This window comes from Brachycentrus maculatus, unplaced genomic scaffold, assembly GCF_059751285.1.
Source record: "Brachycentrus maculatus isolate JH-2025_06_01 unplaced genomic scaffold, ASM5975128v1 h1tg000092l, whole genome shotgun sequence".
NCBI classification, from domain to species: domain Eukaryota; kingdom Metazoa; phylum Arthropoda; class Insecta; order Trichoptera; family Brachycentridae; genus Brachycentrus; species Brachycentrus maculatus.
This window is the reverse complement of record NW_028280846.1, coordinates 1,062,894-1,351,251: the sequence shown is the minus strand read 5'-3', so window position 1 is coordinate 1,351,251 and position 288,358 is coordinate 1,062,894. Positions and strand designations below refer to the sequence as shown.

Below are 288,358 nucleotides of genomic sequence, written 5' to 3'. Positions count from 1 at the left end.
ATAAAAAAAATATGACGCAAGCATTTCATTTGTTAAAAGTATAACCCACTTTTATACATATTTTTAAAAGGATTTCTAGTTCGAAACTTAAATCTAAATTTAATATCTAACCTGACCACTATAACGCATGTAAATACAATATTTGCATTTAATAAAACCTTCAACCCTTGAATCTCTCACCAGAGCGAAAAAAATCTAAACCATCCATGTGAATATGCATATTTGTGTGTACACTCATACTACAGAAAAACGTAATACATAATTTCCATCAGAATAATAATCAAAAGAAACCTAGGGGAATATTTGTTCTGCAGATTTATTTATTTATGAAAATTTCATATCCGTAAATTTTGAATTAAAAACGAAGAGATATTTCACAAAGAAATCATTATCTATGGCGAAAAACTCATTTTAAACACGAATTTCTTTATCAAAAAACCCCACGATCAAAGCAATAAAATATTCCCAATAAAAGGCTTTTTCGTTTGAATTTTAATTCGAATATTTGGTAAAGCGGTGATATAATACCTACACGTTCCACCCCCTGTATTTTACAGGATCAAGGGGATGGTTCAGCCCCGAGAATTTTTATTCCGGATATAAAATAAACCAATCGGTAATACCAAATATCCGTCGGCGTAGTACGTGATGCCAGAAAAGCTTCACCAGGGAGATTGTTTACATTTTAAATCGGATTCGAAATCCTGAAAACCAACCTTAAAGAACAATCAATATTTATAACATTCAGTAAATATAGAAACCATTCAAATAAGATAAGATATTTTCTCTTTCTTTGAACTATACAATTAAATTTTAAACAAAGCTTCGTCTTTATTGTGAATCGGAATAAAAGGTCGTAAAATCATAATTTCTCTGCCCCACAGGTTGGTCCATTGTTCGTGATATCAGATCTATTTGAATTTTATAAAAAATTTAATAAATTTTTTTTTTATTTAAATTACAAATCAAATATACATCAACATATAAATCATCTGTATTTTGGCATAAGCTCTCCTTAAGCATAGCCGTGTTGTATACTTACTCGTGAAAGTTTAATACAATCATATTTTTTGTTGTTGCAAGAGAAGTTTTCTTTAAATTTATATATATATATATATATATATATATATATATATATATATATATATATATATATATATATATATATATATATATATATATATATATATATATATATATATATATATATATATATATATATATATATATATATATATATATATATATATATATATATATATATATATATATATAAATTGGACATGACATATTACAAACAATATATTTATTTGATTAGATTCCAGGTCCAATAGCCAAAAATACAAAGTGGAAATGGTCCACTAAGCATAAAAGGCACATAAACTATTGACAGAAAAGAAAAGTTGAAATAATGGAAAAGAGAGCTCACGCATTGATGACTCCGCAAATGGGGAGAATAGAACTGTCACTAGTACCTACTTCCTCCCTTGTTCGGGAGTCACCTCGGAAGATAAGCTAGAACTGAAGCAGATCCGGAAAGGGACAGAGATATAGGTCGAGGTGGTCCATCCTCTCTGTCTAAAGCGGAGTAGGTACGGTTTGCTTTTCCAACGCCGAAAACTGGTGTGATTATAGCCGAAGGGATTTGCATATATCGGAAGAGCGAAGCTTTTACGAGCTATTTATAAACGGATTTGGTTAATTTATAAATTGAAGTGTCGTAAATTGGAAGCAGAAATCCTTGTATGGGCATATCGAAACTGCGAAGCAAAAACGTTCGTTGAAGTATTATGTTATATGGAGAGATAATATTGGCTAAAATTAGATTCGTTTAAGGGTCATTTTATTCAATGATATTAATTTTCACTTTTTTCTTTTATATTTTGTGCGGACGGCTGAATTTTTTTTGCTATCATAGTCCAAAAATATAGTTTCAAGACTGCGTCCACATTCCGGTTATAAATATTTAAATATTTATATCCAGAATAAATATGTATTATTTAATAAGCACTCAGTGCACATTACAAATAAAACTGTATAATATAAACATTTTTATGCCTGGAATTCACCTTTTTTCGTTTTTGTTAATCTTAATCATATTTTATTTGAATAAAATATATGTAAACTTGATAACTTTTTTTCACAACCGTGGTAAATGTTCTATTTTTCTTATATATGGTATTAGACAATTACCTCTTAAAAATTTCTGCGATTAGCGAAGACCTAAATTTGCAACAAAAAACATCTCGTTACATAAATAATGTTTAATACTGTATTTATTGAATGACAATAGTTACTTCGTTACTTGAACGTCACGTTATTCTTAAAATACTGGCTTTATTTTTACCTACATACATTTTTCAACGTAATACCATATGCAATTTATATCGAAATCATTTTGGAAGGTGTAAATATATTTTTTTTAAACATGTGTCATTGCATCAACGTCATGTTATGTTTGAGCTTTAATTTCTATTTTTGAATTTAACACCTTATATTTTAGTTTAGATAAAAGGCTTCAAAAATTCGTTTTCAGATGTTCGGAGAGGAGCTTTAACTTTTAAGCTACGCAGGCACTTGTAGGTACTGGAGGAATAAGTGATATTTTACATAAATGATTTGACACCCCTGATGTGATGATTTTTTTGTAATTGTGATATTTTTTCTTTGTTTGTTAGATGTGTGGAACATTATAAACATATTTTTTTGTAATTAATGTCCTTTTTTTGTAAAATATATACTAAATATTTAAAAAATATATAAAAAACCTACTCCAAGATTTGATGAGCCTTTTTTATTCCAACCTTGGTATAGTATTCACTAAGCTCACATTCTAGTACTATACCTTTGAACAATTTTATCAACAACTATTTAAAAATAATATAATTAAACCTTCGTTACAGATTACTGGGTATATAAGTGGAATTAGCTTAGTGAGATCCAGTGACGTGAAGAACATTTATATGGAAAATAAATCAAGTAGATTATTAAGTAGAAATAAGATCAATTGTTATGTTATTCAAAATTCTATAACCAGTGAATGTAAGTGTGATAAATATGCATAAGGTGATGACCGAAAATTCTTTGTTCCTATTTGCTTTTTTTTGTATCAACCTCTCAACATTTTTCGATAAAGGCATTTGTAGGAAGGAAACTATTCGGCTATTTTTTCTACTTATTTGTTTACCTTTTATTACAATAAATATGGTAGACAAGGTAAGGATATTTTTAATGATTTACGTAATTAATTTTTACTTAACGGTTATTGTTAAAACAGTTCAGACACAATTTTTTTCTTTTGCTTGGCGGTTAGTTAAATTAAAAAATTAAGATACAATTCTTGCTTAACATGATAAAAAATAAGATTTGTGTTTTCATATATTCAAGTCATATGTATTTTATTATATGTGTTTTCATATATTACAAAAGGTTTATTTATTACAAAATATTTAAACGAACACTTACCTTATGTTATATATGGTTCATCCCCTCGTAAACAAACTCGAGCACTTCTCTTATAAGAGTGTGTTATGCCCTTGAACAAAATGTACCATAAACAAACACTTACTGCACTACCCTACCCCATAAAACTAAGCCTTAGCCATACGTTATCAATAAAAATTTATATATTTATAAATTAAACGTAATTTAATATCACTTTATTGATTTTTCTCTCATATTAATAAATATGGTTCCTAGTTAAATTACTTTATACTTTATACTTTTATTTTTAGCAATCAGAACTCTCTTCTCTATATTAAGAGGGTTTATTTAATTTAAATTATTTATTTATGTAATAATAATGATTTAATGTTTACCTATTTTAAATTATTTTTTTCTTATTTTTTTCAAACATAATATTAAACCTTTACTGTCACTTCACAACGCATATTATGTTGTGTTTTATTATATTTTTATGATCCACATCCAAAACATAAATACACTTTTTACTAAGATTTATTTCATATGTCAAATTGCGTTATTTTTATCACTTTCACAAATATAATAAAATACGCAAACGGCACGTATTAAAACGTATAAGTCGTCACTTATTGAATGTACTGTTTGGATTTAGAATTGATATTGTTGATTTTTCTTATCGTTCCTGAAATTCAGGCTTTCAGGGAGGTTTGTTTTCGCGGCGTGGTTTTGACGTATAGGGGGAGGAAAGGACGCGCCGCGACGCTCACCACGGCTCAATACCGACTGACTGCCCGTTCGGGCGCACCCCAGCCCCCGACCATCTAGCCCATCTAACCCCCTCGCCCTACTACCCCAGGTTGTATAGTCGGTTGTGCGCAAGTGGCGAAATTGCGACATCAAAGCCTGAATATGCCACATCTGTTTCTTCGTTTATTCCTTAAACGAAAAAAAACATTGCATTGAAATTATGAACGTGCGAAGAAAATATTCAACTACTTTATTTGTTTACTTTTGTTTAAGTTAGTTAAAATAACACACAATTTTCTTTTAATAGCACTTAATATTTAAATTTGAAACTAGCTGTACTCAGCTACGCATTGCTGTGGCTCAGCTTGATTAAATGAAAAAAAAATGAAAATGGAAACTACACATTTTTAATGTTTAATTTAATAATGCTTGTTAATGCAATGTTGAAAATTCGTAAACAAACAATGAAATCGATGGAATTAAAATGCTTCAATGGAGTGTCAGCAGCTGTCAAAAAGTACGATATCCGCCATTAGCAATGTTTTGTGTGGTGTTGCTGTTACGTGTAACAGATGGCGTTGCCATTGAGATAAATTTTAAAAAATATGTTTTTACCTGTCACCGATGCAAATATCTATGATGTGTAGTTATAAAAACGTCCAAACGCAATATCATATAAAAATCGAGTAAATCACTTAAGCAGATTTGACATTTGGAACAAATGAACATTAACATTTTTATCGGTATATATTTTAAAGGCAATCTTTTTTAAATACATCCGGTTTCTAAGATCTTTGATATACTGTAAGCTGTTAAGATTAAAATAAATTTTTCAATTCTGAATGAAAGGTTTAAATATTAAAATCATTTTGTAAATTTAAACTCGTATTTATATTTAAATTACATTGTTCAAAAACGTTCATATTTAAACGGACTATAATACGTGATTTCCTCTCCGTTGCAACTTCCACGTAAGAATGGATCCTTAATTTTCAATAGATTGACTTAGTAAATGGTAACTGCGGTAAGGGCATAATGCACGATACAAGGAGCTTTTTGCACGCCAGATAAAGTTCTTACCCTTTCTGCATATCTCCCAAAACTTGACCGTTCGTCTCTTGATCTTCCTTTCTTTGAATTTGGGTAAATGTAACACTAGGTGGAGCTACCTCTAGTCTGATTTTCAGTAGACTATATACAATAATGCATAAATCTTCTATTGAAGGTGAATTTTATTTTATGTTTGTTTCTTACAAGATCATTTTTTAAAAATATCTAACTTTTTTTTACTTCATTAAAGTTTATTTTTTAACGTGAATTTTATTTTATGTTTGTTTCTAATAAGATCTTTTTTAACAAATATCTGAATTTTTTTACTTCATTGAAGTTTATTTTTTACTTCGTTTTGGTTGTGAAAAAATCATTTAAATTTTCGCTCATACAAGTATGTGTACCTAAGCTTATCATTTAATTATTATTTGATTAGGCGTCGATGCGTTGTTGGTTAGACGCTCGACTGTGAAACTGGCGTTGCGGGTTCGATTCCCGCCAACTGCAAAATGAATTAAAGAAAGATTCATTTTCAATTGGTCTGGGTGTTTGTGATGTATTTTGTACATTTACCTTCCCTATCCTTATTGTCTTACCTGCAGACAAGCATCTAAAATAGGAGCTTTGCGGGTTATTTCTTTTTTTTTAATGTTGGGGTTATAAGGTAAATGTGTCAATTACTAGCTGTGCCACAAGCCAGCTGGCTACGGATTGCTATGGCTAAGTCCAGTTAAATGGAAAGAAAAATGAAATGTGCATATTTCTGATCTACATAATAGAAATTGATTTTTCAACTTAATCAAATGAATGTTAAAAATGTTATCTTTTATTTAATCAATTTTGATTGAAATAAAAACTGATGCTTACGATTGTCAATAATAAATCTGAATTAAAAATTCCTTAACAATTCTTATGAAGAAATGAAAATATTAATTCTACCAAACTTAGAAACAACAGTCGTCAAGAAGTTTGTTGCTTCCATAAGGAATGTATATTATTACGTGTGGTGTTGTTGAGTTAAACTGATGGCACTGCCATTCATTGCTTTTTTATTTATGTACATAGATAAAAATATGCTTGTATTTAAATTCAACGTTATATAAAAAAAATCACTGTAATCAGTGAATGACTTTATGAGATCTAAGATTTTGAATATTTAAAAAAATGTTAACATGGTTTATTTGAATGTTAGGCCGTGTGAAATATTCAAATCAATCTTTGAGTAACTTTAGGAAAATTACTGTTCAAAAAACTTAGATTTTATATTGACTTTCGACTATGTTTGATTATCATTTAATGGGATACTTGACACTGATAAACAGGCGAAAAATGTTTGATTTTTGGCAGAAGTTCTCAGTAAGGATAAATTACATCCTCTCGCATTTATTTCCTAAGTGCCACTTTCCTCTTAGCCTCTGGCTACAACAATCTCGCTTATTTTTTCTCTTTTCTTCCGATAAATTTATTTCACTCATTATTCTTACTGTCCAAAATCTTCCTTACCTGAAAAAACACTCTATTATGCTACCCAAAATAATGGAATGGGAAATATATTCATACGACATAAAATCCACCACTAATAGTTATAACAATATCGGTTAATGATTCAATTTATCTTTCATGTGGTGTAATTAATTACTCACAAGACTTGATAAATAAAACGTAAGATACTATTCAATATAAGAAAAAAAGATTTTTAACAACTTAATGCTTGGTTCAATAAATTATTTACAGAGTTCACGTAATTTAAAAGTATTCAGTTCAAAGGACAGATGAAATAAAAAATAAGTAAAAAAAAAATTGAGTTTTTTTGTGAGAAATCACTTCAAGAACGCTTTGAAATACATCAACTTTAACATTAAAAACGATTTAACCGACAAAATTATTCAACACATAAAAAGTAATAGCATATACACATGCGTATCGTGTAATATAGCATATATATATATATACTGGATGACCTGGGTTTGATTCCCAAGGGGGGGGGGTCGAATAAATATTAGTGATTTTTATATTAATAATAATATTATGATATTCATTCAATATTACCTTGGACTGGTAGCTGCTGGAGTGGAGGGCTTTTCCTTCATGTGTTTATTATCAAAATAATACTGCGTTTATATTATGCAGTGCTATATACACCATCGGGTACGGAAAAGATAGAAGACTTATAAATATATATATATATATATATATATATATATATATAAGTATATATATATATATATATATATATATATATATATATATATATATATATATATATATATATATATATATATATATATATATAAATATGTTCATTTGGTATTGTATATATTTATTATATAAATATAAATATATGTATATATATATATATATATATATATATATATATATATATATATATATATATATATATATATATATATATATATATATATATATATATATATATATATATATATATTATATATATATATATATATATATATATATGTATATATATATATATATATATATATATATATATATATATATATATATATATATATATATATATATATATATATATATATAAATATATATATATATTTATATATTTATATATATATATATATATATATATATATATATATATATATATATATATATATATATATATATATATATATATATATACGGAAAAATCCGCTGTCGACTGCCATGCGACCCCTAACCGAAAGACTTACGAATATAAACACATTTTAGCATATATTAATTCTGGTTTTACTTAAGCATGTTAAATAGCTTAAAATATTCATCAAAACAACGAAATCGTTTGATTATTTAAATGAAGAGATAAGACTCCGCCCTAGAAATCCCTCATTAAAGCATTTTTCGTAATTCCTTAAACAAAACTTAAAACGTAACTCATAATTTTTCATTTTGTTTCTCTTCCGCCGCGAGGGCGACTGACTGCCTTCAAAGTGCTTTTTTTTAGCCCTCTGAATTTTTTCATTCACGATAACATCTAGTGAAGGTATTTAATGTTAAAAAAAAAGACACTCTGTCCCTTTTTTTAGAGATTTTTTTTAACGTAATTTACTTTTTGTAAAGTTTTATTAAATTATTAAATTATGTCATTTAATTAATTACGCTACTTGTAAAAGTTTTCTGAAGGGAAAGATACGTACTTCATTCTGCTACTACTGCCATGAATGCTGAGTTTTAATTTTTGATCCTGTTGAAACTTTGGCTTTTATAGTATTTATATTGTTTTTGCAATAATTAATTTAATCAGTCTGGCTAAAACAATGTCTTCAGAAAAAAATTCAAATGTTATTTTAAATAATAATAATGGAAGACAATTTATGAACTTTTTTGAAAAATATATTTAAAATAAAATTAGTGTGGGCACATGGAAAGCATGTTTTTATTCACTTATTTTGATTTATTTATCACATCCTAATTAATTACGATAAACGTACAATGATATTTTAACATGAAAAAGATATCGGTTATTTGGCAACCTCGCATGGGAATAATGTATAATTTCTGTTGATAAAACTTGAAAAAATGCATCCATTTCACATCTATCAGAATATTATAATTTTTGTAACACTCTCCTTATCATTCATCGTTCATATTATGGAATACAACTTAAAAACAATACTTCAAAAGAACACAACTTATTTAAAATATCCGTACAGTATGTTTTTGTGTGTGTTCTCCACTTTACGTATGCGTGCGCGGCTTCATACTGTTTTTGGGTGATTCCATTAGTTGTTATTTGGGGTTGCTATGCAATGAATGATAAAAATAATGAATTAGTGTGTGAAAGTTTTCGGTGAGAGTATTTTAATGTTTTAGAATTAAATTAACCCTGATGATGACAAGGTTCTTATCGAAACCGGTAGGTTAAATTGTATTAATAAAAAGTGGTTAAAACAAAGTTAATTAAAAAGATTATAAAATGTGCCACAAAGTATCTGCGGAAAACATTCAAGAAACATTACTTATGTTTGTAAAAAATCCAATATATATTCTGTTCTATAAAAAAAACGGATGTGAAATGACGTGCGGCTCTCAGTGTTGAATGAATTCTATGTTTGCGAGTATGGCCTTAATATGTCGGTTTTCAAATTGAGTTTTTTCATGATTTTCATGGTTAAATGTGTGCCAAGTATCTGGTTCCCTAATAGAATGCAAATGGAGAAATATTGCAATGTACCATTAGTCAACTAGCATTTAGTTTATGACTTGAAACGATTCCAAACGCTAACCGAATTTTATTGTCCGACATAATAAAGCCGTATGATTCTACCGCAATACATATTCCACACTACTTAGGGCTGAAAATGAAAAACTAATAAGGAAATTTTAAATGAATAAATTTTAATGTTTTTAAAATAAAGCAACCAAGGATTTGTCGTAGGTAAGTAAACGGGAGTGGATTTTTAATCATTGTTTTTATTATTATTGATTTTTCATAAATATCACGAAACGAGATAAATTATATTTAAATGGACAAGAAGTAAAGCGGGTACGAAGCTTCAAGTATTTAGGACATATCCTACAGGAGAACTCTGCGGATGATGAGGATATCAGGCGCCAGAATCATGCTCATTGCGTGCGGTCCAATATGCTGACACGCCGCTTTGCCCACTGCTCCGCGCAGGTAAAATACAGTCTATATCAAGTTTTGTGTATGCACCAGTACTGCAGCGAGCTATGGTGTAAGGTTACACAACGAAGCTTAAAGGTTACAGAGCTTTAATGAAGTTACCCCGACACTGCAGCGCGAGTGGTATATTTGTCACAGCACGCCTACCACATTGGGATGGGATATTAAGGCACCGAGTGGCAGGCTTCCGGGAGAGGCTGATGAAGAGCTCCAACCTCATCATAAAGCGGCTTGTGGAGCACAGATGGGGGCTGGACATGTGGCGGCACTGGAGCACAATGCTGCGTTTACCAGCGAGCTGATCTTCATCCACTACATTTCTCCAAAAAAAAAATTCTTTCGCCGTTTCCCCTCTTTATTTTTTTGTTTGTTTATTATTGTAATTTTTATTTTATTTAAAAAAAAATGTTGTAAAACATATATGGCTGACTAAGTATTACACCCACCACTTAGTCAAGCTGGAATGAAAAATTATTTCTAGTATTATTATTATATTTTCTAACCATTATCCGCACCTGATTGAAAAACTGTTTTATTTTAAATAATAAAAATAGCAGTTTTTAGATAGTTTCCATAAAATGTTGATACTGTTTTTATGCTTTTAAACTTATGTTTATAGTAATTTGTTGTTTATTTCTTATTTCATAAATACAGTTTACTATGTTTTTATTTGACCTGATGATCGAATGATTATTCCGAAACCGGTAGTCATGAAGAATCGTTTTTAAATTGGTATTACATACATTGAACAGTGAATGATAAGGAATGTGCTATATAACTATACCACAAAGTTAATCATGCTTTTAATATACAAAATATATTTAAGCCTAATAACGTCAAGTATTTTTTAAATCATGTCCTTTGAATAATTTTTTTTACATTTTAAAATACAACATTATATTTATTCATCATAAATTTTCCTTTTTTATCCAACAATACAACAACTCGTAATTTCAACCCTCATCTACCCCAAATGGTGCATAGGGCACTGCATCAGATATAAACAATGTTATATTGATTTTTAAGTACTAAATGTATGTCGTATATGAATGACAGACTAGGCACTTTAGGTACCAGTCCAGGGTAATAATACATTTGGTATTTGTAAAAAAAAGACAGTGAAAATCATAAGAGTATCATCCCTGATACTACTATCATGTAAAGTATTATGCAGCCTACTAAACAATATTAAGCTCTCGACTCTCTGAGCCAAGAGCTTTTAAAATGCCGACAGATTTATATGGTAACTAAATATTTATTTTATGCTCCTACAGAGCATGCCCGGGGCGGTTATCTGAATATTTTGTATGCGTAATCTTTTTTCTTTGGAGGTAACCAGGGTAACTTGATGTTTCATTTGCAGGGTAAAATTTCGTTCCTGTAACTTTTTATTTAACGAAAAACCAAGCCATTTTTTACCTATTTTTTATGGAGGTTCTGATTTGCACACTATTTAATAAGTTCGACTGAAATAACAAATATGTTGACGTAATCTTTTGATAAAGCATCAAATATCCTATTAAATTAATTCAATAAAATTTTAATAAATAAAGTAATATCGGTTTAAGCTATTTTTTTACTTTAAAATAAGACTCATTTTAAAATGATAAGTTAAGTACATTTAATAATGTTTCAGTGAAATTATTAATATAATAATTATAACGCAAAAAACGTTTTAGTGTTATTTGGTTTTGATTACCATATGAATTTTGAAAAAAAATTGTACTTTTGTTTAATTTTATCCAATGTTGATCGAATTGAATTGTGTGAAATAAAAGCTTTTTATTACAGATAAAAAAGTTTTTTTTCATAAATTTCTCCATTCCCTTTCTTATTATCATCCAACAGGTTTTATATATAATTTTAACATTCTAATACAGGAAAAGATTTCAATTATTGTTTTTTTTTACTTAAGCCGGCTTAAGCTAAGGAGAAAGTTTTGAAAAAGAATTTGTATTTTATTTTTGATCTTTTTTTGCTATTAATTATTTGATTGTGTTACGGTTTTATTTTCTTTTTAGTTTTCCATGTATATCTTGTATTCAAATATAACATACAATTTGTTTTATACAAAATATATTAATTTTACGTTGATATGGTAATCTATGATTTCGTTAGTCTGACCTATTAATAACAATTCCATATCAAAAAGAGATTAAACGGATCCCCTATCTCTTGTATTCTACCTTTATTAATATAAAATCATTTCCACTATTAAATTACCTTACCATAGGAATAAGAATAAAAAAATAAGCGATCGCAGCTTTTCCTAATGGCTTTTTGAATTAGCTTAAATTGTTATTATTGAACTTACCCGCGATAATTGTTTATTGAACATTATTTGAAAACGATTATCATTTCTTAAAACAAAAGTTTTACTCTATTTCAATATTAATCAAACAGTATAATAATTCACAAATTTTTTAAAATGTGTTTTTTTCTGACTAGTGTACGAAGACGAAAAATGGCACAATAAAAAAATTGGCATATGATTGGATTTATGAGTAATTTTTTATGACTTTATATAAACTTTGTCTAATAACATGATGAATTTAATGTGAAAATAAAACACTTGTATAAGACGAATTTTTCAATTCATTAATGTGAACATTGAAGTCTTGTATTGACATTTTTTGGTGGAACTATATTTATATATATGTGCATATATATATATATATATATATATATATATATATATATATATATATATATATATATATATATATATATATATATATATATATATATATATATATATATATATATATATATATATATATATATATATATATATATATATATATATATATATATATATATGTATATATGTATACATATATATATATATATATATTTATATTTATATATATATATATATATATATATATATATATATATATAATATATATATATATATATATATATATATATATATATATATATATATATATATATATATATATATATATATATATATATATATATATATATAAATATATAATTTTTTTTTTTTCAACAGATTCAATAGTTTAAGAAGTGGTACTATATACGCGTTTTATTTTTACATTTAATTAAATAAGTCTTATTTTTCATGATACTTAAATTAATCTATTATTCTGTTGATATTTTTATAAATTTAATTTGAATCAAGCAATCAACACGTCAAACGTATAAGATGGAATGAAATAAGGGGCAATTTTCTCTTCCTCACCTTTTCGTCGCTCGTAATTTGATGCCACTTTGACATTTCCCTCCTCGTGTCTCTACGTAATACAGTTTGTTCAACTCATTTTTATATTATTGACCTATTGCCAGTGGCGTACCATTTTCTTCCATCTCTGCCAACAAACACCATTGTTCCATTGAATGGAGAAACGGCACAGAATTAAATTTCCGCGTAGAAATTGCGGCCATTTTTCCTCAGGGAATGTGGCTTCTTCCCACTTCTTGGCCGTCTTTTATTCCCCATCTGTTCGCTTAGAAATACTTGGCATAATTTAACGCAAGCTCGATTTGTGAAGGTCCTCCTTAATAATTGGTCGTGGTGATGGCCGCATTTCCCTTTATTAAGGGCATCTCGAAGATTGAACATGGTATGAAATCACCCCCTAGTTCCATATAAGGGCCGAAAGTAGTTCTTAATATCTAAGGATAACCGAAAACATAAATAGAGAAAGGTTGGACATTATCCACGTCCTTATTTCCATTATATTTTTTCAAACGATGGTAACATTTTCCTTTTTCAAAGTCATCCCTCCTTTCTTTGAAATATCGTTTATTGCATGTAAGATAAAATGGATTATTTCTATTTCATATAATTTTTTCATATCTCCTTATTGAAATAGTACCTATAGAGATATTTATATATTGTAGATACTCAAAAATGCAATTATTTCTCAAAGACTGTTGAGTGAATATTATTATTGAATTGCTGTATTTGAAATGAAAAAATAACAATAAAAATTAATACTTTATACTTATAGCAACATTTGTCGAGAAAATATATTTTTACATTTATTATTTTTTTTACTTTTTATTATTTTTTTTCTTTCTTGGATTAAAAAAAGTACGTTTATTTTTATTTCTTTGTTTTAAAACAGCCAATTATTATTTATTTTGTTATCATTTATAAAAAAATAGTATTAAGCTCCATCGATACTAATAACATCACATCTAAATGACGACATACTTAAATTTCCTAATAATTAAAACCCAAATTAGGTAAATCAGATCAAAACGAATATTTGTACTTCTAATCCGTGGTCAGTCCCGATATGAGTATTTTGTCATACTGAAAAAATAAATTAATGTCTTAATGATACATTTAAAGGATCAGTCAAGTTTATTTTATCAAATCTACTCCAAGTGTCGGGTAGGGAGTTAATTGCGTAAGAAAAGAATTTGATCGAAAAAAATAATAATTTGGCAAAGCAACGAAAATGTTTTGTCTGTTTGTTTATTTTAATATCAATAGAAATAAAATATTTCCTACGAGTAAAAAGTTTATTTTCTAAGTTTTTTTAATAAAAAGTATTTATCTCTCATGTTTTAAAGTGCTGTTAATTTTGTAATATTTTTGACACATTATCAGATTATATTAGAAAAATGTAGGCAATTTTTGTTGTGTATGATTACTGAAACATTTATTTCTAATTTCCTGATGTGTTTTTTTTTAATCTAACCATTAACAATAAAAATGACTAGATGAGTGTGTACTTTGAGTTCAATATTACTAATACAATAAAACCCTAAGAAATATTTTTTTAACACATTGAATATATTATATTTTTAATGAACTAAAATGTTTAATTAAGAATATTTACTATTTTACTTAAATATAAAATGTTATTTCTGTAAATACATTTTTCAAAATTTTAATTATTATTTGCCATGATAATTATGTAGGGAAGAGCAAGTTCGGATCGAGTGGTGAGGATAGCAGCGGACAGCAGCGTGAGAGGTAGCAGACCCCCAGGAAGACCACCTAAAAGATGGTGAGATAGCTGGTCTTCTACCTCCCAGGAGCGGACTGGAGAATGACATGACAAAGTCCTTTATAAAGAGGAAGAAGAAGAAGATAATTATGTTTATTAGATAAAATATATTTGATTTATCATACGAAAAATATATTCAAAGTTTACGTTCAATCTATTAAAACTTAAGAGAATATAATAAATATATCATAATCATAGCATATCATAAACCGATTTTTTTATACAAAATAGATACTGACTTACCGTAACCTTACCTTAATTCAATGAATGATAGTCCTTTTTCTATTTCAGTCGAACTGAAATAATTGTTCTTTAAAAGGGTTCTTAAAAATTTGGTAAATCTACCGTTCTACCTTAAGCTAATTATACGACTTCCTCATAAATCTCGATAGATATCTTTTCGCACTAACTCTCTGATACAATCTTCAGCAACGAACATTCTTCTTATACTGAAACTTATCTTAATGTCAAATCTTCTGCCATTTTATGAAGAAAATCCTTACCCTTTTGAACACGGGGAAACATAAATTCGTCAAACTTTGCATAAGAAATGAATTTCACCCTATAAAGCAACCTTTTTCATTTATGTAACATTGAGTTATTCTAGATATTTTGTGTTATATGGAGTTATTCAATTCCTTTTGTAACCCTTTTCCGCACCCAATGGTGCATAGAGCACTGCATCATACATAAACAGTGTTATCATGATCGTTTCATATGTATTTATAATTTTTTTTAAGTAAAGATTATCAGCCCTACGCTTCAGAATATAGTCCAGGGTAACATTAATTTAAGATAATATTTCTCAAATAAAATATATTTTAAAAACCTGTTTTTTTTTCTATTCGATTTTTTATCATTCTTTATTGATCGCACCTAAATTTACCAAACGGATACTACCGTTGTAAAAACTAACATGGAAACAGTATTAGTTACAAATTCTCTTAGTAAACCACATGTCCAGAAATTTTCACACGTTTATATCGAAGTTTTACTTTAATTCTCAAGTTAAAAATAAAAATAAAAGGTATTACAATGTTAACAACATTTTGAGTATGTCCAAATACTTGTTCACAAAATCTGGATTATATCCAATTACAGTAGTTATTTTCATATTATTTTTTGACATCTCATCAAAGATGAAGAAGAATATTCAAGTCTGGGCATTTACGGGGCTGACGACTGTAATAGGCTGGTTTAAGTTTTTTTTTTACAGTGTTAGACTCAAAATACGCATGTTGCTTTGTAAAACAAACAAACGACACTGAAGTCATGTCGCCATCTCTGTCGCATACTATTTTATCTGTATTCTTTTATTATTATAAAAAATGAAATGAAAATATTTAAAAATTAAAAAATGGAAAATATTTCATGGCATTATTACATAAATGCATTTTTGATTGGTTATAATTTTGGTAAAAATTACTTTAAATCTGGTTGACATCATATTTCATTTCATATTAATGTCCTTTTCCCGGCTATCAAATTATATTTTGGGCATATTAAACCTTTTTTCCATATGTCTACCGATATACCGATCTTTTTCAAAAATAATTCGTCATTATCAACAATTTCATGGTATTTTCAAAAACTGAATGTTTTAAAATACTAACTGTCTTCTTAAACGTTATAAGAAATGTTACGGGTTTTTTAAGGTATGAAAACCGGCTATAATAAGGGTGTTTTTTGGTAAAACGAAGACCAGGATTTAAGGCATGAGAAGGTTATGGCTACCTGGATATCAAATCTACCCATTAAATCTTGTCAAATGGCTTTTCGATGCTGAATACTGCTATAATAGAAGGGAATGGGGAAGCATTTATTCTTCTTTACCGATAATGGCTTTGATCTCCTTCACAAACTCAACCGAGGATGTAATATAAGGACATCGGGAAATTATTTTTTGGGATAATGGTCTATTTTCTTTGCCCAGATGGGAATTATTATAACATTTAATACATTGTAAATAATAATATGGATAAAAAAGAAGTAAAGACCTCTGGATCATCCATGTATTTAACGAAGTACCTACCGAGGTTATCAGAGATTATCTATTTTTTATATTCATTTTTAAAAAAATATATATTTCATCTTCAAACCTTTATCCGCTCCCAATGGTGCATTGGGCACTACATCATATAAAAGCAGTGTTATCTTGATCGTTAACATACGAAGGAAATGTGATCAGCCCTGCGCTTCGGGTAACTGTCCGGGGTAATATTGAATAAATATTGAAGTTTAAAAAAACTTAAATTTATTTTACCCTCTCCCTGGGAATCTAACCCGTGACTTCAAGTATGGTAGCCGAGCGTACTAACCATTACACTACGGAGGTGGATAAAAAAATAACATAAAAATATAAGTAACTACCTATAATTGCTTTTCTGGTGCGAAAACATGCGATATATGGGCGAAAATGTACAGTTTCGTAACGTCACAAAATCTGCTTTGCACAAAAATAACATTAGTAATGTTTTGTGTAATCAGGGGTAGGCAGAAAGGATGGAACGCCATACTCTTCTGTCTTGACATATACTCCTTGCCTCCTTCACTTCCATACATCTAGTCATAGTCACACAAGTATATAATTACAGTAATAATTAATTTTAATTACCATACATGTATCAAAAAAAATGTGCTGCCATAGTGCGGTGAAATACAAAAGATAGAGAAAGAACAGCTTTTAAATAAACACTTTTTTTAACTTTCATCCATTGCATTTTTATTTATACATCAATATGAAGTTATTTTTAAAAAAGCGATTAGCGTAATAGTTGCCGTTCATCTTCGAGAATGTTACACAAATTATTTTTCCGTTATTAGAAAAACAATGTGAGTCAATATCGTTTATTATTCTATGAAATATCATAAATTATTAATATTTAATTATGTTGGAGTGTCTAACATAAACAAAATGTAACAAATTGCCTCGGTATTGTGCTTTTTTTACTTGTTATCAATTACCACTCTACGCCCTTGAAGTCTATCATACTACAATCGAATCCAGTTCACTTCGGCGTCTGCAACATAATCCAGTGACTAAAAATATATTTATTTGAGTATTCAATTTGCTAACATGCTTTCGATAAATTATATAATGTTATGAAGGCGCTGACTTCTCAACCATTTTTCATTACTATATCATAAATCGTATAATAATTTAACAAAACTTAGTATACTTATCATAAATTACTATGAACATTACACATTTTACTTGTTTTCATAACCGTCATTTTATTTTCATTTTTTATTTATTTCTGGTATTTCTTGTAAAAAAATACGTTAAACGTACATAGAACAACAATATCCAGAAAAAAACAGAAACTAATAAAAAAAAATAATGTGGTGTAAACAAATATCTTTTTTGCCAAAAGAACTTTAAATGTTACACAATAAAGTTGTACAGCCTGCTTCTATTTTCCATAAAGTCATAAAAAAAATAAACTAACTGTTAATAAAATATTCATAAATACATTATGGAGATAGGCGGATATGAAATAAATCATTCGGCCATACAGTATTTGATTGCATGTCATAAAGTATTGTTAAAAGTGCCCTCGGCACGGGAAAACTCAGTGAGGGTGCAATTCGCAATTTGTAAATACAAGGACCAATTTTTTTTATGAAGGATTTTTTTAATCCCCTTACATACGACCCGCCTTTGCAGATCTCTGGGCGCGGTTAGCAAACTGGTATCGGAATACTGGAGTATGATCACAGACAGTACGTAACTACACATTTATAAACATAATACTCTATTTTGTACGGGGATAAAAATACTACCTGAAAACTGGTTTGACGACAAGTACAACGAAAGCGAAACTGCGGATATCCTTGTTTGAAAAAATCCACGACTGCTTATGGAATTGCAGTTCGTGAGGTAGACAACCATTTTTTTTAAAATTAATGTTTTACTTAGTAAATACCACTATTTCTTAAAATCATTTTCAAACACCGCACCGTTTGAAAATGATGCGGAATGCATCGAAACACGTGTCACAGTAGATTTTAAGAAATAGTGGTATTTACTAAGTAAAATATTAATTAAAAATGGATAGATTTTACCACAAAGTGAATGCCGAATCAATTTATGACATTTTTTTTAAATTTAGTTTTTCTGAAGCCATGTGAGAAAAAAAATTCTTCGAGTGTGATATATCGCTCACTTCTTTCAACAACATCATATATCAAAAATCGTCAATTTTCAGTTGTGCATGTTTTCGGAATGCCCAGAAAATGTACTATATCCCAGCAAAAGCGGCATATTTTTAACTTAATATTTACCCGCTACAACAGGGCAGAAAGTGTGGTTTTTGCATTTTGAAGAAAAGGTATTGTTTAATTGTTTTTTTTATATTCCAAATAATTTTCAAATGGAGAAAAAACATTCAGGTTTTACCTTAAAAGATCTGTTGCATAGTAAAAAGTTCAATAAGTGGCTTGATATTTATTTTTAATACATTTTATTATATTCTTAAACTTAAAAAACAATCTCCTGATAAATCAAGTTATTTGATGTATGACGTTGTTGAAAGCAGTGAGCTATATGTATAAATGAATATATAGATTGAATCCTAAATGAGAGAAATATGTTGTAAGGTAGAGAAGGAAACATGAGAATGGAACCATCCAGACTCCTCCACGTTGCATTGCACCGCTAACCCCATGGTAGGCGACTCCCGGGCAGACCACTAAAGAGATGGATTGACAGCTGGAAATCTATTTGCCTACTCCTACAAAAAAGCAGCTTGGTGGTTGGAAAATTAATATCTCCATATCGTGGGTATACTGGCAAAAAAATTAACTCTAAAATCCCTGTTTTAATAATCCCTCTTATTTAAAAACTATTAGCCTGAAGAAAATACCCGCTTGATCTTAAAGTTGAATTAACTTTTAAAACCACATAATTTGACATTTCTATCAAGTGTATTTTGTCAGTTTATAGAACGTTGAAAACTTTTAAATGCTGCATTATTAGTCGAAATGACACATAATCGAGTTAACATTTTTTGCCAGTACACCCAAGATATATTCTCATGCATCCAAAATCCATTGACATTCATTTGGAATTGCCATTACTAGGCGAAACAATTATCACAAAATCGATTTTTATGTATTTTTTTAACAAAAAATATAACTCAGTAGACTGAAGAAATCCGTGTTTGATTTAACATTAAATATATATTAATCAAAATGGATTTCTACAAATTAAACGCCAAATCTATAAATGACTTAATAATAATAAGTAATAAAACCCTTATCCGCACCCCAATGGTGCATAGGGCACTGCGTCATATAAACGCAGTGTTATCTTGATCGTTAAATCGCATAAATGACATACTTAGTTTTTATTTTTAATCTTTTTTTCTCAAATCGCTGATTGTCGACCCCTGAAGTGCACTCACGCCTCGAGGGTTTAGATTTGTAATCCAATATAATACCCGTGGACGCAACAACTACTGAAATCTCAGCCTACTAGACTTCTTCTCACTATTAACTAACCTGAACACGTTGTACCAACGTAAGAGCATTATGTAACATGAATCAGTAACCCACTTATGCAGGTATTAATAAGGTAGAAAGTGCCACTTTTAATAAATAACAGATCGTTATGTAAGTTGCAATATTGTCGTAAATGCTAAATTCTGAATGGTAGGTTGTATGCAAAACTATGTTTTTGCATATACTGAGATATTAGTTTCCCAGACTTGAATGAAAAATTCACTTTTTTATTTAACCTATAAACATTATTATAAATAATCAACTGTTTATTGCTATTTGCTGTCAAGAAACACACTGTCCGCCATGAAGAATGTTAAGTATAGATTAAGATTGAAAGATTTATTCCACCTTTTCTATCGTAATAATTTATCCAGTGTGAAAACATTCATTCTTTTAGATTGACCTTGAAGTCTGCAGCCCTAGCCTATACAATATTCCATATTAATATATATTTTTTTGGATTCTATTCGATGTGATAAAATTTTAGTCAGTAAATCAAAGTGTTTTTTTCAGAATATTCTCCGAATCGGAGACATTTCAGATGTGAGAACAAGTATTTGGACACACTCAAAATGTTGTTAATAAATTAACTGCTCAAATTATAAGGTAAAATAGATTGAAAATCATATTTTTAAGCGTTTCTCATGTATGTGAACCCAGGATTCGGACCTATCATACAAATGGAAAGAGTCTCTGCTTAATAAAAACTTTCTTCATCCCACCATAGATGGCAACACAGTATGTGAACTCGCGCATAATGTGTTTTGAGTTTGAACTAGAAGTTTCAAAAATTTTAATGGTGTGGTTGTCAATCATGTGTAGAATTGGTGAATCGTACACGTGTAACATGATCTCACTTTACTAAACCTATGACTATCGTAAGCCCTGTAATAGACTTCTTCATCGTTATGAGATGTCAAAAAAAGGATGATAAATATTGTATTTCTTAATTGAAATAAGTGTACCGAATAATTATTATGAATAAACTATGAATGTACGTAATCGATTAATTTGGATATGATTACTCAAATTGAGCTCAAGTGTATCGAGTTTTTACAAGAATTAAGTGGTAATTATTCGGAGCAAGTATTTCTTTGTTTTATTGAATAATTTGTTTCCGATAAGTTTATATATTCACTTTCCCTCCCAATTAGAGAACGCAGCAAGAGGCGGAGTCGTTCGGCGTTCCGCGAGGAAAAAAGCAAGGTGCAGCAAAAGTGTGACGTTAGGCAAGGACCTTGGTTACTCTACATGCCATTTATTAACCAGCTCTTAAAACTGGTTGATCCAATAAAGAACTGTGGAATGCTACCGAGAGGGCGGTTCAAGTTTTTTTTATAAAACAATTGAATACAGTAATATTTGTGTTTTTTGTTATTATTTACAAAAATACTTCAATTTCATACTATTTCTGTGAGCGGCTCATTATTAGAAATATCAATTGTGGTAGAGTGGATTTGAACCGAGAAACTCTGACTCAAGAGTCTGCGACACTTATTACGGGACCAGAATCAGACATAAGTTAAATGGATAGCTTTCAAACATTAAAAAATAAAACTAGAAAATTGTTTTAACCACTTTTTACTCTTGTTTTTTATTCAATCGGTTTCGATAAGAGCCTAATCATCAGTACATGTTTATCCCTGATGATGACAAGGTTATTGTATAAAATCGGTTGAAAAAAAGTACCACTAAATAAGTGGGTAAAAAAAGATCTAGTTTTTTTTTATATAAAATGTGTCACAAAATATCTGTGAAAAACATTAAAAGATAGTTTACATTTTTTTTATAAATGTGATTAATTAATCAAACTAAACATAGTTTACAGTAGACAGCGTGCTTCTTGACAATGCTGTTAATAAGCGTTTTCAATGTTTTCGATTGCATTGTAGGTAATATCATAGATTTCAAATATTTTCATTGCTTCACAACCATTATGAAATTAAACATATTAGAAATGTGTTCTATTTTCTTTCTTTTCCATTTAATCAGACTAAGCCACATTAACGTCTGGTCGGGCACAGCTAAATATTTGGTACAGTGTCATAATTTAAACCTTTCGCTATTGTAATAATATCGCAATTTATTAACCAACATTTTGATTAATAAATACATCGTTTATTGAAATTGTTACAAAATTAAATACACCTTCGCAATGTTCGAAAGCATCCGAGTGTGTTCAGACAACGAAAATTCTACAATACAATATAATATATCGTACAGGTAACACTTGAATCACTTTCGAAACACATGGGCGTTGTTCAATATCTTGTCCGCATATGTTACAAACCAGGAAATGTTTGGCGGCTCCAAACGGCGACGGCATATGAGAACTTGAATCCGTAGTATGACATTGAACACTCTCAGTGGTCAATCACTCGGACAAGCAATCGTAATGAGACATATTCTATGGCATTCCGACTCAAATTGAAATCGTGACAAAATGTCTCACTTTGTTTAAATGGCTCACTTAAAAAAATAATTGTATCCCTGGATATATTTTAAATGAATTTATTCATAAATGAGTATATGTTTTTCAAGATAATTTCACTATTTTGCATATTTAAAAGAAAAATGTCTGAATTTGAGTTCTTTTTTATTCTTTAGCATTCTGACTCAAAGTTTCTTAACAAAAAAAATGTATTCCTCGATAAAAACTATATTTTTCAAATATATTTCGAAATAATGTCAATAACTTGCATATTTTAATCTTTAACTTGCATTTATAAGTAAAATATTTCAAATTCCTTTTTTTATTGTTTTGAAATTCATACATTGGCTCATAATTCTTTCCAATATCCGTTGTTAAAAAATCAGACAATCATTGCGTTTACACACCTTGATCGAATTTTTATATAATTTGGTACATTCTTTGAAAAAATATAGTATCGTAATAATTTAGACGTAAATCCACGCAAATAAAATAATGCACTCAAATTATTAATCTCTTATAATCACAATTTCAAGATGAATTACCTTTTTTGTTCTTAATTTTATTACTCCATATTAATGAAGCCTTTGACTTAACTTGTAATAAATAATTGTGAAAATGCATTTTTTTCTTTATTTGTATAAATCTGGTGATGAATATCACATTTCGTTTATTTGTTCTCTGATAATTTGATATATACAATTTTGACTGTTATTTATTGATTTGAATTAAAATTGACAAATAAAAAAGTTTTACGATAGCTAATTGGAGTTAATTTTTGATTATATCGCTGTTTGTATAAATAAATATTTTTACTCTCGTCGTAAAAATATTCGAGTTTAAAATGTTGTATTTTACATGGAATGCATGCATTAATTTTAAAAAAATGATAAATTAATTTTTAATGAAATGATTGATTTGATTTCACAAAAAATGAATTTTTAAGAAGAACTGTAAAATTGTGATTGCAATTTATAAGGATCGTAGTGTATTAATTCCAAATTCAGTTGTGAAATATATATCGGCGAACGAAATTAAAAATGTTCGCTCTGTCGCATGGAACGATTTGGGAAATAAATGTTTTTACGGTATATCATTCGATCAATAATGAAAACGCCCAGTTTTGGTATTGTTTTTTTAATTAATATTTATGTTAATGGTTAATTGACTATTCACGCATATTACAATTATGCGTCAGTCATATCACGCATAAATATAATATAAAATATCACACCGTGAATCATACGTAGTAGATACATATTAATAATTTAAATACAGTCACTTTTGGCTAACAATATTAAAAATTAATTAGAATTTGCTGCTGAAGGAGTAGCTGTAGCCGTCGGGGGACCTGTTGAGGTCCAGTTTGCCGGGGGGGAAGAAGCGGGCGGGGGCCTGGGTCCTGTCCTCGGGGGTGAACAGCTGCTGGCGGGCGGGCGCGGGGGCAGCCTGGGCGCCGCTGAACTGCTGGGGCGCTCCGCTGTACAAGCTCTGGACCTTGGGAGCTACGTAGGCGGGCTGTTGGACTCCGCTGTATTGGGGCTGGGGAGCGGGGTTGTACTGGGGCTGAGGAGCGGCGCTGTACTGCTGCTGGGGAGCGGGGTTATATCTGGGCTGGGGAGCGGAGTACTGCTGACGAGCGGGAGCGCTGTTCTCGTACAGCTCTGGGTAGTACTGGCCGTCGTCCTCGTTAGGGACTCCCCTAGAGGAAGCCTGCTGCTGTTGGGGAGCGGAGCTATACTGGGGCTGAGGAGCGGGGTTGTACTGAGGAAGAGGAGTGTACTGGGGCTGAGGGGCGGCACCGGCCGGGGCTTGGGGAAGATGGTCTCCCGTAGCGACGAATCCATTCTTTCCGGCGGTGTAAGAGATGGTTCTTCTCTGTCCAGACGGGTCCACGTACGAGTAGCTTCCCTTCCTGTTGCCGGCGGCGTCGCTCTCCTCCTTGAAGTCGACTCCGTCCTCCTGCGTGTAGGCGGCCCCGAAGGTGCCGTCGCCGCTGAGGTACCTCTCCTCGCTGAGGATGGCCGCGACCCTGGGGTCGTCGGTGTAGCGGGCCGCCTTGGCGGCGCGCTGGCCTTGCGCCAGCACCAGCAGGGCACACAGACACACGATCCTGAACATGACTGACTGGGGGCTGCTTGCGTTGGTCGGACGAGAGACGCGGAGTGAGTGACTGGCGATGCGGCGCGCCCGAGCCTTATATACCGGGAAAGCAGCCTTGAATGAGCCGCACACGGGGTATGTGAAATGACCGCGAAAATCTTAATTTTAACCTGCGACGGGCGACAGAGAACAACGCACTGGAATCTTTCCGGTATCCTGTATGTTATGTCTATAATAACATGGTACAAACACTCTCAAGCCACTCCATAGACTAGTGATCAAGAGGGATACGAAAGCACTACTTTCATGCATTTGTATTTTTCATAATATTTTTCGACATCTCAACATGGATGTTTGAACATTTACGGGGCTTACGACCGCCATACGCCATAAACTCATAAGTGATCACAAGTGAACAAGCGTAACATTCACCAATTCTACCCTTGATTGACAACCACACTACTAAAATTTTTGGAACTTCTAAATATATGGTTCAATTTCGATACATAGAGCTTGAATCACTAGAGTTAAAAATTGTAGTGATTCATTCAATTTTAAATTACTGTTTTTTATTATACAAAAAACATTTATTTATAAACGCGTTTTTACTATCGCATCGTGATCAAAAACTTTTCATTTTTCTATTCTAAAATACTAATGTTTTAATATTATTAAATAAATAAGTGTTTTTAGTAGTACTCCGTTAAAGAAATTGGATTCCATGTAAAATACATTTTTGTACATATTTTGGAAATAATTTATTAAAGGAAAAGAAATTATCTGAAAATTTACCTTGAGATGCCTGAGAATACAATAATTAAAATCTTATGGACTGATCAGAGGGCGTATAGCAATAAATCATTAATAGTGCATCATACTCATGTGATAATAAATTTACAAATACGAATATACTTCATCCGTTGTTCTTTATTCTACCTTGACATCCTTATGTTTTATTTTTACAAATAAAATATCCAGAATTTAAGAAAAATTGTTTATATTTAATTGCATGTGTTGTATTTATTAATTTTAAGTTGGTAATTTAACTAACAATTCCAAACAACGAAAAAATAGGACTTAACGGAACCTCACTCTATGTGTGCACCATTCTCTCAAAATCATAAATGTATCTTGAAAATTACCTGTTATCAGGATATATCCAAAAAAAACAACACAAACGCTTGCAATTTTAGTTGCATGTACTAACGAAATGAAAAGTTGAAATTAGGACCAATTTTTAATTTATATAAATAAATCAAACACTGGAGGCCCTAAAGGCGATATATAGAGAGATATTACGCATCACGATAAAGACATTTTTATACATGGGAAATATGGAACCCTAAGAGAAAGAGTTCCATATTCCCTTGATTTGAATAATGATCCTTTGTAAATTATTAAGACCTAATACATCTTAAAAAAAATCTAAAAACAATTAGTTGTCTCTTACTCTAAAATCTCTACTGTATATTTTTATTTATTGATTTTAATTTATATATTAATTTTAAATAAAACACAGATTTTTTGGGTCTACTAAGTTGAATTTAAAAAAAAATACATAAAAATTAGTATTTTTACAATTGTTTCGCCTAGTTATGGCATTATCAAACGTGCTATATCTAGGCGAAACAATTGTCAATATATTAATTTTTATGTGTTTTTGTTAATAAAATACAACTTAGTAGACTCAAAAAATCTTTGTTGAATTTAAAATTAATACATAAATCTCTACTGTAATTGGTTCAAGAAATATCAGTTTAACATCAGTTTTGTTAAAAAGTCTACCAAAAAAACCTAGTTTTTTTTCAATTTTTTTAAATTTCTTTTGTATTTTTTTTTGCAAAAAATAACCTTCAAGAGTGAGATTAAGATTTTTTTAAATATGGTACCATAACAAAATCAGTTTGTACGAAGCACCACTGTATATAAAAATAGAGTACCTATATAGTAAAACGTCCAAAAATGACCACTGCTGATAATTCTTCGGCAGTTCTCGTCTGAACTTCGGGACACGGACCTGACTTGGAATAAAGCAAGGGATCTAGCAGCCAACAGAACAGTCTGGAGAGAGTTTGTAGACCATATACTACGCACTAAGAACGGATATGGATAAAAAAATGATAAACTCAAATTTTCCAGACTTAATAGCTTTATATTGGCTCCATAAAAAAATGTAAATATCACAATTTATCAATAAACATTTACTTCTTTTATTTTACTCATTACATGGGATTAATCCGGAGAGTAATTGATTACATAATATACTTGCATATGTAATATTTTAATGTATCACACACTCAATAGGCGATTTCAATAAAAATTTAGAAAATTCATATATTATACTCTTAAATGTATGTTTATTATTTTAAAATGGTAATTTAACAATAAAAAATAATATTTCATGCGTAATAGGTAATTTTATTTTATGTGCAATTTGAACCCCATGTTCTTAAATAAGTGTGTGTTTTATATCAAAATAACATGTTATATAAATAACAAATGTTCAATTAACAACGAATTTTCTTTGTTTTATATTTAGAACTGAACAAAACAAAGGAGCGCAAGTGAGAGATATATAACAGGCTTTGATATATTTTACTCAATATTTCTATTACGGTAATAATGTAATATTAAGTATTGATCGTAAGTTCTGTTATTTCATATACCTATATTTATCCGTTGCGCCAAGAGAACGTTATTATTGTGACGTAATCAATCTTATGACAATTAGTTTCGATTGTTTGGTACAATTATCGGTCACACTCAAAACTAAACAAAATATGAACTCAAATTTCGTTTTTACATACTTGATATGAAAAAAGAACTCAGATGAAATAGGGGAATGGAATAAAATATTCTTATTATTTTTTGACATCACATCAAAGATGAAGAAGAATATGGAAGTCTGGGCATTTACGGGGCTGACGACTGTCATAGGCTGGTTTAAGTGATCACTTTACACACGTGTTACGTTCACCAATTCTACCCATTATTGACAACCACACTATTCAAATTCTTGGAAGACATATATATATATATATATATATATATATATATATATATATATATATATATATATATATATATATATATATATATATATATATATATATATATATATATATATATACATATATATATATATATATATATATATATATATATATATATATATATATATATATATATATATATATATATATAAAGACATATATATATATATATATATATATATATATATATATATATATATATATATGAAACAGTTTTATTCATGAATCATTAGAACTTCGTTAGAGACATCTATTGGTGAGATGAAAAAAGGTTTTTACTAAGCAGAAACCCTTTTTATTAATATTTGGACACACTCAAGACGTTGTAAAAAAATCTTAGTTTGTAATTCTCATTTTTCTTGTCTGTTTTGTACTCATATTATTTTATGTCTGCCTTCGTAGTGTAATGGTTAGCTCATTTAGATATAGTACTGGAAATCCCAAGTTCGATACCCAAGGGATTTTTTTTTAGTTTATTTAATTATTCACTACAATGTTTATTCAATATCAACTCGGAGTAGTACCAGAAGCACAAGAGTTATCACCTTGCGTTTATTCAATTAACGTTCTAGATAACACTGTGTGGACGCGATAGAGTGCCTTATGCATTCTTTTTTTGTGGATAAGGTAAAAGGAAAAGAAAAATGTACCATTTAATTTTTTTGGATTATAAATATTGTACAACATGCAACAAGGTCTACAGCTTACACAAACTAGTACGAGTACGGGTACAACTCCTAACGATACAACCCCTAACGCCCTAGATATAACTGCCTTCATTTTTAATGCTGGTGTTGTGGTTGTCCTGACGAAGAGACGAGCAAACGAAACCAGCAGACAAAAGTCTCGATGAGTGGTTATATCTTTATACAAATACAACTTACATTTTTGTAAAAAAGGTATAAACGTTTTGACATTGCATTTTGTACATTAAAAGCATTGTAAACATCGTGGTATGGTAATTAATATAACACTCTCCTTATCATTAATCGTCCACATTGTGTAATACCAGTCTTCATTTGACCTGATGATGGAATTATTATTCCGAAACCGGTAGTCGCGAAGTAGTGTGTTTTTAATGTGGTATTACACGAAGTGAACGATGAATGATAAGGAGAGTGTTTTAAACAACGATACGATACCAAATACGAACCACTTAATGCTCTATAGATAATAATAAGATAAAAACCCTTATCTGCGCCCCAATGGTGCATAGGGCACTGCATCATATAAACGCAGTGTTTTCTTGATCGTTAACACACGAAGGAAAGGTGATCAGCCCTCCGCTTCAGGTTACCAGTCCGGGGTAATATTGAATAAATATGACAGTGATAAAATCACTTACATTTATTTTACCTCCTTTGGGAATCGAACCCGGGACCTCCAGAACGGTAGCCGAGCGTGCTGTCCATTACACTACGGAGGCGGACAATGCTCTATAAAAAAAGTTTTACATATGTTTAATTGTGTTGTAAAATATTAATGGGTACTAATTCAGTTTAGGTAATTTTAATATATTACTCAACGACGCACTTTTTTAGAGTTTATTATGCCAAACAATAGCAATGTATGTAATCCTCCCATGCATTACAAAAATTCTCAGGAATTCTCATAATCAAGTGAATGATAACGTAATAATTTGTCGTTTTAAAATCATTATGCTTAAACGATATGATATTTTTACTATTTTTAGTTAGGCGGAGGTAAGAGGGCAAACAAAAATATGGACCAAAGGCGAAATAAAGGAATGGGTAATCTCTTGAGTTAATATTGCAAAAATATATTATATTAATAAGTTATAATATATATTTATACATAATTTATTATAATAATTTATTATATATATATATATATATATATATATATATATATATATATATATATATATATATATATATATATATATATATATATATATATATATATATATATATATATATATATATATATATATATATATATATATATATATATATATATATATATTAATTAGTTTTTATTTTTCTTTTCTTCTATGTTTATTATGGTTGTGTGTATGTTTTATTTGCCTCCGTAGTGTAATGGTCAGCAAGCTAGGCTACCGTTCTAGAATTCCCGGGTTCGATTCCCAGGGGTGGTCAAATAAATATAACTGATTTTTTAACACTTGTATTTATTCAATATTACCCTGGACTGGTACCTGAAGCGGAAGGCTGATCACCTTTCCTTCGTGTGTTAACTATCAAGATAAACACTACGTTTATATGATGCAGATGCGTTTATATGATTAGTTTATGTGATGCCATAAATTGGAAAATTACAATGTTTGTACTTACTGGGAGTTCATGTGTTGTGAAATATGGTTAGTATTCTATTTATTGTTTCGGCATTAACTTTGTGGTAAGACATGTTACAATAATTAAAGAAAACACTTCGTTTTTTACCACTTGAGTTTAATTATAGACTACATGTTTCAGAAGCTAAACTTCCATCATTCAGGTCTGTATAATAACTAAAATATAAAATATAAAATTGTTCTATAAATAAGGATAGGGGGAAAGTAAGGGGAAGGGGTTAGTCAAGGAACGGAGTTTGAAAACAAAGGAAAAATTGAAAGCAATGGCGAAGAATTTTGAAACAATATATTATTTAATAAATTATTATTAGAAAATTTTGAAAATTTAGAAATACAAAAAAACCTGAATTCTAATAATAATTAATTAAATAATATTGTTTCAAAATTCTTCGCCATTGCTTTCAATTTTTCCTTTGTTTTCAAACTCCGTTCCTTGACTAACCCCTTCCCCTTACTTTCCCCCTATCCTTATTTATAGAACAATTTTATATTTTATATTTTAGTTATTATACAGACCTGAATGATGGAAGTTTAGCTTCTGAAACATGTAGTCTATAATTAAACTCAAGTGGTAAAAAACGAAGTGTTTTCTTTAATTATTGGTTAGTATTCGTTTCTTTAAACACATTTTTACAAATGAACATAAATTATATTTCTTTGTAAAAAATATAACAAAGAACGAAGAACAATAATACATATTTATTTTTTATCCATTAAATTTATATCATTGCAACATAAAAACACCGACAAAAGCTGCGTGTTCTCTATTTTAAGAAAATGCATCCTCCCAAAGAAGACTACAATACAAAATACATCAATTCGTATGTTTCCGTTCCTTTAAAATAAAATATAGCCTTCCTTGACGCTAGCTTTGATAAATGATAAAGTTAATAGCTGTTTGTCTGAATATCAATTTGTAATAATATTAGATCAAATTATTATAAACTTCAGACACGAATGTAGCCATATTTTATTACAACAATGTATTATTTATAATATTTAATGTACAATGCGGTAGGAGACAATTAATTTAAATTATTTAACTAACAAACAACTCGCTTTACATATTTTTAAACTGATAAGATTTGGTAAGTAACAAAACACTGTAAGTCTTTAAATTGATTTCTTTTATAAAATTACAAGCAAAATTCTCTGTTAAGTAATTAATTAATATTAGTATTTTTCCGAACGACACAAGCAAGTATATAACTCCGAGTATCCTAGATAATTATTTGGTTAAGTTTTACTGTTCTTTCTTAACTTATTCATTCCACATGTCGCCTACTCCTTTCAAGAACGTCATAAATCAAAAATCGTCAATTTTCAGGTGAGCATGTTTTGGGAATGCCCAGAAAATGTACTATATCCCAGCAAAAGAGGCATATTTTTAACTTAATGTTTACCCGCTACAGGGCAGAAAGTGTTGTTTTTGCATTTTGAAGAAAAGGTACTGTTTAATTATTTTTTTAAATATACTAAATATTTTTTAAATGAAGAAAAAACCTTCAGGTTTTACCTTAAAAGATCTGTTGCACAGTAAAAAGTTCAATAAGTGGCTTGATATTTATTTTTAAAACATTGTATTATATTTTTAAACTTTAAAAACGTTATCCTGAAAAATCAAGTTTTTTTATTTATGACGTTCTTGAAAGGAGTGAGCGATGTCAAAACCATCTTAACAAACCTTTTTCTGTATTCATCGATAATGCTTATTTCAACCTTGCATTTTTTCCTCACATCACCATACGAACATCTAACGTACATCGTTTTGGCGCATATTCGTCTGAGAGATTGCATTTCAAACGCATTCAGTCTACTTTCATCCTTTTTATGCCAACTCCATGCTTAACTTCCGTACATAAGTGATGGTAAAAGGACCACACTGTGCACTCCCAGTTTAGCTTTCGCTGTTAGGCTTTTGTTTGTTATAACAGATTTTAGTGCGCCATTCACTCTTTTCCCAGAATTTACTGTCTTTTCTTTAACTTTATCCATCTTTCCACCCCTAGAAAACATACTTACGAAATCATCGACCTGTTCCATAATTTCCCTATTTACCAATTCTTCACAGCCCAATTTTTTTCCGCTTCCATAGTGAGCATTATCGGCTATCGTACTGGAGGTCCGAGATTCGATTCACAGGGAGGAAATTAAACAAATATAAGATTTTTCACTCTAATATTCATTCAATATTACCCTGGACTGGTACCTCAAGCGGACGATTGATCAAATTTTCTTCAATTGTCAACAATCAAGATAACACTGCGTTTATATCACGCAGTGCCCTATGCACCATTGGGTGGGTATAAGAGTCGTTTGTATGTATGTATTTTTGTAGCCATCAGCTGTATATATTTTTTTTCCGACATTTTACATATTTGATTTCTTTTACACACTTATCTTTCACGTCGTTACGAGGTTCAGTTTAATCACCCACTATCTGACTGGCGACAACGACCAGTTCTGTCGGTACAAATATCATAATTACTTGCAATAAGTGAAGAAAAAAAAATACTGCAAAAAATACACTATACTCAGATATGGAATAAAGCAGTTAGTAGATATGTCTACATGCGTTGAAAGTATCCAAACAAAATATGGCCTTGATATTCACAATGATCTTCACCTTTATTCAGAGCGAATATATTAAAAAACTAGATCTGTTCAGGCTTTGAAAAATTGTACCACAATAACTCGTAAAAATTAAAATTAAGTAAAAATTATGAAATATTTAATTATTTTAAAAATTATTTATTAGCTGTATCAAACCGTGCGTTGCTGTGGCTAAGACTGTTTAAATGGAAATGGAAAAGATATACACCATATATGTTTAGTTAAAATGATTAAAGAAACACTTATTTTTATACCGCTTGAGTTTAAAGTCAAGTAAAAAAACAAGTAAGTCGAAATAATATATCAATATGATCCACAAAGTTAACGTTTTCAATATTCAGAACATAAAAACAAGTGTCCTTAATCATTTTAACATGTCTTACCACAAAGTAAACGCCGAAACAATTAATAAAATATTTTTAATTTAGTTTTTAGTTTTAATATACATATTTCACAATGCTTGTAAAAAAAAGAGAAAATTCAAAAGAAATTAATCGTTTTTTACCACATTAGTTATATTTTAACGACTATGTTCCATCTTCAGATTAAAATTAAATATTATTTTTTGACATCTCATCAAAGATGAAGAAGAATTTGGAAGTCTGGGCATTTACGGGGCTGATGACCGTCATAGGCTGGTTTAAGTGATCAATTTACACACGTGTAACATTCACCAATTCTACCCATTATTGACAACCACAGTACTCAAATTCTCGGAAGTTCTATATATATGAACCAATTTAGAAACCTTGTTCTTGAATCACTAGAACTTCACTAGAGACATCTATTGGTGAGATGTAAAGAAGCTTTTTACTAAGCAGAAACTCTTATATTAGTATGTTGTAAATAAAATTAAATAAAATTAACTGAAGTGGTGAAAAAAAAATTGATATTTATTTATTTTATCATATCGTACCACAAAGTGATTACCGAAACAATAAAAAAAAGAAATAAGAAGGTGTATTCAAAACATATGAAACAACAATGCAGTAACTGATATTCAGTGGTAGCAGTTATCAAGAAGCGAGCTGTCCGCCATGAGCAATATTTAGCATTCCTTCTGTAGATTTTACGATCAATAAATGGCGCTGTCTAAGCAGTCTTTTAACGAAATGTTAGAATGTATATTAACTAACTAACTAACTAACCATCACGCCGCTTCTCCGCAGGGGTAGGCAGAGAGAACCACTCTGTCCTTGCAAACATTCTTCGCCTCTTCCACGTTCATGCATCTCCTCATACATACCCGCCAATTGTTACGACTCCTAACCTGACCACTTTCAAGTATTTGGCATACCTGATCGTGCCATGTTTTTCTCGGTCTTCCTCTGCTTCTTTTCCCACTTTCATTCGCCTCATAAATTTGTTTTAGAATGTGTATTCGTTTGTGTATATGTATTTACATATTTGTAGACAGATATTTCAAACATCTCTAAATCATGTTTTTATTTTATTTTTGCATTTATTTTTAATCGTCTAACAACGAGTACAAGCCAAAATATTTCATTGAGAGCGTTCTTGAACGTAGATGACTATGATTTACAACAATTTCTTATTGATTTCTTCTTCCGCGGCTAACTTGTTTGGCAGAAAGTGGGAGGCAGGGTATTGAACCAGTGACCTTAACTTAAATACGCTTGCATCGAACGGACGTAAGTTTGGCCCACCTGTAATTTTAATCCGATTCAAAGTACATTTTTATGCGGCTACAAGTACGTTTAAACTTTAAAAGTCAATTACAGTAATGGTTATTGAACTAAATGGTGTTTTATATGGTTGTTTTACAGACAAGCTGATGTTTATTCAATATTTCGGTAATGCACAATCATCTATTTTATAATAATCAAGATTTATATTTTTGTAAATAAATTACTTGAAAGGAGGCTCATCTGCAGGTGGGGTAGTCAGGATAGAGAAGGTTAATGTGAAAAATACGTCACAAACATCCAGATAATAAAATAAAATTAAAGTAAATCTTTCTTGAGTTTGTTTTGCTCTTGGCAAGGAAAAAACAGTTTTTACCAGCCAGAGGTGTTATAATAATAAAAATAAATAATAAACCCCTTATCCGCACCCCAATAGTGCATAGGGCACTGCTTCATATAAATGCAGTGTTATCTTGATCGTTTTACACATGAAGGAAAGGTGATCAGCCCTCCGCTTCAGGTACCAGTCCAGGGTAATATTGAATAAATATTACAGTGAACAAATCACTTATATTTATTTGCCCCCCCTTGGGAATCGAACCCGGGACCTCCAGAACGGTAGCCGAGCGTGCTGACCATTACACTACGGAGGCGGACAGAGGTGTTATAAACATGCGCGAATTCAAATGCAACGTTGTGTCAAAATTTCAAAGCAATCAGTGAATTATTTTAGGAAGCAGATGAATATTTGCTATTTTATTCAAGAAGATATGAACAAGTTTTTATTAAGAAAAGAATATGGAATTCAGAGAATTTTCAGGGCTTTCGACATGTCTTTGGCTGGCTTAAGTGATCACTCTATATACCATGTACCATTATTTATTCTACCTATTAATGACAACCAAATTATTAAAATAGATGCTTTAGTACAACGTTGTTTTGGCTGAATGCAGTTGAATTACAATATCTTGGACAAATATAACCATTAACGATGTATGTCAGATGGCGTAAAAGAAAAAAAATGCATTAGAAATATGTGTTAAGGTGATAGTAGGTTTGGGGACGTGGAACGAATGAGTGAGGAGAAAACTGTAAAATAAACTTACGAGGCTATTGTATTAAAAGTACCAGAAGAAAGAGAAGACTTGGTACTATCAAAAACATCAATGTAAGCAGTCGGAATATTTAAAGGATATGTTTAAAAAGGAATTAAGGATGTGTGAAGGAGAAACCAGTGTGACGTCTCCTCTGTCTGCCCTCGGATCTCTGGAATTGTTTTTTTTTAATGAAAAAGTTTTTTTTTATAATATGCATATTTAAATAATACAAAATAGTCGTATAAATACAATACATTTCAAATATAACGTTTCTACCTCTCTAATAAAGTAGATACTTGTGTTTAGAGAGGGAGTTCGTTTTACAATTTTGTTTTTATAAACAAAGTAAATTAAACAAAGGTTTTTAAAATTAAAATTTAAAACAAAAAAAGTAAATTAAAAATAAAAAAAAATATTCATTAGTTTGGAGTGTAGGTAGGGGTGAGTCTTGTTTTTTATTTTAGTTTTAAAGGTTTGATAATTTTTTATAGATTTTAAGTTTTCCGGAAGTTTATTTAAAAAATACCTACGTACGTATAATGGTTTAACGCTGCTGTTGTTTTATATCTGTGCAATATTAAATTATTAGAAAATCTAGGGTTACGTAAAATTTGCACATCAGTTGTTTTTTCTTTAAGGGTTTGTAAGATAGAGGCTTTATCAAAAATTTATTCAGTTATTGGTATATTTGAATGCTTGTTTTGAAGGGTAAGTTCTGGGCTTTTTAAAAAATTTTTTTGCAATTTTTTTTTTGAATAATTGAGAGTGATTTTAAATTTGTTCTATAAGCTCCTCCCCAGCCTATAACTCCATACTGCAGAATCGATTGTATTGTTATTGAATTGTATTGTTATTTATTAAGTAAGATTTAATATCTGAAAACCTATTACCAAATTATAATGATAACTCAATTCAATCTACTCAATGGGTAGGTACTTCATATCTATCTTTTGTTAGACAAGTACTTAATAAAACGTTACTAGTATTGCGTAACAAGACCATAATACTATTATTAAATATCCGGTTCAGTACGAAAAGTTCAACAAGTCTCAACCTTACTGTAATTATTCATTGACAATGGATAACATTTTATTCAAACGTAATTATAATTTGGCATCAACTTTGATAACATGATAATTTTAATATTAAAATAAAACACTTGTACAAGACCACTTCATTAATGTAAACACGACTAGTTTAGAGAATTACAGAAAACAGTTTTTGAAACTAATCATTTTCGGAATAACTCATTCAACTCTCATAAACTAAAATCGTTACACCCAGTACCACACAAAGGACAAATAATGAATAGTTTTGTATAATTAATATTGAAAGCTAAAAAAAAACTAAAATTTTAATACTAATCTAATAAATAATATGTTATTTATAATTTCTCACCTTTGCTTTTCATACTCCCGCGTTTCTTAAACTCCACCATATAACACACCCCTCTCCCTAACTAACCTACCTTCACTTGCAGTACAACTCATTATTTATCCTTTTTAATGCTTTCGTTTATTTTCAAACCTGTAGATGGAAGCATATGTAATAATATTTTTTTAAATTACGGAGTGTGTGGAAGTTTTTGGTAAGGGAATGAAATTGAGTAATTTAATATATTTTATGTTTTGGAATTTAATAAATCCTGATGATGACAAGGTTCTTGTCGAAACCGGTAGGTTAAAAAGTGTACTTATAATAAAAAAGTGGTTAAATTTTATAAAGTTTAATAAATAAAGCATTTAAATATCCATGAAACAAACCAAAACATTAAAAAATGGTTAAGAAATATACCAGTTTACAAAAACGTTTTTTATTTCATACTATTTTCGTGAGCCTAAACAAAAAAGGCATCAAATTGAAGTAGAGTACATTCGAACCCAAAGATACTATCTCAGAGTCTACGACATTAACCACGAGACCACAACCCATTTTAGATGCACTAATGCAATATATTATGTTTAAATGCAGTTAATAAATAAAAGTAATAACTACAGCTTTAAAAACATTGTGTAAGGAATACTATTTTGGAGTAAAAGTCTTGTACTACCAAAGTTAACGCTACCTCTAATAAATTACAGTTCATTAACGTTAAGAAACTCACTAAAGTGAAGTCATTAAACTTTTTAGATTTTCATGGCCGTTAAAATACTAGTGATATTTCAACACCATTATAATAGATGCTTAAGTGCGATTTGAAACGTAGATAATAAATAATATTTATCATCGATATTATTGCTAGCACCAAATAAACATCTCGAAATACTGAAACCGATTTTCACAAATCGCTCACTCCTTTCATACAAAATTCTTAAACTTAAATGTTTACTAAAATCCATTTGTCCGCCTCCGTAGTGTAATGGTCAGCACGCTCGGCTACCGTTCTGGAGGTCCCGGGTTCGATTCCCAAGGGGGGTAAAATAAATATTAGTGATTTTTTCACTGTAATATTAATTCAATATTGCCATGGACTGGTACCTGAAGCGGAGGGCTGATCACCTTTCCTTCATATGTAAACGATTAAGATAACACTGCGTTTATATGACACAGTGCCCTATGCACCATTGGGGTGCGGATAAGGGTTTTTATTATTAAAATCCATTTGAAATCATAGAGAAAAATCTTCATTTCGCAAAAGTCGGCAAAGAGTTTCTGTATTTGGTAGAAACGACTTAAACTCAAATCCTTTTCAGCGCGAGCGTTTTGTCCGAACGGTGCTCGTGACACCTCCGGCCGTATTCCCACACCGTTCGCAACAGCCCCGTCAAAGGATTCCTCGCGCCCGATGGAGCGGACTGGCTGCTCGGACAAGTCGCTCTGCCGGGAGATGCGTCGGTTGATGAAAGTTGGACTGGCTCATTAACAATTCAAGTTTTAATTTTCCCGCCCAGCTGTCAGGGATGAGGTTCCCTGGCCGCCTTGCGCTGGAACTAGTTCCAACCGTCCTTGGAGCAGTGGTAAACGGCTCACATTTTGGCATCTAACATAGATGAAGAAGAATACTTCTTTCTTCCTTCTCCTTCCCTGCTAAATCTATTATTTTAAATCGTACCTTTTTTTTAAATATCTGAATGTTTTTTAATAGTTTTATAACATAAATGTGGAATTGTTTAATTGTTTTTTTTTTCAACGTAATTATTTTTGTTAATGTAATGTAATGTTTATTATTGTTAATGCAACTATTGTTAACCATATCATGTTTTGTTTACAATTCCCGAATAAATAAAATAAAATAATATAAAATAAAAGAATATGGGAGTCAGGATATTTACAGAGACTTTTCACACATGCAATAACCAATTGACCCATGATACAACCATGCTACTCAAAAATGTAAAAATTACTCGTACTTAGAGAGAACCCAGATTTGTGAACAAGTATTTGGACAGACTCACAATATATATTTATATATATATATATATATATATATATATATATATATATATATATATATATATATATATATATATATATATATATATATATATATATATATATATATATATATATATATATATATATATATATATATATATATATATATATATATATATATATATATATATTTTTTTATATATATATATATATATATATATATATATATATATATATATATATATATATATATATATATATAAATATATATATATATATATATATATATATATAAATATATATATATATATATATATATATATATATATATATATATATATATATATATATATATATATATATATATATATATATATATATATATATATATATATATATATATATATATATATATATATATATATATATATATATATATATATATATATATATATATTTATACATATTTAAATATATAAATTTAATTCAAATAGCCATTGGAAAAAGCTGCGATCGCTTAATTTTTAAGTACAGTAATCCTAGGGGATATATAATTTGATTCGATCGATATAATTGAATAAATAAAAATTTTATTAAAATAGTCAAAAGAAGGATGGAGGTCTGAATTCAATCCCACAGACAAATGTGTGAATGTATAAGGAAAGGAGGGTGCCATAAGGGAATAATGCAAGGCTGAGATAAGCATTATCGATAAAACTAAGAAAGGTAGGTTGAGACGGTTTCAACATGTGGAACGAATAAGTGAAAAAAGAACAGTCTAAAAAATTTATGACGCAAATGTACTTGAAAATAAGAACTGAGGAAAATTCGGCATGTCGGATACTTTAAAGTAGTCGGTCAGGAGTTGGAATAATGTACATTGGGAATACAGTGGGAATGTATGAGGAGATCCATAAATGAAGAATATGCCAAGGTTGTTCTGCAAATACAGAGTGGTGTGGCGTTCGATTCACGCCGTGATGGTTAATTGATTACAACATTTTGAGGGTGTCCAAATACTCGTTCAAAAAATCTGGATTATGTCCAATCACAGGAGCTATTTTGATATTATTTTTTGACATCTCATCAAAGATGAAGAAGAATATGGAAGTCTGGGCATTTACGGGGCTGAACCGTCATAGACTAGTTTAAGTGATCACTTTACACACGAGGAACATTCATCAATTCTACCTATTATTGACAACGACACTACTCAAATTCTTGGAAGTTCGATATTGTTCTTGAATTATTAGAACTTAACAGTAAAGGCATATATTGGTGAGATGAAAAGAAGCTTTTTATTGAGCAGAAACTCTGTTATTAGTATATGAGGTCCGAATCCTGAATTAAAATCACACACTAGAGAAACGCCAGAAAATATCATTTTCATTTTTATTATTTAGGCTTATAATTTGAGGTGTCAAAAAATAATATGAAAATAACTCCTGTAATTGGAGATAATCCAGATTTTTTAACAAGTATTTGGACACACTCAAAATATTGTAAATAAATTATGTGGTGAAATTATAAGCTTAAATAATAAAAAAAGTTAATTTATTAGTTAGTTTTGTAATATTTCATGACCAATAAGTTACAGAGGCGTGAAGATACATGAACGCTTTCGGTGCTTTTCTGGGACACCGTCACTTAAGGCGGGATTACCCATTTTCGCGCCCCAACTTGCCCCAGAAAGGGAAATAGCCGTAATAAGGTGCACACCAAATGGGAACAACGTAATCAAGTGTTGTTCGCGTACACTTTTACCTCCCGTAATGGGTTATTTGCATCAATTTTCTGCACGGGAATTTGAGCAGTGTGTGCCTTTGTTTCCTTCAATTATCCGCGCCAGAATCGCGTGAAAATCAAATTAGTTCCTACATTTTCATAACGATATTACTTCGGCATTATGTGTGTATATTTTTATTATTTCTTAAGTTAGCTCAGTGATTCCCAAAGTGTGAGCCGCGGAAGGGCGCCGCGTACATTTTGCCGAATTTCTTGAAATTTCAATTTTCGAAATTTTTTCGCCAACAGTCGTGTATGCTGATAAAATTCGAATTATTTTCTCCATAATCAATTGATGTATTTAGGGAGCCACATACTGAAAAAGACAGGGAACCTCTTAGTAAGTTTATATTCATTTAGAATACAAACTTATATTTACACTTAATTTAACATCATATCGCTCACTCCTTTCAAGAACGTCAAATATAAAAAATCGTAAATTTTCAGTTGTGCATGTTTTCGGACTGCTTAGAAAATGTACTATATCCTAGGAAAAGCGGCATATTTTAAACTCAATATTTACCCGCTACAGGGCAGAAAGTGTTGTTTTTGCATTTTGAAGAAAATGTATTGTTTAATCATTTTTTTAAATTTACTTGATATTTTTCAAATGGAGAAAAAACCTTCAGGTTTTACCTAAAAAGATCTGTTGCACTGTAAAAAGTTCAGTAAGTGGCTTGATATTAATTTTTAAAACATTGTATTATATATTTAAACTTTAAAAACGTTCCCCTGAAAAGTTAAGTTTTTTGATTAATGACGTTCTTGAAAGGAGTGAACGATATGTATTTACATCTTTTTACAAAAAAACATAATACTTCTTTTTCAATTTATTCAAACTCTTTTCATATTTCATATACATTCAGGCATCCCATCATACATTTTTTAACTCTTATACATACATAACGGAATTTTGGGATTCTGTTTTTTTTTACTGTCTTTTTTAACGTTCTTCCTATTTGTATTCTTATATTTTTTTTATTTAAAATTGCTTGTGTCATAAAATACTTGGGAATCGGGGTAAAAATTATCAAAATGTAAAAGCAACCTATGTTCAGGTAGTGTAAAGTTTAAGTAGAGAAACCCAGATATGTGAAACCCAGATATTTTAGAAGGGTTCCTTCATTCAAAAAGTTTAAGAACCGCACTCCTATTATATTAAATAGCCTTTGCGAACCTCAAACATTCTCAAACTAGTGCTATTTAAAAGCCTAGATGTTTCACGATCAATATCTGGTAATATTAATTAGTTGCTCTTTCTGCGACGACCCTAAAGTTTGCTAATCGAATACATGATACCAAACTATTACATGTTACTAAGTATATACTTATGTGTACCCAATCCGGAAATTTTGAGTGACCCTTTATTAAAATACTTGTACGAGTATGTACCACCGCATTGGATCGCCGGAGAAGCGTTGTTAATTTCATCTTTTTTTCACAGATTTCTTTGAAATGTCGACACAATAATGCATTCAAATAAGCCTATGTTTTTATTTATCTACTTATTTTTAAATGTTAGTTTGTTAAAAATTAAATCTCCTCAAGTTATTCACGAATTGCTTATAATTTTTTGTTGGGTAATATATCCAAATAAAACAAGGTTTATTTGGTTGAATTCTACACTAATTTATGTATGTATATGTTAATACGTGACGCGTTTCGTCTTCTTAGGACATTATCAAACTTAGATGTTTGATAATGTCTTAAGAAGACGAAACGCGTTACGTATTAACATATACATAAATAAATGTAGAATTCAACCAAATTAACCAAGAAACAAGGTTAATTTGGTTGAATTCTACATTTATTTATGTATATGTTAATACGTGACGCGTTTCGTCTTCTTAGGACATTATCAAACACTTAGATGTTTGATAATGTCCTAAGAAGACGAAACGCGTCACGTATTAACATATACATAAATAAATGTAGAATTTAACCAAATAAACCTTGTTCAATTTGGATATATTACCCAACAATTCAATATGGAATTCTACCAACTACCAAAATGAAACTAAAATGCAAGAATATCTGTGATAGGTAAACATATGTTTTATTCAATCAACTTACATATACATATAACGCAATGGTAGCGCTATTTGTAAATTACATCAACAGTAAATTGAATATGTTACAAACTATTTTTGACATGTCATCAAAGATGAAGAAGAATATGGAAGTCTGGGCATTTACGGGGCTGACGGTCGTCAGCCCCGTAAATGCCCAGACTTCCATATTCTTCTTCATCTTTGATGAGATGTCAAAAATAATATGAAAATAACTTCTGTAATTGGGGAGATAATCCAGATTTTGTGAACAAGTATTTGGACACACTCAAAATGTTATGAATATGTTACAATATCAATGGTGAACTGCGTGTTTCTTGACAGCTGTAAAGATATTATTTATCCACAAACATTATGTAACTAAACATTGAACCTGAACATAATGTAAACCAGGTGATTGCCATAAATCTTTCAAAAATTACAAAAATTCATTAATTTTTTATTACTTTTTTATTATTATTTCTTAAGTAAGCTTGTATTACAACTAAGATAAACTATTATATAAACTTCATTTACTACATCTACATATATATATATATTTACATTTTCTTACAGTAAACAAAACATTTATATTTAAATTCCCTTAGACTCTTTTCATTCTTCATACATTCATTAATGGTGCAGAAAGATAACATGATTCGAAAACATATCTATGTGACGTTGTTTACGAGTATGATTTATGGAAGTCTATGTATTTACGGTATTTGGAAGTCAGGTTTTATAGAAGTTTAACTTCCATATACCCAGATTTCCATATTCTTCTTTATCTGTGATAACACACTCAAAATGTTGTAAATAAATTATCTGGTCAAATTATAAGCTTAAAAAAACAATAAAAATGAAAATGGTATTTTCTGGCGTTTCTCATGTGTGTGATTATAATCCAGGATGCGGACCTCACATACTAATATAAGAGTTTCTGCTTAATAAAAAAGCTTCTTTACATCTCACCAATAGATGTCTCTAGTGAAGTTCTAGTGATTCAAGAACAAGGTTTCTAAATTGGTTCATATAAATAGAACTTCCAAGAATTTGAGTAGTGTGGTTGTCAATAATGGGTAGAATTGGTGAATGTTACACGTGTGTAAAGTGGCCACTTAAACCAGCCGATGACGGTCGTCAGCCCCGTAAATGCCCAGACTTCCATATTCTTCTTCATCTTTGATGAGATTTCCAAAAATAATTTGACATAAAAATATGCTTAATACAAAAAATTCAAAATTAGCATAATACTTCAACGCGCGTTCTCAAACCCGGCATAATTCACTTGCCTCCGGCGAGCGGTGCGGGGAGGGGCCCGGAGGGACGAGCGAGTTTCCGGTTGTGACGGCCAACCGGAAGCGGGCGCAGGACCGGAAGTGGCGGAGCAAATAAAGCCTCAGCGGAGGCTGTGACGGTGGCGGGAGGAGCCGAAAAAGGCGGAAATGGGCTGATGTGGACGTGTGCAACGCGTCGGTGGCGATTGCTCCCAACCGGAACCTTTGCGCCATACAACCTTTCATGTACCCTAACATGCACTGAATACAACAAAAATCCTGGCATTTAAGTTTCAATTCAATTCAATTCAATTCAATTTATTCAATAATTAATATATACATTACAAACAAACATTTAAGGCGTATACATTAAAAAAAAAAAACAAATTAAAAATTACACAAGAAGACTCTTGTTAAATGTGTAGAAGAATCTCGCTTCGGAAAACTCCTTCGGACACATGAAACAGATCAATATCCAATGTGATATTGTTCAACATAGCGGTAGCTCTTCCTACAGGCATAACCATCGGCAGGTTGGTCCTGTGTATAGGAATCTGAAACAATCTATGCCGACGCTGTCTTAGGTAACTATCGGGAACATACAGACCAATGCTCTGGATAATTTCAGGATTATCGATCATACCGCGCAACAATCGATAAAAATGCGTAATCAAATACGCATTCCTTCTAGTCTCTAAACTATTGTAGCCAAGCATACCCTGGAGAAACTGGGTCGGGTAGAGCCAAGGATAATGCATTGTTAATATAACGATTTGTAATGAAGTAATATTTATTTGACCCCCCCTGGGAATCGAACCCGGAACCTCCAGTACGGTAGCCGAGCGTGCTGGCCATTACACTACGGAGGCGGACAAGACTCACGTTTTTCACTCTTATATTTATTAAATATTTATTACCTTGGACTGGCACCGGAAGCGGAGGGCTGATCACCTTTCCTTCATGTGTTAACGATCAAGATAACACTGCGTTTATATGATGCAGTGCCCTAAGTGCCATTGAGGTGCAAATAAGGGTTCGAATAAATGAATGAACGAAATAAAGTGATTTTTTCACTCTAATATTTATTCAATACTACCCTGGACTGGTACCCAAAGCGGTGGGCTGATCACCTTTCCATCACGTGTTAATGATCAAGATAACATTGCTTCTATATAATGTAGTGCCCTATGCACCGTTGTGTGTGGATAGGATTTGGAGAAGAAAAAGAAATAAATATAATAATGCTGTTGAGATTTAAACATCAGTTCCTGAGTGTCCCACACTTAATTATCCCTCCTGTCCTCAACAAAAATTAAAATAAAACATCTTTTTTATATTAAAAACAAAAATTCACTTTATGATCTATAAACCTTGAACATAATTATCAAAGTAAATAACAAATGCAACTCCCATTTAAAAGAAAAACATCAGTTCGCGCATTAGAATTGTACTATGCTACTGCATATACTTCGAACCGAGGACCTCCAGAATTGTAGTCATACCCAAACTATGACGCTATGGAGGCGGACTCGATTCTCAAGGTAGATAAATTTAATTTTAATATATTTTCACTCTAATATAAATGTAACGTTATTATATAATATTTTTTCACTCTTATATAAATAAAGTATTATTAAATATAAAAACTTTCATTAATTGATCCAGCAGTCACTATGCATTTTTAATTTAAGCTTTACTTGGTGAAAACCACTATTTTTTAAAATTTATTATGACACGTGTTTTGGTGCATTCCCCACGGTGCGGGGTTTGAGAATTATGCGGAACGCATCGAAACACGTGCCATAATATGTTTCAAGAAAAAGTGGTATTTATCAAGTTAAACGTAAATTAAAATACTGTAATATTTTTCCGTGGAGTGATATCTGAAGCGTAAGACTGGTGACTTGCCTTCATATAATAAACTATCAACATAAAATCACATTAATTTAAATTTGTGCCCCTTGCACCATTGGGTAAGGATGAGTTTTTCAATTTTTTCTATAGCGTCAAAACATGCATTCTTATCATTCAAAATGTGGTATTATAAAATAATTTTCACAACATCGATGCTTAAAAAAAATTGTAACCCATGGAAAAGGAGAAAGAAGCTACAGACATCATAAAACAGAAGTTTGAGTAATTTTGGACATGTTATGCATGGCAATGAGGATAGCCTGTTGTTCCAACAACTGGTTGTGATTGGTAGCCTGGAGGGGAAGTGAGGCACCGAGGTACCGATCAAGATATGTAAGTCAGCAGCAGGCACCTCGGTGGTTGGAGCGCTACGTGCACCACAGTCAAGGGATAACTAGAGAAGAGATGACTCTTCGACACCAATGATGATTCGACCAATGATGGTTCGACAAGGATCACAACCCTCAGCAATGAGGAATAAGACGAACAAGGAAAAAATTAAATACTTTACAGACATCAAAAAAATCATAAAAAAAGAAAGTTAAGTTAAGGAATACGAAACAATACGAGATATTAGATCATTTGAAAGTCATGTGATATTGGACTACGATTTTTTTTAAATTTCATTAATATGTCAGTGTTACTTTATGTTTCAGTAAAAAGGAGAAGAGAGTAAGATCTACTCAGTATTCAGAATATCGGTATTTTTCACATTTTCATGAGATGCCTTGGACCATCTAGCTTGTTGTCTTCGTTCAGTAAACGACATCGATTCCACAAAGGTTGCTACAGTCCATTCCAAAAGACAAATAAAAAACCAACATTTTTTGTTTTACGCTGTATATGCCCATTTATATGTTAAACCGTTAAACCCGGAGAATCTCCACATTCTTAAAACCTAATTCATTCAAACTTTATGCTTTGGTAAGATTAACTTCTGTTTTTATAACCGCGAGGATTCTTTTATTTTGATAATTAAATATACCCACTATAATATCAAAGGTCTGTAGAACTTAACTAATAAATCACCACGCTGCTTTCCCGAGAGTTGCGCAAAAAAAATAGAACGCCACACCAAACTGTCTTTGCAATATGTATAAGCAATCTTCGCCTCTTCCACGTGCATGCATCTTTGGTATTTTTCTGATTCTATTACCAATCACATTCACCTTTACAACTTTACAGAATCTTAAACATGATAAAACCATTTGATGTATATATGTATATATATATATATATATATATATATATATATATATATATATATATATATATATATATATATATATATATATATATATATATTTAAATATATATGTATAAATATTTATATATATATATATATATATATATATATATATATATATATATATATATATATATATATATATATATATATATATATATATATATATATATTTATATATATGGTTGAACAAGACATATTATCTACAATGGTGTTTGTATTTAAAAAAAACTTTTAACCGTTAAAAAACTAGTTTATATAAAAAGTATGTGGCTGACCTTAAAATATGAAAATATTAAAATTCATATCGTTATTATGTCATACCATAAGTTAAACATAGAAAGTAAGCAAAAAGAAAAAAATATGACATTGATTTTGACAGTTAGGATATAAATATAATAACGTGATTAGATACAACATATGCATATATTTGAAAGGTTGCTATTGTATATTCTAATTTCTAGGTTCCGACTGCACAACATTATTTGTTCAGTATAAAATGGCTCAATATTATCTTACATGACCATTCTTTCGTACGCAGAGTTATCATACGTTTAAAAAAAATGTTTTTTTTATCCTCTTTTTCCTCGTCAATATGCAAATATGGATCAGATAATTACTACAGACTTATTTCATTTTATTTTGTACAACCAATAGTGCATAAGGCGCTGCAGTAAACTCATTTGATGTTATCACAATTATTGCGATCACGATATGTACATTTATATATGTGTATGTGTGTGTGTGTTTATTGTATAAATATACCTTTGTTGGTTTCAACAACAGTATATTTTAAGTTTTCTACCTGTAAACAAAAGTGAGATTCGTTCAAATTTAATTCACATATCACTCACTGACTCACTCTTTTCAACAACGTCATACATAAAAAAACTTGATTTTTTAGGAGATCGTTTTTAAAGTTTAAGAATATAATAAAATGTATTAAAAATAAATATCAAACCACTTATTGAACTTTTTACTGTGCAACAGATCTTTTTGGCGAAACCTGAAGGTTTTTTCTCCATTTATTTTTTTTTCTTTTATTTTAAAAAAATATTAAACAATAGCTTTTCTTCAAAATGCAAAAACAACACTTTCTGCCATGTAGCGGGTAAATATTAAGTTAAAAATATGCCGCTTTTTCTGGGATATTGTACATTTTTTGGGCATTCCGAAAACATGCACAGCTGGAAATTGACGATTTTTGATATCTGACGTTGTTGAAAGGAGTGAGTGATACATCAACCGTTGTGACAAATCCAATGTCTGATGTAATTTCCACAAAACTTTGAGTGCGTCAATAATTCCGATCACAGATTCTGGATTTTGCTCCTCTTGGGAGTTATTTATATCAAGATTTTTTATTGATATCTCATCATAAATGAAGAAGAATATGTTAATCTGAGTATTTACAATGCTTTCGGACTATCATAAGCTGGCTCAAGTGATCAATACATACATGTGTAACATTAATTTATTGAAATGTTTCAAATTTATAAAGTGATCACTTAAACCAGCCCATAAGGTCGTTAGCCCTATTATTACATGACTCCCATATAGTTATTCATCGTTGTTAAGACATCAAAAAATAAATGATTTATTGTTATCTATTGTAATAAATAATAAAAAAATATTGTAGAACTGATATTTAGTAATTTTTTTTACAGAAAAATAGATATGAAAAATTAGTAAAAATAAAACTTTTAGATAAGTGTAGAATCAACTAGTATATAATATGAGAAGAATAAAAATATATTTATATACGTATAACGTACTTGCAATAAAAAATGCATTTTATGTGAAATTGCTCACAATTAATTTTGTACAAAGGTTCTCGGCGTCTGAGAGCCATCATGACTTTTATAACTGCATTTTTATTACTGTTGAGATGCAGTTTCTAAGAATTGGAGTGCCCAAAGTTTCCAACTATCCTTATAGATTTACTGTACGAACGTGAATCCTTGTGCCTCCCATATCCTTTTGCATGGAATAAAAAGGTCCTCGAGCGTAATCAAATTTATGGCATAATTCCTGAATATTAATGGCTAACACCATCGAATTTATGGGAATGACAGGGCAGAATATGCACTTGAAATACATTTGTGAATAGTGAATTATGAAATATATGGTACATGCTCGTACTAGACATTATTTTCTTTCCTTTATTTTTCAATGCACTTGCTATACACTGTAAACTCCCCTACAACGTTGATATAGGTACCTACCCCTTTATCTTAGGGTATTTTATCAGGAGTTAATGTTTTAAACTATATTTTTATATCAAAGTAAGCGAAAATGACTGTGAAGATTCATTTAAATTGAAATACAATTTTAAAATATAAACGTCCCTTCTGATAACGCGGTAACCACATCAGCGTTATAGGGAAGTTTACTGTATTGATTAACGCTTTTAATATCAATCTAAATATCACATGGAAAATTTTCAACATTATTTTTCAAATCCAAGTTGAAAAATAACGATCAAAAAAATTATGAGAACAAAAATCGGATTACGAATATTGTTTAGATGAACAAATAGACAAATATTTTTATTATTTTAGGTACATTTTAAAATTAAGGTTAAATAGTAATTAAAAATTTTAGAATACTTGTACCAACGAGTATTCCTCGTGCTATTATATTCCATATAAAATATGGCTATGCATTTTGACATCTCAACATAGATGACGAAGAATATTGAAGTCAGGGTAATTACAGTGCTTATAACCTGTTACAGGCTGGTTAAGTGATCACATCACACACGTGCAAAATTCACCATTCTACTCATGATCGACAGCTACATTTTTTTTTAACTCTTAGATATTTATTTCAATCTCATGACACAGTACATTTGAATTCTTAACAGCCATATATGATGGCTTGAGAAAGCCTATGGCAGGTCATAAGTCCTATAAAAACCCCGACTTTCATATGTTTCATCATCTATGTTGAGTTGTCAAAATGTAAAAATAACTTCTAAGTGATGAAAATCCCGATTTGTAATAAAGTATTTGGACAAAATGTTGTAAAATAAAGCTTTAATTAAAATATTAAAATAGTCATAACAAAGCGAGTCCCTATTTCTTAAGTCAATGCTGACGCTAAGATAGTCGTGCGCTGTTAAATTGGTTGAGAAAACGCATTGTTCCTAGAATAAGTATATTACATTTCCTCTACTTTTCATGCCAGATATAATTTTAAAAACCCATAACGACCACTTGTACGCTTCGTATACCATAAGAACACATTGCAGCTGCATTTTCCTAGCAGCGTACGTTCTGAAATATTACTATTATCATTCGTATAAAAAATACTTAGTAAAATTTTACGGATATATGTTTTCTTCAACGATAAATGAATTACAGCAATTTACTTCCATCTTCATTGACACTTGAGTACAGTAATACAGATAATGGTTTTATGGTGCAAATAAGATTCATTGCGAATAATCTCAACTTCTATGACATGCTTTGTATTTTTTTTTTTTTTTTTTATATTTACTTATGTTATTATTAATTTTCAAGTACAATCTACCCTGTGATTGCAAACAGCTATATATGGTATCAAACGTTTTGACCAATATCACTAGTCTGTTTTTGAATGGTTGGAAGATATTGCTTTTTAGCAATAAGCCCTGATAATGTACTTATTTCTGTTCTGTACATGAAGTTTAAATAAACAAATAAATATTAAAAAGAACGATTTTCAAACATTTATAAATCTAACGTGAAAATATTCTAACCCCATCCGTATTTCGATCTTTATTTGGTAACATTTGCTTAAAGTAATATAGTTTATAGGTTTCATTGATAAAAAAAAACTTGTTTTATACCACTTGAGTTTTATTAAAGACTTCATGTTTCAAAAGTTAAACATCCATCATTCAGGTCTGTATAATAACTAAGTTTAACTTCTAAAACATGTAGTCTTTAATAAAACTCAAGTGGTATAAAACAAGTGTTTTCTTTAATCATTGTAACATGTCTTACCACAAAATTAATGCCGAAACAATAAATAAAATAGTTTGTAGGTTTCATGGTAAATAAGATTCATTCCGAGATTTCAAACCTACTTGAATATTTGTCGTATTTTATTTGTATTTTTTTTAAATAATGATATGTTTTTCTTGTGTTTTTTGATTTTGATGAAATTCATTATCTCACCTGCTTTATATTCTTATTTTTTATACGATTTAACCAATATTTGAATAATAAAAAAAAATGTTTCAAGAATGGTGAAAGTTACACGTGAGTAAAGCTCAGTACACACTTAGACTTCCATATTATAACTAATTTGAATTATTGTTAACTTACGATTTCTTTATCTAGTTCTGCAATTTTCGTGTTCATTTTTTTCAATTTTATGTGCTACGTTTAAATAAGCACTTTACTGATTACTTCAAGTAAGCTACTTTACCATAATAATATAATCGCGATTAACGTTACCAAGTTAATTTTCCCTTCGAGTGGTTAAATTGTCGTTGAGATTGTGAGATGTCAAAAACGTAAAGTTATTTTCCTGTTTATTTTTAACTTTCAAGTGCAACGATTACATTAGCAGTTTACTGATTACTTCAAGTAAGCTCTTTTAGCATAATATTATAATCTTCACTTACGTTAGTAAGTTAGTTTTCCCCTCGAGTGGTTAAATTATCGTTGAGATTGTGAGATGTCATAAATGGAACGTAATTTTCACGTTTATTTTTTTAACTTTCAAGTGCAACTGTTAAATTAGCAGTGTACTGATTACTTCAAGTAAGCTACTTTTGCATAATATTATTATTTTGACTTACGTTAGCAAGTTAATTTTCCCTTCGACTGGTCAAATTATCGTTGGGATTGTGAGAAGTCAAAAACGTAAAGTAATTTTCCTGTTTATTTTTTAGCTTTCAAGTGCAACTGTTAAATTAGCAGTTTACTGATTACTTCAAGTGAGCTACTTTAGTATAATATTATTATCTTGACTTACGTTAGCAAGTTAATTTTCTCTCCGAGTGGTCAAACTTATCGTTGGCACTCCTGACGTATTGTTAATTCGGAGAATCCAAACTTGGACCAGAATTAACTCTCATAACTTCCGGTTCCGGCTCCGTGGTTAACTGGCAAAACAACTAACTTACCGATGGACTACTACTCCTTGCACTTTGTTGTTTCAGAGAACACTTAAGCCATCGAAAATTATTATTCAACACGGGCATTCGAGAATACCTTGCATATGTATCAAAGGTTAATTAAATTATTTAATTTTCATTCTTTGTTTTACTTGGTAAATACCATCATTTTTTTAAGTCTATTGTGACACGTGTTTCGAAGCATTCCGCATCATTTTCGAACACCGTAAAACGATGTTTAAAAATTATGCGAATGTGAATGAAAGTGGAATGAATATGGTCGAAATGCGATCTCTCAGGCAAATGTGCGTTAAAAGAATAATGATAGATGTTAGAATGATGATATGAAAGATGATGATATTTTTTTCTTTAAATTGAATAAGACTAAGCCTCAACTATGCGTTGCTAGGCACAGCTAGTTATAATTAATTAATTACAAACATACAATATTTTTCCTTGCCTCCTTGAGATATGGCACTCTATAACATTTTTTTTAATTAATTTGTTTCGAGTTATGGTCCCGTGTTTAGTGTTACGGACTCTTGAGCCAGAATTTCTCGGTTCGAACCCACTCTACCACAATTTGATACCTATTTCTAATAATGAGCCGCTTAGGCTCACAGAAATAGTATGAAATTGAATTATTTTTGCGAATAATAAAAATACAAATATTCCCCTATTTTTAAGAAAAAAAAATATTATCATGGTTTTTTTTGTCAGTACATGAAAAAAATTATTTGTTTTGCTAAAATAAATTTTTGATTCAATATTTTAGATTTTCCAACAAACTTTTATATGTCTATCAAACTTTATAGATTTTCACAGCTGCTCTGATACTTTTAACGTTTTTCTGTGTTATTTAATATTTTCATAGACACATCAATCACCTGAATTGATGCGAATCTGAGCAATCAGAAACATAAACGACATGTTAGAAGAATACACATTGAAAACATGAAAAATGCTTTATAAATATACACAATAAAGCACTTGTATTTTACCATTTTTTTAATATATAAATGTAAATATAACATTTAAAGTTTTTTACTGACATTTCTTGACATTTTCCTTTACACTTCATCAACATTGAAGTTTTCTTAGACTTTTATTTTATTTGAGCAATGACTGAGTTTTATTGTTACCGACATCACTAAACCTCAATCTGATGATGTAATGAAGAAATCCTGTCACTGCTCAAATAAATAAAAGTGGAAAACATTGAATAGTTATTACTTTATTATAACCGACGTTATATAATAACACAACAACATAATTTTGAGAACTACATTTAAACAGGTAAAAACTATTTGTACTTTCATCTGTTGTTTGTATGAACATCTATAGTTCTTAAAACTAGTCATATTTACATAGATTAACTTAAGAGTGATATTATATCTACTAATGTTTTGTTTTATATTTAAATCGTCATATTTTTGTAAAAAAATAATCCTAAACCAATAAATATTAAAAAAATGCTGTTGATAATATCACATTCAAAAATTGTCACCTCGTCAGCGTATAAAATTCATTCCCTGCACTTATTTAAAAAAAATCTGTATTCTATCTACTTTATTGTGAATTTCGTACAAGCAAATGAAAATGAAAATATGTCAGCTTAAAGCTTAAAACCTCTCATTACAATTAGAATTTTACTCGCTTTCGCTTGCAACTCACATAGGTGACTTTACAATTTGTGTGATCCTCAAAGCTCTATGCATTCACGCCTAGCCTTTTGGAAATCAGCAGGTGTAAAGCTCTGCACAAAACGTCGTTCTCGTTCTGTGTGTGTTTTTGAATAGAGAAAACCTTCTCACATTAATGCTTTCTCCACTTCCGGAAAGTTATTTTTGTGAGACTCTAAAAAAGTAGGAAATAATTCGTACGGTGAGGATGTGACATTCTGAATGCATAATACAAAGACAAAGGGATTATTTCAATTGAATTTCGTTCAAAATTTAATGAGCTCTTTGAATTCTGTTAAAGGTTTTTTTTATCATAATCTTAGTTAAATATATGTTTAAATGTAAATTTGTAAAACAAAACACCTTATTCAAATTACATAATCCCTTTGATTGACTCGACAGTCAAACTGTGGTTTATATAATAATAACTTTCCATTTTTAATTTGAATTTAATTTGGTTAATATCACTTTTTACCAACCATCAAAACACGTGTCACAATGGATTTTAATAAATAGTTGTATTTACCAAGTCCGCCTCCGTAGTGTAATGGTCAGCACGCTCGGCTACCGTTCAGGAGGTCCGGAGTTCGACTCCCAAGGGGGGTAAAATAAATATAAGTGATTTTTTCACTGTAATATTTATTAAATATTAACATGGACTGGTACCTGAAACGGAGGGCTGATCACCTTTCCTTCATGTGTAAACGATCAAGATAACACTGCATTTATATGACACAGTGCCCTATGCACCATTGGGGTGCGGATAAGGGTTTTATTATTTTATTATTATTTACCAAGTAAAATGTAAATTAACATTGGATAGGTGACATAAGAGACCGGAGAATAAATTAATGAAATCAACTTGAATAATTTATTGTCCGAAATATACATTAAATACAAACAAAATAAATATAGGCCCAAGATGAAAGTTCTTCTGAATTATTGTAATGAGGGTTGGCACGTAATTCACAAAATTTGCGATAAAATTATACAAAAGTTCTACTTTTCTACAACAAGGGAATGTTTTAAAAGAATTACCGAGTTTGAACGGGGTTTTGTTATTTTATGTAGATACATTTTTTCATCCATTGTGGGGTGTGCAAACCATTCGGGAAAAAATCATTTTTTCCTCGAATAAATCCATCGACATAGTCAGATAATGGGAGACCAAATCGGTTTATGGTAATAAACTTAAAAAAATGTTTCACCAGGATTATTAAAATCGGAGCTAGGGAATTGAATTTTGGAGTCTTTACCGCGTAATAAATTTGTTCTCTTACGGTGGAATTTGTTTTTGTTCTCTGCTAATACAAAAACTAATTTCCATTTTTGAGAACTTTCGGCTTAATCTGTCTCTCGCATATTTTATCGCGAAATGATCAAAAATTTCCCGACGATCGGAGGAAAATTTCGAAGCGCTGTTAATTCATTCCAATCAAAAATTTATGGTAGAATTTCATACTGTTCTCTTATATTATGATAAAACAATTTTTCGTCCAATGAACTGAAAAATTTCGTTCATTTTAAATCATTAAAAAAAATCACAGCTTTTTAAATAATGTTTACAAATTTGAAAATCATTTTAAGGTATTTGCAAAAAGGTAATAAACGTGTTTGATAAAAACAATATTTGATATTTCACACTTACGGTCATATTTCATTTTCCATAAGATTTTTCGATTACCATAGAGTTTTTAAATAGAAGTTAGTATTAGTTTTCAATTTTAAATTACAAATAAACAGCACATATGTAACGAAGGGGAAAATATTTTTCCTCACATTTGTATGGGATTTTAATTACAAAGTACAGTAATATTTTTCAAATGTGAATTTTGTCAGATTTAAGTCGAGGAATGCTGTGAAGTATTCCTATAAAAGTCTGGACTAGAATCATGATATCATTAATAAAAAATATAAATACTGGATAAACATAAATTGTTGAAATGATAATCCATTTTTTTAAGCCTCCACTCTATTTTGTATTTTGGCTCTTACAAAATAAATTTTAATAACAAAAAATAAATGATAAAAAAGGAGATAAAGATAGGAGAAATAAAAACAATTACAATAATTAACGAACATACAGGAAAATATAAAATAAGCTATTCGATCTACATTAATTAAATTATATTAGAATGTGGACTGTAAAATGAATCCTATACTCGATAAAAAAGTACTGTTTTCAAATATCTATGTATTGTATATGGTAGATACCAGCCCAGGGTAATATTGATGATATATTAGGGTGAAAAAATCACATATATTTATTAGACCCTCCCTGGAAATCGAACCCGGGACCTCCAGTACAGTAGCCGAGCGTGTTGACCATTACACTACGGAGGCGGACGTATATGTGTATATGTATATATATATATATATATATATATATATATATATATATATATATATATATATATATATATATATATATATATATATATATATATATATTATATATATAGACATATATTTTTATTATAATGTAAAACTTGTGTGGAACAAATAAAAACAAAAAAGCCTTTGATATTTGATCTTACATGGCCATAGTGAGAAATTTTATCGTGAAATCACTTTGAAACTGTGGAGAAGAGCGTGTTTTGTGTTTTCATTAAACGTAGTTGCGACGCCGGGAGCACAAAACATCCCTCGCCCAGGTAGTCGGGTAGTCCCTTTGGAAGGCTTTGGAGGAAATTAGTTTCATTAGTTTGGGATTTCGATGTCATGTCTTTGTGGGTCAATTTACCTCTGGAACGGGCTCATAGGGGTGGAAATCAATTTTAAGAGGGTGTAGGTAAATACAATTTTATTTGGCGAACGTACACCAGCAACACATTTGAAAAAATTTTACTAATAAAGATATTACATACGTACACTATAAGGGGATTTCCTTGCGTAGAAAATATATTTTTCAAATACATTCTCTCCAACATATCTGCAAAATGTAAAAAAACAGAAAGGTAGGTACACTATCAGTGTCTTTTATTTTGATATTATGTTTTGTGTAACATATTACATTTGTCTGTAAAACTCTTCGTTTTATAACCTCTATCTGCATCCGTTGGTACATAGGGCACTACATCTTATCTGAAAAGTGGTATCTTAATCGCTTCTTACGTGAAGGCATGGTGATCAGACCTGCGCTTCAGATACACAGGATAATATTAGTATTACAGGGAAAAACCACTGAATTTTTTTGGCCCCTCTGTAAATCGAACCCGGGCCCTAGAGGCGCAAGTTTTCTCAAATTAGCGATAGATGGCTCCAGTGGCTTCACACGTAAAGCGTCATGAGGTTTATGATAAACATATAAAAGAGTTCCAAAAATTTGAGTAGTGTAGTTTTCATGGGTAGAATGGTGAATATTACACATGTGTAAAGTGATAACTTAACCAGCCTATAACAGGCCATAACCACTGTAAATACCCAGAATACCATATTCTTTTTCACATATGTTGAGAGGTTACAATGTAAATAAGGCACCTAAGTGGAGAAACACAGGTTTGTGAACAAGTATTTTTCCAATATAATATTTTTCATTATTACCCTGGACTGGTACCTGAAGCGGAAGGCTAATTACCCTTCCTTCAATCAAGATAACACTGCGTTTATATGATGCAGTGACCTATGCACCATTGGGCGCAGATGTAAGGGCAAGGGCTAAAAGAAGAAGAAGTTGTTTTTTTAATGATAAAATTAATTCAATAACTGTTCTTGTGAAAATAGATATTTAGGAACCTGGGACATTTAGTTTTGTACGTAAATCATTTATTTTTAAAGTAATATTATAAAATATGAGATGACAAATCCTCCGACTAGATAAATTTATTCAAGACAGTATTAAATTCTGTTGAGTCCTAAAGTTATGTAGTTCTCAAGTTCCTGTTCCCAACTTGTTCTTGAGATTTGTAACGCTGCCAAATAAATTGCATTCGAATCACAATAAGAACCAAGAACAAACGGGACAAACAACCATGAAAATCATTTCTGATTTTGTACTTTATTCCAAAACTTTCAAAAAGGAAACTTGTTCCAAAACTCACTGCAAGACCTGTGCACTCACAACTTAATTGACATAAAAGGTAACACCATTTTTTTAAATACATTTTATTAGATTTATGTTTTGTACTGACATTTCTTGGTGGAGCTGCATTTTATACAATAAAATAACAACTTAATAGTTTTTTTCTAAATAAATTTATTTGAAAAAAAGGAAAAAAAAGCATTTTTTTATAATATATACATTTTACTTGTTATAACTATCTCTTGAAATCTCTTTTTCATCTTACGATGCATTTAGCATCGTTAGCAAACACTAGTGTGTGATAATAATACTGAATGCAATGAAACACGTGTCTCAATAGATTTTTAAATAATGGTGAAGAAAATTAAGTAAAATTTACATTCGAAATCGATAGATTTTACCACAAAATGACAACGGAATGAATTCATGAACAAATGCTTTTGTGTCCAAATCATTGTTCACAAATCTGGGTCTTTTCACTAAGGACCTATTTTTCATTTTTACATCTCAACAAAGAAAAATATGGAATTCTGAGTATCTACATACATATAGTGGTCAATCATAGGTAGAATGGTAAATAGATACTTGGGTATAAAGTGATCACATAACCGGCCTATGAGAGGTCACAAGCCCTGTAAATACTTACACTTCCATATTCTTCTTTATCTTTGTTGAGATATTTAAATTTTTCCTATTTATTTATTATTTTTTTATTGGGTAATTTTTAAAGCGGCGTTTTCGTAAGAAATGCTTTAAGGCGACTTACGATTTACAGTGATTTTAACATTCAAAAGGACATAAATAAATAATTGTTTTTCACCATTATATACAAAAAGATACAGATTTCTATGTTGTTTTTTATTCCTCTTCATTGGAGATAATCCAGATTTGTGAACAAGTAGTTGGACACACTCAAAATGTTGTGGATTCAGATTATTTTAAACTAAAAACATGGATACGTAATTTGCAGTCGATTTATTAAAAACGTAATTTTCTCACTTTATCCCATTTTGAGAAACGCAGAATCCTATGTTTGGGTTTCACGTGACCCAGTTGCGAGTAATGAAGACAAAAGATGGATGCAGAGGTCGTTTTGTTCTCACCCTCAATTTTCTACTCTGCCACCCTGAGCCCTGAGCCGAGAGTTCAAATTTGGTAAAATGCCAATCGCACAAGTTGACAAGCCGTACAGTACTCGAAGCCTGCAGTTCAAGGTGAAATTGGAAAATTATGGAATGAATTATGCCTTCTCGAGCCCGCGGAAAACTTTAAAATTGCGAATTTAGGGTAGAATTGAAAATATGATTTATTAATGCCATTTCTTCATGCTAACTGACGTGGCTTTGGTAAATGCACATAAAAAGGTAATTCCTTAAAATTAAAAACTGTTAAAAATTAACTTTTTATTTTAATCATTGAATATTATAAAACGACAACTAAATAGCTTTTTATATTTTTTTTTTGACATGTGATCGAATTTTATCGTTACCGAGTTCATCAGAAGGATGAAACTTGGTTACTGGTCACATAAAATCAAATTAGAAAACGCTATTTGGTTGTTGTTTTATAATATTTTGTGCAGTTCCATCGAAGAAATGTCTGTGAAAAACGTAAATCTAAATATAATGAAATAAAAACTTTATATAATAGTTTATTTATGAGGCGAATGTAATTGGAAAATGGAGCAGAGGAAGACCGAGAAAAACTTGACACGACCAAGTATGCCAAATACTTGAAAGGTTAGGAGTCGAAACAATCGGCAGGTATGTATTAGGAGATGCATGAACGAGAATGAGGCAAAGAATGTTTGCAAGGACAGAGTGGTGTGGCGTTTTATTCTCTATGCCTGGTTTGTTAGTTTTTTTTATATAAAAGTTTTTATCACATATATAGGAAATGTTTATATTATATTTTATATCTTAAAACAAACTATGTGCTTGTTATTTCATTATATTAAATGGACTGCTTCCAAGTAATTTTAGTTCAAAACTTAAATTTAGAAAATCCAAGTAATTATTTAAATTCGAAAAGTGGTTTTTAGTTCATTCTTCATTCAATCTAAAACGCATTTTACAAGTTTTACAAAGATTTTAAAATAAAAATATAAATTGTCAATGTAATATAGTATTATAGATATAAATTCTTTGTCGAATTTACACAAAAATATTACATAATTTATTATAAACTCTCTCTCTCTAAATTTTACTTTATTTTCCTTTAATTTTATTCAAAAATAAATCTCATACAATACAACTCGTATATTCGAATTAGTTTGTATTATTGTTATGTGTTCAATATTACAGTTTTGAATTAATTAATCGTAAGTATTGTTATTTATTAAATACATAAACATTACTTCTGTTTTTCTACTTATCGTAATAAGTTACACTAGAATATAATCCGAATATCTTCATACTTAGTTTATGTCTGAACTATGTATAATAGAAACGATATTATGGAATAAATTTCTTCTAATACTATGTTTTAGAGCAATGAATGACTATGGCAATTATTGTACCTCGCATAACGTTGGAGGTATGTTTATTATATTCCTACTTTAATAAACAATGACATTGTTTTTAGTTACTGAGATTTTATGATAACGTTTCGTTCTGAATCGCCAACTTAGTATAATGGTTTGTACATGTATGTTGGCATTCATTAGTTCCTGGTTTGATTCCTGAAATCGTTTTTGATATTGTATTTTAATCATATATTTTTTAGAACAAAGCTGATCCTTCGTCTTAATGTATTTTATGAAACATCACAAAAACACCTTATATGGTACATACATTACTCAAACAACGAATTTTTATTTTTCTTCATTATTATCTCGCTTAGTTGTGATAATAACAATTATTTTCATGTTATTCACAAAGCAGTAGACGAAATACTTTCTTCTTTAGACTCCTGTCTTCTACTGCTGCATCTTCCTCTTCTTCTGGAAGGCCTCTTCCTTATCCTTCTATTTTTTTCGGGCTGTTGGTGCTTGCAGCGCATTTTTACCCGAGGTATTAAATAATATATTGTTTCAAAATTCTTCACCTTTGCTTTCCATTTTCCCTTTATTTTTAAACTCCACCCCTTGACTAAACCCCTTTCCCCCTAAATTATCCCCCTCCTTATTTGTGGAACGGATAATAATTGTTTATGTGTAAATTTATATTTAGATCTAAAGATGGAAACATAGCTTCCGAAACTAGTCGTTATAATAAAATAAACTCATGTGGAAAAAACAAGTGTTTTTCTTTTACAATCTTTTATGAGCACTTTAGTTCCATCTCATAAATTTAAGTGGTTTTATCAATTGATTTGGTAGTCACATTGTGGTAATATATACATTTTTAATTTAAGATTTACTTGGTAAATTCCACTATTTCGTTCATATTACATGAAAAAATGGTTTAACCATCTAAAACTTAAATTAAAAATAAATTTAATAAAAATAAAACTTTGTTTTAAAATCACCATAAATCAATCATTTTTAAAACAAATTTACATTTTAATTATAAAATGAAAAATCACAAAGTTTTTGCTTCTAATATAAATTATAAAAATAAATAAATATGGTTGATTTACGGCACATAACAATAACATTTAATTTTGATAAATTGTTATCCTGAACTTGTAGCCTAGGACTGATCACCTTACTTTCGTATAATTAAAGATCAAAATAATCCCCAAGGATCACATTCAATGGGTGCAGGTAAAGTTGGGAATAAGAAATTCACATATTCCGTGTTTCTGCTTAAATGCCGAATTCATTAGTAGAATTAAATAAGCAGTTGCTATGTAATTACGGGAAAATTACCAATGATAAGGAGAAAATGCTCCTTAATTATTTATATTGTCTTGTATACAAAAACCTTCCCATTTTATTTCATTCCACGTTCGTTAGCGGCTCCTATTACTTTGCGTTCAATATACCTATACTCTACACTACACAGAGACATAACAAGGAGGTTATTTTCACTGATCAACTCAATTATTCCGGGCGCGTAGTTTTCCCCGGGCTACGCTGGAGTACACGAGAGACAAGGAAATCCTCAACCCTGCAACCTACGGCCGTGTGAAGATAAGGACGCTGCCATTATTATGCGATTGTAAGAGGGGGAGAGGGAATAGGGACCGTGTCGCGGAGAGACCAACCCTCCGACGCCTTCCAAATCGCTTAGTGGTGTTCGTCAAAAAATATATCTCCTCTTCTAATATGTGCCTCTGGTAAACGGAATATCGTGCGTGGAGTAAAATTAGTTACAGGATGGTGCAATCGAAGATTTGTTTATTTTCTTACACATATACCTTTTTTCTCCTGAAACTCAATATAAGCGCTTTTCGATAAAAATGCGAACATGAAAGAAATGTGCTCAAATTGGATAAATTCTGCTTTCGCTTAAATGTCTTATATTGTGTGATGCTTTAAAAACACTTAACAAATCCGTGATTCTTCATGTATTGTTAATTAAAGTTCTTTTTCATGGAATAAATTTGTTTATATGCCACATATAAAATAATTTACTAAAATTAAACAGATCAGATTCGAGATTTTTAACCTACAGACGATATGTCATAATCATGGGTATCTTAACTTGAGATGAATTTACTGTTTTCATACGTGACGTAAGATGGGTCTGAGAATCCCAGGGCTTGCGATTTAGCATTTGGCGTCTATTATATTCATATAAAAGTGCTACATTGTAAGACACGTGTTATGACAAATCCCTCAATATAAATACATATACCTACACAATGCGTTAATGTGCTGTCTGACGTCACTGAATGTTAAATTAACTGTTCATTATGACCAAGCATTAAATAACCAAACACCGTAGGACAATTTTGACAGTTAATCTAGCTTTGAGACTGCAATTAAGATTTTATATCTCCAATGAACGTGTGCTTTTTAAAAGCTTTGTTAACTCTCTCAGGAAATGCAATTTCCGTCATTTTAAGCTTTCACGACAACTCAAAAGCTTCCAATTAAGGTCTGGCCAATACGGTAAGAAACCACCCTGCATTTTAAAAAAATCGTGAGGCTGTCACCTCGAAATCCAGAGGGTGGCTATAAGTGTCGACCTTTCTAAACTTACTTAGTCGGAAAATTTAAGGGTAGGGCTATTAAGTTTAATGTTCATTTATGAAAACTCTGGAAGTTTGAACAACCCTTCTAATTTATTATCTTAAATTCTCAATATGTATTCAAATATGCCATCATTAAAGAATTTTTCTTCAAACGATCTTTATACTCGAATTTCATTTCCATATCCATATTTAATATTCCCACAGAAAAATATGATGAGATTTTTATTTAAATATCGTTAATGAATCCCAACATTGTCAATAGTTTCAAAATGTATAATTTTCAAACCCTTATCCACACCGATGATGCATAGGGCACTTCTTATATAAACGCAGCGTTATCTTGATCATTAATACACGAAGGAAAGGTGATCAGCCCTCCGCTTCAGGTACCAGTCCAGGATACTATTTAATAAATAGTAAAGTGAAAAAATCACTTAATGTTTATTTCACCCCCTCCTGGGAATTGAGCCCGAGACCTCCAGAGCGGTAGCCGAGCGTGCTGACCATTGCACTACGGAGGCGGACAATTGTACCTAACTTTTAATAAATTCGCTTAATGTCTCGTAAGATTAGAAAATAAATATTTAATGAAAAAGAATTGTGATACCAAGTTTATTATTATTAAGAAATACTTTTTTCGTAAACATTAAAGTAATTTTATACTTTTAACGAATAAACTTTTAAAAATTACATTATTTGATGACAAACTTCAATATCAGAATATTTAAGAAAACGTTTTAAAATGAGAATTACTATTTTAATGTTACTTAATTTATGCGCTGAAGTTTTTAATCATTTAAGTATTGATTTGGTAGTGTAGAAGTTATTATTATATTTATTTCAATAAGAAGTATATATTTTACAATCTATCAAGAAAAAATGTTAATTTAAAGTTTAAATTTTCAAAAAATTAAACTCATTTAGAGATTGCTTTTGATTTTAAAAAAATCTAGATTTGAATCAAGTAATTACTCCAGAGTTATGAAACAACTTCACCCAGTCCCAGTCTAATTTCTGGTATCTGTTTGAATTTTGAATAAAACGTGCGGGTAAAATATTTTCTTCGTTATAAAAAGTATTTTGAGTCATGATTTGAAATTTATTTACTTTAAAAAACAAACATTTAATATCTGAATAAATTATTTATATGTTTAATATGTTCTATATTGGATATATCGCTCACTCCTTTCAACAACGTCATATATAAAAAAAAGATTTTTCAGGAGATCGTTTTTAAAATTTAAGAATATAATAAAATGTATTAAAAATAAATATCAAGCCACTTATTCAACTTTTTACTGTGCAACAGATCATTTTAAGTAAAACCTGATGATTTTTTCTCCATTTGAAAAATATTTAGTAAATTTATAAATAATAATTAAACAATATCCTTTCTTTAAAATGGAAAAACAACAATTTCTACCCTGTAGCGGGTAAATATAAAGTTAAAAATATGACGCTTTTGCTGGGATGTAGTACATTTTCTGGGCATTCCGAAAACATGCACTGCTGAAAATTGACGATTTTTGAAATATGGCGTTGTTGAAAGGAATGAGCGATATAAATATAAATAAAATAGTAAGTAGCTATTTACATCTTTTATTTATTTTTTGGGGAAGTCGTATAAAGCAGTCGATATTGGTCCGCAATGATGTGAACTGATCAAATAAAAAAAAGTCGAGGACATTATCCTGACAACGACACCTTTTTTCTGACACCGACACTAAAAGGCTATATGAGAAAAAATCCAAGGTGATATGGTAAATAGTTTATTTGCAAAATTCACATCGTATTTTTTAATTATTCACGTGCTTTCAATATTCGATAATGAAAAAGAAAACCAATTGTATTGGTAATATCACAATAATTAAACTCTAATACAGCGACCTCTATATTGTCTTTTACTCATTAACTAAGTACCTACATGAAAGTTAATGATATTTGTTAAAACCAACATTTCAGTTTCTAGACGCTAGATGGCGCGCGTCAAAATTTCGTTACAAATATACTACCTTGTAACTAACTTCATAGTTAAAGTTGCACTGGCTTATTTTCTTTTCTTTATTAAAATTTCCACTTTTTTCACACAGCAGTAAGAAATATATTGGTATTATTTTGAGAAACATTTTTTTATATATATTTTTATTTTTTACATATTTTAACTTTATTTATATCTGAATTGTAAATATAATTTATTACGTAGAGTAATCAGTAGACATTAACTTTATCCTTTGGTATATTAAAGTAATAAAAAAAGAGAGTGTAAAAGAAAAAAAAAATATTGTTTGACATCTCATCAAAGATGAAGAAGAATATGGAAGTCTGGGCCTCGTTAATGCCCAGACTTCCATATTCTTCTTCATCTTTGATGAGATGTCAAAAAATAATATGAAAATAACTCCTGTAATTCGAGATAATCCAGATTTTGTGAACAAGTAATTTATTAAAAAATATCAAATCAATTAACAGTTATTTTGTTTTAATTTCTTTTTTGAATTTATCATCATCTTTCCTCAACCTCATTTCTTCTAGTAAGGAATTAAAATTGTTATTTCGACAAACTAGTGCTGTATATTTATGTAACATACAATTGAGATGTTCAATGCCCTCCCTACTTTTTGAGGTAAAAAAATCGTATAACAATGAATATAGAAAATGGTACACCAATGACAGGCGCCGTGGCGTAGTTGGGTAGACGCTCTACTTCGGAACTGGGGTCTCGGGTTCAATTACCGCCAAGTACAAAATAAATTCAAGAAAGATTCATTTTAAATATATCTGGTTATTTGTGATGTAGTTTTCGCATTTACCTTACTTATTTTTACTATCGTACCTGCAGACAAGTCTCTAAAAGTAGTGGCTTTGAGGGTTATTCCTTTTTTTAAATGTAACACATCAGAATTATGGTGAAATTTGTAAGATAGATCTACAGTTAAGAATTGTTTTTTAATTAGAGAAATATCGATATTTCAATAATTCTAAATAATATGTGTTTGATTTTTCAATGTTGTAAACATATTGTAACGCATATTTTTCCATTAAATCTAGCTTCCAGGGGTGGCATGTCTCAATTACATGCTCCAAAAGACCGACGCCTTTATTTCCTCCCACTTCCTCCTGACAATGGGGGCTGGTTCCAGGTTTTCAGTACTTGAAGGGGAGGACCGTCGACTCCTTTAAAAAAACCTTTTGTCAACGATGTCACAAATGAGCTGTGAAAATCTGACGAACGCTTTAAATCTGCGGGGGCAATTTGTTTGGGGTTATTTATGGCCGTTATATTTAACAGGTAACAGTAATTTAACGTAATATTTATAAAAGTAACTCGCTAACCTCTTGTTTTTAAACCTCTCTCTAAAAGATATGAAAAGGAGGATTTCTTTTTTATTCATAAGGTATTATTTTCATATCAAAAATAAAATTATCAATAATAATCAAATAAAGAGAAAAAGATTTTAATTTTGAGGATTGGAAGGACGGGGAAGGTGAATTTGATAAATATTTCTTGAGTTTACTTAATGATTTGCAAAGAGTCAAACCAGCATATTGACATGTATATAATGATAAAATATCCCTACTTTATAACTTATCAGAACTAATTAAATGCAAAATCAACAATTTATATTTATTTTGATAACAAACTATTTACAAGGCATAGTTTTTGAACTTATATAAAAATTTATGAAAAGCAATATTGTACATAAGTATTAAGGTATTTATTGATTTGAATTACCTTATTTCATATTTTACCTATCGAAACTAGAACCATGGAATATGAAAAATGAAACTATTATAGAATAGTTGAAAAATGTCGCAAATAAAAGAAGCAGAGGTATTTTCCAGTTTTCTTTTCGGACAATATTTTATTGAGCAGGAAAACATAATGTTCATAAAAGTCAGACAGCTAATTTTACACTATTTCTGCGACTAGTATGCAGGTACTGTCGAAATCTATGATTCCCTGATACGCAACGAAGAAAAACATTAGGAAAACGACGTAACAATCCGACAAAACTCTCTTATATATTTCTGTTCTCCTGGTAATTTGCACTATATGATGCTCTTTTCATCAATCACAGAGACATTATTTTTTCTAGGGATTTTTTTTTAATCCGACAGCATAGCTGATTTATGGTATATTTAAATTAAAAAAATAGTCATCGGAAATTATTGCTTCGTTTTTTTTGTTTGCCTTTGAGAATAGTTTTTGAAACTTGCATTTAACCCGAGAATTTTCCATAAAAATGTTAATTTTTATTCCTTCAAAGCTATGAATTTAAAAAAACTCAATTTAGATTTTCCATTTCTCATACATTCATTTTTTTTTAATCAATACTTTTAAATAACATATTTGCAGAGAGCAAGCAAGTATTTAATTTTTATGAATTATTTTAAAAATTCATAGGTAGGTAACAAATATTTTATTGTCCCGTAATATTAAATATTTTGTTACATTTTTGTGCGACTCCGTATACCAGGAGCGCATAACACCGAGGAGGTAAAGCGTTTGTGACCGAGTGACGTTCCGTAGACTCAAAATAAAAAACGATAAACGTCTCTCAACTTGATGTCCGAAGAACTGATCCTCATACAAATACACGTAAAACATAATAAGAGTTTGGTTTTGTACATTTACATTGGAGGTTTAAGAGGAGGGGAGAAGGGGGCGGAGTTTGTGCCTATATCCAGTAGCAAAATGTGTACGCAGGAACGAGCCATGATATCCAAGCGTTTCATGTTCCCCTAATACTTTACGGTCTGCTAGTTTGTAGGTCTGCCTCAGACACCCTAAAATAAAATATAAAAATATTAATTGCATATAAAAAAATGAGCCTTTTTATCATTTTTATCGCGGTTTTGACAAACATAGGTATATATTATGCAATCTACTAACTAAATATAAAAATTATATGAATTTTTTTTATTTCTATTTAAAATCTTAATGAAACATAAACCTCATTGCTTATGTAATATTTCCCTTAAATTTTGTTGTAAGTATTTAAAACGAATCCATTTTTTTTACATTAAGAAAATGCGAATATCCCATGAGCTGAAATTTCTAAAGCATTTTAATAAGAATAAAAATCAAATTTAATTATATTTTTTCCTCTTGAATTTTTTTCATGAATATTTTTGCTATCTATTTACTCACTTGTCAATAAAATCAGTAAGATTATGTGTGACTTTCATACATCATCCGAAAAAAATATTATTTTGTTGATAATATATAGTACCTACGTTCACTCATTTATTAGATTATATTTCTTTCTATTTTTGATCAATATGATCGAAAAAAATATACTTTAAGACTTAAAAGTCGTTTGCGTTTGCAAGGAATCACTAGTTTTTCCTTACTTTAAAATTAATCAGTTGATAATGAAAGAAATTCACCTATATATTTGTAAATAATATTGACTTCGTTTTATAATTTCTCGATTTCATCTGATATACATAGTAAAAGTCTTTGAACGACAAATATCAAAAACTGTAATCGAAAGAGTTTAAAAGTAATCATTCAATATTCTTACGTTGTATATTAAAATGCATTAAACACTTAAGAATTTTGTTTAAACTTATTTTGCTAAATTGTCCATTCCATCTAGTAATCAACGTTTAATATGATTGAACGTAATGAACGTGATAGGTCGCCGGATTCAGTCAATGCCACTGAAGTTATTAGATGAAAATATTTTTTTCCGGTCTATTCAACATCAGTTTCTACCGTATGACAAAAGAGTTATTACAATATAACTAATCGTTAAAAATAACCATAGAACGAAATGTGAATTGTATCTCGCAATCATACTCCAACCTTGATAATTCTTTATCTCTTAAATGCCGGTATTCTTAGTCCATTATTTTTGCTTATATCGCGATTGTGTTGCATTTTTGCAATCTTGGAAAATTAATATAAATACAAAAAATGTTTAATGTTCAAAAGAGTAATAAAGGCTATCTTTTTATCATAATAATTTTTATCCATTTGGAAACCGTGTGAAAAAAGCGTATTCTTTAAAATGTTTAGAATAAAAACATTAAAGCTATGATTTCATCATTAAAGTAGACTTGAATTCACTAACTTATAATAACTTATATAAAATACAAATATATGATGACTTTAATGTACATACAATTTGACAATTCACGATCAGGAATATAAAAGTGGGAATGAAATATTGTGCATATTTTTTTATTATTTCGTAGGTACCAAGCCTTTTGTACCAATAAACATATATTAATATATATTTAGGATCATTATTAGCGATATTCCATAAGTCGTAGCTAGATCACAGAGTCACTTGAACATTTGGTAATTAATAAAAATATATTGAATTTACTTAACATATTTTCGTTTCTTAAACTCATTGACCTAATGTTGGCCACCTCCGAAGAGCTATTGCCCTTGTGAAGTGAAAATAGCATTTGGTTTCTGTGCTAGAGGTCCCGGATTCAATACAAAATAAAAATCATAAATTCTTTGCTGTAATAATTATTTGATATCACTCTGGCACCAAAAAATTTACCATAATAAAAATACAGCGTCGATACGATGCAGTGCTCTATGCCCTTTTAAGTACGGAAAAGGGTCGTTACAGTTAGTCGTTCAAATAAAGTATTACAATAAATATCGCTGAATAAATAAATAAATACAAGCTTATATATATATATATATATATATATATATATATATATATATATATATATATATATATATATATATATATATATATATATATATATATATATATATATATATATATATGTATATATATATATATATATATATATATATATATATAAATATATATATATATATATATATATATATATATATATATATATATATATATATATATATATATATATATATATATATATATATATATATATATATATATATATATATATATATATATATATATATATATATATATATATATATATATATATATATATATATATATATTTATTAATATATATATATATATATATATATATATATATATATATATATATATATATATATATATATATATATTATATATTATTTTAATATAAACATATCTATATTGAAATTAATACTTGCATTGCTGTATTCATTCACCGTTTCACAAGAACCTAAGGGTACCAGTTAATCTAGACTACGAGTAATTTGATGCAGTTAAAGAAATTCGATATATTTGAGGTCTAACTTCCAATCCGCAATTGCCAATCCTCTCATTTATAGTTTCCACTTAGTTTTATTCCGTCTCTAGTCGCTTTGTGCAACTCCAAAGTAATTACAGAAATTACGTTTGTAACCTTCAATATAATTTGTTCTCTTTTCTATACCAGTTTTTTTTTGCAGTTTTAATATCAGTGATGTTACTTACAATCATTTTCCTGGTTATCTGTTCCCCCCCGGCACGTTCACATGACATTCTCGGAGTTTTTCAATTTCCTTATAGAAGTCATTTTGAAGCGTTTGAGCCTTTACTGAGGAGATTGGCAGAAAGGGGGCATAATGTCACTGTTATCAGCAACTTCCAGATGGAAGATCCCCCTAAAAACTATCAAGAAATAAACATCGAAGGGTTTATAAAAATAAACCAAAACTGTGAAAGTCGTCTACATTTAAACAACATTGAATTAATTAACAATTTTGGAATTTTAGATATTGTGCGGCAGTTTACAACGAGTGTACGAATTTGCGAACATTTTTTAAAAGACCCTGCGATTCAGAGCATTTTAAAATCTGGTGAAACATTCGATATAATTCTCGCTGAACAATATTTCGGGGACTGCAATCTTGGCTTTGTCCATAGATTCAACAGCAAATTAATCGGTTTAACTTTTCAAAGCATGTTACCCTGGCAGTTCGACAGAATGGGCGCACCTAATAATCCTTCATACACCCCAATATCTTTTTTCCATTTCTCTGCCGAGATGCATTTTCTTAATCGCATAGGAAACACCATAACGGGGATAGTTTTAAACGTTTTGCATAATGTTGTATCTCAGATGGGTGAACAGCGAATTTCGATGAAGTATCTTGATCCCAAAATTCCGCCAATTAAAGATTTGGCAAGTAAAACAAGCCTTATGTTGGTGAATTCATATTTTCCGCTTAATGGCATCATACCCAGAAGTCCGAACGTTATTGAAGTTGGTGGAATGCATATTAAGGAATCCCACGGCATACCCACGGTAAGTTTATTTATTTTTTTCATGTACGAAACTGCTGGTCATCATCATCAAGAAACTCAGGGATAACCTATTACTACAACAGGATAATTGTATCCAAATTATTTAACCTAGTTTTGCTATTATCCTCTTTATCTTACATATTTCATACACATTTTTATTCCTCCTCCATTTCTCCCAAATACCATTTTTTTTTACTATCTCACATTCTATAACTTAAATTATAGCGATGTAATCCTTGTTGATGAAATCGTTTAAAAAATATGTTCATAAAACCATTTTTATCTGCTGCGATCAGATACAGAAATTACCCAACTTATTGATTAGTCCGACGGGGTGTCCTATAGAAATCAAAATTTTCTAACCTTATGAAATAAACTTTGGATCAAAAACATTTGACATGTCAGAAAAAAACGTAAAGCATATTTTGCTTAGACAATGTGGCTTGGTAATGCTGAAGTCATAAAAGAATCAATAAAAAATTACCATATCCCAATTGAACTTTTAAACAAAAAGTATGTATCTGCCATTCACGAAGAGGCAAAACCAAATAATTGAATCATTATCTTTATTATAATAAACTTACAAGTTTTTTTTTCAACGTACCTACTGTATTATTTTCGTGGCCTTGTCTATTCTGAAAGAAATCTACGACAAAAAGTTTTTGATTTTTCACGGGTTTTATCAATGCTGATTAGTTTGCGCATCCAGGGGAACTCAACCATTGACATCATCTCATTAAATAGTTTTATTTGATATATAAGTTAATGTTTGTTTGTTTGGGTGAAAATAAATATTAGTTGTTTTACACTCTCATATTTTTCAATATAACCCTGGACTGGTCCCTGAAGCGCAGGAGTGATCACCTTCCCTTCTTGTAAGTTATGATCAAGATAACACTACATCGATACGATGCTGTGCCATATACACCATGGGGTGCGGATAAGGGTAAGAAGAAGGGTGTTGGGTTGTGGTCCTGTGGTAAGTGTCGCGGACTCTTAAGTCAGAGTTTCTCGGTTCGAATCCACTCTACCACAATTTGATACCTATTTCTAATAATGAGCCGATTAGGCTCACAGAAATAGTATGAAATTGAAATATTTGAGTAAATAATAGAAACACAAATATTTATCTTTTTTAATAAAAAATAAATAAATAAATAATATATAAAAATGAAATGCAAAAAAATACTAACATTTTCATTTTTACCCTTCCGCGTGTCTCTAATGTTGTATATGATATTAAAAACTTTTTTATAATATTTTTTATCAAATAAAAACATATGATTTTTCATTTTATAAATATATTATCAACTACGCACGATATTTTGCATTTTAAATGGACTATTTACATTGTGGTATGATAATATAACACTCTCCTTATCATTCATCGTTCACTTTGTTTACACAAATTTGAACGATGAATAATAAGAAGATAAAAACATTGTTAACAGTGTACGATGTTAACAACATTTTAATAATTAATTTTTATATCTTGATTTTTTTTATTATTAAGTGAATAATTCATTTTTGAATCGTGATATCGGTTTTATATTTTTACTTAAAATTTTTATTTTTAAATATATTTTATAAATGTCTTCTACCGTTTGTATCAAAGTAACTCATCAGTGAGTGAAAAAAAATACTTTTCATTCAAACCCTTTTCCGCAATCCAATGGTGCATAGGGCACTGCATCAAACAAACGCAGTGTTATCTTAATCGTTTATACATGAAGGAAAGGTGATCAGCCCTCCGCTTAAGGTACCAGTCCAGGGTAATATGGAATAAATATTAGAGTGAAAAAATCACTTTTATTTATTTTACCCCCCTTGGGAATCGAACCTGGGACCTCCAGAACGGTAGCCGAGCGTGCTGACCATTACACTATAGAGGCGGACAAAAGTTGTAAGTAACTCATTAGTGAGTGAAAAAATATTTACTTTAATTGAATGCAAACTTTTATAAGATTAAATTGAAATTTAAATTTAAAAAAACAATGTAGATCCTAAAAAGTATGTAACGTATATTGCATAAATATAAAATATGTAGAAAATAAAAAGTATGTTTTGTTTTATAAACATTACACCATTAGAATAAAGAAAAATAAAAAATAATATTATTAAATGGTCGAGTAATACAAGAAAAAATGATAAGTTCATAAAAATGAAAATTCTATAAAAGTTTACTCTTCTTCATTCACTATGTCTTTGTTATGAAGTTAAATTAGATATCAGAATAGTCTGCGTTACTTGTTAATGACCGATTTGTGAAGGAATCCCGAAATAGTTGATGCCCCCTGCCAGCCTGTACGCTGTGTAACGTAACGAGAAATTGCTCGCCGCCCGCAACAATAAAATGAATTTATTATTTTTAGTTACGTAACAGCTGAACACCGGCCTCCAAACTCAAAACACTCAGTCTACGGTTGATATTGAAACGGTTCGCGTCTCCGATAAATGTTGTGATATATAAAACAAACAAACATAACGCATTCCGATTGATAAAGCATACAAACAGTTCTGTTTATTCGGGCTTTAAAATGATAACTAGAGCGGTGATTACTTTACTGCTCTCGTTTTGTGTTTGTGCAAACTCTCTGAAAATTCTCGCCTTGTTTCCATACACGGGGAAGAGTCACCACTATGTTATCGATCCGCTGATAAACGCCTTGGCCGACAAAGGTCACGATATCACGGTAGTGAGCCATTTCCCTCCTAAAACCCAGCGGAGGACACGCAACGACATTATACTCACATCGGAAGCCGGACATTCGGAAGATGTCATAGATTTGGGGGACTTTGAAGAGATACCCAAGTTTCTTAGCATGATCCAAGTGGCGGTGGAGAGCGAGTACCTCTACCAATTTGGGCAAGACATCTGCGAAGTTCTTTTGAGTAATAAAGATGTGATGAATCTGATCCGATCTGGTCAAAAATTCGATGTTGCTCTTATAGAGCAGTTTAATTCTGATTGCTTGTTGGGGATAGTTCACAAGATTGGAGCACCGTCAATAGGTATCACGTCGGATACTTTGATGCCATGGCACTACGAAAGATTCGGGGCTTTGACGAATCCTTCCTATGTCCCTTGTCACAACCTAGGCTATGGAACCAAACCTAATTTTTTCGAAGTGTTGACATCCTGGACAGTTTGCACTTGCATGAGGTTAGGCTACCACTTCAGATCTACTCTTCCTACCCAGAAGATTATCGCCAAGCACTTGGGAGAGGATGTACCACCATTGGATGCCCTTTCTAAACAAATTAGTATGGTCATGACGAATGCATATTTCCCTCTTCACGGATCGTTCCCACAGTCGCCAAATATCAAGGAAGTTGGTGGACTCTATTTGCCGAACAATAATACACTTCCTGATGTGAGTCGAAATCAATATTGATAAAATTAACGTTGAAACCATTAATTTTTGAAAAAACAGTACAACTAAGGAATATCGTTGTTATGCACCATTTAGGTCAACGGATATTTCTCAATTCAATTGATACACTTTCACTTTTATCACTAAAGACTGCCAAGTTTATTATCCTACATACTTTAGCCAGTCCATTAGGAATGTACCCATGCACATATCGCTCACTCCTTTCAAGAACGTCATAAATAATAAAAACTTGATTTTTCAGGAGAACGTTTTGAATGTTTAAAAATATAATAGAATGTATTAAAAATAAATATCAAGCCACTAATTGAACTTTTTACTAAGTATGGATAACTTTAAATTTCCTCAAAATCGTTTGCAAATTAATTGATTATTAAATTCAACTTGCTTTTGCTTCCGAGAATCACAAGTCAGATCAATTATTCTTAATTGGTTGCCCTTTATTCATTTTTTTTATAATTTGCTTTCCTGTAAGGATGCATGTTAAAAAGTTTTTTGTAGTTTATTTATTAATTCTAAAGAATTTTTGAACTGCTCTAGGAATACCGCGAAAAATATTCCAATGCAGTTAAATAGCAAAAAAACATTTTTGTGACACTATTGGTAGAACTCATAAATTTTGACGATTAATTTTAAAAAAACAATAAACTAGTGACTCTAGCAAACGTCGTACATTTGTTTACGAGTAGTATTATTAAAGAATCTTGGATGAATGGATGTTTATACTATTATTTAACAAAAATGAGTGTTCAATATCTATATTTATATACATATATATATATATATATATATATATATATATATATATATATATATATATATATATATATATATATATATATATATATATATATATATATATGTATATATATATATATATATATATATACATATATATATATATATATATATATATATATATATATATATATATATATATATATATATATATATATATAAATATATATATAATTTTTAATGCATCATGCGCACAATGATACATCTTTTTAAAGATTCCTTTGAAGTTAGAACTATTTTAAAGACCTACCCTACCTAATTGTTGCACATAAGTATGAAGAAGTCACATAAACTAACCAATTATACGTGAAAACCAAAAAAGTCATGTAAATATCTAGACTTTTAGTTGACAATAATAATGCTAATGTTACACTCAGTATAGAGTTGTTAGCCAATTACATATTGTACGCCCTATGAATGATAAGACTTGCATATATAAATTTCATTAACCTTTTTCATTTATGTTGACATACCAATAAAATGTTGTTAATCAACCTTTTCTAAGATATAATTCCGCTTTGAATACACTTATAATAATAACTTCAATAACTTCATAACTTCAGCACATTTTTCTTTAAGGCGTAGTTTTGCAGATAAGATTTATTTACTAGGCGTATTATACGTTTACATTAAACGGTTTATTTTTATCTTCAAGCTGATTTCATGGGAATAAAAAATGGTCCAGGTAGGTGGAGATCGATGCATCGAATTTGACTCAGCTATTTCTATTTTAGGCTAGTCGAATATTTTTAACTTTGTTTTTCACTTATTTGCGACACATTTTATTTGCCGTTGGTAAAACGTATGATATCATCTGGTTAATAAAATTATGTATGTAAATAACTTACAGCATCTAACCTTATGTCAATAAGAGAACGCAATAAAGGTGCTGTAGTTGAATTGATAAGTATGTACAATTATTATGACTACGACTTATGTACAGAAAGAAACATACACCAATGATTTTTATTTGCACAGTCTAAAAATAATCTTAGATATCGCTTACTCCTTTCAAGAACGTCATAAATCAAAAATCGTCAATTTTCAGTTGTGCACGTTTTCGGAATGCCCAGAAAATGTACTATATCCCAGCAAAAAAAGCATATTTTTAACCTAATATTTACCCGCTACAGGGCAGAAAATGTTGTTTTTCCATTTTGAAGAAAAGGTATCGTTTAATTATTTTTTTTAAATAAACTAAATATTTTTCAAATGGAGAAAAAACCTTCAGGTTTTACCTAAAAAGATCTGTTGCACAGTAAAAAGTTCAATAAGTGGCTTGATACTTATTTTTAATACATTGTGTTATATTTTTAAACATTAAAAACGTTCTCCTGAACAATCAAGTTTTTTGATTTATGACGTTCTTGAAAGGAGTGAGCGATATGTAAAAATAAATTGAAGAAAATAGTTTTAAGGACACTGAAATAATTGGAAATTTTGTCGGTTTGACTGTTAAACTAAATGCGTGTTTTTTTTTAGTGAAGTTAAAAAGTGATGAATCGCATGTATCACATTAAAAGCTACGAAAACCGTTTGAATTATCACTATAATTAGGCATATAATCAAGTACACACCTTCTTATTTACAGTTTGGGGTACGTTATCACTAACGTGAATTATCGACCAACGTATAACAAAGCAAAAATAAACATTCCATTTTACAGGAGTATTATTATTTGTAACGAATTTATTTATAACAAATAAGTGAGGAAAAAACGGTAAATCAAATTTATGAGGTGAATGAAATTGGAAAAAAGGAGCAGAGGAAGACCGAGAAAAACTTGGCACGATCAGGTATGCTAAATACTTGAAAGTGGTCAGGTTAGGAGTCGTAATAATCGTCGGGTATGTATGAGGAAATGCATGAACGTGGAAGAGGCGAATAATGTTTGCAAAGTGGTGTGGCGTTCTATTCTCTCTGCCTACCCCTGCGAGTAAGCGGCGTGATGGTTAGTTAGTTAGTTATTATCATTTGTAGAGAAAGAAGACAGGTATACAAGAATCAAAATAATAACAATAATAATATTACTTTTAAATAAAATTGAATAGTACCATAATGATTCGAGCTCGAAATAAAAAATTATATTTTGGAGTGACGAAAGTTTAGGTACAGGAAAGTCTAATTAATAATAAGCCGAAGTCATTATAAGCATGAAATAAATTAATTTAAAACATATTCCTTATGTAACTTTTTTTTAATTGAGGTATGTTTGGTTAGATAATATAATGATCTTCCAACAATTTGACAGTTCAATGTCAATCATCTCACTAATAAGTACTTGGAGAAGATCGTCTTCACCTATTTGGTGATGTTTATAATATTCGAAGATGTTTTGATTTGGTGATGTTTATAATTTTCTTTTAAATATTTAAAAAATATTTATAGATAATAATCATAATGTCGAATGTTTTACAGGTTTTTTTTTCATTGAAAGGACAAAGTATCTTGTATCTAAAATATTCTTATCTGCCTTATACCTCTTTTCAAATGGAAGCCTTAGTTTATAATGGTAGCTATGTAGTCATAAATACAAAATATAATTTAAACTTTACTTGGTAAATACCACATTCCCTCAAAATATTTTGTGACGCATCAACATTAACGTGAATTTGGTATCATAGAACACAGAATAATACGGTATTTAATAATGATGCTGAAAATACATCGAAACACGTGTCACAATAGATTTTAAGAAAAGTGGTATTTACCAAGCGAATGATTGATTTTAGATGGATACATACAAAGTAACAGCCGAAAACATTATGAAAATGTAATGTCTTAATTCATAATAACAGAATATAGACTAAATTGGTTATTCCTTCTTTTATTCTCAGCTAATTAAGCATTATGTATGTTTATATTTAGATTACAATATACCTAAGACGGTAATCACGTTATCGGTAATTACTCTTGCAAATCCAGGATCTTACCTGATTATATTATAATTGCATATTTATCCACCTGAATATCGAACCGACATCTGCCACATGCTCTTCAACGTGTTATTAACTATATACATAGGTACTCCACGATACATACCCTGTATGCTGAATATCGCGTTTATGTATACATACAAGTATGTTAATAAAGTAATTTTAAAACCGGTTATCGATCCATTTTGACCCTAAATGGAAATTCTTTTTTTCCTGCATGTAAGTTATGTAACCCACACTTGACATATTAACATATATAAAACCTCACAATTCCAGATCCCATTGCGCGCTCTTTAATGCTTTCAATTCGAAAACCATCGATATGATATTAACAATGAATATTAAATCGATAAACACTATTTTTTTAATTGGCATTAACTTTGTGGAATAAAATAGTGTTTATAATATAAAAACAAAACTTGTAAAATATCACTTTTCGAGTTTATTTATATAAACATGACTTGTTTTAACAACAGATGTTCTCGTCAACATTTAATATACATTACAAAGTAACATTTAAGGCGTATAAAAACTTAAAATAAAAAGTAAGCAAGAAGATTCTTGTTAAAGATATAGAAGAATCCCGCTTTGGAATACCCCCTAGTTTACACAAACTAGTTCTAGTAGAGGTGAGTGAAGTTATGACAGCTTGATGAAAACATCTGTAGTTCTCAAAACTAATCTTGTTTACATATAAACTCAAAAGGTCGTCATATACAAGTGTTTTTTTTTTATTCAAATTCATTTATATTTCTTAATGTGGACGTGGCGAACATGTTTACAAAGACAGATTGGGGTGGCATTCCAATCTCTCTGCTAACCCTCTGGGGAAACGGCGTATTGGTTAGTCAATTAATTTATGATTTCGGAATGGCATCATGGGTTCGATTCCCGACAGTTGCAAATTGAATTCAAGGTTTATTTGTTTTCAATTGGTCTAAGTGTCTATCATGTATTTTTCACATTTACCTTCCATTTCCTAACTATCCTATCTGCAGCTAAGCCTCTAAAATAGAGACTTCGTGGGTAAGTCCTTTAAAAATATATATACACACGTATATATTTGTATGAAAAAATTACACGTAGTCAACTACCTTGTCCGGGTTCTAAAATTGAAAAAATATATAAAAAGTAAGAATCTAAATAATCCGTAAATCCCGTAACATTGTTTACAGATGATTACAATTTACTTAAGCAATTACCGAATAATATACGTGATTCATTCCTCCAAGTGTATTTCCGTAGTTATTTATAATGTAATATTTATTAGTTTTGAATGAAAACACAATGCAGTTGTTGGCCTTGGAAGATTTGCAATGTACCTACGAGAAAATATCTACTCTTGTGCCCGTATTCACAACACTTGGTATAATTTGACCTTGTAACAATAATTCCATACAAAATAGTTTAGTAATAATTTTGTTCGTTGAAATACCTTTTATTTAAATCAGTTGTTTTATTTAGTTTATCGATTAAGCTCGTGACGTTACGATAGAAATAAGATTTTAGTTTCAGAATATCCTTTGTCCTATGATGACTATAAAAAATACCATATTTTTTACCTCTTAGATCTAAATCTGAAAAAGGTTATTTTTAACTCATGCTTCAACTTCATACCTCTTCTGAGAAAACCCATCCGAAGTAACCGCACCAAATCCGTTATTGTTGGATACCTATGCATTATGTTGAGACGATAAACATTCCCATTCATTTATGACCTTGTAGTGAAAATGAAATAATTGGCTTTGACCTCTACTATTATGTTTGACCTGCGCTGTTGGAAGGTCCAATTACAATCAAACGTGTAAAGGATGTTGCAAAAAATATATTACTATCTGAAAAAATAATTATTGATTCAGCAGTCACTTAGTGCTGAAATCTATCCATTTTTATTTTAAGCTTTACTTGGTAAATACCATAGTTTCTTAAAATCGATCGTGACACGTGATTTTTATACGGTCTTTGAAAATTATGTGGAATGCATCGAAAACGTGTCATAATAGATTTGTAAAAATAGTGATATTTACCAAGTAAAACTTATGTTAAAAATGAAAAGATAAGATTATAGTCTCAACTTGAAATTAAGGTCTATCGTTTGTACGAAAGAAGATGGAAAACTGAGCATCTCAGGGTTTACGATCTGGTATTTGACTGGCTTACATGATCACAATATACACTTGTGTAATATTCACCACTCTGCCCATTATTGAATATCCATATTGCATTATTTTTTAGAGATGTAAATGTGCAATGATTTTGGATTCCTTTCATGAGCTAGTTCTTATTTGAAACATTGAAAGTATTTGGAAATGACGGGAACGACTTAAGTTGAGAAATTTGTGAAATATTTTTCTTAAAATAAGTGATATTCACTTATGATTATTAATATGAGAATTCGCATGAGATTAATATTCATATATCACCCGTAAGGTGAATATCTCCGAAAAATCTTAATAATCAAAAAAATATTTACTTTTTTTCATTTCTTCCATAGAAATTTCATTGTTAAAAAATGTAATTTTCAAAACTCTCCAAGGTTCGCTCCAAAATGTTTTTTTTTCCAGATCATGCCTTTATTTACTTTTTTTCTTTATTTTCTAAAACAAAGCGACCACCACCTAACTGTCATTTTTGATGTTTTCTTAAAACTCAGAAAAAAATTCAGTGAACTATGTTTTTCGCTCCACCCAGTAAATTTTAAGAGATTATATAATGTATGGTCATTAAATTTTGAAGTAGCATCACTTTACATGATTATGTTGATCTGCGCGTATGTACGCTATATTTATAGCATTTTGTCCACGTGTATATCTTTTCTTTTTTCTTTTTTTATTTTAAACACCTACTGCATGATCGTTGAGCACTGCATCGGATTTATTTAATGTTATCTTGATTAAGAAATAATCTTTTGAGGAGATGAATGAATGTAGAAGAGGCGAAGAATGTTTGCAAAGACAGAGTGGTGTGGCGTTCGATTCCCTCTGCCACCCCAAGGCTGATCACCTTGCCTTCATGTAATTAACGATCAAAGTAACACTGCGTCACTACGATGCAGTACCCTATCCACCATTGGGTGCGGATAAGGGTTAAAAAAAGTTAAATTTAGTTACCGTCCGAAATTTAAATGTGTTTTTTTCTCTAATAAACGTGTTTTTTATTTTAATTCCAGGATTTACAGGAATATATTGACGAATCACCTCACGGAGTTATCTACTTCAGTTTTGGGTCCATGATCAAGGCCTCATCGATTCCTCCGCTGAAGCTCAAGGCCTTCCAGGACGCCTTCGCCGAACTCCCTCAGAGAGTTCTGTGGAAGTGGGAGAATGATACAATGGCGGGAAAACCAGATAATGTCGTGGTCCGAAAATGGCTACCACAATTCGATATTCTAAGTATATATTTAATATGTCTATTTTATTTTTACTACCCATATTAATTTATTGAACATTTTTATAAACACATATTGCTCACTCCTTTCAAGAACGTCATAAATAAATTAAAAAACTTGATTTTTCAGGAGATAGTTTTTAAAGTTTGAAAATATAATACAATGTATTAAAAATAAATATCAAGCCACTTATTGAACTTTTTACTGTGCAACAGATTTTTTCAGGTAAAACCTGAATGATTTTTCTCCACTTGAAAAATATTAAGTTCGTTTAAAAAAATAATTAAACAATACCTTTTCTTCAAAATGCAAAAACAATACTTTCTGCCCTGTAGCGGGTAAAATTAAGTTAAAAATATGCCGCTTTTGCTGGGATATAACATAGTACATTTTTTGAGCATTCCGAAAACATGCACAACTGAAAATTGTCGATTTTTTATATATAACGTTCTTGAGCGGAGTGAGTGATATTTACTCTTCAAAATTTGTAATTTACTTTGACACTTGATTTTACTTGTCCACAAAATAAATAATCAGACTTCTACATTCTCATTAATTAGTTATTAAACGTCTTCATCTTTAATGTGATTTATTTTTAAATACTTTTGTAAAACATGTTTTCGTAGCGGTTTTTCATTCTATAATTCTGACTATGTAGCTATTTTTTTAAAAATAGGGTACAATATTAAAACAGCATACATAAAAAGGCACACACATTTTGACGTATTCGCCAACCTTCACTACGTGTATTTTAAATAGAACCGGTTCTGTTAATTAGGCCACCTGACCGGTCAATTGGGGCAGCTGCTTATTTGGGCCGAATCTCAAGGAACGGAAATCATACCAACGAACTAATGGTATTTTTCATCGCTTAGCTGTGACAATGTTCCTCTAATTGAAAGAATACATTTATACGCCATTTCGTGTGATACACATACGAGTAATTTCAATGTCTACCGTTGCGTCAGTGTGGCGGCAATACACTTCGTTAGTTTTGTCGTCACTTTTCACCTGTAGATGAAAACATCTGTAGTTTTGTTAAAACTAGTCGTGTGAAATGAAATCAAACTCATTTAGTGGTAAAATACCACTAAATAAGTAAATAAAGAAATTAATAAAAGGAGGATAACGATGAAAAACATCTGTATTTGTATCTGTAAATTAACGCAAAACAATTTTTAGACGAGCTTTAACCCCTTACCAATAACATCAGACTAGTCTAATGATGTTGGTAACGATGAAACTAGGTCACAGGTTAAATAAAATATATGTGGAATCGGTAATATATGTAGAGTTGTGATTTTTAATCAAAATTTAGTTTATCCTAGAAATGTTAGTACAAAACGTAAATTTATATTCTTATTAAAATATAAATACATTTAAAATTTATGTTTTTATAGCAGATATTAATTATTCGATTTAACCCGTGCTTTGGTTTATTGGGAATGCGTATTAATTGAACCAAATCCCAAACCCGATTTGTCCCAATTAAGCAGAATCGACTGTATATATAAATGATGGAGTTTTATATAATATTATTTTTTGACATCTCATCAAAGATGAAGAAGAATATAAAAGTCTAAGCATTTTCGGGGCTGACGACCGTCATAGGCTGGTTTAAGTGATCATTTTACACACGTGTAACATTCACCAATTCTACCCATTATTGACAACCACACTACTCAAATTCTTGGAAGTTCTATATGTATGAACCAATTTAGAAAACTTGTGAAAAATTAAAATAAATAAAAATAATAATAATATGAAAATGACTGCTGTAATTGGAGATAATCCAGATTTTGTGGACAAGTATTTGGACACACTCAAAATGTTGAGTAATATATTCATCACGTTCTCAATTCTCGAAGCATAAGAAGAATAAATCAATAGGATGAACAGTTTCATCAACATTTTTTAATGATTTTCTATGATAACATCCATTTGCCTTTGATCCCATGATATTTGGTGTTCAATGTTTGAACTAAATTTTATTCAAATTACTTGTCCCATTTTTTTTCAGACCACCATAACGTAAAAGTGTTCATTTCACACGCTGGTATGCTAAGCACTACTGAAGCCGCTCATTGCGGGGTGGCTATGCTCAATATTCCAATGTATGGAGACCAGTTCGCCAATGCTGCAGCAGCTCACGAAAGTGGACTTGGAACTACTCTTTTGTTTAGAGACATTACGAAAGAAAGTTTAGTAAACGCTCTCAAGAAGATTCTAGAGCCCAAGTAAGTATATGGAACCATTCCATAACAACTCCATCAATATTTATTGCCATATCGCTCACTCCTTTCAAGAACGTCATAAATCAAAAATCGCCAATTTTGAGTTGTGCATGTTTTCGGAATGCCCAGAAAATGTACTATATCACAGCAAAAGCGGCATATTTTCAACTTGATATTTACCCGCTACAGGGCAGAAAGTGTCATTTTTGTATTTTGAAGAGAAGGTATTGTTTAATTATTTTTTAAAATATACTAAATATTTTTCAAATGCAGAAAAAACCTTCAGGTTTTACATAAAAAGATCTGTTGCACAGTAAAAAGTTCAATAAGTGGCTTGATATTTATTTTTTATACATTGTATTATATTTTTGAACTTTAAAAACGTTCTCCTGAAAAATCAAGTTTTTTGATTTATGACGTTCTTGAAAGGAGTGAGCGATATACCAACAAACTACAAATGTTATTAAGCACTCTCAAGAAGATTCTGGAACCCAGTAAGTAAATGGAGCCATTTCCTAACAACTCCATTAATAATTATTGACTTATACTAAAAAACTATTAAGTTTAATAAGTACTCTCAAGAACATTTTGGAACCCAGTAAGTATTATACTTGTAAATGGAGCTATTCCCTAACAACTCCATTAATTTACAACATTTTGAGTGTGTCCAAATACTTGTTCACAAAATCTGGATTATCTCCAATTACAGGAGTTATTTTCATATTATTTTTTGAACCAATAGATCTCACCAATAGATGTCTCTAGTGAAGTTCTAGTGATTCATGAACAAGGTTTCTAAATTGGTTCATATATATAAAAAAAAAATATATATATATATATATATATATATATATATATATATATATATATATATATATATATATATATATATAGAACTTCCAAGAATTTGAGTAGTGTGGTTGTCAATAATGGGTGGAATTGGTGAATGTTACACGTGTGTAAAGTGATCACTTAAACCAGCCTATGACGGTCGTCAGCCCCGTAAATGCCCGGACTTCCACATTCTTCTTCATCTTTGATGAGATGTCAAAAAATAATATGAAAATAATTCCTGTAATTGGAGATAATCCAGATTTTTTGAACAAGTACTTGGACACACTTAAAATGTTGTAAATAAAATATTTACATTGATTTTAAAACAAAGTTATATTTTAATTATAAAATGAAAAATTACAAAGTTATTGCTTCACATTTGAATTAAATTAAATTTGTATTTTAGATTCCAAGCATCGGCCATGAAGCTTTCAGAGGTATGGAGAGACAGGCCTCTCTCTGCACTGGACACAGCCATTTACTGGGTGGAACATGTGGCTAAACATGGAGGCGACCATCTCAGGCCCGCATCAGCCGACCTACCCTTATATCGATACCTTCTCCTGGACGTCCTGGCATTCATATCTGTTTCCCTTTTCATCCTGGCTTTCATCTACTACAAGATACTAGTCTGCGTCCTTAGCTATCTATTTGGGTCTAAGAAAAAAACAAAGAAAGACTAGACACGTTTCGGTGACTCAAATATTCCGATGTGGGGACCTTCGTGGGTGACGTCATCCCTTGTGACGAGCACGTGTTCCATATGTTCGATGAATGATGAACAAAACTCAAACAACAAACATTTATAAAAAAAAGACATGTTAATGGGTTTATAAAATAAACGACATGTATACAAAACTCTTAGTTATGATGTTTGTGTATGCATATGTATATATATATATATATATATATATATATATATATATATATATATATATATATATATATATATATATATATTAAAACTCACGTTGTGATAATGTCAAAATAAATCATTCTTATTTCCAGAAAAAATATGTACATACTTATATGTAATTATTTTATGTATTAATTTGGCATTTACTTTAAGACATGATTTAATTAAAAATGAGAACACTTGTTTTTTACCAGTTAAGTTATATTTCTGTATTATTTCGAGAAATAAAAAATACTTTGTGTTCTGATCCACTCACATTTTAATTGACCAACCAGTTTCGGCAACAACCTGTTGCCCTCTTCAGGGTTTATTTATTACTAAACACATATATATATATATATATATATATATATATATATATATATATATATATATATATATATATATATATATATATATATATATATATATATATATATATATATATATATATATATATATATATATATATATATATATATATATATATATATATATATATTTATTTCGCTTTATTTTGGCTTAGTCTGGTTTAATAAAAAATAACGAAAATACGAAGCACACATTCCTTATGTATATTTCACAATGCTTGTGAAGCAATAAAAATATTAAAAATCTATAAAACAAAAATTCAATAAAAAAATATTGAAAATGTGACAAAAGTTGTCAAAATGCATGCAGTCAGTACCATGAGTAATATTTAGTATTACGTGTTTTGCTATTACGTTCAACATATGGTACTGCCATTGAGGTCATTTTTTTTATTATATGTGTGTCTTGATAAACTTAAAAGGTAGGTGATTTCAAACCCACGAGAACCTGCATGTTTTCTCATTAAAATTTTAGGACAGCGATATGTAGATATATTACATTTGATTGACATCTTACCTGGACTTACAGTATTACCTTCATGTATATATATGATCAAGGCCCTTTGAGCTTGTCAATATTTTCACATATTATATATGATATAGCAAATGGTACCGAATTAAAAACAGAAACCTGCATTTCAAAGTCATCAAAAAATTTCTAAAATATATTAAAGTTATGACTTTTTAAACGATTTTCCTGAATTGGCATCAAGATTTAATTTTCTGCCAAAAAAATATTGAAGCAAACTAGTTTGTGTGATAAATATGTTTAACATTCAACCAACTGATATTTTCTGATAAAAAAACGAAGCGTTATACCTACTTATTACGAATTCTTATCACATCACAATATAACGTTGATAAAACATTATTACTATCAGCTTTTATAAATTGAATCACTTAATAACGTTGACAGCTAAGAACTAGTTGTAAGTTTTTTCGGCAAAAATTATGTTTTAACAATTTTCTCAGTGATCATTCGCCGTGTTTGTAAACAGTGCGTTTTCAAAATATTGTGAAACTTGACATTTCTTTTTTTTTTTTTTGAAAATTTGTTTTAAAAAATACAAAACGAAATATTTGTGTTTAGATGAAACTATAACACCTTCTTATCGTCAAGGAGCAGCGAGTTAAGTCGCAAAATGAATAAGTTATTTCAGTATTACATTTTAAGTATGGTGTTTTTACATGATTCTAATATAAGTCTGCCAAATTTTCATTCTCTAAGAGAGATGATTGTTAGGATTTATGAAGACAAATACGCAAAAGAAGAAAGAAATACAAGTCACAGACCTCTAGATGTATTTCCTCATACTGCCAATCTCAAAATGAATGAGTTATTTCAGTACTACTTTTTAGGCATGGTGTTTATGGATACTTTTAATATAAATCGGCCAATATTGCATTCACCAGGACAGACGGTTGTTACGACCCTCACCAATGAGAACAATGGCACAGAAGAAAAAAGACATATAAGTTACAGAATTCTAGGTATATTTCCTCATACGGCCAAAAGCCACGATTATGTGTTCAGCCCTCTAATGAAAGGATTAGCAGAAAAAGGGCACAATGTTACAGTTATCTCACACTTCCCTATCAAGGATCAACCTATAACATACAGGCATATTAATCTGCGTGGGTCGTCACCCATTTTAGAAAACGCTCTTACCTTTGATAAAATAAAAAGGCCTCCATTATCTCTCGGAGCTGAGCATATTCTAAAGCATTTTGATGTTCTCTGGATGCTGTCTGACATTTCCCTCGCAACCTGTCTTCCGATGCTTCAAAATGAAGAAGTTCAAGATTTGAAAGCTGGAGATTTTGATTTGGCTATTTACGAAACATTCAACAGTGATTGTAGCTTGGGACTCATCGATCACTTGAATGTACCTTACATAGGATTTTCATCACACGCACTCATGCCTTGGACTGCCAGAAGACTAAGAATATCTGAAAATCCATCATTCAAACCTACGCACTTCTTAGGCTATGGCAGATACCCTAATTTCTTCCAGAGAATAATATCATTTATCGCGAATGAAATATACATAGCTTCTTACTATGTATTGATGCAGAAAAATGATATTAAGACGTTATCCAGTCACTACAAAAGAGATTTTAATCATTTAGATGATTTGGCAGAAAACACTGGGCTTGTCCTTTTAAGTACTTATTTCCCATTGCATGGAACTTTTGAATATCCGCCAAGTGTAATCGAAATTGGTGGAATACATATAGGAAAAAATAAAACGTTGCCACAGGTATTAATCGAGCATTTTTAAATGTAATAATACAAAGCATTTCAGTTCAAATGCAATTTTTAAAAATGTCATTCAAGGATCTGCAAGAATACATGGACGAAGCTAAAAATGGAGTGATAGTCTTTAGCATGGGATCAATAATCAAGGCAACTTCTTGGCCAACGGAGAAGCTGAACTCATTCAAAGATGCATTCTCGTCAATGCCACAAAATATATTGTGGAAATGGGAAAATGACACGATGGATGGAGTTTCTTCAAACGTGAAGCTGGTGAAATGGCTACCACAATTTGATGTCATAAGTAAGATTCACTTTCAATATAAACATAATTTTAAATAATATATATATATATATATTTTTTTTAATTACCTTCCGTGTAATTTCAGATCTTGCGGATGTTTCTTTCTCCGTATTTATTTACCTTCACCTTTTTTAATTTATGACTTTTTACCCTCCATAAGAAACATGTTTCACTTTTTTAAATAAACTTGTATTTATAAAATTTAAGCTCGCAGTGTTATTTTATATAAAACAACACTGCGAGGTCGGAATTTTTTTTTCTAATTTACAGCTAATTTCTTTAACAATATTAATAAAAATATGTACAATAACAATTAAGAATACACTAATACAAATCATCACTTACAATAATGATCACTATCATACAATAGATTTAATATAAAGCATTAGATTTTCAAAACAATTCGTCACATAAACGACAGTTACATATTATGAGTCAGAAAGAAATCTGGAAATTCTCGATTGGGAATTCTCTCTTAGTTAAACAGACAAAACCGCATGTTCTGAACAACACGGATTTACCAATGGAAGGTCAACACTATCCAATAATTATATCAATCAGAAATACATAACAGATTCACTAGAAAAATTAAAGCTCACCATAACTTGTTTAGAACTCTTCCCATTCGATAATTTAAAAATATGTATTTATTTTTCATCTTCTTTTCTTCTTCTTCTTATTATAGGCCTTGCGGCCTGTTTTTAAGATGGGATTAGCCTCCTGCGATGTCGATTCCCAGCTATCGACCCACCTCTTTTGTGGTCTGCCCGTAAGTCTTCTACCATGGGGTTGGCCGTACAGTGCCGATGTGGGGGAGTCTGAATGGTTCCATTCTCCTCACATGCGCATACCATTGTCTCCTTCGTCGCCTTCCCCACCTAACGACATCTTTGATCTCGCATATTTCCCTGATCCTGGCATTTCTGATTCTATCTCGAAGACTCTTGCCTGTTATGCTTCTTAGAGTCTTCATTTCTGACACTCTCAGCGCGTTTTTTGTGGCAGCAGTATCTGCTCTACTTACGATTTTTTTAATCTTATTACATAATCAATCAAAAATGCAAAGTTTTTCGTAGTTAAAGATAGAACAAAACTATTTTCCCTTTCACTATCAGCGGGACATGTAAGTTAATACTTACAAGTGTGTACAATCTGGTGACAACGGCAGAAAATTTAGTAACCCTACTAGGGGACCCAAACTTCATTAGAAAACCACCCGCACTGACAGGCCAATCCAAAGTCCTAAGGAGGAATACAAAGCAACCTGAGCTACGATTTTGACCCTATCATGCATTTCCTAAACCTACAACAAACTTTTTCATGTTAAATACATAAATCAAATCGTACTATAATATAACTAACTAACTAACTAACCATCACGCCGCTTCCCCGCAGGGGTAGGCAGAGAGAAACCACTCTGTCCTTGCAAACATTCTTCGCCTCTTCCACGTTCATGCATCTCCTCATACATACCCGCCGATTGTTTCAACTCCTAACCTGACCACAAAGTATTTGGCATACTTGATCGTGCCAAGTTTTTCTCGGTCTTCCTCTGCTCCTTTTTCCAATAAAATTTGCCTCATAAATTTGTTTTACCGTTCTTTACTCACTCATTCGTTCTACATGTCCAAACCATCTCAACACACCTTTCTTAATTACTATAATATCCTAATGAATAATCGCGTTGTCTATTTGCAGATCATCCGAATGTGAAGGCTTTCATAACCCACGCTGGAGGACTTGGTCTCACGGAAGCGGTCCACTGTGGAGTACCTGTTCTGACCATACCTATGTTTGGCGATCAGCCATTCAATGCAGCAGCAGCAAAAGATAGCAAAATCGGAGAAGTCCTGAACTATGAAGACATCACAACCGAAAATGTATTGCGATCGCTCAAAACAGTCCTTGAACCGGAGTAAGATAAATTTCAGTTTAATTCAGATATATTTTATTTATATTTTTCTCAGTAATATTAATATTTAAATCATTTACTTTGTGGTTACTCATTTTTACTTATTATTCTAATCACCGAGATTTTTTATGTCTACCGGTTTCGAGACGTACCCGTATCTTCATCAGGACAATCACTACCACAGCATGCAAACAATACCACCCTTTGCCACCATAGCACCATTCACACACTTAAAACTACACAAAAATTTTAACACATGTGATTTTTGGTCGACCCAAAGGCCAACATGCACTGAAGGTGCGTTACATGCACAAACATGCGTTACGAGCCGAGGTTAAACGTGCACTTTTATTCATATTTCATTTAACTTTAATCGAAATTGTTCGATGTTTCTGTTTTTTATTTCATGAATTATCGATATTCGCAAACTATTTGAGATAATTTACAACATTTTGAGTGTGTCCAAATACTTGTTCACAAAATCTGGATTATCTCCAATTACAGGAGTTATTTTCATAATATTTTTGACATCTCATCAAAGATGAAGAAAAATATGGAAGTCTGGGCATTTACGGGGCTGACGACCGTCATAGGCTGGTTTAAGTGATCACTTTACACACGTGTAACATTTACCAATTCTACCCATTATTGACAACCACATCACTCATATTCTTGGAAGTTCTATATATATGAACCAATTTGGAAACCTTGTTCTTGAATCACTAGAACTTAGTAAAAAAGCTTCTTTACATCTCACCAATAGATGTCTCTAGTGAAGTTCTAGTGATTCAAGAACAAGGTTTCCAAATTGGTTCATATATATAGAACTTCCAAGAATATGAGTGATGTGGTTGTCAGTACTGGGTAGAATTGGTGAATGTTACACGTGTGTAAAGTGATCACTTAAACCAGCCTATGACGGTCGTCAGCCCCGTAAATGCCCAGACTTCCATATTTTTCTTCATCTTTGATGAGATGTCAAAAATATTATTTGAGATAACACTATAGTATAAGTTTGTATGATATTGACTTCATATTTTTACCGTACCACTATTGCCAAATACATATTTAATCACTATCAATATAGAATAAAGGTCATCTGATCTGATTGGGAATATAACTGTACTCATAATATATACTCAAAATATTTAAAAAATCTGTATTTTTGAACAGTAAGTGAAAACTTAAAAATGTATTAGTTTTTGTTGTTGTTTAGAAAAAGATAGCATGACATGCATTTGTTCTAAATAATTTTATATTTGCACAAAATGATATCATGAATCAGATAAGGTACGTTAGGTAAGGTAAGGTAATTTGTATAATTTCAGCGTCTCTATTGAGACATTAAAATAATAAAATGGTCCCTTGGTTAGTGATGCGGACTCTTAAGTCAGAGTTTCTCGGTTCGAACCCATTCCACCACAATTTGATACCTATTTCTAATAATGAGCTGCTTAAGCTCACAGAAATAGTATCAAATTGAAATATTTGTGTAAATAATAAAAACACAAATATTTCTCTTGTTATTTTAAAAAATAATATCTTATATCTCTTAAGAGGAAAAAATAAATTACCGCTTTCAGTTAGAAGGGGAAAACTATGTACTTCAAAAGTTTCCAACAGATGGCAGTTGTATCTGAGATATGAAAGCGATGGTTGGGACCCTCTATACCAGTATATGTATACATTGACGTGAATGATTAATCTTACATTTTTAAATAGGAGAAAGCTTTAAATTTCACATATTTTCAACGGTGGGCTCCACCGTCAGCCGACATTCCACATCTATCTTAATTACAATAATAACATACTAAAGGAATCTAACAATAGTTCATATTTACATCTCTCAAAACTTTAAGCAATATTCAATAATGGGCAGAATGATGAACGTTACACACTATATACAATGATCACTTAAGCTAGGTTGTACCAGGTCGCATAAAGTTATACTACATCTTGATATATTACCCTACTACTGCTACCATCAAGGCTACTTAGCTCTTCTGCAAGGTTAGGTAGAGAGGATGGAACGCCACTCTTCTGTTCTGACTATCACTCCTAGCTTCCTTCACGTCCATGCATGTCATACATGCCCTCTGATTACGTAGACTTTTGACCACCGCATTTTGGGCTCTGATTGAACTGGTCTTGCCTAGTATTTTTTGGCCTTCCTCGTTCTGGTCTCACATTCACATGTGCTAAATAAATTTTTTTGGTCATTCTCTCGTTATCCATTCGCTCCAATTTTCACATATTACCCTCGGTAATTAAATCCAATATGTGACTATACTTCTGCTTCTTTAACTCATTAACCGCATTTGTGCAAAGGGCACTGCATCATATAAAATCACAATGATTAAAGAAAACACTTCGTTTTTTACCATTTGAGTTTTATTATAGACTACATGTTTCAGAAGTTAAACTTCCATAATTCAGGTCTGTATAGTTATTATACAGACCTGAACGATGGAAGTTTAACTTCTGAAACATGTAGTCTATAATAAAACTCAAGTGGTAAAAACGAAGTGTTTTCTTTAATCATTGTAACATGTCTTACCACAAAGTTAATGCAGAAACAAAAAATAATATATAAAATCACTGTTATCTTGATGATTTAACTACTTAAATAAAAATAAATAAAATGTGCAAACCATAAATCTTAAAATATAAAAAGATCATTTTAAGATTAAAGAACTGCTTTTCTGTTTAATTCGTACACCTAAGTCACTTTTCTTATTATTTTTGTTTAGGCTTTGATTTTCGAAACAAGAAAATTATTGACCTTCTCAAATATCATAATTTTTATCTTGGATTTTTTTTTCAGGATGAAGGAAAACGCAATGAAACTATCAGCTGTTTTTAGAGACAGGCAGAGTTCTCCACTGGAGACAGGAATCTACTGGGTAGAACATTTCATAAGACATGGAGGAAAGCATCTTAGACCCGTTTCTGCCGACATACCTTTATATCGATTCCTGAATTTAGACATTCTGATAATGGCAGCAGTTCTGTTATACATTTCCATAAAGATTTTGATAATCATGCTAAATTGTCGATCATATGAACCAAAAAGTTATGAGTGTGAAGAGACAAATTTTAAAAATTAAAAATCGATATTCCTACTTTTCAAATGGTTTTATTAGATTTAAGTTTTGTACAGATATTTCTTGGTGGAACTGCATTTTGTAGAATAAAATAACGACTTTGTAGTTTTTTCCACATAAATTTTATTTGACCTAATCTTCTTAACCTTCGTTTAGTCACTGTATGTAGAAAGAGCAGTATTTTGGAAAAGCTTTATTCCGCCCTCGGTTGACCTTCAACCATAACATATGTTAGATGCCCATAATGAACGTTAAATGATACATAATGAACGATATACTATCGGATTTGGCCTTATTTGGGATATTAATATTATTAGTTTAACGCGACTAACTAAACGAAAATATATGCAAAATATTTTGGGTGCATCAAAGGCGTATATAGTGTGACAATCAGACCCGCACTCCTCTATGGCTCCAAATACTGGACAATGTACCTATAACACTTACTCTAGGCAACTAGAAACTGCTGAAAAGCGAATGCTTGAATTGTTAGCTCGAGTGTCCCTTAGAGACAAAATAAAGAGCTCACACCTTCGTAGAAGCCTGAGTATAACAGACATCAATAATAGGGTAAAAAATGCAATCGAGATGGTATGGGCACATAAGATGTATAGAACCTGATCGTATTGTGAACCAGGCAGTCGCCATGGATCTTTTTCGGAAGACATCTAGAGGAAGACTAAAAATTTATGGATGGTACAGAAAATAACATGATTCTAAGGCATAGCCTTGGTGTCTCTGTCAATGATAGAAGGACCTACAACCTGAGAACGGTGAGAGCTGACTCCAACAGTGTACAAAGACGATAAGTTGGGATGGAGCCAGAAACAAGATTTGAGTGCATTAAGATTTTTGTTCACAGGCAACATTTAGTGGTTAAAGTAATTTTCAGGAAAAATCGTACACATATTTCATGACGGTTCCTGCTAATAAAAAAAAACTTATTCTAACCATTGATTGCCGACAGAGTAATATGCAGTAAATCTATTCAACCTAAACATAAATACAACTTCGAAAATTTGAGTAATGTACAATAGTATTAATAATAGGTCGAATTGTGAATGTTATACAGTGTATGAAATGATCACCAAAATTAGCCAACGAAAGCTCTGTAAATGCCCAGAATTCCATATTCTTCAACGTCGTTACTGAGATATTAATAAGAAATCTTTATTAAATACATTTATCAACAAAAAAATACTGGTAAATATATCAATTATTCAATATCTTATCAGTAGAATGGTGAATATTACACAGAGTATGAAGTAATCACTAGAACTAGCCAATTACGGGTCGTTAACTCTGTAAATGCCCAGAATTGAATATTCTTCAATATCTTTCTTAATATATCAATAAGCAATCTTGATAAAATGCGTTTATCATTTTTTACTGGTATTTCAATTATTTGGTATCTTATCAGTCAAAGCAAATAACTAACTATCAAGCGTTATGTAACCTTATATTGACGAGCAATATTTTTAATGTGTGGAAATATCTGAACATACATCCATATTGATATCTGAAAAACTAGAGGTATCAATTAAAATGTTGTACCATATATTGACTTATTTTTTTACTGTATTTTAGTGCCTTATTAGTATTTTAATCTTATGTGTATCAAAATTGTTAGCGAATCACTTAACGATCGCGAACACGGAGCTAAACTAAACATATTAGGATTGCATAGTTATGTTTTTCTGTTAGCAATTGTTGATCGACGATCTAACTCACTAAATAACTTACCATCACGCCGCTTCTCCAAAGGGGTAGGCAGAGAGAATAGAATACTGCAACACTCTGCCTTTCCAAACATTCTTCGCTTCTTCCGTATATGTACATGTATCTCCTGATATATATCCGCTGATTAATTTGACTCCCAAGCCGACCGCTTTCAAGTATTCAACATACCTGACCATGCTAAGTTTCCTCGGTCTTCCTCTGCTCCTTTTTCCAACCACATTCGCCTCATAAATCTGTTTTACCGTTATTTCCTCACTCATTTGTTCCACATGTGCAAATCATCTCAATACACCTTTTTTTAAATTTTATCGATAATGCTTTTCACAGCTATACATTATTTTCTTATTTCACCGTTCGAACATCTAGTGTACATCGTTTTGCCGCTCATTCGTCTGAGGGATCGCATTTTGACTGCATTCAGTCTAAATTCACCCTTCTTTTGCCAACTCAATGCTTCACTTCCATACATTAGGGTTGCAACCAAGACTCCGTTGTGTACTGTGATCGACGATCTCGACGCTGAATACGATTAACCTCACAATACAATGAGTTTTGTTCTTGAAGAATTTTAAGTGAAAATTTCTCAAGGTATCATTGTAACGAGTATTTAGTTTAAAAAAAACAGCACATTTTAAAATACTTTTTATCTTAAAAAGGTAGTTGTCATACAAGAGAAAGTGGCCAAGTGCATTTTTTTTACAAAAACTTGATCATTGACTATTTGATATCTTACTAGCTTAATATTGCTCTGAAAAAAATCCAAACGATTTTAAACTTGTAAGTATAATTGACTTGTAAAAAATGACTAACTGCATTGATGTTTATTTTCTTGCCATGCAAAAGTGACTTAAATGGCCCTACTTAACATTTTACGTTTTGTTAATTGGTCACTTTCTCCTGTACGACTACGATATGTCTCAATCATTTTTCAACTTGGATCTCATCATTGACCAAAGCTTTCCTAGAGCTTTGTATAATTTCCAGTTGATGTAAACTATGACGGATGCCAGGAGAAGAAGGAACGCTATCACGTCTATTAGAAAATATCTGTAGAGTGGAAGGTCTGCTGAGGACGATCTGAGATGACTCCCACCGTGCCTGGCCACGTGTTCTACCCAATATATGGCAGTGTCGAGCGGACCCAATGGTCTATCCTTCCATATAGCTGACAGCTTTCTTGCCTTGTCTTGAACACTGAAAACCAAATAAAAACAAAAATCAAACCCAAAAAATCATATTACTTTTTGACATCACATCAAAGATGAAGAAGAATATGGAATTCTGGGCATTTACGGGGCTGACGACCGTCATAGGCTGGTTTATGTGATCACTTTACACACGTGTAACATTCACCAATTCTACCCATTATTGACAACCACGCTACTCAAATTCTTGGAAGTTCTATGTATGTGATAAAATTTTGAACGATTATTCTTGAATCACTAGAACGTCACTAGAGACATCTATTGGTAAGATGAAAAGACGCTTTTTATTGAGCAGAAACTCTTATATTAGTATGTGAGGTCCGAATACTGTAATTGGAGATAATCCAGATTTTGTGAACAAGTATTTGGATACACTCAGAATGTAGTGTCCACAAAAAACAAACCAAATTGAATTCGTAATGAATAGTTATAAAAAAATACACAAGGAAAAAAACAATCCATGTAGGTTAAAAGATTCAATGTTATTCTTGATTTTGGCAAAAAATTATTATTTTAATTTGCCATTATTTTGCTTAATACAGCATTCAGATTTTATTATAAATATAAATCTTCTTCTATCTCAACCTTACCTACACCCAATGGTGCATAGAGCAATACATCGCATAGTTGCATTGTTATCTTGATCGTTACTTACATTTATATAAGGTGATCAGCCCTCCGCTTCAGGTTCCGACCAGGGTAATATTGTATCAATATTAGTGTGAAATAATCACTTATATTTATCTGTTACCCCCCCTGAGTATCGAAACCGGGACCTTCAGTACGGTAAATGACCGTGTAAACCATAACACTACGGAGGCCGACATTAAATATAAATTATATAACATATTAAGTAGATTGTACCTCGGTTCTAATACTGTCATCAATGCCTTAAGAATTGACTCCTTGCTTAAGTATCTGTATTCTAAATAGGCTCCAACACCACTGTCTCGAGCTGCTGCAGCATTCCCAAACTGATCCCCGTACATCGGAATGGACACAACTGGGACTCCACAGTGGATGGCTTCCGACAAGCTTAGCATGCCAGCGTGTGTAATGAAAGCTTTTACATTCTTATGACCTTAAAAATAAATAAATCATGTGATATCATAATAATGTGACCTTTATCTTTGCTTTTTATTTTTTTATTTCTTTAGTTAGTTTATATCCCAACTAATTTGAACTTATATCATTTATTATATATCATATATTTATATATTTATATATATATATATATATATATATATATATATATATATATATATATATATATATATATATATATATATATATATATTTATATATATATACACACATATATATATATATATATATATATATATATATATATATTCTAAAAAACTGTGTCTTCTTCTTCTGGTTTCTATCCACATGCAATTGTATCCAATGCTGATCAATTGATCTCCTTTCACGTTGTTAAATTGTGTTTATGCTCTCGTAATTAAATGCTGTAATCAGAAGTCACTTATCGCAGGAAAAGATCTACATTACATTTTTTAATATCATACTTATCACTAGAAAAATAAATGCAAAACCTATCCATTGGAATGTGAATCAAATTCGTATAATTTTTGGATAACGAGTTCTTTACGGTGGTATGGATAGCGAGAGAATAAATAAGAAAATATATGTGGCGAATGTGAGCGGGAAAACAGAACGAGGACGACCGAAAAAGACTTGGCACAATCAGATCAATCAGAACCTAAAATCTGGTGGTGTCAAAAGTCTGTGTAATCGGAGGGTATGTATGACTAGATGTATGGATGTGAAGGAAGCGAGGAGTGTATGCCAGGACAGAAGAGTGTGGCGTTCCATCCTTTCTGCCTACCCCTGTGGGGAAACGTCGTGTTGGTAGTAGTAGTAGATAGGTTTTATTATCAAGTAGGGTCCCCAGAGGTATTTCGAAAAAATACCTTGAGGTATTTCGAAAAAATGGATTAAGCATTCAAAAATCTACTCACCCAAAACTTCTATTTGTAGCATCCACTTCTCCAAACGAACATTTGACGGTACTCCGTCCATCGTATCGTTTTCCCATTTCCACAGAATGTCCCATTTAAGCTCACTAAACGCTTCTTGAAAGGCTTTTAGTTTTTCTTTTGGCCAAGAAGTTGCCCTTAGCATAGATCCCATGCTAAAAACGATTACTCCATTTTTCGACTCATTTAGATACTTTTCTAATTCCTAAAAGAAAGAAAACAAATAAATTGTTGAATTAGTTTTTTAAATCACGGCTCTAGGGTCATCAATGTTCATTTAGTAAAACGATATAACGGTTACTATTTTATTAATATTTCTCTGCGGTTAAAGCTGTGTTCATAAATATTTCATATTTTCATATTTTTATTAATGAAATTATTCAATGATGAACTTATTATTGATGTTAGTTCAATTTAAAACTTACATTCATGTAATTTATAAAATAAAACAACTTTGTTTTAACCACTTTTTTTATAGGTACACTTTAAGGGTAATTAACTGTGAGTATTTCAATGTTTTAGAATTTAGTACATAAACCCTGATGATGACAAGGTTCTTGTCGAAATCGGTTGGATAAAGTGTACCAATAAAAAAGTGGTTAAAATACAGTTGTTTTATTTTATAAAGTTTATAAAATGTACCACAAAGTATTTGCAAAAAACATTCAAGAAATTATATTCATGTATTTACCGGGCTTAATTTATTCTTCTTCTGTATGTGAATTCCTCCAATTTCAACTACATTTGGAGCTAAATGAACAGCTCCCATCAATGGGAAATATGTATTTACTAAAATAAGACTCATATTTCTAGCAATTTCTTCTAAAGCTGGTAATTCTTCCCCATAATACTTAGTCAACATTTTTCTTTCGGGTATCTGTGAGAAGATATAGTACATTGCCTTATACCACGTTCCCAAAAGAAGGGATTCCGCTGCCTGAAACACATTTGGATTTCTCCCATATTCCAAATAGTGACTCGGTACGTAGGAAGGATTTTCGATCACTCCTACTCTTTCATTTGTAAAACTCATCATGACATGAGATGTGACCCCAATAAATGGAACTTTAAGCTTGTTGACTATACCTAATCCGCAATCGCTGTTAAACTGTTCGATGATCACGACATCATAGTCACCCTCTTTGATTGCTTGGACCTCCTTGTTTTCCATCATAGCCTCGCATGTAATGCTTCCTATTAAGAATAGGTTTTTTGTCGAGTAAACGTGCTTCATAAATCTCTCTGTTCCATAAGGATACGCAAAATATTCCATATCAAATGCTGAGATCCATATTTTAAGAGAGCCTTTAAGACTCATGTCTTTGTATGTTTTCGGGGCATTTTCTAATGGGAAGTGACTGATAACTGTCACCTCGTGTCCTTTCTCAGCTAGACCCTTCATCAGAGGTTCAAATGCATAACTGTGACTCTTACCAACATGTGGGAATATTCCAAGTATCCGATATCCACAAACTTGTTGATAAGATAATAGGGACAGCACTAATAACACAAACGTCTTTAACGCCATCATAGTCGTAATTTTTCGAGTCCAAACTTCACACACGATTGACTCTTTTCATTCTGAAAAGATCTGGAATTTAATTAAAAACCAAATTATTAAAATCATTTGTTTAAAAATCTTATATTATTCTTCTTCTTCTCTTTGCAGAAGCAATGACTCTTCTCCAGTTATCCCTTGACTGCGCTGCACGTAGCGCTCCAACCTCTCTTATATAATCTTATATTATTAATATGAACATAATCCAAATTTAAAAAAAATATCCATTAATTTTAATCTAAAATTATTAAGTATTATATTTTTACAAATTCATCTACGGTGATAAAATCTTTAAGTCACGTATTTAACAAACTGAGATAATAAATCTTTACGGTTAATCAATTACGTTATTATTTTACTCGCACAATACTCATAGTTAAATTTGAATTAAATGTAAAATATATTTATTAAGTAAGTATAAAGTTTGTGGAATTATTGAAAATTTAAGTTCATCCTGAATAATTGTAGAGTTTCATTTCAAACCAATCTATCGTCTTAGAGGGAAAAATTATAATTTTTATTAGTGTCACATATATTTTAAAGTATTTAATAAGTATGAAATTATATTATTATATACATTTAAGTATGAAAGCATATTTAAGTATAAAAGCATTTTTACTAAGCCTTTAAAAATGCTTTCATTAAATATGTTAATTTTAAATAAAAATGAAAATTACGAAAAACTTAGTTACATGGAAAAAACAAAAAAAAGGGTTCTAAAATAGTAGAACGTCTTAATTGCTTATCTTTTTCTCTTCTAAACCACATCCGCACCGAGCGGTGCATAGGGCACTACATCAAATTGGTGCGATTTTAAGATGATCGTTAATTATACGAAGCCAAGGTGATCAGCTGCACGCTTTAGGTACAGGTCCAGAGTAGTTTTTTAAAAAGATTTTCAGAAAAAACACTTAATTTTTTTTATCAATATTTATTAGACCCGAACGGGTATTGAACCCGGAACTTTCAGCATGGTGGCCGTAACCACTACACTATGGAGGCTTCATTCTTTGAATAACACAAAAATAACGTAAAAAGCAGACTTTCCACAACATCAATAAAATAAAACAAAAAAATCATTGACCATCTATAAAATAACTTGACTCAATAAAATATTTTAATTTTTCGTCAAATTAAAACATTTAAGCTTTTTTTTCCATTTTCTGATCCATTGAAGTAAACACTTACTTTGTTTAAAAAAACATAAATATAGCTTGGTTTAAAATCAATCCCACGTATTTATTACCATAATTATAGCCATATACGACCATTTTTTACAATTCTGCAAAGCGAAGCTAAATTTGGTGTCATTCACATAAACTCAATGTTTATTTTAATTCATTTGTATTTAAGACAATTCGACTATAAACTTATCACATAAAAATATGTCAAATAACTTTACTCACATAATATCGGGAAATAAAGCACTTATCTCTTAATAATCTATTGTTCTGAACTCTTGGGTCACTGTAAATTAATAAAATACAATTTTATTTTGCAATATCGCCAGTGCCATATTAATCACAAACGAAGACTACACTTTCTGTTCATTTTTACAATATTCATATTAATATTAACTTATGAATACAATAACTTGTAAATGGACCAGAGTTTAATTCCGAGGCGTTGAAGAGAGAGTCGAAACGAAACTGAATATCATGTGTATATTGAAGGCCGGTGTCCGCAGTATAGGCACATGTGCGTGAACGGTGTTTTCACAACACTGAATACCGAGCAAGTCCAGATAACAGCTTTACCAAAATATGGTATGTTAAATTATATAATGACGGTAAATGTACTCCGATATTTCCTGTTTCATCCCAAGTATCTTTGCAAACACAAGGTAAAGTCAACTTTCATTAAAAAAAAATCATAAAGTAATCAATTTCATTCATTTTACGTTTAGTTTACTGTTTCTTTTAATCGTGCTATGTTGCCAAATCCTTTTTGTCCGCCTGCGTAGTGTAATGGTCAGCACGCTCGGCTACCGTTCTGAAGGTCCCGGGTTCGATTCCCAGGGGGGTCAAATAAATATTAGTGATTTTTTCATTGTAATATTTATTCAATATTACCCTGGACTGGTACCTGAAGCGGAGGGCTGATCACCTTTCCTTCATGTGTAAACGATCAAGATAACACTGCGTTTATATGACGCAGTGCCCTGTGCACCATTGGGGTGCGGATAAGGGTTAAAAAAAAATGTTGCCAAATCAACTAATATTGAATTACTTGATTAACAACTAGTATTGACGCAGTGTTATTGTGATCGTTAATTATATGAAGGCAAGGTGATCATTCCTTCGATTCAGGGACCAGCCCAGGGTAATATTTAATAAATATTATAGTATAAAATCACTAATATTAATTTTCACCCCCTCTGAGAATCAAACCCGGGACCTCTATCACGGTAGCTAAACACGTTAACCATTACACCGAGGAGGCGGACAAAGGGAAATCAATAGGGTTTAACATTTGGGGGCAGGTATTTCAAATGATATCAAAACGCAATATAAAAGTGTTTATGTGAAAAATCTAACCAAACACACTCTACATCTTGTATCCGATATGTTTTCTTTTTAAACAACTTGAAGGAATAAAAAAAAACGTTAAAAATATTTTTTATTTATTATTTAGTAACTTTTAAATGGCATCATGATTGTAGTGTGATTTGTAAATTATACGTTTTGATGACTATACTATTGCTTGTGTCAATTCAGTATTAAGGCTGAGATTTCAAACATTCAAATTCAGAACACAAACGGTCACGCTAGGGGTCAGATGTGTTTTCTCGTCCAATTTTTTTTAGAATATATATTGACATTAATTTTTTTTAAATTATATATTGAAAAAAAAAATACTCATTATCTTTCAATAACTCTTTTCTTTTCAAAACCAAAACTTTGTTAAAAGAAAACTTTTTTTTTCAATACAAAAACGGTATTTTAATCAAATAGTTTAATTACGTCAAATTCAATCTGGGTTTGAAGAAAATCAAATTGCAATTTAAAGTACCTATATTGGACCTTAAGACTGACGTATGAAACGAAGAGAACTTCACAAACTTTTGATAATGTCAAAACCAGAGGCAAATAGTACAATTTCAGTTAAACACTAGGCAAATGTCAAAATATAAAAATAAAACATTTCGTTGGACCGTTTTCTGACAACACTCTCCACATTTGACTGTTCTAATTCATTAATCTATTTTGGACATGACATTGGTTTTGCTGGACCACGCGCCACGAGCAACTGTTCAATTGTATTTGACAATGTTACGTAACGTACAAACAGTTTAACGTTTTCATTAAGTGCCTATTATCGTTTAAAACAGATCAACAACACACCGCCACATTCCTCAAGAGTAAACGTAAGAGTTGGACCAAATAAATTATATAATACGAAATATAAGAGGTATACCTAGGCTTGTAATTTTTAAATCAAGATAATGCTGCATTAATATATAACATTAACATGTTGGAAGTCTATATGTATTTAATATATAGAATGTATATCTATATATTAAATATAATATAGTCATCTATAATAACGCATTTTACGTATTTAACAAACACTGTCAAAGGCTATATAATTCCAAAATAAACTCATATACATATTCACACGTAATCAAAACATAATATATTTTTCGAATTTCTTTTTTCATAAACTCATCACATCATAATAAAATATTTAGAAAATTATACTTTATCTAAAATATTGTTTTAAAAAATACATTTATGTAAACCAAAAGGTTCTACATATGAAACATGAATTTCGTTTTCAACGTTAATACAGGTAAAACTACCAAAAATTTATTTTATTTTATTATATGCTCCCACAAGAAATATTATGTTCAGTTGGAAATAAATTCAAAATGCACACAAAAGAATGGCTCCTAAAAATTGGAAGATCCCAGCTGGAGCAGCAAATAAAAGTTTGTGTGTGATTAATCTATGTGTCAGTGTTTTATAATTATATAATCCAATTTTCTAATTTTATAATATTACTCCTTTAGATTTTACTTTTCTTTTAGTTAAACTCTCTATTTGCTTTCATTTTATAATTATTATTTCATATTATTTCAGTCTTACCACTTTTATATTATCATTAAAAATATATAAAGCTGTATTATAAAAAGAATAAGCATACCCTGCCTACCTCAGAACAGGTATCTCCAAATACTTAGTGAGGATAGACAGTTTCCAATAAAATAAAATAAAATAAAAATAATATAAATATATATATATATATATATATATATATATATATATATATATATATATATATATATATATATATATATATATATATATATATATATATATATATATATATATATATATATATATATATATATATATATATATATATATATATATATATATATATATATATATATATATATATATATATATATATATATATATATATATATATATATATATATATATATATATATATATATATATATATATATATATATATATTTATATATATATATATATATATAAATATATATATATATATATATATATATTTATATATATATATATATATATATATATATATATATATATATATATATATATATATATATATATATATATATATATATATATATATATATATATATATATATATATATATATATATATATATATTATATATATTTATATATATATATATATATATATATATATATATATATATATATTTATACATATAAATATATATATATATATATATATATATATATATATATATATATATATATATATATATATATATATATATATATATATATATAAATATGTATAACTTAAGTACAAAATTATATTAAATAATAAACGCTGTTCTGCAGCACTGAACCTGAACCTGAACCTGATATCTTGAATATTTTTTTTGGATAAGAAAACCTATCCATCTTATTTAAAGTTTTTTTAAACTGTATCTCGCGAAACATATCTACCGTCTAAGTAGAGAGTTTAATGTATTCAGCATTTTTTATCATCACATTATTTGATGTTTGAATTGCAAAATAAAATAATGATTCCAATAATTTCGCATCGGTTACCGTTTGCCTTACATTGTCTATAGTTGAAAATGTTGTTTGATACTCCTTCGATATTACAAGCTCTTCCTTCAGAAACCCTCTACTAGCTTTAAACATTGCTGATCTTAAGCGACCCCAAACAATTTCCTGAAGTAAGTATTCAAGACCCGAGTGAACCCCCCATTGTCGGTTCTCGCAAACAATTCACAGTACGTACATAATTGTTTAGCGAAAATCGAATGAAAATTGATATTTATTGGTAAAGTTAAACCCGAACCCGTAATTATAATTATTGACCTTTAAGATTCAGTTTCACATTGTATTGCGTAATTGTATATGGGCTTAACTCAATTCCGATGAAACCATAAAATTTGACGATTGGAGTTGGTAGAACTTGGAATTCCTATAAACTTTCCACAATCGAACCATCGCACAGTGAATCCTCGCCTCGAGCGTAATTGAGTAGGTAAAGTATCTCTGGTGGAATTTCGGTTTCGACATACTTTACATACAAGTATAAAGGGTTTTATTTAAATTTTCATTATCAAAACTCAAAAGATATCGTTCATTGACTCATTGTTTTCATAAATATCGGGTTGTGGTCCCGTTAGTGTCGCGGACTCTTAAGTCAGAGTTTCTCGGTTCGAACCCACTCTACCACTATTTGATACCCTTTTCTAATAATGAGCTGCTTAGGCCCACAGAAATAGTATGAAATTGAAATATTTGTGTAAATAATAAAAACACAATATTTTTCTTTCTTTTTTTTTTAAAAATATATATATTTCTATTTATAAGACTACCCTCTGTGATGTTTTAACGAAAAACTCCAGTATTAAATCTATGTAATTTTAGATAATTATTTGTTTCCTGCCTTGTGTCATGCTAAATTATTTTGGATAAACATGTGTGTCATTATTTACATATTTTCACTAACTATTCTATAATCTCTTTTGTATAATTTGACATTCAGAGATAGAATCACCATAATTGAACTGTTTGGTTATTTCATTGTCGAAATAAGATACAATGAATACTCTCATTCTCTTCCTGTATTTTAATTGTCTTATTTCTAATGCTTTCATGTAATTATTAGCCGTTAATTTCAACAAAACATTATTAATGTTGTGGAAGTTTGTATTGACGGCAATGTAAGAATAAAAATTTTGATCTGTATTTTGTAAGGCTTATTGTAAAAACGATAACAAAAGTAATCTCCGCAGTGGAGGTATGTATGCAAATTTAAAAAAAAACCTAATTTCCTTTCACTCCTACGAGCGTGACGTAGAGCAAAAAACAGTGGCGTTCAATGATTTTCTTTAAAACAAAAACAACTTAATTGAAATTAATATTTTTCTTCACCTTTAAATATTTTTCCCCGTATAAAATATATACCTTATTTAAGATTGTATAGTGTGTGCGTTGTATGAAGATTTTTTTTTGCATTCAATGGTACCTATTTTAAGTCCAAAAACACGTTTAGACTTTGATATCCGACCAAACCTGATGTGTTAGTAATTGCACTGAGTACTACTTACCGATTTATTAAAAACATGACATATCGCTCACTCCTTTCAACAACTTCACATATAAAAAAAACATGATTTTTCAGGAGATCGTTTTTAAAGTTTAAAAACACAATATATTGAAAATAAATATCAAGCCACTTACTGAACTTTTTACTGTGCAACAGATCTTTTTAGGTAAAAAATGATTTTTCTCCATTTGAAAAATATTCAGTAGTTTAAAAAATATATATTGAACAATACCTTTTCTTCAAAATGCAAAAACAACACTTTTTACCCTGTAGCGGGTAAATATTAAGTTAAAAATATCCCGCTTTTGCTGGGATATAGCTCATTTTCTGGGCATTCCAAAAATATGCACAACTGAAAATTGACGTTTTGTTGATATAGCGAGCAATGGCAAAAGGAGTGAGCAATATTAGCATTTTGGTTTTATATTTTTAGACCTGACCTGATGCACACTGTTTTACTCTACATTTCAGGAAATGGTACTACATTCATGTAGATTGCTAGAGACTATTCGATATTTCTTCAATATACAATCAGTAGACATTTTGGTATGTACTTGCGGAAAGCCTTTCTGCAGAAAATTTTAACATCCTGTCGATATACATACTTTTGCCAAAGGATTCTAGTCATATCCAATTGAATATGGTGCATTGCATTTAACACGTATATGTTGATTATCATTCGTTCCCGGGGGGGGGGAGTTAAAATAAATATAAATGTTTTTTTTCACTCTAATATTTATTCAGTATTACCCTGGACTGGTACCTGAAGTTAAGGGCTGATCACCGTTCCTACATGTGTTAACGATCAAGAAAGCACTGCGTTTATATGATGCAGTGCCCTATGCACCATTGGGTGCAGGTGAGAAGTTCGAAGAAAAAAATTATGAAGGTATATAAAGATAAATATTTAAAATGGTATTGTTTTAAATTATACTTTTTCAAAAGTAATCAATCTGAATAATTATTTGTTGGTTTGGCTTTAGCATTGTGAAATAACATGATGTTTTAAATATAAAAATAAAACACTTGCATTAAACAATTTATTTGAGTTTATTAATTGTAAACACGACTAGTTTTGAGAACTACAAATGTTCTCATCAACATTAACAAATATATTGTGAAGTTTGTAAAATGCATTTTATTCCAAATACGTGATAACTAATGAGTAACTTTTACAGTCTTTGTATAGATTTATTAAATTACTATATGTACTCAAGATACAATAAAAATATTTAAAAGTATTCTAGATTATAGACAGTTCAACTTTGTTTTGACTACCACTATTACCAAATACGTACATAATCACAATCAACATAGTACAAAGGTCATCTGATCGGATTGGGAATATTATACGAGTATGTACCTACTCAAGATACAATTAAAATATTCTATACTTTTAAACGGTTTTCAAACCAGAAAAATGTATAGTTTTTCGTTTAGAAACAGACAGTCTAACACGTTTATTCAAAATAAACAAAAAAAAATACAAAATTATATTACGTAATAGTCGAGCTGGGTTAGTTAAGGTTAGTTTGTATCACTGTCAGATATATTAGCTAGTAAAATACTCTCAACACACACATATATATATATATATATATATATATATATATATATATATATATATATATATATATATATATATATATATATATATATATATATATATATATATATATATATATATATATATATATATATGTATATGTATATATATATATATATATATATATATATATATATATATATATATATATATATATATATATATATATATATAATAATAATAAAACCCTTATCCGCACCCCAATGGTGCATAGGGCACTGTGTCATATAAACGCAGTGTTATCTTGATCGTTTACACATGAAGGAAAGGTGATCGGCCCTCCGCTTCAGGTACCAGTCCATGGTAATATTGAAAAAATATTACAGTGAAAAAATCACTTATATTTATTTTACCCCCCTTGGGAATCGAACCCGGGACCTCCAGAACGGTAGCCGAGCGTGCTGACCATTACACTACGGAGGCGGACAAACACACACATATATATATATATATATATATATATATATATATATATATATATATATATATATATATATATATATATATATATATATATATATATATATATATATATATATATATATATATATATATATATATATATGTACATACATATGAACTATTCTATTTTAGAACTTCAACCTTGAAATTATATTTGGCTACCATGCTGGAGGCCCTGGGTTCAATTCCCGGGTTCAATAAATATTAAATAAATATTCTCACTAATATTTATTTTGTATCACTTTGGAATGGTACCTGAAGCGTAAGACCGACACCCTTGCCTTCTATAGTAAATAATTAACTGAACATCAATTTGATGCAGTGCCCTCTGGATCATTAAATTCGATAATGGTAACAAAAAATTCTAGATTCATTCGCTTAATTTTGTACACGGATAATTTCCTTAATCCATCTTCTTCTTTCCTTTCCCTTTCCAGCAAAACCTTCTACAAATAGCTGTGAGTAAATAAACAGTGACAACCGTCACTAGTGTTATAAAGCCTATGACATCTAGGAGCAGGTATCTGTAGAGTAGAGCGGGAGGTGTGTGGAACTGGGCCGGAGGTGGTCGCCCCCGTGACGCGCCAAATGTTCGACCCAATAGATGGCGGTGTCCAGAGGAGACGATGGACGATCTCGCCAGATCGAAGATATTCTCTTTGCGCTTTCCTGCATTCTGTAAATACATACAAATGAAGCAATAACTTCAGATTTATAACATATCGTAGTCGTACAGGAGAAAGTGAACAACTAACAAAACGAAAAATGTTCAGGATGGCCATTTAAGTCACTTTTGCTTGGCAAGAAAATAAACATCAACAGTAAGTCATTTTTAACAAGTCAATATATTATACTTCAAATCCATTGGGATTTTTTTCAGGGCAATAATAGGCTAGTAGGATATAAAATAGTCAATGATCACGTTTTTGTAAAAAAAAATGCACTTGATCACTTTCTCCTGTATGACTACAATATCATAAAGAAATTTAAAAAAAAAAAAAATTCTTTAAAGCATAATTAATTTTGTGGTGTGGTAATAAATTTAACACCCTCCTTATAATTCATCGTTCACTTTGTGTTATACCGCTTAAAAACTGTAAATACACTTAATTACATACTTCGTTAATTTATCCTAAGGAAGAGCAGTCTTCAGTTATTTAATGTTTTAATTTTTCTCATAATTCTATATATTTGGTCTTGTAACTTCAGACCTGCACACTTAAGGCCCAGCCTTCGTCAATTCATTCGTTAAAAAAGTCATTCTACTCGAGACTACCGGAGAGGTCACTTGTGTGCACACGCCCAATTTTTTTTAAGGAATGTGTATTGGATATTTTTTTTGTATTTTTTTTAAGAATATATATAGAAAAAATATTTCTATATTTTTTTTAATTCCTTACCTTTCAATAACTATTTTGTATTCAAAACCAAGTAATTATTTCGAAGAAAAAATTATTTTCTCAATGCAAAAACGATGGTTTAAGAAAAAAACAATTACGTATGCGACTTGACGAATGCTTGGCCTTAACACAATAGTTTGTAAAAGATGACACGTCGATAAAACCAATTTCTATGATATTTTCCATAATAAAAAATGTTTTTTCCTTAGCTTAATCATATTATTTGTATGATGTATGCACAGCGTCCATTAAATTAAATATTACACTATTTTTATTATTGTTTTGATCACATACTTTGGATCCAAGAGATCCTTCAGTGCAGTCAGGACGGTTTCCTTGGTGATGTCTTCGTATGGGAGAACTCTTCCCAAGCCGCTCTCTTCGGCTGCTGCTCCATTGACGAATTGGTCTCCAAAGAAAGGGATGACCAGCACCGGAACACCTCGATGGACCGCTTCTGTCAGACCCAGAAGTCCACCGTGACCGATGAACGCTTTTACTTTACTATGACCTTAAAAGGAACAAATAAAATAATGAAAAATATTACCCATACATGGTAAATATATAATTCATTTCAAACCCTTATCCGCACTCAATGATGCATAGGGCACCGCATCATATAAATGCAGTGCTATCTTAATCGTTAACACATGAAAGAAATGTTCAGATCTGCCCTCCGCTTTAAGTTACAGTCCAGGGTAAAATTTAATAAATATTACAATGAAAAATCCCTTATATTTATTTGACCCCACCCTGGGAATTGATCCCGGGACCACGCCAGCACGGTAGCCAAGCGTACTGACCATGAACTGCGTAGGTGGACGAATAATAATATAATACTATGAATTTTATTCCCGGTTTGATACTTAAACGGGATAAAAATATCAATAAATATAGGATGCAGAATACTCAAAATACAACACAATGACGACATTGTTGAGTTGAGATGTAAGTATGCTTAAGCATATGCTTCTCATGAGATATCAGTGGTTTTATTATTTCAAAGATAAACGTGGAGAAGTTGTCATGACAAGACCACAGCTAACCATTTTAGCCAATCCGCACAAAAAAAATAGCAAAACTCGATAAAAATACAAATTCTGAATATGAGTATGTAATAAAATGTTCTTAGGTGAGGAACGTAATGATGAAGAAGACAATGGTATGCGCATGTGAGGATATCGGAACCATCCAGACTCCCCCACATTGCATTGCAATGTCAACCCCAAGGATGACAACCTCCGGGCAGAACACTAAAGAGATAGATTAAAAACAGACCTTAAGGTCTTAAATGAATTCAAACCAACTGTTAAAATAAATCACTCATATAAACTCACACTAATTCCGATAACCACAACCGTTTTCATCAACAGGTGAAAATACAAACTACAAATTTGTATCTTTACAAATATTTTGACAAAAACTTTTGTCAAAATATTTGTAAAGATACAAATTTGTTTACATTAATAACCTCAAAAACAGTCTTATTTTTGTATTTAAATTATTTTATTTTTCACACAAAGTTAACACCAAATCAATAAATAATAAGTATATTTAAATCAAACACTTGTTTAGATGTCTCTCAAAGTGGCTTATATCAAAGATTACATTTTTTTAAACGTCATACTGAGCGATTTATCTATTTGTAAATAATATTACATATTGTTGATACTTTTAAACTCCTATTTTTCAATCTTGTGTTTTCCTAATTAAAACGAAACTAATTCCTATTAAAACGTTTTCCTTGAAAACGCCGAAAAAATATTTCTGTAAAAATCCTAAGATAAACGAACTTTATCAATTGAGGTCAAGTAAATACTAACGTCACAACTCTTTATTCATTAAAGTCGGGTTTATTATAGTTATTTAATATAAAGTGAAGCCAATAAGACACAATGATCTAAAAAGGAATATGTTAGAAAAAATTTCCACGCAAATTCATTTTTTCGTCATAATCTTTATATTTACATATTTAATGATTTTTCTTGGTTCATTTAAGAGGAAAAAACTTTTCGATTCGTTTTTTATTTATTATTTTCCTTAAAAACATAAATGCGATTGCTCGCGAATAGAATTCTTTGATGGTACTATCGGTTTTATCGGTTTATGTATTTCTTCTTCTTCTTGTAACCCTTATCCGCACCCAATGGTGCATAGGGCACTGCATCGTATTGATGCGGTGTTATCTTGATCGTTACTTACATAAAGGCAAGGTGATCACTCCTGAGCTTCAGAGACCAGTCCAGGGTAATATGAAATAAATATTATAGTTTAAAAGCACTAATATTTATTTCAATCCCCCCCCCCTGGGAATCGAACCCGGGACCTCCAGCACGGTAGCTAAACACGCTTACCATTACACCATGGAGGCAGACATATATTTACTTTGCATAAATTTTGATACCAAGTTAATCAAATATATTAGGAGCTGTATATACGTAATACAGTACCAATTTTGTGCTTTCATTGGCGTGATAAGTTCTAAATGATCGTATCCAAACGCCGAGTAACGATATCTTTTAAAAAGTTATGTACAACTCAATGACTTACTGATGATTTCATACTGCGGCATCCAAGGACTAATCATGATATCCTCCGACTTTCCAGGCATAGTTTCGTTCTCCCATTTCCACAAGACTCTATATGGAAGCTCCTTGAAGGCCTCCTGGAAAGCCTTCAACTTGAGAGGAGGCAGCGACTTCCCTCTGATCATTGAACCCATGCTGAAGTAAATCACTCCATTTTCGGATTCATTTATGAATTTTTCAATGCCCTTCGAAAAAGACGAAATGATATTTATAATATATATGAGTTCCAATTTTTTTATCAGATGAATATCTAGGAGTTTCAAAATGTTGAGTAGTGTGGTTGTCAATCATGGGTAAAATGGTGAATGTTACCCGTATGTAAATTGATCACATTACCAGCCTATGATAGGTCAAAAACCCTGTATATATCCAGACTTCCATATTCTTCTTCATCACTGTTGAGATGTGAAAAATGTAAAAACGTAGGTACTAATTACAATATTTCTAGAAAAAAAAAATCATAATTTTCTCTAAAAAAGTTCAAAAAAGGTGAGATGTCTGAAAATAATATAAAATGGAGATAATCCAGATTTGTGATTAAGTATTTGGACACACTCAAAATGTTATTATTAAAATTTAATTGATTAAATTTTAATTCATGTTTAAATTATATTTTAAGCAAAGAATATAATTAAATGAAACGTTTCAAGGAATCAACTTACATGATCCAATTTATTGAGATGTTTTGGTAAATGAACCCCTCCTATATCCACCACATTAGGACCTTGGGGCAAAGCTCCATGTAATGGAAAATACGTCGTCACAAAAAGCATACTCATATTCCTGGCGATCTCATCCAATTCCTGTCTGGATTCTAGAAAACCATGCTTAAGAAACCTGTACTCAAAAATATGAGTATTGATGTAATAAACAAATTTATAGTAATAGTTAACAAGGAATGATTCGACTGTGTCAAAGAACGTCGGAGATCTGAGGTGTTTCAAAAAGTGACTAGGAACGTATGAAGGATTCTCTGGAATACCAAATCTGTCTCTTGTCCAAGGCATCGGTACATGGGTCGCTATGCCTACAACAGGAGCCTTGAATTTCTTTATCAAACCAAAGGAACAATCGCTGTTGAACTGTTCAGTTATGATCACATCAAACGTATCATTAGAAGACATGAGATTCTTGACGTTTTCGTGGCTTGTCATCGCGTTACAATTCAAATTCCCCAAATCGAACAGTTCATAAGTGGCCATGATGTGTCGCAGGATACTTCCGACTCCACTAAGGAACAAGAAGTCGTCAAAGTCACAAATGTGAACATTTAAATGCATCGATCCCGCTAGACTGACGTCCTTATAGCTTGGAGGAGGATTCTTCAAGGGATAATGGCTTACAACTGTTAATTCGTGTCCCTTTTCAGCTAACGATCTCAATAAAGGTTCAAACATTATGTGGTGGCTTTTGCCCGTGTGTGGGAATATTGCCAATATTTTGTAACAATCAACGTTTATAAATACACAACACACCAACAGACACACAAAACTCCACTTTGAAATCATGATTCTCGTTTTTTGACAACCGCTTGTCTTTTAACCATTAAGTTGCGTGTAAAACACGCGATTTGTATCACAATGATTTAATTTATTACTCAAGACATAAGTTTAAAATAATATCCATAATATTTTTGAACGCATCACTTTAGCATGGCGTATATTCACAGACATAGGTCAAAACAAACAAAAAATAAATGCTGTATTGTTACTAGTTATAATCATTAGACATTAAACATGATAACTACACAAATGCATGGTTTAAATACAAAGTTTTACATGCATATATATGTAAATACTTGACTCATTTATTCACATAACCGTACATTCCAACGATATTCTCACTTATAATCGCTTCACTGAGTTATGTATGTATCTCATATCATTATTATGGATCACCTAAGTAAACAATGTAATGCTTCCATCACACGACTCACTACGATGGTGTTAATGTCTTGTTATCGACATAGTTTCAGCAAATGAAGAGTGATGAACTTTCTGAATACAAGTATATGCTTCAATCTTAAAAAATAACATTTAAATTCTTTATTCAGAATAAAACGCTCGTAGATAAAGTTATTTTCTATATGTATATGACATGTGATACCAATCAGGGATATTGAATTCATATGACATGGAGAGTCAGGATATATGATAATTTTAAAAGTATGTTATCATTAGACTGTATAATATATAATTGTAAATTCACTGACCTTCTTCGTAAAGCAATATTCCTTTCTTTTATTTCTTCTGTAGGGTGTAATTTATTAATATCCATTTAATATCATACATTATAATAAAGTTTGTGTACCGCAATATACTCCTAGTACATTTTTTTGTAACCCTTATCCGCACCCAATTGTGCATAGAGCACAGCATCTTATTAATGTAGTGTTATCTCAATCGTTACTTACGTGAAGGCAAGGTGATCACTCCTGCGCTTCAGGGATAAGCCCAGGGTAGTATTAAATAAGTATTAGAGTGTTACATCACGATTATTTATTTTTACCCTCTCCCTGGGAATCGAACCTGGGACCTCCAGTACGGTAGCTAAACGCGCTAACCATTACACAACGGAGGTGGACATACCTCCTAGTATAGAGTCGGCGAACCTTTTTGAGCTGGAATGGTAATAACGTAAATTAAAGTAAATTATAATGATATACTGAGTCTTACAGGCGATATTTTATGAAAATGGTGCAATGAAAATAACTGGCGCTATGAAAAAACTGATCATAGATTTGGGATTCGGTATTCATTTTTTTTCAAATGTATTTACGGAGTTTATATTATTCTGAACTATACAACAATTTATGTAAGCCTTCTTAATTTAGAGGTCAACGCCCTTGGCTACCATTCTAAAGGGCCTGGGTTTGATTCCGGGGTTGAATGCGGTACCCGCAAGCCCTTAACGCACTCCCAGTTCTTTATAAAGGCTTTGTAATATACTTGAAAAAAAATACCAATTCAATCCAGAACGCCTTTAAATGATATATGCATGCAAACAAGTATTATACCACAAATAAAAATGATACAATTTTGTTTTACAACCACTGGAAATTCAATAAATAAATCTACTAAGTCTATCTACTATATCATCCATATTATCTCTCCAGTTTTTACGAAATTCAAGATAACTTATACAAATTAGTTTTTCTTTCACTCACACTCATAGAAACAATTATTGTATAAATGAAAAAGATACAAAAAGGCAAAAAATACCAATTCAATCCAGAACGCCTTTAAATGATATATGCATGCAAACAAGTATTATACCACAAATAAAATGATACAATTTTGTTTTACAACCACTGGAAATTCAATAAATAAATCTACGTAGTCTATCTACTATATCATACATATTATCTCTCCAGTTTTTACGAAATTCAAGATAACTTATACAAATTAGTTTTTCTTTCACTCACACTCATAGAAACAATTATTGTATAAATGAAAAAGATACAAAAAGGCAAAAAATACCAATTCAATCCAGAACGCCTTTAAATGATATATGCATACAAACAAGTATTATACCACAAATAAAAATGATACAATTTTGTTTTACAACCACTGGAAATTCAATAAATAAATCTACTAAGTCTATCTACTATATCATACATATTATCTCTCCAGTTTGTACGAAATTCAAGATAACTTATACAAATTAGTTCCTCTTTCACTCACACTCATAGAAACAATTATTGTAGAAATGAAAAAGAAATATGTAGATATTTTGTCAGTCATACGTTAAGATCATCGAGAAAACCGGGCAAATAAAAAATAACAAATACATTGATTAGTATATTTATAAATAAAAATGTTAAGATTCGCTTGACAATTTTTTAAAGTTGTTCACCGAGTGCTTCGAATTTTCACACAAATTCGCATTCGGATACTTGCGTTTTTTTAAATAAATATATACTTGCTTAAAACATTTTTATCTATAACAGGTAAAAAATGTGTTTTTCAATCAATTTTTTTACCGCAATGGCAACGCTATTGACTGTAACAGCAACACACTCAACATTGTTTTTTTGTATGTTTTTAAAATAGATGCTGTTACTAAGCATTTTAAATAATTTCGTTTTGTAATAGATCTTTAATATTTTCGTTGCTTCACGCACAAGCATTGTGAAATTTCACACACTAAAAATATGTGCTCCGTATTTTATTTATTTATTTTTTATTTAAAGACACTGAGCCGCAGCTACGCGTAGCCGGGTACAGCTGGTATAAAATAAATAAAATATTACTAGTCACTCACAAACATTAACCTAAATTAATAATAAAAATTTGTTACTGTATCAAATAAACTTGATACTTCTTATGCAGACAAGAAGTTATTTCAAAATTATGCTGTTAAAGACAAGACCATAATTCCATCCAGAAATCGTTTTGATGTACTGTTCGAATTTACGGCCAATTTATCCCTGACAAAGGATGCAATATATTACACAAGATCCTCTAATTGAGGCAAATTAATCATTGGATCCGTCAATCCTAAGCTTCCCAGCCATCAACACGAGACACTTAATCTGTTAGCAAAGGGGCAGCATCCTTTTTACTTTCTGAAGCCCTGTTCCTATAAAGAAACAAGGAGGTAAACATAAAATAAAAGACAAAAAAAGAAAAATAAACGTTATAGGTGTCATAACTTGAGACGAAACATCTATCGTTTTTATACGAAAGATGATAGAAGTCTGAGCATTCCAAGGCTTGCGACCTGGCATTTGTTGAATACATCTCACCGTTTAAGAGAAATTCGTATACTTCGCAAAATTATTAACTGAGGGCGCCACCATCAAACCAAATTCTGAATTTATCAAATAACAACTAACTTACGAAAGGATTCCTACAACAGAGTATATACACATCTTTAAAAAAATGCGATTTAAGTAGATAAGGGTTTTGCCTATAATTATTGACTGAAGATTAAAATGCATTTATTTCCTTATATTGAACGTCCCAAATTCAAACAGAATTTGATTTAAGTCAGTAATATTTTTTGAGATAATGCGATCAATATATAACAAACACCCGTGAATATCAAAGGACATAACTAAAAAAAAGCATCTTAACTATGAACTATGTATTAACAGCATTTTGAGTGTGTCCAAATACTTGTTCAAAAATCTGGATTGTGTCCAATTACAGGAGTTATTTTTCATATTATTTTTTGACATCTCATCAAAGATGAAGAAGAATATGGAACCAGCGTATGACGGTCGTCAGCCCCGTATATGCCCAGACTTCCATATTCTTCTTCATCTTTGATGAGATGTCAAAAAATAACTATGTTTTTAATCATTTCAGTACAGATGTTCAGTGCTCATCCAAGAACTTGTAGAAATATCGCATTTTGTTCTGTACTCCTTAGATTTTCTACATCCATTCAACTTTTTCCCTGTCTTGAATTCTTATTACTCTCCGACACAATGAAATGAATAACATCTTCGAGAAAAGTAAAAAGGTCGCGGTTGATACTGAACTTGCCCGGCATTCTGCAGTTTAATCTTCAATTATAGTAAGAGCAGGGGATAGCGATACCTATCCTGCCATCCGCCATGCGATCCATACAAAGTTACTCAACATTCTTTCGGATGGCCATACAACTTTTGTGGGGAAATGTAATAGCAAGTTTATTCAATGGCAGGGTTCTCGAGAAAAATCTTACGACTACTTTCAAAAGTGATTGCGGGACTTGAACTTTGCTAATAGTTTTCCGCTCAAGTTCCTGCGGATAAAATATTTTGAAAAGATTTTACAGTGATACAGTAAAACGAGTTCTGATATCCCGATACCTCATTCAACGATAATTTTACTCGGTATTTTTTCACGCAATAAAAGTGAACAACATTCGTAGAAAATCTTTTGAGACCCATTTTATAAATAAATTTACTAACAGCTTTGCCTACTAAAGGCATCAAATGGTAAGTAGAATACAGATAAGCCATCGGTATTTAGATTCTTGATTACATATTTAAGTCATGTATACGTTTAAATATTTAAATTAAACACTAATTTAAAAATTCTATGACAATTGCATTGCTTTAAGTATTCTTAAACTAACTAAAAAAAATTACAGGTATACGCTTTAGGTGCCTATGTAGGATTACATTTATTCACTATTATCTACAATTCAAAAACGTTTTATCGTAGATTAATTTTTGCAGATTAAATTTAAAAATGTGGAGATTTATATATTATTATTTAAATTTAGTGTTGGCTGACACAAATAAGTATCATCATCATCTTCTAAAGGCAGCGCCTTGTAGTGTCAGCCACTTGTCTCTGTCAGTCGCCATCCTCTTGAGCTGCGAATAGGAGGAGACGTCCATGAGCCGCTTCAAATCCTGGAAGTATGAAGTTCTTGGGCGGCCTCTTGTTCGTTTTAACAAATAAGTATATTATTCAGTTATATGTAAGATGTTTTATATGTTAGAGGCAATTTAATCAAATTTTAAAGCAAAATCGAAAGAAATAAGTAGTAATAAATAATTTGCATCTAATATTCGAGAACAAACAGCATCTGAAAAATAGATATTATTCAGTTTCCTACAAAATTTTAAATAAATAAGAATATTTCATACAGAAAATCAGTTGAATTCAAGGTACATTTTATAATTTTTTGACATAATTTCACAATTTAAAATACTGATTATCAACTTTTTGGAAAAACGATATTTCACAACTTTTTAGGGGATTAATTATTGAGGAGAACGTCTATGTGTTTTCCATGTTTTTATGTTTTCTTTCTTGCGGTTCATTAATGCGGCAAAATGTTGACAGAATTTTATTTTGTTGACATGTGGACTAAGAACGCGCCAGTAAACATGTATAGTATGGAAACATCAAAGGCTTTTTGTTGTGGATTTCGTAAAATTCTTTGATGTTAAAGGTTAGGTTTAAGACTTTGTTAAAAGATGTCACTGAAATGAATGTCAAGTAAAAATATCTTTCAAATATTACATTTTTTAAAAAAAAAACAGACATTATCTGTTGCTCTTATTAAGGTTCGAGTAAATATGAAGGGATTTTACATGTCGTATGTGTAAATACCATTATTCTTATTTAATAGAAAGCATGTTTAGATGAAGAAAAAAAATCGACAAAAATAAATACCGTGGCGCAGTTCAGTGAACTTTCAACTTCGAAACATGCGTCAAGGATCGATTTCCATGAATTGAATATGAATTCACGACATAGTTATTTTCAATTTTCGGTTTTTGTGATAAAATTGTTCATATTTACTTCCCTATCCTTACTATTCTACCAATATACTAGAATAATAAAAAGCGTATTAATAATAAGAAAAATAACCCGCAATGGCTCTAAAATAGAAAATAATTAAAAATAAAAATAATTATATTTCAACAATTTCTGAAGGTCGAGTTTGTCAGAAAACTGTTCACTGCTTAATAAAATCCAGCCAAAAAAACTGGAACATTTTTCTCTTATAAAGAGGTCTCTCGCATACACATGTTTTTTTTAAAGGTAGGTAAAGGAACCATAAGCCATCTCTCTTATAAAGATGTTTCTCTTATGTCCAAGTCTATATTATCTAGGTTTGACTGTAATCAATAAATTTATCAAAATTTGAGTTAACGCGGTTCAATTCGGAATCCACATCAATTTGATACAAAGCAATTTCTCTGGATGATGACATACTCAAATAGAATTCTGTGCAATCTCCACTACCGATTATTATTTAAACTAATATTTATTTTGATATATGTAGATTACCCGTGAATATTCGACTCCAAATCATATCGAATCAAACACAATTTCGTATTTCCCATATTATTTGGTAATCTTGTTTTAACACAGAGTCCAAATTATCAAATTTGATAAATGTTTATAGTATTTTAAGACTGACAATAAAACCACAAAAAAACTAAAAAATGCGACACTCAACAATTTCAACAGAATATCAAATATTTGTGAACCAAATATTTCAATAACCTTCCTTCAGATATAAAAGAAGATATTAAAATTTGTAAAATTGAAATAAATGCCATTTATACATTTTGATTGAAGAAAATAATACAAAAAAATATTATTTCATTCATTTTTATAAATTATAAAAATGAGTGTTAATCCCTCTCCAAGCACAACAGCTAAGACTCTTTTTTGGAGAGGCACAGCGTTACTAGTATAAGATATGTCGAAAGTAGAAACATCTAGCAAATTAATGAAATCTAAATCATATTTTTAACATTGTATATTAAATACATAAATAAATATATATATATATAAATATATATATATATATATATATATATATATATATATATATATATATATATATATATATATATATATATATATATATATATATATATATATATATATATATATATATATATATATATATATATATATATATATATATATATATATATATATATATATATATATATATGTATATATATATATGCGTGTGTGTGTGTATTTAAAGCATTAGTAACAAATTGTGAAATGTTTTCTGATTGAATTCTCATAGTTATCACTCTTTTATTTATTTACTTTTATTATGCATACAAAATATGAAGTTGTTTCTCTGTAAGTAGCTATTTTGCAGATCTCACTTTAATATCGTTCGATGTGTAGTCTACAGAGGGTAATCCGTAGCCTAAGTCCCCTGAGGCTGTTATTCTTGATGTTCGTTGATCTAGCATCTAATTGAGTTAGCAATCAAACTCCCACATTAACATGGCATACTGCATACATTACGCCCATCCAGTATGGTACTGCAGTGGGCAAACCACATGCAATAAGGGATGAGTGCTTCCAGTCTGCGAACGGGTAAACTCATTTCCATAAAAGTTGGCGCAGACGCGAAACTTGTCATTAATTGCTTTTCATTCGCGAATTGTTTCTATTTTTGATTTTCACTCAGCTGATTAATGTGTTTAGAAGACAATTTGATAGTATAAATTACGAAGCTGACTCGGCTAGTTAGACATATCTATAAGACGACGTGAAAAACAGGAAAAGAAGCAGTTCACACGAATTCATAGTACTATAACATATGTACATATCATAAAATGTAGTGAATAAATATAACTGGTCAAATTATAAGCTTTATAAAAAAAAATTAGGCGTTTCCCAGTTATAGTCAGATAAAAATATGCCAAAAAATTTCTTACATATGCATTCAAATGAAGATGTAGCGGCCAATAAACCGCTAAACATTAGTAAATTCTCAGAATGCAATCGCTGCAACTATGCAGAACAAAAGAAGCAGTGACCGTGGCACACTCCTCAAAAAGATAAGAATAACCGGGCAAATTAAAAGCTGCTTCAAAAAAAAAAATATTTTCAGGCGTTTTTCAGCATGTAAAAATAATCATGAGTTCGGATGAAGAATACGTCCAACTAAAAGAGTCTCTATTAAATAAAAGCTTTCTCAAATCTAACGTGAAGGCAGTTGTAAACTCATACAAACTGTGTCATAAGATTGCTAGTTCCAAAAAATTTTGTACTGTGGTTGTCAATCATAGGTAGAATGGTGAATGTTGCACGTGTGTAAAGTGATCACTTAACTTTAACAGCGTATGACTGGTCATAAGACCTATAAATACCCCGACTTCCATCTTCTACTTCATTTATGTGTGTTGCGATGTCAGAAAAATGTAAAAATAACTCCCAAGCAAGAAAACCCAGATTTGTGTTTTTGAGTATTTGTACACACTCAAAATGTTGTGAGTGTTCTAAATTTCTACTTTTTGTCTTTGAAAATTGTTAATCACAATGAATTAGGTTGTGGTTGATCATAATTCTTGCATATTTGTCCCGAGGAAAATTAAGATGAGAAATGCTGGATACAGGGAGATAGGATCGACCTTGCCTCATGAATGCCAATAGAAATGAAAAATTTTATCGCTACGTATTCCAAAACTAATAAACATTAAAAATATGTAGCTGTTAAATAAACTTTCCCTAAAAATGGGAGCTTTATTATTTTATACCCCGTAAAATAACCGGCTATAACTTTTTATGTGAGGGCTTTTAATACGCGCGGGAAAATTGAACGATATTATGAATTACGACAGTGTTACTAAAAATCCCACATACTCCCAGTACAAAGTTATAGGGGTTTAATCAAGGGTAAGGAATAAATGAGCTGAAAATAATCGCCATTGTGATTTTCAGGCCTGAAACCCATACTGTATCAAATCGAACAAAACAAACCTTTACAGTATATATTTTTTATCTGCGCTTGCATTTCTTCGCGAAGATATTTTTTGACAAAAAATCAATAAAGGTGGATGCTGGAGAATATATTAAAATTTCGTTTACATTCAAATAATAAATAATATTCAACCCTCGCTTTTACTCAATAACGGGCACCTTCAAATCGGTATTGGTATAAATTTTAGCTTAAAATGAATGCTCCTCTTATTCTTCAACCATGCGTAGGACATTGGATCGGAATGATGCATAGTTATTTTGACTATAAATTCTCTCTCTCTTACCCTTATCCGCATCCGATGTTTCATAAGGCACTGCATCACATAAACGCAGTGTTGTCTTGATCGTTAACACATGAAGGTAAGGTGATCAACCCTCCACTTCAGGTACCAGTCCAGGGTAGTATTCGATAAATATTACAGTATTTATTTTAACACCCCCATCCTGGAAATCGAACCCGAGACATCCAACACGGTAACTAAACATGCTAACTATTACACCACGCAGGCGTACAGATAAATTACATAAGGCGTAAAAACTGCAAGTGCATAGTTTTGTTTTATATATACACGCCTTTTTGTATTATAAATTTGATATAATACATAAACATTTTAAAACAGTGTAAAAGTTTACTTACATATTGATTTGGAACATTATTTCTCCTTCATGATGTAGTGGTTTGTGCGTCTGACTCCGGTATGCTGCGTGTCTTGTGTACCATCTGGTGCGGAAAAAATCTAAAAGAAGAATTAGTACCCAAGTTTGATATGTAGCGACATGGTGACCTTACCGTGGGTGAAAGAATTACTTCAAATAACTACTTCAAATGGAAGACAAAATAATACTTGATCAACTCTATCAAATAACTGCTGTTCAAAAATTGTAATAACCAAAATACAATAGTAATGGTCTGCTGGTAGTTGACCACTCCCCAAGGAAGTCTTCTTTTATTCCTCCCCAAACTACTTCAAACTACTTCAAAGAACTACTTCAAATGGAAGACAAAATAATACTTGATCAACTCTATCAAATAACTGCTGTTCAAAAATTGTAATAACCAAAATACAATAGTAATGGTCTGCTGGTAGTTGACCACTCCCCAAGGAAGTCTTCTTTTATTCCTCCCCATCCCCATCCGTCCATTTTCATTTCCCTTACACGTCCGTTTGGCCGCTTTCCGAGACATTAACTTAATCAATTCTCAAGTTTTCTTGCAGGTTTTGCTACAAAAGGAAGGTTCTGTTTCCCCGGGAGACTTGGGCAGAATCCCGAAGAAAAGCACAACAAACTTTGGATTTATGTTTTATCATTCTGTGCATACGTGTAAAATATTTTTATTCTAAAATACAATGGAAACATTACGACTTAAAAGTTGTTTGGTTTTAAAAATATATTGAGCATTAAGTGTGAGCAATAACGTTTTGATTTAAATATAAAAATAAGTCCACTTTTGAGTTTATTAATGTAAGCACAACTAGTTTTACGAGCTATGGAAGTTCTCGTCAACATATGAAAATACAAACTAGTTTTTTTTTTACTTTTGTACGATACAAATTATCAGTTTGTATTTTTACCTGTTGTTGAAAATATCACCGGTTTATTAATTGTGGAAAAAAACGACGTTACCTTCTTGTTTCTGTTTATTTTGACTTTGTCATAATTTTCTGATTGATTACCTAAATTTATTGTACATACGTTTAAATAATTCAGGTATTATGTTTATCTTAATGGCAACTCGCTAGTCTATCTTTCAAAATGAGATAGGAATAATCTCTCAAACAGAAATGTTTTGTCTTACACTTGCAGAGTATACATACATTTTCCAGTAACATTTTGGGGTGCATTTTTATACATATGCATAAAAAACTTAATCTTAGAAAAAATAATATGATTTAGAAAACATTTATATCAAAATGACATGTTTTAATAAATGGGCTTTAAATTTAAAAAAAGTAAAAGTATACGAAAATTAAATTTCATTAATTGATTCGGCAGTCACTTTGTGGTAAAATCTATCCATTTGTAATTAATGTTTAACTCAGTAAATACTACTATTTCTTAAAATCAACTCTATTCAAAAATGATGCGGAATGTATCACAACACGTGTCACAGTAGATTTCAAGAAATAGTGGTATTTACTAAGTAAAACTTTAATTACAAATACGAAAATTTAATTTCCACGCAAAAGAAATAAATACTTATTCTTTTTTTTAATAACAACCTGGCAACACAGAACAATAACCGGTTTCAATTTCCAAAACCGTTTGAAATAAAAATCCAGACGTTAAGGTGAGATTATCTACACCACATCTTAAAACGTTCACTTTTACATGGAATCTTTTCCAGGGCGAATATTGGTGAAAAATTATTCAATGTATACTAATATACTTAACTTTTAAACACGAAATAATACATACACACCCTTTTAACACACAAAAATATTCACACCTTTTTAACACTCAATAATACTTTATCAACTTTTTAGCACACAATAATATATACACACCTTTTAAACACACAATAATACGTACACACCTTTTGAACACACAATAATACACACTCGCCTTTTTTACGCACAAGTTTTCTTACATAATGAAATGCAATTTTTATATTAGACTAAGGGTAATACTTTAAAACCCTTTCCTAGTAATTACAACCTAATTCCTAATTAACAAATTGTGAAGTGCCTCTTCCGCTGTCGTGACAAATCATTTATTTTCCAGAATTTTCCATTCTGAAAGCTACACATTTGCAAGTAGCGAGTTGCAGAAGGGTGCCATGTCCCACCCCAACCTGTCTGTTACGTTGACTTTATTAGTTGCGAGCGAGCAGACTGCTTCAACTGCGAGATTCACACTTACCTTCGACACCCAAGGGGTGAATTTTTAACCGTTCTCATTGGAGGTTATTAGTAGCCAGTGGCCCCTTCGCGTGTTGTGATTTCATTATCATAGTCAATTTATGGAAGGAAAATTTTGTCCATTTTTCAGCCCTCGATTTTTTACCGAAAAGTAAATTTAAAGGTAAAACTGGAAACGTTAATTAAAGTTCTTTGACTGGTCGGCACAGATAACAAAAATAAAACAGGAAAAACTTTAAATCTATCGCTTCGTCTCCCAGTTATTGTTTTTTTACCAAGGGTAGATAAGCTTGTGTTTAAAAAATATCGCTTTACGTTTTATTGGAATTATTATTTTTTGCAATTTTTTTCCGCTGTTTATAATATTCCTATTATTTTCTGTTCTGTGTATTATACTCCTTCTTACACTATATTCTAATCTTGTTTATTTTCTTTATTTTTTTATAACTGATAATTATTTTTATTTTAGTTTGTGCATACATTTCCCATTTTCTCATACTCTGGGAGACGTAAAATATATAAGATACGAGATTCCAGTTCCAATCCTTATAAGGTCACCATAAAATCGTATATTATATTTAATGAACGACAAAACATATGAATTCTCACCTTATCATCATATTATTGATTGATTTGGCATTTACTTTGTGGAATAACATGCTGATTTAAATTTAAAAATATATTTTAAAAAATTAAACATCTGTAGTTCTCAAAAACGGTCGTGTTAACACTATCAAGTAAAAAGTGGTTTTGAAATGTGTTTTATTTTTATATTAAAATCATCATGTTATTCTACAACGTTGATTTCAAATCAATGAATAATACTTATTTTAAAAAGGAGTATTAAAAATTTTATTTTAGATTGATTGATAATTCAATTATGAAAAAAAATATGACGATCGAATAAAGGTAAATTGTTTGTCATCAAAATGAGAGAATTACAGGAAACCTTATTTTCCACGATAACCACGATTACAATGTTTTTTGATGTAAATACTTAATTCTGTCATGTTTTTCTTTTGATATAATATGGTTGTCATTAAAACAGCTTTTTTCACTTCCCAAAAAGTAATTAGATTTCTCTTGGCAATAAGCTGAAAGCAAATGAACTTTTTTCAGTTTTTCAGAGTTTTTCACGTTTTACTCCAGTTAAACAATTTCAGTTATAATGATGTTAATCTAACCTCAGTTAAATATGAAAATGACGACCACAGTTCCATATAATTGTATTTTATCATCACGTTATTTTCATCCAGAAATAGATATTTCTGGAAAAACTGAGTTATTTTATATATTCTGGAATATTCATGTCCGGGTTCCAGTCTGTCGAATAATAATTTCTTTCCAACTCCATGACGGGAGACTGGCGAGGAGGAGATGCAGCAAAATGTTTATGCATAAAATTATGATACCGTGACTTCCGCTGAAACTCGATATCTGCAGCTGACAGCCGTGACACAAGACAGACGCAGTGTGACCATACACAAGTCTACTAAAAATATCATATATACAAGTGAAGCATGGAGTTGGCGAAAGATGGATGAAAGTGGACCGATTGCAGTCGAATATGCGGCAAAACAATGTATGATAAATGTTCAAAATTGAATTTGAACATCTGTCATGCATTGTTTTGATGCATACATTGTTCACGATCGCCTGTACCAGCTGTAAATTACGATTCAATGTACGAATGTTGTATGGGTCTCTTGATACACATAATAGAAAAGTGTGATTAATGGTTCTTAAGTTTTATTCTCAATATTATTAATATTTAAAGCATTTACTTTGTATCGTTATAAAAATAATGAACTTTTTTTTCACCACTTTTTTATTAATACAATTCAACCTACCGGTTTCAACAATATATTGTACATTTAAGATTTTTATGGAGTGTGTTTAAGTTTTTGGTGAGAGTATTTAAATGTTTTTGATTTAAAATAAACCCTGATGATGACAATATATTGTTGAAACCGATAGGTTGAATTGTAATAATAAAAAAGTGGTGAAAACAAAGTTAATTAATTTTATAAAGATATTATAAAATGTGCCACAAAGTATCTGCGGAAAACATTCAAAAAAACATTTACTTTGTGATCAGTCATGTTTACTTCAGTATTTTATTCACAAAAATGTTAGAAATATTAGTATATAACCTATTGCATGTCAAACCTCGACCCTTAATGCATGTTTGTTCTGCAATCCTTGGTGCATGTTGGTCCTCAGGTCGACCATAATTGCATGTGATCAAGATTTTATGTAGTTACAAGTGACGTTTAGTATTGTTTGCATGCTATTGTAGTAATTGTCCCAACAAAAAGACGAGTTTCAAAACCAGTAGTCAAAAAATCTCGGTGAATGGTTATACTCTATTATTCCTTTTTTTTACAAAAATATAAAGTTATTTACATATTTAAGAATTTCGACATTATTTATATCTTATTTTGTTTCCGGAAATTCAATTATGGTCACTCTATTTTTGAGAGGTATTCGTCATGCTCTCTCAGTTCTAGAATCACGGCATGATCCTTATTAGCATCACAATGAATATTAGATATTCAATAATGGCTGGTGCGGATAGGAAAACCATAGCCTCTGGGGATATCACCAGGATTAACATGCCTTCACTAACGCGAGTTTAACGTCGCACAGATGTATCAAAATTTGTAGGTGCTTTGTACCAATAACTAATACAAGTACGTCTCAGAACTAATACGCATATTTAAGACCTTCTTTAAAAAATGTGATGAAAAAATTCAAATTTGATTTTTTTCTTTGCATTTAATCAAACTGAATCACAGCAACGCGTTTAACTTGTAGTTTATAATTATCACAAAATACAAACAATATTTTAAATATGTATTGGCAACCATGATACCCGCTTTACCTACATCGAAAGGTTGATGGTCCCAAGAGTTAAATAAAGGAATGGGTAAATGATCAAGAGTCAATACTATGAAAATTATTTTTTAACATCTCATCAAAGATGAAGAAGAATATGGAAGTCTGGGCATTTACGGGGCTGACGACCGTCATAGGCTGGTTTAAGTGATCACTTTACACACATGTAACATTTACCAATTCTACCAATTATTGACAACCACATTACTCAATTTCTTGGAAGTTCTATATATATGATCCAATTTCGAAACATTTTTCTTGAATTACTAGCACTTCGCTAGAGAGATATATTGGTGAGATAAAAAGAAGCTTTTTAATAAGCAGAAGCTCTTTTATTAGTATGTGAGGTCCAAATCCTGGATTATAATCACATACATGAGAATAGCCAGTAAATATAATTTTCATTTTTATTATTTAAGCTTATAAATTGACCAGTTAACTTATTTGCAACATTATGAGTGAATCCAAAAACCTGCTCACAAATCTGGATTATCTCCAATCATAGGTTTTATTTTTTGTATTATTTTTTGACATCCCATCAAAGATGAAGAAGAATGTGGAAGTCTGGGCATTACGGCGCCCCGTAAAGCCCAGATTTCCATCTTCTCCTTCATCTTTGATGAGATGTCCAAAAATAATATGAAAAATAACTCCTATAATTGGAGATAATTTAGATTTGTGAACAAGTATTTGGATACACACAAAATGTTGTACGAAATAAATTATCTTGAATATGCGAGCAGGAATGTTAAATACTAGCCATGTACGAGTATGTGTGTACATATACTATGCAATTTTACATGCATACTATGCACATATATGCAGATTGGATAGGATTACTTGATATGCAGATGCTATTCACGTGAAATGCAAACTGTATGCTGAAATCATGATTGCTTTGTAAAGTGATTAACGTGAATCTGTTGGATTAAGAGATATTATCATAAATATTAAAGCACATACAATATGAAACCTTTCTATGAAGTGATCATCCATTTGCAATCATTATTAATATATTTTTTCTACTAACATTTATTTTTAACATTTATGTTAAATTATATCCAACCATAACATTTTTTTAAAAATAATAATCGTAAAAATGACTAAACACAAAGCATATTATTTTTTGATTCTGCATTTACTTTATGGAATGACATGTTGATTTTTTTATTTAACAATTGTATAATACCACTTAATGAGTTTTGTTTCATTACACACAACTGGTTTCGAAAACTACAGATGTTTTCATCTACAAGTAAGATGTAAAAGTTTAACTTTTTATCTCTAAATGAAAACATCTGTAGTTTTCAAAATATTTGTAGTAATGAAATAAAATTCATTAAGAGGTTTAAGTGTTAATAAAAAATAACCACAAAGGTAATGCTTTAAATATTAATTTATAATATTAATATTGAGAATATTATATATTGTACTTAAAAACACAAATCTTTACTGGGTCTTAAACATTTTTTAAATACATTTTGCCTTTTGAAAGTATTGGCTTTAATAATTTCATTAATTGATTCAGCAGTCATTTAGTGGTAATATCATTCCATTTTTAAGTTAACTTTGACTTGATAAATATCACTAGTCTTGAAAATCTTAAAACAAGTGTCCCAATGGATTTTTAAAAATAATTGTATTTACAAAATAAAAATAAAAAATTCAAGATGGATAAATGTTACCATAAAGTAACAACCGAATCATTTAATGAAAATATCATAAAATTGTTGTGAAAATACATCGAGAGTTGTCGTCTTTTGTAAGTTTTAGTTTTTTGTTGATAATTTAATCTTAAAGTAAGCCGGCTATTGAACTTTTTTAAAAATGTAACTCAAAGACCTCCAGTAACTCTTTTTTATCTACTTTAAAACTTTATGGACTCATATATAAATATTATTCGAATATATCTCCCTTTGAACAGACTCATTCGTTTATGAGCAAAGTGCCAAAATGGAAATTTTATGTTAATATTATCACGAAAGTTTTTTCGAACCTATTTTTTGCATAATCTTCGACATTTTTTCTGAAATATCAATTTGCTTGAAAAGTTTTTTCAAGTAAGAATTTATTGATCATGAAATGTAAAAGTTTACACTTAAGTGATATGAAAAGTTATTAATGAACTTGAGGCGAGTCAAATTCTTAGAATATTCTTTTTAAATACTTTTAGTTATAATAAATCTTATCTTTGTAAACTAGTCTGTACCAGAGTATGAGAATTAACAAATATTTAGTTACATGAAAGTTCATTAGGGTGGTATGGACATGTGGAGCAAAATGGTAAAGAGAGAAAGACTTAAAAAATATATTAAAAAAATTTCAACGGGAAAACAGAACGAGGACAGACAAAAAAGACTTGGTGCGACCAGATCAATCAGAACCTAAAATATGGACGTATCAAAATGTATGGCGAAATGTATGGACGAGAAGGAAGCTAGGAGTGTATGTCAGGATAAACGAATGAGGCGTTTCATCCTCTCTGCCAAGCCCTGGAGAGAAACGGCGTGTTGGTGGTAGTATCTAGTAGTACATAGAAGTAATGACATGAAAACTTTGAGTATCTTATTCTTATTATTTTGGGATAAACTCTCATATATTAATTTAATAATAAAAAATAAAAAAATTAAATCAAGACAGTAGGTACTCGTATTTATGATTCTACCTGTGTTTGAGTTTTTGTGACAGTTCTTTCGCATTAAAAAATACGGTTATATACATTTATTTACTATTTATATTTTATAACGTATTCAGATTATTGAAGATGTAACTTATAAGTAGGTACTAGTACCTACTTATTTATTTATATTTAACACAATTCATTACATTAAAACAAACTTATCTGAAAAATTACTAGAAGGTGCCACTATCGCCTGTTTTTTACACAATACTCGTTTCGACCATTCAATGTTACATAACTGTATGATATTCTTACAGTTATAGTTCCACGGATAAGTTTGTGAAAAGGTTGTGTTGTTACATGTTAGAAATATGTAAAAATATGTATGATGTATCTTGTTCAGACGTTTTATAATATCATCGAGGTGATTTTGGCAAAACTTCAACGGAATTCAGTTTATTGAAAGCGCAACTACTTCACACTCTGGCTCAGTGATTCTCAACATGACCGATTAAAGCCGCTCATGAGTTAAAGTGCTTTGGAAAGCAATTCAAGTAGATGCGATTTTATTAATTAAGAAATTTTGGAAGATACAATACAACATCTCCTAGGGCAGGGATGGCGAAGTTCTTAAGCCTGAATCCAAAAAAGAATTATTTTAATGTAATATGTCGCGTGCCACATGCCATGGAAATAAAAATGCATCAAATGTTTATGGAACTTCAGATTTTCGATATAAATAAAGCATTTATACATCGAAAAAATAATAAAAGTACTTATTAATGGTAAAATAAATATATATACTTAATCAAAAAACTGTAGAACCCTTAAAACTTCATTATCAGTGAAATTTTCGTTATTGGATGCTAGATGCAATTTTTTTATATCATGTTCATAGCTGGTAGCTCTTAATAAAATACAACTAGTAGTACTTTCGTCTGTAAGTCTAAACATTTTTTTTTTGGTATAATCACTTTTTTCTCTTCATTTCGCCTGCCATGTAAAATAGGTTCGTCATCCTTGTCCTAGGGGGTGGTGGACCCCAAAAGGTTGGGAGCCTCTGCCGTAATGTATGCCCGAACCCCACCCTAAATAACACTTATTAGCATTCTAGAGAAGGGTAGGCCGGTGGGGAGTTCGTCTCGTGTTCTTCACATAGGATAACTTTTTAATTATCCTAAAATGCAAATTTAAAGCTTTCCTTTAGCCAGGAACTGTTAATGTAAGCCGAGCTTTTAGGCTAGTCATCTAATTGAAATTTTTAAGAGTACTAAGTGAAACTACGAGCGAACTTTGATTAATGCTTTGTAAACAACACGTCCATTAATAATATGATGTAAAAAAGTATTGAACCCGGGTCTCGATTACTTTCATTTCCTTTAATATCTATTTTATTTTATTCAGTTTACAAATAAGTGAATGAATTTTCTAGTATGAGATTTTACAGGTGATGTATTTATAGTTTAGGGTGCATTAAATTAATTTTTAAATAGAGCCTGCGAAATGTAGGTTCAATGTAATGCTTAATTAGATAGGCATCAATAATGTTTCTTTTAAATCGTTTAAGAGAAATATTTTTGATGTCTATTTGACTATTTGATTATTTGATAATGAAATGTAAGTTATAATATGTCATGCACATAAGTTATACTTTTGTACATGACAGTTTATTTTTATTTTTAGATTACTTTTAAGTGAAACCTGTAATTGGAATTTTATTTTGTTGTGGTTTTCCAACAAATAAATTAATTAATTAATTTAACCTACATACTTTTGAAAAACGTTGTTATTTTTATCATAGCGAGTCCATTCGCGAATCAAAGGGATATATTAATACAAAGTTTTGTAGTATTAAACGGTAATCCATAGGATTCGATTTAAAATTGTGGATTAAATTGACATGAATATTGTCAAATATCGTCAATTATGAATATCGTTAAATATTGTTATTAGAGAGTACCTAAGATAACGAAGAATGTTATCGGCTGGGAAGGGGATGATATTTTCTTACGATTTCCAAGGACTCCTTCTAGTCGACTATCTAAAAAAAGTAAGAAATCCTAACAAGGCGTCGACGCTCTAAAAGGTTAAATTTTATGGCCAGAGCTTTAAATTAATTCGTCGTTCACTCCATTCTTAAGACTTACGCAATGTAACTCCTTTCTGGCTCCTTCCTTTTTAAATATATCTGTTATTTAGCCGTCAATGCATACAATACAAAAAATAGGAAATGCTAAGAAATTTTATCAGGTAAAAAAAACCTGGATATAAGTAAGTGAAACCTCTTTAAAGAGAACTGGCTTGAGGTCAAGTTGTTTAATGTCATTGTGGGATATATATATATATATATATATATATATATATATATATATATATATATATATATATATATATATATATATATATATATATATATATATATATATATATATATATATATATATATATATATATATATATATATATATATATATATATATACATATTTATATATATATGTGTGTATACATAGTTTTCAACTTCAACTCTTATTTTTTTCATTCATTCTGAACCCTCTGACTCTCTTATATCCAGGTTTGAATGTACTTAACACATTATATTACCTAAATATTTAGGGAAACGACGATAATAAAATCAACAATAAGTGAGGTGACTCATAAGATTTGCAAAAATATCACGAAATAATTGTTTTATCTTCTCTGTTGCTTGGAACACATTTGTAACATTCCTACTAAAAATGCGGCAAACAAGAGCCTTCGTATTTTGTTCCGAAAAAGGGTAAAAAAATAACGCAGACAGTCAAGAGATGTATACCTTACCTCACCACAGAACGAGGGTAAACAAAGAAGTAAGAATTGCACATGTTGTGTACGTGTATGCACACATAAGCGTATGTTCATAATACCGAAAGTACTTTTTTTGGCAGTCATTAGACATGTGGATTTTTCAAGTCTACTGTGCGCTAATTGACGTATTGTCTAAGCTTCCTTTCCCTGCACGTACGTACTTTTCCAGACTCAGGAGAATTCCTATTTCCAGAAAGCAACTATGAAAAGGACTTTTCATTTATATTGTAAACTAAAAAAAATAACAGTTTTTCACTACAAATCAAATTGTACGTTATATTGTATTTTATAAAGCCAGATTTTTTTTAAATACATTCACATTAGTACTGCATATTCCATCAGTGGGAATATCTGCTCACATCTTTTATTCGACTAGCAAGTGGGTTAGTCGTCAAGTTGCCAGCATGCGCGGCGCGCTGTCATAGTTTGTGCGCGCGATATGTACTCCAGTTTTCAGACAGCAGTTCTTCAAAGCCTTATCGTTAACACATGAAGGAAATGCAATCAGCCCCCTGCTTCAGGTACCAGTCCAGGGTAATATTAAATAAATATTAAAGAAAAGAAAAAAACACTTGTATTCACTAGACCCCCGCCCCCTGGGAATCGAACCTGGGACCTCCAGAACGGTAGCCGAGCGTGCTGATTATTACACTACGGCGGCGGACATCATGAGTACTACTTTGAACATATTTTTTTAATATTCCAACGTTTTTTTTTATAAAATACAACAAAAACTTCCAATTAGTTTTGAAAAACTTCAATTTTATATGTTCAACGTCCAATTTGATTCGTAAAACGTACAATTTGAAGAAAAAAACCCAGTATCAAACAATTTTGTTGAACTATTTAATGTGCAGCAGTTCAATTAACAATGTGTAAATGATACCGTCGACAGGGAACAGCGCTGTCGATGCCTAAATTGAATCAATATTGTGTACCAACCAATGAAATTATAATATAGGTATGTACTCGATGTAGCACTTAGGATTCGTGGGATTGTACCAGATGGCTCCAATGTACTCTTAATAAGAAGCTTCGAAACAAACAGATTAAAATTTACTGAATTCGGAAACTCCCGCCCGAATAATGCATTAATGTGAGTATATACTTTAGAAAGTGTCGAAAAGCCAGGCGAATGGTCAACATGTTTCGGCTATTGAACTTGAGTTTAAAACAAAAAATAATTCGTATAAATAGTAGAAATCGTTTTTAAAAAGGAGCAATTCACCAACTATTTAAGAGTGAAAAATACTTAAATCTAAAGAAAAGTTCATCTTCGAGATACCAACATGATTTTACAATACCTACCAAACAATTTCATCAGAAATGTGGCACTCGATTTTGGGTGCTTTGCCAAAATAAAAGGAATGAATATACCAACAGAATTTTAAATATTTGGGAACCAAGTACTTCAATAGCCTTCCAACAGATATAAAAAAAAATGAAGATTAAAATGACAAAAATAAATTTAACTAATTATATACATGTTTTTGCAAGATAATTTAAAATTAAAAAAAAACAAAAAAATTCTTTTAATAAAAATAAATTATATCACCAAAAAACATAAACAATAAATAATAAGTGTAAGTCCCTCTCCAAGCACAAAAGTACCCTCTTTTTATTGGAGAGGACTGCGTTATTAATTTTAAGAATGTAAAAGTAGAAAATGTCTATAAAATTAATTAAATTATAAAAAAAACTTTTGTTACCATATTAAATAAATAAAAATAAGTAAATAAAAAAAAACTTAACAAAAAAAGCCAACGAAAGAAAACCTGCAAGAAATAAGAAATAAAAACTTTATTAAAAACAAAACAGTTTATTAAAATCCAACAAGAAATATATTTCTAAAACTCACAGTGACACTTCAAATATTTAAACGATGCAACATAACTGTGATATACAATGCAATATTTTCAAATTATACACAAGGTAATTTCTAGTTTTGATGACTTTCTTACAAAAAAAAGAAGCAAGAAAAAGTAAAAAAAAAATATGAAAACATTATTTTCTCATTACCATGTTAACATTTTTAATAAAGCGCAGTTACACTGGAAAAATATTTCATTAGATTTTTTTTTTAAATATCAGCAATATCGATTTTTACGGTAGTCATAATAACAAGGCTCATAATCAGTGGGACATGAACTACAGCATGGATCAACGGGACAACACGGATCGACAGGACAACATGGATCAACAGGACAACACACATTTTCATCACCTTCGACTCGATCTTTCTTAGAAATGAAATTCCCAGCGCCACCACCTCCAGATTTATTACTTCCCTTCCCATTTTTGTCGAGCTTCTTGTTCTTTGAATCTCCGTTTTTCTGCCCACCACCTTTATCGCCACCTTTACCGCCATATTTATCACCATATTTATCACCATCTCTATCACCACCTCTATCACTACCTCTACCACCACCCTTATTGTTTTTGAGATTATCTTTCCCATTGTTTTTATTTTTGCCATTTTTGTTTTTATTTTTATCACTATCATTATCTTTGTCATTGGCATTGCCATTATTATTTCCATTTTCATTATCTTTACCCTGGCCAGTACCAGAATCACCCATGCTACTGTTGCCCTTTTTTATGAGGTCTTCTGAAAAACTAGCAGTAGTTTTCTTCCTCTTAGATTCTTCATCATCATCTAATGAACCCTTCATTTCAAATTGTGTGGCTTTATTGTATCTATTCCCTCTTATTTTTCTATTAGGATCGTACTTGGCAATAGGAGGAGTGAATTCGATACACCAACTTTCATCACCTAGGCATTCTGACGACTTTTCTGCCAAAGAACAAATCCCTTCTGGAATTTCTGCGAGATGCTCTGCGAAGTTTTGCAGAATCTCAGACTCCAGTGCTTGACAAGGACACATCTCCTTTTGCTCTGCCAGTTTGCATAAAAGGTCTTTGTCTATACTGTGGTATATATCTTTACAGATTTTGTCAAACGCCTCTTGGAATAGAATACCTTCTGTGTACTGTCTGATTTTTTCTCGTTTGCTTTCAAATCGCTTGATTTCTTCCGGTGTCCTATTGAGAACTTTAAAACTATATGGAGGATCATCCGTATATGGGAAATCTATAACTTTTCTAGTTTTTGGATCCTTCAACTGTTGTAATGTAACAATGTAATCTCCGTCAACTTTCCTGATCACAAAAGTGGGTTTAACCTTATCATCTTCATCGTCATGTTCTAGGTCAGATACGTTTTTGAGGTTTGATTTGGAGGCGAGTTTTTTTTTCACTTTGGATACATCCGGTCCGCTATCATAATTGCGTTTAGAATAACGTTTTATGAGTTTAACCACACTTCGCCTCACTGCACCAGGTCGCCAATCAGGACGAAACTATAAAAATAATATTTTGATTGAAACCTACGGGACATACTTATCTATAATTTGATCAATTTTACAGCATTGAAGAACATAAAATTTATCGTCTCTCATCCAGTTCAAATAAAGGCGTATTCTGCTGCTGGATGTTTAATACCATTTCCCGTAGCTTTTGGCTTAAAACTGAATAAAGCATGGTATTTCGAAAAATATTTAGATGAAAAGTAGACTGAGAGTTATTCGAGTACTTCCTTTTAGTAAAGAAAATATGTTGTCATCTAGTAGTAGATAAATTGTTTACTTTTTTGTCATATAAAAGAAGCCGTTTTAATTACTTGTCATCTTTTACTTGAAGTTTTTTATGTAAAGCGATATATGTATGTTTTTATTATTTACAAAAATATTTCAATTTTATACTATTTCTGTGAGCCTGAGCGGCTCATTTTTAAAATAGGTATCAAATTGTGATAGAGTGGGTTCGAATCCAGAAATTCTAACTCAAGAGTCCGCGGGACACTACCCACGGGACCAAAACCCGACACTAAAAATATATATATATATATTTACTTGTAAACCTAGCACATCTCTAGACGACCAGAGCCATCCCATTTCACGGGGAACATAAGGAAATCTACCTTTTGGCGTACAATTTTGATGGCCAAGTACAACATCTGAAATTCGAATAAATATATTATTTCTTTACTATAAATGAGAACAAATAACAAAACAAGTTATGTTTTATTGCAAATAAAGTTAAATTAAAAAAAAACATGTATTAAAAGTTTTAATTAAACTAAAATAAAGGATTTCATTCCTTACCTACTCCTTTTGACCCGTAAGTCAAAGGTCTTTTTTTTGGTCTATCTTTTTTAGACTTTGTTTCTACCATTTTTGATGCATGCGATACATTTTACAGGAAGTTTAAAAAAGCATTTGGTGTAGATCACTGTTCACATTTATTCAAATAACGTTATGATACAAAGTGGACATTACAAATTCGTAAATTTAACGTAAGTTTTCAAACATTAATATTTTTTCGTAATCTGACGGTTTAATTATGAAGAAAACAAGAAAACGCCAAATTATTTTGAATATAGAGATTTTATTTAAAAATCCATAGATTGAAAAAATCATGTTCATCGATATTTATTATTATTATTTGTTGCCTAACGTCCCAATGATTCTACACTGTTTATTCTAATTACGATTATCCATTCTTTTGTGATAGTAGATTCACATACTTTGTTCAAATTTTTATTTTCATGTATTTAAATATATATCAAATTCAGATTTAATAAGTAACTACTTACTTTCAGCATTTAATGTCTATGGTGCGTTAATTTGTCTATACATTGACTTTATTGTCTATGGATTAGCTTATTGTTTACGGGCGTCGCTGCGGTTTTTCGGCGGTGCTGTTGAAATATATTTTTAATAAAATGCTTGAAAATGAAGACGATGCAACCGCAATTTGTGATTCAGCGGTACTAGATCTATTTTAACGTGTCTTTGAAATGTTTTGGTTTCATCATAAACACTGTGTCAACCTAACCTATACCTTGTTTTCGTTGTTCCAGTCATCTCTTGTAGAAGGCTGCCGTTTGCCGGTGCGCATGCAAGGTGGAAATGATTGGCCGTTAGCTGAAATAATAAGCATTAAAGACATTAGAGGACAAAGGGTTTATTATGTCCACTATGTTGACTGTAAGTCTACCTTACTTTAGTGCTTAATTCTACTATGTATAAATAATATTGAATTGGCGCCAAGAACCAAAATGTTTTATTTTAGGGATATTACGAATACAAATTAAGATAAATTGTTATTATCTTGGTGAAATAAGCATGATATCTTATCTTTAAAGGCTACTTCTAACCTTTTTTATTTGAAAACATTTATTTGACATTTAGAAAACAAAAATATTTACATTCGGTTTCAACATATGACAATAATTCAAACGAATGTTTATGTCATCGTACAACGACTTGTATGATACATCGTCTTTATAATGATTGCATGTTTATTTTTTAGTATCCATTTTATTACCGAGCTGTTTAAAATTCAATATTATATATAATTTAGAAAATAAGTACCAGGAAATATTTTTGTGTCAGGTTCAAACAGACAGTCAGATCTGCTTATTTTTTCATTCAAAACCAACTTCTATCCCTGTATGAACCATAATTCTATGCAAACATGTAACATGCTGTTAGATTTAAATAGATTTTTCTTCTACCGATTTGCATTTGTTCAAAGTAATAATTATTAATTTAACTTTAAAGATTTCATTTCATTGGTTAACAGTTATCTCCGCACTGACATTTTGAGGAACGTAGTACATCCATGTATTTCTGTACATGTTTTTCCAAATAACATATTTGAAGCATTCTTGTACAAAGTTTATTCACAGATTACTCTGTTGTATCTTTTAGGTATACCGTCAACCTTCGTGTGTGGTTTATAATTTATAGTTTTTATAAATATTCACGTGATCATGGTCAAATACACGCAATCGATATGTGGTCCAATGTTCTATGTCGCCGTGCGTTATTTATGTTCACCCGGGACATTTTATTCATTTCACTTCAACTACTGTGTGCCACAACTGTGTGGAAGCGAGACAGCAATTATGAACTCCGTTCTTCCTATTTTTAACCCTCAGTTGTTCTCTGAACTTCTAACATCACTGTCGCAAGCTCTGTATTATTATTACACACAATATTTCTATGAATATGACTGCAGTCTTTTAAATACCCCACCTTTTGGAGCATGCGGAATTTGATACTTCGTGTAAAGAGGGTTAAATCGAAGTTCAACTATTTAAGACTGGATTAGATTGCTTAAAAGTCTGTAATATGTATCAAAAAAAATTACGGTGTATGATAGTTGTTCGAATGCTGAAAATAAGGAAAGAATGCAAAGCTGAGGTAAGCATTATCGATAAAATTGAGAAAGGCGTATTGAAAGAAAGATAAAACAAATTTATGAGGTGAATGAAGTTGGAAAAAAAGGAGAAGACCGAGAAAAACTTGACATGTCATGATCATGATCAGGTATGTCAAATACTTGAAAGCAGTCAGGTCAAAAAAATCGGTGGGTATGTATGAGGAGATGCACTAATGTGGAAGAGGCAAAGAAGACAGATTAGTGAGGCGTTCTACTCTCTCTGTTTACCCCTGCGTTGAAGCAGTGTGATGGTTTGTTAGTTAGTTTATTAAAAACTTTCATTATGTCTCCAAGCTTTGTCAAAAAAAATTGTCTAAATCAATTTACAAACATAGATTATCGGAAAGCATTAAAAGTGTTTAAAAATGGACAAGTTTAAAAATATATGTAACCTACAGATTGAAAGGTAGAGTTTACTTCAAAAAGTTTAAAATAGATTGTACAGATTGGAATTCGGTTTACGGTTACTTGTGATTACATAGTATACTGAGAGTTAGGCGGCAGACTGTCTCAGTATAATTAGAGCATGGAGTGATGAAAATTCTGCCCGAAAACAATGTTTTAAGATGTGTTCAAAACACAGATTGAAAGGTAGATTTTTGCTTCGAACATTTTAAAAAGTTTTTTTTTAACTGTTGATCCTAAACAATCAGTTATTATAAAGGACCCTATAATTGGGGCAAGATCCAACAAATACTGAACAATAGTATTGATTTTCTTTCCGACGTTTTCAGTCAACAAACGGTTGGACGAATGGGTGGTGGAGTCCTGGCTGGACACCCGCAAGGTCCAGTTCCCGCGTCCGCCGGGGGCCGGGGGCGGAGCTGTCACAGGGGGGGCCGCCACCGGGACGTGCACTCCCAAGAAGGCACTCATCGGCACGGGGGCGGTGGCCGCAGCCCTGGCACCCATCTCCAGTGTACCCGTTATAGGTAAGCACTGGATGGAAAAGTTTGAAATTTCTGCTAGAAGTGATGCATTGTTTACATTCTAGAGACATTTGGTGTGATTAGCCCTTTGACTCTTGATTTTCAATGAAGATTTTATTTGGAAAGAGGTTTTTTATTTCAAATATATAATATGTTTGAAATAATACTCACATCGGATGACAAGAGTCCACTACAGTTCATATACATAGAGACACCTTGCGAGAATATATTGAACTACCTCATAAATAATATAAGAGAATCGGTTTGAGCTATCTCTTCGCCGGGGTGCCTATACCATATACGGGCAAATCCGCAAAGGTCCATTTTTTGCCCATATGTTATATGGACAAAGGGTTAAAGTCATACCACTACTGTATCTGACAAGTGTTTAACCGTAATCCAAAGGACTTCTTTTAAATTCTCTCAACATAAGATGTCACCGGATAATTTTTTGTAATAATATTCTATTTAATATTTTTACAAATATATTTTGTGTTGAATGTAATATATCAATCAACACAATCTTCACATATTCTGCAATTGAGGTAGCCAGCAATATTGACCTCGAAATACTTAATGCGCTGTTTGACATATTCGTATGCATAGAGCAAGTAGGAACCATTTGACGTATCACAAACGTTTCTGTGGTTGCGGGTATGCTTTTTTGTACCTGAATTTACGGGATACGGCTTGTTACGTTCAGGCGATAATATAGCGGACATATCACGTATGTTCATATGGGCAAGGCGGTCAATCCACTTGGGTAGAGAGTTTCCGGGATGAGAGATCTCATGTTAATCAATCAATCAACCAACGGATTATGCTACTTAAGATTTTTCCAACAGTATTATTTTAGTGACTCATATTGATAATTCACTTTGAGATAGATGTTTAATACCTCTTGATAAGGTATAGAAATAATATTTTTACATTAGCTTTATTAAAAGTGATTGAGACAAATAACTAATGAAATGATCATCTGCTCACCCTATTCACACTTTATTTGCCAGCAAATTTTTGAAAGACTACCTTAAAAACCATGAAAATTTGTATTAATAGCAAAAAATACAAGCGATTATATATATATCACTGTATCAATTTCAAATTTTCACTATCAATTTAAAAATGATATTTATTTACTAGGAATAAAAATTTCAAAAAAAAACAAAAATGCTCTATTATTTGTCAAAATTTTACATGTTGAAGACAATATTTTTATAAAAACAAAATGTATCTGGAATGAATCACAATATGACATTTTTTGCTTATAATTTCAAGTGCAAAAATATTGTCTTCATTCTGTAAATTTATGACAAATAATAATGCATATTTAGTTTTTAAATTATTAGTTCCTAGATAATATCATTTTTATACGAATAGTTCAAATTTGAAATCGAAATAATAATGTACATAATTGTGAGAGTTATTTTCAGTCCGTAGGGTAGAAAAACCGACTAATCGGTGTTTGGTCGTTTACGGTTGGCAGCAAAAAGCCGACTAGTCGGCTTTTGGTAGTTAATGTGTTAAGAGTGATTGAGACAAATAACTAATAGAAATGAGTGTCTGCTCGCTCTAATGAAACCCTATGAAGCTGTAAATTAATAAATATTTATAATGAATATTTTTTGTGTACAAAAAATTCACTCAATCTAAAATAATAATTTTATAGGAAACGTCCCGTTGGGTACACCAGCGGAGTCGGAGAAGACAGCGGAACCCTCACGGCCGGCGAGTCCACTAGCAGCTGCAGAGCTGGTAAATGGAGGAGCCGTCTTAGCTGCTGCGCTGCATAAAAAGATGAACCGGAAAAGAAAAGCAACCGTTCTGGAGAGTGAGGTAACTAATCTTTTGACTCAATTTTACCCATAATTTTTGACCAATAATTTCTCACCGACCCATTTATACCCTTACCATTAGTATATGACAGTAGTGAATGATTCTTTGAATAGATCTGTTATTTTCAAATGATATATGTATAGATTTATATTATCCACTGACACTTCGTGATGGAATTGCATTTTTAATTTATTATTAGATTAAAACCAATATTTTTAGCTTTTCCACTTTTTTATTTGACCAGCGACCGGGTTTCGTCGTTACCGACATCATCAGACTGATGATGTCGGTAACGACGAAACCCGGTCGCTGGTCAAATAAAAAAGTGGAAAAGCTAAAAATATTGGTTTTAATCTAATAATAAATTGATATATGTATGTATTACCATTCTGAATTTGAGATTTTAAATAAAGCTTTCTCATACTGACTTAAATCATTCTGTCATAACTCTTCATAATAACATGTGGTATTACTATTACACAATATTACTGACTACAAATATCCACCTGTGTAGTGGTAAGCGCGTTTGCTAACCGTGCTGGAGGTCGCGGGTTTGACTCCCAGTGGGGTCAAAAAATATATGTGATTTTCACTCTCATATTTATTTAATATCACCCTTGACTGGTACAAGCAGCGCAGAATCGATCACCTTGCCTTCATGGAATTAATGATCAAGATAACACTCTGTCAATATAATGCATTGCGTATGCATCGTTGGGTGTGGATGAGGGTTAGAAAAAACAGATAACCTCAGCTACAGCTGTTTGCAATACATTGCAAACCATTTCCCCGAATCTTACATGGATTTTTTTTAACCTATAATCGCAAGCAGCTTTGGCCAGATTCCCCTCAATTCTTTTTAACCCTTAGGGTGCCCGGCACTCTCCTAGACCACTCCAGTACCGGAAAGGCAATATCACCCCAACTCGGGAATCACAAAATTAATAATAATTAACCATTAGTCCATTGCAATTTAAATGAAACATCTAACAATGTTACTAATATTTGTATATGCGTGGTCTCAAAACTTTTGCTGTGTTAAATTTAGGATTCAATGGATGGCGGGGAGACTCCTGTACGACCGAGACAATCCGGAAGTATGACGGCTCACGGGCATGACGATGTCGTCACCCGCATGAAGAATGTTGAAATGATTGAATTAGGAAAACACAAAATCAAACCATGGTATTTCGCTCCATACCCTCAGGTAATATGTTTTAAAATACCTAACCTCCTTTCTCTGAATCTCCTTGACAATCTCCTTTAATTTCTCAACGATGTTATTACTTTATCTGTATTTTGTTTATGTGAAAAACAAGATTTTTTCCAATTAACTTCAGTTTGAGATTGCTAATAAATCTATTGATATTTGACACATTGATTTTAAACTCAAAACATTTTTAATTCACAAAAAAGCGATGCTTATAAAAGTTTATTAACACATTGTTATTGGTGGTTTTTCATCAACGTCAACCCTAATTATACTAAGACAGTCTGTTGCCCGACTCTCAGTCACACAATCACAAGTAACCGCAAACCCAATTTCCAACTCTGTACAGTGTTTTTTGGCGTTTCTCGTGCTCTACCAAAAGTAAGCAAATAGCTTATAAGTGTCTCCCACTCTCTACTAACAGTATGTAAAAGACGCTTTTAAGCATTTCCCGCAACAACGTGTTAATGTTGAGTTCATAATGAGATGATATCTTATAAATTCTTGTTTTCTTTTCTTTTAGGAAATGGTTCACTTACAATGCATTTATATATGTGAATTTTGTCTGAAGTATCGAAAGAGTAAAAAGTGCTTAGAAAGACATTTGGTAAGTTATTAATTTGTCACCATTTTATACTTGTGTATAGTAAAACGCTACTCTATGTTATTCTCATAGATAACTGATTTGTCATATTATTTCAGGTAAAATGCAATCTCAGACACCCGCCTGGAAACGAAATATACCGCAAGGGCAGTATATCATTCTTTGAAATTGACGGGAGGAAGAATAAAAGTTACGCCCAAAACTTATGTTTATTAGCCAAATTATTCCTAGACCACAAAACGCTTTACTACGACACAGATCCGTTCCTCTTCTACGTCATGACTGAATTCGACCCGAGGGGATTCCATATTGTGGGATACTTCTCCAAGGAGAAAGAGAGTACTGAAGACTATAACGTAGCTTGTATATTAACCTTACCTCCGTATCAACGCAAGGGATATGGAAAACTATTAATTGAATTTAGTGAGTATTGTTTCTTTTCATCCTCACTCCATGTAAATCTCCAGGGTAACTAGCCACTGCTAATAAGTACCTTTTCACATTCTTTAAAAGGTTTTTCTCTCGTGGGTATGCTTTTATATATTTTGCATCGTAACTATTTTTTCAAATTGGTAGTTTTATTCAAACACCTAATGAAGATTCAATGCAAATCAGCCTTTTGCCAAAACTGAATGGTAAATGGTACTCGTGTAAATAGCAAAGGTTGACACATTGGGTTTATTTCCAATTTGGTTGAAGATGATGTTTACACTTTTTCTCCCCCAAGCATGACAAGAAATTAAACATAGCAGCTTAATTTTTTTTTCAAATTCTATATTTTATATTTGCATCAATCCTACTTTAATCTTTGCTTTTTTATAAGTTTTAAATTCGCATAGGCAATGTAATAAATCAAACCATAAACAGGAAAATAAACCATTCATGAATTTTTTTAAATGATGTAAATTCGGGGTAAATTTTGTTCAAATGTATCAGGTTGAACTGTAATAATTTTTCTTTTTAAAAAGTGGATTAGTGTAAAATTAAATTAATCGTAATAATTAAATAAGTTACTCGTTTTATAAAAGTACTTCATTTTAATGTTTTGCAGACTAGTATTTTAATAATTTGTAGTACTTTTTTAGCCATAGTACTTTCTATTGAAATGTTTCTAAGGTTCATGTAGTCTTTTTTGCTTTTACCGGTTTATTTAAATTGTCTCGATATTTGCATTTTCACGACATCTTTTCTAGGAATATAACTCTTAAGAATACTGAGGGACTGCTGTGTATTTTTTAAATTATCCTTTTTACCACAGCCAATGATTTTTAATCTTGTGATTTGTGATTTGATTGCAAATTTCAAAATGACTGACAGGAGATGGATACTGATTTTTAATTTAATTATCTTTTTGCAGGTTATGAATTATCAAAGTTCGAAGGTAAAACAGGTTCTCCTGAAAAACCCCTGTCTGATCTCGGCCTTTTATCTTACCGAAGTTATTGGGCTCAAACTATCTTAGACATATTGACAACGATCAAACCAGTCGGGGAAAACGAAAAACCCCTCATTACTATAAAGTGAGTCTTATGCGTTACAATATGAATTACCAGTGTCCATTACCGCTTCCGACAAATATATAATAGTGTCACCAAAAATGGCGCCATGGCGTAGTTGGGTAGACGCTTGACTGCGAAGCTGGCGTCGCGGGTTCGATTCCCGCCGACAAATATATACATTCCGACAAATATATAATAGTGTCACCAAAAATGGCTCCATGGCGTAGTTGGGTAGACACACGATTACGAAGCTGGCGTCGCGGGTTCGATTTCCACCAATTGTAAAATAAATTCAAGAAACATTTATTTTCAATTGATCTGGGTATTTGTGATGTGTTTTTCACATAACCTTCCCTATCCTTACTATCCTACCTGCGGACAAGCTTCTTTAAAAATTAAAAATAAATTCAATAAACCTATGGACATTCATAAACAACAGTTCTATGTCTCTAGTCATGTTATGCCATTAATTACCACTTTTTCCTTTCGCTATCATAATTGTTCTAGCGATACACTTTTTTTGAAGTTTACTTGTTTTTTATTTGCTGCACTGAATAAAAACAGGTTTAGTTCATAAAGACCCAAATTATGAATCATATTCATTATTTTAACCACTCTCCTGAGAATCAAGTTCATACAATATAGCCTGAAGAAGACATTATACCACAGAATAGACTTTCAAATACATTTAGGCCCACAGAGTATGCATTTTTTGATGACAAGTTGTTTTTCCGAGCGTTTCAAAATCATATGTCGATTTACTATTTTGTTTTTGTTTTCAGTGAAATTTGTGAAATGACTAGTATTAAAAAGGAAGACGTTATATCCACTTTACAAAACCTCAACTTAATAAATTATTACAAAGGACAATACATTATATCAGTAAATAAAGTAAGTATGCTTCGTAAATATATATAAAGGGCGTTTGAGCACTACACAGAATTTTACCGTCCGGCACTTCAGTTAGCGTGATCAAACTATGATTGGCTTGTGCTTTTGTCCATCTTTCTTCGGATCGGTGTTCTTGATCAGTGTGTGAACACGTTGCGCGTAAATTCAATCACGCTAAACTGTCGTAGTTGCTTTTATTTTTCAAAACCGGACTGCCGGACGGTGAAATTCTGAGCAGTACACAAGTACACAGTGTACTTTTTTTATTTGACATTTTTTTATGAAACTGAAAGAATAAATAAATTAAATAGAAGTAAAAGAAAAACCTATTATATATACAAATAAAAATTATGCTTAAATAGTTTTGCAAACGTCTAATGGTGTAAAGTTTTGTGGGATTAACAATCCCATAAAAAAAATATTGTCTTCTGTCAAATGGATTCGATATTTGAGTGAACCTTTTTTTCTTTGTTCAGGAAACAGTAGATGCCCACGAAAAGGCAATGGAAAAAAGGGTGGTTAGAATTGATTCCAAATGCCTTCATTGGACTCCCAAAGACTGGTCCAAACGAGCAAAGTGGTAAGAATTCAAGTACATACAAATGTAGCATCTTAGGGTGGTGACTGAATGGAGCATTCCGTCGTAGCATCACTTGCGACTGTGGATGGAGCGCTCGGCTCGCTGTACTGACTACACGAATGCTCGCATCGTAACGTGTTACGTTACGACGAAATGTCTCCAGTCAGTCACCACCCTTATGTTTATTGTATTTATGTAGTACATAGGTAATAACACTAAATAATAATGCTTTACTAGATTTTACCTTAAACATGTATCTCATTGGCATTTTGTATCTAATTCAGAGGTGATACACACACATGTAATGAAATAAGTTCAGTAAAAGCTCGTTTATTCTAAATTAAAGAAACTGAAATTTTAAAAATATTTTAAAATTCTGTTCAGAAATTTGAGGACAACATTCCATTTCTGTAAAAAAATCATGTTATACAAGCAATGTTTTGAAAGTAATTTTAATTTTTTGTTATCAGCGTAACATGAGCTGTGAATGAAATCGGAAACTTGTTAATTTTTCCATAATTGAATGTTTTTGAATTATCAAAAGTATTTTATGAAAAATCATTGAACTCACAATTTTTTTTACACTCTTAAATTTGTGTTAAAATTTTAATAACCATTATATGAATGAAAGAATTTTTACTGTTTATAGTAAATTAAAGAGAAAAAAATGACAATATGCTGTAATCCTCCAATTATGTTTTGACGGAGGTTTTTTTTCTTCACTCGTTTATTACAGTAAACGTAAAATATAATTACAACCAACCTTTGCTTATAATTTATAAAATGAAATGTAATTAAATGTTTAATTTTAGTTTCCTATTCATATGGAATAGAGCATCGAAATATGTTAACGTTTTTCTGGTTTCAAATAACCTTTTTTGGAGGGTGAAAAATCATCTTTCATTTGGAATTTTATGAAATGTTTGTCATTATTACCTCAACATTTTTACGATATCATAGTTCTCTAAAACTTTACAACTAGGAAACCCTAATAATAAATTCTTATGACTTCTAAGCAAACTATCTTGATTTAACTCAAAAATTTGAGTTGCTTTTTATAGTCTTTTCAGAAACAAGTAGTTCTATTCTAAAATTATAAATTCACTACGGTTTTTTTACATTCAAAATCTTTTTTATTTTTATTTTAAAATGTGTTGTTCCTTCTGCAGTATAAATTAATTTGAATATTTTTGCTTATTTTAAATTTTCTTATTATTCTAACCTCACTAGAAATTAAATGGCTGTCTTATTTGACTTGTATATGTAGAAAAAAATCAAAGCAATTTTTAAAAGTACTTATAGCTTTAGAAATATCTGTTGTGCGATTTCCATGACAAATTGTTTTGCAAAATAAAATAGCCAATTTATTCTTCATTATATTTTTTTATATAAATTTCAATTGAGTATAATTTTGAGAATGGCTCCTAACAACCCTGTTACGGAATTGCTTTAAAAGAAATCTTGATAATCTCATAAATTTATCCACAACTAAATTCAACCTTGTTTTATAGATTGAACTTTCAGAAAAGAAGTGGAGATGGTTTTTTTTAACAATTTACTAATTGACTATTTTCACTAGTTTCAAAGCATGCTAACTTTCATACTATATTTAATGAATATTAATAATGTTGTCTACAAGCAAATATTGAAAAAGGATATTTAGGCTTATAAAAATTGTTTTATAAGCACTTAAAACTTGTGTGACATAATGTTTAAAATGTTTTATATATTATTTCATTATGCGTTATTTTTATATTCATATTTGACCTCTAACAGTATATTCTGAATTTACTAATTGGGGAAGGTAGAGTAATGTACTAATAAGGATGAAGGATAATCAATTGAAGGCATTCCTCGCTAAATTACCGACTTCCATTCCATTAATGTAGCTAAATCAACTCCTAATTTATGCCATTTCTCTAATGTCGCCAACTTTATTTTAGTGTAACTCATATGGCTGTCAGAGATAGATAATGTGACATCTTATACATATTTTAAATGTCTGTTCTCTTATACAGAGATTTGATGAATCAATTTACTTGACATTAGAAATTTTAGCATTTAAAAACATGGAAAAAAGCAATGCCTCAAATTAAAAGAATCAAAAGAAAGACAGTAAAAAATAATTAAGAATTACATGAAATAAAATAAATGTATTTCAAAAGTTTATGCGAATTATCATGTACCTTAAGTACTGCGATATATTTTTTTAAATTTATTTTGGAAGTATGTACATCTATTACGGGGTCAAAATTTTGTAGACATTGAGATATGATATTGTATCATTATTTAATTTCGTAGACTGTCACCCAAACATTGCTGATATGTAAAATGTTTACTGTATCTAGTTTATATTGTTCTTTTTATGTTTGTACAATGTCTTAAATGTTTTTCTTTTGTCTTCAGTGCCTAAAGGATCAACCAATAATCACCAATTAACTTTATAAAGATTGTCTAATTAATAATTAAGCGCTTTCACACCGTGAATTATATATGGACGGACATGAGACTCCCACCATAAAGCCGATAACTATGTATCATGCAATATATCAAGAAAATTATATTTCTGGTGCCTAAGAACATCCTTTATCTCATTGTAACTTCCAATAAATTTCCTAATATAAATACATAATGAATTTTAACTTGAATTGTATAATGTGTAACGAATGTGTGTATCAATAATTTTAACTAATATCGATTTGGGTATTGTCTGTTATGGTTGTATGTATATATTTATTAAAGACAAGCTTCTGGCTTCGTTTTGTGTTTTGTGATGTTAACCTCAAAACTGAATTATTGAACGGCATCCGTTTTAACAATAATGCATATAATTGGTCTGCATTGAATATTGTATAAAGTTTTATCCCTGTGGTTCATGTTGAACTAGTAATTACTCGCATTTTGTATCCTCGTTGGCGTCCACAATATCTCCAGCCAAAGGAGATGATTATTTCATTACGAATAATGAAGATGCCATTTCCATTTATGTAAAATTAAAACATAATCAATGTTCATTTGTATTATCAATACATTGTACAAAGTAAAATATGTTGTTTTATTTCTAAATGTACAGTCATTCCTCGTTATATGCAAGCCTTACGTACATCCAACCTTCAAAGGCGGTGAATAGAGAAACCGCAAATGTGAGAAATGACTGTAATAATCCTTACGCCCTATTACGTTAAACTGTCAAAGAAAGGTCTCAATAAAGTGGAAAAATCCATAATCAACACATTTCCGACGGGTGTTTTTTCACGCCTGTGGACCTTAACAAAGAGATTGGTACATAATATTTATTATAAAACATTAAATATGTAATTCCTTCTTTTCTGAAATGAGGCCGGCGCAGAAGGTAAAAATACCCTTCCCATCCTTAAGCATCAATCGACTGGACGTTTATAAATATAATACCTTTCCAGTCCGAAGTATGTTAATAGATTTGTCATTTTGCAGTTTTGCATTTGCACTTTGTCTATTACCTAACCTTAACAATTGTAACTGTCAGACGCGTGCGCTTTGTCTGTGTGGTGCCAATGAGACACGGGGGAGTGTGTATTTTCAAAAGTTGCACACACTCCTAATCCAATGATTACTGTCGTGGTACTCTTCTCTTTAGAATGCCTATATGTAATCCACCATTTCGCCCTTTTTATAAAATATCACCAATTGAATATATAGTATGCAGTAAAAAACAGATGTCATCTCTAACATCATAAGGTATTCGATAATCAATATTATTGTTTTCTATGAAATTGAGGTTAAGATATGCATTAATAGATTTTTCAATAATTTTTTTATTTTATTTTACCATTCACAATTTTCACACATACTTTACATACATTATCTCGTGGTTCTGCCATTACTATTAAAATTACCAAAAAGGTTCAATAATTAAATACATATGGTAACATTTACAGGAGGACCTACTTAAGATAGGTGGCTAGATAAAAATAGTAATTTGGCACCCATAAATAAAATATTTTATCAACATACTGGCGACATTCGTAACTTCCCAGTCTTCAAGAATTTTTCAGCATCTATTTCTTTCATTCTCATTACATTTTTATGTATATATTACTCACTCTTTCATATGTATTATGTTTTCTTAACATTAGGCTAAATTCGAACAACAAATACACATCTTCCGCAGTCATCATTAGTTTCTATTAGTATAACAAGAAAATAGATATTCCAGACATTCAGTCTTATCAGAATCGCTCTCATTTGATTTTTCTGTGTATCTCTTTAATTTTTCTCTCTTTATTCTTTGATGACTCAATCTAATCAGTCTTTGGTCCTGATCTTTCTCTCTACACCCACATGTAAGGAAAAAAGAGATGATTACAAAGAAATTAATTGTAGAGAGGTAAAAGAAAATTTCAAAAGGTCTTTGTTTGTATGATTTATTCTCCCAGAATGTTCGGTGATACATTTTATTACAGTACTCTGTATAAATTTACAAGATATAAGCCAAAATCACTTCATTTATAAGGCCAAAATTCAAAGCTATTTTAATTAAGGCAATTTTGCATTTTCCAATATATTTTTCATCACTATAATATATTATTGTTTCATCGGTAATAACAACATTTAAAAATATTTAACAAAAAAAATTGACTTTTTAGTTCAACTTCAAAGAATGGTCAACAATAAAACTTTAGATTTTTTTATATGTAGGAGTATATGATAATTGAATTTATAGGTAGTAAAATACAATGTGCTTTCATTTTATGAAATGTTTCTGTAGCTATAAAAATAAATATTTATAAAAATATACAAATAGAGGCGATAAACATTTCAAGAAATATTTGACACAAAAAATATAATTTAACGCGTTAAAAGGTAATCATTGTTTATTTTTTACATTGGTAAATTTCTATTGGCAAATTATTTGTAAATTCAATGTTTAAATCCTCTTATTCAAACAGAAGTCACTGACTACAAACACTAAGGTAAATTATTTAGACAAAACAAATTATCCAAAAATCACATTTTGACGAGTGATGTTTGATTCCGCTTGCTATGAGCTAAGAAAGTGTACCATTAATATTTTTAATGGCTTTTGCTTGAATAAAAGTGATAATATTACTTGGTAATCAAAGGTTTCTTTTAATTTTAAATCTTTTTTACTTTTTTTTCATTTATAACTGTTTAAAAACTGACTAGGATTTTACTATGATTTAGAAAGTTAAGTTTTAACCTTATTAAAACATGGTCAATATTCAAGTTGTTGAGTGACAGATATTATCAGTAGAAGAAAAATCATTTTACTTTCATTGGTAGATATTGAATTCATCAAAATACAAATAAATATAGAGTTGACAAAATAATGGTATTTGCCTAGAATTTTTTTTATAATTACATACATTGCCACAAATTGACAACCAAATAAATTAATGAAAAAAATATATATCCTACTTTTGAACTTGTGACATTTGTGCATTGGGTTTGTGGTATATTACATAAATATAAGCAAAGTCATTGATACACGGTAAGCCAATAAATCAGATAATCATTTTGTACTCAAGATTCCAAAAACTGAGGATGAAAAATTATGAAATTATCTTATTTATTAATAATAGAGAGTTGTCCTTCCACTAATAAAAAATAAAAAATTAAGTGTTCCTGGATGCAACCACCATATCCCCTCAGAAGCAGAGGACATACACGGATTTGCCAAGGATTCTCATCCATATTTCTTCAGGGTACAGATTAATAAATACATATCTGTATTTATCAAATCAACTTGATCTTTCGATCGATCTGTTAACAAATTATTCTTCATGTCAGGAAGAAAATATATATTTATTTTTAATAGATGTATATTGACAAGAATAAATAGCAAAAAAAGTTAATATTTTGATATAAAATAGATAATACACATTCTTTAGTCATTTAACACGTTGACTGCCACGGCAATTTTCAGAATTCCAGTCTAAAAAGCCAATTTCATTTAATCATATTACATTATTAAAAACTCTAATTAAAGTACATAACCATATTTTCTGTTCATTTTTAATAAATTTTCTGTTCATGTAAGTCAGCATTGATTTTTGTTCTCTTACCAGAAGCCATCTATCCATATTAGCACTGATATACTATGAATTTTATAGTAGCTGCACGAATATGGCAAGTAAACACAGTACTAGATAACTCGTAGTCTGCCTCCTAGCAAAAAAAGCAATCTACGAGTTTAGAGTCAACGTGTTAATAGCAAAAACGCAAACGATGGACTTTTTAAAAATGTTTTCAGCGAAGACAAATATTGTTTGATTTTTGAAAATAATGTTTGTTTTATTCCGAATTCCCTATATATTCCCATATATTTGTCCCTATTCAGTAAGAGAACAGGGCACTAGGTTCAGTGCTGATTACGCTGACTTGTTAAAAGGCATTTCCAGGTGATTAGTGAGATGAGCGCCATCACATGGCATAAACCCTATTTATATTTGTCCCTATTCAGTAAGAGAACAGGGCACTAGGTCCAGTGCTGATTACGCTGACTTGTTAAATGGCATTTCCAGGTGATTAGTGAGATGAGCGCCATCACATGGCATAAACGGCATTAATAGAATGGACAATGCATGTACAACTTATAAAAAGTATCAGTGAGACAAGGAGTGTGCATGCCACTTTTTACAATGTTCCTTTGCCCTTAACGTGTGAGTTTACACCCATCACACTAATCTCATGGCAAAGCACGTACATCTAAAGATTGCAATTGAGTATTTCAACAATGCTGTATGAATAAATAATTTATTAGATATTCCTAGAATATGGATATAAAATAATTACTGCCAACTACAAATTTTATTAAATAGGTACAGTCATCATTAAGCAATATTCATTTCTGACGGTCAACATATAAATGCTTTATTCTCACTGGTAATCCATTGTCAGTAGACTAGAAATATTCATTATGACTTTGTCAATTTATTTACATCAAAACTATGGAATTCAATGATTTTCCAACACTATTTGGAAATCCATTTTGGTGCCATTATAACAAAAAAGTGAGACACGAGGTTTAATGTTACAATATATTTAACACCAAAAAATAACTAAGGGAAGGTTTTTTATGTAGTAATATTAAGATGCATTATACAATGCACACTATATATCGTAATATACAACAATGAAGGCAGAAATAGTGAATATATTCTTCCATAAAATCTCTCGGTTAATACAATAATTATTCACTGGTATAAAAACACGATTATAAATACTATAAAAATATATGTGTTTTGATTTTTCATATAAAATACATTTCATTTGATAAAACATTTTAACTCGTTATCAACTTTAAGGCATCGGTTAGCAAGAAATTGTTTTTAATGACAATATGTGAATATAAAATGTAGATTCCTATGATATAAATTACTTTTTGTTTGAAATGAAAGCACTTTTATAATCTATAATAACAGTAATAAAATATAGTTACTTGGATGATTTTCATTTACTTTATTAGAAACGGAATGGAATGTTAATATTTTTGGCATCAAATGGCCATATTTTTGATAATTCACTTTTTTAACACCGATAAATATGTATAATAAATATCTTCTATGTTAAACTCCAAATTCGCTTATGGATTACATTTACGTATTGTTTTTTGTAAAGGTACCTTTATTAGTAGTGTGAAGATCTATAAGACAATAATGTGATAGGAAAAAGAAGGAAGGAAACGTTCAACTGGAAATTCTACTTTGTATTTTTGTGCTTGACAAAAATAAAATAGGTTCCCGTTTAGTGATCAAGTTACGATCGCTTCGCAAGAGCATATATAAAACTACGTTAATTTTTCAAATAAAAACTAATTATTTATAAGAAAAATAAACTAACAGCACCATGCAAAGAAGAAGTAAAAAAATAAGTAATGTTTTCAAGTAATTAATACATAGAGATATAGTTTAAAAGGCTTGTTAACGAATTGTACATTTTATGGCACCAATGCCACTTGTCTTCGTCATATATCACATGACCACTATAATAACTATTTACATGTGCATTCTTATCATAATAATTTTACAGAAAAACATATTATCAGCAAAACGAATAACACCATCCAAGAACAGAGTAATAAGTTCCATAAATGTCATAAAAATAAAGAATATTAAAATCACAACGCAATAAATGTAGGTAGGTACAATCACATATTATTCTTTGCAGCATTTGTATTGTGTATAATTACATATCCTGTATCGAATTGGTAAATGATAACAGTTAATAGAGCATCTTTTACTGGGTAAAGGTAACGCGTACACAGAGTATAACGAATGATATTATTTTACGAGTTGATAAAATATACTGAAAATATAACAATCTGATTTATATTATTCGGAATGATATACCCCAAAGGGATATCTAAAACATTATGATGATTACAGTTTATGGTATGTATAATAATATATCATGAATCTTTGTCGATGTCCTCTCTAAAAGTACAAATAACCATCTTGGCCCCTTGAGAGACCGCCGAGAAAAAATAACTTATTAGACAAAAATGTTAAACACATGTTGAAAGAGTACAATTCTTATTAAAATAATACTATTTCAACCTGTTCTAATGACTGCTAATGAATACAATATGTAATGATATTATGTAGTAATTTATATTTTATTTATTAGTTTTAGGCAAATGCTAATGAAGAAAAATTGAAAAAATTCATGAAGAATCTTATAAGCCACAATTGGCGCATACGCCATAGTTTGTTCAAAATAAAATTCACTTGATGATCATATCCTTGTGAAGTTTGTTTATTTTTTAAAATTATTAGTTCTCGGCGAACTAAGTATAATCATCTTAGCAGTGAGTATATTAAATTGTAAATTAGACAGAACTACATGAAACAGTACATGTATTTTTAAAACATCGAGAAATAAATCATATCTTTATCAAAAAAAATATATTTTGATCTTTATATAAATATATAGAAGTTGAATAAACTTATTTTTATTCATGTCATGGTAATACATTCTGACCTGGTGCAATAGATTACGCCATGCAACCATTGTCCATTCCGGAATCCCTAAATTTCTGTCTCGTCCCACCCGGGTTCATGTTGTGACACTGCTGGTTCGAAGGGGTGAGGTTATTGTACTGATGGTTGTTGATATTGTCCTGGTTGTCAAAAGGTACCTGTAAGTATTCGTTCTCGGGAGATTCAATGAGGAGAAGGTTGGATCCTTTCGGGTAGTTGTCGTCTCCGTTGATGTAGTTTTGCGTGTCTTGCCTCATGTAATTACCATCGGACGTTTGGATATAGTTCGACTGCATGTCCATGCTGTCTACCGGTTGGCTGTAGTTTGAGGGGGGAGGGTTTTCCATTTCGCAGTTGTAGCTGGAGGCCAGGATGTTCGCAGACTCGGGGCGGATGTAGGGAGAGTTGGGTTCGTACGGAGTGGCGCTGACGGGATAGTTGGTTGGAGAATCGTAGGGAGGCTGGATGGGGTTGTAAGGTGTAGTGGGAGAGGAGTTGTTGTGCTTGACGCAGGAAGGAGTGTGAAGAGAAAGCATGTCCACGAGTTGCCGCCTTTGTACCTCAAGTTCCTGAAAAAATGAAGTAATATAAATACATTGAAGATTAAATTTATTTTACATTCCACTCACAAAAATATTATTTTAAGAAATATTACATGTCTCAGCAAAGACCAAGGATCTTTTTACACAAACGTAATAAATGTGTCGCCTACTTTCAAAATCCGCCAGATTCATGTAAGTCTATTTTACAAAAAATGAAAAATTCTAAGGGTAACATTAATGTTTAAAAGATTTGTCTATCTTTAGATAAAATATTATGAAATAAAGAATTTTTAATTTTTTAGAAATTTATTCAGAATTTAAAAAAAAACACGAGACAGAAACCGATAATGATGTCATCTTAATTTTTGACCTATCCCCAGTCTCCGATTGGCCGATATGGGTCAGAAGACAAGTTCCATGAATATACTGGAATTTGAAATATAACGCTCTTTTTAAGCATTTTTTAGCAGGGTTTTCAAGTATATAAATATAAAACCCACAATTGGCATTCCGATAGAGCGTTTATTTTAAAATCTTATTAAATTGGATCTGGCGGATTTTGAAAGTAGGCGACACATATGGAAGTCTGTATATTCACAGGGCTTACGACTCAGCATTTGCTTGCTTTAGTGATCACATTACACGCATTATACACTTTATAACTTTTACCATTCTATCAATTATTTGGAACATCCATATTGCCTCAATTCTTGAAGGTTGTATACAATTACAGTATCTCAAAAACTGCTGTCGTATCTCAGTTTGAACTGACATCTGTTGAAAATTTTGTGAAGTAAGCTAAGTAAGTAAGTGGCTTTCCGTTTCTGACCGTAGGAAGGTGAGAATTCTCCCAAATTCAAATACATATTTACTTTAATAAATATGATTGAAATCGTTTAAAAAAATTCGTATTGCAATCAAACATTCTAACAATTTAAATAGAATGTTTTCATTTAAGAAATGCAACAGATTTCCGGTTGGTATTTAGTATTCAGCTGTTTGCGGTTAGTAAACAAATCGAAAAATGAGGCAAAGGCTTATATTTGCAAGTTGGCAAATGCATATAGACATACGACTTTTATGGGAGGATAGTTTAAATATATTTCAAGCAATTCATACGTATATTCCCGGATTTATTTCTTTCGGATTTTAATGAATAGGTAAAATAAGAATAAAATTTCGCACTGCAAAATGTAAATCCGGATAGTTAGAAAATCCATCACAGAGAATATTTAGTCAATCATACTTTTACTGCACCAAAGTTAGTATCAACGATAATGTAAGACTACAAATTTATAAACAGATCGTCAACTCCTCCAAAAAATCGTGGCTAGAAGTGAAAATTTCAGAAGCAAAGTGTGAAAACCAGGGTATGAAATTTAAGATATTTGATTTTTTTTCGTTTTTTATGTTAAATGCATTTAACATTTTTAAAAAAACTTAATTGTTACAGTATTTAAAAACATCACCAATATCTATTCATATTAGTGAAAATAAAACCATAATAAGCTAGGCTACGGCTAAACGCGACATTTATGTAGAGTTCAGGAATTTAGTAATGGTCTCTTAGCTCCGCCCATACTAAGTTACATTCATTCCCTTTTTACGTATTCTTCACTCGGCCCGTCAGCCCCACATTTTTGTCTATTTCTATAGAAGTTCACCGATTTTCTGCCCTTTTACCATATTTTTTCATTATTGTCTATTGTCATTTAAAAATGAAGAACGTCACGTTGTTAGATGACATCCCACTTGATAATATTAAAACCATCAGTTCGCGCCTACATACATTATTTACAATGGCAACTCATTTTCGCTGCCAGATCGCTCCATCATTCGTATTTCTGCGACTGCCTTACAGCGATATTAAATTAGCAAGGAGTAAATAGCTTTTATTCTCGAGAAGTCGTGCAGTTTAGTTGAGGCAATAATATGAATAACATGACTCGGGGGCGTGTCCAGTGTCCAGCCGGGCCGCTGTGACCCCGCGAGGCGCTACATCAACAATGATCCCTGATTTGATAGTAATAAATTATGGCGTTAGTTGTCTGGTACCTTCGTAATTCAAACTTCGCATATATGCTAAATATCAATATTTTATGCTGTCAAATTGATAAAAATCATAGAACGCCGCCAGCTTTTTCATTGGCGTTACGCCCATTCAATACTTGTAATGTATTTACTGAATCTATTTTTCCACCTCGGTTAGGTTAGGTTGGGATTCGTACATATGATACAGTAGAACCTCGATTATCTGGACCTCTATTATTCGGATTATCGATTATTCGGATCGATCATAATAAAAATAAAATTCAACAATTTACTGATTTGCACGAAGTGAATTGCGTCTACCATTATTAAGTTTTAACGTAAAACAATTTTATTGGTTTTTTTATGCGTACTTTTTACTGACGTCTTGGAAGACATAAGTCATCTATGGCAACATTACCAGTATTCGAGATTAGCTTCTAAATAACTGCTGGCTTGAAGCAGTAATCAATAATTGATTTTATTCATAAAAATCCTTGAAGCTAGTTGTAAATGTAGACGAATAAAATATTAATAAATACTGAATGTACTTGTATTCCCTTGTCGGTTATGATTTTTTCGATTATCTACATTTTTCTTTGTCCGGACTAACTTCATCTCCAATTAGTTCGAATAATCGAGGTTTTACTGTAATCTGTAATTTCGCAAGCAAATGTCTCCACTAACGAATAATTTGGCTAAATAATTGTGATTCAGTCAACGAATCACGATACGATGAGCGGTGAATACACCTACACCTACACGGAAGCGAGCTGTGAATCTTTTATTTAGGTACCTACCTACTTGCCTTCGCACGGCGAAGCAGCTGTCACAATAATTAATTAATTAATCAACGGTATAATAAATCGGTTTTTCATTTATATTATAAAAATATATCATAATTGCGACAGTTATATAATTTACTAGTTAACCAAATTAACATTTTTTTATCTATAATGTTTAGCCTTGCATTCTTTTTTTTTATATCGCAATCCGAACAGCATACACTCCTACGCATTTCGAATGCATTCAGTCTATTTTCATCCTTTTTTGCCAACTCCATGTTTCACTTTCAGTTTGGCTGAACCATAGGTAAATTTATGTTAACGCTTTCATTTCTGCATAATAGTCTAAATAAACGGAAAGTTACTTGATTAATTGAAAGTTTTATCTGACTTTAACATATATGGTACAGCGAGACGCCTGCAGTCATTAAATGTCACATAAAATTCATTCATTGTTGTTGAAAACAGTTACTGCAAATTACAGAACGGGCAACAAAGCCACAACTGCAGGCCTAACAAAATTGCGTACGTATTACAACTAATAACACAGAAACTCATCAAACAAAATCTATCACATACCTCTTTTGGTCAAAAGGATTTTATATATACCATATTACCATATATAGCGGGGGTAGATTACACAGAGGCCGTAAACAAATTAAATGAGTATTTTTTGACATCTCATCAAAGATGAAGAAGAATATGGAAGTCTGGGCATTTACGGGGCTGACGACCACCATAGTGTGGTTGTCAATAATGGGTAGAATTGGTGAATGTTACATGTGTGTACAAATTATCACTTAAACCAGCCTATGACGGTCGTCAGCCCCGTAAATGCCCAGACTCCCATATTCGTCTTCATCTTTGACGAGATGTCAAAAAATAATATGAAAAATAACTCCTACAATTAGAGATAATCCAGATTTGTGTACAAGTATTTGGACACACTCAAAATGTTGTTCATATATTAAATGAGGACTTGAACAGCATATCAGAGTGGCTTAAAATTTACAAACTAAAACATAACGTTGAAAAAACTAAATACATGGAATTAATAAATAATAAATAATAAAACCCTTATCCGCACCCCAATGATGCATAGGGCACTGCTTCATATAAACGCAGTGTTATCTTGATCGTTTACATATGAAGGAAAGGTGATCAGCCCTCCGCTTCAGGTACCAGTCCAGGGTAATATTAAATAAATATTTGAGTGAAAAAATCACTAATATTTATTTGACCCCCCCCCCCTGGGAATCGAACCCGGGACCTCCAGAACGGTAGCCGAGCGTGCTGACCATTACACTACGGAGGCAGACAAAATGGAATGGAATTAGGATGAAGAAAGCCAAACCCAAGGATGATTTTTATATATTGTATTGCAGATGGCGAAACTATCGAAAAAGTGAATGAAATGAAATATTTGGGTGTAATATTAGTTTCAAAATTAACTAAGGTAAATTTTGAACATGTTTTGAAAAAATATCAAAAAAATACTCTTTTTTGTAGATTAAGGAATAAGTCCAATAAAATAAGGAAAAACTAATTTATAAAACAATAATTATTCCGCATGTAGATTATTTTTAGTATTATTTTTCCTCCAGTTATTTTTCAATCATTTTTTACTAACGTAATTCATTTTAAACCAATAACGTAAAATTTACCTGGATTTAGAGAAAATTAACTTATCGAATACTCGGCTGTCCAAATTTAAAACACAGTAAGGGACATTTTTTTGCAGTAGGTTTTTTTTTTACTTAGTCCATAAATGCAAAAAAAACCTACTACAAAAAAATGTCTCTTACTGTGTTTTAAATTTGGACAGCCGTACTGGGCGTCTTAATACAGTAGTAAATTGTAATTTATGATTTTTTCCTTCTTATTTCTCATTTATACTTTATTTCCTAGCACTATCTGATTCCAAACGACTATACAAGGTATCAAAATATTTGACCAAATATAACTAGTCTGTTTTTGGTTGGTTGGAAGATATTGCCTCTTAGCAATAAGCTAGACAATGTTTTTTTTCTGTACATGAAGTTGAAATAAAAAATATATATTTTGAATATTTAAGCATCAACTTTGTGGATCATTGAAATATATTATTTGGAGAAACAAATTACTGTTTTTGTTTCTTTACTATACGAGTATTGTGTGCGTCTGTTTAGTAAAACCAAACCCTGATGAGGGCATGACTAGTTGTTGCCGAAACTAGTTGGTTTATTCTAATAAAAGTGTCGGGTTGTGGTCCCGTGGTTAGTGTCGCGTCAGAGTTTCTTAGTTTAAATTCACTCTACCACAATTTGATACCTATATCTAATAATGAGCCGCTTTGGCTCACAGAAATAGTACGAAATTTAAATAATTGTGAAATTAATAAAAACACAAATATTTATCTTTTTTAAAAATAATAAAAAAAGTAAGTGGATCAAAAAACAAAGTTATTTTATTTCTCCAAATAATAAAATTAAAATGTCTGAATTGTTGGATCGATTTTGTTTTTACCTGTATTTGCGTCTTGAGGTCGATGTTCTGCGTCTCCAGCACTTCAGACTCCGTGACCAGGTTGACAGTCCGCTCCCTCTTCTTCAGCCGGCATTTGGTGGCGGCGATCTTGTTCCTCTCGCGTCTCCTCCGCCTCCTTTCCTCGTCCTCGGGGGTCAGCTGGAATGCATGATACAATCAACACGTCGGGGTATCCCCCTTCTCGTCCGGATGTGCGTGAATTTCAAAAAGTTACCCACTAAACAATTGCGCATTTCACTGATAGACAATTTCAGTTTACAATATGAATATCTGTAATGCCTCCGTGGTATAATGGTAAGCGTGTTTAGCTACCGTGCTGGAGGTCCCGGGTTCGATTCCCAGGGGGGGTTGAAAATAAATATTAGCGATTTTACACTTTAATATTTATTTCAAATATGTAATAACCTTGGACTGATCCCTGAAGCGCAGGAGTGATCACCTTGCCTTCATGTAAGTAACGATCAATATAACACTGCATCAATACGATGTAGTGCCCTATGCACCATTGTTAGGGTTAGAAGTAGAAGAATATGAATATGTGTTGGGTTGTGGTCCCGTGGTTAGGGTCGCGGACTCTTAAGTCAGAGTTTTTCAGTTCGAACCCACTCTACCACAATCCTATATCTAATAATGATCCACTTAGGCTCATAGAAAAAGTGTTCATGGTGATCTATTTTTTTTTAATCTAGTTTAAAAACAATTTTTAATGGACATAAAATTTCACCTACCCCTTCTGTTCGGTTGCCCATGTAGGCATCGTCGTACTCGTCATCGCTGATGAACTCTTCCTTCTTGAGCTTCTTGGGGCAAGGGAGTCCCTCCATCGAGTCGCTGCCCGACATCTTCCTCTTGGACTCTATGGAGAGCTTCAGGCCGGCTTTTATGAGTTGGGAACAAGTCTGCAAAAAAAAAAACATTTCGAAACTATAAAATTGGTTTATGTAATACATAAATATTCACAAAGGCATTATCAATTTTATTAAACATATAACATCGCCCCGTTCAGAAAAACTCATAAATGAACGATATCTGGAATACATCTCAGGTTTTCATCGCTCTTCCTCTGCTCCGTTTTCCAACTACATTCACCTCATAAATTCTTAATTGCATCACTTTTTAAAATTTATTTTATCAATAATGTATGCCTCAGCTTTGCATTTTTTTCTTATTTTACGATTCGAACATCTATCATCATGGTTTGTGTCGCAAATTCATCTGAGGGACCGCATTCAGTCATACATTCATCCTTCTTTTGCCAACTCCACGCTTCTTTTACTTGGAACCACGACTCCGTTGTGTACTGCCACTTAATCTTCGATTATAGGTTTATATTTGATATAACTGATTTCAGTGCACCATCCACTATATTATCAGCATTCACTCTTTCTTTGTCTGTATCATACGTGATATATGTAAATAATATATTATTTTTTGAGATCTCATCAAAGATGAAGAAGAATATGGAAGTCTGGGCATTTACGGGACTGACAACCGTCATAGGCTGGTTTAGGTGATCCTTTACACACGTGTAACATTCACCAATTCTACCCATTATTGACAACCACACTACTCAAATTCTTGGAAATTTCATATATATGAACCAATTCTGAAACATTGTTCTTGAATCACTAGAATTTCACTAGAGACATCTATTGGTGAGATGAAAAGAAGCTTTTTATTGAGCAGAAACTTTTTTATTAGTATTTGAGTATGTAAAGTGATCACTTAAACCAGCCTATGACGGTCGTCAGCCCCGTAAATACCCAGACTTCCATATTCTTCTTCATCTTTGATGATATGTCAAAAAATAATATTAAAAATAACTCCTCTATGATTGGAGATAATCCAGATTTGTGAAGTATTTCGATACACTCAAAATGTTGTATATAATATATCCAAACATTTTTCTGGTGACGAGTAAGAGATCAAAGTCAGAATAGAAATGCTTGACCTCCTTGTAATAGAAACTTCAACCACAGTCTGCGCATGAAAACCGTACAAGCTATATATTTTCATTGCTTCTCTATGACTTCGAAAGCTGTGATTTCTCCCAAGCTACCACAAAGAATACTGAAATATTCCAGGAATGCTCAAAATGCAATGCGTTGAGAGAATTCAAAACGAATATGTTTTTGTAATTTAAACCTCATAGGAAAAGGGAGACAAGTTATAGACACTACAATAAAAGAAAGCTTAAGTTCTTGAATTGGTGAATTTAGTGGAGTTGAAGGTCAATACAGTTTAGGAAGAAGACTATATCCCGGCTGAAAAATCATTTGAGTTATTCCACTGTAGTACTAAGCCGCTATTTAAATCGACTCCAGACAACCTTCAGCGAGGAGCGGCAAAGTAAAAAAAAGAAATATTACTCCTAAAATGTTACTTACTACAGGGTGCCACAAAATTAATCACTATCAGAAGATATTAAATTTTTTGCAAATGGCGTCGTTCTACGTCAATAATATTTGACATTTGTGAAGTAGACTGTAGTATACAAAATTAGGGTGGCGCAAAATCAATCAACCAGTATTTTTTAACTACATAAAGAAAAAAGATTTTGAGTGATGGAAATGTTCAATTGGATTTTACAATTTTTTCTTCTTCTTCCTGGCTACATCCCAGCTTATAGTCCTTGTAAACTGCTGGGATAAGCTCTCCTCGTCCTGAGGTTTTAGGTCCTTTTGTCCTGGACAACTTCACCTAGGCCATGACAAGGATTTTACGTCACCTAGGATTTTACAATTTTTTGTTAATTGGAAAAAATGATATCCGTCAAGTGGCTGCCGCCAGTGTTGATATACATTTGTGCTTGTTTTATCAATATGTTTGTATAATGCAGCTGTCTAGTTTACAAATGCCAAATATGATTGACGTACGACACCATTTGTAAAAATTATAACATCTTCCTATAGGGTGAGTAATTTTGCGCCACCTGTATAAGTTGAACGCCAATTTGGAAATGAATAAAAATACAAAGGAATGTATGTATTTTTAGTGTTTATAGGCTGCTGAGAATGGAGACCATGATTTTTAATTCTTTGTGATTTTTACGTGACGGATATATTTTAATTATTTGACTGAAATGATGTATTTTTTAAGTATGTCAATATTAAACTTTTTTCCGTTCTAGTTTCGTACTAAAGCACTCACAAAAATCATTTGAATGAAGCCCACACGTGGAACTGATTGACAGACATACATAGTTATTACCCTGGATGACCTATTTTTTGGTATCATTTCATATACGTACTTCAAAGAGATTAATTGAACCACGCATTTATATGACCCACGTGATGTTTTTTTTATCGCGTTCATACAGATCTTTTTACAATCCACTATTACAATTTTGCTGTCAATGATAGGTAGAATTGGTAAATGTTACATGTGTGTAAAGTGATCACTTAAACCAGCCTATGACGGTCGTAAACCCTGTAAATGCCCCGACTTTCATATTCTTCTGTATTGATGTTGAGATGTAAAAAAAATAATGTAGTTTTATATTTATATTAAGCTATTTTGAAATGTCTGAAAGCTGATTTTACCAATACTTAAATGTATTATTTTCAGTTACAAATTAGGTATAATTAAAATCAATGTTTGGATCAATGAAAACCCTGGAAATACGATTTTAAGTAATGTCACATCCCGTCTCGCCGAATTCTAAACTAACATTTTTTATTGTCAAAATTATTTTCGTTCACCATTTTACATATACCTAAAGCGATAAAACTTACATGGCATTTCGACTCGGAAAACAAACATCGCTTTGTTCCTTCCCATTCCAATAAATTAAAACATGCTTGACGGAAAACGGTAACAAGAGGGTACCATAATACCCTTTTTCGGTTGTATTTTTACGAGCTTAGCCGAAATATTGCTCAGTCGAAGACAGCTAAGCGTACTGTGTTAATTGGTCATTTTAGTTTAATTTATTGATCTGTGTACTAATTTACTGTACGGGCCTATTCTCCTAGTACTCCGTTAATTTTTTTAAATTTAGGGAGTCCGGAGTACAATTTTTGTAGTTATAAAATTGAATAACTGAATATTAGCGTTAATTTATTAATTCTTAAGCCTTATAGCCTGTTTTTAAAAGGGCCTCCTACGAAGTCGATTCTTAATTGTCAGTCCATCTCTTTAGTGGTCTGCCTGGGAGGCATCTACCTTGAGGTTGGCCATATAGTGCAGTATGAGGGAGTCTGGATGGTCCCATTCTCCTCACATGCGAATTCCATTGTCTACTTCGTTGCCTTCCCCATCTAACGACATCTTCAATCTCGCATATTTCTCTAATATACTAATGTTCCTCCCTTATGGCAATTATTGTTAGTATGTAAGGAATTTTGTAAATATTTTCAGTCAGTGTTTGATGATGTCTTAATATGACGAAACGCGTCACATATTATCATATATATGTAAATAAAGTAGAATTCAATCCAAATAACCTTGTTTAATTTAGGATATTTTACCCAACAATTTCAAATGTAATTCTACCAATGTACCATAGTTACAATAAACATTTTATACATTAACTGATATGGTAAGAGAATAGCACCGGTAGGTTTTTTTAAAAAGCGATTAAGCAGTTATTACCTTCTGTATACTTTGTGTCGATCCATTGGCGGGAGATCCGAGGGGAGAGCCGCTAGAATTCGAATTGGACTCATTTCCGCTTCCGCCCTGCAAAATTCAAATCATGTTTATTGTTACCATATTATTTATTTTGTTAATGCTATATATACCCTCTCTATGTCGATGCCTTTATTTGAGTTCACGATGAAAAAAAACCTTTACTTGAACTATGTATACTTTTAGTCAGAAGCTGGCTTTATACGAGACACAATATTCATACTTTCAATATTTAAAATGATGTTAATAGTCCAAATTGGATATACATATAACTATATTTTAAAGGAAACAAACGTAATACATATAAATATATGAACATGTTTATTGAATAATCATTACAGAGATTATGAAATTGAAATGGTTGTGGTCACGTGGTTAGTGTCGCAGACTCTTGAGTCGGAGTTTTCTCGGTTCGAACCCACTCTACCACAATTTGATAGTTTTTTTTTTTTAATATTGAGCCGCACAGAGGCACAGAAATAGTATAATTAGTAAAATATTATAATAGTAAAATAGTGAAATTGAAGTATTTTTGTAAATAATAAAAACATAAATATTTCTCTTTGTATAAACAAACAAAAAATAAATATCGTAAGTTTTATACAAATCAAAGTGCCTTGGAGAAAAAAAGGAAGTCGAAAATATAAAATTTAGTCTGAAGATTTTTATTTAAACATATCGTAACTATGTAAAAATGTTTGCGACAGGAATATCTTACTTTGTAAAGGGTTAAAAGACAACAACTGGACACCACTAAAAGCGGATATAATTAATCATAATATGCAAATTTTAGAATGCTTATATTTGACCTAATGTAAATTTATAAGTATTATTTTTTGTTTTCGTATATCGGTAACAGTTAAAACGGATATAAAACCTTATTTTATTTATTTGTTACAAAATCCTTTATATAATTAAAATATAACTTTGTTTTAAAATTACTCTAAATATATAAAATGTGGTCTGTGTTTTAATATTTATAGTGATTGTAAAATAAAATTATATTTTAGTTTTAAAATGGAAAATCACAATGTTATTTCTTCAAATATAAATGAAAAAAGCCTTTATCTTATTTTTCTAGTAAACAAAATAAACATCAAAGTAAACGTTTGATGGTATAATTTCATTCCTAAAGAAGATTTTTTTATTTAATTAATATGGTAACAAGAGTTTTTTATATATATTTTATTAATTTTTTACACATTTCTACTTCCCAATATTGAAATTAATGACGCTGTTCTCTCCAATAAAGAGACTAAGCTCTTGTGCTTGGAGAGGGACTTACACTTATTATTTATTGTTTATGTTTGTGGGTGATATAAGCTATTTAAATTTTTTGTTTTTGTGTATTTTATAATCTATTTTTAGCTTTTTAATGTATTTGTTATACAATACAATTTTTGTACATCTGTAGAAAGGTTATTTGGTTCGCAAATATTTAAAGTTCTGTTGGAATTGTTTGGTATTGCATATTGGTATTGTAAAGTTATTTTGGTATCTCGAAGAATTTTTCTTTAGATTCAAGTATTTATCACCCTTAAATAGTTGAAGAATTGCTGTTTTTTTAAATGGTGTCAACTTTTGGGACTTGGAATGTTTAAAATAATCATTTTGTTGAAAAGATTTTTTTTTCATTTTAAAATGACTTAAGTGATTGTTCTCTGAACTGTTTTGATCTGGTTCAATTACTTTTTGCTTTTTTATCATTTGAAATTACATTAATAATTCCATATTTGTATATTTAGAATAAACCATTTCCGAACTATTTACATATAAAAATTAGATTTTTTCTCGTACGTACTGAACTACAGTGGAACCTCTCATAACGAGTAATTCGCATAATGAGCAAGAAAAAATTCTGTAAAAGATGCTCCCTTAACGACTGACATTTCGCATAACGAGTTACAGAGAAAGGGCAAGTCCCTTTTTCATGACATTCACTTATGAGCCGGGACTTCCGCGCCAGTCAAAACAAAAAATGTTTTGCTTAACGAGTAAGATTCTGTAACAAATTATACTCGTTATGAGTGGTTCAACTGTATTTTTATATCGCTCACTCCTTTCAAGAACGTCATAAATCAAAAATCGTCAATTTTCAGTTGTGCATGTTTACAGAATGCCGATATTGTTAAAAAAAAAATTTCAGAAGAGAGATGTTGTTTAATTTTTTTTTAATATTTTGCAAATGGAGAAAAAACCTTCAGGTTTTACCTAAAAAGATCTGTTGCAAAGTAAAAAGTTCAATAAAGTGGCTTGATATTTATTTTTAATACATTGTATTATATTTTTAAGCTTGAAAAACGATCTCCTGAAAAATCAAGTTTTTTTTATTTATAAGGTTCTTGAAAGGAGTGAGATATACGAGAGGGTTAAGTACATATTTTAAAGTTATAGCACTCACCCTCAATCCGCCAGTCGCGCACTTTTCGCTCGCGTTATAGTTGTAGTCGTCCAGTGGGTTCGTCATGGCGATCAGGGAGTTGAGGATCTCGGGCGTTCTGGGCGTGGTGCAGGCCGACTCCACGGCCAGCAGGTTGGCGACCGTGGAGTTGGCGGCGCTCACGTTCACGTTCACGTTCAAATTGTACATTTTCGGCAGCTTCCCGCTCAAACTGGTCGTGGTCGCGCAGTTGGTATCGCTGGACAGCACGATCGCAGGGGCGGACGACGCCATCGTCGAGGCGACGGTAGAAGTGGAATTCATTTTAAAATTATAATATCGAATAAAAAAATAATACGCAATATATCAATATCTCTCTCACTTTATGTCTTTCTTCAATGGAATTGTTTTTATTTTATAAAAATAAAAAAAATTAAATAAAAAATTCTTCAACAATATGTTTTACACTTTGATCAATCGATTTATAGATTGAATTTCAACTAATCCTAGATTAAAGTTTAATTTATAATAAACTTTTTTATTGTTTTTTTGCGAACACCCAAGATGGCGACTTCTGTAGTACGTTTTGGCGGTATTTTAAATACCAAATTCAATTCGGTATTGTAAGCGTGAAAAAAATGACGCGCGTTCAGAATTCAAATGAGTGCTTGTTCAATTCTGCGCCTTCTTTTTTATTGTACTTTTATGGCGGACGTTGTTATAGAACAGTAGACGCTTTGTTGGGAAACTAATGCGTATATGGACTTTTGTCAAACAGCCGGTCTATATTTTATGTAAATAAGTACTCGAGCGTTGATTTTAACACCGTCTATTTTCCCCGACGCTGTTGGCTTGGAGTGAAATAACTATAGATGGCACTGGTGGACGATCTTGGCGACGTTTCTCTGGTAGAGCGGTAGAGACCTGAAATAATAAAAATAAAACAATCAGAAACCATTTTAAAACTCAAAACTTTAACATATCAAAAGCATTAATTTGTTTATTGATTTGGCGTTTAATTTGTAGAACTCCATTTCAATTTATATTTGAAATATTGAAATCAAACACTGATTATTAGAGTCTACTAAATTATTTTTTATTATTAAAAAACAAATGAAAATAACATTTTGAGTGTGTCCAAATACTTGTGTGGTTGTCAATAATGGGTAGAATTGGTGAATGTTTTTTTTTGTTTTTGAGTCTAGGGATCTTGCATCCCTTGTATCGCTGCGACCATATTAGGTCTATTGTGACTTTCCTTGTGACTTGGTAAATGTTACACATATGTAAAGTGATCATTTAAACCAGCCTATGACGGTCGTCAGCTCCGTAAATGCCCGGACTTCCATATTCTTCTTCGTCTTTGAGTAGATATAAAAAAATAATACATAAAAAATAAATTTTGTGACAGTTGTTACGTCTTGTTGTGGCATTATCAAACTACAATAATAATAATAAAACCCTTATCTGCACCCCAATGGTGCATAGGGCACTGCTTCATGTAAACGCAGTGTTATCTTGATCGTTTACACATGAAGGAAAGGTGATCAGCCCTCCGCTTCAGGTACCAGTCCAGGGTAATATTGAATAAATATTACAGTGAAAAAATCACTTGTATTTATTTGACCCCCCCCTGGGAATCGAACCCGGGACCTCCAGAATGGTAGCCGAGCGTGCTACCATTACACTACGGAGGCGGACAAATTATTAAACTGCTGTCATAAATTTTACTTAAATGAGTAAAAAAATACTTTATTATTTGGCAGATTATAATAATATTTTATTCGTTCTATAGATTTATCAATGTATATATAATTTACTGAAATTTACATTTAAAAATATAAAAAGTCAATAATGTATTTCAAGTCGATAGTATTATTTTTAAGAAAACGTATTGAAAAAGCATATCTACAAATATGCACACCTTATAAATTCAAGTTAAAAGACGCGCTGATCTTTTTCTGCTTACGTTAGAATTCCAAACCGTCTCGAAAATGTAAACAGTCTCGAATATTAAACCCTTTTTGTTGTGAAAACATTCGTCGCTTTTAAAAACCGAAAAGCACATGTCTATAAAAATGATAAACTTTCCGCACGGCCGCACGCTGAGAACATAAACATCGCCACGGTACCACTTTTTCATACAAACGTGTGTTTATAATTTCGCAAACTGTCAAATTTGTTTAAAATTTTATATCGTCTTATTTTAACCCTAGATTACGGGACGTTCGTAAAATTTACGACGTACATACAATCTGTGGGTACCACTGGGGGAATACATGTAAAGAATGTAGTGACAACTAGCATGTTTGGTATTTTAGGTTTTTACCAATATTTAATGTTCATATTTTATACAAAGTTCTCAAAAAAGATGTTGCACTTATTTTTAAATATTTTTAGCAAACGTTTTTCGTAAAAAGTAAGTTATTGTAGTAAAAAACGTAAAAATTTTGTGCTTTTTGAACAAAAAATAATAATCCGACATTGTTTTAATTATATTATCTTGCCAGCTTTACACATTTTTTTAAATAGTAAACATAACTTTTGTGCTACCTTTAATTGAATTCGTGCTTTTCTATAAGTCGATTCAAAATCATGTTACATTATGGTCGATAAGACCTTGAATTTAGAATTCACAATACCGATCATAATGAGAGGTTATGGTTTCCATATATTGTAATAAATACAATTCAACTCTAAATATTATAATGAAAATAGTATGATCATTATTTTTTTTTTGGTTTTGTAACCGATGTTCTTGTTCAAACCCTTATCCGCACCCCAATTGTGCATAGGGCACTGCATCATATAAACGCAGTGTTATCTTGATCGTTAACACATGAAGGAAAGGTGATCAGCCCTAAACCGATAATAGATGGAAAAAATAACATTTATTTTTTTCAATACAAAACATTTACTCAAAGAATTTAAAAGATGGCAGCGTGGTACCTGACATAGAATGATAGTACAAGAAAATATTTATAAGTATTTCGTTTTGATAATAATTAATGGTGAAACTGCATTTATGATTTAGTCCATATGACTGGTTTATTTTTCTATTTCGTTTCTCAACACTAAGGCAGGTCACGACTCTTCTTTTTTTCTTTTATTATCGGCTTAAAATTATATTTTTCTAGAATCATTAATTACGTTGATCTCTCAACACGTCCATAAGGATGATTAATAATGTTTTCTAGAAAGTAAAACAATTTTATGCGACAAATTACTCTAAATAACGTTTATACCAACATCAAGTTGTTTGTGTTCTAGCAAAAAGTGTTACATCGTAGATTTTACGACATAAAATAACAGTTAACATAAAAAAATAAAATAAGGTAAAAAATATATTTAAAAAAAGAGTATTTGTGTTTTTATTATTTACGAAAATAATTCAATTTCACACTTTTTCTGAGAGCCTAAGCACCTCATTATTAGAAATGGCATCAAATTGTGGTAGAGTGGGTTGGAACCGAGAAACTCTGACTCAAGAGTCCGTGACACTAACCACGGGACCACAGCCCGACACTACTACAAATAATTTTCTAAAATAGTGTTATTTACACGAAATTGCTAGGAAAGTGTAAAAAACACACACACACATTAAGAATAGTTAGCGTATTTTAAATGCCGAGAATCAATTAATCAATATTTTTTTATACATTTTAACGTAAAATCCAGACTTTCGAAACATCTCATTATTCTTTAAAAAAATATTCCGTTAAAATTATAACGACTGTCAATGAAATCAGTAAAAAAATACTACTCATAGATTTTTAATATCGTGTCAATAGTCATGATTATTAAAAAATAAAACTTTTTTCATTTTTTTTTCAAAAGTGTTAGTAATGTATGTTATATTTCTCACTCACTGAGATTTTTGTCTACCGGTTTCGAGACATACCCGTCTCTTCTTCAGGACAATCACTACAACAGGATGCAAACAATAATACACTTCACTACTATACCACTATTCACACACTTACAACTACACAAAATGTTAATCACATACGATTTTGGACGACCCGAGAACCAAAATGCACTAAAGGCCGAGGTCTGACATGCTGTTGTAGTGATTGTCCTGACGAAGAGACGGATACGTCTCGAGACCGGTAGACAAAAATCTCAATAAGTATTTATTTACTAACATTTTTGTAAAAAGAAGAGTAAATGCTTCAAATATTAAAAATACATATTATTTTTAAAAAAAAAATTATAAAATTTAAAAAAAACACTTAACAAGCTCATATTTTGAATGGTAAATGTTTTTTAATGACGAGAATTGACCGATCAGTATTTTTGTATATCTTTACGTAAAATCGATACTTTCGAAACGTGTCAAGATTTTTTTTAAATCGTGTCTTAATATAATAAGACTATCCCACTATATGTATTGAGTCATACATCAAAAATCGATAATTAAATGATTTTTTATAACATTTATAAGCGTTTTCTGACTTAACGTTTTTGTAACGACAGTATTATTAAGAGGATTTCTAGTCTAGATTAATGTAAATATGTACACACAGCTTAGTCCGCTGTCTTTAGCAGCTACAAAGTGTTTTTATAGCGCTGTAGACACACTTGAACCGCTGAGTGAAATCTTCACTTAGGAAATTGAACATTAAGATGCAAATCTTTCGAGTAACACTTCCAGTAATGTCATCTTGTACCTACTATTTGAATAAAGGACCATTTGTTTCAATCCTACCCACAATTATATACTTTAAAAATGTGTAGAGAATTTCCTTAGACGGATTTTTTAACACTAAAATATATCGCTCACTCCTTTCAACAACGTCATATTTCAAAAATCGTTAATTTTCAGTTGTGCATGTTTTCAGAATGCCCAGAATGTACTATATCCCAGCAAAAGTGGCATATTTTTAACTTAATATTTATATGCTACAGGGCAGAAAGTGTTGTTTTTGCATTTTGAAGAAAATTTATTTTTTTATTAATAAGTTAATAATATAAGTTAAATATTTTTCAAATGGAGAAAAAAAAACTTCAGGTTTTACCTAAAAAGATATTTTGCACAGTAAAAAGTTCAATAAGTGTCTTTAAATTTATTTTTAATACATTTTATTAATTTCTTCAACTTTAAAAACGATTTTGCACAGTAAAAAGTTCAATAAGTGTCTTTAAATTTATTTTTAATACATTTTATTAATTTCTTCAACTTTAAAAACGATCTCCTGAAAATCCCCTAGGCTAGTACCATGTAAATTTAATTAATAAACATCAACCTATGACATACAATATTTTTAAATACATACACACAATGTTTTTTAAGAGTCCGATGTTTTGACTTTGTGAGGAATGAAGAGATAAGGCGTAGGACAAAGCAAATCTTGATCACAGCTGTTGTCAAGAAAAGGCGATTCAGTTGGCTGGGCCATGTACTCCGCATGCCTCCCGAGAGCCGCCATTAAGCTTGCCTCTTTTACAAGACACCAGTTTCGCGCGACCACTGTTGAAAGGTCTCGTCTGAACTTCGGGACGCGGACCTGACTTGGGAAGATGCAAGAGAGCTGGCAGCCGACAGAAAAGCCTGGATACAGTTTGTGGACTTCATATGATCCACATAGGGAGCGGATATAGTTGCAGTAAAAGTAAGTATACATAATGTACATACATATAGTATGAATACACCTACCAGGAGCACATCAACGACCAGGAGTAGTGAGGGTTTGAGTTATGGTAGTTTAAAATTAGCGGCATTGTTGTCAATTTTTCGCGTTCCAGATATCGCAACCGTCGAACGTCGAGCTTGCATATCGCCAAGTAGTCCCCGATACAAGTTTCCATATTTTTACTCCTGACGATAAACGTTTATACCCCATAAAGTGGCACCGAACGACGCTCGCAGTGGGCAGGATGCGCGCGCAATAAAACTTTACGAGCGCAATTTTTCAAGATGGCGGGTGAAATTGGCGGGAAGCGGGCGTCCTACCATCCTACGCCGAGCCGAGAGCTCGCGTCGGCGACATTTTGAAAGTTTACGAGCTACTTTCTTGCTCCACTGATATGGATGCGAGTTGAAAAGGAGTGCATCGCGGAAGATTTACGAGTACTATCCGTTTTGTGAGGCATATGGAGCACCTACCGTCGATTTTATTAACATTGTTGGGAAATTCAGCCAGGGCCGTCCCCAACCAATACGCAAATAAGTATATGATATCAGTATGGAAATATAATGTTATGTTTTTTTTTTAAATGTATGATTAACCTAACGTCATTTGAAGGTAGGTTAGGTTATGTTAGGTTAGGCTATGTTAGGTTAGGCTATGTTAGGTTAGGTTATGTTAAGTTAGGTTACGTTTATCAACATTGTTGGGAAGTTCAGCCAGTGTCGTCCCCAACCAATACACGAATAAGTATATCATACCATCATGGTCAGCACGCTCGGCTAACGTTCTGGAGGTCCCGGGTTCGATTCCCAGGGGGGGGTAGAATAAATATAAGTGTTTTTTTACCGTACTATTTATTCAATATTACCCTGGACTGGTACCTTAAGCGGAAGGCTGATCACCTTTCCTTCATGTTTAAACGATCAAGATAACACTGCGTTTGTATTACGCAGTGCCCTATGCACCATTGGGGAGCGGATAGGGGTTTTATTTTATTATTATTATTATACCATTATGGAAGGATAATGTTGTATTTTATAAAAAAAATAATTAAAATTAAAAAAATAACCTACTACATTATCAATAACTACATTATCAATGTTTTGTGATCTTTTTGTTGTTTTTCACAGCATAATGAATGGGCCCGATATATAATACATTTTTTTGCACATTATGATAAAAATACTTTTCATCGAGTTTTATGAATTAACCCTTTAGAACAAAACAAAAGTAGCCACTCGAGATCCCTGCACAAACGTGAAAGAGGCGAATATTGTTTTAAGACAAATGGAGTGGCGTTCAATTCTCTGTCAAGCCCTGCGGGGAAGCGGCGTGTTGGTTACTTAGGCAGTTATTTTTTTAATCCTAAGGAAGGAGCTTTCTTTAGTTGAGTTATATCATATAATATTTAGATTTTTTTCGATAATTCCATATATTATTTGGTCTCGTAAGTTTTATCGTTTTCCTTGTATTTAAGATACTTCTTTCAAACGTATTCTTACTACTCTTCATATTACATGTATATATTATTATGTAACCTCCTTAAGTCTGCGTAACGAGGTAGGTAAATATTTACATATGCTTAAATCTCTTCAACGTTGAGAGCAGATAGCGATCTGAATACAGAGAACATCTGTTATAATAATTACATTCAGAGGATGCGCCGTAATGATGTAAGATTTAGTAATACCACAATTATTATTCACTCATTCAATGACAACAACAGCAAATCTGCGATCTTTTTGTATAAATCCAGCCATTTTATTGTTCTTGCGATATTATTAACCTTTTTAAATATAAATCCCAGATGCATTCAAAGGATCTATTATGTATTGTAACTGCAGACAGTTGGTAGAATTCCATATTGAATTGTTGGGTAATATATCCAAAATAAAACAAGGCTTGTTGGATTGAATTCTACATTTCGCTCACTCCTTTCAAGAACGTCATAAATAAAAAACCTGATTTTTCAGGAAAATGTTTTTAAAGTTTAAAAATATAATACAATGTATTAAAAATAAATATCAAGCCGTTTATTGAATTTTTTACTGTTTAATAGATCTTTTAAGGTAAAACCTGAAGGTTTTTTCTCCATTTGAAAAACCTTTTTTAATATAAATCCCAGATGCATTCAAAAGATCTATTATGTATTGTAACTGCTGACAGTTGGTAGAATTCCATATTGAATTGTTGGGTAATATATCCAAAATAAAACAAGGCTAAAACAATCCAACAGGATTGAATTCAATATTTATTTATGTAGAATTCAATCACCAATTATCAATTAGCATATAACGATAAAACGTATTAACATATACATAAATAAATCGCTCACTCCTTTCAAGAACGTCATAAATCAAAAAACGTCAATTTTTATATGTGCATGTTTTCGGAATGCCCAGAAAATGTACTATATCCCATCAAAAGAGGCATATTTTGAACTTAATATTTACCCGCTACTGGGCAGAAAGTGTTGTTTTTGCATTTTGAATAAAAGGTATTGTTTAATTATTTAATTAAATATACTAAATATTTTTCAAACGGAGAAAAAAACTTCAGGTTTTACCTTAAAAGATATGTTACACAGTAAAAAGTTCAATAAATGGCTTGATATTTATTTTTAATACATTGTTTTATATTTTTAAACTTTAAAAACATTCTCCTAAAAAATCAGGTTTTTTGATTTATGACGTTCTTGAAAGGAGTGAGCGAAATGTAGAATTCAATCCAACAAACTTTGTTTTATTTTGGATATATTACCCAACAAGATCTTTTATGGTTTGTTGGTAAACATAATTTAAATTCGATTATTATAATATTCAATACAGTACAGTGTCCTAATTTTTCTTCACAATTACAGTATTTGTCCCACTAAGGAGTTGTTTGTATAAAGATTTTTATTTAAGACCCAGTATTCGTTAAGTAGAAACTTATTTTTCTCTAAATCCAGGTAACATTTTACAACATCGTTTTTGCATTGAAAACATTAGTTTTTATTCGAAATAAATATATGATTTAGAAAAAAAACAGCTGTTGAAAAGTTAAGAGTTAAAAATGATAATAAAAAATCTAAAATACATGCTTCGAAAAAATCGGGCGTGAATAGACATGTGACCTATCCGGCGATCTTCGGTGTAATGAATTTTATGTTAGCGAATATCCCTTTAAATATAAAAATAAATCACTTGTATAACACCGCTTTGGAGTTTGTTTATATAAACACGACTTGTTTCGAGGAACTACAGATGTTCTCATCAACTGGTGATAATATTGTATTGTCACCTTTTAATGAGAACATCTGTAGTTCTCGAAACCAGTCATGTTTACATTAATATAGACAGCTACCGTGGCGTAGTTAAATAGGTGCTCGACTGCGAACCTGGCGTCTCGGGTTCGATTCCCGCCAATTGCAAAATGAATTCAAGAAAGATTTATTTTCGATTGGTCAGGGTGTTTGTGGTATATTTTTCACATTTACCTTCCCCATCCTAATTACCCTACCAACAAGCCCCTAAAAGTAGAGGCGTTGCGGTTTATTCCTTTAAAAAAAAATTAACAATAAAATTAATAAACTGAAAAGTGTTATATTTTTATATTTTTATATTTAAATCATCGTGGTTTTCCACAAAGTTCCAAACCATTTTAGGATAATGCCGTATAGTGTATTTCATTTTTCCAAAGTTTCGACCAAACTTTCCTTCACAGCCTAACGATATAAAGGATTTCTTCAGCCTGAATTCAGTCGGAATTATCCCAATAACATAAATTAAAAAGTAATACAACTTGGGTAAATATTATTCACCAAACTTAACAAATTATACAGAGAGAATATTAACCTCCTAGCGTTCATATACCAACCATCATGTTTGAAAATTTAATGACACCATTTTCCTCCAATACTGAGTAATTAGCATATTGTACACATTTTTTGAATAGATCTATACAGGTGTTACAACACAATAATAACTGGTTATTTTTTGTTTATATTTTTAATTAAAGCACTCAATTATATTCTTGAGCAATTTTCGTTCGTCTATTCAAACATGCATTAAAATGCGATTCTTAGAATTTTGTCTCGGTACTTTAAATAAATCAAATATGACATTTCAAAATGTGGTTTAAATTTATGAATTGGCATTTAAAAAGTCAAAACTTTAAAAGGAACTGTAAAATCATTCATACGATTTAATCCAAGAAATATCTATGTACCTACACTCACTTGTATTACAACCCAAAAAGGCAGAATCAAGTCTGAAAATGTAAACATTAAGGTCCAACACACGTTAAATTGTAGCTTAATTTGCTTTGAACCCAGGTAACATTTGACGCAATCTATTTTTTTCTCAAAAAAAAATAATTTCTATGAGTTATTGAAAGATAAGGAGTTTAGTAAAAAAAAAAAAAATTTAAAAAATCAACACATATTCATGAAAAACAAACAAAAATTCAATATTATAAAAAACTATATTTTTTTAAATGTACATATTTTTTTTCAATATATAATATTATATATTAGATTGTTCGTTTTTTAAGAATACATGTGTGTTGAAAATATAAAAAACAAAATCTATATTTTAAAAACCGGGGTTGAAGAGACGATCGGCTCTCAGCGCAGACGGATGATTAATGAATTTTATTATTTCGGGCAAGACCTAAATATGATTTTTTTTGAGATCCTATTTATTCATATTAAAAATATTAATATATTTTTTATTAATCTATTAACACACATATCTTTAAGATAATTAATTATTTTGTTTAAATAAAGTCATGAATTTATTATTATAGCAACTTCTATCTTTATGGAACATCTTTGTTATATTTTCATGGTCGTATCTGAAATGATATCTGAGATTTTTTATGTTTCATTAATGTCGTAAAACTGGATTTAAAAACTGGTATTTATTTGCAAAAATAATCATATAACAATAAACTCTGAACTTGTACGTATTTACAAAAACACATTTGTAAATTATCACACGACAAATATTTAAATTAATCGAGATGTTTCTTAATTTTAAAAGTTGTTTTATTATCCACCATATTTTAGTGTGTAATACGAGTGTCATTATCATTATATTGCTTAATTAAACGTACACAATATTCAATAAAGTAATTTTAGTGAAAATGGAATTAAAACAAATATTATTTTAATATAATTGTATGGTATTCTATGGTTTAAGAAAAGTAAATAACTTTGAAATACAGCGTTTAAAATTAGTAAATTACTGTTAATATTATTTGTATTTTGTATGGCATTACAAAAAAAGTGTTTGTGCTAGTTATGAAAAATTATGTATCGTATCGTATTTTTAAGTATTTCTGTATTTGACTATTGAAGAAGGTGCCTTTGCTGTTATGGATCCGATTGCATGGTGATATGATCTTTCAGCAGTAATAACATGCTGTGAGAGTGAGATGAGTTTTAAAAAAGAATTGAATGACTGATTCGCATTTCCTTGTTTCATGAACAGAACCTCAAAGTAGTATTGCACAAAAAAGGCGTTGAATAAATTATCGACACTATATATAATATATATATATATAATTCTACACTATAAAAAAATATGTTTTATGTAAAATTTTAATAACTTTAATGGTTTATATATTTCAAATAGAGTCGTTTTCCCGAAATACTAATTTAAGGGTAAAAAGTATTACGATAAAAATGAACCCACAGTTACTGCACAAGGTTATTTTTAAAGAGAATAAAAATATATATATTTTACAGATCGATTCATATTTTTAGACCAAAAATTTTTATTTACAAAATATTGACTTTTATGCTATGAGAAATGGAATTAATTTTCTTTGTACGTTTAGACACTCAGTAGTAAATATGTGAGTATAATTGCAACATATGTAGGTGCATAGCAGCCTAGTAAATAAAAAGGAAAATAATTATAAATAATGAAAAAAAATTCAAATCAATTTATTTATTTTTTGTACTACACAGAGGCAAATTTTTTTTTTTATGTATTTATAGGGAGATCTGTGCACAAAAACGCATTTTATTATATATTTTTTCTAATATATTTTCAGTTATTTGCAAAGTTTGCATCTAGCTCAATAAGAATATGAATTATATAAAACTTTTTGTAAAAAATATTTTTATTTTTATGTTCCTTAGCACATTAATAAATAATTAATTAAATATTTTCGCTTTAATGTTACTTTTATCAGCACATTAATGCTTTATTGCAAAACAGATAGCCAGGTAAAAACACTCTAAGCAGAATATTTAGTTAATCTAAAGTCTGTTAAGAGAATCCTCCAGGGTTTGGTATTTTTGCGGTCCCAACACTGTGACAATAAAAAAGGCCTTCAATAGATTAGAAAAAAAACCACCCAAGGCTTTTAAACCTTCTAGGAAAACCTCACTCAATCTATTTAAAAAAGTTTAAATTAAAAAAGGTTTTAATAAAATGGAATGCCCCAATAAAGACTCTTCTTTATTTTCAAATATTACTACTCTCATCACGCCGAGAAATCTTCGAGGGTAGGCAGTGATGATAGAACGCCATACTCGTCTGTCCTGACATACACTCATTACTTGTTTTACATCTATATATCTTGTCATACATGCCCGACGGTTACGTTGACCTTTGACACGATCAGATTCAAGGTTCTGATTGATATAGTCGTACCAAATCTCATTTGGCCGTCCTCGTTCTGTCCTTCCGATCACATTTGCCAAATACACTTTAGTCATTCGCTCCATTTGTCCAAACCATATTTAAAACTTTTTCCTAATCGTTTAAGTTATCCCTAGTTTAGAATCACATTCCTTAAAATCTATATTTATTAATTTAAGGTTGATTTTTTACATACTATGATATACCAGATATTTTCCGCCTCCGTAGTGTAATGGTCAGCACGCTCGGCTACCGTTCTGGAGGTCCCGGGTTCGATTCCCAGGGGGGGTCAAATAAATATAAGTGATATTTTCACTTTTATGTTTATTCAATATTACCCTGGACTGGTACCTGAAGCGGAGGGCTGATCACCTTTCCTTCACGTGTAAAACGATCAAGACAACACTGCGTTTATATGACGCAGTGCCCTATGCACCATTGGGGTGCGGGTAAGGGTTTTGTTTAAAATGATATACCAAGTACAATTTTAATTAAAAATGGGTAGATATTACCACAAAATGGCTGCCGAATCAACTAATTAATAAATGTTCATTTTAAATTATTTCAAAAGATTAAGTTGTTTGAGAAAATATGCAAACGTTTCATCATAATCAAACAATAAAAATTTACCCGAAGAGTATTATAAAAATTAGATTTGCTTAAAAAATGCGATTTGATAAGAGGTTTTATGAATATTTAGGAAAATCCAACCACAAATCTGATAACACGTTTTATGTACGCTTGATTCATTATGTACACTTAAAATGTGAATAAAATCTGACTCTAAGAAACAATTGTTAAGGCCATACCTACTCCCAATATTAAATAAAATTCAGTTATTTTCCGGCAATGCATATGGCCGCCGTTAGGTCTCGCCCATTTTTTTTTTGGAATACATATTGGATTTTTTTTTGTTTTTTAGAATATGTATAAAAAAAATATTTTTATAATTTTTTTTTAACTCCTTACCTTTCAATTACTCTTTTCTTTTCAATACCATATAATTATTTCAAACAAAAACTTAATTTTTCAATGCAAAAACGTGTTTAAAGAAAAAAATCAATAACGAATTTCATCAATAATGTTACCTGATTTAGACTGATTTACACAACTTAACGAATACTGGGCCTTAAGTAATGAAACGATAAACCTTTTTCCAAAATAGAGGAATATTGAAATTTAAAATTTAAAAATCTAATCACAATAACCAATTTTTTTATATATCATTAAACTCTATTGCGTTGTATTGTATCTTTATAAATAAAAATGTAAAATTTCCTTTGATCAAATTCTTAAATCTCCTAAGTTATTCACTGATTGCTTTGAATATTGGACTCAATGATGCATTCAAATCACTCGTGTGTTTTATATACCTGTGTCAAGTAAAAACATTTTTCCAAATATTTTTAACCGCAATGGCAGCGTCATCTGTTGAACATAATTACAACGCTAACATAGCTCATGACAAAAATTATGTACCCACAAGCATTGTGAAGTTAGCATCTCTGTTCTTTCTTTTTCATTTGACCAGACTGAGCCACAGCGACGCGTGCATAGGTACAGCTAGTATTAAATAAATTAAAAATTTATCAATTATTGTGAATGTCAGAATTATTTCGATTTTTTTTACTGAAAATTCTTAAGTGTGAAATTTGATCCTTAAATTTTTGTGAAGCCAAATCGTTTATATAATAAACAAAAATAAATGCACATTTAAACATTTAAAAATTGTGACTTTAGCATTGAAAAGCATTTATTTTTCAAATTTACATAACGATTCAGACTACCCGACAAAAAATCTAATAATTTACTCGAGAAAACATCAATGTGTCTTTTAACAATGGAGTCGAAAATTCAACCGAGGCAATCTGTTATCATGGGTTGAAAAATTCTAAAGGCGAACACAAAAATAAAGCACTTGGAGTTCCAAGGTGAATCGTGTGGGAATCAGAAACACAAACGCCATTAAAGCACTTCCTAAATTAATGACATTGACCTCGTGTGTTTGAAAACACCAAAACGAAACACACAGTATTATTTCACCTGACAACAAACGTTAATTACGCGAACACGCCTGAAGTACGAGGCTAGAGTAAACTAAACTTATTGTTCGGTTCGTTTACAAAAATACATATGAACATACATGTCTTTTTCGTGATGTGGAGTAAGTTTTTTTTTTGTTTTTATTAAAAGCATTGTTAACTTTGTGATATGGTAATATAACACTCTTATTATCATTCATCGTTGACTTTGTGTAATACCACTTTAAAATACACTACTTCGTGACTACTACTACTACCGGCTTCCTTCATATAATATTCTCCACACCTAAACATTTATGTTTATATTTATGGTTATATAATTAAATTAAAGGGATGTAATAAAAATATGTCTACTGTTTATTTATTGGGGTGGTGATTGATTAATTACCACAATAAAGAATATATATATAAAGCAGTCACATTTTGGTAATATGTATTCATTTTTACTATGAGTTTTACTTTGTAAATACGGTGTTTGAAAGTGATGCGGAATGTCACAATAGATTTTAAGAAATAGTCAAAATAAATATTTAGAAAATATAAAAAAATATTTACTTCTGGTTGGACATATCGCTCACTCCTTTAAAGAATGTCATAAATCTATTCTAAAAAATATCTATCTATATCTAAAAAAATTGACGATTTTCAGCTGTGTACGTTTTTGGAATGCCCAGAAAATGTACTATATCCGAGTAAAAGTGGCATATTTTTAACTTAATATTTACCCGCTACAGGGCAGAAAGTATTGTTTTTGCATTTTGATGAAAAGGTATTGTTTAATTATTTTTTTTTAATATACTAAATATTTTTCTAATGGAGAAAAAACCTTCAGGTTTTACCCAAAACGATCTGTTGCACAGTAAAAAGTTCATAAGTGGCCTGATATTTATTTTTAATACATTTTATTATTTTTTTAAACTTTTAAAAAATTCCTGAAAAATCAAGTTTTTTTTATTTATGACGTTCTTGAAAAGCGTGAGCGATATACTTTTTCAAATATAATTATTTTTCAAAAATATAATTTACAAAATTTTAATGCTAGAAGTAGTGTTTTTCTTTCTAGTCAAAAAATAATAATACTTCAAGACATTTCGAATCCCAGCATCAGTATTAAGTACCTAAGTAATAACTGTCATCTTCGTTATGAAGTGTAGTTATATTAAGTCATTAAGTATTGCAAATAAACACACATGTTTCAACACAGCCGAAAAAGCTATAAAACTGACTTTGTCAGTCATTATGCACATTAACTACGAGCTCAGTCTCTATGTACTATACAATCCACGTTGCATAAATCTAACATACGATTTTCTTATGTAATATATAGGTTAGTCAATTGTAAAGGTTGGCGCAAAATTAATCACCCCATCGGAAGATGTTATAATTTTTGCAAATAGAAATTTATGTCAATTATATTTGATATTTGTGAACTAAACCACTGCAGTTTAAAAACAAATTCATAAAATGGGCATAAATATGTATCAACACTGGCAGCATCCACTTGACAGATATCATATTTTCCACCCAATTGAAACAAATTGTAAAGGTCCAAATAAAGATTTCCATCACTCAACATCTAGTCTGATATAATAAATATTTTTTGGTGTAAAACATCAGCGTCAGATAAAGATAAGTTCACGCGGTATTATACCTCCACAAAGAATATTTTCTCTAAAGAAGAGGATTTGGATATTAACCTATCCAGAAGTATGGTCATATATGTACGACCAATACAAAACACGATTTAAGACGTGATTTATTTCAAAACATGATTTTTGTCAAAATTATCCATGTTTCGATAAATCATGTTTACTGGTGTAAATGTTTTTTTTTAATTCGAGAAAATATGTTGTTTATAGCAACGACTACGATATAAAATTATAAAAAAGTAAAAAACAAATAATAAAAAACTCATTCTGGACAGGTTTAATAAATAAAAAATAAAAAAAAAACAAGATTTTTTTTTTATAATTTCTACACATTTCTACTTTTGACAATCTTAAAATAGACTAAGCTCGTGTGTTTGGAGAGGGACTTACATTTATAATTTATTGTTTATATTTGTGATTGACATATAAATTGTATTTTTTTCGATTAAATGTGATAATATACGATTTTAAAAATGCAATTATGAATGCAGAACGTATGTTGATGTCTATCGGATGATTTGTTTAGTTTTCCATCCAAACGCAATTTGGCTGTCGACGTTTCAAAACAGTTTTGCATTTTATGTGAGTATGTATTTTATTTATTTTAAAGTCAACCCGTGGGATATGTTCCTACGTATACTCCTACGGATGTTAGCACTAAACGGCACTTTTAACAAAAACTGCCACAGGCCGAGCGATATATGTATACAATCGAATAAGCAAACGTATGGATCTGAATGGTAGGCAAACAACATTAAGTGGGATTATTTATCATTATTCTTGAGGTATGCAAGCCTCTAGATTAATATGGCATATACAACCATCAAATTAAATAAATTAAAAAAATAATAATATAAACAAAAGAAAGTACAATGAATTGAAAGAGAGAACAAACATTTGGATAAATACACACACACACACACACACACTTTTGCATAACCAGAAAAAAATATGAACTTGAAGGTATACAAAGTCTTAACTAAATGTACCAATTTCTTCATGTACCTATTAAAATATATTATTAAATGTTTTATTGAATAAATATTCTAAACATGAATCGATGAAGACACAGTTTTTTGCTCGTTCCGGCATATTTCTTAATTCTTAAAAAATATTTCAGTTGCTTTAAAAAAATACGAAATAAGTAAGCTGGTTGTCTAAACTCCAGTATAAATCTACAGAGACACTCTGAATCTCTCAATATATATATATATTTATATATATATATATATATATATATATATATATATATATATATATATATATATATATATATATACATATAAACGTTTTATAAACGATATAGGTATATCGTTTATAAAACTCAAATCGGTCATTACTAGACATACGATAGTTTGCCTCTCACGTATTATTTACTTCTTCAAACAGCATAATACATTCATAACATTACTGAAACCTTGTGTATTTAGTACAATACCTACATATTATATACCTTTGACACCCACTCGAGCACCTTCAACACATTTCACGATCAAACGGAATACAAAATAGATTATATTATAAGAATTCAAAAGGGCATTTCAAAAGTGATAAATTGTCATTAAAAGGGAACATGAAAAGTGGTCTACTTATGAATTTGTATAACTGAAAGGAAGAAAAAAACGTGACACGTTTTATTGGTACGGACTACATACTTGTCAAAACAATTGCTAGTTCCGAACGGCTAATAAATATTTCATATTAGTAATGTAATAAATTAATCATAAATGCTTTATTGCAATACAGTACAGTAATTAATTTTATTGGTTGTTAAAAAACAATACGCTCAACCCTTTATCACATCTCAAATGTATGTATATCGTATACCCACAAATAAATATGTTTTAAATAAACCGTGTGTGTGTGTGTGATGGTGATTCTAGTAGGGACATACATACAATGCTGAGAAGCATAGTTTTTAAAGATCCTGAGAGGACAATATGTTCACCATTAGACTTTTCAACACAGATTTTCCGCAATAGAAAATTCAATTCAAATTCCGGGCAGCATTAAATAAAAACTACATTGGCCCAGCCATTAAAACAAGTTTTGCCCAAAAAAATTTTTCATTCCTCGCTCCAAAAATATTTAATTTGCTGCCCGAAACCATTAAGATTTCCAGGAGTGATCAGGTCTTTAAGAACAGTGTCCGTCGATGGTTACTTAACATTGGAAGGGACAAGGTGGAAAGTGAATTGATTAAAGTCCAGGTGTAATTATCACACTGAAAAACCTTAAAACATAAATTATTTTCGTATCTCCTGTATGTTATGTTTATAATCTAATCATTAAAAAAAATATATGTATATTAAAAATTTTAAAAAAATATATATAAACTTTGTATTACCATGTTAGTATTCGGCTCAACACAGGCCATGCCTAAAGAGCCGTAATACGTATAATAAATGTGTATATGAAATGAATATGTATATTGAATGTATCTATGTATTATGAAAATAAATAAATAAAATAAATAAATAAATAAATAAACTTGCCTAAAACATGTGTTGTACTCGCTAGCCATTCGAAACATAGGTGAACTCCGTGCATACTTAGTTCAAAGGACAGGTACTCTGAATAAAGATTATGACGTGTGATGGGTACGTCAAACGTCACAATCATTTGATCATTATTAAAAAATTTAGCTGATTAAAAATAATTTTATCTGCATGTTTCAAGTTTTTTTTAGAATACACTGCTCGCATTAAACCTGTTCGCTAAAATACAAACATGCAATTTTTTAAACATTTTTAAAGCCATAATAATTCAGAAATTCAGCATTCAAATTCCTTCACAAAAATCATAACCGACAACCGCAATAATTGGCATTTTTATAAAAGGTAGGATTTAAAATAATATATTTTTATACACATATCTGTTTAGAGGTGTAAAATATGGGAATTTCACCGCAATTGTCGTTAAACACTAGAAGATAAAAAAAATAGCGGTTTGGTTACCATTATCTCTCAAAGTACCAAAAAACTATGCAATTTATTGCAATTTAATTTCATACGTTGTTATTTAATACGTACATCGACCTTGAACCGCAAACACCTTTTAAACGAACTAAAATTTACATAAATTAACCAAATATTTAAGCTTGTTGAAAAATATAATCAGGAGATGATAGAAACAATTATTATTTTCATAATCTACAATACAATAGTGAACAAGTGATTTAACTTGGAGTCCAAAAAACACAATTTACTTAGAAGCAGTTTTTCTTGAAGAATATCATTAACATAGATCTCGATGATTTATGACATAAATTAGATATTTTTGGTAGGTACCTGATTTTAGAGTAAAAAATAAAGCACTTTTAATACATTATGATTTTGGTTAGGGTGACCATATGTCGTAGTTTACCGGAATACTTTTTACGGATTTTTCTGGTCTTGCAATACAATAAAATCTCTTCAAAGTACACTAACAGGTTATTTAAAAAACAAAACTATAAAAGTATTGCATGTTGTGAAATTAATGGAAAATTTATTGATCTTTTGTATTATCGTTGATGGTGAGGTTATTGGTGAGCATTTTATGATATATATTTTTTTAAATACTGCAGATAAAAAATTATCAGGCAAAATAAAATTTACAATTTTGTAGAGACAAGAAGAATCTTTTCTGAAGAAAACAGGATTCCATGACAACATTGACCCATACACAATAATATAACACCATTTTTATTTAAAAACCGTCTAATTACAAAAAGCAGGTATAATTGAAATAATTTTCTTAACCTATGTGGATATTGTTCAACATTTTTATACCTATTTTTTAAAATACTTTTTTATTATTTTCTTTGTTGCATGTTTAAATAATTGGAAAATTTATTTACAAACATATTAAATATAGATTATGACAGAAAATAAAAATTAATACTTTGTCGCACAAAGCGGTTAATTATTCCTAGTTATCTAATAATGATAATATAATCACAGTAATTCAAATAACCTTCAAAAATAAAATATAACGTAGTAAAAATTTAAGAGATAAATATAAGTTTTCTTTTTTAATTGATATTTTATACATAAAAAAATCTTGTTATATACGGAACACAAAAGTTTATTTTTTAAATAAGCGTAGCGTAACCATATAATACAACATATTTTAAATATCGCTCACTCCTTTCAAGAACGTCATAAATAAAAAAAACTTGATTTTTCAGGTGAGAGTTTTTAATGTTTAAAAATATAATACAATGTATTAAAAATATATATCAAGCCACTTATTGAACTTTTAACTGTGCAACACATCTTTTTAGGAAAAAACTTAGTACGTTTAAAAAATAATTAAACAATACCTTTTCTTCAAAATGCAAAAACAACACTTTCTGCCCTGTGGCGGGTTAAGTTAATTAAGTTAAAAATATGCATCTGCTGGGATATAGTACATTTTTTGGGTATTCCGAAAATATGCCCAACTGAAAATTGTCGATTTTTGATTTACGACGTTCTTGAAAGGAGTGAGCGATATGTGAAGCTAACAAATTAAATTAAAATATTTTTTGCAACATATTGAAGTTAATTCATGGGTTTTATTTTCTTAGCAAGAAATTTCTCTCAATACAGACCACGTTTCTATGAATGAAGCAAACTAATAAATGTTGAAAATAAATAAGTGTCCCAGTTTTAGATTTTAATTTACAAGCACCCCAATTAAGAGCCTTATTCGGGCACTAAATATCGTGGGTTTATAATATCCACTATGGCCCTGGGCCGAGCCAAAACACATTGTTCCTCGTTTAAAAATAATAACAGAGCAAAAATTCAACTTAAGCATTTTATTATTTGAAAAAATAAACTATAAATCACAACATGGTATGGATTGCAGATATATTTAAATACGCTGTTTTATATTGGCTATAAGCAGTGCCTAGTTAGTTTCTTCTTTCTTCTTCTTTGACCCTTGCTCCCAACCCAATGGTGCATCTGGATCGCTTATTAAATGAAGGCAAGGTGATCAGTCCTACGCTACCAGTCAAGGATGATAATAACACTCTCCTCATCATTCAGTTCATGACTACCGGTTTCGGAATAATCATTCCACTATCGAGTCAAATGTAGACTGAATGTTGGCCTCATGATGGTATGATTATTACGGAACCGGTTGTCATGAAGTAGTGTTTTTTTAAAGTGGTATTATAAAAAGTGATCGATGAATGATAAGGAGAGTATTATATTACCATACCACAAAGTTAACAATGCTTTTAATATGCATAAAAGGGATGATAGTAATTAAAATCTCCTGTGTTTATTTTGACCTCCCTGGGAATCGAAACCGGGATCTCTTCAATCGCGGTAGCTAAACGCCCTTTGCGAACACAAGAAATACTCGTGTTGCATTTTTCTCTATAGAGTTGACGTCGTCACAGAATCAAATAAGAATTCAAATACATATGTAAAATGTATTTGAATTTGAGATTTATTCGAGTTGTTTAAATTTCGAAATTCGAACAAGCTTTCTTGAAATATGTATTTTTCGAATTTCAATTTACAATAAAAATAAAATACTTAAAATTAATGTTTTATTAATGCCATCTTTTAAAATTAAAATAAAAGTTTTTTCTTGAAGGAAGTGTTTGATTTATAACAAATTTCTCAATTTAAAATTCATTAAACTTTCTTACGTTTAGGTTCATTCAAAACGTATTAAACACGTAACAAAATTACATAATTCATAATATCGTAACATTCATACGTTCAAGGTTGAAGCATAAAAATATTGTGTAGAATGTTTTATTCATTATTTGGATGCCACGTTTTGTTATTTAGTGTTGCAATGTTTCTGTAAGGAATAAATTTATGTTTCCGTAGAAATTGCGTATAAGTATACGTTTTGAAATTTTTATAGATTGAATATTTTTTTTTCATTTTTATGAATGAAATCGAGATTTTTAAATTATAATATATGAAGTCTAATTATTATATATATTTAGTAAAATTATAGTTCCTTTGAGAGGATTTTGCACTCTTTTGCTTGTATTTTATAACAATATTGTTGAAGGTTCGACAAATTCATTTCATAAAAAAGGAAAGTTAAACAATTCCTACCCTGATCCATTTAAAACCATTTTAAGTATAATAAATCATTATTTTTATAAGGCCTTCGCTCGAGACCCATGTTCTAAAGAAATGAAGACAGACGAATTATTTTAAGATAGAGATTGATTTTATTTATCTTTTTGCCATACAAAATGTTTTTTTTTTTTTTTTAAACTATTGAAATAACAAATCCAAGTAACTAAATTTAGGAGTTTAAAAAAAATAACCAACATTAAATTGAAAAATTTTTTTACGAAAAATAAAAAATCATAGATATTCTATTTCTTACCCTAGCCGCACCAAATGGTGCATAAGGCACAACATCGCATCGAGGCAATGTTGCATTGATCGTAATTACTCGAAACCAATATGATAACTCCTACGCTCCAGAGTTATATTAAATAAATATAAGACTGAAAAAACACATATTTATTTTACCCCCCTGGGAAATGAAACCGGGACCTCCAGCATGATACTCAAACGCCCTCACCAATACACTACGGGGGCAGACGATAGACATTACTACGTTAAAATAATTTGAAAAACAAATGTGAGGAACATACGAAAAAGTTTTTATGGTTTTAATATAATGGAGCACATACAAAATTTTAGAATTGTTTATACTGTCCTATTATCACAGACTTCACCTCATTAACCTTGAAACTACATAACGAAATCATCATAACTTATATTTCAAAGACATTGCCGTAAGTACTTGGTAGTGAGTAGTGAGTCAAATTATTGAATGAACAATGCCTATAAATTAGAGCGTATTTATGATAGGATAGGCGGTACGGAATATATCAATTAATGGCAATTTATAAGATCGGCCAGCCACGTGGGTAGCAGAAAAACAACACACACTTAGGTGTACACGATGCGACAAAACTCCGTACACTTAAAAAAAAACTTTAAAATCTCTTAATTATTTGCCTATCAAACTAGCATATATCAATAACTATAGGGTTTTCCTAAAAGACATTACTACTCATATGGTACACTCGTTATTAAGGTCACCAAGGATTAGAAAATAATTCAGCATTATCTTCATAAGGATCTTTCAAACCGTTTAAATATCTGCCGACTGGGTGAGAAATTTGTGTGTACCGGTCTGTGACCAATCACTGTAAAAGAAATAAAGGAAATATATAGTAAAATGAAATATATAGCGAGTGGTAATATCGTTTTGGTGGAGTGGCAACTGAAACAACTCCGGCTCTGAATCGTCGACGCGTTGTTGTTTTTGAACGACTGTGAGCAATCGAGTTTTCTATTAAGTGTATTTTTATGCTAGCGTAAGTAATTTTTTTAAATAAAATTTTTATTTTAACTATTGGGTTTGAGTACATATCCGTATGTGTTAAATAATTTATTCACCAATCCACTTCAATGAAATAGAAAAAAGTAAAAAAAAATGTCATTTACGATAATTGTTGATTTTATGATCATAAACAGTACCTATTAATATAAAATACACAAGTCATTTCATTAATAAATAAATGACATTGGCAAAAAAATGAACATTGTACCACGAACCTATCTTTTTCAAATGTAAAAACTACATATAGCGTGGCGCAAAACTAATGGATAATAGATGTATTATTATATATTTTTTTTTAATTGTAAAGATAATTATTATCATGTTTTATTTTACAAAATGCAAGGAACGCGGTTTTTATTCATTATAGCCGAAAGTCCAACCAATAATCAAGAAAGAAATAAAAAATATTAACGAAATTGATCATTAAGGATTAACTATCAAAGTAAAGTAAAAACAAAGATACTTCTTTGCTTGTTATTGGCATACAAATGCTTTTTTTAATGTAAAAATGTAAAAATAACTCTCAGGTGGAGAAATCCAGATTTGTGAACAAATATTTGGACGCAAAATGTTGTTAACTGAGTTTTTTACACTATGGATGCAATATTAATATATGATATTATCTAAATTCACACCAACAAAAATTACAGAAGAGTCCAACAATAATGCATACTTATATACAAATACTTGTATGCTAAATAGTGGGTTAAATTGTGAACGTAACACAAGTGTTTAAAATTATCACCCAAGCCAGCCAAATGCCAGGTTGTAAATTCTGGGATGTTCAGACTTCCATTTTCATTATTAAACAAAGATATGTATATACTTGAGACAATGCCAAATAAGTTCTTATTAACTTTATAAAATTAAACAACTTTGTTTTAACCACTTTTTTATTATAAAGACTCTTTACCAGTTTCGACAAGAACCTTGTCATCAAAATAATAAAAAAGTGGTTAAAACAAAGTTGTTTAATTTTATCTGCGAAAAACATTGAAGAAAGGTTCTTATAAGGTCACGGGCAAAACCTTTGTCTAACAATTTGATCAAAATAAATGAAAATAAACCATTTTTTATTCCGGATGTTCTAAGAAAACAGTGCAAGATCCGCCTGAAGAAATCAACAATGGGTGGATAATAAATCCTTTGCTGTCCTACCCAAAACACATAAATTACTTTTTATAGTTTCTATCTGAATTTTTGACATTTCGAATTCCAAACGACAGATCGTTAAATTTTACAGATGTCGTGAAAATGGTGTTACAAAATTCTAACAAAAACTAGTTGAATTAACAAAGCAATAAATCAAATATTGTTACTAAAGGTTTTTTAAGTGCATTAGTTAAATCCATTTCAACATCGCCCTTGGACACTACAAAACCTTTAAAAAAAGAATTCACATAAAAATGTGTAAAAAAAATGGGTACATTTTACTAATGTTACAAAATTAAACATGTGGCATTATTATCATATCAAGAATATTATGTGTATATCATAGGTGTTTCAACAGATACAATATTTGATAATGATTTTGAATACATCGAAAAACATGTCACAATAGATTTTAAAAAATATGTAGTTGACCAAGAAAAATTCATTTTTCTAAAAAAATAATAAGTCCTATGAAAATTATACTTAAGGCAGGATAATCGATAGCCCGCGAATTAATTTTCTTTAAACCCAGGTAATAATTCACGTAATTGAATTTTTTGTTTGAAATCACATTTTTGTATTGAAAAAATAAGTTTACGTCGAAATAAGTATATAGCTTTGAAAATAAGAGTAATTGAAAGGAAAAGAGCTAAAAAATGTTATTTGTACTTAAAAATAAACATTATTTTTTTAGAAAAAAATTGTTCCAATATATTTTCTTTTCAAAAAATAAACGCGGACAACAAGTGTGGTTTCTCGCGCTGCCGGTCACGTACTGAATTATATATTTGAGAGTAAACCCTTAAAAACTAATTATTCCACAATACGCTTTTAGATTTGCGTCCTGCATTCATTAATCCTTGGGAGTACCAGTAACATTAAAAAAAAGTAAGAATAAAATAATTGCTGCTTCATTCCTACCCACGCTATTGCCAACGTGAAAATGTAGCCGATAGTACCTACCTGCGTATAACACCTACTAACAAAAAAATGTGCAAACGTAGATTATAAATTTCGGAATATGTGTAAACCTCCGACAAAACAGCTGATCTTAAAATATTATGTGAACGGCAAATACAATATAATATTTTTACCAAGTGACAATATTTAAATGCAAGGCGAAATAATCAATACTTATGAAATGAATGAAAAAAATATATTTAAGTTTTACTTAGTAAATACCACTATTTCTTATAATCTTTTGTGACACATGTTTCAATGCATTCCGCGTCACTTTCAAACACCGTATGTGAAGCTTATTCTTAATTTTAGATTTGGGTCCTTGGGACGTTGAATGTTGTAGATAAGAGGGGAGTAGGAGCTGTTTCTAATTTTTGTCAAAAAAAATCTTTTTTTTTTAAATTTCTTATAACATAGAGAATTCATACAAGAAAATTCAATTAAAAATCGATAGATTTTATTACAAAGTGACTGCCGAATCAATTAATGAAAAAAAAATATAAAAATGAATGATTTTTCACTCACATTTATTTAATGTGGAATGATACCTGATGCGATCAATTTGGGTTCACATAATCAACGTCCTATATAATAGTGCGTTGATGCGACACAGTGCCCTATGCACCATTTAGTGCAGATAAGGGTAAAAATAAAGTATGAAATGTAAAAACGTTTATAAAAAATATAACAAGAAAGTAAGTTTTACAATATTAAAATCATAATTTGTATTTTGAATAAAACACAAACACGCAACATTATTTTGTTATGTATAAAAAAAAAACTCAAAAAAATTACTTCCTACGCTGGCACTCAAACCCATCTATGTTCATCCAAAGGTCCCTGGCTTGATTTCTGGACCAGCAGTTACTATTTTTTAAAACAATAATTATTTTCTATTGGTGTAATCATTTCCCCTATTATAAACAAGTTGCATATTAAATTTAGCTTATTTATTTTTTGACATCTCATCAAAGATGAAGAAGAATATGGAAGTCTGGGCATTTACGGGGCTTACGACCGTCATAGGCTGGTTTAAGTGATCACTTTACACACGTGTAACATTCACCAATTCTACCCATTATTGACAACCACACTACTCAAATTCTTGGAAGTTCTATATATATGAACCAATTTAGAAACCATGTTCATGAATCACTAGAACTTCACTAGAGACATCTATTGGTGAGATGTAAAGAAGCTTTTTACTAAGCAGAAACTCTTATATTAGTATGTGAGATCCGAATTCTGGATTATAATCACACACATGAGAAACGCCAGAAAATACCATTTTCATTTTTATCATTAAGCTTATAATTTGACCAGATAATTTATTTACAACATTTTGAGTGTATCCAAATACTTGTTCACAAAATATTTTGTGAACAATGTTTTAGCTTATTTGTTTATTATCAATATTTATGAGCAAAAATAAACCACACTGATATATTTTCCCTAGTATTTAGCGATATTGCAAGGTGTACAATATAATTTACATAGTTGATTGTAAGGGTACCCTTATATAAATGTATGTAATTGATACCTTTACGTTTATATTTATGGCCAATTATTTTCGAAGCATTAATTGGGGGAACATGGGGAATGAGAGACTCTAAAAATGTTCTTATCAAAGCTCAAATCACCTGCTTGTTCTATTTCATTTAAATGAAAATTAAATTTTTTGGTGTTTCTCTTGTATGTGATTATAATCCAGGATTCGGATCTCACATACAAATGAATGAGATTCTGCTAAGGAAAAAGCTCTCATCTCATTAAAGATGTCTGATATTCTATTAAATTCAAGCACTTTTTTTCGAATAGTATAAAAGTTCCAAGAATTTGAGTAGTGTGGTTATCAATCATGAGTAGAATTGGTGAATGTTATACGTGTGTGAAGTGATCACTTAAACAAGCCTATGACAGTCGTAAGCCTCGTAAATGGCTAGACTTCCTGATTTATATATGAAAACTGTTTCATATATCGCTCACTCCTTTCAAGAACGTCATAAATCAAAAAACTTGATTTTTCAGGACAACGTTTTATATATATTTATATACATATATATATGTGTATATATATATATATATATATATATATATATATATATATATATATATATATATATATATATATATATATATATATATATATAAATATATAAATATATATATATATATATATATATATATATATATATATATATATATATATATATATATATATATATATATATATATATATATATATATATATATATATTTATATATATACGTGATTACTAAAACCAGCCTATGAGAGTCGTAAGCCCCGTAAATGCCCATACTTCCATATTCTTCATCATTTATATTAAGATGTCAAAAATAATTTGAAAAATAACTCTAATTGGAGATAATCCTGATTTGTGAACAAGTGTAACAAGTGAACACATTCAAAATGTAGCAAAAAAAGTTTTTCTAGTTATTGTTAATTGTTGATTTTTTTCTCATTTTCACATCCAATGACGAATCCAACTTCACATCCTCACTCGTTTTTTTCTCAAAAACTAATAATCTCTCCCAAACTTTCTGACCTTCCTTCGTATGTATATTTTCATCAATCGTTTTAAGTATTGCTTTAAATATACAAAACCTTTTTTCATACGAATGTTTATTTTTACAATAACAGATATTCTAAAAGTGAATCATTCATCATGCTCCCACGAGTTTAGAACGGAAAGAGATATTTTTTTATCATCCATGAGGTGATTTTTTGTCGCATATTAAAACCTGTTCTGAGGACATCCTTTATACCCACGCTTTGCAGTTTTGCGACGTAGGCTTAATCACTAACTAAAATATAAACCTCGGTTATAATATGCCACTATCTCTCGGTTTAATCAGATGAAATATTAACAATTTGAACTCAATCTCAAAAAAATCCCACTTGGAATTCGGAAACGATGGTTAGCAATAAGGTTAGACGACTTTTAGAACAATCGTTTGGCGATAACTAATTTTTAGTAGTTTTTCTCTGACAAATCGCTCACTCCTTTCAACAACGTCATATATCAAAAAATGACAATTTTCAGTTGTGCATGTTTTCGGAATGCCCTGAAAATGTACTATATCCCAGCAATAGCGGCATATTTTTAACTTAATATTTACCCGCTACAGGGCAGAAAACGTTGTTTTTGCATTTTGAAGGAAAGGTATTGTTTAATTTTTAATATACTGAATATTTTTCAAATGGAGAAAGAACCTTCAGGTTTTACCTAAAAAGATCTGTTGCATAATAAAAATTTTATTAGTGGCTTGATATTTATTTTTAATACATTTCATTTTATTCTAAAACTTTAAAAACGATCTCCTGAAAAATCTAGTTTTTTTATATATGACGTTGTTGAAAGGAGTGAGCAAAATGTGTGATAAAACGGTGTATGATAGATGTTCATATGGTGAAATAAGATAAGTATGCAAAGTTAAGAATGAGATTTAAAAAGGTGTGTCGAGAAGGTTGGGTCATGTTTAACGAATAAGTTGTGTTAGTTTAGTTTTTGGTATTTTCATTTTTTTTACATCATCATTTACCTAGATAAATGAGAGAGAATACTCTGAATATAAATATGAACGCACGTGTATTTTTATTGCTGTAAATTTAAAGATTATGCAATATCTGCCTTCAATCAAAATCAAACTTATTTGAATAAATATTTTTTTATAATTTATATTATTTCATGTGATTGTTTATGACTGCTTTCTTATAACGGTAAATTATTCTCCGTGCGGTTTTTATTGCTTCTAATTATACATATCGGGGTTTATAACTTTATTAAAGTTGCGCAACATTGCGTTTTATAACTAAGAGAAGGCAGTGATCCTATTTTCCAAATTGAATTTTGATAATTGATCAATAAATTTACAACTTATTAAAAATTGCGACAGTTCCTATGAAAAGAGACGGCAAACATAATTGATTACATTAAATTGTATTATAAAATACTCGAAAGTTTTGCAAAACGCTGTTTTTATTATCTTCTATACAGCAAACGTAGCAATTATTTATTACTTTTAGCGACCCACTAGCTTATGTACCCTGAGGTCTTATCGAATTCGACCCACGAATCATTTTCACCCTATCGTACATATTTTTTTGGGAAGTCTAATAAAATCCGCATAATAAAATTGTTAAGTAATAATTAAATTGTCCGCCTCCGTAGAGTAATGGTCAGCACTCTTATCCACCGCACTGGAGGTCCCGGATTCGATTCCCAGGGTAAAAATAAATATTAGTGATTTTACACTCTAATACTTATTTATTTATAACAACCCTGGACTGGTCCATGAAGCGCAGGAGTGATCACCTTGCCTTCATGTAAGTAACGATCAAGATAACACTGTGTCAGTCACGATGCAGTGATAAGGGACAGAAATAAAATTATTAGTGCGGAAATTATGTGGATAATAAAAAAGTTCTATTACTAGAATAATCTATCTGGATTACAGTTACTTTATTTTTTAATATTGAATAATTGCATTGTTTTCTTTTTTTTCCAATACTTACTCTTTCATTATTACTTTAATATATCAAAGGATTAATTTTAAATCTATTATGGTAATTACTCTTAATAAATTAAATTTACAATTCAGCTATAAATAAAGATTATAAAACAAACTGCTTGTGTTTAAGCAGTATGTGAAACAATTGTCACAATATTAATTTTTATTTGTTTTTTTTTTATAAAATACAACTTAGTGGACTCAAAAAATCTGTGTTTGATTTAAAAAATTAATACAAGCAGTATGCCCTATTAGAGAGGTTAGTCGGTATTTAAAAATACTGTAAAATATGTTAAATCGAATATATAGAATAATATAGAATATCTTAAAATACGTAAGTATGTCAAAAAAAATCTTTTTTTTTTTGGTATAAAAAAATACGTTTTTTTAAGCATTTCTTTTTTACTTTTTCAGAAGGGGTCCATAAAAAGGCTTGTTTGTATTTAAGGTAGGATCATAACATGGGATTGCAACACATTTATTATTGTCCGCCTCCGTAGTGTAATGGTCAGCATGCTCGCCTACCGTTCTGGAGATCCCGGGTTCGATTCCCAGGGGGGTTTAATAAATATATAAGTGATTTTTTCACTCTAATATTTATTCAATATTACACTGGTCTGGTACCTGAAGTGGAGGGCTGATCACCTTTCCTTCATGTGTAATCGATCGAGATAACACTGCGTTTATATGAAGCAGTGCCCTATGCACCATTGGGGTGCGGTAAGGGTTTTTTTTATTATATAAATGATAATAATTCACATGTACATTTACGTAAAATAAAACGTATTTCTTTATTTCCATACAAATATATATGACGTATTTTTTATGGATTTTAGGATACAGGGTACTAAATGGTTAATTGTTAATTAATATTTTTAGTAACACCGTAAAAATATAAGATCGCTTTTTCAACTACATTTAAAAAACATTAAACCAATGTAAGAGACTCGAAAAATAACGAAAATGAATTGCTTTGCTTTGTACATAATACAATAAAAACAACTCAGCAAATTTAAACCTCTCTTATCTAGTTCAAATCTAAGTAATTAAGCAGTTATATAAGATAAAGCGATTCTCATTTAACTCGACTTCATAGTTATGGGTCTTCAATACATTACACCACATTAATGTGTAAATACTGAACATACTTTAAATTAATGTGTTATATTTGACTTCTTAGATATCTGTCAATACCCAGTTGAATCTATATTTTCATTAATTGATTCGGCAGTCACTTTATGGTAAAATCTAACCATTTTAATTTAAGTTTTACTTATCTCATACCAATATTTCATTCTTTCATTTTCAAACTGTATATAAGGACATTTTACAAATATTTAAGTCAGTTTGATAATGTCTTCATAAGACGAAACGCGTCACATTATATAACATTGTATATATTAAAATAAAAGTAAAATTTGATCCAATAATATTGATTTATATTGGATACATTACCAAAAAATTAAAATTGGAATTCTGCCAACTAACTCATTTACAATAAACAGTATACGGTTCTTGAAAATTTAATGCGGAATGCATCGAAACACGTGTCACAAAAGATTTTAAGAAATAGAGGTAAAATTAAAAAGAAATAGTGGTAAAACCAAGTAAATCTAAAATTAAAAATAAATCTTTATTTATAAAAATGTAAATATTCGATTGCTTAAAATCTTCGAAACTCCGTATTTTGTTAAACGATTGAAATTTCAAAACAACATTGCATTCAAATATGCTCGTTTTTATTTGCATGTGCCAAAACTTGTTTTTTACAGTAATAGCAGCGCCATCTGTTGAAGGTAACAGCAATAAATTGCTTATGGCGAACAGCGCGTTTCCTAATAACTGCTTTATCAAAATATTGTATGCCTACAAGCATTATAAAATTAAACCTTTTACAAATGTGTTTTCTCCTTTCATTATTTTTCATTTAAACAGACTGATTCACAGCAACACGTGACTGTGAACATCTAGTAAATAATAAAACAGTTTAAAATCACCACAATTTGTCACACGCAAAACTGTCAATAAATTACGAGTCAAAAATAAACGAAAGTAATGTAGGATTCCGTGAAAATATTTGATTTCCCCCTTTATACGATGTAATAATAATACCCTTTTAAATTTCTCAATTTATACCTGAACATAAATAGGTACTTTTATATTATTTCTTATACACAATTCTCCAGTACTCACTGTATTCTTAAGTATTGTTTTGTTCAGAAAATAAACCCCAGTTTGAACGGAACAAATAAGCCGGTATGAATGAGTATTCGCTTTTCATATACTTTGTATTAAAATACAAATGCTGAATACACTGATTAACAATTAAAGCCATTTTTCCCTTACCACTTTTCCCCATATAAGGATTATTCATTGATGATAGACTTTTCTGAAGTAAAATTATTTAAAGATTCATTACTTAACAATACAATATTAAACTATTTTACTAAAATAAATATTGAATCCGCCTCCGTAGTGTAATGGTCAGCACGCTCGGCTTCCGTTCTGGAGGTTCCAGGTTCGATTCCCATGGGGGGTAGGGGGGTCAAATAAATGTATGTGATTTTTTCACTCAAATATTTATTCTGGCCTGGTACCTGAAGCAAAGGGCGGATTACCTTTCCTTCATGTGTTAACGATCAAGATAACACTGCGTTTATATGATGCAGTGCCCTATGCACCATCGGGCTGTGGATAAAGGTTTGAAGAGAGATAGTATTGATTTCATGAAACATTTGTATATGTAAATATAGCTATTTTGACAAAGCGACCAGACATAGTAGTTAGTTTAACAATAACACCTCCTATTTCAATCTCCTATTTAACTAACTAATTTACTAATCATTACGCCACTTCACCGCAGGGGTAGGCAGAGAGATTTAAACGCCACACCAATATGTCATTGTAAACAATCTTCGCCCCTTCCACATTCATGCATCTCCTCATATATACCCGAAATACTCGATCGTGCCGAAGTTTTCTTCGGCCTTCCTCTGCTTATTAAGTCTCCCATTTAAAACATAAAAACTTTTTTACGTACCACGCATTTAAAAAAATGTTTCAGAAAAAATAAATATATTTTGTATGAAGTTTTTTTAAGCAATGAGAAGGATCATCCATCAACATTAATTTTACTCTTTCAAGGTCCAGTAATATAATAACTATTGCAGGTGTACTACCAATAAAATATATTTTAAAATAAAACAATTACTAGGTCTTTAAACAATGCATTTTTTTTTTATTTAAATCTGTCTTATAATTTATTATTATCATAAACATTACTTCTGATCGCGTACTTTAGTCCACGATTGTAGATGCAAAGACTGAAATCTTCTGACAAAGCGATAATAAGTACTTGATAATATGGTGCGTAAAGAATACAACAGAAAATCAATATTCATTTTTGTTTTTTTGTCTTTTTGTCTAACAGCAACGAAGACGTGGGAAGCTTTAAAATATTCGTCTCAAAATATAAGTCTCACACGTAATATTTTCTCACCTATATAAATCACACACGCTGCATAACTAAATTTCCATTACATGTACTAGCTATGCTGTTAAAACTCTCTCCGAATAAAAAAAATGTGTGTATTCACAATTAATATTTAATCTTCGCCTCTTCCACATTTATGCATCTCCTCATACTTATTTTCTTTCAGATGTAAGAGTATTACATATACTATCCGAGCTTTTCAAGGTGCCTTCGCATTTTTTTCTTTTACCATCATTCATTTACACATCTAGAAGAATTTTGGAAAAACTAACAATATGTTATATTTTATTTGAGGCTTTACATTCGAAAATTCGCAACTTAATTTTCTTAATTAATTAAACCCAGGTAACATTTGACATTAATTTTTATGTACTTAAAACACCGTTTTTGTGTTGAACAAAACCTTTTCCTTGAAATAAATATATGATTTTGAAAAGAAAAGAGTTATTGAATAGTAAGGGGTTAAAATACATATAAAAATATTTTTTCAATATATATTCTAAAAAATGAAAAAGTCTAATTTGTACTCTTTCGCTTTTTCTAATAAATATGTACTCAGTCGCAGTCCAGACATGCAGCTCTTTTCGCAGCCGGTAGCTCACTGAATAAGGTGTATTCGCAAACAACCGAAAACTCCCCCCTAAGATGTTAATGTACCTAAATCTGAAAAACATGTGTTTTATTCGGCGAATCCACTTATGACACGATAAAACTGATCCCGCATACTTTAAAGATGAGCTACCTACGGTGATCAAAGCATACGCGCATTCCACATTCATACGTGCAAGTGAAAAAAGATATTGTTATACAGACGCGACGCTCATATAAGGCTGACTGCTTTATCGTTACAATAGATAAACAAGCGCTATTTGGAGTGCCAGATAATTATCTGATTACAATGATTGCGATTCGGATAACTGATCACCGTGTTACGCACGAGACGCGTTTCAAGTATTCAGTCGATAGTACTTGAGATTTTGGGTCCAATTACAAAATTACCAAGTGAGTTTCCTGTATTTGACTGTTCCTCTTTCCTATTTTGTGGGGTAAGTAGGTACTGGCCCTCAGTGGCGTGTATTTCATATAGGCACATAAACAGTGCCTACCCTAATGAAATGGAAAAAAATGAAAACTGTAATAATAATAATACGATAAAAGAACTATTAGTTTTCTTGGTTATTTCTCCGCGACGAAACACGCATTATAAGATTATGACACAAGTTTTTTTTTAAACATGTTTTGCCTACCCGGATTAAAAACTGTGCACGCCACTGCTGGCTCTAACATTTCATATCTAAAGAGCGCAAATTCAAAAATATCACGTGACATATATGACAACCTCGCACTTCCACTTTTGCTACGAGTGTACAATTAGCACAGAAACAAAAATGTATATTCTTTAAATTTTATACTGACATTTCTTGGTGGAACTATATTTTATATAAAAAAATAATACTGGTCTGATGATGTCGGAAACGACAAAACCCGATCACTGTTCGAATAAAATAAAAGTAGAAAAAAACTATATAGCCGTAGGATAAATTCAGTTCTTAGCTCACGATTTACCTTTGTAACGGCTTTCTTCTTCACATATTTCAAAATCACTTAGCTCTATCATTTACTTCCATTTTAAAACCTTTTTTACTTTAAAATAGTCAGTGGCGTACGTTTCATTAACTCACATAAATAGTGCCTACCGTATGTAATTTTAATACGACTCTCTATATTTTAATCTGATTAACATTTCGTTTAGTCTACTAGTAATCGTATTCATATATCCACGTATTCATATTCCATATATCCACTTGTTTCGATGCATTCAACATCATTATCAAACACCGTGTTGGTTTGGTAATGATATCGAATGCTTCGAAACACGTGGCACAATAGATTGTAAGAAATATTGATATTTACTATTATTATATTTAGTTGTTCCGCCTCCGTAGTGTAATGGTCAGCACGCTCGGCTACCGTGCTGGAGGTCCCAGGTTCGATTCCCAGGGGGATAAATATTAGTGATTTTTTCGCTCTAATATTAATTCAATATTACCCTGGACTGGTACCTAAAGCGGAGGGCTGATCACCCTTTATTCATGTTTTAACGACCAAGAACACTGCAGTGCCCTATGCACCATCGGGCTGCGGATAAGGATTTGAAGAAGGAAAAGATTGATGTTTACTAAGTAAAATTTTAATTGAAAATATAAAAACGGGCTGATGCTCGGAACTCAAAGTGTTAATCTAGTACTCGGTGAGTATTTGACGAAATATTTCAGTTGGTTTTGATATCTTCAACACGTGTGGCGAAAAACAAAACAAATGTTTCGAAGCGTGTGAAAACACATCTCTGTGCTACATGAATCTGAAGATTTTATACGCAGGCGCAGATGGCATTAACATATAAAAATAATTAATGTAGTTTTCACGTGTTCCAGAACGACTCATTCATTTCTACGGAGATATTATAAAAATTAAATTAAAATTACGAAGGTTAAATACATGATTACAAAATTGAATTAGAATGTTATTTTTTGACATCTCAACATAGATGAAGAGGAATATGGAAGTCTGGGCATTTACGGGGCTTACGACCCGACCTTGCGTCATGGGCTGGTTTAAATGATCACTTTACACACGTGTAACAATTTAGATACTTAAACCGGCCAATGAAAAGTCGTAAGCCTTGTCCAGACTTCTTTATTCGTACCTCAAATAGATTGGGTTAGGTTAGGTGGTCCCGTGGTTAGTGTATCCGACTCTCAAGTCAGAGTTTGTCCGTTCGAACCCACTCTACCACAATTTGATACCTATTTCGAATAATGAGCCGCTTAGGCTCACAGAAATAGTATGAAATTGAAATATTTGTGTTGATAATAAAAAAAATATTTCTCTTTATTTAAAATAATAAAGTAATAGTAATTAAATTTTCGTCATTAAATTTCGTTTTAAAGTGAGCCACCAAATTCAGTAAAGAATTTCTTATGTAGGTACCACGAAGTCTTAATCCATTGAGCAATTATAAAACAATGTACCAGTAATAAATATTACATACGTGTTGTAAAATGATCACAAAATAATAATTTATTCCATATACAAGTTTTTCATCATTTACCATTTATATAAGTATTTCTTTAAAAGTAAAATAATTTTTAATGTCACACCGAAATTTTAAAATATTGATGTTGAAAAAATTACTTATTTTTTGTCACGCAGTAGTGACTATATTATACATATCAACATGACTATATATATTTTTTTAGATTTGAATGTCTAAAAAAGCTTCTTCGTCTCACCAATAGATGTCACTAGTGAAAATCCTAGTGATTCTTGTACAATGTTTCAAAATTAGATCATATATATATATATATATATATATATATATATATATATATATATATATATATATATATATATATATATATATATATATATATATATATATATATATATATATATATATATATATATATATATATATATATATATATATATATATATATATATATATATATATATATATATATATATATATATATATATATATATATATATATATATATATATATATATATATATATATATATATATATAAAACTTCCAAGAATTCGAAGTGTGGTCGTCAATCATGGGTGGAATTGCTGAATGTTACACGTGTGTAAAGTGATCACCTCGATCAGCATTGACGGTCGTAAATGCCAAGACTTTCATATTCTTCTTCATCTACATATGTTGAGATGTCAAAAAAATGTATTACACATATTTTGTAGAACATATCACTTCAGGACTTTCGATGTGTTTTATTTTGATATATTTGAAGGCAATAAGCACTATGAAAAAGAGTTAATTAATGAAGCATTATGCAAGTTTGAATCCCACACAGAAACCATTTTTTATGTGTGCCAATGCAATAAAATTCACAAGCATTTTGTTTGTAACATCTTTTTACTCGTAAGTCAGTAAGTATTCACATACCCACATACATATTTACGTATGAATATCATATATCGTCACTCTTTTCAACAGCGTCATATATAATAAAAATCGTCAATTTTCAGTTGTGCATGTTTTTGGAATGCCCAGAAAATGTTCTATATCTCAGCAAAAGCGGCATATTTTTAACTTAATATTTTCCCGCTACAGAGCACAAAGTGTAGTTTTTGCATTTTGAAGAAAAGGAAATCTTTAATAATTTTTTCAAATATACTTAATATTTTTCAAATGGAAAAAACCTTCAGGTTTTACCTAAAATGATCTGTTGCACAGTGAAAAGTTCAATAAGCGGCTTGATATTTATTTTTAATGCATTTTTTTTAACTTTAAAAACGATTTCCTGAACAATCAAGTTTTTTGATATATGACGTTGTTGAAAGGAGTGAGCGATGTGACACGACCACCTACTCCAAGAAAGATAATATTGTGAACGTTGCACAACTTGTATTTATTTTTATCATAATGTAAAAATAATAAATTTTTCATGGAGATAGCTCAAATTACACAATATGCCACTATTCCCTTAGCAATAAATATTAAACGATGTGTTTGTAAATTATCATACAAAACATACAAACATACAAAACAAAATATACATACCCGTATACTTATGTGTATTATTTGAAAGACTAATCTTTAAATGTACTATGTAAAACTCGGAATATTAATATTGATTTCATTGTGGTAATATTTAACCATTTATAATTTAAGTTTAACTTGATAAAAAATATAACTATTATCTACTTAAAATCTTATTTTTTGACATCTCATCAAAGATGAAGAAGAATATGGAAGTCTGGGCATTTACGGGGCTGACGACCGTCATAGGCTGGTTTAAGTTATCACTTTACACACGTGTAACACTCACCAATTCTACCCATTATTGACAACCACACTACTCAAATTCTTGGAAGTTCTATATATATATATATATATATATATATATATATATATATATATATATATATATATATATATATATATATATATATATATATATATATATATATATATATATATATATATATATATATATATATATATATATATATATATATATATATATATATATATATATATATATATATATATATATATATATATAAATATATATATATATAAATATATATGAACCAATTTTAGAAACCTTGTTCTTGAATCACTAGAACTTCACTAGAGACATCTATTGTGACACGTTTTTCGATGTATTTCACGGCATTTTGAATCACCGTATACTTGTTTGAAAACGACGCGGAATGCATCAAAACACGTTTTACAATAGATTTTAATAAAAAGTAATATTTACTTGTCGAAAATTTTATCAAAAATATTGATATTAACATGGTATTACATTAACATTAATTGATATTAAGCCTTTAATACCCAAAAATTGTAATAAATGAAATAAAAATGTTTCCTCAAACAAGTTCTGTCACTCTTTTATTGTGAGAGACCGTATTATTTTGAGAGGTAATAAGCCCTGTAAACACCCAAACTTGCATATTCTTCTTCAACCATGTTCAGATGTCAAAAAAATTTATTTCTTTAATGATCACTTAGCTAGACGATGACAAGTCGTGAGCTAAAAATTCCCAAAGTGTTAAATTCCTTGTTTTAAAACACAATAAAACAGATCGTAAAATCCTGGTGAATAAAATGCAAATTGAGGTTAACCGTTTTTGTGCATATGTCCGCGTTAAATTACCCGTGAAGGCATTAATTCTGGTAGATGCTTTTAGGAAACATTAATTTATGGAAATCTGCAATTGTTTCAGCTGGATCCTTGTAATTCCAAGGTTCTGAATTAATGTTAGTGTGTTGGTGTACTTTTTGATTGCCACTATCTATCTCAGTGGTTCTTAACCGGTGCTCTGCGGAGCACTGGTGCTCCGCGAACTTGTTGCAAGTGCTCCGCGAAATAATGAACACCAAAATTTTGTGTTGGCTCATTTACTGTGCGATTTGTGTTCCAAATATAATGGCTAGATGGCAGCACCCTTGCAAAGTAAAGTTGTGTATTATTTGGAGAAATAAAATTAGTTTGTTTTTATCCACTCACATTTTTATTAAAAACCAACAAGTTTCGGGAACAACCTGTTGCCTTTATAAGGGTTTTTTATGACTAAACATTCATGCATACATATGTATGTGTCATAAAACATACCCTGAAGAAGGCAACAGGTTGTTGCCGAAACTAGTTGATTTTTAATAAAAATGTGAGTGGATCAAAAAACAAAGTTTTTTTTCTTCAAATAATATATTACAATGATCCACAAAGTCAATGCTTTAAATATTCAAAATCTAAAGATGTGTGCGCTCACCTCAGAACAGCGGTCAAGATATCTTAGATTCTATATCATAATACTTGAAACAATTGAAAATATCATGAGAGTTGTGTGTAGAAATTTATACAGACGGTGGTCCATTAACGGTAGGTTCATTTTAATGATTTATTACCATTGATTAGTGAACCTTGGCTTAGCAATTTGGATAAAGAAATTAAAGTAGCTCTTTCAAATATTAGACCTAATATCGCTGAAATTTGTAAAGGCCGACAAGTTCGGGTGTCACATGAAATAATTTTCGCCGCAAAAAGTTTCATTGGAGTATTTATGCTTTTATTTTTTTTAATCTACGCAATTTTTAATTTGTGTGTAAAAAAAAATGATTTTTGTATGTTTTTTGGATCTTTAGTTTTGGTGTACCGCGAATTTTCGTTATGATCAAAAGTGCACCCTGACTTCAAAAAGGTTCAGAACCACTGATCGATCTATTCACATTTACACATGTTACTGTGATTGATGTATGTATATAAGGCAATAAAAATTAAAACTAGAGTGTATTTTTTAATAATTAAACATTATTTATTACTTTTTTACTGCACCAAGATTTATATTGATTCTTTTGATGTTTCCAAAAAAATAAACCTACTGAGTACAGAATTTATCGCGGTCCAGTTAATTTCAAGTGTTAATTATACTACTCTGTACGTCTGTAAAACAATTATATACATTGTTAGGAGCAAAAACTGTACAAAAAACAGAATGTTCTCGACTGAACATCGTTCTTCGATGAATTTTTGTATTATTTTAAGATAAAAATTTAATAAATAATTTCATATTTACCCATGGAAAATCACGTAAACTTTAAAAATCAGATGGGGTGGTCTTACCTGAAAGGAAAAAAAACAATAAATATTAAACATATATGCCAATTTCATTACAAAGTAGTATAATAATAATAATAAAACCCTTATCCGCACCCCAATGGTGCATAGGGCATATATATATATATATATATAATGATGAAACCCTTATCCGCACCCCAATGGTGCATAGGGCACTGCGTCATATAAACGCAGTGTTATCTTGATCGTTTACACATGAATGAAAGGTGATCAGCCCTCCGCTTCAGGTACCAGTCCAGTGTAATATTGAATAAATATGACAGTGAAAAAATCACTTATATTTATTTTACCCCCCTTGGGAATCGAACCCGGGACCTCCAAAACGGTAGCCGAGCGTGCTGACCATTACACTACGGAGGCGGACAAAAATATATATATAAATATATATATAAAAACATATATATATATATATATATATATATATATATATATATATATATATATATATATATATATATGTATATATATATATATATATATGTATATATATATATATTTATATATATATGTGTATATAAATATAATTATATGTATAATAATGTAATTAAGCATAGCATAGCAAAGTATATACATATGTACGAATATATTTTTTATAAATATATGAATGACAGTGCTATATAAAAGAGATTTTAAGCCTTCCAAACATCAAAAATGAGGCAAGATATTTAGCATAGAAAAACGATATATGAATTAGCTTCCTAATAATAAATAATTGGTATTTTTATCGCAGGTTATCGACTAATAAACTTATATAATACGCTACTTGACCTCCCACTCTCTCCTCCAATATGTAAATCTGTACAGTTATACATTTTTCATATTATTCACGATCACATATTATTCATAAACACATATACAACCAATCTATATTAACATACATTTATTTTGTAGGTGCGTCGGAGAGCGGGTTAGTTTGGAAGAAAATTTGGATTGAAGATTTATCATTAAATAAATGAACAGAGTATGTAAATGTTTCAAGTTATCTTCTTATACAAGAGACACGTTCACATTTTAATAGCTTTATTGTATTACCAACAAACAGAAGCCTTTTTGACAGTATTGTTTTGAATATATGTTTCAGAGGTTGTCAATTATGTTAGGAAATTTCCCTACATATATTATACCGCTCACTCTTTTCAAGAACGTCATAAATCAAAAAACTTGATTTTTCAGGAGAACGTTTTTAAAGTTTAAAAATGTAACACAATGTATTAAAATAAATATCAAGCCACTTATTGAACTTTTTACTGTGCAACAAATCTTTTTAGGTAAAACCTGAATGTTTTTTCTCCATTTGAAAAATATTTAGTATATTTAAAAAAATAAGTAAACCATACCTTTTCTTCAAAATGCAAAAACAACATTTTCTGCCCTGTAGCGAGTAAATATTAAGTTAAAAATATGCTGCTTTTGCTGGGATATCGTACATTTTCTGGGTATTCTGAAAATATGCACGACTGAAAATTTTCGATTTTTGAATTATGACGTTCTTGAAAGGAGTGGGCGATATATTTACTAACTCAAATAAAATCTTTTACCCTGCTATCCACACCCAATGCAGCCTTTTTTTCTATCGTTAATTTCGCGAAAGCACGGTGATCCATCCTTCGCTCTAGGTACCCATACAGGGTGATAAATTAAATCAATACCAAAAGTGAAAAATCATTTATACTTATTTGTCTTCCCTGGGAATCTCTTAAAATCTTAAATCTCTTAAATTACCCACCAACACTTTATCGTAGTAGTCTACGAACCATATTAATTTTATATACATTTCTTTTATTCTAAAATAATCACATAAAATCAAAAATAAAAATGATTTTGGTTTTCAAATATATTACAATATACTGACTTAAAAACTTTGTTGATGTTAATATTCATTTGTTCAAAGTCTTAATTAATTAATCTAATTATTAATTCTCCACAAGTTATTCACCGATTGCTTTGAAAATTTGACACGATGTTGCATTTGAAAATTCGCTTTAAAATCTTTCTTTTCCATTTAACCAGAGTGGTGCACAGCAACGTGTGGCCGAGTACAATAAAATAGAAAAATAATCAATTCAGAGTATACAATGTGTACACACATACACACGTCATAAATTATTTGTCATAAACATAATATTATATGGTATGTTGTATACGAGTATGCAATATATATCTACTGGTAATCTTGAATTTTTTTTTCTTCTAAAAGATTTAAGTTTTAAAAATAAAATTAATAAAATAATTAACAGTGACCTCGTGTTTATAACCCATGTCTAATATGATTTATTCCAGTCTTGTCCAAATTCTGGCGCGCCCGCGTACTGCTCAACACGACACACCTTTAAGGCGACGTTCACACTCGATGCTTCGGCAACGTAGTGTTGCCATGTCGGCTGCCAGCCACCGGCAACTGGCAACCGGCAACCCGCTGGCGATCTTCAACGCCGATAAAGGCAACCGTCGCTTTACGCCGGGGTTCCGATCCGGGAGAAACACAAGCGTAAAAAAATCGAAGTAAAATGAACACAAATATAATGGACGATATAAGATAGGGGCCCGTATTAAAATTTTTAAAAAAATCTAACGTGTTCATTTATTACAAAACATATATATAAAATAAATTGTAAAGGTATTTGTTCGCCTCCTGGGTTCAATTCCCAGGGGGGAGGGTAAAATAAATAAGTGATTTTTTCACTCTAATATTTATTAAATATAACCCTGGCCTGGTACGTGAAGCGGAGGACTAATCAACTTTCCTTCGTGTGTTAATGATCAAGATAACACTGCGTTTATATGATGCAGTGCCCTATGCACCATCGAGTGCAGATGAGGATTTGAAGAATAAGGTATTTAACAAATAAAGATTTAATTCGTTTACAAAATAAATAATCTCTTGATATTATTGAGGATTTTTATTGAAGAAGTGTCTTCCCATAATTTTTATCTCATCCTCTTTTTCTTCGTTTTTTTTCAATTGAGTGTGATAAGTGTGATAAGTTTTTTAATTGAGTCCTTCATAAATTCTTCTAATTCTTGATTTGATAGTGGTTGGTCATGCACGTTTGACGGGTCAGGCACATCTGAGGTTGTTATATCTTGGAATCTGCATTCGCAGGTAAGCCTGGTCTACCTCTTGTACGGTAATATAATCAAACAATGTGTAAAAATATTTCTGCAATTAGAATCGCGGCACTTTGGTGTTGGCCGAACCAGTGAAGCCCACGGCCGCCACAAACCGGCGTAGTTGTGAATCGGCGTAAATCGAACCGGCGCAAAACGACAGTTACCTGTACTTTGTAGCAACGCGCCTACTCCACACCTGCCCAGAGCCAATATTTGAATTGGCAACGCGTAATTAGCTTCAACATATTAATATTTGCTCCGTAAACTGAGCGCGCGCCAATTAAAAATCGTATGGGTTAAAAAAATCAATGAAACGTTCTTCGTGTTTTGTATTCGTATGTCTCAACGAAACTAAATTATGTTTACTGCATATGTAGATAAAAATGTAAATCTTTGTTCAAATTCTTAAATCTTCTAATGTTATTCACCGATTACATTGAGGTTTTTTACATAATCATGCGTTTGAATTGAGTTTTTATCTACCTTTATAATTAAAAATATAAATGTTAGTTTTTTTTATTTTTTTTATTTTTTTTATTTTTTTGTTTTTTTAATTCGAGATAATCCAGATTTTGTGAACAAGTATTTGGACACACTCAAAATGTTGTAAATGTTAGTTTGTTCAAAATCTTAAGTCTTAAGTGATCCACCAATTGCTTTGAATTTTTGGCACTACTTTAGAAGGGAATACGTGCGTTTTTATATGGACGTGGCCAGGTTTTTTAAACCTATGTTTTAACCGCAATGGCAGCGCCATCTGTTGATCGTAATCGTCTTACTAAATGGCTACACACGTTATACTACACATTGCTTATATCGGAGAGAGTGCTTCTAAAAGGTGCTAAAATAATATGTACCTACCCACAAGCATTGTGAAATGGAACATATTACGAAATGTGTCCTTTCTATTTTATTTATTTTACATTTAACCAGACTGAGTCAAAGCAAAGCGTGGCCGAGTACAGCTTTAAGTAGTTAGACATAAAAAAGTAACAATAATTTTATTACGTAATAAAATTCTACAAAATGAAGTAAAATTCAGTAAATAAAGTGAAGCATTTTTCTATCTAAAAGGAGACTAATTCAATATTATGTTGAGAATTGAGTTACAAATCTTTAATTGTACGCTTTGCATGTTGTAATGTTTGCTAATAGAGCAATCATAGTAACATCCAATCATTACAAACCGATAATTAACTCTCCCATATATCGCTTACTCCTTTCAACAACGTCATATATCAAAAATCGTCAATTTTCTGTTGTGCATGTTTTCGAAATGCCCAGAAAATATACTATATCCCAGCAAAAGCGGCATATTTTTTACTTTATATTTACCCGCTACAGGGCAGAAAGTGTTGTTATTGCATTTAGAAGAAAAGGCATTGTTTAATAATTTGTTTAAATATACTTAATATTTTTCAAATGGAGAAAAAACATTCAGGTTTTACCGAAGAAGATCTGTTGCACAGTAAAAAATTCAATAAGTGGCTTGATATTTATTTTTAATACATTTTATTATATTTTCAAACTTTAAAAACGATCTCCTGAAAAATCTAGTTTTTTTTTATATATGACGTTGTTGAAAGGAGTGAGCGATATTTATCCATGCAAACTTCTCTCATTAATCAATTTAGCTCTCCATACTTAAGGCTTAGTTGTAATTTAGATGTTAGGACCCGGATTTAAAAGAAAGTTTTTTGCATTATGTTAAATAAGAATATAATACGTAAATAATGCCTTCATTCACTATTTCTATGACGGCTTGATTTTTAAGTCACTGGAATTTTTGAGATACTCAAAGTTTGTGTAATAATTATTATTAAAAGACAATTTATATTGCGATTTTTCGTTAAAATAAATAAATATGCACGCTTCAGCAAAAATTAACATACATCATACGAACATATTTTTTTAAATAGTCATTTTACTTACGAGTACTTAAAGCTATACATATACGACGTTTAATGTATTAAAGAATGGTTAGATGTTATATTTGGTCAGCACTTCAATATGGAGTTGAATCGCGGACCCTCAAGATCAACGCTATGAACGGGTAGAGGCATTCGAAATGTATTTAATGTCAACGTTCAACGCTATGCATCAAATGGATCGATACGTTCAACAACGTGAATGTGCTCCAAAGACCAAGAGTAGAAAGACAGATGCTGAATGATTTCAAAGTCCGGAAGGTGTCTTAGAGGAGAGAAGTACAAACTATTGCGCCCAATCATAAAAGGCAAAATAGAAGGTAGACGAGATGTGGGCAGAAAACAGATCTCTTGGATCCGGAATATACGAGATCGGATGGTGATCAGAACTATCTAAACGCTGTTTAGAGCTGCCCAAGACGGGGAAAATCTCTCTCAAGTGATACGAGTAGTCAACGTCGAGGGGCCCTACATGGCACACAAAGAAGAAAGATATATATAAAAGTATATATATATATATATATATATATATATATATATATATATATATATATATATGTATATGTATTATATATATATATATATATATATATATATATATATATATGTATATGTATTTACATATATATATATATATATATATATATATATATATATATATATATATATATACATATTTATATATGTATAAATATATATATATATATATATATATATATATATATATATATATATGTATTTGTGTGTGTATATATATATACATATATAAATTTATTATTATCGTTTGTATCTTATTACATACGCTAGCCTTTCCGTTTAGACTTAGTACATTATATTATGTATCACGCTAACCGGAAATTTGTTTTTGAATGAAACAAAAGATAAGTATTTTTCGCGAATAAAGAGGACCCATTCATTAGTCAATCTATCAAAATTGACCTTAAAACTTCACCTTTTTATCTGCAAAACAACTTTTAGCTCTTACTGAAAGTGTATAGGAACCTAAATGGATAATTTTAATACCTACGCATATAATTTGTCATAATTATTATTTAAATCGATTTCTAGTTCAATATTCAGGTTAATGAACCTATCCGGTCTATCCTCATGTACTCACTAAACTACTAAAAAATAATTTTAAAAAATGTATAAATTCTGACTTTGATGCTAAAATATTGAAAGAATCATTTCCTTATGAATAATACACTTTCTATTAGAAAAGTATGAAACTTTACTATATTTCTTTGAAACCCTAATCCACGATCATATGGTCCCCTACAACTTAATTCTACTCCTCATGCCTTCTCTGCTTTCGACAATTTACAGTATCATCAATATACAATACTGTAATCATTTAAAAGTCGAAATAAGCGTATCGATAAATTTAAGAACGGTGTGACGAGATGGTTGGAACACCTGGAACGAATGAGTGAGGAAAGAATGGTAAAACAAATTTACGAGGCGAATGTAGTTGGAAGACCGAGAAAAACTTGGCATGATCAGGTATGTCGAATACTTGAAAGCGCCAGGAGTCGAAATAATCGGCGGGTATGTGTGAGGAGATGGATGAATGTGGAGAGACGAAGAATGTTTGCAAAGACAGAATGGTGTGGCGTTCTATTCTCTCTGCTTATCCCTTGGGGGAAGCGGCGTGATGGTTAGTTAGTGAGATTAAAAAATAAAATAAAAAACCTCTTTACAAACGTACCGAGGAAGCTGAAACTGGCACTAGGTACAGGTTATCAATAATAGGTAGAATTGATGAATGTTACACGTGTGTAAAGTTATCACTTAAACCAGTCTATAACGGTCGTCAGCCCCGTAAATGCCCAGACTACCATATTCTTCTTCATCTTTGATGAGATGTCAAAAAATAATATGAAAAATAACTACTATAATTGGAAATAATCCAGATTTGTGAACAAGTATTTGGACACACTCAAAATCTCCTTTATTCACTCGTATTCCTAACATTTATTTCGAGTAAATTTATTTATAAAATAAAATATAAGTATGCAATATTTCTATCTTGATTCAATGAATGCCAAAGTGCTAAGCAGTATAATGTCTATTGAAAGCACTTCACTGATGGAGTATGAAAACTTAATTGAAAAGAGAAAAAACTGTGAATAGACGAATGTAGGTCGGCGCCTTATAAAATCCGTTCGGTCAACGCGTCTCGGAACGTCGACAAAGGCTAGGTTGAACTAGGAAATAATAATAAATTAATAATTATTACTGGTGCATTTTTCCTCCCACACCATTTCACGTTCATAATAGTAACGTACCCCACCCACTGAGGTACAGACTGGCCACTGAGTACTAGTGATGCGCATCACCAACTAATTACAAGGTTCAATCGTTGATAACCGGTCATGCCGGTACCTGTGGAAGAGCTTAATTCGATAATATCAATTAATATCTCCCTTGGCATGATCAAGTATTTCAAATACTTGAGAGTTTTATTATTTATTGATTCGGCATTAAATTTATGGAATGACATGTTGATTATTTTTTTAAAGTATAATACTTATTGAGAAAAAACTGTGGATGAAAACAACTGTTGTTTTCGAAACTAGTCGTGTGTGGTGAAATAAAACTCAATAAGTAGTATTATACCAGTGTTTGATTTTGTTTAATAATTGAAAGTTGTCAGGTCAGTAGTCGGAATAATTTGCGATTAACGTTATCTTCACTACATAGTTAAATGCTAACTTTCGTATGGAATCGCAATCCAAGTACTGATATAAATGACACTATAATTCCAACAGGAATATTTGGTACCAATCCATGGTACAGTAAAATTGAAATCTGAATTGATCGAAAACTGAATTCCGGATCTCACGCATGTAGATAAACATCATCAATCGTAACCACTACTCTACGAAGGCGGACAATGAACAATGAATATAAATTGAATGACTGTAATAACTGTCAAAGATTATTATGTTTAAAAATATGAATAATTCGTTCGTCATGACCGATCATTCGCTTCACTATCAGGCACTGGCCTCGGGGGCCATTTAACTATCCAATAATTCGGGAAGACTAATCAAGATGAAGATTCTGTGACGTATGTCCTTGTACGATGCTTCAGAATCATTTTTAACGGGCAAAAAGTTAAAACACGTGTAGCTTAATGTTGTTAAAAAATAGTTCTATATAATATGAAGCATGCGTGAACAGTGTGTGAATACGGCGCTCAAAAAACAAACAATTATAAATATTGATGGTAAAAAAGAGTTACTTACGCTGCGAGTGTTTTTGCCTAGAATTTTCACTCATGAATTACATGAAATTATAGTAACTTTAAACATAAAGAGTAAATCCACTCACGAGTAGGCATAGGCTATGAAACTTGAATTATGCACCATTGTTGTGCGGGTAAGGGTTTGAAGAGACATATATACAATTCATTTTATGCTCACCATTATACTCACTCAAGAGATGAAATATTTGAGTTTAGAATAAGAGTTATTCCTCAGTTCAATGGTTTATAGGTCGCAAAGGACCGAAGACAATAACCTTATTAGTAATTGGATGACATATATAATCTTTTGTTGCTTTTTAAAGTCAAATAAAATAATAAATCAGTTCCGTTTAAAAAAATTAACTGATTTTTTTTCGTGCATAACACATAAATAATTTGCACTATTTGATTAAATTTTATGTTTAAAGCGTTTTATTTTTATAGTAGTGATTTAAAAAATTCAAATCATATATTGTTTTGCCGGGATACAACACCAAGCTACCTGATTATATTGATTTTTTGGGTATAGGTTTTTTCATATTTTTTATCTACTTCTTAAACGTTTTCAAAACGCTTTTTTTTTTCAAACAAATTTTGTTTTTAAACAATAAAGAACAATAATTTTAAACCCCCAAAAAACTATTTGAATTATTTATTTTATTCAAACAAAATAAACCGTTTTTACCTTCATCCCTGTTGGTTATAGTGACATTTTCGCGTTCAAGACAACGCAAAGTTCTGCCTCGTTACTTTTAATATTATGCACAAAAAATACCCGAACAAAAGCATTTTAATTTGCAAATGGCAGTCAGCCATGAAATGTCAGATAAAGGCGGGAACCGCATTCTAATTTCGAACTCCAGCTGTGCAAACAGGACTGATTTTCATTCCATAGATAATATTGTGAATTTCCGCGGGAAAAATTATAGTCGACAATCATAGATGCGATGTGAAATCATACAGATTCAATGCCAAGAATAAGATAAAACGGTTTATTTTTACGCTGACTTGAGTTTGCTCTTGCCGACTGTCAGAAAATTGTTTATTGTTTTATTTTTTAAATAGAAAATAAGTATTTTAATGGAAGTTAATTGTTACGGACGGATCGCACACCCCGTACGGCGGCCCTGAAAAAGAATTCCAGGCGCCTGGCGGCGAGCGAAACGGTCGCCCGTCGGAATGCGACCCGAAGAAGGGCCTCTATGGATTCTACCGATTTCTCATGTATTTACAGAATGTATTAGATGTAAGAAAGAATAAGACAATGTTAATATTAAATGCGCCTAGATGTTAAGTTGTATAAATAGATTACTGATAAAATAAACTTGTAAATTGTAATGTAATAACGAACTGTTGGAACGGCACCGGTACGGTATGAAAGTGTAGCCCGTCCGGTGCCCATTAGAGAGAGACAGAGATATGGCTGTCTCTCTCCCCCGGCCGCTGATTGGCTGTACTTTCCCACTGTCGGGCGGTACGCGATCACGGCCGGGTATATAGAGGGCGCATTTTTTGGTAATAAACCAGTTCTGGTGTGACTGTTGAAACCTGTGTTTCATTTCTCCGCTCCCGCTCCTTGGACGACTCGCCGCGCCGCCAGCCTGGACCGCTTCGCCTCATTATACCGATTCACGGACCAGTTTCGGAAAGCCCTTATCAGGGCTATTGAGGTTGACTTGTCGGTTCAGTGCCCGCTCTTCCCGGCTCATACATCCATTCACCTCCGTCCGTATCCAGCTTACTCGGTAACTCGGTACGGCGGGGCCGTCTGGAACGTCACCCCTTACAACGGTGGCATAGTTGGGAGATTCCGAAGAAGGCCAGGCGTGTACATTTTTGAGAGTCATCGCACGTAACCCACGCCGGTTACATTTTGGTCCTTCGAGCCGGATCCTTCAACGCAGTCTCCAGCTACGATGCCTGCATCCCTGAGGTCGGGACGCAACGTCGCCATGGAGCCCGAAGAGCAGCGCCGTGAGGAGGATCGGGACTCTGTCAGTTCAGTCCGGACTGATACGAGTAGCGACTTGCGCCGCCAGATGGCGGAGCTAGCCGCCAGCAACGAGAGGCAGTTCCAGCAACTCCGTGAGCTGTTGTCGAAGTGCACAGCAGCTAACGTAAGCTCCCCAGGGGGGGAGGTTATCGCGGGTGTCGAACAATCCACCCACCTACGAACGCGGCAGGACGACGCCGCCAATCAGCCCAGAACGGGATTCAGGACATCGGCCGCAGCTCTACCGGTTCCGGTGTTGGATCCGGAACCTACGCGATTCGCTGGGGAATCGCGGGACGAACTGACCGGCCACAGAGGAGAAGCGCCCGGGGGACATGGCCCGGCGCCTACTGGCAACGCGGAGCCGAGGCGTATGGAAACCTCTGGCTTGCGTTGGCGCGCACCGGACGAACGCGATCGCTACCCGGTACGCGAATGGGTCGACGGAGCTCGACCGGACGAACGGCACCGCAGAGATGATGGAAGAGCAATCTACGCGGAGCCCTCACCCCGAGGCGGGGACTACTTTCGATGGTCGGGGCAGCCGCCGGAGTTGCCCAAGTTCAGCGGAGACCCGAGGGAATGGCGCCGCTTCAACGCGGCATATCTCCAATCTACTGAGAGATGGGGGATAGGGGACGCTGACAACATCGGAAGATTGGCGCGCGCACTGGAAGGGCGTGCGCGTCACATGGTAGCAGGCCTGCTACTGTATCCGCGCAACGTGTCGGAAATATTGCGGACGCTGGAGGACGCCTTCGGCAGCCCGACACTCATCATCGCGCAGATACTGGAAGACGCCCGGAGGATGCCGAGTCTCGCCGACCACCCCGCGGATGAAGCAGTCGTGGATTTTGCGGTTTCGATACGCAACGTCATCACCACCGTGGACGGGATGGACGCTTGCTATCTCGACAACCCGCAGCTGCTAGCGGAGATGGTTGCCAAGATGCCGACGCAACTCCGGTGGGATTGGTTCCGCGATCGCCGCCGCGAGACGAGGAGCAGTATCTACGATCTCGCCGCTTGGCTTGACGAGATCACCGCCGGCATCACGCGCCACGGAGGTCTGTTCAGAATGGTGGCGAGGAACAGAGACAAGGAGCGCGCGGGTCAGCGCGACAAGTGCGCCGAGCCCGCCCGCCGCGAGAACGCTCGACGCGTCGAGCCAAGGAGTCACGTGTTTGCGACGCGCGACACGACGAGTGACAAGGAATGCGTATTTTGTAAGGCCAGCGGGCATAACTTACGCCGATGCAAACGGTTCGAGAAGAAGACCGTGGACGACCGCTGGGAATTTGTGCGGCTGTCCAAACTGTGTTTCCAGTGTTTGGAATCAGGGCACAGGGTGCCCGAGTGTGAAGCAAGAAAGTGTGAAATCTGCCGGAGACACCACAATAGAATCCTGCACTACCGCACGGATGGTGCCGCGGAAGCCGTGAAAAGTGAGGAAGTTGTGGACAATGCGCAGGTGCTGTGGACAAATGACTGTGAGGTCCCGGTCACATTCAAAGTGCTGCCGGTTACTTTGAAGGGACCGCGGGGGACCGCAAAAGTGTTCGCCTTGTTGGACGAGGCTGCGTCTGTGACCCTCCTCGAGGAGGGTGTCGCCCGCGCGATAGGTGCTACGGGGATAGCAAGGAATCTGACGATAAAAGGTGCGACTGGACAAAGCAACACACACAGGTCGCAGCGTGTAACGGTGACCTTGATAAGTGATCACAACGGGGAATTCGAGATCGGGGCGAGGACCATCAAGGACTTGGACCTTGTACACAAAAGTGGCGCGCCCGCGCGGACTGGAGCTCGCGTCATCAGACCGCAGATGCTGATCGGCCTCGATAACGCGTCTCTCATGTTCCCGATCGACACTCCAGTGCTTCGGGAGGATGGTCAGCTGACCATAGTGACCACACTGGGGCCAGTAACGTACGGGGGTACCGTACACCCCAACTTCAATCTGCCAAACAACCGGGTCGAGCAAGGGTTGGACGAGCTATTGAAGAGAAACTTCGCCGTGGAGTCATTGGGCGTCTCCACCGCCGAAAGGAATCGCGCAACCGATAAGCGCGCATTGGAACTCTTGAAGAATACTACAAGACAGCTCCCGTCAGGCCAATGGGAGACCGGGCTATTATGGGCTCGGGACGGAGACGTACTGCCGTGCAATCGCCAGGCAGCCTTGAACAGGCTTCACTCTCTAGAAAGGAAGCTAGGACGTGACGCGGCATTGGCAGCGGCTTACAAGGCCAAGATAAGTGAATATATTGGAAAAGGATATGCTGTGAAGCTCGACCCCGCAGAAGAGAATGTGCACCACCCGAGGGAGTGGTATTTACCTCACTTCGCTGTGAGTAACCCGAACAAGCCGGGTAAGATAAGAGTGGTATTTGACGCTGCCGCCCAGCACCGGGGGACGTCATTGAATGACCACTTACTGACAGGACCAGACCTCCTGTCCTCGCTGTTGGGGAACCTCCTTCGATTCAGGGAAGGGGCCGTGGCGGTAGCCGCAGACATCAAGGAGATGTTTCTGCGAATTAGGATCAATGAAGCTGACCAGCCATCGCAAAGGTTCCTGTGGCGAACGAATAGCCGGGATGAACCCGAAACGTACATGTTGACATCGATGATGTTCGGCGCGAAATGCTCGCCCAGTAGTGCCCAGTTTGTCCGCGACAAGGTCGCCCAAACGTACGCACACGAATTTCCGGCCGCCGCGGCGGCCATACAAGGACGAATGTATATGGATGACTATTTGGATGCGACCGACAGCGAAGAAGCGGCCGCATCCCTCATACATGGCCTGAGGCAGGTGCTCCTAAGGGGAGGCTTTGAGCTCACGAGGTGGGCGTCTAATAAGCCAGGAGTCCTGAAAGGCATTGCGGAAATGGAAAAGGCGGAAAATGCCATCAGAATAGGAGAAGCAAATACAACGGAAAGAGTCCTGGGTTTAATGTGGAACCCCAGGAGCGACACGTTTCTCTTCGAATATGGGACCGAGATGGCCTCGATCCCCGAGAACCCCACCAAGCGCCAAATGCTGAGCGCGACGATGAGTATTTTTGACCCGGTCGGCTTTATTACGTGCCTCACCGTGCGGTCAAAAATTATCCTACAGGCCGTCTGGCGATCAAAGACGGGCTGGGATGAGACGCTGTTGCCGGAGCACTCTGAGAGATGGTCAGAGTGGCGCCGGCTGATGGAGAACAACGAATGCAGAATACCAAGATGTGTGCTACAGTCTAAAGGGCGACTCGTGACGCTGCACATCTTCTGCGACGCATCTGAACAGGCTTGTTGTGCGATAGCCTACTTTGTGAACGCCGGCGACGCGGCGTTCGTGATGGCCAAATCGAAAGTGGCCCCCCTGAAGCCGCTCTCCATACCGCGCCTAGAGCTACAGGCGGCACTGATGGCGGCACGGATGGCTGCCACCATCAAAAGGGAGAGTCAGGCGAGGATAGTAAGAACGATCTACTGGACGGACTCCAGCACGGTGCTGTGTTGGATACGCAATGATCCTTTGAAATATGCAACGTTCGTGGCCAATCGATTGGGAGAGATCGATGAGTTGACCACGCGTGAAGAATGGAAATGGGTCCCCACAAAGGAAAACCCGGCGGACATTGGAACCCGCGACAAGGGGACCCCTGACCTCTCAAGAGACGGACTGTGGTTTGGGGGCCCGCGTTTCTTGAGGGAGGAAGAGACAGAATGGCCCACAGAGAAAGTTGGGCGAACGAGACCAAGCGCAGAAGCGCTCGAAGAAAAACCGGTTCGACAGTTTGTCGGACACACAAGGAACGAGGAGGCCCTCCCGCAGGTGGAGCGGTTCTCCTCCTGGACCCGGCTGGTGCGCACGACCGCCTGGGTACTACGATTCATCTCCAGATGCCGGCGGCACTCGGTCACAGGACAACCCGGAGGGGGGTTTGAGTTGCGCGCCGCGGAGATGCAGGACGCTGAAAACATGTGGATTAGGAGGTCACAAGAAAGCTCATTTCAAGACGAGCTGCAAATGCTGCGGGAGGGAAAGGGAAGCCCGCCCGGAAGCCGTCTGTACGCCGCGACGCCGTACTTGGACAGCAATGGAATAATACGAATGGGTACACGCCTTAAGGCCGCGTCCGAATTCGCGGCAGGCCTCACTGCCCCACCCGTCCTCGACGGAGCATGCCGATATGTGCGGCTATTGATTGAACATGTCCACAAGAAAGGTGGACATCCAGGAACAGAAAGAACTGTAGCAGACCTACGAACGAAGTATCATATCCTGCGGCTGAGGGACGCCGCTAAGAAAATATCACGGGAATGTCAGACATGTGAGACAGCTCGGAGCAGACCAAGGATCCCACTGATGGGACAGTTGCCCGCATCCCGGCTTGCGTACGGCGCACCGCCCTTTGCGCACTGCGGAGTAGATTTCTTCGGGCCGATAGCCGTGACTGTCGGCCGAAGACGGGAAAAACGTTATGGCGTTCTTTTTACGTGTATGGTTACACGCGCCATCCACCTAGAACTCGCGTCCTCACTGCAAGCGGACTCCACGATAATGGCAGTGAGGCGGATGATTTCCCGGAGAGGGTGCCCCATCGCCCTGTACTCCGACAACGGGACCAATTTCCACGGCGCCGACAAAGAGATGCGCGACGCCGTGACGGAACTACGGAAGGATGGAAAATTGTTGGCGGAGCTGACAATTCGGAACATAAGATGGGAATACATACCGCCATCTTCCCCACACATGGGTGGGGCATGGGAGAGGCTCGTTAGGTCGGTAAAACGAGCTCTCAAGGCGACTTTAAACGAACAGGCTCCGAAGGAGGAGACCCTGAAAACGATACTGGCCGAGGCAGAGTATTCAGTTAACAACCGTCCACTTACACAGGTGACTCTGCAGCCCGAGGAAGCTATACCCCTCACCCCGAACCACCTGCTCATCGGAACCGCTAATGCGCACCCCACGCTGGCGCATTACGACGAAGACGACGAAGGAGCCTGCCTTCGCAAACAGTGGCGGATCGCCCAGAGATCCGCGGATATGTTCTGGCGGCGCTGGCTGCGGGAATATCTCCCAACGTTGGCCCAACGGAAGAAATGGCGCGATCCCGCGCCTCCGATCCAGAAGGACGACATGGTCGTAATTGTCGACCCGAACCTGCCGAGGAACTGTTGGCCGCGGGGAATAGTGACCCGAGCCGACCAAGCAGCAGACGGCCAAGTACGAGTCGTGGAGGTAAAGACCCCTAGGGGGGTCTACACCAGGCCGGCCGCAAAGATCGCGGTAATAAGAAGAGAAGGCGCGCGACCCGTCCCCGAGAATTCAGGTGCAGACTAGCTGCACGGGGGGAGTGTTACGGACGGATCGCACACCCCGTACGGCGGCCCTGAAAAAGAATTCCAGGCGCCTGGCGGCGAGCGAAACGGTCGCCCGTCGGAATGCGACCCGAAGAAGGGCCTCTATGGATTCTACCGATTTCTCATGTATTTACAGAATGTATTAGATGTAAGAAAGAATAAGACAATGTTAATATTAAATGCGCCTAGATGTTAAGTTGTATAAATAGATTACTGATAAAATAAACTTGTAAATTGTAATGTAATAACGAACTGTTGGAACGGCACCGGTACGGTATGAAAGTGTAGCCCGTCCGGTGCCCATTAGAGAGAGACAGAGATATGGCTGTCTCTCTCCCCCGGCCGCTGATTGGCTGTACTTTCCCACTGTCGGGCGGTACGCGATCACGGCCGGGTATATAGAGGGCGCATTTTTTGGTAATAAACCAGTTCTGGTGTGACTGTTGAAACCTGTGTTTCATTTCTCCGCTCCCGCTCCTTGGACGACTCGCCGCGCCGCCAGCCTGGACCGCTTCGCCTCATTATACCGATTCACGGACCAGTTTCGGAAAGCCCTTATCAGGGCTATTGAGGTTGACTTGTCGGTTCAGTGCCCGCTCTTCCCGGCTCATACATCCATTCACCTCCGTCCGTATCCAGCTTACTCGGTAACTCGGTACGGCGGGGCCGTCTGGAACGTCACCCCTTACAACGGTGGCATAGTTGGGAGATTCCGAAGAAGGCCAGGCGTGTACATTTTTGAGAGTCATCGCACGTAACCCACGCCGGTTACATTAATATAATTCTTCATATTTATTACCCAACAACTGCTTCGTTATATACGAATTCAATAAAAATAATTGATATACAAAGATATTATATTTAAATTTAAATTAATTGATACACATACTTACGTATCAATATTGTATTTCATTTATATTAAATACATATCTCGATGAAAACAACTTAATTTAGTCGTTGAACGTTGAAACGACAGTATAACGATTTAAAATTTATCCAGCGCTCAGTCTGGACCATTGGTCTACTAATAACCGAAACGAAGCGACATCAAACATAGTTAACGATCACTAATGCTTTACTTTAAGCGCTATACTCATACATTGACTAACTTGAAGGTTGAGAAAGCTAAATTTTGTCAAACATATAGTTAAAATAGCCAAAATTATATTTAAATTCAGATTTTTACTGTAACTATAAAATCGTAATTGTGTCAATATGTGTTATATTTTTACTCGTAAACTTAAATTATATTGCGTAATTATTTATACGTATATCCAAATGCTGGACGATGCACGCCACCCAGTCTAGGCATCTAGAAACTGCTGAAATGCGAATGCTTAGATGGTCAGCTGGAGTGTCCCTTAGAGACAAAATAAAGAGTTCACGAATTCGTGGAAGCCTGAGTACAATAGACATCAATAGTAAGGTAGAGAAAAGGCAATTTAGATGGTATAAGAACATAGAACGCAGAGAACATGAACATATTATGAACTAGTCAATCGCCATGGATCTTTCTCGAAAGACATCAAGAGGAAGACCAAAAAACTCATGGATACTACAGATAGATAACACGATTCGAAGGCATGGCCTAGGTAACGTTTCCATGACAGAATAACCTACATCCTGAGGATAAGGAGAGCTGACCTCAACAGTCTACAAAGACGATTAGTTAGGATAGAGCCAGGAAGAAGAAGAAGAGCTATTTATACGTACATAACTTATTGTGTGATTGTTAAAATGTAAAAACATAAAATACATTTACAAATACTTTATAATAGTAAATTATAAAGCGCCATTAAGATGAGTTTTTACGCACATTTTCCGCACATTTTACGCACATTTTCCGTATTTGCAAGTGTACATTGGTTAGCAAATTCAAAATTTGGTAATGATAAAGCGTTAACGAAAATTAATATTGACGAGACGTCAGTTGGGCCTTGGTGAAGACAAACAACTTCTCACGACGCTCCCATACTCCCTCCACTTAATGTGTTGACATCTTAGTGATGATAGATTATAAGAGGAAGTCTTGGATAAATAAACAGGAAAAATACCTCCGCCATACTTCAAAAATTAACTGTATTTAAAAATATAATACTAAATACACATATTTAACATTTTTTGACACCTCAGCACAGATGAAGAAAAATATGGAAGTCTGGACATTTACAGAGCTTACGATCTGTCATAGGGTGGTTAAGTGATCACTTTACACACGTGGAACATTCACGAATTCTACCCATGATTGACAACAACACTGATCAATATCGTGAAACAAGTAACTGCCAGCTATGTTAAAATGAGAAAAAAATCAATAATAAATACTGAGTGGAGATAATCCAGATTTATGAACAAGTATTTGGAAAAACTCAAAAAAAATATTTGTGAACGAGATTTTTAAAAAAGTATTTCATCCACTTGAAAGTATTCAGGTAATGTGGAGATACATAAATGTGAAAGAGGCGAAGAATTTTTGCAAAGACAGTGGTGTTGTATTCTATTCTCTCTCCTACCCCTGCGGCGATGCAGCATGATGGTGATTTAGCTATTATTTTTTGACATCTCATCAAAGATGAAGAAGAATATGGAAGTCTGGGCATTTACGGGGCTGACGACCGTCATAGGCTGGTTTAAGTGATTACTTTACACACGTGTAACATTCGCCAATTCTACCCATTATTGACAACCAAACTACTCAAATTAATTACTGTAATTGGAGATAATCTAGATTTTGTGAACAAGTATTTGGAAACACTCAAAATGTTGTGATTTAGCTAGTTAGACAACATGCATTTTAATAACCTCTTTTTTAAATCCAATAGTTCACATTGGTACTACGGATAAAGACGCCTCCATTTTTTATCGCGTTCAAAATTCTTCATACATAATTCAGCAACAACAAAAAATCTCGAATGAAGAACGCTCTTGATTCAAGATGATGAATTAAACAAACAGAGCAAAAGTCTTATTCAAATATATGCTAACGTTCTCAGCATACTAAGGCGTAGTGTTACTCACTGAACTGCCATACAGTCACTAAACAGGACTGATAATACATACAGTAAAACTTCGATATGACGGACCTCAATTTTGCCATAGTAACGATTTTCAAGAGAAAAACCGCTTTTAGATTTATTTTTTCTCAAAAACCGATACACAAATATTGTTTTCACATATTTAAATTTTGACATATCGCTCACTCCTTTCAAGAACGTCATACATCAAAAAATTAATTTTTCAGGAGAACGTTTTTTAAGTTTAAAAATATAATACAATGTATTAAAAATAAATATAAAGCAACTTACTGAATTTTTTACTGTGCAACAGTTCTTTTTAAGAAAAACCTGAAGGTTTTACCACCATTTGAAAAATATTTAGTTTATCTAAAAAATAATTTAACAATACCTTTTCTTGCAAAAACAACACTTTCTGCCCTGTAGCGGGTAAATATTTAGTTAAAAATATGCCTCTTTTGCTGGGATATAGTACATTTTCTGGGCATTCCAAATGCATGGACAACTGAAAATTGACGATTTTTGATTTATTGAAAGGAGTGAGCGATATTACAAAATGTTGCATGGTTATTTTGTGTCTCGGGCGATGCGGATACTTTATCGGGTTGATGGTGTGTAAACTTAATCGTTGTTTTTTTGTTCTAGATTTCAAGTGACTCTGAAATCTACCTACGGTTATGCAAAACCGCTTATCTTGGCCCTACTTAGGATTCAACTTAATACTTTTTTATTTAGTCATTTAGTCTTTACCTACTAGTGAGTTGATTGACTCTGTTTAAAGTTACTTCAATTTCATGTTATTCATGAGGAAAAATTCTAGGTAAAAACGCTCGTAGTTGGGTAGACACTCTACTAGGAAACATAAGCGCAGGTTCGATTTCCGGGGAGGGGAAGGGGGTGAAAATAAATATTTGTGAATTTACACTCTAATATTTATTTAATATTACCCTGGACTGGTCCCCGAGACGCAGGAGTGATCGCAAGGCGAAAATTTAGACAGAATGACAAAGAATTACGATCGTATCAATTTGAGTAGCGAATATTGATCAAGGAAATTATAACATGTCGCTCACTCCTTTCAAGAACGTCATTAATCAAAAAACTTGATTTTTCAGGAGAATGTTTTTAAAGTTTAAAAATATAACACAATGTATTAAAAATAAATATCAAGCAACTTATTGAACTTTTTACTGTGCAACAGATCTTTTTAGGTAAAACCTGAAGGTTTTTTCTCCATGTGAAAAATATTTAATATATTTCAAAAAATAATTAAACAATCCCCTTTTCTTCAAAATGCAAAAACAACATTTGCTGCTCTGTAGCGGGTAAATATTAAGTTTAAAATATTCCTCTTTTGCTGGGATATAGTACAATTTCTGGGCATTTGGAAAACATGCACAACTGAAAATTGTCGATTTTTGATTTATGACGTTCTTGAAAGGAGTGAGCGATGTGTCAAATTTTTACACTTTGTGGGAAAGTCCTAAATATTAATTGATGATATGTTTTGGATAAACCAGGACATATTTATTTAATAATTACAATACTAATGCATAATATGTGTACATTGGCGAGCTTTTATACTGTAAAAATATATCTTCCAACCATCCAAAATTAGACTTTTGAACTTGGTCAAAATCAAAACATACAATTAGACATTAAAATAAAGAACCCCATTTTGGATAAAATGCAGCGTTTGTTTACCCTCAAATACATACATATATGAACACACTTTTAACATATTTTAATAAATACGTAACCTTGTTCCTTATTTAGAAAATATGAAAACACGAATAAGACAAATAAATAAGCTCCATTTGTGACAAATCTCGATTTTTATAAGATATTGAATCCATTTTATATTATGTATTGTTGTGTCTTTTGTATCTTTTTTAGGGATCATCCTTATTATATTATTTTGAGAAATACAAATACTTTTTTTTTATCCACTCACATTTTTACTAACAACCAACTAGTTTCGGCAACAACGTGTTGCCCTCTTCAGGGTTTTAGTCATAAATTAAACTCTGAAGAGGGACACAGGTTGTTGGCGAAACTAGTTGGTTGTTAATAAAAATGTGAGTGGATCAAAAAACAAAGTATTTTACTTCTCAAAATAATGTATGAATATGATCCAAAAAGTTAGTGTTTTCAATATTCAAAACATCAACCTTTTTCATTTTATTATGAACTATACACATTAACTATCATTTTTAAGACGGATAAACTAAATATGCTATAAATCCTTGCACAAAATAGACAAAGAGAATTTTCTAAAGCAACTCATAAATATATTAAAAAATGAAAAAGTAAAAACCTTATTCCATCTGCCAGAAATGTAAATTTAATCTAATTTATATTAAAACCCAAGAATTTTAGCATGCAAGATCCGTCATTTTTTGTAACTATAATTTGAACGAAATTCCCATCAAAAAATTAACGACATAATAAAAAAACAATACTATCGAAGCCGTTTTAAGCCCACACCTTTAGAGAACGAAGTAAAAACCATTCCATCGGCGGCGATAAATAAACTAATAATAAATAATCTTCATAATAAACAATGGAAAATTACCTACATACACCTTTTAAAAGAATCGCCGTAATTAGATTGGGTAATAAAATAAAATTGTCGATTTATATACCATGACCACAACAACGCCATAAAAGGCAAGTCAAGGTTTACCGAAGGTACATAAAAATAAATACACTATCTACTATGCTTAGTCAAAACCATAACAAATGCAGATGTCGAATAGCTTATCTATTGTACATATATTAATAATTAATGCACAAGTGAAATTGCTATAGTTACGATTTTCATGAGAAAAACCGCTTTTAGATATTTTTTTCTCAAAAACCGATACACAAATATTGTTTCATTTTGTAAAAATGTTGACATATTATAAAATGTTGATTGTTGCATGGTTATTTTGTGTCTTGGGCGATGCAGATACCTTATCGGATTGATGGTGTGTAAACTTAATCGTTGTTTTTTTACCTAACGTCTAAGTGACTTTGAAATCAAGCTACGGTTTATGCAAAACCGCTTATCATGGCCCTACTTAGGATTCAACTTAATAATTTTTAGTCATTTAGTCTTTGCTTACTAGTGACTGGATATTTAAGTAGAACATATTTGATGGTATACATATGAAGCGAGTGACACAGGTTACGGTAAAAGGCATTGTGACTTTATATGAAAAGTATTGGAGGAGGAATAATATAAGGCACGAGAAAATGAGAAGTTGGAGTTCTTTGGTAGAAAATCACTATTAATAATTTCGAAAAAGATGCTGTTCGTTTCGAAGCCGATCGACGTAAAAGGCATACTCGCAAATATACAATTCAGTAAGCTTCCGGCTGCGGGAGGAGCCAGACGTGTCTCTGCATACATGTTTTAAGAATCTATATTGGAATTTGTTTTTTTTTTAGAATGTGTATTGAAAAAATATTTCATAATTTATTTTTAACTTCTCTCCTTTTAATAACTCTTCTCTTCTCAAAACCAAATATTTATATCGACAAAAAATTTAGTTTTACAATACGAAAACGGTATTTTAAGCAAAAGTTTCAATTACGTTAAATTTTACCCGGGCTCAAAAAAATTAAGTTGCTGGCTATCGAATGTCCCGCCTTAAGTGTAATAAAATACATAGTGATTATTCAAGATGTAAAATAGAAAATCGCAAATTTAGTGCTTCATATATTAAGTATACACTGTATACTCTTTAGGTTAGGAGTATATAGAAACATTGCATTAAGAATGTGTTTTATCAATATTTAGTACCACCCTAAAAAATATGTGTATAGAAAAGGCTAGCAGAGTTTATTATTCAAACAAAATTACGCTTAAGGCGATTTGATCATATCTGGCGTAGGTAATATTATCCTTTTGTGATATCAACGCAAAGTAACTAAGTACGCTATGAAAATTACAATTCTAATATGTAATGAATAAAATTTATATCTGTTAATTTTACGACATCGTTTATCTCACAGTTAACGATACATCAATTTAAAATCGAAAAAACATTTCTTTGAAATCACCGCTTACTTTAAAGTACACCTTAAAGAATAACATTTGTTTAACTATCATAATTGTACAACATTATTTAAAACAGGGTAATGTCAAACCTGTTTCTATTATTTGGACTTCTTCAGACTATCAAACACGATGTGAACGACCTTTAACCTTTATTCATTCATTCATTCGGCACACTTTTTGATACTATCAATCCATTTTTTATTTAAATGTTACTTGTACATTACTGGTTTCATTAGGTTGTAAGAACGGTGACAAAAATTTAATAGTGTCTCAACTTGATTTAAAACATAAATTGTTTTCCCATTTATATGAAAGAAGATGGAAGTCTGAGCATCCTAGGGCTTACGACCTGGCATTTGGCTGGCTTAAGCGATCACTTTATACATTTGTGTAACGGCCACCATTCTGTCCATTACTGAACATCCATATTGCATTAATTATTTATGGAAACCTGTATGTATGCAATGGTCTTAAAAGCTATTGACATCTCATCCGTAGGGTAAATAATCCAGTGTCCGATAAAATAAATCATTTCAACAGTGTGAAAATACAATGATTTTACAATAAATAAATCCATTAATATAAAAACTAATAAAAAGTATACTTAAATATAAACTTTCATTAATTGATTCGGCGGTCACTTTGTGGTAAAATCTATCCATTTTAAATTTAAGTTTTACTAAGTTAATACCACTATTTGTATTATTCACCAAGTAAAACTAATATTAAAAATGCATAAATATTAACACTGTATAAGATTGTTTTATGTTTTTATAATAGATTTATTTTTTTAATGAAAAACAGAAATATTTGTGTTATTAATATTTAAAATAATACTTCAATTTCATTCTATTTCTGTGACACTAAGCGGCTCATTATTAAAAATAGATATCAAATTGTGGTAGAGTGGGTTCGAACACAGAAACTCTGACTCAAGAGTCTGCGACACTAACCACGGGACCACAACCCGAAACATATACATTTACTCGATATATATATATTTTTATCAATTCATATCTAAAGTACATGTATTTCGATGATTTCTATGTATTATACCAAACTAAATTTTCGATTATTTAAACATAAGAAGGAGTTAAACGCTATTTTTGTATAAATAAAAATTATCATTAAATTATGACATATAATCTTCGTAAACTCAACTCAGATTCCTTAGCGAAATATAATGAATGGAAATAGCGATAAATAATAAATGGTAACAATACTTCATTTCATTCAACTAACCATTTGAGGCGTTAAAGGGTTAGACAAAGGCCTCTTTGAGGATAAAAGTCATCAGCAGTCATTATTCATTCATACCTACATACATAAGTGGACGATGTTAAGCAAAATTCAACTAACGTTATATTTTGAGTTGTACTAAGCATAAACGAGTTAAACTTGGCATGATCGAGTATTTCAAATACTTGAAAGTGGTCAGGTCAGGAGTCGGAATATTCGGCGAGTATGTATAAGGAGATGCGTGAATGTAAATGAGGGTGAAGATGGTTTTCAAACACAGATTGGTGTGGCGTTTTATTTTCTCTGAAATATTGGTAGAAGAAAATAACTAAGACCGGAAGACCCCAAAAAAGAAGGTCCGACGACATAGTCGCTATGGGGGGTAAAAACCGACTGCAGTCAGCAACCAACCGGAGGAAATGAAAAGAAGGGGAAGAGGCCTATATATCTAGCAGTGGAGGTCCGAAGGCTCATGAAGAAGAAGAAGAAAGTAATGATTACGTCATTCCAAACTATACGGTTTATTTTCTCTTATATTTCTAACTTATGTGTACAACCACTATCTGCCCATTTATTTCAAAAAAACTTTAACCTCTGTACATTTTTTAACTTCATATTTTTGCTCTGTTAGAAGATATTGTATCATAACCAATTTTTTTACAAAAGTGAAAACGTATCCAAACAGTATCATCATTTTTATATCTTGTGGGTCAACTCAATTTTGCATAACACCGTCCAAGTATAGTATGGACCTGTGTATGTGTCTCCATTTGTGATTATTCAAATGCTAGTCCGTTCGCTGCGCGAATGTGCTTTGGGTCACAATAGAGATTAATGTCAGATTAGATCCTATTGTTGAAAATTCCGAACGAAGCGAATTTGGAGGTCCTGTTATACATATTATAAATAATCATAATGAAACGGTTGATTCATGAGTTGGTTGCGATTCAAACAGATTCGGATTGACCCTTCTACGAATAATGGTTGTATTCTTATGTTGGTATGTTTCGACTAATACAACTAACTACCTATTAGTAAAATGCTCGTCTATACCTATCGAAAGAAATAGAAACACAAAATACAAAGGGAAAATTTGGTTTGAAAATTGGTATCCCTTTTTCATCTACTCAAGTAGGCGATGAAAAAGTCATAAATATATATATTTATATATATATATATATATATATATATATATATATATATATATATATATATATATATATATATATATATATATATATATATATATATATATATATATATATATATATATATATATATATATATATATATGTAATAAAATAACTAGGTACCTACCTATACATTTTATTAAGTACTTACAAAAAGTACCTACATAAAACAGTTCTACCACCAGATGCCGCATGCGTCGCTCAGGAGAAAACAAAAGACTTACGATAATATTATTAACTGTCAGAATCAGATAGATAGATAGATAGATAGATATAAAAATTATTATAAAGATAAATTAAGAATAAACTTTAATTACAAATCAACACATTGTTTATTTTATTATTATACACCCACTTTACATATTATTTACACTTAATTTTCAAAAGGAAAATATTACCACGTTATAAAACGACAATTTTGTTAAATGGAAATGGATTATGAAACATTAGATGTATTAAAACAATTACTACAATATGTTCGGAGTGAGAGAGAAAAATTAGAAGATGATCAAAGAAAACGATTAGAAGATAATCAAAGAAGACGTGGAAATCTAAGAACTAGTGATAAAATTAAAGATAAAAGTCCATGTAAGATTTGTGAAAAATTAAATAAGGGAACTCGATATCACCCTGAAGCAACATGCTGGTTTAAAACAAAGGAAGATGATAAGATTAATAATAAAAATGAAGATTTACAAATTACACAGAAACAGTGCTTGAAGAATGAAAATAAAAAGAATGTGGAAAAAATTTCTACAAAATATAAAATAAAATATACTCCAGAAAAGAAAAATTTCGAAGCAGATTGTATGAGCAGGAATCCAGTATTAGAATCGAAGGAAAATGCAAATGAACAATTAAAAGTTGTAAATTTGGTTAAATTAGAAGATATTTTGAAAGATCAGAATAAAAATGAAGACATTCAAATAACACAGAAACAGTGCTTGAAAAATGAAAATAAAAATAAAGTAGAAAAAATTTCTACGAAAGATAAAATAAAATATACTCCAGGAAAGAAGAATTTAGAAGTAGATTGTCTAAGCAGGAATCCAGTATTAAAATCGAATGAAAATGCAGATGAACAATTAAAAGTTGTTAATTTGGTTAAATTAGAAGATATTTTAAAAGATCAGAATAAAAATGAAGACATGCAAATAACACAGAAACAGTGCTTGAAGAATGAAAATAAAAATAAAGTAGAAAAAAATACTACAAAATATAAAACAAAATATACTCCAGGAAAGAAGAATTTAGAAGTAGATTGTCTAAGCAGGAATCCAGTATTAAATTCGAATGAAAATGCAGATGAACAATTAAAAGTTGTAAATTTGGTTATATTAGAAGATACTTTAAGAGATCTGAATAAAAATGAAGGAATTCAAAAGAAAAAAACAAATGGATTGAAAAAAACTGTGTCTACTTTAAAAGGGTCAAGAAAAAAAAATACAAAAAAAAGAAAGAAAAAAGAACGGAAAAAAAGAAAGAAAGAAAAAAAAACAAGAAAGAAAAAAAAAAGAAAAAAAAGAAGGAAAAAAAAGAAAGAAAGAAAAAAAAACAAGAAAGAAAAAAAAAAGATAAAAAAGAAGGAGAAAAAAGAAAGAAAGAAAAAAAAAAAAAAACTTTATCATATCACTAAACTTATACAAGAAGATGATCCGGAGGACGAGTGAAAATTTTACTATGAATTTTCATCCCCAAGGGGGGAGATGTAATAAAATAACTAGGTACCTACCTATACATTTTATTAAGTACTTACAAAAAGTACCTACATAAAACAGTTCTACCACCAGATGCCGCATGCGTCGCTCAGGAGAAAACAAAAGACTTACGATAATATTATTAACTGTCAGAATCAGATAGATAGATAGATAGATAGATATAAAAATTATTATAAAGATAAATTAAGAATAAACTTTAATTACAAATCAACACATTGTTTATTTTATTATTATACACCCACTTTACATATTATTTACACTTAATTTTCAAAAGGAAAATATTACCACGTTATATATATATATATATATATATATATATATATATATATATATATATATATATATATATATATATATATATATATATATATATATTTATATATATATGTATATATATATATATATATATATATATATATATATATATATATATACATATATATATATATATGTATATATATATATATATATATATATATATATATATATATATATATATATATATATATATATATATATATATATATATATATATATATATATATATATATATATATATATATATATATATATATATATATATATATTTATATATATATATATATATATATATATATACATACATATATATATATATATATATATATATATATATATATATATATATATATATATATATATATATATATATATATATATGTATGTATATATATATATATATATATATATATATACATGTATGTATATATATATATATATATATATATATATATATATATATATATATATATATATATATATATACATATATATATACAGGTCAAATCTCGGTATAACGAACTTCACGGGACCAAAAAATAAATTCGCTATACTGAAAATTCGTTACACTGGATGTAAAGGATATGACACATTTTTAATTTATTTTATCGCCATATTATACCCACCCAAGTTAAATTACTGTTACACTACACCCGATCTTCCGGTCAGTGATCAATAGAATATAGATACCTACCTAGTACAGGACACGAGTGAAATGAAACCATGATTTTCAAACTGTGAGACTTTATTGCAAAAAAAGACATTTATAAGCAAGTAAAAAAAGGTGAATTAAAAACCAAGTTCAAATAGGTTTTTATTTTTTGATAAAAAAATCGGAAATTTTCTTTTGGACAGAATTTTCTTTGGCGGCTTGAAAAATGGACTTCTCAATGTTACAAATGTTTTTGAAAACATCTTCGGGCACGTTTCTGCAGCTGCTTAAGTAACCCCGAACATTCTTCAGTCCATTTAATGCTTCCACTAAGGAAACCTTCGCTTCAAGCGGAACAATTATAGCTTCATTCTCATTCTCATCTTCATTCGCTGAAGATTCGTTTTCAATGTTCTGTACGTTTTCAACGATTTGCTTTTCCGTCAGCTCGCCTGCAACAACCACATTTTTATCTACTTCGATATAATCTTGGAACAGACACCAGCAGAGACAGGAACTACCGATCTATAAATTTCTTCTGCTTCATTTTCAATCTCCAGTGATTCGTCGATAGTATCCACATAGGTACCTTCAATCACTGACGATTTGTCCCAACATTTGTAAATTGTGGACTCCTTTACAGACCACCATGCAGCACAAATCATATCGCAGGCTTCTTTCACGTCGATTTTTTTTACTTCTTCAGAATGCATGTTCGCTAGGATTTTGTTTAATAAATGACCCCTGTAATGCACCTTTACGGCGCGTATGATGCCCAAATCCAGCGGTTGCAATAATGCTGTGCAGTTGGGAGGAAAAAATTCTACTCGTACGTGTTTTAGTTGACAGGTTAACGTATGGGCCGAACAATTGTCGATTAACAAAAGGATTTTTCTTCTTTCGTAATTCATTTTTCTGTCAAGATTTATCAGCCATTCGTTAAAAATATGCTGCGTCATCCAGGCACGTTGGTTTGCCCGGTAATCGCAAGGAAGTGATTGCACGTTTTTAAAACATCGAGGGTTTGCATATTTTCCTATTATTAACGGTTTCAACTTTTCCGTACCTGAAGCATTGCAGCAAAATAATGCGGTTAATCGAACCTTTGATTTTTTGCCCCCCTTGCATGGATCTCCTTTGAATGTTAAAGTACGGTGAGGAAGCAATTGGTAAAATATGCCAGTTTCATCAGCATTGAAAATGTTACTTCTGTCATATTCCGCAATTATTTTTTTTATTTCGCCTTCACGCCATTCCGCAACACGTTCTTGTGGGACACTGTTAGATTCTCCACAAATAGCTTTAGATAAAATTCCATACCGTTCTCGAAACCTGTTGAGCCATCCGACACTTGCCTGGAACGATTGAACATTCATCATATTGGCAAACTCCAATGCCTTTTTTCTAATCAATGGTCCATTCACGGGAAGATTTTGAGACCTCACATTTTGAAGCCATGTGAATGTGGCCTTATCCACATTATCATTCAATGCACCTCTAATCTTCTTTCTCTGTGGTCCCATTGAAACTTCTTTAATCTGGTCTTCTATCTTTTTTCGATCTTTTAAAAAGGTTGAAAGAGTAGAAGGTGCTATTCCATGTGCTTTGGCAACCTCATTCTTTTTCTTCCCAGAGTCGATTTCTTCCAAAATACTTAATTTCTCTTTTAACGTGAATTGTCTTCGTTTTTTGTCCATTTTGAATTAACACAAAAATAAATGACGTATTGTTTTTGAAAAGTTTAAGAATCGCCGGAACACAAAGGATGAGTACAGCAGTAGGTAAGTAGGTACGTACGAACAAAAACAAAAACTTGGAGATTTATCACGTTTACGACACGTGTTACGCTCACCAGCGGTCACTTTTGAACACGTGTTTAGTCACCGAGTGCCAAAAACAAACTGAATTCGGAGAAATTTTATGTAAAATGGTAACATAATTTTAAAATTTTGAAAAAAAAAGTTCGTTATTCTGAGATCGGCTTCGCTACATTGAATTTTGGTGCAGTACATTTTATATGGAAGTTTACCGGGGACGAATTGCAGATTCGTTATACTGGAAATTTCGTTACTTCGGTATTCGCTACAAAGAGATTTGACCTGTATATATATATATATATATATATATATATATATATATATATATATTATTAATAATAGGTATCAAATTGTGGTAGAGTTGGTTCGAACCAAGAAACTCAGATTCAAGAGACCGCGACACTAACCACGGGACCACAACCCGACATATTCAAGTACCATTTGTCCGATGTATGCATATTTATTGTAAAATTGTATACTACAATTATTTTTCCTTTTTTTAATTTGTGCATCTCATTGTAATTTAATTCGCCAAGTAGCTTGTTTAAACAGTCAGCGATGCGGGTAATACCGCATCAATCATAGTTTAAAAAGGATACGCGAACGAGGTGTCCTGGCCGAGAGCCAATGTTTGTATTACACCATCCGGATGTTACTCCAGATTACGCACTGTGCGCTGTTATGTAATTTCTCCGGGGGATTTACAGAAAGCTTTTCCGCCGGTAAAGTCTGATCTGTCCGATTTTCTCCTGCGTTTTGGAACGGAGCCAAGTTTAATTGATGAATTGAGAAATAATGAAAGCAACAATGAAAATGCCAGAAATTGTAATATCGTTAGAATAAATTAAATGCTTTAAAATTAAACCTCTTAACTTGACAAATGATTGATATTTTTATAAGGTTTATTTCGAAAAAAAATCCAAAAATTCGATTACATATACGTAATATAACAATTCATTGATGTCCTACTTATAAAATATAACATAAAATAACAATGTTAATAGCTTATAAGACCAGGTTTTTGAGTTTATTAATGTAAGCATGAAAAGTTTCAAAAACTATAGATGTTCTCATCAATAGGTGAAAATACAAATTTAAAAAAAAAACTACCTATGTTGTTCTCGAAAGTAGCCGATTTTACATTAATAAACTCAAAAGGTGGTTTAATGGGGTTTTTTTTTTATATATTTAAATCATCATGTTATTCCACAAAAATAATACCTAATCAATATATAATAGAATATTATCTTTATATTTTTTTTTAAATAATACAACTCATTTCGTGTATGAAATTTAATTCACCTTAATCTTATATTCTAATAAAATTTGTCCAACGCATTATTTGTAAGTGAAGAGTTCAGTATAAAATAAATCCGAATTTTGTATGAAAATTTTACACTCCTTATGGTATATTGGGTGAGTGATTTCAAGGTTGAAACAAACCAAACGTTACGGAAGTTGTAACGATGAAAAAAAGGAAGGAAAGATTCAGAAAACGACGCAAATGTACACGGCAGAGGCGAGAGAACATCGAAGAAAGAAATCGGAAAGTATGATTGTATATTTTTTCAATAAATAATTTAAGTACGAAAGAAAATTTAAAAAAGTTTTCAATCAATAATTATGTTTTCCTTTCCATTCATTCGTTTTGTGATTGAAAAACAATTGAATATTGTATTGAATAAAACTAATCAACAAAGTAAACATTTTAACTAATGCATTTTATAAAAAAAAATGTCATCTAATATATGAATACGCTGAACCTTAAAACAAACGCTCTTCAAAGAACGTCATAAAACAAAAAAACTTGATTTTTCAGGAGATCGTTTTTAAAGTTTAAAAATATAATACAATGTATTAAAAATATATATCAAGCCACTTATTGAACTTTTTACTGTGCAACACTTTACTGTGTTTTATAGTGCGTTTTTTTACTGGGTAAAACCTGAATGTTTTTTCTCCTTTTGAAAAATATTAAGTATAATAAAAAAAATATATCAAACAATACCTTTTCTTCAAAATGCAAAAACAACATTTTCTGCCCTGTAGCGGGTAAATATTAAGTTACAAATATGTCGCTTTTGCTGGGATATAGTACATTTTCTGGGCATTCCGAAAACATGCACAACTGAAAATTGACGATTTTCGATGTATGACGTTCTTGAAAAGAGTGAGTGATATGTCAACAAATTCCTTAGACCGGTCTTTTTCAAAATTTTTTTCTTTGTTGAGTATCGGCAAGTTAAATGTTCATAAATGTGTAGATTATACGGCTATTTTCAGAACAGTGTAATAATCTGTCTTTGTCAGTCGTTGTCATGTTCCGTATACTGTTTAACTAATTATAATATGAAGAAGTGACAAGCAGACAAATATATAATGACAAGATGGAAACATCAGTAAGTCATTTACCGTGTTAATTTAACAACTGAAAAATACGTCAAAAATGTACATTTAATATCATTTTCATATGAATGAAAATGATATATTCTGGCGTTTCTCATGTGTGATTCTAATCCAGGATTTGGACCTCACATTCTAATAAAAGTTGAATATCTGCTCACTAAAAAGCTTCTTTTCATCTCACCTATAGATGTCTCTAGTGAAGTTCTAATTATTAAAGAACAACGTTTCGAAATTGGTTCATATATATAGAACTTCCAAGAATTTGAATAGTGGTTGACAATAATGGGTAGAATTGGTGAACGTTACACGTGTGTAAAGTGATCACTTAAACCAGCCTATGACGGTCGTCAGCCCCGTAAATGACCAGACTTCCGTATTTTTCTTCATCTTTTATGAAATGTCAAAAAATAATATGTACATTTAATATATCGTAGTCATACAGGAGAAATTGACCAAGTGCATTTTTTACAAAAACGTGATCATTGACTATTTGATATCTTACTAGCTTAATATTCCCCTGAAAAAAGTCCGAAAGGATTTTAAACTCGGAAGTAGTAGACTTGTTAAAAATGACTAACTGCATTGATGTTTATTTTCTTGCCAAGCAAAATTGACTTAAATGGCCCTCCTGAACATTTTACGTTTTGTTAGTTGGTCACTTTCTCCTGTATGACTACGATATAAACATTGTCTTTTAAAAATTATGTTAATAAGGATTGATACGATTAGCATACATTTTCTCTTCTTTTTAAAAATATTTTTAATATTTTTTACTATATTTCATACTAATGATATACTCATTACAAATTTAATAATAAATAAATAAGTAAAAAAAAACTAAAAAGAAAAACCAGCCTATGACGGTCGTCAGACCCGTAAATGCCCAGACATCCATATTCTTCTTCATTTTTGATGAGATGTCAAAAAATAACACTTACTTATAATATTGTTAAAATACATTTTAGTGCAAGGTTTCAATTGAAATATTCTATCGCATTTTATTTTCTAAACCCAGGATTGGAGAACCGTGAATACTTTATCTTGCAGTGCTCCTGAATGAGCAACATTGATGCTTTTTTTCTGGATTCTTGCCAAATGGGTGACCGTTGTAAATTTGTTCTAATATTACACACAACGTACTATCAACATTACATAAAACATAAATACACAGAAATTGTATATTTTGAAGTCCTCGCGTGTCGAAATTGTTAAGGTTTTCTGGGCAGACTGGACATTTTGGTAACAGATGCGTATACTTATCATCCAGATGTACTTTTTTTTTTAAACATACATTTTACTTGCAACATTTTGAGTGCGTCGAAATACTTGTTCGATTATCTCCAATAATCCAGATTTGTGGATTTCGGACACACTCAAAACTTTATAAATAAATTAACTTGTAAAATTATAAGCTAAAAAAAAATCTAGCATTTCTCACGTATGTGATAAAAATAAACCACACTAATATATTTTCCCCAGTATTTAGCGATATTGCAAGGTGTACAAAATAATTTATTTAGTTGATTGTTAGGGTACCCTTATATAAATGTATGTAATTGATACCTTTATGTTTATATTTATGGCCAATTATTTTCGAAGCATTAATTTGGGGAACATGGGGAATGAGAGACTCTAAAAATGTTCTTATCAAAGCTCAAATCACCTGGTTACAATCCTATTTCATTTAAATGAAAATAATACTTTCTAGCGTTTCTCAGTTAAGTGATTATAATCCAGGATTCGGACCTCACATACAAATGAATGAGGTTCTGCTAAGGAAAAAGCTATCATCTCATCAAAGATGTCTGAAATTCTATTAAATTCAAGCACTTTTTTCGAATAGTATATAAGTTCCAAGAATTTGAGTAGTGTGGTTATCAATCATGAGTAGAATTGTGAATGTTACACGTGTGTGAAGTGATCACTTAAACCAGCCTATGACAGTCGTAAGCCTCGTAAATGGCCAGACTTCCTGATTAATATATGAAATCTGTTTTATATATGAGAAGTATATTTGTTAACCACGTAATGTTAAAAAATTATGTTTTTTTTACAATTTTTTTCAACTATATTGAAATGAAGAAAAAAAATACTTATGAAAAATACTCATAATTGGAGATAATCCAGATTTGTGAACAAGTATTTAGACATAGTAAAATAAAACGAGTATTTTTTAACGATATATCGATATTTTTTAATAAAACTAACTTTTTATACTAATCTGACTCATTATACATGTTTATTTAGTAAGATTTTTAATTAAATACGGAAATTCTTCTTCGTTTGCTGGTTTGAATGCGATGCAGTGATTTGTTTAAGCTTCCTAGACGGCAAACATGATTTGACCTTGTGCATCGGACCTCACGTTATAGAAAAAAAAAACATAAATCAGACAGGCAAAATATATTGAAATAATACAATCTTTCATTTGCCGGAAAACGATTCAAAAAGTTGAAGGATATCCTCTTTTTAGAAAGATGGTCAAATTAATTCTATGAAAAAAAACTGAACTATCATGTTGGCAGTATAGATTTTTTTATTATTTATTATTATTTTTTATTTAGCGAGTGTTATTGCCTAGAATTTTCACTCATGAATTACATGAAACTATAGTAACTTTGAACATAAAGAGTAAATCCACTCACGAGTAGGCATAGGCTATGAAACTCAAAAAGTTGAAGCCTGAGTAGGGTCATGATAAGCGGTGTTGCATAAGCCGTAGATTTCAGAGTCACTTGGACGTTAGGTAAATAAAAAATAAATTAAAAAAACTTTTTTTTCTGACGAGATAAGTACTTGTTCACAAATCTGTACAAACTATGACTTCCATTTTATTAATGAAAAATTAATAAAATGCTAACGCTTATGCTAACACTTTCATTTTGCTAAAATTATGCTAACGCTTTCATTTCGCACTATGCAAAAATGAAAGCGTTAGCATAATTTTACTCATAATTCAGCCAAACTGAATGTGAAATGAGTTGGATTTTTTGTTTATTTAATTGAATTTTGGGATGAACTTTGGAAGAAGACTTCTTTTAAAGTGATTTATTCATAAATTTAACGAAGCGAGCGTTCCATGTGATAAGATTAATAATCCATCTAGCATCCGTGAAATAAGCTGGCTTCTGTGCGCATCTGTGTCTATTATAAGTGTCGCCTACTTTCAAAATTTACCAGATCCATGTAAGTCGATTTTACAAAAAAAAACAAAATACTCCGGGGAACATTTATGTTTCAAAGATTTGTCTATCTTTAGATAAAATATAAGGAATAGAGAATTTTCCTGAATTAAAAAAAAACACGAGACAAAAACCGATAATGACGTCATTTTAATTTTTGACCTATCCCCGCTCTCTGATTGGCCAATATGGGTCAGAATGAAAGTTCCATGAATATAGCATAATTTGAAATACATCGCTGTTTTTAAGTATTTTTTAGCAGGGTTTTCAAGTATATAAATATTTTAAACAATAAAACCCACAATTGGCATTCCGATAGAGTATTTATTTTAAAATCTTATAAATTTGGATCTGGCAGATTTTGAAAGTAGGCGAAAGACCTATTGATTTAGTATCAAAAGAAACGGAAAATTATTGCTGTATGGCGCGTCACGGGGATAGGGAAACGAGCTCTGTTTGAGACAGAACATTAAAAAATGCGACTGAAATGGCTCGGAGACGTTAAATGGGTCTGCCCTGTAATATTGTGATAATTTATTACTTAATTTTATTTGCATAACTTCTGAGATGAACTAAAAATATTTTTTTAATTAAACTTTTGTATAATACCACTTATTGAGTTTTATCTCTTTTTTAAATTAATGTTTTACTTAGTAAATACCGCGATAGACGATTCAGTTGGCTTGGCCATGTACTCCGCATGCCTCCTGAGAGCCTAAATCAAGCTTGACTCTTTTACAAGGCTTCAGGTTCGCGCCGCCCAGAACGACCACTGCTGACAATTCGTCGGCAGCTCTCGTCAGAACTTCGGGACACGGATCTGACTTGGGAGGATGCAAGGGAGCTGGCAGCAGACAGAAAAGCCTGGAGACAGTTTGTGGACTGGATATGGTTTATTATTATTATAGTAAATACCACTATTTCTTAAAATCCACTGTGACACGTGTTTCGATGCATTCTGCATCATTTTCAAACACCGTTTTATCTCGTTACACACGATTAGTTTTGAAAACAACAGTTATTTTCAGCGAAAGATGCATAGTAAAACTAACGAGCAAAAAAAATGGGTACCTATATAAAGACATTGGTAGGGTAATTGATAGAGGGTGAGAGGGTTAAGGAACGGATGTTTTTGTATAAGAAAACATAGATAATAATGGTAACGTATTTTGAAAAAGCGTATTATTTTCGTTTTTTTTATGTATTTTTAAACTGCTAAATAATCAACATGTCATTCCACAAAGTAAAATCGAATCAATAATTTATTTAAAAAAAAACAATAGTTGTCTTTGGAGTCTCTTTTTCTTATCGTAATATTTTTCAATTCTGACGAGAAACATGCCTTCTGTATAATTTAAATCAGACATTGCAATGTATTATACTTTTAAAAAATATTTCTATGTACTCACATTTGAAACCAAAAACATGTTTTTTTTATAGTTTAAAAATAAATGTTATGCTTATTGTAAGAAGATGTAAATACATGTGATGTTAAATTAAGTATAAATATTAGTTTGTATTGAATATAATATTAACTTAAACTTAAAAGCATATAAAAATGGTCTTGTCGATGTAATATGTACCGCGATAGTGACAGTCTAACAATACGCTATGCATTGCACCTCTTTTGGTTGCCACAGGAGTATACCATAAAACATTGTGAGTCTAACGATCGCGTCATTTAAAAAAAACACCAAGCAGAATCCATACATAAGAAATCGAAACATGGACCCGTCTACACATGATTTATGGAGACCAGTAAAAATCCGTGATAATTTGGTCCTTCAGACCTCAGTATGTGTGTTTACAAAAAAACAGACATTCGTGACTCAAATGGGACCAAAGCCTCATTGTTCTAAGTGGTACATAGTTTCCTTACTTCTCCAGGTCACGGTACAGCAAAACGATCTTCGACACAATGGTAATATGAGGATCGTGATTTTTTAACACCATACTCATACGCGACCTTCGCTGTTAACTGCAAGAAATTACCATTAAGGAAACACGTTATTGTGATTTTTATTATTTTTTTATTATTATTAATGGAAGTAATATCGTAACTGTTTATTGATGTAAAAACATTATTGGAAAAACATGAAGAACTTGATTTTCAGGTCGTTCGTAAAATATTGGCATTAAATAATAATAATAATAATAATAAAATTGGATAACTTATATAGCGCCATTTTCGTAAAAAAATACCTCAAGGGCGCTTCACGGTGAATGAATTGGGGAAAATATTATGGTGGAAATGATTTAGCAAACAAATGTGTTTTTAGTCTTTTTCTAAAGATCATCTCACTCTCACTATTTCTAACCATTGGTGGAAGAGCATTCCACGCCGTCGGTCCTGCAACAGCAAAGGCACGCTCGCCAAATTTAGTGCGTTGGTTGCGAGCTGGTAAGATAACTTTGCCCATTGCAGATGTTGTAGCCGATCGAAGCGTGAGACGTCTATCAACCAATTCATCTGGAATACACAGCTCCTTAAGATACTCTGGAGCCACATTGTGTATTAATTTATACATGAGTAGGCAGAGTTTATACTCAACCCTTTCGGGAAAGCGTAACCAGTGGAGTTTGTGAAGTAGTGGGGTGATGTGACTGAATTTAGAAATTCCAAAAATTAGTCTCGCTGCTGCGTTTAACACTGATTGCAGTCGAGTCATTTTATTGTTTGGTAGACCCGTGTATATACCGTTACAATAATCTACTCTCGATATTACAAACGCATTTATTAATTGACGGGCAGCATCAACTGGCAGATTCTTGCGAATGCTTTTAATTTGCCTTAGCTGATAAAAACATGTACTTGTTGTTTTGAATTAAATGTGCAACGGTTATTTTTTTTTCTTCTTAGGGTGCCTATTTATGTTGGAATTTGGATATCAGCATAGCATTATTGGACTTATAAAGTCCTGTACAGAAACACATCAATCAAACTCTTTCTATACTACAACATTTTGTCCAAATACGTGTTCACAAATCTGGATTATCTCCAATTATAAGAGTAATTTTTCGTATTATTTTTTATCATCTCAACGAAAATGAAGAAGAATATAAAATTCTTCCTGTACTATGTTTGACTTGATTTTTTTTTTCAAATATCAATTTGCAATTGTTACCGCGTTCAGTTTAAGAGATAAATAATTCAATTTTACCGCATGAGTCTACATAGTATTTTTTATCAAATATGTAAAATTAACAAATTTTCCAAAAGCTAATAAACTTATTTTTTAATATTAAGTACTTGTATTACATACACAATTACAAATAATATTTTATAATTCAAATTTTACTAGGTAAATGCTACTATTTGCCAAGTAAAACTAAAGTTAAAAATGGATAGATTTAACCACAATGTGACTGCCAAATCCATTAATGAAATTACAAATAACAAATTACATAAATGCGCCTTCACGGATATTTCAGATGGGTGTTGGAATTTCCCGTGCCGAGGGAACATTTTACAAAATTTATTTAAAAATTATAACATTTGCTAATTGTTTATGTAATCAAATTTGACATGGCTGAATGCGTTTTTTGTAATTGGTTAATCCTTTTGATGGTTATACCATTGAGTTTTTGAAAAAATATCAGTACAAAACATAAATCTAGTATCAAGAAAGTGTATTTTTTGCAATTCGTTTTTTTCCGTTTTGATGGTTAAACCATTAAATTTTTGTTCCTTACTGCAAGAAAACCCAGACGAAGTTAGTCACTTCACAAGCAATATAATACTTTGCTTCTAAAAAAAATAATAAAAAACCATTCGCAAATTCGCATATTTGTTTAATATTTTTTCCTGTTTTAGACGTGAGATTAGTACGAGATTTTAACACGGAATAATATAAAATAAATGCATATTCCCACGAAGGTGACCATGCGTGATTTTTATGCCTTTGATTTATGAACTGACTCATATTTAACGCAGTCACTTTACCAACGCTTAATGTTAAACAACTCACGGTTTTCCACATTCTGTACAAAACACAATACACAATTTACGCCTATATATGTGCACTTTTGCAATTATATAATTTACGAGCGGAAAATATACCCATTAGAGGTTTTTCTTCATAAACTTCGTTGCATACAATTCAAGTTTATACGAAACGTAATTGCCTTCAGTTATTTATCATATTTTACCTATTGATATGAGAAACAACATAGTATTAGCAAGTTTGCACTTATTTAGGAATCTAATAAAGCATAAGCTAAAGAATAAGGAAAGTTGATAAGCCTTGCGCTTCAGGTACAAGTAAAGGGTAATTATAAAAATGAGAATCAAAAAACTACTTTTATTTATTTTGAACCTCCCTGAGATTCGAATCCAGGACGTCCAGCATGGTAGCCAAACGAACTGACCACTAGGGCAGCATATCAGAGAATATGTTCTAATTATTTTTTTGAGTATCGGTAGAATATACTCTATGGATACTTAATATTTAACCAAAACACATCCTCCAATATGCCTCCGTAGTGTAGCTATCAGAACGTTTAGCTACCATGCCGGATATCCCGGATTCGATTCCCAGGGAGGTTCAAAATAAAAATAAAGTTATTTTTAAATCTGAGATTTATTTTATATTACTACTCATTACTGGTCGTACCTGAAGCGCAGGGCTTATCACTTTTCCTTCATGTATTTAACGGACAAAATGACACTATTTCTATACGATGCAGTGGCCTATACACCATTAGGTTCAGATAAGGGTTAAAAGGAAGAAGAAAGACATCAATATTTATTTTCGTTTTATAGTCTTGGACCAAGTTTGTATTACATCGTCTTCACAATGAAAATATTACATCAATAAATTGTGAGAGAAAGTACAAAGGAATTGATACCAAAATACATAAAAAATTAGAGGTGTTTTAAATAAATAATTCATCCGATAGTAAAATATTAAAAATTATTAATACACAGATAAAAGTTTAAAAAAAAGTTTGCTTAAAAATTTAAGCATGTAAGTACTACAAGCCTGAAGCGCAAGAGTAAGCACGCACCATGCCTTCATGTAAGTAATGATCAAGATAACACTGCGTCAATTTGATGCAGTGCCCTATGCTCCATTGGGTGCGGATAAGGGTTATAAGTGATGAGATTTCATGTAAGTACTACGTCCGCCTCTGTAGTGTAATGGTCAGCACGCTCGGCTACCGTTCTGGAGGTCCCGGGTTCGATTCCCAGGGGGGTCAAATAAATATAAGTGATTTTTTCACTGTAATATTTATTCAATGTTACCCTGGACTGGTCCTGAAGCGGGGGGCTGATCACCTTTCCTTCATGTGTAAACGATCAAGATGACACTGCGTTTATATAAAACAGTGCCCTATGCACCATTGGGGTGCATAGGGCACTGCTTTATATAAACGCAGTGTCATCAAAGGAAAGGTGATCAGCCCTCCGTTTCAGGTCAACGGGATTTTTTTAATAAAATTGAGAGTGAAAAAATCTTATTACTTAAAACCGTTATCCGCACCCAATGGTGCATAGGGCACTGCATCGAATTGACACAGTGTTATCTTGACCATTACTTGAACCAGTCCAGGCTAATATTAAATAAATATTACAGTATAAAATTACTAATATTTATTTTCAACCCCCCTGTGAATTGAACCCGGGACCTCCAGCATGGTAGCTTAACACGCTGACCATTACACCACGGAGGCGTGAAAAAGTCACTTATATTTATTTGACGCCCCCACTGGATTCATCAACATCAAAATTATTTTATAAGAAATACAAACGGTTTTTTTTATTAGGAAATGATAAAGTTACTCGTTTTTAACTCATTTAATTATTATAAAATTATTTCGATTGCATGATATTTTATTATTCAAATAAAAACAGTTTGATGTATATTATTATGTTTATTGGAAGTCTATTGTCTCTGGCCAATATCTGTACCCGACGGATTCTCCAGTTCTTTGGACACGTTGCGCGTGGCAACGAGGATAGCCTGGAACGACTAGTTGTGATCGGTAGCCTGGAGGGAAAGAGAGGGAGAGGAAGATCCCCCACACGATGGACCGATCAAATTAAGGCAGCAGCAGGCACCTCAGTGGTTGGAGCGCTACGTGCAGCGCAGTCAAGGGATAACTGGAGAAGAGTCATTGCTTCTGCAAGGGTCACAACCCTCAGCAATGAGGATTAAGACGGAGAAGAAGAAGAAAGAATTGGAAGTCACGAATGTATGTAAACTAGTGTGAAGAAGATAATCAATTTTGAAATAACTCACAATATGAATACTCAACTCTAATTTAGATTTTAATTGAAAATTCGTTCCGAATTTGTAGGTGCTAAAATTGTAATTTTAATTTGTGTTTGTGAAACGATAGTTCATACCTATATACGCACTTATCATGCCTACTCTAATTATAATTGTATTCGTTAATATACAACGATAATTATTGTTGTAACATTAACGAAGATAGAGAATAGTTTCATATCATGGACTCAATACTAAAACTGGGTAATTCAAAATTAAACGGTTTTGAGTTATTTTAACCATTGGATTTCTCATCGAAAGGTCCATCCAGCAGTACAAAAAATAAGCTTAAGTATTTTTTTTCATCTCAAAATAGATGAAGAAGAATATGAAAGTTTGGGTATTTACAGGGCTAACGCTTTAAAAGCTTTCTCAATCCAACAAAGATGGCTCTCTTGTGAAGTCGTATATACTTTTCATTAGATTAATGATATATGTAGGAGTTCCAAAAAAATACTAGTGCGGTTGTCAATCATGGGTTAACAATAATGTTGCACGTGTGAAAGTGATCACTTAACTAGCCTATGACAGGTCGTAAGTCCTGTAAATACTATAAATACAGTAAATACCATAATCTTCTTTATCTTTGTTGAGATGTCTTTTTTTTAAATAACTCCTATGTGGAGAAAACCCAGATTAGTGAACAAGTATTCGGACACACTCAAAATGTTGTGAAAACATATTCTGTATTTCGCAATTTCATAATTTGGTTAGCCGCAAATGTAGAAAAAAAGGTTAGATGTCTGACGATGCTCACATCTTTCAATACTGCAGACAAATTATGATATATACCTCAATTATTTCCGTTCTGCAGTTAACGCTAAAATCTGGGTATGCCACTTCTTAATCAATGGCTGGAGAATTATGTGTTTTTTTTCCAAATTACTACATACATACATCCTACGATATATTGAAACCCTTTTTTCTCGTTAAATTAAATACTACCGCAATCCCTAAAGGTTAAAGAAGATTTACCAAAGAATGAAAAAGACCTCTAAACATGAAAACTATTGTTTTTCAAAAAGATTTTTTCCATGGTTACCTATATACGTAGTTCACATTTTGTATATTTGTAATAAGTTGTAAGAAAACACATACGCCCCGACACGCGTTGAATATAAAAATATATTTCAATAGCAAAATGTTCGTACTAAGTTGCAGTCGCTTCTTGGAATCCAATTAGAGTCAAGGTGCGATATTACTTATAGCACTTAAACTGATCACTCACGTACTACACATATATTATTATTATAAACTATCTTCTATTTAATTATAGAACATTTACAATAATTACACATCCCTACGCGTAATTACTTACAGCTTTATTTATGAATAATAAACATCAGAATCTTCTATTTTTGCTCACATATTTTACATGTCTCTCGTACACGTAGGTACATCATAAACCATGGAAACTAGGGCATGCGTTATCCGTTTTCGACTAACCGGTTTACCGGTAAATATGGTTAATCAAATCAACGAATTACCGGTAAATAAATTTCTAACTACCAGGTATTTTGGTAAATTATTACTCGCTTTATAATACATGTATAATACAAGTACGTGAGGGTTTAAGCTGTTCTTAGAAATGACATCCGTATAACAGTATCGAGAACATTCAAATGAATTTATTTCAGTGGGATTTTTCAAAACAGATATTTTTTTAAATTTTTAGCACGAAATGTCCTACAGTAACGAATTAATCCATTACTTGAAAATATCAATTTCAGTTTTTGAATGGTGAAGTCGATTTGAACTAAAACTATTAAATATTGTTTAATATTCACTTACAATTGCTTTAAATTAACCAGTAAATCACTAGTACTTACTTCATGATTTTCCCAAATTTTCAGACATGTGATTTTCTCATAGTTTTGCATTCCCAACTAAATATATTTGGTTATTTAATTGATTTTTATGTCCATTTTTTTCCGATTTTGACATGTAGAGTTGATTTGAAGAAAGAATTGAATTGTTATATTCTCAATAAAATTGTTGTATTTTCAATATCATCAATTACAAATTCAAATTAAAATTTCATTCACTGACTCGGGAGTCTCTTTGTAGTTATTATCAATATACATATTAAACTCAAGAACCATAATTTAAAATAAATTAGGATATTCGGTTGCTTTTGGACGAAGATATAAAGTTGCTTATCATTTTTCTTTTTTTTTACATAAATTACGACTTATTTCCGAGATCTTTATAAGATTTTAGTCTTCACATCTTTATGATTTATATAGGACCACACGCAAGTTTTATCCTTCGGTGACGATATTTATAGTTTAAAAGAAATAAATTGAATAACTCGTTGATTTATCAAAAAAATAACTACTTGTTAAATTGACAAATAGCTTCCTTAAACACAATCATTTTAACAGTAGATTTTAAGAAAAAGTGGTATGTACTAAGTAATGCATTAATTAAAAATGGATAGATTTAACCACATGCTGCCGAATCAATTAATGAAACAATATTTTTTTACTATATAATTTGAAAAACCGCCAAACTGACTTACTATGCTTTAAAATAGGAATAAATTGATGCAAAGTAGAGAATCAAATCCTGAATCTCAGATCCGAGTTAAACGACACTGTTATGGAACTACATACATTATTATTATAACTATTATCCTACGCTTTGTATAAGATCATATTGTGAACCAGGCAATCACCGTGGATCTTCCTAGAATAAAATCAAGAGGAAGACCAAAGAACTCTTCGATGCTGCAGAAAGAAAACGTGAATCGATGGCGTGGCGTGGGTGACGTTGCCCATGACAGAAAGACCAACAACCTGAGGACGAGGAGAGCTGACTCCAACAGTCTACAAAGACAAAGAAAAAGAAGAGCTATGTATAAAATTCATTAAGACCATGGGAAAGCAATGGAACTGAAATTGACATTTAAAATTATGAGAAGTAATGACATTTTATGTATATTTATTGTTTAAAAAAGTCGTTTTGTTTATTAATCCATAAATTATATGCATTTTTAATGTTTTTCTCGTTTACATGTGTATTTATGGAGGTAGGTACACTGCTAAACTTGCGCGATGGATACGCGTTTCCTGCTGCATATTGGACCCCCCATACAACTTGAATTTTAATTATTATTTTTATGTGTAACTTCAATAAATATTTATATAAAAATATAAGATACTTGACCACAGTAAAGTGTTTATATTATATTTGCATGCGCGTAAAATGATTGTATAATAATAATATTTTTCTCATCCGGTTATGCCAGAAATTTCGATTATAATTATTAATATTTTACAGAGCAAGAGTTTTTAAAAAAAAGTTTTTAGTTTTCGGATTTGGTTTTTTAGATTTTCGAGTCAAAAAATAAACGTAAGATGCTTGTTTCTTTGTTGTTCTCCAGGTTATTTTTTTTCCAAGACTTATTAGGTACATAATTAATAATCATCAAATGTTCATACCTTCGGATAGATAAAAAAAATTGTTGCCATAATTTTATCGATGACCAAGAAATTTTATGAAAATTTAATTGAAAAAATAAACAATTAATAAATTTTACTAGCTCAGTCAAAAGCACCACCAAATTTTGGTTTCATTGTCGATGGGAGCAAAGCTTTCCCTAAACTAGCACTGTTAATTTGAAGCTCAAATTTCGCAATACTTTCATTAAATAATAAACAAAGTTAATGCCGACACGACAAAGAAAGTATAATATTAAACGGAACCATAGTAAACAATGTAAATTTCTATTACAACTATACATATGTTATGTTTAATATCGGTTTAAACACAGTAGTAATATTAAATAACAATACTGATGCTTTTAGATTATTTTCTAGTAAACTTAGCCCACACTTGAAGCTAAATGTACACATTACAAAAATAATAACAGTGTCATTTTTTATGGAAAATAAATCCGTAAATGTCATGGCTACTTGATAACAGCTTAGTTGTAGATCACAGCATTGCCAACACGTATTTTTAATTTTATATTTTTTTATCAATATTTTCTCGGCATATTGCCTGAGGTCCTTGAGATTATTTCGTGAATTATAATATTTTCAAATTACTATAATTCACGAATAAAAGCATCAAAATTGTCATTGTCATACCTTATACGCAACCAATGGTGTAAAGGGCACTGCATCGTTTTGACGCAGTGTTATCTTGATCGTTACTTACATTACAGCAAGGTGGATTTTTCGAGTCTACTAAGTTGTATTTTATTGGTGAAAAAAACATGTGTTTTTTTAACAATAAAATACAACTTAGTAGACTAAAGTAGATTTTAATAATCTGGGTTTAATACTGTATACATTATTAACTTTTCAATCATTTTAAAGCAAAATTAGATTATATTTAATTTTATAATAATTTAATGTAAAAATAAATGTATACTTCAGTCTCTGCGTGTTTTTCAAAAGTTTTCCTACATTTTTTTAAATCTCGTTAATATTTCTCGGGATTAGAGATTTCCGGGGTTCGATTGTATGTTTTTTTCAATCAAATTAAACCATTTTGTTCGCAGTGTTTTCTTTTAATTTTCGTCACTCAAATTTTAATAATATGTTGTTTTTTTTTCCAACATGTGTACTTTTCTTTACTTTATAACAGATGTTACGCCTTGTATAGGATTTTATTGTAAGTGATTACATATAATATGATCATTTTCCATAATATATTATCTTTTTCAAGGATGTCTTGCTTATTAAATATTTAGGAATATTATAATCGTAGGCTGTTAGTGATATATAATTTACCGACATAAATTAACATGCATTTCGTATTTAAATAGGTAATTTAACACATACATTGTACCTGTGTGTTTTTTAATGTAAATAATTGTAATATTTAACATCCGCTTCAAGTTTAATATACTAACAGCAATTCAATTTCACCATCAAATCATTTTTAATTAAAGATTACATATGAAAATATTTTCAATTAACAACAAGCATAAAGAAGATATATTGCTATTTCCAGCATTTTGAGTGTGTACAAATACTTGTTCACAAATCTGTATTATCTCCGCTTAAGAGTATTTTTAAAACATTTTTGACATCTCAACATTGACGAAGAAGACAAAATACAAAAAAAAATTGTTTTCAGGCGGGGCTCGAGTATGTTAATTGAATCCAAGATTCGGACCTTGCGTACACACAGAAAGATTCTTTGCTTAAAAAAGGCTTTCCCTATTCCAAGATAGATGGCTGTTATGAACTAGCGTGTACTTTGTCACGAATTTAATAAATATATCTAAAAGTACCTAAAATTAAGTAGTGTGGTTGTCAATCATTCGTAGAATTGGTAAATGTTACACGTGTGTGGAATGATCACTTAACCAAGCCTTTGACGGTCGTAAGCCCTGTAAATACCCAGATTTCTCAGCTTTATCTATGTTGAGATGCCAAAAATGTTAAGAATAATATTTCATATAATTTATAATTCAAGCATTAACTTTGTGATTTTACAATTTATAATTAAAACGTTACTTAGTTTTAAAATCACCATAAGTATTTAATTTTAACTTAATTATAATATCTACCGGTTTCGAAGCTAACCGCTTCTTTATCAAGTCTGATCAATACAAGACTGAGTATTATTCAGTCTTGATCAAGAAGTGGTTAGCTTCGAAACCGGTAGACATTATAATTAAGTTTTAATAAAATATTAACAATGATTTTAAAACAAAGTTAATGATATTTCACACAGCGCTCACTCCTTTCAACAACGTCATATATCAAAAATCGTCAATTTTCAGTTGTGCATGTTTTCGGAATGCCCAGAAATGTACTATATCCAAGCAAAAGTGGTATAATTTTAACTTAATATTTACCTGCTACAGGGCAAAAAGTTTTGTTTTTGCATTTTGAATAAAAAGGTAATAATTTTTTTTTAATATAGGTAGGACTAAATATTTTTCAAATGGAGAAAAAACATTCAGGTTTTACCCAAAAAGATCTGTTGCACAGTAAAGAGTTTAATAAGTGGCTTGATATTTATTTCTAATACCTACACTGTATTATATTTTTAAAATTTACAAACGATATCCTGAAAAATATTTTTTTATATATGACGTTGATGAAAGGAGTGAGTGACAGGTGCGGTGTTATTTCTATATTATAGGCACTATACTGAAAGTAATACCCAATTACATATACAAGTAATAGTATAAAAATTCAATGTATGGTATCACACAAAAATAATAATTCAGATAGGTTTTTCAGAACGGTTGCAAAATTCAGTTTGCCGTATAGATATGCGATTAAATATTTCAATCACACTCGCGAGTACGTGCCTTACCGCTCGTGGCGCTATAGTTGCATATAGGTACGTACTGCAGGCGCTCGTAGAAGGCTGTCAGATGTAACGAGAGCTCTCCCGGATCTTGGTGCCCTGTGACCCTATTCACGTAAAACTTTCAAACGAGGCTATCAAACAGCCAAGATCACAAATTGCATACCGGCTGAGCCAAAACTCGACGCGAGATTTTCAGCCAAGACCACAAATTGCACAGCTTAGCCAAAACGCAACGCGAGATATCATTAATTTCATAAAATAAAGCTTCGTGGAATGTAAGAAATTGTTAATTTTACCCTCCGACGCGGAGAATATGGCAATGGATGGACTGGAAAAAATCGTCTTTAAAATTAATTTTCAAACAACGCCTGCTCGGCTGTCCAATCTCAAAACATAGTAAGGGACTTTTTTTGTAGTACGTTTTTTTTACATTTTTTGACAAAGTAGATTCTACTTGGTACTACAAAAAAAGTCCCTTACTGTGTTTTAAGTTTGGACAGCCGTGCTGTCATTTCATACAAACGTCTTTATCATTTCTTAGCTTATAATCTAAATCTTCTAATTTAGCTATTCCCTTCATGGTGAGTGCTTTGGGTTACAAGCACGGATATATGATCATCAATTTTTAATTCACGTTTTTTCAAATGTCCAATTACAATCTACCCTCTGATTGCAAACAGCTATAATATGGTATCAAATGTTTTGACCAATATCACTACTCTGTTTTTGGTTGATAGGAAGATATTGCTTTTAAGCAATAAGCCCGCCAATGTACTTATTTCTTTTCTGTACATCAAGTTTGAATAAATTGATAAATATATCGGGATGCCTCAATGAAAGTGTTTTTTTTTAAGTACTCATGTCATCAGTTATTTTATAAGTACGGTCTATTTTTTTATTAACACTACCACATATTGGATTTTTTACCCTACGGATGATATATATAAACATACCATATATTAACAAAATTCAAATCTATCAAAATTATATAGAAAGTAATCTAACAACAGTGCATTTACACATGTATAAAAAAATAGTTAAATATGGATGTCTAATAAAGGGCAGAATGGTGAACATTACTTAAGTGTAATAAGTGATCACTTAACCCAGTCGAATATCAGGTCGTAAGTCCACGGATGCTCAGACTTCCAAATTCCTTTGTATAAAAAAGATAAATGCTTCAGTTCACTTGAGACGCCTGTTACAGTTTACAAAATATATGTATATTTTTTCACAGTAAAATAAATGCCCTGAAATGAACACACCTTTTAGGCTCTCAATAAATACGTATTAGTATAAGGTATTAAGTATCTGAAGTAGAAGATATAAGTACCTCTATTAAAAGCGGTTTTGTAAGCAGTGTTTCCTTGCACGGGACTCGAAGCCAGTTCCTTGAATCCAACGCGGATTTATAATGACAATACTGCCTGCAAAACAATGTGTACAATGGTTTTGGCAAAACGCTAACGGGAAATAAATCAAAACGACATGCCTACAATCAAGAGAAAAACAGATATTGCTTGATAATTTATAATGAGTATGAAATAAAAAGCAGATATTGGATAAGTTTTAACGCTATAAAATTAAATAACTTTGTTACGACCACTTTTTTACTAATAAAATTTAACCTACCAGCTTCGACAAGAACCTTATCATCGTCAGGGTTTATTTTAATTAAAAAACATTGAAAACATTAAAATACTCTCACCAAAAAACTCCCACACACTCCGTAAAAAATCCTAAATTAATTTAGGATTTTTACGGAGTGTGTGGAAGTTTTTTGGTGAGAGTATTTTAATGTTTTTGAATTAAAATAAACCCTGATGACAACAAGGTTCTTGTCGAAACCGGTAGGTTAAATTGTGTTAATAAAAAAGTGGTTATAACAAAGTTATTTAATTTTATAAAGTTTATAAAATGTGCCACAACGTATCTGCGGAAAACATTTATGAAAAGTTTTAACGTGTTTGAAAAAAAATAGATATGGCTTGATAATTTTTAACGTTCATGTTTTTCGTTACACCCAGTGTTTTTATCATAAATTGTAAATATTTTGACAGCTACGATTGCATATTTCCAGCCCGTTGTACGTAAGTTGGAAAGCTATTCACTGTTGACCTCGCTATTCATCTTTTTTACTACGATTTTATTTTATTTTAACCGAAAAATAAGAAAAGGATAAGAAAAAACACTGCAGTTATTGAAATATTATGTTGATTCGTGAGAAACGTGTTTTTAATGTATTCTAATGTATTTTATGGGGTGAAGGGTTATATTTTAAGATTTATAAAAACTAGACTATAATGATTCTTTAATGCAATACTAACTTTAATGATAGATGTAAATTATCTAGCATTAGTGAGAGTGATTTTTTTCTTGTATATTTAAAAAATAACCCTTTGTATTGCAATTTAGTTTATTTTTTAATTTAAAGGGTCATTTTTCTAAAGACATGGGTATTACATGGATTTTTAACAATAAATAAAAGTTGATTTGAAAAATGCAAATTTTTCATAAAAATAAAGTATTCTATAAAATTCCTTTTATTTCCTGTTATTTGTTTAACCCATGGACTCTAGTCGATTTACGCGTCCAAAGGGTTAAGATGTTATAATGATGAACCACCTCCGTGGTGTAATGGTTAGCGTGTGTAGCTACCGTAGTCCCGGGTTCGATTTGCAGGGGGGGTGAAAATAAATATTAGTGATTTTACACTCTAATATTTATTTAATATTACCTTGGACTGGTCCCTGAAACGAAGGAGTGATCACCTAGCCTACATGTAAGTAATGTCAAGATAACACTGCGTCATTACGATGCGGTGCCCTATGCACCATTGGGTGCAGATAAGGGTTAGATGGTATGCTGGTAGTAGTTAAATGGACAAAATGTGATTAAGCTTGGAAAAACAACTCGTTCAGAATCCAGTTTTCATGGAGACTGTTAATAAAACTCTCAAAGGACTCGTTTACCTTCGTGGAAGCTTGCACGAACTTATACGTGTACGAGTATGAAACCCTGAGTTCATGCTAAGTACGTCATCAGTACCTATCCCACTAAATATATTCCACTCCCAGAAGCTCGAGGCTTATCATTCTTTGATGGCAATTGCCATTACATCTTTAGGTACCATATGCACCACTTATTTGTAAGCTTATTTATGAAACAATAAATAAATGTCCAAAAATATTCACATACAAAATGTACAACAGTTTAAGGAGTTTAGTATCATAAATGCATTTTATTTTACAATACCAATAAATGCAAATTCAACAAATCCAATAATAAAGCAATACGCTGAAATCTTGGATTATGCTAATATTATTCTTTATCATTTAGAAATTAAATATACTTATATGTTCAAAGATAATCCCTAGCTGTTTTTTTAATGAAACAACTGTTCATAGTTTGAAGCCTTAATATTTTATACATTTATTATCTAGAATACAACTGAATTATTATTATTATTCTTGATGAGTTCAATAAAAAAAATTTAGAGCTGTCTTGCAAACGAATGTTTGAAAATGCCATAGCTAGTCGAAACAATTGTCACAATATTAATTTTTATGTGTTTTTAACAATGAAATACAACTAAGTCGACTCATAAAATCTATGTTTGATTAAACAATTAATACATAAATTAAAATGGAGTTCTACAAATTAAACGCAAAATCAATAAACAAATGAAAATAATTAGACATATCGCTCACTTCTTTCAACAACGTCAAACATAAATATAAACATTTTTCAGTTGTGCATGTTTTTGGAATGCCCAGAAAATGCAATATATCCCAGCTAAAGCGGCACATTTTTAACTTAATATTTACCCGCTACAGGGCAAAAAGTGTAGATTTTGCATTTTGAAGAAAAGGTACTATTTAATTATTTTTTTAAATACACTAAATATTTTTCAAATGGAAAAAAAACCTTCAGGTTTTACGTAAAAAGATCTGTTGCACAGTAAAAAGTTCAATAAGTGGCTTGATATTTATTTATAACACATTTTATTTTATTCTTTAACTTTAAAAACGATCTCCTGAAAAATCAGTTTTTTTATTTATGACGTTGTTGAAAGGAGTGAGCGATATGAGTTTTCTGCGGTTTTTTACATGTTTAATTAACATTGAATTGATTAATTTATTATTAGATTAAAAGCAATATTTTTAGCTTTTCCACTTTTTTTATTTGACCAGCGACCGGGTTTCGTCGTTACCGACATCACCAGTCTGATGATGTCGGTAACGACGAAACCCGGTCGCTGGTCAAATAAAAAAGTGGAAAAGCTAAAAATATTGGTTTTAATCTAATAATAAATTAAAAATGCAATTCCATCACGAAGTGTCAGTGGATAATATAAATTCAATTGATTAACTAATTGAATATTATTTGGTGCTGTTCCAATAAAAACTTGATAATTTTCATTAAAAATCACTAGATATAGCCATACCGCCTCTCATCATCCTATGATGAACATGTTTTTCTACGTAGTTGAGACTTGAACTTTGAATACAAATACTTATTTTTTTAAGCCTTTCTCAAGTTTATATTTTAAAGAGTACATACTCTTACTTAGCACATAAGTTGGTTGTACTTGGAACAAGCCTGGATAAAGATTTGCTTTTTTGTGCGCTTATCAAATTTACCTTAAGCCTTAATAAAGCTTTAGTAAATTAAGGTATTGTTAATATGTAATTTGTTCAGATTTAATAAGAGATGATATTTCAATTGATAACATTGACTGAGAGAGGATTAGAAGCATTAACTTGTTGTCCCATTACAAACGATAAAAACGTTGGATTAAAGAAGATAAAATAAAGTAACACGCCTCGAATTTGACAGGAGATATTAATTGTTTTGTTTACTCCAGTGGCTTCCAATCTGTGGGGAATTAATAATAATATTTGAGTGCCTAACTTTCAGGTGACCTCTAAACGAAACAGGGGTGAATTATACACAACTTTTTGCTGGTTTTGGACAACTTACATATAACTCATCGATTGCTTTGAAAATCGTTGTGAAGCAAATATCTGTACCATGGATATAACACATTTCATCCGGGAAATATTTTTTTTATGTTTAGTTATTGTAATTATTTATAAGTTGAGATAATCGTGTCTTATAATATAAGAATAGATTTAATAAAGTAAGTTCAATGCTTTTTACGTATAATCTTTTATGTGTAAAACACACAGATCTTTCGATTTCCGATTACTAATAACGGACTACTAGTAGAAGATTACTTGAAATGGCAAATAAAAAATGGAGTTTTTTAAACTCTACGTCAAAGTATGTATTTTCTTATGTAGGGAGCCGAGCTAAGTGCTTATGCTCTCAACAAGGATGTGTTAATATTAAAATATGAATTGTGTGTTCTGTGTAGTTTTCTGGGAATCACGAATTCGACTGTTTCCTTACCTTTTATTTATCAACCGCAAGCTAGTCCAGAGCTCGCGTCACTAATGAATTCCGTCCACAATTATCTGATATCACATATACACGCACAAATCGACCTCCGTCGACTTTTCCGGAACACCCACTAGAATTATCACATGCACTTTTTCGGCGTTCGAATTAAAAAAAAAATTAAAAAAGTTTGTTCGAAATGTTTGCGATCGTTTTGTTTACGTTGAACGTCCCGGCGTTTTATGGCAGCTCGCCCAGACTCGGGAGATAAAAAAAACGGCGCTATGTCGCTGCCAATGAGCAGAGATCGCCGGAAAATAAGCCACCTGTTCTGGAAGAAGCGAGGTCGGAGGGTATCGAAGCGTCGGGACAGGAATCGATCCGTCGGTGAATCGGTTTGACGCGAATGTCTGTCACTTCGCTACGGGAGGGAGGTGTGCCCGCGAGTCTATGGAATTGCCCGTTCTCTGATATGGAAGCGATTAATTTGATAAACAGTTCTTTCTTGTTGGCCCAACTCCGCGCAGAAAGTATGCCGTGTTCCTTTCCCGCTGGTTCCACTTGAGGGGTTGTAGATTTACTAATCATATGCATTTCATACGTGTACATAACAATTAATCAATCGCGATCAGTGTCGGCTACTTGCGTTGACTTCGAGAGGCGCGGAAGACGCGAAGTCTACAATGTACGGCTCAGTATAAACAATAATCGGGCTAATAAGGAGAACGCCTCCGACACTCCAACGACATGCTATATTCAAAATGGACTAACAACTAACCAACTCACATGGAGACCGAACGCGTTGCGAACTCGCGCAGTCCCGCCAATACATCCACCGCGGGACCGAAATAACTATGAGCACACTTTCCGGCGCCCCGATTGGCCTGAAGTGAAGTCACCGCGCGACGCTATTGGCTGGAATTAACGTGGCACATTCTTCACTCCCATCGCAAACGGCACTCGATAATTTTATTCATGCTGTAACAAAACATGATTTATTTTATAATTTAAATGTAATTAGTCAAAACTTTGAAAGATCAAAAAAAATCTGGATAAATATTAATAACAATAATTTGATTATTGATAATGGAAACTTTCACTTCAGTATTTTAACACTTTTAGAAGTAAATTTCAAAAAAATATATTGCTTCGTATTAAAAAATATTATGAAAAAATAAACAATGATTGTAAATGATTAATTTACCTTTATTTAATATAAAAACGTTATATAAAAGTGTAATCTTTAAAATATTTGTTCTATTTTACATTAATTATTTATTTAATAAATTACATGTCATTGACTCAAAAATCATTACAAACTCATTTTTAATACTTTTTTACTTACTTCAATGATTTTTTTATTGGAAAATCTCAAATTACCCAAATTAAAAACAGATGAAAATTAATTGCCCGACCACAATATTGTGCCAAACAGCATTCACCCATCGACCTGCTCTGAACAAAGGGAAGCGGCATCCCACATGACACGAGTGCTGTGCGGATTGAGTAGCTGCCAGGCGCCACGTCGCTCGAAGCGCAATCTAGGAATATTAGCCTAGCGATCGCCGATAAACCAGACATGCCTAGTTATTATTATTACTATTGAATATCCGTAATATAAATTTCGATCGCTTAAGATTGGGTATGGTCAGGTTTTTATGGAGATAACGTTAAAGTTCACTGTGGATTCAGCCGAGCTAAAGAGCGTGCTTTATTCAAATATTTTATAATATTCATTTATGTAATGTAATACACTTTACTGTAATACAAATATAAGATATGTTAAATTACATTATAATATTATAGTGGATGCTTGTGAAGAATAAATTCAGTCCGTTATATCTATACATGACCGCTAAAGTGTCTCTAGAACAGTTTAATTTATTTGATTTTGAAAAAGTTTGATATTTTTGAAAACTAACAAATCATTTTGTGCATATCGCTCACTTCTTTCAACAACGTCATGTATCAAAAAACGTTAATTTTCAGTTGTGCATGTTTTCGGAATGCCAAGAAAATGTACTATATCCCAGCAAAAGCGGCATATTTTTTAAACATAATATTTTCCCGCTACAGGGCAGAAAGAGTTGTTTTTGCATTTTGAAGAAAAGGTATTATTTAATTATTTTTTTAAATATACTAAATATTTTTCAAATGGAGAAAAAATATTCAGGTTTTACCTGAAAAGATCTGTTGCACAGTAAAAAGTTCAATAAGTGGCTTGATATTTATTTTTGATAAATTTTATCATATTTTTAAAAACGATATCCTGAAAAATCAAGTTTTTTTTATATATGACGTTGTTGAAAGGAGTGAGCGATATGTTAAATTATATTACGTATATAATATTATGGTGGATGCTTATGAAGAATAAACTTAGTCCATTATATCTATACCAAAGTGTCTTTTAAACCATTTTATTAATGTGATTTTAAAAAAGTTTTTTTTTTCAAAATAAAAAATAATTTAAGGTTATATTTTGTTTGATATTTATTTATCCCTTAAGTAAACCAAATGCGTGTATTATAAATTCTTAAAAATTCGCACATACACTCGTATCTGTGTCCTAATTTCACGAACTTGTGTCAATACGGATATGCAACCCTGAGTTATCTAATTATTACTGCTTTTCTCCTTTTTAAACAAACTATTTCTTCGCCATTTTCTTTTCAATATAATAGTTATATCTTACACTTTTGAGTTCTTTCACTCAAAGTATCTGTATCCCTCCAAATATATAATATTTCACTCATAAATCGTAGTAATAGTACTGTAGTGTAGTGTAGTGTAGCTAAGGTGCTGAATACCCTGGATTCGATTCCCGGGGGGGGGAGGTCAAAATAAATTAGTGGTTTTCCATTTTTTTATAGAAACCCTAGACTGGTACGGGTTGTCTTAAACCCTTACACTGGTACCTTAAGCCCAGGATTGATCACTTTGCCTTCATTTAAGTAACGATGAACATCAATTCTACTCCATCAATACGATGCAGTACCCTATGCGCTGTTGGATAAGGGTAAAAAGAGAAGAAGAACATTCGAACAACTTTCGAAATTTGTATCATATGAATCATGGGTAAAATATTACACACAAACCAGCCAATGACAGGTCGTCCTGTAACCGAATTTTTATATTCTGATCTCAGTAACTTTTACGGTTCGGTTGAGATATCAATTGTAAAAAATCTCTAAAATGTATATATGGTAATATCGCAGTATGAGGAAGAACTTTTTTTATTATTATATTTTTACGCTTCAATTAATCATTGTGTTATTTATTTCTTTGACGGGGCGTAGATTGATTACTAGAAAGATGCCGTGTGCTTTCTCTTAAGCTGATAGATAATCATTACTAGCGTATTTGGTTTAGATTATAAACGTATTAAAATTCTCCACAGTGCGATAATTGAGTCGTTTTAAAGGTGCCAGTAAATCAATAGGTTGAGAGCCATCTATTAAACCAGAGGTTCCCAATAATTTTGGGACCATTGATCCCTCGAAAAGATTTTGTTTTTCAGTTGACCACTTTTCGACGGAGCCGACGAGACGTGGCTTTTCGTTTTTCTTTCAAAAAAATTTCTGTCTTTTTATAGTCCTCATTAAAAATTCATATAAAATCTTAAATATGTACGTTTTTACACTTTTCTGTCCCAAATTTGATAAAATTAAATTTATATTTTTTTCAGTTTTTTCCTTTTTGAAAACAAGACCTTTTTTTTAATATGAAAATATCTTATTTCAATTCCGTTAAATGATTGAAATGTGTTTCCCACATATTATTTTCATACTTTTACTGAAATAAAACTACAAATCAAATAAGCAATATTTTAATTTATAATTCAAATTTTAAAATCAAACACTGAATTTAAGAGTATACTGAATTGTATTTTATTATTGAAAACACATAAAAATACAATTTGTGACTATTGTTGTGCCATGTTATGGCATTATCGTAATTTGATATTGCCATAACAAGGCGAAACAATTGTCTTATTTTTTGTGCTTTTAATTGTACAATACAATTTAGTAGATAAAAATAATGTATGTTTTAATATTTAAGTTATAAATTAAAATTGAGTTCTACAAATTAACCGCCAAACTAATAAATAAAAAAGGAATATTTTAGTATTTTGGTATTTTGGTGCAATTGATTATTTACGTGTCACAGAATAATAAAACGAAAATAATATCATGTCGTAAGTTTATCTCATTATTGTAAGAATAAAAATAAAAACGCCTTGGTCTGATTGTGATGCACTTCAATTACTTTGATAGAGGAAATATAAAGTAGCCAATTCTTTTAATAATCTCATTCGTTTGGCGGCGAAAACATAAATTAACATTATTTTTTTGCAGTACGAACTCATGAAGTAGATAAGCTACATTATACTATGTCCGCCTCCGTAGCGTAATGGTCAGCACGCTCGGCTACCGTACTGGAAGTCCCGGGTTCGATTCCCAGGGGGGGGGCAAATAAATATAGGTGATTTTTTCACTCTTATATTTATTAAATATTACCTTGGACTGGTACCGGAAGTGGAGGGCTGATCACATTTCCTTCATGCGTTAATAACGATCGAGATAACACTGCGTTTATATGATGCAGTGCCCTATGCACCATTGTGGTGTGAATAAGGGTTTGAATGAATGAATATTACTACTATCATTACTACTACTACCATCACGCCGTTTCCCTGCAGGGGTAGTCAGAAAGGATGAAACGCCACACTCTTCTGTCCTGACATACGCTCCTCGCCTCCTTCACATCCATACATCTAGTCGTACATGCCCTCCGATCACGCAAACTTTTGACACCACCAGATTTTAGGTTCTTATTGATCTGATCGTGCCAAATCTTTTTCGGCCTTCCTCGTTCTGTTTTTCCACTCGCATTCGCCACATATATTTTCTAAGTCATTCTCTCGCCATCCATTTGCTCCACATACCACCTTAAAGCACTCTTCCTGATCTTTTCAATTATTCCTTATTCAGCCTTATTGTGGTATCCGATTTTTATTCACTTCTAACACGTGTAAGGTGCTGCTCGGGTAATTTTTTAAAAGCACATACACCTTTTTTTAACGTAGATATATCGCTCACTCCTTTCAAGAACGTCATAAATCAAAAATCGTCAATTTTCAGTCATGCATGTTTTCAGAATGCCCAGAAAATGTACTTTATCCCGGCAAAACAGTAATATTTTCAACTTAATATTTACACGCTACAGGGCAAAAAATTTTGTTTTTGCATTTTGAAGAAAAAGTATTGTTTAATTATTATTTCTTTTAAAAACTAAATATTTTTCAAATGGAGAAAAAACCTTCAGGTTTTGCCTAAAAAGATCTGTTGCACAGTAAAAAGTTCAAAAAGTGGCTTGATATTTATTTTTAATACATTGTGTTATGTTTTTAAACTTTAAAAACATTCTCATGAAAAATCAAGTTTTTTGATTTATGACGTTCTTGAAAGGAGTGAGCGATATGGTACTTTTGCGTCATAAAACACGTCAAAACACAATATGTAATTCATTTAATATTTGTTATCACAAAGATTTATCATTCAAATTTTAAAAATTCATTCAAGAAATTCATTGCGAAATACCATTTTGGCGACCTTATCAAAATATCGATAATTTTATATAGAAATTATTTACATACGCAGATAATTTATGACTTACTTAGATTGCGAGAAAACAATGTGAATGAAGGCAGTTAAAGATCTCTGATCATCATCAATGATACAAGCAAAAAAAAATATTTCGTAATTCTTGCAAAATTTATGCGTGTAATGTAGTACATACATATATAGTACGTATAATATAATTTTACAAAAACATTGGCACGCCTTGCCGTCACCGCTTGTATCGCTACACGCTATAATGTCCTCTGCTAATCGATATACGCCCACTTTTCCAGTCCAAATTCGCTTGCAGCGACTACCTTGGACTATAGGATTATGCACTTGCCACTTGAATTTAAAAAATGATATTTTTTATTAATATTATTATTATGCTTCATGAAATAATATTTGCATTTTTATTGCATAGGTTATTGAATGTAAAAAATTCAATACCGTCGTAAAATTATATGTTTTAAAATCAACATCGTAAAGTGAGAGCTTTCAAATACAACAGCTAGAGGCGCGTTGCAGGAGACTGGGTGAGAAACTGACATCGGTTAGTTCATAAGGAACTCTCACGAAAAGTGGTATCATACATGATAAAAATAATGAAGGACATTTGTACCATAAACCAAGCTGGGACACAAAGTGCCGAACCCTCTTCTAGTGGAACGGAATGCTTGTTGACGACAGTCAACAGTCCGACAGCTTCTCCTGAGGAGTTTTACGTGGTTTTCTCACAGCAATGGGTGGAAGGCACAGCCTTTGCCATAAATAAGAGATTTCACGAAACAAAGAAAACTAAATGAAATAGAAATATGTTACTTTAAACAATAATTGTTAACGCATTTCTCTAAATTCAACAAATGTGGAGGTCCTCACCAAAACGTTACATATCCATTTTAAATGATTTTAAGAAATCACGAATTCTAGTTTGTAAAATTGTTACGTTTTGGTGCGATTTAATGATTTCATATGGTTTAACACAGGATTGGTCACGTTTTGTCGCAATTTTAATTGAGATTTCGATAGAATACAGTAAACAGAACAGATTTATTGATTTAAAGGATTTTTTGAGCAATATTGGAAATGTAACTTTTAGGTGAGGACCTCCACAAATGGATTTCAAATAACCCAGTTCATTACGAATAAATAAGGATTTCAAAAGAGAAAGTTGGAATTGTTTTGCAAACTTTTTGATTTGCACAATTTAAAAGATGCATCGCTACTTTCAGTGTAAATCAGTATGAAACGCTGCAACCAGACATTTGGAATTTCTAAATTCAGTCAAATTACAACATTTTGAGTGTGTCCAAATACTTGCTCACAAATCTAGGTTTCTCTACTTGGGAATTATTTTAACATTTTGACATCTCAACATAGATGAAGAAGAATATGGAAGTCGAATATTTACAGGGCTTTTCTAGCTTTAGGATTTCAGCTTTTATATTTTCCTTATTTGATTAAAGACCTCGATAGTATTTTTCATATTAAATCATTTCCTAATACCGCGCATATGAATAGGTACTCCAATATATATTTTATTTAAAAAATATATTCCTTTTTAGTAAGACGAAGGATAATAATCTGTGAAATGTGGCTTAAAAAGTAATTGACTTATTTTATAATTTATGAGAACACGTACATTATTATTACTAGGTAAGTACAAAATACTGTTTTTGTTTAAACTGATAACCTTTCGGAAGCACTTTCCAGTCGGTTCTCTGTATCAGCAGTTCAACTTAGCGACCTATTAGAGATATTAAAATATTAACTTCATAATTAAAATGTTTTATCGTGTAAACAAACAACATACTTTTCTTGATAACGATTTAAATATAAAAGGCGTAATTTTAAGAGATCTCTTTCTTTTTGATATCAGCAGTAAAAAAAATTATGCTGTGATATTATTTTTTTTTTAAATTCTCATCTCCATAATGAAGATCTGTAGAGCTGTTCACGAATATAAAAATGATCCTAATTTTGTTAAACCTTAGATCAAATTTAGTACATACATACTCGTTTTGTAATTTGCTATACATCTTTTTTACTTAAGGCCCAATACTCAATTAATCGCAACTAAATTGTCTTTTAACACAGGTAACATTTGACGTTATTGAATTATTTGCTTAAAACACAGTTTTTCTATGAAATGAATACATTTTTTTGATAAGAAAAAAGTTACTGAAAGGTGAGAGGTTAAAAAAAAATCAAATCATGTTTTTAAAAAAGTTTTATTTGTTCTTGCCACGTTGACATCAAGAATAAAATACCGAAAACCCGAAAATTAAATACATATTTCGCTGAAAATGTCCCGACATGATCTGGGAATATATCACAACCACAATCAGATGATAGATGTTCTACCACCAAATGTAAACATGTTTTAATTAATCTGCAACATTTCTCTCCGTTTTATCTTATATTCTTACTCGGTTTACTCACATGACAATTTTACGTGTAAGAGGTGTAAATAAATAATAAATAAAATAAATGTTATAAGGTAGCATACATTTCAAAATATCACATGCGATTATAAACCTTCTCCAAGGAAATTGAAGACGGATTTGAGATTCTAACATTGCTAATAATAGTTCATGAATTACAATACAGTTGACAGTTTTCAAACATTGAAATAATTATTTTACTGAAGAATACTATATCCTGGCACATACAACATATCGCTCACTCCTTTCAACAACGTCAAATATAAAAAATCGTCAATTTTCAGTTGTGCATGTTTTCGGAATGCTCATATCCCAGCAAAAGCGACATATTTTAAAATTAATATTTACCCGCTACAGGGCAGAAAGCGTTGTATTTCCATTTTGAAGAAAAGGTATTGTTAAATTATTATTTTAAATATACTAAATATTTTTCAAATGGAGAAAAAAACATTCAGGTTTTACATTTAAAAAAATCTGTTGCATAGTAAAAAGTTCAATAAGTAGCATGATATTTATTTTTAATACATTTTATTATATTTTTAAACTTTGAAAACGATCTCCTGAAAATTCAAGATATTTTGATATATGACGTTGTTGAAAGGAGTGAGCGAAATGCTAATATTTTAAAAATAAAATCAAAACGCTACAAACATATTTCTGGGTGGTCCTATTGTATGAAACTAGTTTTGATATTTTTTAACCTTGCAAACGTCGTTATCCTATTTCAAAAGCCGTAAATTTTACATTAACAAAAGTATTGCATTTTATTAATAAAAATAGTAGTTTTGTAACAAAACTTTTCATTTGAAGTTGTATTTTGAACGCATTTATTTTAGTCTACAATAATGTTATTGTCAACCAGTCAAAATCATTTATCGCGTGTTAATTTTATATGGTAAAAATAATTATTATTAGTGATGTAACATCTGATCGCAAGGAATGGGTGTTCATACTCGATAATGATAAAAAAAAGTTTATAAAAAATCATACAAACCTTGAGAGTATTTTCCTACAGCCATTTTTCATTACCAGGGTGCCAGCATAGGGGAAGGAGTAGCTTGAACTCGAGTAACCTATTGTGCCACATATTAATGTTACTGGCAGAAAATTTTCGGTATATTTAGACAGTTTTTGATACGTTCAAACAGACACAATAAATTAAGTGTAAATTTCATTAATGTGATGGCAATAATTAACTGACTCTTTGTGAATCCGAAAACTGTGCAATTAGTTGAATGAAGAAACACTGAAGAAAAACAACATATGTATCGAAAATCAAGGTATGTAAAACGTTCAATATTACAATTTTTTTAACATTTCTTCTAGTGAATAATTAAACGCACAATTTCTACAGGTTTGCATGGTTCTGTTATAAGAAAACTATTATATAACTGTATTATTTACGTTTTCCTTAAATATTGTATATTTTAAATGCCCAACAATACTCTTTTCGTGACATCTGTCAACGCTGAAGTTCAACTGGGGTGTACGCATGCGTATTAAGTAAATAATGACATACCATACATTTCCCATGAAGGGGCGTCTAAATACTCGACTTAGATGAATGGAGAACAGACATAATTATTTAAATGGGACATAACTCACTACGAAACTATTCTTTTTCGTTTATTTCGACGTTTTTTCTTTATTTTTTTTTACACAAGAAGTAATCTAGGTTGACACATTTCCCTTGCTTTTATTATTTATTTTTACACAAACTCGTTGGTACGCGCCATTTAAAAATTATATTTAATTTTTTGATAGTTTGTTATCAATCTTAAGCTCCAAGTAGGCTAAAATCGCGTACCTACAGTTACTAGGCACATTCATATTTTGAACGTTTTTTAATTATTTTTAATTAAAATGCATAATAGCTTTCTTCCGAATTAATTCATCCAAAAAATGAAATTATTCGAAGCATTAAAAAATACCACTTGTCCTTTAAACGAAAAGAAAATTTTATCTCATATGTTTTTTAGCTCTGACGAAACTGATATTTGCTCAACAACAAAAAAACTTTTTTAATGCGTTAGATAGATTTTAACCATATTAATATCGGAAATAAAAGCCGGAAGATAAAATCTAAATACTGCCTAGAAAAAAAATCTCTCATCATTGTCGGATGATCACCAACTAAACGTCTATCCTACGTAAATTCATTTTATGAATAATATTTGTACTAAGCACCTTTTTGTGTAGCTTTTTGTATTTTGGCACTTTTGCAGTAAAAAAAGGACCCTCACTTATATTTGTAACAAGTCTGATAAGACTTTTATTGTGACCCGGACCCAATGGTGCACAAGGCACCGCGTCAGACGTCAATTTGATCGTTAATTATACACAAACAAAACTTGCGCTCGTAGTTAAAATGTATATAAGATTATATTCAAACTGGAGAGTGCCCTAAATAACCCGGTTTAGCCTACTCAAAATTATACAGAGTTTTATAACAATTTACAACATTTTGAGTGTGTCCAAATACTTGGTCACATATCTGGATTATCTCCAACTTTAGGAGTTATTTTTCTTTTTTTTTTATTTGTCTCAACATAGATGATGTCCGCCTCCGCAGTGTAATGGTCAGCACGCTCGGCTACCGTTCTGGAGGTCCCGGGTTCGATTCCCAAGGGGGGTAAAATAAATATTAGTGATTTTTTCACTGTCATATTTATTCAATATTACCCTGGACTGGTACCTGAAGCGGAGGGCTGATCACCTTTCCTTCATGTATAAACGATCAAGATAACACTGCGTTTATATGACGCAGTGCCCTATGCACCATTGGGGTGCGGATAAGGGTATTATTATTATTATTATTATTATTATTATTGGATGAAGAAGAATATGTCTGGAATACTTCTTCATCTATGGAATACTTCTTCATCTTGCCAATAGATGTCTCTAGTGATTCAATTACAATGTTTCTAAATCAAATCGTATACTTATATGGAACGTCCAAAAATTTGTGTAGTATGGTTGTCAATCATGAATATAATTGGTGAATATTGCACGTGTGTAAAGTGATCAATTAAACCAGTCTATGGCGGTCGTAAGCCATATTCTTCATCTATGTCGAGATGTCAAAAAAGAGCTAACAATTTTATACATGTGATATAAAATTTTCTTAAAACATTTATGTAAGATGTTTCAAATCAGAATACTCAAACTTGTTTCTTTACATCATTTGTCGACGTTATTTCCTATGTTAATATCATCTGGCCCGCGAATTGACAATGCATTGACTGACCCATTTTGCGAATAGATTCGCATCAAAGCTTTCTCTAACGCGTCAAGTATCCAAGAATCTAACTTAGGAAATGGCAAATGGCAAAGAAAGTGGTGTCGGTAATGTCGTATTTACTAAAGAGTGCTTTGGCAGTAACGACTTTGTTCTACGGCCACACAAAATACTTACGCTAAAATAATGATCGCGTTAGCATCAATGATGAGATTAAAGCGCGTAGTATATTAAATTTGTAATGTTCTCAGAACTACGCTTTGAAAATTTTCTTCTACTGTTAAGAAAGGAGTTCCACTTTTATTAAATATTTTTCATTTTTCTAAAACAAATTTCTGATAGTTATTTTATGTCCGCCTCCGTAGTGTAATGGTCAGCACGCTCGGCTACCGTTCTGGAGGTCCCGGGTTCGATTCCCAGGGGGGGGAGGGTCAAATAAATATAAGTGATTTTTTCACTGTAATATTTAATCAATATTACCCTGGACTGGTACCTGAAGCGGAGGGCTGATCACCTTTCCTTCATATGTAAACGATCAAGATAACACTGCGTTTATATGAAGCAGTGCCCTATGCACCATTGGGGTGCGGATAAGGGTTTTATTATTATTATTTTATATAAATGTCAATTTTCTCCTCCTCACTGTTATGGTTAACACGTTTACTACCGTGCTGGAGGTTCGGGGCTCGATTCCCAAAGATGGGAGGATAAAAATAAATATTAGTGATATTTATTTTAGATTTAAGTTATGTACTGACAATTCTTTGTGGAACTGCATTTTATAGAATAAAATAACAAGTACATGAATTGACGCTGGTCAAATAAAATTCACGTGTAAAAATTACATATTATTTTTGACATCTCATCAAAGATGAAGAAGAATATGGAAGTCTGGGCATTTACGGGGCTGACGACCCGTAAATTATTTTATTAGTATTTGGACACACTCAAAATGTTGTACAAATTACATAGTTGTTGTTTTATTCTAGTGATATTTCCTTTAAATATTTATTTAATATTACGCAGAAATAGTATCTAAAACGCAGGATTGATCTCCTTTATTTCGTACTAGAAATGATCTAGATAACACTGCGTCAAGATCTCATGATTGACAAGTACACCTCCCAACTGTAAAAATTAAATGACATCTATTTTTGACATCCCTATGCTATATCATGGTATAGGGATTTAAAAAAACAACGACAACTTTATTGAGATTTCAATATGAATAACGACTAATTGGAGAAACCCAGATTTATGGACAAAGATACACACACTCAAAATATTTTGTTTGTAATCTGTTTTGGAATTGTTTTTTTTTGGTCTTAAAATGAGATCAGATTTCTTCTTTGAAAGCTAAGAGAACAAACAAACTTTCATAATTACTGTTTCGATAATTTTACTTTTATTAAGACTAATAGAAATATAAAAGTTTTGTTTTTCAACTAGGTAATAGATTAGGTACTAGGTACTAACTTACAATCAAAGAAATCCCTCTCTAGTCTGTTAATAGAAAACCATTACTATACCACTATCTGAAACATGGTGGATGAATTATAACATATTTTTTTCTTTGCACGAATACAGTATTGTGACTACCCTCTTAAAGATGTTAGCTTTTCTTCTCACAGAAACACATTACATATTCGATCATTTGGATTTATAAAGTGCTTTCAGATTAAAAGGACACTGGAAGGATTTTATTTGCATTTATTTTTAAAATGAAATAATTTAAGTTTTATTTCTTTCAGTGGCAAAATGTTTTCTGAGAGACGCAAACATTTTAATTTTGTCTTGTAAAATTTGTATTTTTTCTCTGTTTAAGGCTACCGTTGAACTAGTACTCGTCCAACATTTTTTGTTGTACATCATTAATATACTCGTGCATATGTTTTTATTGCTACTATTATTAAAATTTCAACGCATCAACGTCCTAAGATAAAATTCGCATATTACATAAAATTAACCTACTCCGTAACCATAACGGCTCTTCTATGCAGGGGTACTCAGAGAAAATACACGACACACCTCTGACGCAAGAATCCTTTGCCTGCTCCGATTTCGATGTTGTGTGTTTTTGACATTATATGTTCGTTAAGTTTGGTTAAGTTGGGTTAATGAAATGAAAATAATTCAATTTATAAGAGTTATGTAATAATATCTTTTTTTCCATCACATAATAATAAAATTTTGTTATAAAATACATTGTTTAATGGTATTCAAATCATCAAACGTTTCTTCCGGATATATTGATTTTTGTATTGTGTGTCTGTTAGGTTTGGTTAGGTTAAGTTAGGAATTATTATTCTCTTATGTGCACTAGTAAACTAACAAAACTAACTAACTAACTAACTAACCATCACGCCGCTTCCCCGCAGGGGTAGGCAGAGAGAATCGAACGCAACACCACTCTGTCTTTGCAAACATTCTTTGCCTCTTCTACATTCATCTCCTCATACATACCCGACGATTATTACGACTCCTGACCCGGCCGCTTTCAAGTATTTGACATACCTGATTCTGCCAAGTTTTCCTCGGTCGTCCTCTGCTTCTTTTTCCAACAACATTCGCCTCATAAATTTGTTTAACCGTTCTTTCTTCACTCATACGCTCCACATGTCCAAACCATCTCAACACACCTTTCTTAATTTTATCGATAATGCTTATCTCATCCTTACATTCTTTCCTTATTTCATCATTCGAACATCTATCAAACATCGTTTTGCCACACATTCGTCTGAGGGATCGCATTTCGACTGCATTCAGTCTGCTTTCATCCTTCTTTTGCCAACTCCATGCTTCGCTTCCATACATAAACTAACAAAGATAAATATATATATATATATATATATATATATATATATATATATATATATATATATATATATATATATATATATATATATATATATATATATATATATATATATATATATATATATATATATATATATATATATAAGTACCTAGTCACTATAAACATGTAAATTTTTGATTAATTGGTACATTTCTGTATCACGAACGATACATATAAGTAACGAGACTTGACTTTAGAAGCTTGTCAAAACACACGTGTTAAATAATTTATCCATGGACTAGAGACAAAGAAGGCGGCGAGAAATAAATATTAATTATCTCATTAAAAGCTGCACCGCCGAGAATTTCTTTCGCGTCTACTCCCAAAATAGGACTTCGACTTATTGACAGGACAAAGGAAAACAGGACTGATGACAGTAGTTTGGGCGGGAAACTTGAAATATAGTTCCAATATGTCCGCCATTACGGACCACTAATGGTGGCGTTCATCATTGCTGGGGAATAAACGGCACTAATTAGAAAATACTATTTTTGAGAGTGCCTATATTTCTTTATTGAGATTAAAATATTTCACTATTTATTGTGATATTACATGTTCCCCTTTACCGGCAAACAATTACTAATATTGCATTTCGAATAATTCTAAATTTGACATCTCAACACCTTCTTCTTCTTCTTCTTTTATAGATCCTAGGGATGTGTTTGTGCCTCCGCATGTCGCTCTTGGGATATTGACTCCCAGCTGTCTTTCCATCTTTTCGGAGGTCTGCCTAGGGGTCTGCGTCCTTCAGGGTTACCTTGAAGGGCGATACTTGGAAGTCTGTCTTCTGACATTCTGTTCATATGTTCATTCCAGTATCGCCTTCGTTGTCGTCCCCACCTCACGATATCCTCCGTCTTATACATGATCAACACACATATATGAATAAGAATATGAAAGTCTGCGTATTTACAGGGCTTACGACCTATTACAGGCTGTTATAAGTGATCACTTTATGCAAGTGTATCATTTGCCATTCTACAAATATTTATATACATGTATACGTCAATATACATACATACTTAAATATTGTTTTTTTTAATGAGTTTTCATTCAAATTTATGTTGTTGGCTGATTACCTTTTCCTAGTATATTTAACGATCTAGATAACACTACTTCTGTACAATGCAGTGCCCTATACACCATTGGTTACGGATAAGGGTTAGAAGAAGGGTTTTAGTTATCTTCACTGCTTAGTTTATTGCGTTTAAGTTAGCCCGGATGAAGTTATACACTTTACGGAGTATGCCGACAATATGCATATAATGTCTGGTGTTTTCAATAAAAATTCCATAAAATAACAACATATTAGCATGTGAGGATAATGTAACCATCCAGATTCTCCATATTGAACTACACGGTCAACCTCAAGGTAGATTATTTACGGAGCTAAAGTGTAGTGGAGTGGAGCGGCTGAACGCTGCTCTATCCTCTTTTTTTCTCCCACATAATGCATACTGGAAAGCACTATAGTAAAAGTGTAAGAATCCCTTACCCGTTGCATGACCTTGCATTTATAAGCAGGGTGCAAAAAATTGAAGTGAGAAAAAAAACATTAAAGTAGATGACTCCCGGGCAGACCTCCAAAGATTGACAGCTAGGAATCGACTTTGCACGACACTAATCCTTCTTTAAAACAGGCCACAAATTCATGTTCAATTTCATGTTTTAAGCTTTTCCGTCACCGATTTAAGAAATCGAAACTCGTATAGGTGCAACTGGTGATATCACCAAAACTGTAACATGTCATGTTCGATATCGTCTAATTAAAAATGGATTGTTCTCCTCTTTGATTTTCCTTGTCCACTCCCTTGATGAATCATTGCAGCCTCAAATACCTGTTGTCTTCAGATATCTGATACAGTGTGATGCGTTAAGTGATCTCATCGACACCGTTACTAGTAGTAAATAGCAATACCCCCGATCTTTGGCGTCCCGATTACAAATAGGCCTCCGGTCAAACAGTAGATTAAACGACGATCACGAGACCAAATTTATTTTGATGTTTTCATAAAATAACGATTACGAAGATTTTATACATTATATATATATATATATATATATATATATATATATATATATATATATATATATATATATATATATATATATATATATATATATATATATAAACATTATAACATTGACTATGTTTTGGTTTAGAAAAAAAGATATTGCTTTTTAAATGCAAAATGAGCTGATTTTATAATTATTTAATTTATTATCAATTCCGATGTAAACAATTGCTTTGGTTTAGTAAAACAAAAAGTGTTTATATTAAATTAAATCAATTTTATGTTTTATTGTGAAACATAAATTAGAATCCTAAAATATGACAACTTGCAGTGGCTTTGAAGTGGCACTCAAAAAACTAAGGGGAAGAATTTCAGGATATTCATAAAAGTGGAAATATCTTGAAAACTAAGGCACTTTTACTTAGGTCATGTTTTCATTATTTGGGGAGTCATGAGGTGAACTAACACCCCTTAAAAGGAATAAGATGCCACACCACTCTGTCTTTGCAAACATTCTTCGCCTCTTCCACGTTCATGCATCTCCTCATACATACCCTCTGATTATTTCGACTCGTGACCCGGCCGATTTAAAGTATTTGACATAGCTGATCATGCCAAGTTTTCCTCGGTCTTCCTATATTCCTTTTTCTAGCTACATTAGCATCATAGATTTGTTTTACCATTCTTTCCTCACTGTTTCGTTCTATGTGTGTAAATCTCAACACACCTTTCTTAATTTTATCGATAATGCTTATCTCACCATTGGATTCTTTCCTTATTTTACCATTCGTACATCTATCATACATTGTTTTGCCACATATTCGTCAGAGGAGTTGCATTTCGACTGCATTTAGTGTTCTTTCATCCTTCTTTTGCTAACTCCATGCTTCGCTCCATACATTTGGGTTACATGAGATAAGAACATGTTTATATGGATGTTTAATGGCCTTACAACTTGTGATCGATTGATTTAAATGATCACTTTATACACTGTTTAACATTAATGAAATTCGTTTGCCTGATGCATATGATATTCATTTGTTTTTAAAATGTAAATACCACAATCCGAATATCTTTATATCAATTATTAAATAAAATTTTAGAAATCACGACCCAATCTTTATTTGAGGTATATTTTTTGATAAAATTAAATCTCAACAATTTATTTTCGCTTTGAATCTGATTAATATTATGATTAACTTATGTACATGTTTGTCCGCCTCCGTAGTGTAATGGTCAGCACGCTCGGCTACCGTTCTGGTGGTCCCGGGTTCGATTCCCAAGGGGGGTAAAATAAATATTAGTGATTTTTTCACTGTCATATTTATTCAATATTACCCTGGACTGGTACCTGAAGCGGAGGGCTGATCACCTTTCCTTCATGTGTAAACGATTAAGATAACACTGCGTTTATATGACGCAGTGTCCTATGCACCATTGGGTGCGTTAAGGGTTTTATTATTATTATTACTATGTACATGTACATACGATATGAAATGATTTTTTTTACAACTTATAAATTGTATTTATTTATTGATGTGGCGTTTAATTTGTAGAACTCCATTTTAATCTATGTATTAATTTTAAATCAAACACAGATTTTTTGAGTCTTTTGATAATGCCCTAACAAGGCGGAACCATTGTCACAATATTAATTTTTTATGTGTTTCTGTTTTTAAAAATACAACGTAGTAGACTCATAAAAACTGTGCTTGATTTAAAATAATACATAAATTATAAATTGTAGGTTATAAATTGAACAATCACAAAATTTGTGTTTTAAATCTTTATTTGAATTTTATATTAAGTCCTTAATCGCTGTTTTAAGTGTTCCTACAATATATTCGCGCATGTTGCATAACGTATGTATCTCCCTCTTATGAACCTCAATGTGCAAAGGGCACCGCGTCGGATCCACACGATATTATATTAATCGTTAATTATATAATGGGAAAGTGATTCATATTTTTGTATCGAATGATGGATTTTTTGGAAGGATATAGATACCACAAGGAAAAGAGCTTATATTATTTTTTGAAATCTCATCAAAGATGAAGAAGAATATGGAAGTCTGGGCATTTACGGGGCTGACGACCGTCATAGGCTGGTCGTCAGCCCCGTAAATGCCCAGACTTCCATATTCTTCTTCATCTTTGATGAGATGTCAAAGAATAATATGAAAATAACTCCTGTAATTGGAGATAATCCAGATTTTGTGAACAAGTATTTGGACACACTCAAAATGTTGTTTTAAGTGATGTTTCATAAATATAAAAATATAAAGTGTATTTTTTAGACCGGAATCATATACAGTATCGATATTCAGTTCTATTTTTAAGTATTCAGGCGTTTCAATTCTGTTATTATACTTATTTTCAGAAAGTTAACGTCATCGATAAAAAAAGTATTTATTATCCCCCAATCAAAGCTCATCGATAAGATACTAACAGATGTGATATTGATAGCTTTTTTTATATACATAGACATCTTAACAGATACGAAAAAGTTTTTTTTACAATTGATAATGGAGGTTTTAACATCATCGGGATTTGCCTTTATGATATTCACAATTAAATTAAAATTTTATTAATCCAATCCAGTGCCTTATGCACCATCTAATAAGAAAAGAAGGAGATTAATGTAAAAACTTCGTTTCATATGATTTTCTATTATAATGTGTTGCCAAATGGTTGTAGTCCCGTGGTTAGTGTCGCCTACTTTTAGTCAAAGGTTCGACACCCACTTCGCCACCACTTTAGGCTTACCTGAAAATAATATTGTACTGTTATATTTGTTTGTATCAAAAGAACCCTTAAAAATACATAAATACAATTTTGTGAAATTTAAGTGATGTGGTTGTGTAGTGAATGGATACACAAGTAAATGTTATAAAGTGTCACTAAACCAGCCAATGACTGATCACAGTCTGTGATAATGGCTTGTCTTTATTCTCATGTCAATAAAAATTACGTAACTATTGTTATATCAATAACATCTTACACAAGTGTAAGTTCCTCTCTAAGCACAAGAGCTCAGTCTCTTTATTGGAAAGAACAGCGTAATTAATTTTTAAATTGTAAAGTAGAAATATTTAGAAAAGTAATTTAATTATTTAAAATAAAACTCATGCAACATTATTAAATAAATAATAAAATTCCTGATATAAATAGCTCATAAGTAGGATGATATCCAGTGTTCGTAAACAAAGTTTCAACGCACTTAAAATATGATGAAAAAAGCACGAATCGGGGATTAAATAATATATTTAGATTATCTATAAACCTTTCTTGTGGACTACATTTTGTATTGTCTGACGATGTCGTGTATGTTAGGATTATACGGTTCTAGACATGATGTCAGTTACAACCAAACTCGGTCGACGGTAAAATAAATCATTAGAAAAGGGATATTAATAAAATCATTAATATAATACTAGTATGTTTTGCGGAAGACGCGGTTTTGGTGGCAGAATCAGAGGATGACCTGAAATAAGTGTTGTATAAGTTCCCCCTTGCATCTCAAAAATACAATATGAGAATATCGGTAAAGAAGATAAAAAAAAACCTAGCGATATCTAAGCAACCTAGGAGATGCAAGTTGGTGAACAAGTATAAACACTCAGATACGAGTATTTGGGTGTATATACCTCTAGCTATGGTGATCTGTATACAGTTAATAATCAGACCAACAAAGCAGCTGCCACATCTGGTTACCTTAGTGTAAGCAATGTGGGTATGTTGCTGATGGTGGTGACAATAACATCCCGCAACCATGTGAATACCCACGTAGTCTGGCAAGTGGTCATTCTAGATGAGTCTCTTCTTAAAAGCAGTCACTCTCTTAGAGCTCCTATCAACTTATATATAGAATAACCCAAAGACAAAGAACAACACTTAAATATTGTCTGGACCATCAAGAATATGAGAACGGAGAGTAAAGTCAGAATATTTAAGACATGCGTAGGACCAATCATGACGTATGCGGTGGAGACAAGAGCCGATACGACCAGAACCAAAAACCTACTCAAAACATTGGAAATGTAAGTCTTAAGGGCCATCACAGAGAGGATGCTCAGAGACAGAATTCAAAACGAAGATATAAGGAGAACCTGTGAGATCGAAGATATCGAACTATTGAACAGAGAAAGAAGAAGACTTTGGAGAGACCATGTCAACAGGATGGATTAATAGAATCAAGAATCCCATACATTGCGGCAAATGAGATACCACCGGAAGACCACCAAAGGATGGAAGAATAGCTGGGCAACAGTATCACAGGAGGATTCACTTTCTTGAAAAAAAACAGATCTTCAGATCTAATACAAGAAAAAGAAAAAGAAGAGGGTTAAAGTTTAGGAGTATGTGCTTTATTATTGTATGGAATAATAGACTTATATGTTGTTGTAATGTACAAGGTGTAGAAATTATTTTCACGCCGGGCTTACATTCCAATCAGGCCTTTTTTCCATGTAACGCGGTGGAACAGCGTTCCGGCATCTTTTTTTAGGGATTTAAAAAAATATCACAATCAATTAGACGAAACTATGTTTTATCTTTATTTATAAAATAAACAATGCGTTTTCATAAAATTAGTCAAAATGATAAAATATGGTATTGTAATGAATATTTAAATGATATTTATATGAGTGCCGGGATCTTTTTTATTTAAAAAAAAGCCCTCATTACCATACTAATAATCTCTAAAGGACTCCCCTTTTATTCGCGTTCCTTTCAAAGATCGATATATTTTAACTGTTCACCTTGAAGGTGAATTATCACAAATGAAATTTCAAACGTTTGTTTCATTTTAGAGCATTTTCTAAATTTTTCAGCGTTTTTCTTCATAGTCCGTTTGAAAAATGCGATAATTTTGCTAATGCTAGAATTATCACCGCCGAGAAACATCGCTTCTGTCCGTCACCGCTATTAAATGAGATTTATATGGGCAACAAATGTTGTTTATTTATATCAAACACGAATATTTAAGTCCAAGGATAATTTGTATCGAAACGACTGGAATTCTAAATACATAGATTCTGAATAACTTATGTGCACGAAATATTCAAAATAGTCGATAAGAAAAAGATATATTTTCATCGTTTTTTTAAATTAAATTTTAAAACAATTTCAACAATTAAATTTTATTCCTCGAATACTTTGCATATTTTTTTCATGATTTTCTTTTTTACTATTGTGTTTAAATTTATTTTTTATTTTATATCCAGATTGTTTACACAAAGGTATATAAATAATACACCCTATAAGAAAAATTAAAAAATAATTGTTGAAAAAGTGTTTTATAAGGTAGAAACAAAAGTAGCAACCAAATGAATAGGAAAAAAATAAGGCAAGAATTGTAGTTTTTAATTTTTTTACCAAATAATTTATTCCTCTCCCCTTTTTCTTCGTCTCTGTACAGTAGTAGTCGCCGGATTTGGTTACCGTGCTAAAGGTCCCGTGTTTAATTCCCATGAGAGATAAAAAACTAATGATTTATCACTCCAACCTCACCCTTGACTGGTCACCTTGCCTCCTTATAATTAACGATTGAGATAACACTGCGCCGATGCGATGCAGTGCTCTACACACCATTTGTTACACATAAGATTAGAATAAGAATATATGTTTTATTTACAATACAACACCATAGGTTTCTCAAGTATTTGAATATTCACGTTTAGATTCAGATTGTCATCTCCAATAGCCAATTACTGTAAAATTATTATTTAAGCGATAAATTCAATATAAACTTTCAACAATAAGCTATATTTAAAGTTTCCATACTTATCTGTGAGTTAAATCCCTTTAATTCATTCATAGAAAGTTAACTGGTTTTAATATGACACAAACCATCCAATAATATAGGAAAATCGAATTGCAAAAGCTTTCTGTTGTAGTACTAAAATATCACACCGATTTTCTATTTTATTTTATATATATTCATATGTAAATAAATAACTTATACATCCTACATAAATATCTCAATTGCAGTTGCTATCACTGTGAACATGTATGCATGACTTTCATTGATATATCAAATATCACATGTGCATACTTCGGCTGTCCAAACTCAAAACACAGTAAGGGACATTTTTTTGTTTTACGTTTTTTTTGCATTTTTGGACTAAGTAGATTCTACTTAATCCAAAAATGCAAAAAAAACGTACGTGTCAAATACCTTTATATATATTTTTTTAATTTGATATTTTAAACGGACCCTCGTTACTCGTATCTCTCCGATTTCATTATAAACGCGTATCGTACCCCTAATCTTTACTTTTCTTCCATCTATAACACAATTTTGGGTATAGACTTGATGGTCGATGATAGTGGATAGATAACGCATTAACTACATAATATTGATATCTTTATTTGTTTATAAGCTAGAATTCTGTACATATACATATTTTTTATGGCCTTAGCATTTTGAAACCGCTAGTTTATCTATACCTTTAGCAAGTTAAAGTATTTTTTTAAATTAAAAGTTCTTACTTTTATTTTTTTTCGAAAATCTTAGTAATATTAGTATTTAACCACTAACCGATGAGTAGTTTAATACTAATATTACTAAAAAAATATAAAAGTTAAAATGACTAACCACAAAGTAAATGCTTTAAATATTAATAATATTAAGAAAATTAAAAGTTCTTTTTAAGGAATTGAAGTTAAATAATAGCTCTCTGAACTACGTAGTTAAAGCGTTAACGTTCCTTGCAAATCAATCAAGGGCTTTTATTTCAGCGAAAAAATAACGCATTTACTATGTAGCATAGACTACTTTCACTTTACTTTAAACAAAACAAAAACAATATCTTTGGCATCAACCATCGTTGTTTGTATTTTTCAAAAGCTGATTTTAGTGAATTATACAGTACTTATATATTTTAAATAAACACGCTTGTTTTTTTTATCACGTGAGTAATATTTATTTTTAACAACGACTAGTTTCGACTTTGTCTGCCTCCGTAGTGTAATGGTCAGCACGCTCGGCTACCGTTCTGGAGGTCCCGAGTACGAATCCCAGAAGGGGGGTCAGTTAAATATGAGTAATTTTTTTCACTTTAATATTTATTCAATATTACCCTGTACTGGTACCTGAAGCGGAGGGCTGACCACCTTTCTTTTTTATGATCAAGATAACACTGCGTTTATATGATGCAGTACCCTATGCACCATTGGGGTGTGGATAAGGGTTTGAATGAAAAAACGGGTTTTAGTTTTTAAACATTTTTTTTATATATCATTTTCATATCACAATTCACGTCTGTGTAAACTGTGAGGTATTTTTCTCGACAAAAATGGCGCAGTATAAAATTTCCAAAATTATCATTATTTTTATTCTTATCATCGATCCCATGGTGTATGGGCCAAACCTTGCAACTCAATAATGTAAAATATTTCTCTAAAGTAAACCTTTTCTAATTCGATATTTCCCTTTCTAATTACGGCGCGAACGTCTTAATGGCGCCACTGAATGAATGCTTCTGCAGCACGCGTTAAGTTTTATCGTTTTGAGAGTCAATGGTGGATTAACCATCGGATATAATTCAACTTTAATTGCCCGCGGCCCGTGGCAGTAGTCATAATTAATTTGTCAACACGCGCGATGCTCCTAATGGATCATTTGATAAGTACGCACCCACTCTAATTAATAAAAGCGAAAAGGTGACTTAGCCCGCGGGGGACACGAGCTTGTGACTTGGCCATTTTAAAATTGTATAAGCAAAACAAGATAACATGTTATTAAGAGAATGCGAAATTAGTAGATTGTCATGAAAACAGGTATTTTGTTGTTCGAAATCAGATTAAACTAAAGAAAACCAAAAAAAAAATCATTACACATGCTACCCCGATAAAAACATCTAAACATGCCACCCCGATTAAAACATTAAAACATACCACCCCGATTAAAACGTCACGAGAGATACACGAGTCAAACTGGTGTAAAATAATGCACAATATTAAATATGCAGATGCGTAAGAACATTAATATCGATCTCTTAATGATTAAAAAAACCTTAAATCCCCATAGGTTTTTTATAGTGATTTTTATGTCGATGGAACATTGATTGTTTTCGATTAAACCCCATATCGTTTGATTTTTTTAAAAATTATCATTAAAAAAGAAGCTGTGTATAAACGAATAACAGAAAACCATTCACATGTGAGCTGGAACACCATCTCTGAAGTACCTTTTGAAATGAATAGTTTTAAGTATAGGTGAAATTTCTTTTCACAATTATTTTATGTATCGGAAAATGCTCGAAAAAGTGTTTTAAAATTTTATAATTCTGTCTAT

The 288,358-nt window shown here is 31.4% G+C and overlaps 7 protein-coding genes and 1 long non-coding RNA gene across 11 annotated transcripts; 4 read left to right on the top strand and 4 right to left on the bottom strand.

The window, feature by feature from the left end:
• Window positions 1-23,913: 23,913 nt before the first annotated feature.
• On the bottom strand, window positions 23,914-24,961 carry Cpr100A (Cuticular protein 100A). Its single transcript, XM_088258301.1, has one exon. The coding sequence runs from the start codon at window positions 24,911-24,913 to the stop codon at window positions 24,101-24,103; it is 813 nt and encodes a 270-aa protein (XP_088114427.1). The 5' UTR covers window positions 24,914-24,961; the 3' UTR covers window positions 23,914-24,100.
• A 39,671-nt stretch (window positions 24,962-64,632) lies between these two features.
• LOC148310531 (UDP-glycosyltransferase UGT5-like) lies at window positions 64,633-71,727 on the top strand. Its single transcript, XM_088258326.1, has 3 exons — window positions 64,633-64,690; window positions 70,594-71,366; window positions 71,662-71,727. The coding sequence occupies exons 1-3, from the start codon at window positions 64,633-64,635 to the stop codon at window positions 71,725-71,727; spliced, it is 897 nt and encodes a 298-aa protein (XP_088114452.1).
• A 2,007-nt stretch (window positions 71,728-73,734) lies between these two features.
• LOC148310530 (uncharacterized) lies at window positions 73,735-96,006 on the top strand. Its single transcript, XM_088258325.1, has 8 exons — window positions 73,735-74,739; window positions 81,661-81,883; window positions 83,900-84,116; window positions 85,354-85,621; window positions 87,311-88,474; window positions 88,552-88,774; window positions 90,473-90,689; window positions 93,511-96,006. Exons 1-8 carry the CDS (start codon window positions 73,903-73,905, stop codon window positions 93,791-93,793), a joined length of 3,432 nt encoding a protein of 1,143 aa, XP_088114451.1. The 5' UTR covers window positions 73,735-73,902; the 3' UTR covers window positions 93,794-96,006.
• A 153-nt stretch (window positions 96,007-96,159) lies between these two features.
• On the bottom strand, window positions 96,160-114,970 carry LOC148310529 (uncharacterized). The gene is made up of 9 exons (XM_088258324.1): window positions 113,599-114,970; window positions 112,899-113,121; window positions 110,643-110,859; window positions 109,467-109,624; window positions 105,260-105,262; window positions 99,427-100,307; window positions 98,718-98,940; window positions 97,600-97,816; window positions 96,160-96,724 (listed from the first exon to the last, which is right to left on the bottom strand). The coding sequence occupies exons 1-9, from the start codon at window positions 114,442-114,444 to the stop codon at window positions 96,448-96,450; spliced, it is 3,045 nt and encodes a 1,014-aa protein (XP_088114450.1). The 5' UTR covers window positions 114,445-114,970; the 3' UTR covers window positions 96,160-96,447.
• A 21,169-nt stretch (window positions 114,971-136,139) lies between these two features.
• LOC148310528 (uncharacterized) lies at window positions 136,140-138,766 on the bottom strand. The gene is made up of 3 exons (XR_015837386.1): window positions 138,518-138,766; window positions 138,266-138,369; window positions 136,140-137,713 (listed from the first exon to the last, which is right to left on the bottom strand). It is a non-coding gene; the product is annotated as an uncharacterized LOC148310528 (long non-coding RNA).
• Window positions 138,767-139,041: 275 nt separating this feature from the next.
• Tip60 (Histone acetyltransferase Tip60) lies at window positions 139,042-151,237 on the top strand. 2 transcript variants are annotated; one of them, XM_088258279.1, is made up of 11 exons: window positions 139,042-139,182; window positions 139,276-139,402; window positions 141,377-141,574; window positions 143,241-143,407; window positions 144,456-144,614; window positions 145,141-145,224; window positions 145,320-145,644; window positions 146,579-146,741; window positions 147,503-147,611; window positions 148,088-148,191; window positions 150,598-151,237. In XM_088258279.1, the coding sequence occupies exons 1-11, from the start codon at window positions 139,138-139,140 to the stop codon at window positions 150,602-150,604; spliced, it is 1,488 nt and encodes a 495-aa protein (XP_088114405.1). In that variant the 5' UTR covers window positions 139,042-139,137; the 3' UTR covers window positions 150,605-151,237. The 2 variants fall into 2 exon arrangements, with proteins under 2 accessions (XP_088114405.1, XP_088114406.1); XM_088258280.1 differs by lacking the exon at window positions 150,598-151,237 and having other exon boundaries at window positions 148,088-148,195.
• Window positions 151,238-152,577: 1,340 nt separating this feature from the next.
• On the bottom strand, window positions 152,578-264,836 carry Atf3 (Activating transcription factor 3). 3 transcript variants are annotated; one of them, XM_088258318.1, is made up of 6 exons: window positions 263,898-264,836; window positions 170,084-170,986; window positions 167,647-167,733; window positions 163,782-163,952; window positions 163,033-163,191; window positions 152,578-157,741 (listed from the first exon to the last, which is right to left on the bottom strand). In XM_088258318.1, exons 2-6 carry the CDS (start codon window positions 170,384-170,386, stop codon window positions 157,187-157,189), a joined length of 1,275 nt encoding a protein of 424 aa, XP_088114444.1. In that variant the 5' UTR covers window positions 170,387-170,986; window positions 263,898-264,836; the 3' UTR covers window positions 152,578-157,186. The 3 variants fall into 3 exon arrangements, with proteins under 3 accessions (XP_088114444.1, XP_088114443.1, XP_088114442.1); XM_088258317.1 differs by having other exon boundaries at window positions 163,033-163,179; window positions 263,898-264,834; XM_088258316.1 differs by lacking the exon at window positions 263,898-264,836 and adding an exon at window positions 259,816-259,834.
• On the top strand, window positions 220,907-226,324 carry LOC148310526 (uncharacterized). The gene is made up of 2 exons (XM_088258323.1): window positions 220,907-221,107; window positions 222,215-226,324. The coding sequence occupies exons 1-2, from the start codon at window positions 220,907-220,909 to the stop codon at window positions 226,322-226,324; spliced, it is 4,311 nt and encodes a 1,436-aa protein (XP_088114449.1).
• Window positions 264,837-288,358: the final 23,522 nt, after the last annotated feature.

Coding starts and splice junctions, on each gene's coding strand:
- LOC148310526 (XM_088258323.1), top strand. CDS start 220,907: ATGCCTGCATCCCTGAGGTCGGGACGCAACGTCGCCATGGAGCCCGAA. Junction 221,108..222,214: donor CGAAGTGCACAGCAGCTAAC/GTAAGCTCCCCA, acceptor GTATTTTGTAAG/GCCAGCGGGCATAACTTACG.
- LOC148310531 (XM_088258326.1), top strand. CDS start 64,633: ATGACGCTTTTGCTGGGATGTAGTACATTTTCTGGGCATTCCGAAAAC. Junction 64,691..70,593: donor TTCCGAAAACATGCACTGCT/GAAAATTGACGA, acceptor CGGCACGTTCAC/ATGACATTCTCGGAGTTTTT. Junction 71,367..71,661: donor AATCCCACGGCATACCCACG/GTAAGTTTATTT, acceptor TGCTGCGATCAG/ATACAGAAATTACCCAACTT.
- Cpr100A (XM_088258301.1), bottom strand. CDS start 24,913: ATGTTCAGGATCGTGTGTCTGTGTGCCCTGCTGGTGCTGGCGCAAGGC.
- LOC148310529 (XM_088258324.1), bottom strand. CDS start 114,444: ATGATTTCAAAGTGGAGTTTTGTGTGTCTGTTGGTGTGTTGTGTATTT. Junction 113,122..113,598: donor ATCTCAATAAATTGGATCAT/GTAAGTTGATTC, acceptor TCTTTTTCGAAG/GGCATTGAAAAATTCATAAA. Junction 97,817..98,717: donor GCTACAAATAGAAGTTTTGG/GTGAGTAGATTT, acceptor TTTATTTTTAAG/GTCATAAGAATGTAAAAGCT.
- Atf3 (XM_088258318.1), bottom strand. CDS start 170,386: ATGAATTCCACTTCTACCGTCGCCTCGACGATGGCGTCGTCCGCCCCT. Junction 163,192..163,781: donor TGGGCAACCGAACAGAAGGG/GTAGGTGAAATT, acceptor CATGCATTCCAG/CTGACCCCCGAGGACGAGGA. Junction 157,742..163,032: donor ACCTCAAGACGCAAATACAG/GTAAAAACAAAA, acceptor TCATTTTTTCAG/GAACTTGAGGTACAAAGGCG.
- Tip60 (XM_088258279.1), top strand. CDS start 139,138: ATGCTTGAAAATGAAGACGATGCAACCGCAATTTGTGATTCAGCG. Junction 143,408..144,455: donor CAACCGTTCTGGAGAGTGAG/GTAACTAATCTT, acceptor TGTTAAATTTAG/GATTCAATGGATGGCGGGGA. Junction 145,645..146,578: donor AAAACTATTAATTGAATTTA/GTGAGTATTGTT, acceptor ATCTTTTTGCAG/GTTATGAATTATCAAAGTTC.
- LOC148310530 (XM_088258325.1), top strand. CDS start 73,903: ATGATAACTAGAGCGGTGATTACTTTACTGCTCTCGTTTTGTGTTTGT. Junction 74,740..81,660: donor ACAATAATACACTTCCTGAT/GTGAGTCGAAAT, acceptor TTTTAATTCCAG/GATTTACAGGAATATATTGA. Junction 90,690..93,510: donor AAAACAGTCCTTGAACCGGA/GTAAGATAAATT, acceptor TTTTTTTTTCAG/GATGAAGGAAAACGCAATGA.